Source organism: Battus philenor, unplaced genomic scaffold (genome assembly GCF_028537555.1).
Source record: "Battus philenor isolate CCGP_79_NKW_IND1 unplaced genomic scaffold, ilBatPhil1.0.hap1 SCAF_12, whole genome shotgun sequence".
Lineage (NCBI taxonomy): Eukaryota > Metazoa > Arthropoda > Insecta > Lepidoptera > Papilionidae > Battus > Battus philenor.
This window is the reverse complement of record NW_027181674.1, coordinates 5,445,931-5,734,288: the sequence shown is the minus strand read 5'-3', so window position 1 is coordinate 5,734,288 and position 288,358 is coordinate 5,445,931. Positions and strand designations below refer to the sequence as shown.

Genomic DNA, 288,358 nt, shown 5'->3' with positions numbered 1-288,358 from the left:
TTCAATCTTCTGTTACTATGGGTTTTATACGAATTTTCTGCAGCAACTCTAGTCCAGGGCTGTTGTCCTTGGACATTGGAGAAAGATTGTGCTTATAATTTATCATACAAGAAACATAAATAAATGCAAATTCAATAGGCAAGAGCAAGAGCGAAGTCTAATGTAATCTTTACCTACCAAATTTTATTATTTGTAAAGGTCTGTCGAAATAGGTTATTATGGTTCAGACTTTATATTTTTCACTGAAATAAAATAATCGACGATTCCCATGATGCGGTACAGTTAAACTAGTAAAACTAGAATAAAAAGGACAAACAAATGGTAAAAGTCTTTTTATTTACAAAATTGTCGCTGTTTCGTAAATGAGTGGGATAAATCGTATATGACCATGGTAATTGATCAAATACGGTTTGTTTGGTCGTCGATGCGATTAAGTGGTTGAATTTTTTATAGACCGAATAGTCGTCGTAACAGCGGGTGAATGTTTTTCGTATCGTTTTTGCGAAATTCACGTGATTGTGAACTGAATAATGGATCCGATCCATGCGTCAGTCGTTGCTGGAGTCACTGATTTTTCGATTACGCGACAATGAAACGCGACCTATTGTGCGACGCCCTTTATTAAAAAAGTTTCAATTCACGTTATTCTATAGCTTTTACTAGTTTGTTATGAGTCAAATAATATATGATTATTCAATGTTTTCAAATTTCTGGAAATATAAGACTAAGAGACATTAAATTTGGGAGAAAAATTGCCATTATCTCTTTTGTTGGGTAAAGGTCAGCTAGGGACGGATTTCATGAAATTGTTTCCACAAAGGTGGTAGAAAGAGATTCATAAAAACGCATTTTTTCAACTATAGCTCTGATGTATATAAAACTTATTTTTTTCATGTTAAAAATGTCGAAGACTTAATTTTATAAAAGTTATCTCACGAAAAAAGATGGGCCGACTGAAGCGGACAAATAGTAATGTCCATAATAAGAAACATAGGATATTCTGATTTTTAATCAACTAAATAATGCAGTAATTTTAGAAGAAGTAGTTATTTTATAAAAGGAAGCTGATAGCCAACCTCCACTAGTTGGAGAGACACTTCAAGAAGAAGAAGAAGTTATTTTATAGCCCTCAGGGAGGCTGTTGGGTGTCGCCGCGAAGTGTCGACTGCCCGATAAATGAGGGCTCGTTTTTTGTCCTCCAAGCAACGCTTTACCTCCGATAATATCGGCAGCCGTCGCGACACTAGCCGTAATGTGCGCGTGGATTATTGCTATATAAATTGTTCACAGTTGCCCATTCGATTGGCTAGGGTTGCCACTTCTCAATAGTTTGAATTAAACTACTATTTAAATTTGATTTCAAGCAAATTACGTTAAACCACCATCGAGCAAGCAATACCAATCAAAATGAGTCAGTGACTATTTAATTAATGCAACATTTCTTTACCTAAATTTACGTGACGACAGTTCGATATGAGGAACTGACGCGTCGCTGCGTTAAAAAATTCTTATTGAAAAAGTTCTAATTCTGACGATGAAGAATTTCTTGTTTTCTCATTATAACAGCTTCTTGCTAAGCAACAGTGACATCCTAGAGTTGTGAGAATTTGTCAGCCTTCGCCATGCGCATTGGAATATAACAAACAAATATTAAACATCTAAACAAATAACTTTATTTAAATGTCCTGAAAGCTTATTTTAACTTAACTAAAGAAATATTAAATACCAGATTTATCAATATTTTTTTTAAATCGATGCATTTCAGTTAAAGAAGCCTACGCAAATTATAATTATAGAAATGATTCTCGATTCCCTTCACTTCAACTTGAAATATTTTTCGCTTTTTTCGGTTATGGTTTTTAATACGTCTTAATATCTAAACGAATACATAAATTTTAAACAATCATAATAAATTTAAAATTATAAAAAATGCAACAAACCCATCATGAGTCATCATAAATCGTTATTATTGTGTGTCAACCCTAGAAACGTTCCGAATTTTCCGGATCTGACCAGTCCCCGAAGGAACATTTAACGATATTAGGGCTTTATTTTTTATAGTTTGGGACAAAATTCCATTGGTCTGTAAAAAAGTGGCTTCCTAATCTCTTTTCACTTTACATTTGGATATTTTTAGTATTTTGTCATATCATTGCCATTTAATTTTTGAATCTGAAAATAAACCTAAAAAATTACATACATGAATATCAGGTTTATATAAATATCGTCATTGTCGTCGTCGTCAGCGGATTGGTGATTGCATTTTGGTATTACGCTACAGGTCATCTTCTGGAAACTTGATTGCGAGCAGAGGCAGTTCTATGTAATTTATTTGAAATTGTATCCCGGGAATCTAACCCGTGTCGTACAATATTGTAAATATTAAAAGATATTTCAGAATACGTTGTTATTAATTTACAAAAAACTTTAAGTTATAAGTATTTTAAAAATTACAAAGAGTTTTATATATTATTATCACACGAGGCTATTTTTAAGGACAACTGTAGTAAACAATCAGAAATGGCGTGATACTTTGAAATTATATTATTATCCTTTGTACTAGATAGTTTGAAATATGATAAACATAAAACGTACTCTGAAAACTAAATACATTCATTGCTTATATACATATCCTTACATACTTATATTTATATATTAGGGGGACCGGAAAGTAATGTAGCTTTCTTAAGTTAAATTCACACGACTACAATTTTAACAAGTTTTTATTTCTAATCAACAATATATTCACCTTCATTATCAAAAACCTTTTGCCATCTAGCATTAAAATTTTCAATGTCTGAGCGGTAAAAATCAATCTGTTTTTCTGTAAAATATGTCAACACAGATGACATTACTTTCCGGTCCCCCTAATATTAACAGTAAATACATTAGGTGAATAATAATAAAATTTTAAAATAATGATTTTTATACGTAACTGCATAGTGTGGAATTTCAGAAAAAAAATCCAAAATATGGTAATGTTCACGCTATATATTTCATTTCTAAGTACGTTCAGGTGATATCAAAAGTTGCAACAAAGGGCCACGGAAAAAATCCCATTGTTATCGAGGGTGTAATTTATTAGGGGCTCTGGCTCACGGGGACCTTTTTTTATATATCATCGCATTATCCCCACTTGGAGAGTTACAACTTCTTAAAGAAAATCAGGGGAAATTAATTTAGGCATTTAAAAGTGTCCAAACCACCGACTTCACTTTGTGCCTGTTTTGATAAATAATACTTCTTGAGACTTTATTCATGTATTTTTAATATCTTATTGAAATCTTAAATGTTGTAGAATTCTATTAATACATTTTGTAGTAAACAAATGCAAGTAATAAGGTAATATTTTTATATATATGCGTAAATATTATTTTACTTTTTTATTATTTTTTTTTGTTTTTAATAATTTTATTTATTTGGTAAAATTTTAATATGATTACAGTCGTTCAATGAGCCTTAAAGAGTGCTGTACTCGCGATATATCTACGTGATCGAAGGAGTGAACCCGTAGACGAACTAAAGTAACCGGAGCGAAGATGACAGCTGTGTCCAGAAGGTTCTGGAGAGGAGACCACGTTTCTTCAATCGCGGAATAGGATGTCCATTCATTACGTGTACAGACGGACAGTTCTTGTTAAAATTGTCAGAAGACGCTAGATGTAGGCCACTTCCAACCATTCCTATCGGAAATCTCCAATATGGGAAGCTACGTACGGCTGTGGACATCTTACAGCTGATGATAATGATGATATATTAAAGCATATTATTACTTGTTACTTATTTTATGTATTTTTGTATGTTTGTATATTATGTAGTTAGTTTTTTGGGTATATTACATAATTTATATTAACCATATCGTAATCTATCTACTTCTAATTCGTCTATAGTAGTCTGATAAAAATAAGGGATAAAAACAATAATTGTACTTTATTGATGTCATTACAATACTATGGTCTTCCTTCTCATATACATGTACAATAAGGAGTTTCAACGTTTTATAACTTTTCGAAATATTAGTACTGTCATAAAAAGAATTAAAACATCGATAATATTGTTTGTACTTTTATGACCGTTACCAAAAAAATGGTTTTAGATTCTTCTTCTCCTTTTCAGCCAATAGAGGTCTACGGCAAGGCATAGGCTTTTTCCAAAGATCGTTATGATGACCGTCCTTAAGCTGCCCGCATTCAGTGACTTTCTGCGTTTTTTTATTTTATCATCGATCAACTTAGGGCGGGCCACCTCACGGAGCGCCTACCAGCTCGTGGTCGCCGAGTGGATCGATGTTCTCCGCTAAGAATTATTCGTCTCAATTGTCAATTCAGAGCAATAATTCTTTGAACTACGTTGGTGACTTTGATTCTTCTATAGATCTTCTCATTTGGGATACGTTCTTGCGGACCTCCAAATATAGCCCTCCATTGTTCTCTGGGTGACCGAAAAGCTTTTTATTAATAAAGTTGTTATACTTAATGAAAAACTGGTTTAAGTACCACTAATACTAGTCTTGAGAACTCAAGTTCAAATCGCAAATGATTGAAATTTTTTTTATGTACTATTTTTTTTAATAATTACTTATTATAATGTTTATTAAAGATAATATAAAATTGAATCTCTCTGGGATGGACAGGGTAGCGTAAGGGATGTCCCTGTTCATTCGTAACCGATTAAACGTGTCCCTAATATTTTTATCTCCTCACATAAATACCCGGTAATGAGCGGTCCGAAATTCTCTGGCTACGTTTTAAATTTATTCAAGTCTGGCCACGCGCTCGAGTGTGCATAATTTTGATACAAAAATAATCTACGGCAAATATTAAAACCCCTATTAATATTCTTTCTCAAATATTAATTTCGTTTTTGGGACCGTTCGGAAATGTGCTTGGGTTCGTTGATGGCTTTATCTATTGTTGAGGTTTTGTGACGTCATTATTAATGTTTTGAACAAAAGTAATTTACGCCCTTGCTAATTTTTACGTAGTTTTTTTATTATTTATAATTATTAAATTGAAATACGTATATTATATGGAGTATTGATTAATTGATAAAAAGATTTATTGGTAAGTTGGAGAACTCTTTCTCTTTCTGTAATGTTTTTAATTGCAACAACAGCATTACCAGTGTCAATCACATAATTTTGCAGAATAAATATATTTCACATATGACACAGTTTCGGAGAACCCTCTTGCATTCGACTAACAGCGTAACAACGTTTTAAGAGCTTAAAACGTGTTCCAAGCGACCACATCTTCAAATTATTTGTCTTTTGTCAACAATACATTTTAAAAATCGTATAAAATTTTGCAGTTTACAGCACGGTCACGCTGACAGATGTAACAATGGTATATTAATTATTAATAAAACTAAACATCAATAAGGAAAAGAAAAAAGTGAACATGGTACTTTATTAAGGTGCACTGATAATATTTATCTATATCACAACCCGAGGAGGTATGTATATGCCTTGCAATGGGCGTCTATCGGCTGATATGATGATGAATATACGAAAGCAAATATAATATAATGGACAATGTTTTTTCGATGGAATTCTGTTTTTTTAATTAATAAATTTAATATCCCGTGGTTTCTGTTTTCAAAAAGTTCTGCCAAAAAAAGAGAATAAAAGCATCGTGTAGTTGTAGTGTAGTAGCATATTAGCATTACGTTAAGAAAATAAATTTTATCGAATACTTGGGATTTTTAAACCATTTGAATTAAGAATACGTATATTAAAATTGGTGTATATATTTTTCGGCTAGTTGTAACTTTAAGTATTTTCTAGCCGATGTACGTAGATATAATATTGCTTTTTGGTTTTGGTAGGCGCTAATATCTGAAGTTAATTATACTAAACGTTGTAACTAGTAATTAAGAAGGAGTTTAATATTTATAAGATTTTCTTTCTGAGGTAAGGCTGGAAAATTTAAGTTTATCAACCATCTTGTCCTCCACATTATCACATGATATTAATGTGCTTGTGCAAGTTATGTCACATCAAAAGTTCTTTAGCATAACTAATGGCTGTTATATTATAAGATAATCTTTGGCAAACTTGTCTAAAAAAAGGTTGAAATACAAAAGTAGAACGTTGGGCGAAAACTCTAATGGAGTCGCGGCCGATAGCGGTTGAGGCGCGTTGATTTATAGCCAAGCTACACGCCGTGAATAATTTCTAGAGGAATTTATGGACTTGAGAATTTTACTGGTTTCGTTTTATTGTTTTATACTTATGCGACATTTAATGTAATTCTTATTTGTTTGTTTTTTCCAAAAAGTTTTTTTAAATATTACACCATATATAACAACTGATTTCTTTTGTATTGGTGCTTCATTACTATCATGATGTCAGCCGATGGACGTCCAAGACATAAGCTTTCCCAAAAATCCTTCCGATAACTGGTATTAAACCCTCTGCATCCAACGACTTTTCGCAAACTAGGCGTTTAGCTATTCATGGTTGCCACTCTAAAACCTTTTGTTGGTGCGTATATACACATCAATTATTAGTTATGTCGAATATAACAATGAAGTCTTATTATAGTAGTTATTACGCTATTAATTTTTGAGTAACATTTACGTGTAATGTAATAATGATAGCTAAGACATGTCGTATGTTTCAAAAATAATTAAGTCATTTAATGAATGATCGTTATTCTTAATCCTGGTCTTGCTTCGGTCAGTGTTTGTCGGAGTGAGAGCATTCATTTACTAAATTTTTAGAGACAGTTTTGATGATAACTGAGTGTCTTATTAGAAATCGTTCACTAGATTCCATGCCTGTCACTTTGCCATGCACCACAAATCGTTCTATTGAGTCCATGGGTGACATGCACAAAGAACTTAAGGATTTGTATTTGCATAGTCGACGACAACCTCTCTTTTATGCATAATCTTCAAGGAACTCAACAATCCTTCGAGGATTGAAACTTTGGTTTGGCGCACTGTCCACGAGATTCTAAACATACGTCTTTGATTATCATATTATTTCAATTTTTATTACAAAATATTACTATCGTTTAATGTTATTTTGCTACATTCAAGCACTGTCGCTTCGTTTGAATTTAATTTATACTACTGTTGAACAAATATTTAAAATAAGATAATTCAATAAATTTACAAATGGAACTTTGGATAGTAAAGTAAATATAAATGTTTATTAATATATTTTTCAACAAAATATCAGTTATATCCAGAGTGAAATTTTTCGTGTATTTTTCCATCGCCCATTAACTTGTACAGTTGCAGGAAAAATATTTTTCAAAACACTACACAAGAGCCGCTCGAGCGCCGAAAACAAACTTGGCAAAGCGTTGTTCACACCGGCCGTGTGTAGTGGAGAGCCATAATTGTCCTTTCTAACTTAAACATTGCGAGCGACGTATTGTTTACGCCGCTGCCAATCAACGGGCTCGCTAACAAAACCAATCAACTTCGTCTCGCCTCTATTTGCTTAAAAGACTCCCACTTTTTCCTTTTAGTTTTTCATTGTCGCTGTGACCCTTTCGTCCGTCACTCGCTCCACGAATATATTTGATTAAAAAATAACGTCGTCAGAAAGCGGCAGAAGCAGGCAGTCTAGTCGCAATCAGCGTCGCTAGTGCACATAACATAAGGCTCTTGCGAAATATTTTTAATTATTCTAATTAATTTACCAGTAAATTTAAGAGATTTCCACTTATTATTATGTTCCAGAATTCCAAATATTGTAAACATTTCTTTCGCCGTGCAGGTCACCTAAGAAAAGATGGTACGTAATCCTAGGAATTTTAGAGGGAATTCATTAAAAAAATGCATATTTCATATTATAGCAGACGATGTACGAACAGAAATTTTTTAACGTTAAAAATTTCTTAGAATGAAATTTGATGAAATTAAACTCGCAAAATATTATGGAATAGATTATACCTGATTTCAACTATTTTTTTTCTTAAATGTAATGAAATTTGCTTTCATGTTCGGAAATTAACAATAAGTATATGATATATAGTTCTTCTGCTCTTTGTATACTATGGCACGAATGCAGCGAGTGCAGGGAGATACAAAAGAAGCAAAATATTCTTTGCGCTTGCAGCGGCTTAGCTGTCAATTGTCACGTTCGCATTGGTCGCCGGCGGTCAACGTTTGCGTTTTTCATCGCCACTATCTGTTCAACCAAGGGCCGAGACGCTTCACCATTGAACAGTTATCCTATTGTTCCTTTAAGCTTATTATATATTCCATTCGATTTTAGAATATGCATTGGAAATTTAGAGTGGTAAATGAGGTCTGAGTATTAAAGACTTAGTCAAAGAATACCATAATTTTTTTAGTTTACATTTTTTGCATTTATATAGAACAACCAGTGAACCGTCACAGACAGTAAATTTTGTGCTTGTAAATTTACACAAGAATCATTAAACAGTAAGTGCACTTTTCTGTTATGAGAAATGTTTCCGTTCTTGTGAAAGTAACACAAAGAGTTGACCATTTCAACATAGATTGCTCATTTGATGCCAGAAACTACGCTAATGTTGCAAAAGAGTTAGAAATCTAGCAAAATAAAACTTACGGGCATTATACAAACGTTACAAAACAAAATATAAGGATAACGTATTATTTTTTAACTTTATTTATAAATATATTTCTGTTGATGTATGACGGCTTAAAGCGTGTTTATAGTTTTATTTTGAGTAAACATATACTAAATCTTTTAGTACAGCCTCGTTGTTGATCATCATCATTATTATTTCAGTTGTTGTCTACTGCTGGGCACAGATTTTCTAATCCCTCCAGAGAATTACAACGAGTCCAGTAGGAAGGGCATGCCATCCAGCGAGGGTGGGCATCCTTCGTTGTGCTTGCTTAGCCGTGACTTCAACTCCAGAACGATAAGGTCCCCAACAGCTATTTGGCCGCTATCTGGCATGCCCACTGCCAATCACTTGCCAATTCGTGGAGCTATGTTTTTCTGTTATATATCCATCAAGATCGTTATTCTATGTGAATATCCAAATTTCATTGTAATCATTACGATGTATCGTTGACATGTCGTGATAAAGCCGTATTACTTTTTAAAATTTATTTTTTTCTTTGCTTTGAATTTCGTCGTTAGCAGTAATATACTTGCTGCCATTGTATTTATGTTATTACTAGCTTCCGTCTCTTCGCATACAAAGAAATAAATTCGCGTGTTGTTTCTCACTGCCACCAGAAAAACGGATACATACGTTTCAAAAGTAACAGTGTAGTATATTTCATGGAGCATATACATCTCTAGGCCCTCCTTTAAAATATTAAAGGTTCACTTTTAGTGTCCGCCGTGGACGTTGTGTGACAAAAGCGCGCCAAATAGTGAACCTCAAGAACAATGGAAAGCGATTAGCGCGCCCGGACAGAGCAAATAACCTATTCTATTCTTTTAATTGGTTTTTGATAAAACTGGCTACGGTTAAGATAAATTTACTATTTGCTGCGACGAGTAAAGATGATTTTTTTTTTACTTATTTATTTACTCTTTTTCATATATCAACAGGACAAAATGTACGGAATAATAGAGCGGCCGGTTATCAATCAGTAGAACGTGTAGGATTCTTTATTTTTTTTTTTGTTTGAATTTCACTGTTGCCCAAACGGCATTTGCAAATACCGTAAGTGACAGGGCAGGGCGCTGAGGGCGCTCAGTCTAAAACCTAGGTAGGGAAATTCAAGGGCTCTGTGGGAAACCTTGATTCAGACCGCTACATACTATAATTTCATCCAATTGGAAAGCCGCAGAACACTTGATCGCTTCGTCGGACGCTCAGCACAAGAGAGCCCTGGCTTGGGCTATCACTGGTCGATAATTAGGTCTTTGAAATGGAAGTACATACATATTAAAGATTACCTGTAATACAAAATACTCATAATATATACGTTATAACTCCATACAACTATAATACTTTCATATTGTTTTAATTTATTACCTTATATTAACAATTATAATATATATTTACTAATATTTATAAAAGCCGACATTACTGTTAAAAATGGTAAAAAAATCAGTCGTATATAATTTAATATACAGAAGATTTATTATGTTTGGTTCAATATATAACTCATGGATCAAGGCTTTCTAATTTATAAAGGTTGAAAAACAATATTGATACTCTTGCAATATCAAGTTGGGTGAATACTTGAATACATAGATAGTGTCTTAAAGTAAGTCAGTCTAGTCAAGTTAATTTAAGTTGGCCTTCATATTCTAAATATTTTCTCGAGTGGCACCAATCTGATTCTAGGTTAAGTTTAAGTTAAGATTATATTTAATCTCTTTCATGTTATTGATGTTTTAGAGTGGACACCACAAACCGGAACTTAGCGTAGGATGACCGCCAAAGAGGCAAACAGACAGAATTGTTAGGGTCGTTGGGAGGCGCTGGATAAGGGCAGATACCAACCGGTGTTATTGGAAATTTCTGGAAGGTGCCTGTATCCACGAAGGGACGTCTTATGCCTTGAATAATAATGACGAAGTCATCGAGAAATACATATTTAAAAACACTAGTAATCTGTGTAATATTTTTATAAAAGGTAGTTTAACTTTTTATTAAATGGCAACACTCGATCCCGTCACTCTTTGTGACAACTTCCAGTGAAAGGATTGAGAGTGGTGGGGTTGAAATAGCGTTTTGATTATTGAGTCGGGAGCTGCCACTCGTTCGATAACCATCGAAGTGCTAATGCTAGTTGGCCTATAAGAGTATTAAAAGTGGAATAAAAGTATTTGCTATGCTGTGAATTGTAGTTTTTCTGATATCTGTGTGTGTGATTAAAAATCACAGAAAATAGATACACCGAATAAATACCACTTAAAAATGCATTACAAAAACTGATTTTAACGTTTTACTTAAGAAAACAAACTACAAAAATAAAACTATTAATTCTTAGTAAAGACCCGCGCACCAGTAAAGCAATTAGGAGATCCTTCCAAATTTATGTGTTTACCTTCAATAAACGGGTGCTAACGACGTCTTCTAATTTATTTGTGAATCTAACCTAAGAGGCATTCACTTCTCTTAATATATTTATGTAGATTTATATATTCATTTCTTGTTCTACTAATATTTTGAATTTAAACTAAGAAAACCTAAATAATTTCCTAAACTACACTGTTACCCTGATCCGGTTTTTAGAAAAATATTGGGCTGCGCTTCATGTATAATGTTTTATAATTTTTGTCAGTTGATTATTTCTATTAATTTATGTACTAACTTGGCATCAAAAGGCGCAAATCTTAATTAGCTACGTGTTTTAGGTATATTTTTTTAAACAGACGTGTTTGGTTTATTTTTTTCTGTGTCTGATTTTCGCGACAAAACTACACAAACCGGCATGAGCACGACTTATACAGCTCCAAAATATGGCGCGTATCATCATAAACATTTCAGACGTGAAAGGTCTACTCCTGGACATAGGTCTCCTTAAAATGAAGCGGCCTGCAAACAGCGTTTTCGGACGAATAATTAATGTTTATTCAGAACTAATTGCGAGTCATCCATGTATTATATGTATCATAAAGTTTAACTGTTTTTATTTCTTTTTATTGACTTTTCTTTGAAATCGTCAATTAAAAAAAAAAAAATTGTCCATTTAAATACAATTTTTGTAATTAAAATAATAAAAGTTATCTTATCAGAATATCCCTTTAATTTTGTAAATGAAATCTCGGCGACGGGTTGTAAAGACTGCGTGGATAGATACAACTTTTAAACAGCTCCCTGCGTGGGGGTCTTTTACGATAACGATCATAATAAAATATGGAAGTTTGTTGTTACACGTTTACACTAAACGTTTTATTATAAATACGACGCCGGTTATTGTTTACGGTTTGGAAAGTGAAAAGGGGTAATTCGTGCATTTTTCTAAGACTAGGACGGACCATTTAAAGGAAAAAATTATGATATATTCATACTTCAGCACAAACTTATAATGGACACCATTATATGATTTACGGCGATATTTTCACTACCATGATTCTTATTTTTTTTTTCACCGAAATTTCATCCACCGGCCGTATTTTTTCATCCAGGCAACTTTTAGGAATGTCAATAGACAGTTTGACATATGAGAAACAATTTTATTTTTCCACTGTCCACTACTTATGACCGTTAAAGGGGTATACGCCACTATAATGTGATGAATACATGTTTAAAATAAAAAATGCTATGAGTAAATAATCTGTGTTAAAATTGTTAACAGATCCCAGTTCAACGAGTCATTGAACGGGATATGTAACGATCGAATCAGGAATGAGAAGTTCCGTAGACGAATGAAAGTATCCGACATTACCCAGAATCCAAGAGTTCAAAAGTTGATGTGTGAGGGGCAGCAAGATTGTGGAATGGAGACTACGGAGCGGCAAGTATGTGCGTTGTGTATGACATCCACTCACAAGATCACTCCGTTGACCTGTGTTGTGGTCTATGTCCAGCTGTGGATATCCTGCGGCTGATATAATGATGATCATGACGATGCTTATCTTGTAACAATATCTTAAAAACTAGAAAACGTTTACTCCTATTTCCACAAACATAATTTACGTTGTGGTTAAAATCTATAAATGCAAACATTATACATCGTTATTTGGTTGCTTTATTTTAAAGACAACACAAATTCGCGAGCTGCTCCCGCCATTACACGTCACATTACACCCGGAGAGCGCAATGAAAATTTTGTTATCGGCCAAACAAAACGCCCGGGCGGTTTTCTTAAACTGTAATAGAGAAAGTTTAGATATCCGAGTTTTATCTGCGGGAATCGCCCTAGAGGATCAATTAAAAGTCGGATGGGAATGCGGCGCGACAATTATTATTGCAGTAACATTGCCAAAGAAACTTTTCTTAATGTTAAATTGTTACGAAAATCGTTTAAACCAAGACTGCCTGCTTTGCATAGCGTTTTTACATTATATTTTCTAATTAAAAACCATTTATTTATGAATATTACCAGTAGTAAACACAATAAAAAAATTAAAAACACCTGTAATTCATACATTATAGCAAGAGAGAAAATTTAAAATAATCAACGAATCCAGAAGCCATTAATAATAATACAATTTATCACAAACATAAATTACGAAAAAGTGAAAAACTCGCACCCAAAGAAAAAATGTGATGACACTAGGCAACTAAATTTCTGTGTAACTCTTTATTCACTTGATTACACACAAGTAAACTTCACATATACACATAAACGAATTATCGTATAAATAAATATGTTATATACAACTGTGGCCAAAACCTAATTTCTAAGACTAATTTTTTTATTGTTTATGTAAATGTTATTTAAAAAATAATTGAATAATTATTTCGCTACTTGAGGTATAAAACGCTGATGGCTTTAATACAGCTTATTACTGGTATGGCTACCAATGTCGTACTACAATTAAATATCCAGGAATTTTACATGAATAATAAAAATAAAAAATAAAAAAAGGATTTAATTATTGTGCCAAAATCGAAAGATATAAACGAGGTAACTTTAAATACTTTCGACATTTCAAATAAATAATGAATGAAATATTTTTTTAACAGCATCTTAAATATTTTTTAAATATCTTTTTGAAAGTGAAAATAGCCCGTAAAAACGGTAACGTTCCCCTTGAGGCCAAATTGATAGCTTTTATAATGACACTTTTAATTATTTTAATCACAGTTTGACAACAAACGTCGTTAATCCTTTATGAAAGACATAATTGTAGTAAAATTTAATAAAATGACAGTAAAATTACATTTTTAGTTCTAAATTAATGAAAAAAAAACTGTTTCATGTTATGTTCACAACTTTTGAATATTTGTTAAAATTATATGTTTTTACGAACATCATATCTTTTATATTTATAGATTTAAAAATTCATTAACATTAGTAACTCGAGAACATCTTTAAAGATGTCGTTTATATTTATTTTAGTTACCACGTAACATCGTGAAACATTCTTATAAGAATAAAAATTGCTAAAAAACTCGCGTTTAACCATTCAATTATATTTTTGTGAGAATGCGACACGCCCATAACTTCTAGAGACATAATCTGTCAAGCTCGCTAGTATAAAATATATAATTCATCGTTATTATTATTTTAACCGTAAGAAGTCCACTAGTGATTATAAGCTATACCTTATTTATAATGAGACCTTTTGCGTCGTGCCGCCTCGAACCCACAAAATCTGCAAATACTTTTTGGGGAGCGGTGATAGTCTAAAGGTTGGAGCCTGTCTGAATCCAGCGTCTTTCAACGACCTCAAAAAGGTCGTCTGTGCTTTTTAGGCGGAGGGAAGACGCTGCGTTTGTGCTACAATTATTTGGTACACAATCTGACAATTTCTCGTAATTAAAATACACGACACAAAAAAATACTAATGTATCAGAGCGGTTTGTTTATTATATGTCTAAGCTTGATTCATGATGTTTGTATAAACAGGATTGACCAGAATTTATTGCTGATGAGTTTATTTTTATGTAGATCGTTTGTGCCTCAGCAACCAATTTAAAGTTCTACCGTGATTGACCAAAATCACTTTGTCAGCTGCTGAAATATTTAGAGAAAAATAAAGAAAAAAAAATACAACAAGCGATAGATTCTCCTTTAGCTAAAGTTTTGTTACACAGTAAAATTATTCAGCATTTACCTTTTATTTCTGGACAATGACGGGAGAGGTTCATCTTTTCTCAAGTAGGCACGAGTATTATGTCTTGATCTTTCTTAATATGGACGCTTAAAGACTGGAAGGTCACCCAGAGAGCAGTGGACAGAGCTATGCTTGAAGTTTTTCTACGAAATCGAATCCGGATCAGACCATGAGGATCTTCGGTGGAGACAGCATCTATCGACTGAAAAGAAGAAGGAGAAAGGTTACAATGTAAATAATTTAAATTGTGGATATTACATATGTTAATATAGCAAGGTTATTTTTGAATAAACCAAAGTAAAAATAATAAATATTTGTATAGAATTTTTTTTTAACAAATAATGTCATATGACAAGGCATATGCCTTAAATATCTCCTTACTTAGAGAAACAATATGTTCAATAAAACCGACGGAAGCAAACCGATTAAAGTGTAGGCAGAGAAAAGCATTCACCGGATCGTTAAGTTCTGCAAACGTGTCACGACAATTCCTTGCTACGTGCTAAATGGATGAAGCTTTTTCCCAACGCGAGTTTCCCAGCCACTTTGTTATCCTGGTACTTTTACATGTTTAATCGTTCCTTTGGGACGCGGGAAGTTCACGTTTTTGTCAGGGAACAGGAGCTAAAATACGTAGCGGCTTTTCTACTTGCAATTTCTGTGTCTGAAGATTGTTAATGAATTTCTTATCTTAACAGGTTTGCTAACTTTATGAAGATTTTAATTTTGTTACCCATTCGCTACTCTTTTTAAATAAATTTTAGCTATAGTTCATTTTCATACATGTGTTACATAATCGTAGCAACAGCAACTTTATTATCTCGTATCAAAATTTTCTATTCTATTTTTGTTAAGTAATTTTTATACATTATTTACATAATAATGTGTTTCGGTATAAACGTCATCACTTTGTTGTATTAATGGACAGAATTAATACAAGGAAATGCACAACTAATTCCAAAGGTTAGTTAAAACGAGATGGGAATATGTACTTTGTCATTTGTACTACTACAAAACAAATTCTTGTACACTTGAGTTTATTATTCATTTTTGCCCTACAAGCCGGCGTGTTTTTGGACTGGCTTCTATTTAGCCTGTGATTGAGTGTACTTGAATCATGTTTAATTTGAGATCAGAGGTATTTTTCGGTCAACGATGACAAGGAGGATGAGATAATATAATAAAAAAAATAATTTTATAGGCGATGTGCCTTTTAAAATATCGCCAAAAATAAATCCATCTTTTGATTCCTTTTCAATTCATGACATCCACAAATCTCATCTGTACATTTTATTTTCTTACAAAAATAAAATTGAAAATGTTCTATATTACTTATGTCCGTCTAATAAAGTATTGTGATTTAACGATGTCAATAAAATGCACTATCACCCACTTCAAAATGGCGGTAGCCTATGCTTTGATAAGCCAGATGATGCATTTATATTAAATAATAATCAGGTTTCCACTAACGTCTGTAGTACTACTTAATACTTTCGGTATACTGTCAATTAAATCAAATTTTAAAAATTACTTTTGAACAGAAAGTATCTATTTTCTCACTATTTATGGAACTTGTATAATGACGGACTTAGTTCCTTATAGGCATTTTCTACCAGTCAATTCAAGGTGGCGCAGAGAGAATTGGTCTACTGATTTGTGCGTATTAAAGAAAAACTAATTAATAATATATTATTTTATTTATTACACGCTATACATACACGATAAATATTATCTAGTTATTAATGAACTCGTACTAAAATAGAAGGATATAATCTGTATGTATTAACTAGGTCACTAGGTCTTGAACCTTCTTTTTAAATATACAACTATTTGCTGACTCGCTTTATTCGAGAAGAAATCATTTTAAATCAGAAAGATTTGGACAAGAGAAGAAAAATTAACGAGGATTGGAGGGAAAGACAAAATACTTTAAAATTATTTGGCAACCATAGAAGTATATGTACATAACAACAATTAAGCATTTAAAAGAAAGAAATAATTTTGATTAGCAGGTTTTTAAGTATAGAAACAGTCATTGTGCATTCATAAAGCAGGCGGGAAGGTTTTTTTCTGCAGGCGTTAGCATGAAAAGGCAATGAAACGTTTTATGACACCTCGACTGAGCTAATTCTCCACCGTCTGATGAACTGCACAAAAGCCTGCTTGCGAGAGCGAAAATTAAAATGTATTTATTCGCGGGCCGTATAAAAAGTCAATATGAATGGCAATAAAAAGAGGATACTGTGAGAAATAATAACGACTAGATTCCGGGTATAAGTTCGGAGCGGAAGCGTTTTTAATATTAATAATTTGTTCTTATTTTAACACAATTTAATATTAGTAAACATATAGATGAATTAATTTTGTTTTTAAATCTTAGTAATGGTACGTTTCTGAAATTGTAACTTTTAATTGTTTTACAGACTACGAAAGTAATGCAATTACAGTAAATGAATAAGTTTTTGATTTAGTTATAGATATACTGGTCTGAACTGTTCCTACTCTCTCTTTCAAGATATTATAAATGTCTCTCTCGAATGTGTTTATTTATATTTCATTTTTTATACGTAGATTCAAATATAATTACTACCTGTCATCAGTGGCTCCACATGACTCATAATGCTTTATGTGAGTTTAATTTTATGAAGTCAATTCTTGACAATTTCTAACATACCTTAAAAATAATCTGGCCAAGCTGAATAACTTTAAGATATGTATTTTTAATGAACGCCTCCTCAAATATCCTTATGTGTCGAATTTCGTAATCACCGTTCTTGGTGGCCTTTGACATATTATTAGCAAATTTTAAATCTCTAAACCTTATAGTTCCAGAGATATCTAAATGAGCTAGTACATAGATGGAAATATGTTATGTATATAAGAATACTAATAGGTATTGTCGAAGACAAAATATATATAAACAATATCAATTATACGACAAAATTGCGGAATTTTTAAAGTATTGTAGATTCGATTTCAGTTATAATTATGTTATCTACAAATGCATCTTAAAATTAATGTGTATATATTTCTTATTACCTAAAATTTGAAATTTCATGCTGTTAATAAACTAAGAAAAATAGATTGCCCGCTTCAGCTTATGAATCAAACAATAGAAACGTCAAAGATAACCTATGTAGAGTGACTGCAAGGAGAAAAGCTCTTGTAAAGAATGTTTGCGTAGTGGATAAGACGCGAACCCGGGGACACCTCCCCTCTCCGATCCGCGCAAATCCATGTGCCAGAGAAAAATTAAAAACGTTTCGTCAGTATTACGCTCACGGATTGACATAGTGGTTAGAAGATTTTTCATCGTACAAAAAAACGTAAAGCTTTGTGTGGATAATAACTATACATGTTATAGATATATATGTTAATACACATATTTTATAACCTACACATTATTTTTAATATCATTTTGTCGAACTTAGTCGCCATTTATAAAATATTATTCCCACAAATCTCTAGAATGTAGTAATAATATATATCGACCATATCGCATAGTAATATTGGGTAAACGTTGAAAATTTGTTATTGTAGTGAAACATATATGTATGCCATCAGTGTTAGCCCAGTGGTAAAGGACTTGCGATCGTAGGTCGCGGGATCGATTTCCAGGATAGAATCTTATTAAATTCACATTTTGTGCATTAATTATATAAGGTCGCCATTGCTAATAAACAAGAATCCAGAGAATCGACAGCAGCGTCTTTTGCGTACCAATACCACACTGAAATCGCCAACCCGCCAGGCAAAGGTGGCGATTATGGTACATCTCTCTATTGATATCTTCGGTCATATGCCTTACAGGGGATGTCTATGCCCTAAGACGACGACGATGAGATACGTATTTTGTAAAAACCGATAGCAAAAAACTAATTATTAGGGGAGAGTACGGAAGAAAAGCGTTTTGAAAATGAAAATTATTACATTTTAAAATAAATTATTATTTATTATCGGATTAGATTTTGCAATTCCAGAAATTATTAGCTTGTCACTTTTCAGTAAAAAAAAACAGTTAATTACATATATCAGGGAGATCACATAATACAAAATGATTGGAAATATGTGAAAAATCTTTAATGATTTTTGCTGAAAAATGAGCCTGTACTATATGTATCCCTCTAAACCTTTTTCACTTATAATACATCATTCCGTATTCATATAAATATATTAAAAGATGCTTAATAAGCAATATTTGGGTCAAACGTACGATTTACCATGGTTTCATAAAATTTGTAGATAAATTGTAACACTACGTAAAACATTATAATAATAACGTGATTCAGATAAATAAGTCTTATGGTGAGAATCACTCAAAACAAGAAATTCACCGTTACCGAATTTCACTTCGTGAATGAACGGGCTGCCATTACGTTTTAGTCCTTAGGGATAATGTATTGTGTTCCCGGTTCGATTTCCGGACAGGATATATATGTAGGCGCCGTATTCCGTACGGATATAGCGTGGTGCAGTTTTTAGACATACGATCCGATTTCATTACGGTAGAGAAATAGCTGTCTTAAATTACATTACTTTAACATAGCAAATTTTTATCATAAATTCAGCCGCACGACGTACACCGTTGGACATAGGTATCCTCATATATTTCTCAATTCTCAATAGATGTAAAAACATAATCGTATATCCACCTTTTGGGTGGAAGTCTTGCGCTGCGTTTGCCGGTTCGTGATCTTAACTCTACCTAAAGATGCAGGTGCATGTAGGTAACTTTTGTTCGTCTACCAATCTCCTCATTCCTGATTCAATCTCGTATATTAGTTTAATTTTTTTCATCACTGACCGACTGTCTGCTTGCCAATGAAGCCTACAACTAAATAATATTCTATTTATCACACTAAATAAAAATGAGAGAATATATAAACAAAATATAACTTAAAGTTTTTTTAAAAAAAAGTTACAGATATTGTGACGACAATAGCTTAAATATAAATTGGCATTAATAAAATTTAAAAGGATTATAAAGTAAGTCAAAATATAATCTCTATTCATTCCGCAATCGCTTGTAATTGTCAGCAATAAAATAATTAATTCCAAACCGAATAACACATTAAAAGTAACAGCTTGCGTTCAACGCCGCACTGCGCTTGTTTTGGCGGGAATAGCGAAATTATACTGCATCGGGAGATGGAAGGGAATACGCGGACATAATATTGGAGTGCTAAGATAGCACAATTTGTTTCTTAATTTTAGTACACCTTAATATTTTAGTAGTCCGATTTGATATAATTATGTCAAGAAAGAAGAAGTTGACTCATCTATTCTATAATCTCTGGTAAAATTATATATATACATATTTTAAATAATATTTTATTTATGTTTAATTTGCTCTAAAATATCAATTTTGGCGTTACTATCAATGTTAATAGAAATCTTCAGAACCGTACATATTTCCAAGGAAAACAGTTTTTTTTGCGTCGTAACATGTGGCATGGATTATTTGTGATATATATAGTGATTGGTTCGATAACCAACAATAAAATCTGACACAACACCGATATATAAAAGCTTTAAAAGGGTAAAAATATAGGTCATTCATCATCGCAAGGCTTTTGCACCTATTTCCAATCATCCTGTATAAAGTGACCACTTTGAAGTATGATACATTAATATAATTTTCTACTGGAATTCGGTGGGCTAATAACTTCTGCCAATACAGATATTACAGGGATGGAAACTAAATTATAATTAATTTTAATGTATGAAATTACGAATTTTGTAAAGGTTTCTCCATTCTAAATCATCATTAAATAGGAAAAATTGTTATTTAAAAAAGCATTTTGGATTGAGTGTACCATAATTGGAAAATGAACTGTAATGAACTTTTGAATCTTTTACACCCATAATCAATCACAGTGTTTTTAACGGCAATTTATCTATATATAGAACCATGGTGGTGTTATAGCTACAAAGTACCGTATTACGACAAACAACAAGCGAAGTTCATTTCTAATTCAGACGTTCTCGCTCGATATGACGTTAAGTCGTTACGGTGTTTGTACCGGCCTTCTGTATTACACCCCATTGTAACTTAATTTCTCTAAGTCTCGTTTCATGAGTAGATTACACGTAATTAATTTATAAGAATATGGCGGCGTCGAGCGCCTAACGAGTAAGCGCCCGTCGTACAGGGGTCAGAATTAGTAATATTGTTGAATTAAGAACTAAGCTTCTGATATGTTTGTTTCAAAAATATTTGTTGTAGAAGTATCTCAAAATATATTTATTGATATTATAACATTTAGAGATATAAAGGGTGATTAATGATAGATGTAAAAGCCTTAAAAGGGTAAACGAATAACTCATTTGCTGTAATTTAATGTACTGTACACCTTTATCAAAAATCAATGGTTTTAAAAATAATAATTTAAAGAATAATAATATAAAAAGAAAAAAATCTTTTCAAAATTCTAAATACTACATATTAAAGTTAATATTGTTAATCTAATTCTGAAGACTTTGTACAGCCAGAAGTCGTTAACCTGTAGCATTTAAACAGAAAAAAATTGTAACATCAAAGTGATCATTACATATAAAGCAATTGGAGACAGGTGTAACGGCTTTAAAGGTTTTTCATCTGTAACCGATCATCCTGTATGTTAATCTCGTGTAAATACATAATTGTATTTACATATCGCATATAAATTAATATTTTGTCATTATGTGCTTTCTTTGTGAAATATTTATGAATTTTGATCGTTTTCTTTGATTAACAATTTTACTTTTGTAATATATTTATGTCTACCTCATTATCGAAACTTAGGTAACTTAATATTAAACTTAATTATAGTCTTCTATCTGTCTATGCAGATTTCATAAGGCAAGAAGTTACAGGCCTGTCGCAATCGAATAAAAAAAATAGTTAGTATAACATATTTCAAAGTGATTACTTTATAAAGATATGACTTATACAGATGTGCTCTGCTTTTTGCTAACATATGAGCTATACGGTGAACAAATCTATAGCTTTTACATCTAGAACCAATGAACTTGTATATCAAAAAGAGAGTCTTTGTAAAACGATTCAGTGGGGTACTACCATTGCTACTAATTCTGATAACAAAAATTTTACAATTCACGTAGATATAAAAGAAATGTGTTATGAAGGCGGTGAGTAAAGGGAGTGTATGATTTTGTATTTTAAAGTAATAACCAAACTATGTTAACGAAATTATACTCGTATATGACTCAAACGCACGCGACTTGATTACTTCGTCATAAATCTAATATTTAATATAAATTTGTAGTTAAATGTAAATCTATAAATTTAAATTGAAAACTTTACTTTTAAGGATATAAAGTTTATCTAGGACAATAAATAAAACATATGACGGAGACGTTGTGGCAACTAAGTTTGAGTGTATCCTCTGAGGACAATGCATAAATTTATAAGCGACTTAGAATATTTAAGATAATTGTTGCCTACAGGAAAATAGAATACGAATTCGTACATGTATCAAAGTAAAATAGTTATGATCAGTTATATTAGAGTATTAATTTAATAAATAAAAACTACAATTTATTTTATTTTCATTTTGATTTGACTTTTACAAATAATAACATATTTTACAAATAATGAAAACCGTACTTTATGAAAGCCATTTTTCTTTTTTACAGACAAATCAAAGTATAATTGGAAGTTTCTCAGTGAAAACATATTTCATATGTAATGTATATTTTTATTCTCCTAATGTTCAGTTATCAATAACGTTTCCAAACACCGTCAATACCGTGTATTTATAGCGATGCCTTTTGTTTTTCTTCCGTCGCAAACTTCTCGTAACAATATCTCTCTGTTTGCATAACTGCTTTGTTCTGTCGCAAGTGTGAAGTAAACATGGTCATATAGTATCTACCTGAATATCGACTGTACATATTTTGGGATAATATTCTTTAATTTTAGGTCGAGAAAAAGTATTTTAGCAAATGTTATAAACTTTTATCAAAATTATTTCGATGACATTAAAATGGTTATTTTTTTTAAAAAAGTAAAATTCACTAGTTTTTCTGTTTGATAGAGTAAATTTTAACGAAAATACTCGAATTTTTTTTAACTTTTACTTAAAACGAACGAAAAATCTTAGTATATTATAGAAAATAAAACAACAAGTTTGTGATGTTCATAACGCAGAATCGATATTATTAGATGTGCGAAGATGGACGATAATATTCGCAAGACGGACGCTTCCCGGCATAAAACGCACTTGCGCGCATAATATACGTTTTATTAATAAAAAATCTTCGGTGAATCACCCATAAATACCCTTAACGGCCACTAGTGAGCCGGCTATTTTTTCCGATACATGGCGAGGCATTTGTTTGACAAATCCCCGGGGGATAGCGACACTATCCCCTGTATTATCTGGAACGGAGGTTGAGGGATACGGGGTCATTCGCGAGGTGATGACGGTATCGTGAAACGTCTCAACGATTCCTTTAAATCATGTCCCACCAGGTACCTTCTATTTGACTGCAAATATATTGGTTTCACTGTGACACATTTTAAGGGCTTACGTGATATTTATAGAGGTTAGGTTTTCTATTCAATATTGAGATTTTGTTTAGTGTATGAAATGTTGACAAGGATAAATATATAAAGGCGAAAACCAATCACAGTGCAGCGAACAAAAGTACTAAGCCGATTAGGAGAAGGAAACGCTAAAGAAAATTTATTGCATTGAAGTCTTGCGTAATTAATAAGACATTTGAAGTTGCGTGAAAATGTAATTTAGATTGTTTTCCGTCGGCGAGGGCCCCGTCGCTTCCTGTCTGTTCTGAATCGAATCTTTACAAAGGCGGATTATTTATATATGGCCGCTTTATATTAGCGTCTTTAAGAAACGAAGGGAGCATAATAAAAAAAGAATCAGCATCAATGTCTTGAAGCGTCTTCCGGCGATAGCGAAGAGCACCGCAAAATGGCGGTCTACACTCGAATAAATTATCCCACCCCCGAATCGAACGATTGTTCGATTCTTTTGAGACGATTCTCGTTTTAAAATAGGAGAGCCTTTATTAGTGTAAGCCAGCAACGATTATCCTAAGCCGCTATTACATATTCAAATTGAAGTCATTCCCTTTTGAAGAAATTGACGCGAAATAAAATGAAGCCTTTTAAGTAAAACGTTTTCGGTGCCGAAATGGTGAAAACGAGATTTTAAAAGTCGTTAAAATTCATGATTAAAAAATTAATTAGTGTTTGTTACTTTACCAAAAAATAATAGATTTTAAAGTAAGAAAATGAAATTTTAATATAAAATCTGACAGGTTAATGAAAAGAAAAACGTGGCAAAATATTGCTAAAATAACATAGGCTTATAATCGGTAAGTATAATAACAATTAAAATTTATTACGTTAAAATTAAATGAAGCTTGCATATTTCCACATCAAAGACTTTTTGCTTCGCCGAAAAACATAATTTTTGCGCGGCTGACCAAAGATTAATATTTAGATAAAAGTTACTGTGACAAGCGAAAATTTGTTCTTTGTATTTGTCAATTACTTTATATTTATCCCTATCCAAAAATAGATAGTTGCCGGTATTGTATTGATATATCAATTATTGTTAACTATCTATCTCTCCAGACTACCAGAAGTTATTGGCCTGGCGTGTTTCGATAAAAAAATAAGTATTTCAATGAACAGAATGATTGAAAATAGTTTCACAACTAATTCCTAAAGCTTTTAACTGACGAAAGATCTATGCTTTGACATTCTTTAAAGCTTTTATACCATTTACCCTCTATATAATAGATTTCAACTTATGTACTTATGTACTCATGACGATATCTCAAAAACCATAAGACTTAGAAATTGATTTAATAAGAATACTACTCTCACCTAGTAGAGATTACCTTAAAGCGATTTTCAAGAAAATTTAATTAAAAAAATGCATGTATTATAGTCTGAAAGACCATATTCCTTATAAGTATGTAACTTGGCTAAAATATTTTTTGGTATGACAAAAATTATCAGAAATTAATTTCATAAAATTACACCTACAAAAAGCAGCGCGTGCCGTGCAAAGCTGCTTAGAACAGCTAATAATTACAAATAAACAAACATATAATAAATGAAACGTTAATAAAGACACCAATAAAATTATTTGTTGTATCTTGTCAGATAGCCTCGTTTATTCATATTTGTGTAAAGAATAGTCGTAGTAATTTGTATAATAAATCTTGTCAATACTTGTATCGGTAATGTCTTTCAATTACGTATGTATAAAATTGTTAAAAAATACATTAGAAATATTTTAACTTGCAATATTAAGTCAACATAATAAAATTAATGCAGAGCTTCTCCTTGGAAAAGAAAGCAAATCGAGCAAATTGATATTTTGAATAATAAAAGGCGCCCAGCAAATTATTATGAGTAACACAAACATAAGTCAATAGCCTGCCGGGGTGGTCAATATTGGATTAGCTGCCAAAAGGAGCCAAAAAGCAACGTATACAAAAACCTTTTACAGCGGTTAGACCTCCGGAAAAATATTTATAAAACGATGGCTTTATACGGAGTACGCTTCGAATGCTTCATTGCGAAGTATTTTTCGTTCAAATATGATGTTGAGCGCGTAAAATTTTTTATATATTCTTGCTAGAATTGAATTACAAGTTATTTATAGAATTTACAAATAAATGTTCAAGTTTACTTTCTTCATTTTTATTAAAGTTCGTAAATATACACAAATTCAAATCACAATATATAAAAAAGACAAAAAGATTCCAGTATATAATTCGAAAGAAGTCGCTGGATGCTAGCATTTCCAGACCAAGAGGCCTACGCCTTGCAGTGACCGTCTATCGATCGATGTGATGATGACATTAAAATATAATAAAAATTGTTAAGAAGCCTATTCCATAGTATTGAGCCGACACCAACTGGAAATAGTGTAAAGGGTTAGGCAGCGAGCTATTGTTTATACAAAGTATGGATTAATATAATCAAAAGTGAAGAAATAGGAATCCCGGGAAAAACCAACAGAGCCGGGTGAAAATTTGCTTAGGCCAGCGGAATAAGTGGCGGCGCTGGGTATCAGACTGGGGCCGGTGTCCCTCCATTGTCTATGCCGGACCATAGAGTTATCTGTGTTGATTATATAATACAGAGAATTATTTTATTGAAACTAGGAGAAGAATGATAATAAAACAATTTTTGTTATTATTTACATAATAAATACAGTATTTATCATAATTATAGTTAAATAGGTTCTAATTTCGCTATTGTGCAAGTTGTAAAAAGGGTAAACACACAAATAAATAAAAGTCGGTATAAAGAACAATTACCGTCAAATAAAAAGGTTTGTTTACCGTTTTGACGTAATTGGATTATTATTACTTTTTTTTAATGTATTGTTTTTAAGATATATTTATGAGGCTAATACAACATTGATATGAGTACAATGCATATTAATTAATGAAACATTTCTAAACTGTAAACACGAAATTATTTTATCAAATTTGTTTTTACTTTCGTAGAAAGCATCAAATTAAAAACTAAGGCATTGGAGCCATAAAAGGTAATAAAAATATATTTGTACCTCTACTAATTTATTCATCATTTAGTTCGGGGTGGAAATTTCACTATCAAAAAGGTCCGTGAAGTATGCACTCATGTTATATTAAAAAAAAGATTTTTATTGATTAAGATTGAATTTCAAAAAAGCGTAATAACTTCTGTTAATGGTTACAATTCATAAAGCCCGCAATTTACCTTTTCTCATTTCTTCAACAAGCAGCTGTCGCCAGTCTTATTAAGACACACCTGTCAATCTTCACGGCTTCGAATTTTTATTTTCCTATCCCTCCTGATTGTGATTGCTTCGAGTGTTTAGTATTGGGCGTCCGTTTTGTTAAAAGTCTACAAAATACGACTTTTTATTTTAGCATATTTATTTAGGACGGGCTGATCGAAACAAATGGATCAAAGTTTTTATCCATTTCGAATTCTTATTGGATAATTATATACCTATATATACTATACTGTGTTAATATATTATGCATGTAATTTTTTTTCACAGTTTTCATTATCGTCATCAGTTCAGCCGTAGGAAGACAACTGCTAGATATAGGCCTCCCCAGAGATTTTTAATAGATCAGTTGACACCGGCCTGCATTCTGCATCATCCAATGACCTTAACGTGATCGTCTAAGCACCTTGTCGTCGGACGTCTTACGTTATGTCGGTTTGTTGTCTCCATTCCAGAACCTTATGGCCTCAGCGGCCATCTGCTCTACCAGCTGTGACTTGCCTACTGCCAATTCATTTTGTACACTGTAGTACACTGAGTATTTATAAACATTAATCAATTGAAGTGTTAAGAAAGGAACATTACAAGCTTTTTTTTTTAAATTCATGAGTGTTATTTATTAAATGCTAGTTAGGTAACTATTGAAGAAATTTAAAGATCTTTATTATGCGTTAATTAATAATTTTAAATAAATTTATTTTAATTATTACTCGTCTATATAGTTCCCTGTCTAGTTAAAACAAGAGCGAATAGGTAATCGGAATCGAATCCTAAGTAAACAATTCTCGTTGCGAGTGCGTACAAGGGTGTCCACACTTCGATTTTCGATTTCGCCCACTACATTAATTCGGGTGTTCATTAAAAATGCCATCAAGTCGGCCGTTAACGAAGTGCTACGCAATTAAAGTCGCCGCTGACGTCAGACCCTCGGTCTTCAGAGAGCTCCTTGAGTCTCTTTGTGTAAGAAGGACATCTCGAGATGAAATTGAAAAATTGATTCGTGATCGATAATTGAAGACTACTAGTGAACGCACTACGATTAAGTCATTAAGGGGAAGCATCAGCAGACGGATAGTTCTTTAAATATTAACCAACTTAATTACCATTTGTAATATATATACAACATATATACGACGTACACGTCGCTGTCTCCGCGATATAAAAAGGTAATCCATTGTTATATATTTTTTTCATTTTACTCTATTTCCCTAAGTTATTTATTAAGTTTCCAAACAGTTACGATCATATCGCCGCTTTTCATACGGCGAGCTGGTGTTCAAACGCGGGCGAGTAACCAATATTAAAAAATCTTTTTTAAAAGTACTTAAACAAAACTTAATACTCTACTCAAAAAAAGTTTGAGTTATAAAAAATAATGAACGAGACTTAGGTGGTAAACGAAAAGACTGACTGTTAAGAATTAATAGTAGTATTAGTATAGTTAGTATTTTTTTTATTTGTATCCTCTTGAGTTGGTCTTGGAAAAAAAAACAAAGTTTTATTATATTATAATTGGCATTGGTTGTGCATATCACTACATAAATACTAAAACCAATTAAAAGATATGTGCAAACTTGTATAAATAATTCTATCGCTGACAAGTAATATCCATGCAAACAATCAAAATTATAATAATAATGTATTCTTCTAACATTGTTTAAATTGAGTCTGAATTTTTTAAAAACAACCGTTGCCAATTTACGAAACCGACATTTAGAACACAGCTGATCACTGGGGAATATCGGCAATCTACTTTTCATTAACGTGTCAAAATCCTATTATTGTCGCCCGCATAAGAACATTAAAGCTTCGAGATAAAACAGACCTCCATTAGCAGACGTGGTAAAAAAATTGTCGATGCTATCACTCCTTGAGGTGGCAATCTAATTTTTCTTAACTCCTGGTCAATCACAAGAGAAATGAGCCTAGAAGTGATTGCCAAAGGGACTAATGTTGATTGGCTTACTATAAAATTCTGTGAAATGTAACAACAAATAATACACCATACCGTTATGTATTTAAAGTCTATTTTCCTTTATATACAAGTCTTTGCTATTTGATGCAAGAAACGATAGACATTCGTAAGATACCAGTTAGATTATTGGTGACGAAGATTGATGATCGGAGGCATTAGAACTAATATGAATAGATACGAGTATTATATATATATACATACAAATATTATATACATATGTATGTACGCAATTTTTACTTAAAAAAATCTAAAATACTATTCATGTTATCATTTTTCCTTTTTGATAATACTTTATTATTTGAAACATGTGTATAAAATGTAATAAAACATGTGAATAAATCGAGTTAATGTTTTCTGGAGCCCTAGTGCGGTACGCATTCCATAATAACGTCACAGATTTTTACAATTCCCTTTAAAAATAATGTATTTTCTCAGGCGTTCACAAAGCGGGGTGCAGGGATCGCGAATCGCGAAGGTGTCTCAATCAGCATAAAACAAAAGAAATCAATATTTCCCCTCTCGCCACGCGGCTGACAAAGAGCAAAGATTTCTTTTCACAATTAACCACCCTCGGGTGTTAGGATGCTGATAAACGTAGCACCGATTTTAGCTTAGTGACAATTTACTTTTTTAAAAATTCCGAATCCTTTTTTTAATGCTGTATAGATCTTGTAAATGATCTAACTAGATTCATTAAAATAACACATGTTATACAGACCTTTAATTATTTGACGCGTACAAATTAAATGAAATAAAAAAAATCAAGGCGATGGCGAAGTCTAGCGGTGGACGATCTAAGACTGAAATGATGATAACAAAAATTAAAACCTCTGTTTTAATTTCAGAAAAAAAGATAACTAATATAGGTACTTAATCAAACTTCTATTTCATGGACAATTAACATTAATATTCAACAACGTAATTAATAAATGATATTCATTGTCATAGGACTGGATCGTGTGATGGAATATTTTATCAAAATCCGCTCGTAAATACCAATGTTGCACTGGTCAGAATTTCGTAAAAATTGAACAATTACAAAAGCGGACAGTTGAAAGGTTGTATCTCTTTTGATCCATTTCCGTTCCTAATCCCTCAATCAAGAGTGTTTACAACTGGATCATCATATAATGTAGTTAGCGTACAGAATGGACAGACCGTGCTCCTGAATACTAACAAACATTTCGCTTGAAAACGTTAAAGGTCTGCGGAAAATCCTCGATGAATACGGAATATCCTTAGAGCGTACATGTCCATTGTTCTCTTTCTTCAATATTCGCTGGATTTATTCGTTGTCTAGGCAGCAGATTTTATCTGGCGGACTCTGTTTCAATATTTAATAATCCGTCGGTAACGAGATTTCGTGCTCCGTAGTTAGAAAAGTTTAAATGGCCGAGCGCTTAGACCCCCTGCATGTACTCCTCCACACAATTATTCAATAATCCAGCTGGAGAGGTGAAAATAACTTTGTGTGAGACGGCTCGGCGACAATTATTTGCGACTGAAGAATATTATCCATTGATAATGCTTTTGTTTCTGAATATTAATTTATCAAAGCACATTATTGATCAAAAATGCTTTTTTGATCTTTTTTGATAAGTGTGGATTCCTTATTTAAACTCAGATTAGGAATCTACTTTATTTTTAAGAAACACAAATTATCATAAAACATGAATTAGCATTGACACGTAAAACGAACTGACTTAGCAAAAGTCATGTCAAAAACGAAAGAGGCCAGGCGCCCACTATCCACTGATAATTTTTTTAAAATCAAAAATCTGACGTGAAATTTAATGTAAAATGTCTAATTTCTATAAAACTAAAAAAAAAATGTAATTTACATGTTTCTTGGACAAATATTGATTCTTATTCAAATTTTACATTGAGTTTAAGTTTTACAACGATCATTTTTTTGCTTTTTATATAAGGTATAGACATTTACAAAAATAAAAGTTTCATTTCCATCCATTCCTTATTAAAACTCAGATATTAGGAATCTACTTTATTTTAAGGAAACACAAATTATCATAAAACATAAATTAGCGTTGATACGTAAAAAGAATTGACTTAGCAAAAGTCATGTCAAAAACGAAAGAGACCAGGCGGCCACAAAAGTATTACTGGTTTTAATTTTTTAATATAAAATTGCCATGTTCGTAATGTTGCAAAAATTAAAAAAATGATTCGTAAGTGTAAGCCAACATAGTAAGCTTATTATTGTATTAAAGATTATAGAACTTAAATTAACTTGAACTTAAATTTTTGCAACATTACGAACATGGCAGTATTATATTAAAAAATTAAAACCAGTAATACTTTTTAATATACATTATTATCAATGTTTCGACCTTTCGAAAGCCTATTCGAAGAAAATTGTTAATTTTATTGTATCATTGTTATATTTAAAATATATTTTTACTCTACTTGTACATACACACATATATACACGATGTAAAGTAGTCTGAAATACTTGAGGAAAATTTCGTATTTTACTAGAGGATTTAAACGCTCCCTTTCCATGGCACAGGTCAAGCAAATTTGATGAGAGATTATTATAACTGTTAGCCGTCTGTTTGCCTTTCGTCTAATGGACCGAGGCTCTTGCATCTACCACCTTAATTAATAGAGCTTAGTGAATACATTTATGTCCACTTATTACAATGTTATATATAAAACTTTTAATAAACTATAAAACGTGTGTGTAAAATTTTACTAAGTTTTTTTAACTTTCTGAATAATGATCGAATTCATTTATTTTACTTTGAAATACTAAGTAATGTATGCACCGACCGTAATAATGTTCACTGTTGAAAATATTTTAATAAAAATATATGTTGTGCTTGGATAAATTTAAACGGAGAAAATTATTGAGGTGATCATGGCAAAAATTCTTTCAAACGAAAGTTTTAAAAACATGCCTGTAATTTTAAGCAATTGGAATCGCTGCCATTTTTTCATGGATGTTTTGCTTTATTCAGCAAGTGTTTTTGGACGGTAACAGAAGACTGCTTTTGTTACCGCCTATTATATAACTTTTCGTGAAAATTTAGAACCAAGTAACGGAGTTTATATTCATTGAGCACTTGAAGCTTTGATTCATCATCGACTACCCGCAACCTTAACGGTGTCGTCGGCTACGTATTGGTACCTATGCCGCGTCTACTGACTCTTGGGCGCCACTCGAGAAATTTTCGGAACTAACGTTGGCTGCACGAGCGATATGACCCGCCAACTGCCACTTAAAACGAGCAATATGTCAATTTATGATTACAAGGAGTTATTGATTAAATAAAAACAAAAGTAGTCGTTTTGTAGTCCAACTAGTATTAAAATAAGTAAGTCATTTCTTATTTTGTTGTTACATTACTTATTTATGCATAACATTAGATAACAATAAAACTTCGTATCTATTTCAAATTACATAGAAATTTATTTATTTTAAATGCCGAAGTGTTTCGAAAATTAAAAATCGACGTTTCGATGTCGACGATTAGGAGCGCAGCGGTAGACAGAGGTCAGCAATAAAGTGACCGTCGTCAAGCGCTGTGTCACGTCCGCGGCGTGACCGCGACGGGCACCCTCGTTTCTGCACTCGCCGCGAAATCGCCTTTATTGACTCTTGCGGTCTCTGCACTCTTGGTTCCCTCACAGGTGATTAAAATGGAAAACGTATTTATTGTAAAAAGTTTTTTGCAGATTACGTTAGTTAAATTAATTATATAATGTCCAAAACATTTAAAATTAATCCACCTCATCAATAAAAAATAATAACCAAGTGTTGTTAGTACGTGAAATATAGCTCGAGGTTGGATAAACTAATATGGCACTTTTTTATTATGGTTCAAGGTAGGTGCTAATGGAGAAGAAAATATAAACATGCATTGTAATAAAAAAACGATAATTTTGAACTCATCAAACTACCCCTAGCTGTCAAATATTTAACATCAATCAAAACCAAAAAGTCAGTGTCAATTTAATAAAAAAAAATAAAGTGATTATTTTGAACTACATTTTTATTGTTTATTTTTCTGTAGTTTTTTTAACAGTAGGAAAGTCCGTCAAAGAAGCTAATATGTCAATCAATGTATTTAGGAATTTCTGAAGTTAATATAATACCGTATCATATTCATACGTTTATTCTATGTATAAGCTCCACCCTCGATTAAAAACCAGCGAAAAAGTATAGAAAAACTTTCCAATTAGGCTATGTATGTATCTGATTTATTCCTTTCTACGATCATATTCAGTATGTAATATAATGTAAATAAATAAATTTAAATAATATAAAAAGAAACTCTACACTTGCCCACTTGGCATATATGGTTTAAACAAAATCTAAAATTAAACACAGTGAAAACTCAGTATACAGTGTGCGATACGAATCTCGGCATGGCGATAATAAATATCATTCATATTTCAAAGTCGCCTGCATCTGGACATTGACCATACAGTAAGACAGGGGAATTCAACATAAATAATTAGCAAGGGATTAGCTGCTCTATAATTTATTGGATTTAGTAATCTTACAAAGGCACTGTAACAGTGATATTGTTTTAGTATTGATTACACTTTTGGATATGTTTAAATATTCGTTCTATATATTTTAAGTCTCTGAAACGATTTTTAAAAACGTTTCAAAATGTATAACGGCGCAACGGGTCGTACGGGCATATTAACTTTCGGTAACAACTTTACGATAGGGATTATTGAAAACTTATAACAAAAAGTTAATTGGCATTTTACATCTGTTTATTCTATTTTAATTATTATTTTTATTGTTATAGTTATTATTATGTTTAGTCCTTGTGTTCTATGGTTCACTAGTTTTGGTTTACAGATAGTCTATATAGTTGGAAGTTAAAATGATTTTCAGGGATTTAAACCGGTCATTATTAATCAAACAAATACAACATAAGTGTACGCTTGTCAAATATACTCAACATCCCCTCTGCGACAGCCCATAAAACGTAAATTCGGTAATAAAAAGAACACTGACAAAACTTCCTTCCTGGACACCGAACCAATACAATGGCCGCCATTCACACTGAATTATTGTATTTTTCCACCACTCGAAATATTTAAGAAAGGTATTAATGAGTCTTTACTATTTGCAAACAATATTAAACCATGAGTACTTGTATTAGAGTAGAAATGAAAAGAATTGGTTGATGACTTGAAAATACGGAAAGATTCCTTTAACAATGAGAGCACTAATTAGCTGTCAAGGCGGCTGCAGTTTTCAGCCTAACGTGCCGCCGCTTGTCTGTCCCAGAAATGCAAATTATTCAAACGATGTCGTCTCTAGTGATTTCCTTCGTTTTGTTAAGAATCGTACAAAAAGTGTATCTTCTAATAAGTACGTTTGTTTCCTTTTGTCTTACTTCCGATTGTGTCCGAACAATGCTTTTCTTTCATTTCCTATTCAACGAAGAAATGTATAATTGTATTAAATGCAAACATACTTGTTACAACCTTAAAGGGAAAAATTCTAAAAACGCTTTTAGAAAAAAAAATGCCTCAAATTCCTCATTTGAACTTAAAGTAATTTTTATATATAAACATAAAATAGAAGGCTTTCATAGGCACCATAATATGAAAATAAATCACCCGAAACACAAACTACGCATTCAAAAACAATTACGAGGGCGCGATTTTGGGTGGCTGCCTAATTGGTATGAGATTTGCAAGTGTTTCTAATTGCGTTGAAATTTGCAAAATCAAGGCGATCCGTCACCGCGCCATCAGGTTAATTAAACCATTTGTCTGCTAAACTCTGTTGCTATATGCTATATAACGCGCTAACTTTTTAACACTTATCACCCGACGATACTAATTTCATTATAAAAATGTCTGGTTTCGTTTGCGGGATTTCTTTTTCGGCTAATATTGTAAATGGAAATACAATCGAGTAAAATGGAGTCTACTAGTATTAAATAATGCGTGAAATCTAAAATACAAATGATAATCGTTAAATGCTATAAATCGTTTAAATTTATCTTATCTTTGAGAATTTGTTATAAAGTTTAGTAGTTATTTAATATACTATATATCACTAAAGTTTTTGAAAGATATTAAATTTGTTTATGAAATAAAAAAGAAAATGTTTTTTGTCCTACAGAATTATTACACTGAGAAAAAAATTATCACATGAAATTGTAAAATTGGCATTAAAGAGAGTAACTATGGAGTGTAGAGTCGGTTTCTTGGTAGAATCAACAATTCGAAATTGGCAATAGTATGTAAAAGAATTGTATTTAAATTGTTATAATATGTATTAAAAGATAAACAAGTCAAAAACAACAACAAAAAATTCATGGTGATTTATCGTTTTGGAAAACCGGAGCTTACAGGTGCTTTTAATCTAAAAACAGTCAGTAGCTTCACTCATCTAGGCTCCACAGTTACCAATAACCTGCGACCGAGAAAATCGTATCATCATCAGATCTTCCAGATGACTAAAAACGCTATGTCTCAATTGCTTGGAATATGGATGATAAGACATAGTATCATGCTAGTTTTTCTCATATGGCGCTGAAACTTAGATCTTAAGTAAAGCGGACCGATTACGCATCGACTCGTTTAAGATTTGGTGCTTGAGGCTAATGCTCCGAGTTTCGTTGAGTGTTCTTAGTACCAACGAATCGACACTGATGAATCTTATTGTCCACGCGCCTTTTCACCATATGCAGGCGGGTTTTTGAGTTTTTTTTAGTGACATATCCAGAAAAGGCGATAAGAACCGGAAAAAACTCTTGATCACTGGAAGGATAGATGGGAGCCAACCACGAAGCTGCAACCCTATGCGCTCGTCCGACCATACCAGACTAGTGGCCTAAGAACACAGTGGCCGAAGCAATGCACACTGCCGAAGATCGTCACATGCGGCATAACACAGGGCGTTACAAACTTTCCATAGAGGGTTCGAAAGTGCAAAAGCAAGCTTAGCAAAGCTTATTCCAAAGGATATATTTTTGTTTCATTATTACGTTGAAATTATTCATTTTATATTAAGTGGTTTCATTTAATTTGTTTTGATAAACACGTGTACATGATGTAAAGTAGCATTAACGATATAAATAATGATATTTCAATAAAATTCCTTTTTGTGTAAATTTTTTAGAATAAAACAAACCGTATCCATTCTAAAACAATGTTAGAACGTGTTCCATAAATTGGTTACTCCTCATATTTTTTCAAAAAGGTTCATTTTCATTAACGCCATCGGCTCACATATTTGTCATAACCCGTCCCCGGTCCGTTCCAGTGTTTTGAGCGTTTCTTTTTCGCACCATTTTTAATTTGCGTCGTTTCGGTCTTATTCCTCCTTGCGATCCTTTCACTGTAGGAATTCGTTACGAGCAATTGCCTGAAAAATAACCCCGAAGGTGTAATTGCTTTGGACTTCGGTACTTTGTTCATGTGTATTTTGACAATTGGAATGGTTTTTACGTTTGATATACAGCATCATTTTGGGAAGCACATGACAAAAACACATTTTGTTACTTACATACTTTAATTTGTTTATGCGTACAAAAACCATAAGTTGTATTTATTACCATTGTATTATAATTTACACTTACACAATTTTTTGAACTAATATAATGTAATGTATAACTTTAATCGTTTCTCTTCAAAAGTGTAACTCAAGATACTGGCCGCTCCGTTAAATAAGATTGTATCTCAGCAATCAAACCCGCGACCTACGTCCGCAAGTTTCAGTTCCCTACCGCTGGGTTATCACTGCTGGCCTGCAACATAGCATATTACGAATGTTTTTAGAAGAGCTTTTAAAAATAAATATCAACAAGACCTTGTTAATTAGAGATCAATAGCTATAACTTGCTAACTATTCTTAATCATTCAATAATGATGATTACTATAGTTAAAAAATAACAAATTAGTTAAAAGAAATTACAAACAACGTTATTAAACCAATGTTGGGTATAAAGAAGCGCACGGAAATGGTTTCACTACACTCCCTTTGCATAATCAAATATTCGGACGAACGGTTGTTTGCCGAACAGCGGAGGCCCACGCTCGCTTGCGTCTAGACGCCACGTGAAGTTTACTGCGAGACTGTAGGATGTGTTACCGCAAAAAAATAACAATTCCGATCTTTTAATTCTCCTATTGTGTTTCGTATCAAGCATAACTTATTGTACTTTGATTACTACTTTATCCAATATTATCATGAATTAATATTTCTAAAACATTCTAAAATTATTTTACATTTGCATTGGTGATTGTCTAATTGAATAATACCTTGAACAATGTTATACCAAAGATATTTTACAATAAGAAACGGCATGACAACTTTTGGATTAAAAAGGAATGTTTTGAGGACATATTTGAAGATAGTAATAAATAAATAAGGTGCAATATTATCTAAGGAATATTAAACATATCATAAGAATAGATAATAAAAGTATTTTTAATGTTATGATATTACTGTGTTTAACCACAATGTTAACAAAATACAAAAAATCATTTACTGTTTGTAGATATACGTTTACAGAACAAATTGCAAGTGTTTCGTCCATTTATTTTTTCAGCTGATAGACGCCCACCGCAAGGCTTTAAGCCTTCCTCAAAGATCGCTACGGTGACTAATCTTGCACTCTCCGCATCTAGCGACTTCTCGCAAACTTAACTATGTAGTCTGTCTACGTAGCGGTGTGCGTACCCACGCTGCGTATACCGGCTCGTGGTCGCCACACAAGAACCTTTCAGCTCCAACAGATGGAGGCTGTACAAGTGCCTCGCTCACTGCCACTTACGAGGAGCAGTTCTTCGAGAATTTTGGTTCTATTGTAGATATGACCATTTCTGATTCGATGTTGCAGCGAATCTCAGATCATAGTCCTCTCCATGGTCTCTGGGTAACCTTATACTTTCTTAGAAGGCAGGTAAGCCACTACGTCTAGAATCAGTATGTCATCACTGGCAATACACGTTGGTCTTCAGACACTTCGATGGCTTGGACAAGACTATGTTACGGAACTTCCCGAATGCTGCTTATCCGAGTTGGATTCAGAGAGATAGATTGCGAGTGAATTATACTCTGTACATCATTTAATGTTCGGGTGGTGAAAAAGCTTGCTTGTCAAATATTTTTCATAAAATTTATTCATATTAAAAGTCTAGACATTATATTGATTGATCTGAGGTCTAATAAATATACTAGATAATGAGCAGGGCGGATAATTGTGTTGGCCGCTAACAGCATCACTAGATTAAATTTGCTAAGGATGAAATTTTGAATTATAGAAGGCTTGCTTAGCTCTGGCAAGGCTTCGTAGAAATTGCATCCGACCGAGCATAAATATCTATTATGCGGCATCTCGAGATTAATATTTTTCGATGAAAGCATTTGTTTAACTGTTGAGGGTTGCATGAGAACAAATAACAACGTAGACTCGTATACAAACAGGGGTTCTTACGTGCTAGTTAGCAATAGAAAGGAAATTGTTTACATTGTTTTAACAATCGTGTTGTTGTGTTATGTATAAATACCCTAATTTATGAATTATATATGTTTAGTCGTTACATTAAGGCTTTGTTATAAATTAAATTAATGATTCTCAGGTTACTTTTACGCATATACCGGGACCATTAGGTTCTGAAGTAGATACCTCGAACATGCAAGTGCGGCAAAGGATGTCCACCTACAAGGTGGACACAGACAATCTTGTTAAAATCGTCGGAAAATGCTGGGTTCTGGTCGGTCTCTACAGATTTTATTGGAAATCTATAAGGCAGGCTTATGCCGAATAGTATCTGCGAAGTAAGACTGAAATTATGACGATGATGATGATATAATCACATTTGGCTATTTGTGACATGTTATAAATCATAGCCGCAAACATTTTTTTAAACTTTTGTTAAATTGCAAGCGATGTTTCTTTTTCATTCTTCGTTATTGGTTATTAAAATTCAGAGCGACAAAAGTTAGCCTTTTTACATTATCGTTTTTCACTCCTTTCATTTCCAAGCCACCCTTAGAAGGGACGTTGTAAGTAGGTGCGAGAAAATGATATAGCTACGAAGGTCCAATGTCAGACAATAGGTAAAATTCATACGGCGGTCGCTCGCTGAATGCAAACAACCTAATTATACCGCAGCCAAGATGGCGGAGTTTCAGTTCGAACTGCACTTTTAATTCCAGGTGTTTCATGCTCTGATGGTTCTTTGAAAAAACTTACAGGAGTACGCTTAGTTTGCCGTCCAATTTAAATTTTGAGGGAATTGTAAAAAAATATATATGAATTCCTTTTGATGTTTTATGGAAACTGAATATTAATTTGATGTCGGACTTATTGGTGGTTGGAATTCTTATTTAACATCGTGAATAATTCTTAAAATATTTTTTTCGATACAATAGTGTATTCATACATTATATCATTATAATATATTTACAGGCTGATTGGTTATAGTAATAAAACCTATATGGTAAATGTATATCTAGTTTGCCGTCAATTGAAGTATTTCACACCCCATTCAAAACTTCATTGATTCAGATACATTTAATAACGTAATTACAATAGAGTAGGAAGAAGTGTTATCCAAATTAAAATCATTTATAAACAATAACTATCTGTCGCAGCAGACTTTGTTCCGCCAGAAGTTATTGGACTGTCGCATTTCAATTGAAAAAACACATTTCAGACTAATAACAAAACAGGTTTATTTGTATATATGCACGGTATAAGAAGTGCTCAAATAAATATTTTTACAACCACTTATACTTTATTTAAAAATATTTTATATTCATGAAAAAATAAAGAACATGATAAAATATTTATTTCATGTAAAAATATTTAACTATTGGACCAATTATAATGAAACCATTTGCTTTTACCCAAAAGTTAGGAAGACAATATTTAGGGACGTATCCAAATTAAACTTTAACGTTTTATCAAGACGCGGGTCTGATCAATAAATTGAAAAGCAAACATCTTTATCTCCGAGGTAAGAAAGTAAATACGCATTTCTAAACTTAAGCTTCACTTCTTCCGAACTTAATGGCGTTTCATTATATCGTTAGATAGGCTTAGGCGGTCGGTTCCGCCGCACTGTGAGTTATGGTTATTTGAATTGTGCGAAACAAAATAAATTTAGTGAACGTGCTCTATACCGTTCTGCTCTTTGCATTTTTGAGTGCTTATTTCGAGTGGGATAAAAGTTTGCGTTATTTATGGGCCGCCTCTAAGATTTAATGTGAAGTCGAATAGCGATAATGCCTTTGTCGTTTGAATATTATTACGAGACGCATCTATTTCCATGGAATTCATGATTCATTGTAGGCTTTGGCGCGTGGTAAATTATTTTTTTATTTAAAAAAAACATGGTTATCCATATAAATTATCTCTAGATAATGATCGCCATTTTTAATTAACCTTGAACAAGACCGGTGTTAAGCGGTCAACATCCAGAACTTAAAAATGTCATCTATCCACCATGTGGGTGGACATCCTCCTTCCTAGACCGTGATCACCGCTCCAGAACCTTATTACTGCCAATATAACTTGTCATCCCTGGGCCACGTCGGTTACTTTCGTTCGTCTACAAATCTCAATTCTTATTCGATCGCATAGTGAAAACCCGATCGTAGCTTTCTCCGTGGCTCGTTATGCGGCTGTCAGTTTGACAATGAGGCCCGAAGTAAAAATAAACGTATCAGCTAAAAAGGAGTTTTTATTACATATCTTAAATCCCATAGGGTTTTATGTATCGAAAACTGGATAACAGATTACTTATATAAAGTCGATGTTACGACATTTATTAAAAAAAAGTAATGGTATAGACGCATTATAATAAATTAAATCGTTAACAAGCCTCGTTTCCCGGGCTCGGTAGTTATGTAACGCTGCTTTATTGTCCATAAGTAGCCGAATATCCTTTCGCGTGTGACTACCTCAGTTGTTACTATTTCCTACCCTCTCCCCGGATTCCATTTTACTCGAGCCATTTAGCGTAATGCGCGGTTTGGCGGGATTGACAGCCGCCCCAACCACTGGCTCACGTTAGTTTTGAAGCAATCAGTAATTCGTGATTTAATTGCGTTCATTATGAAACTAAAAACATTAGAGCTATGAATTACAATTAACAAACCTAATCGACTGTTTCCAAAATCATATCTAAAGTAGATTCTTATGTGTTAAATATTATAAATATATACCACAATTATAACCGAATAATATAATTGAAAAATGCTTTGTGCAGCAGAGGATTGATACCTGCGATCGTAAGATACAATCTTATATACTTCATACTTTGTGCATTAATTGTATAGGATTGCCACTGAATATACCTCATAAATCTTTTTGCTTCCCTCATTAATGCTTTTTCAGTTGGCGTATATGACCTGAAATATTTGGTGAGTATATCATATTTTTCTACTCGTTATCTCTGCGCCACTGTACTTGTTGTATCTAGAGAATACATATAAGGCATCTAGGCTACTATTGCACATGGTAGAAAAAGTATCTTATATATATGGGCGTTAAGATTCTTGGTAATCGACCACGGGTCGGTAAACGCGGGGTGACTATATGAATTGACGACGTAGTTAAAATCGTGGGAAATCTCAATACTGGGCATCAGGGCGAGTTTTGTGGAGACATGTTTTGCAGTGGGCATCTATCGGCTGATATGATGATATTGACCGTTTTTTATAATATGTGATATGTAATATTGATCGCCTTATATGTTCCTATTTATAGAATCAAGGCAATGTAATTATTTTTTTTACTAAATAAATTCGATTTTTAGTGCATTAATCACGATAGCTATTGTCATTGTTACGAATTGTGCATGTTTTTTATGTTTGTTTTATACGTTGCTTTTTAATGGATCTAGACAATGGAATAAAAAATATTATTTGGATATCAGTAAATAAATTCTAATTTCAGCGCATTAATCATATGTAAACATTTAGAAGACCAACTGATAAATTCCATAAAGTGTCTAATTAAACCCTTTAACTGTATTTTAAAGCAGATCTGCAAATTAATTGAACATTATATCTCAAGAGCGGTATAATCTGGCATAACCTAGATTTATTAAAGGATAATAACCTCATAACTGGTCGGAGCCGAGAACAAGGCATGTAAGGGACGGGGTATACAGCGTGTTGCGAAAAGGGCGGATTAGGCAGGAGTGAAATTTGTTAAATGCGAGCGATATATGGGTGCCTCGCGGCATTCTAACGTCCATTTATTCACGACCTCTTAGTATACCTACGGTACGTACTACCCTGTATTCTTCCAAGAGGTTTTCATAGTTCAGTTTGTGATGGTAGTTAGAAACATGTATTAATACAGAGCAACGGCTAGCCGTCCCGCAACTATCTCCCAGTTGCAGACATGAACACTATAATCCCCGATAAAACCCGCACATTTACATTCAATTCTAATTCAGATATACCCGCTACTTGCCTTTGATTGCCTTTTACTTGTCAACGTTGATTAAAACATAGGACGCATACATATTATTGTACTTATAATTACATACACGTGTAACGATGATAATGATATAATGCTTGTACACTTTTCGTAAATAATTCACTTTACTTTTCTTTTTTCCTATAATGTTACTGCAACGAAAGTATACAGTATAACATCAGCTACGAAAACTCTTTTTATCGAAAATACCGCAATGTTTGTTAACAAAGCTGTGTTTCCGTTGATACAAACGGACCTTAGACGTGGTCAGTTACTACGGACCTCATAAGAAGGCTCAAAATCATCCAGAGAGCAATGGAGAGAGCTATGCACAGGAACTAAGATCACCAACGTAACTTAATGCTCGTCTAAGTCTAAGTGGCAGTGGGCGGCGCATATCGCTCGTGCAGCCGATGGCTGTTCGGGCTGAAAGAGTCTTAAGTGGCGACCACTAGTTGGTAGACACAGCGTGGGTACGCCCCCACTTGGTGGACCAACGATATAGTTATGGCCGCACGAAGTTCCTGGATGCGGGCAGCGCAGGACCGGACATCGTAGCGATCTTGGGGGAAGAAAAATGCAAGTATCATTAAAATCTTATTAATTATTATTAAGCTATTATTAATTGTTACAATAGTTTATTCGTATCTTGTTTTATTATTTAAAGAGCAGTTTAATATTGTTCTCTGTTTTATTCAGTTATTTACATTAAGATGTGAGTTAGTATAATATTTTGATATGACCAAGGCTATGTATATCTACAATAGGCAAACATATTTAATTTTGTACTTCGTTAAATTAAGCTAATAGGGGTTGCCATTACATAAAGTCGTGCCTATAAAATAAATAGATAATATTAAATTAAAAAAAAATGTTTGTCAACCTACGGCTTCTATAAATTCATATTTTCAAAAAAGTATTGTTCTATTCTAGTTAAAACAACACAGAGTTTGAATTGAAGTATTTCAAAAGAAAGGGCCATTTAATTAAGTTTGTTCAGAGGAAAACAAAGGAGAAACTTTTTAAATTGAGTGTCCACGAAGTGTTGCCAACATGTTGATCTTTTCCAACTGCGACTATTTCGTCTGACGAGGGACGTACCTGTCTGCCCTAAGCTAACATTTTCACAGGCAACACACTTTTGTTCTTTGTAAACACTTTAAATATATTATTTGTTGTAATTATCGCAAACAATTTATAATTACCTTGTTACTTTGTATTTAATTAAACTGTAAATAAAGTTATAATGTTTTTTTTGCAATAATCGCTATTAATTGATAGTAAAATCAAGTAGTTATTACTGAGTTCAAAAATGTGCATCTTCTTTTCAACCGACAGACACCCATTGCAAAACGTAGGCTTCCCCCAAAAATCGGCACCATGTCTGGTCTTGCGCAGCAATTTAATAATATCTTTTTTTTTCTTTCCGCATCTTAGCTATGTCGCCAGTCCACCTTCAGATGGGCCTAACCACGTGGAGTTTACTGGCTCGTGATCACTAGAAAATTTTTCTACCCTAACGTCCATCCCTTGCTCAAGCGATGTACCCCGCTAACTGCCAGTTCAGACGAGCAATTCTTCGAGAAACGTCGGTGATTTTTCGTTTGTACAACTCCTGTGCTACAATTTAATTACGATAAAATAATTATTTACATAAGTGATAAGTCGTTTTCATTGCAGAGTCTTGTTTTACACAGGTGGACAAAAATGTCTCTTGAAGGTTTTCGATAGGATCGGGCGAAAGCAGCCTGCATCCAGTGTTTTCAGAGAATCTTAAAAAAAAACTTGTAATCGATACACAGATATTATTCCAACATTTCAAAATCCTACCGTATTAACATACGCACACTAAATTACATGCATAGAAAACTCAAGTGCAAATAAGCACATATGGTTAAGAATTTTTTTTCTTTTCTTAAATTTTATCTTTTGTTTGCTTATTTTAGTTTTAAATATTACCTAGGTGTAGGATTATCGTGGTAAGGTAATCGTCTAAGTGACAAATGAATGTAAGTCAGATTACTCTAGTTACATCAAGTTAAATATGTCACTTGAAATATATTTATTCAAGTCGAGCCTACTTGACCCAATCATTCATTTGAAATTGTTTTTCAATATTCTTATTCAAGGATAGATTTCCTGCAATAGTGCATAAATAACACTGGGTATGATATCGGCAAAAAACAAACAATAAACATAACGTAAAACTTCGCATATAACGGTGACAAGCAATATCAACTTTTTTACTATCGCCCGATATTCATTGCACCTATGATAAAATGTTACGACTGCAGGTTCGTTCCGCACACGGGGTACGGTGAATACAATTTCTTTCCACTTTATTTACAAACTTTGGCTATACTATCGCTAAATATATCATAATACTCAAAATCCATCCGAATTTGTAAATATTGTTTGTATAGGTATATTGATTATAGATATAAAAGCGGTAATGATAATATACTAAGATAATGCGTATAAAAAAACTGTATAACTACATATTGAAATGTATTATTATTTACTATTTGCCTCTGCAGATTTTGTACTTAAAGAAGTCATTGGCCTGCTGCATTCCAGTAGAATAATGTAATAAATTAATGTAACATATTTCACAGTGATTATCTTGTACAGGACGATTGGTTGGACCCTGTCAAACGTGTTATACGTTCAAATCTTTGAAGGCTTTACATCTATATACAATCACTCTATTTAGACGTATGTAGTAATAACAAAAATATTTTCGAAAATTACTACCGTATTTCGAGAACTAAAGCCACCGACATAGCACGAATATTTACTCGTTTGAAATGGCGGGGTACATCGCTCATGGAACCAATGGACGGTGGTGCCGAAAGATTCTTGAGTCTTAACTACGAGCTGGTGGATAGGGTATGGTTAGGTCTCCCACTAGGTGAACCGAAGGCATATCTAAGACCTCGGGAAATCCCTGAATGCAAGCAGTGTATTGTGGTCATTGTCGCGATCTTTGAGTACTTTGAGTGAGTACCTATTGGCTTATATGATAACTAAAATGTTCTATTTATTTTTATAGTAAATTTCATTGAATAATTGTATAGCAGCGAAAGGAATAGGAATAAATAATAATTAGTTTCTTTGAAGGTAAAGAGTTGTTTATTCTATTAAGGTATAATAAATATTAATTAATTATAAATCAAACAATTTAATTAATTGATTAACGAGAGAGGTTCGCCGGAAACGAGGGAAAATAGCAAAGATTTATTTGACTTTCGCTTACAATTAACGTTGAAAGTGAAAAATCTTTCAAAACTTTGTTGCGATGTTGAAGCGGTGCTTATTCTTTTCTTAAATTACCAAATTTTTCTTGTGCTAAACTTTTCGATCCACCCCTTTCTTGAGCAAGCAAACAATCTGCGAAGCTTACACTCTTGCTGTTACAGAGCATGTTGTGACAGAGGCTTCACAAAATAATACATTTAATTGTGGTATAATTTAAAGGAGAATAACTACTAATAAAAAATATTATTCAGCAGAATCATTAATTTGAAACATAAACTACTTTCGAGAAAAATCTGTGACATTAATTTCTCTTTTTTATCTCTTTTGTTGTTTCTAAATGATATTTCAACATCGTGTTATTCTCTAAATGTACTCAATTAAAACAAATGATACGCAAACATGGAAAGAAATAGGCGTTGTCGTGTCAGTCCATAGACGCCCACTGTAAGGCTGTTGAATATATCATAATCACCGGCCTTAGAAGTATTGGTGATCGTATTATGGTATTTTTGTATACAGAGAACGCTGTTGCCCATCCTCTGGAAACTTTGTTGTGAGCAGTGGCAATCTTTTATTACACGATTGCATACCGGGAATCGAAGCCGCGACCTACGATCGCAAGTCTCAGTTTTTTACTGCTCGGAAGAATATGTAATATGGTTCAAATGAAAAAAAAAATCAAGTCTGTAGATGTCGTATTTTTACGATTACTCTGTGTTAATAATCACAAAAACACAATAATAATGGAAGCCGCGGCAAATACAATTAGGTTAATTAATGAATTAAGAGCCACCGAGTTTCTTTATCTTGTTATTAATTTGTCTACGGCAAGCGCTTAGACGTCTTACAAATGAGATTGCCTTTAATATTTGCTTAAAGTGTGCGGATTTAGAGAATTTGAACACATATTTGTAATATAAAGTAAACTAGAAATCAGTTCTTGCCTGTCTGAAACAATAATCAACTGCGTTATGTGAACTGTTTTGAAATTTTCATTTACATGTTATATATGCCGAGGTATATGGTTGGATTTATTTTAGTTCTTATTACTTATCACTTATATCTAAATGAAGCTAGAAAAAATCTTTATTAGTGTTTTTTCAAAACTTTTGCTATCGGCTATTGTCGGCTATTATTTTGATTATTACAACACACTATAAATGCAACACAGAGATCCAAACGCTACAGTGGATCAAGATACAACTATGAACCGCCGTTTTTATATATTTTTAATAATCAGGCGAATTTACAACACAGTTACACCCCAGTTATATGTTGATTTATGAGTTCAGTAAAGACTACTAATCAAGTATTTAGACTTATATGTTGAAACAGTTATTTTTACTTGAATATAATGTTTGTATTTATAAGATCATTTTTTTAACTATTGCATGAATTTGTATTGTTTCACGCGATTTATTCTATTCATTACTTTCTTAAGAACTTATTGCTGTGTGAAGTATACTTGCAGTTGTTGGAAATGACGATTGTTTTTAATCATTCAATAGTTAAAATAATTTGAATTTATTACAAAAATCATTAAATATATTGTTCGTTTATTAGGTTTTACGTAAGGGTAGATATTGTTAACGTACGTCAACCGTCTTCATGATGTAAGACATTTACAAATGAGTATAAAGAAAATGGCATTTATCAGCGCCAGGAAGCTGTATGATTTGAATATAAAGTCGCGTTCATGAGGTGTGGCGGCGTGGGGCATGTGAGCCACTCATTAGTCATAAACTGAGCGGCCCGGCACGTGACCGGCAGCCTGATGCAGGAACTCTTATCGGTGTGGACGTGCCCTTAACTTCGTACGTTATGTGTAAGAAAGTGTGACGTTTTCTTATGTTTTTCAGTGCTGTTTCGTAATGGAAAGAGGGTGTAAATTGCCGTTTACCGCCTGATTTATAAGATTCTACTATAAGAAACGAAGTTGCCAACATAAAATTAACACATTATTTTACACATTTCCACTATGCATAAAAAGTATTTTAACAAAAATTAATGACGTAAATCGAATATTGAGATGTTAAATTATTCACACAAGTTATTATAATCATGATTTAAGTCGTTGATCATCCACAGCTGGGCATAGGCTTCCACGCAGATTTTCAAAGTGACCAATTGGAGGCTTAACGAAGTTGTATGTCCACTTCAATAACAATAAAATGGATAATATCAATTCTCTATTATACAAAGTTTATTTATTTTCAGAAGTCATTTTATATTTATTTTAATTAATGTACATCATCTGAATTGCTTGGTTGCTTTTATTCGTTTTGATTGATGTGATTGACAGACAGACGTCACTGTATTATTCTCTAGTATTAGTCAATTTCAGAATTGCTGTTCATACTTTCTAATTGTTAATTTTTTAGTACAGAAGAAAAAAGGTCATGTTATTTGTGAATGTAATCTGACCGTAAAACATGTATTACAAATAAAATAAATGCATAATGTTGCAAGTTTGTTTTTGTTGAAAACATGTAAATGTAAGAATGTATTTCAATAGAAACCCTTCATCCGTAACTGGATTATAGAGGTAAGAAGTGGGTGGCGATTGAAACGTCATCCTATACAGAACTGGCATGGACCGAATTTAAATTGACAATATTCCAGGTCGTTGGACCAGTGGACATTGATCGCCGGACATTATTAAGATGAGCCTTCAATTTTTCGTACTGTTATTTTATAAGGATTTCACACAAGAGTATTTTACTTATTTTTAAACTATATAGGCGTATAAAGTTAATTATTATTTTTCTGTATTTACTTAAATTTAAAGATCGTCACTTAAAACGATCTCAGTCATGTTGACAGACACGTTTTTTTTTAAATTAGGAATAAATCTATGAACTATAACGATAATAGGGAAAACATTTTTTGGTATAAATTTAGAAATAGTTATGATGAAATTTAAGGCTTTATCGCAACTTTGAAATCGAATGAACGCAGAATGAACTACAACACTTACAAACAAATATTATTGGATTATTTACCTTTTTTTTAATTTAATTCCGTATCACAAATAAAACATTTTTGTATACATAAGCTCAAGTGATTTTTTACTGAGCATAATAATGTATAAACAGTACAAGGAAGATTATAATTTTTGTAAATTAGACCTATGTCCTGTAGTAGACTTCCTATGTATGCAAATATAATAATGATGATAATCTACTTGACATACATTAACAATTTATAACTTGTACTTGTATCTCTTAAGCTGGCCGTCACGTCGCGTCAATCATAAAAAAAGTCATAAAAGCGTGAAATAGGTGTATGTTTATGTAATAACAAATAACGTAATAAAAATGTTAGATATAATATAATAGAAAGCGTTTTCACAGTTTGCTATATATAAAAATAAATAATTGTTTACCGTCTGTACCTGCAGACATTTTAAACGGTAAAAGAAATAATCTAACCTTATACAGTCTATTTAAATAAAAGTGAAAATCATGAAAAGCTTTTACACTATTAATAAAATTACACCTAACCTAATTTGAAATACACGCTGTTTCTAAGTAATATTAAGTATATTACAGAGTATAGTTTTTTTTTTGCATTATTATTTTATATATTAAGTTTACGGTTGAAAAATTCATGGAATATCCCTACTAAATCTGATCGTCATACCACGTGCGTTTTATCATTCCAACGAAGGAGTGAAATCAGAGCGGTGGTAAAAATCAAATTGAGTGGCCGATAAACATTTTCCGACCCGAGAGGGTGGCTCGCGGAAAATTTTGATTACACCGAAAAGTGTTACTTATTCTCGAATAAAAAAAACCGAGGAGAAAAATTCGCTGATGTCGATATTGTTATGGCGGGTTTATGTTGAAAATTGGGGGTACGTTTATTGCATGTCATTAGGAATTATGGGCTTCCGAGGTGTGCGAAGAAAAATTCCCTTACGGGATGCCGCGGTCGCTCCTTCGATAATGTAATTATTGGAAATTTATTCCGCGCATTTTAGCGGAAGGTTTGTGTGATGGAATGCAAAATTTTTGAAAAAACTAATAAGCTTCGTTTAAATCTTGAATTTATTTCTACCAGCATCACAGGCTAATTTTATTGTGGTATACATACACTGTGATTAGTTATAGGTGTAAAACCTTTTTAGTGATGAACCTATCGCTTATTTTTTAATAAAAAGCCTTAAAGCTTAAGCGAGTACTTCTAATCACCTGTATAAAGTGATCAATCTAAAATATATTATTATAATTTATTTTTTCTAATGTAATGCGATAGACCAATAACTTCTGGCAATGCAAAGTTTGATTAATTTTAATATGAAGTAATCCGAATTTTAAAAACATTTTTCCTGTTATGTTATTATTACATAATTAATTATTTATGAAACCATTGATTTTTGTGTAGGTTGTACCACACATATATAGACAACAAATGAGCTATACATTCACTTCTTTAAATGTTTTGAACCTATAACTAATCATATTATATGTAGTAGTAACAATTATTTAATCTTAAACGCTCAAAGTTTGAGACAAATTTCATCGTGTAATATCTTAGTACATTTTTTAAAAATATTTATTAGAAACTTATTTTAGGAAACGCCAGAAAGTTAATATTGTAAACAAAACAAATTCAAAAATTATACCGCATACGTGCTCCCATGTCCCATAAAACAGCACCGGGACTTATTTCATATAGTTACGGGCCCATAAAGCATAAAAGGCATTCAAATGTGATGTTATTTTGCCGCCAACACTGGGTAATTTATTTTCGTGCGATTCATAATTTTCTTTTATTCACTTTATGTTGATTTTCCTTCGAGAATAAGTACGCACTCGGCAACGATAATATTATTTCAACGGCCCCATGCATCATCGTGTTCGGGGCCTGCTGGGGTCTACGTGCTTGTATATGTATCGCTAAACATTATTTTTGTTACTTCATTAACTCACGTAATTGGTTAAGAGTAATTTTTAATGGGCTAAGAGACCCAGACGGACACAGCTCACTGTGAAGTTAATCATTTATTTTTAGTATCGCCATGGACAATCAGGTGACCGTTAAAATACAAAGCAATATTTCATTCATTACGCATTCCGGCACCTTCACTGACCACTCGTCATACAAAAGCTGCTATACCTCGTAGCATCGAAACCGCCATACCGCGCCTTAAGAACACGCGCGGTGAGACGGGGAGAAATACCGACCTCTCCGTTTCATCAGTTCACTATTAACACTCGTAGGCTATGCACTTTTTCCTCGGCTTAGACAATTCACGCTGTCCTATGGTACACAGCGGCTTCGATGCTAAGTGACTATTTTATGCTTAAAAAGACATTCACCTACGTAGTTTTCTACGTTTTCTAGATCATTTAATTACATTAAAATTATATAGATTTTACGAAACGCTAATAAACTATTCTAAGTCAAAATCGAGGTTATTTACTTGCAGTACTGTTTAAAAGCAGCTGATTAAAGCGATCGAATCATATTTTAATATATTACGGTATAATTATGAAATTTATCGACATAACAACTGTACAATATTGTTCATAGTCTCTTAGAAGACAATAAACAGTAAATAGTATCATAAATTTATATGATTTTTCTATAACATTGCCTCTTCACATTTCTGGTGCACCCTTCGTTGATTAGTAGCGAAAGCCTTTAAGGCATTAAGTTGGAGATGACGCAATGTGTAAAAATAGTAAATAAATGTAATATCATCCAACATATTGTTTTTTATTGGTGTTTCTATTACAAAATACCGCGGAAGCCGTTTATATCAAAACACCAATCTAAAGTAACACGGTTTAGTAAATAATTTAAATTCCAAAATACATTTTTTTTAATCTAAATGTAAACTGCCCAATAATTGATTTAGATTCATGGCAATAAATCGCAGTTTATTATTAAGTAAGGTAATTTTACGTAGATCGAACTATAATAATATAATTATTATATGAAAATCTAACACCACAAACCGAAGTGACTATGGATAAAGAAGTTAGAGTAGTAACGCTGAGAACACAAAAATAATATTAACAAAGATATAACCCTTTAAAGTTAGTTTCATTTCAAAGTAAAATTAAAATGATATAGATCATTTTTTTCTTAAAAAATGAAGCAAGTTCGCATGTGTTATTTAAAATATTGCCATCTTCGTAGCATGTATAGATCTTGAATACGTTTAATATAAAACGTTTATGCATGTGTTGGTAGGCCGAGCTAAGCCGAATATTATGAGACGATGGGCGCCGCAGGTGCGCCTAAACATCGAACTTGGTACGTTGCGATGTTTATAGTTGTCGGTCACGTCTTAAGAGCATGCTCGTATACATTTTGTCGAAATATTTACACGTATTACATTATTTTTTTATTTATTCCCAACAGAACTTATATAACCGAAGATTTTACAACGTTAAACTTTGATGTATTAACTAAATTTACCGGTTTTGTAATTAACATTTCATATAGTATTATATTAATTTATACTTATAGACTTTTGACACGTAAAAGAAAAAGATCATAAGACAGCACCACCGCCAAAAAATATTACTTTATTGGAAACTTAATATATATCACTGCAAATAGTGAAAACTTAATGTATTCATTTATCTTAAATTTTAGAAAAATTGTGATAAATTTGAGCAAATTTTGTGCAAATATTAAGTTTTTCACTATTTAAAGAGAAGGCACAGACGGCTGTAAAGCAGTTTACAACTATGACCGTTAACGATATACTACAATTAAATATTCTATAATTTTATATGTTAAAATATACAGTAATAAATAAATGAAATATAATAAAAATTGCTCTGTAAAGGAATTTAACTGTTAAGTCAAGTCTTACTGGCAACTAAGCACCACATCTCATTCTCCACATACAGCCTGGATTTCTTGTTTAAGCCCCTAGACGCTTACTGCAAGGCATAAGTCTCCACAGAGATACCTATGGCGAGATATACCGTAATCGCCACGATTGGCAGGCGTGTTGGCGATAGGAGTATTGTATTACGGTACACTGAAGAAACTGCTACCTATCCTCTGAAAACTTGTTTATGAACAGTAGCATTCCATATAATTAATGCACAAAGTGTGAATTATACAACATGATATCCGGGAATCGAACCCGCGACCTACGATCGGACGTCTTACTCCTCTAGCGCTGGGCTACCGCCGCTCAAGCATCATACGAGTATCTACGTTATTTCAAACACCAGTAATCTAGATGTCTATTGTGCTTCATTAAATCTATATAAAAACACTATTCTATTACTCTGACTTAGAGGAATATCGTACACTAAATTTACTGACTTTATATTTTATAATAAGGTCTTGTGATAGGATTCACAATTACACGCAGAACTATAATAATCATATCTATAATGAAGGATGCGACAGTTATCAGTTGATAAGACAAGAGCGAGTAAACCGAAGCATCCCGAACAATGATTTATCTATATCAAAGGACGGAATGTTTGTTGATCTGATTACGGTGCGTTAGCTCCTCCGGTGGGTGGTCAGTTGACCGGCATAATTCGCGTTTGGGACTACGAGAATGCGAGCGGTGATGCATAAAATATTCGGTCCCAACCAAACGAACAGCCGGCGCGAAAAGCACAGGCGGAAAAATTGTGCCATTTCACTTCTCTAAACGACGGCTTAGAAACAAATAAACAACCGACTTTTAGCTTCATCAACTTTTTCCATTTTTATTTCGACGCCATTTTTGAATATATATAACGAGTTTGAAACTGATAAAGAATCGAATTTGTATTTGTTAAAATAATGTTTAGTTTTAGTAAAAGAATGAAGTTAAATTAAAACAAAAACAAAATAGGTGGTTGTTTATATAAAAATAGAGTAGTTTAAAATGATACCGGTCCTATTGGAAATCCATAGGGAGGCTTATGTCCAGCGATGAATATGACAGCTTCCAGTGGTTAAAATGATAATGTTGAAAAATTATGCCTTAAAACATTAAAGAAATAAAAAACTGCTTTTAGTTTCATCATTGTTGGACACTGTTTGTACTTTTGTTTATATTTCGACGCCATCATAAAATAGGTGTAACTACTTCGAAACTGTACAACTGAACCACGTAAAATAATAAAGACACAGTAAAATAAACAAAACATATCGAATATGTTAAAACAGCTTTTTTTAATTTAAAAATATTCCACAAAATACATAGACATATTAATTAAACGTAAACATATACACCGACATACAACGATATACAACATGTATGTATTAAATTACATTTATACATTATTACAGATAGTAGTAGTCATTAGAATATTATTTATACAAAATTTTTTATGTTCGTTATTATTTTCCTTCTCTATATGATATTTTTTTCTTTTTTGATATTTACTTACCTTCAATAATTGTTTCTCTGCACCGCCTAAATAGGATTAACTGGTTAAATAGAATAGACTAAGATAATATTTTTAAGGGAATTAGAGTAGAGCCAAGAACCGGTCAAGTTAGAAAAAAAATTATAAAAAGTATAAGGTAATGATGTAAAGCAAAATCAAACCGAAAAAAATTAAAACAATATTATAAAAAAGTCTCTGTAACTTAATGGTAGAGGTAAGAAAGCGTAAGAAAAAAAGCGGTTAACTTGTATCAAATGCCTTCACTACTAAGTTCGTCATTAAACATACATCGTTGAACATGTGTTTAAATATATAAGTAAAGTAACAAGTGACTAGCAACTTCAAAAACTTATTCCATTTTCAGTTTTATGAAATTTAAGTATGATAGCTTTGGTGTTAAATTTTAATTATTTTTTTTATTTTATCAACAAAAAATTGTTCAATTTAATGTAGAACAAAAAGAACTATAGTCAACTAATTATGTTTAAATAAGCGTTTTAATTAAACTTAAAGAAAGTTACTTCATTAAAAGCTAATAACTCGGAAATATAATAATAAATCCGCAGCCGTGTTAAATTGATTGCCCCGAGATCAGTTTCCGCTTACAAACGGAAACGAAATGCGACATCATAAATTCCGAGCGAGCGTTGATAGTTTTCCTGTAAATGACCACCACGGGCGGCTGCAATAAAACCGTACTATCCGACTTTTCCAATACACTGCTTACTGCGGACGAAGCTAACAATTATCTAAATAGCCATCTACATTCTTACCCCTTACATTTTATTATTACCGGTCAATTTATCCGATGGTCTGATGTTCGCAAATCTGGGCGAGCGTGGACGGTTGTTTGCCCAGTAGATTTGCCGATAAGCCCAAGAACTGGCCGAGGAAACAAAACGGGGGATTGCCAAGTGTTACTTGGCAGTTTAGAGGATTTGTTCGATATATCAATTCTTATTTATCTTAGACAATATTTGGTCATTGGTGCAAAGTAAAGGTTGTGCAACACTGTACACTGCAAATTACTTTTAAGGCAAAGAGCCTTCATCATCATACGTAATATTGCATGATAGTGAACTTATACGGAAACTATACCTAAAGATATTAATTATTGTTAAAACATAAAACTCGGATTGTGGTTACTCACTAATCAACTCCTTAATTTGTTAAAGAATGTTTCAATTAGTAATTTAAAATTACTTGTTTTTATTCCAATGTCATATGTCAAGGTAAAAATTTTCAAACAAATTTCTACCTTGATATTTCATACGAAGTTAATTTTAATAAAAAATAATATACGAGAGAATTTCGTTTTAAAATTGAAAATCTTACCCTAACAAAATTTCTTTACAGGACTAAAATATGTCTAAGATACAATAGAAATGATTTAAAATAAACTCTCCCTCCGATTGTCAAATCACCTCCCTTCGTCTGTGGTCTGTAGTTAATGTGCCGGACGTTCTAAACTCAAATCGGTAACAAAAGGATCCTACGACATTATAAATTCAATTATAATCAAGTATTATTTCCTATAAATTAAACCCTGTATAGTTAAAAAAAATGATATTAAAATATTTTAATTAACGGTAAAACAATGAATCCGCTATGTAGCGGCCATAGTTTTATCTAGAATCTAGCTTTTTAATTAGACTCTAAAATCATTATAAAGATTTCAACCATTGAATTTTTACTATTGGACATATAAATTCACATAGATTCCAACAGAACCGGATTGGAAACGGCCTGAATACACCGTTTTCATAGGTCCTTAACAACGTTACGTATGCCGATCAGTGTTCTTTAAGACTCAGCAGGTATATTTTCTGCGCGTTGTAAGATTTTAAAAACATCACCATTATCTTCATCATCACTTCAGCCGTAAGACATACGAAGTTGGACACAGGCCACCCCTACAGATTTTCAGAAGGACAGATTAGTCTGCATTCATTGCTGACTGCATTTAATAAAATATTTCGACTTTAAATATTATTGGGTTTAAATAACAGTATTATTATTATAAAATAAAAAAATATTCATGAATTTTTGTTAGATTGCTGAATTGCGCTAAAGGGGTTTTTCGTGGAATATTTTTTTAAAATGTTGTGTATGTCTCTTCTAGCAGTTGAGATCTGCGTTCGAAATATTCGTTGTCCACTGTCGATTGCTGACGCGCTAAGTTCTTTCTTACATTGTCTCGTACGGAATGGGGTCCGATCGGGGCGAGACAAAAGAAACGCATCACTCAACTGCCCCCGCGTATTGGACGGTCGGCACAATGATCACCGAACCGCTATTTATCTTCCGGATTAACTTGCTTATCACAGTGGTCAGCTTTTAGTACCTTACATTCTAAATATTAAAAATTGTATTTTACTTGCTAGTTTTTTTTTTCACTTTGAGAGTAAAAAATTATTTTAATAAAATTTTGCCAGAAGAAAATTAGCGAATAAATACGTAGTTAAGTTACTTGTAACGGCATGTATATAAATAGTAGATATTGTCGCGTTGCTGCTTAATATTACGATACCAGTTGTGGTCATTGCAGTATGTAAATGATTAGCTGTATAACAATATTATACGTAACTGTAGAACAATATTATTTAAACAAATTCTAGGAAACGCTTAAAACATAAATATTTAACCAGATAGGTCAAACAAAAGAAAAAAAAATCTTTTTTTTGTTTTGTTACCAATCACCTTAACTTTAGAACCCTACAGAACATAATAAAGAGACACTTGTTTCACTTACAAAGTATTTGATGATGATTGATGTATATAAATTAAAATTTTCATTTATTCTATAAATGCATGGTAGTATAATACATATATGTATGTATCTTAGTTCTAGTAATAATGGTTTAATACGGCGCCTATTTTCGCCAACAAACTGTGCGCACAGTTTGGCGATTTTGTATGTACGAAAAATTAAAAAAAAACTTCTCTTCATAACATAAAGGCCCCGGCAGCCATCTGTTTTGCGTGCTATGAGGCCATAGACAACTACCACTTTAAGTTGTCATTCTGCTGGGATATATCTTTTACGTTCGTTCATCTACGGATCTTCTTGTTTTTCATATGTTTATGATATTACAGATTTATATGTATGTATATACTCGTAGTATTTTATGGATTTTTTTAACCCAGCCAGTTTTCAAAAACAAACTTACTGTCGGTACCGTAATTGTTATTTATCTTTCTAAAATGGACCGTAGAAGCTAGTGCGGACAATTAAGACGTTAATTTACACAGATGACAGGACCCACGAGGGTAGAATAATGCCCCTCTTAGCACTTTAATAGTGCACGGCAGTCCCGAGCGGGCGGTCAAGCGTCCTGGATAGCCCGGAGGCGTTCCGAGGACATTAACTGCGATCCAGCACCGCCCCTTGTTTGTTACCGCAAATTAGACCGCGACACTAAGAAAACCTCACGCCGTCGCCTTACGTTGCAAATCTTTTACCCGTGATATTCACAAGGCGAAATATTAATATTGGGCACGATCTCGGTGAGGGGGTGAATACTAAATTAACATCCGCATACCTTTAGCAAACATCGCCGAGACACCGGTTCGTAATACAATGTTTGCCTCCATGTAAGGGTCTTTCGATGAATCTTAATCTTCCTGAGTCAGGTTACCCTTAACCCGCATGTGTATAACTTAATCGACGGCCCCATCCACCCTAACTTGCCTCTAATTGTTTGCTCTCGATATCGTACACGTCTTGTTGTGTTCAATATATTTAAAATTAAAGTTCTTTTTGTTCTGGTCTTATCTTTCTTTAGCGTTATTTAATCAGGTCAGTACCAATAAGAAACAGAAAGTTAACAACTTATCAATAATATAAACTGAAAGTTGTCTTTCATATCTATCGCAGTAAAAAATAACTTCCAATTGTTTTAGTAGTTAGCAAAACAATAATTTTAACTGTGATTCCCTGAAATCTTATCATTCGATTCCATGTGTGTTTAATTTTTTTTAAATATAATACATTTTATTTAAAATAAATAAAATTGAATACCAATAGTTGATTAAATAGTCAATTCTGATAAAAATAAAAAGTCGAGTATTATATTGAATAAAGACTTTAATAATAACCAACGTGCATATATAAGTAAAAGCTGCTATAACAGCTAGAAATCAAACTCTAAGAGAAATTTGAGGTGTCTTAGTTACAACTGAAATAATCAGTTATAGTGTAATCATTTCTGTCGTTAAATTGTTTATGCTTCCTCTGAACTTTACCGCTTTCAAATAAGCTCAAGCTCTCCACTTAAGCTATCTTGCCCACACCGCTCTCAGAAAACGGGAAAAAATTTACTACCTACTGGCTGCAGATAATAAAGTTGGTAAAAGACAAAAAAGAAGAGCTTCATCGCAATCGCTGATTAGATCAGGTTAAGTATATAACGAGACTCCTTACTATTTCTGCCATGAAGAAAGAAGTGAGTTGTCGTGGACACGATCTTCAGTGGTCAAAACGATTAAGAACTAATATAAAGAAATGTACTTGTAATAATTAAAAAGAAATAACTACTGAAAATAAATTTGTTAATTAATTACATTCTCAAAAGTCAAACGTAAATGCCAGTGTCATCTCATTAACATAATTATAGTTACAAGCGTTTTAATTAACACTCATTTATTTTATAAAGTTAACATTAAGGAGAACGAATGCACTAGGTATGTTGAAAATTAAACGAATTTCACAAAGTGCTACCTTTTCATTGCATGAAGTGTTTCGCCTACGTGAAGTGATCTCATTAGGCCAGAGCCCTCCCACGTGCTCAATTGTCGTGACGAATCGCACTCATAAAGTCGCATCTTACTTGATAAAGTCTTGGAACATCCGTAGAAATCGCACACTTACAAAGTTACTTTGTAATTATACCTCCGTTACGGAAATGCGATGTGACTTTAAAGGGGTATAATTCCATTGTTATCTTATATTTGCAACATATTAAATTTTAAAATGCATACGAAAAATAATAGTGTTTTTATGAAACACAAACTTTAATTAGCACAGCAGGTTAAACAATTGTTTTTACATTTAAAACAAAATTCTTTTAAGGTCAGTACTTTGAATAATATCCTTTAAGAACTTGAAATAAACTCCGTTACAACAATAAATTCGAAGGATAATTTTTTTTGTCATAAAATAGTCGAAATAATAATTTACTATTTTTAATACATATTTTTACAAATGAATGATGTTAATTTAAGAACAATTACTCGTCACCTGTTCTTTTTTGAACGCTCTAAGGCTCTGTTGGAAATTAAAAACAACTGCTTCCTATTTCTCGTCGTGGACGCAAGATAAACATAGAACTCTCTCTGTATATTTTCCTTTAATTAGCATATCACTGTTGTCTTGTACGCTGTGTTCGTTACAACATTTCCATATGGAAAAATGATCCGAAGCTTTCTCTTTAACTCACGTACGGTCATAGTTATAGCGTATACAGTTGCAGAAATTTATTTCGTCGCTTTATTAGTTATTATTTTACAAATTTTAAAACAAATTAGCAGCATTGTATCAGCATTCGCGTATTTAGTGATAAGTGACGAGTGATTTAGATCACCAAACTTAAAAAAAGGTAACAATAATAAGCTAATTACAAACTGTCATTGATATTTTTAAAAAAATTTACACCAGGAACAGCTACATGAGTGCGTAACATGACAACAGCTAGTAATGATTTGAAGAACAAAAATTTTTTGGCTTAGTTTACATCTCAACACTGTGCAGAAAAAATAACTCCCGTAGTAAGATAGCATTGCGCTTATTATTCGCTTTAATTAATTAATGTTACACATTTACTTTATTCATTCACATTTTGTTAGTTTATTTAAATTTTAAAATTACATTCAAAAACCTAATCCCTCGTTATATGCTTGGTAGTCTTTAGAAAGAAGATGATATATTTCATTATCTACAGTATTTCGTAATACGGATCAGGAGTATACATGCTCACTATTGCTTGAAAACGTAGTCGTCAGCGGTGTAACTTCGTCTCATTGATGAAAATTTTATTTTAAAAGAATTTAATTTTAATATTCGAAACAACTCTTATTATTATAAAATTTTAACAAAATTTTAAATGTGTTTAATTTCTGTAAACTCTTTTATTTCTGAGATATTTTTTATTTTATTTTCAATTCATGCTGGTTCTATCAACGCCGCTAACATACCGTACCTACACAGAACACAATTTCCCCTACAATATGGGATGTCGCAAGAAACACCCCTGGATACGTGAAAATTATACGGTTGCGGGACGCATTAATTTGCCATATTAATTTGGCCGTAAAACTCTGCTCGCGACAAGCCGACGGGGAATTCCGAAAGTTCGACGGTTCCCAAGCGGCCGCTTGTTCACACAATCGCTTGTACGTAGGCTTTATGGGGCCGCCATTGAAGAAAGTACGTTCGAGAGGTCCTTGTTATGTTATTGCTAATAACAGTGTTGTTAAACCTTTTGGCTATATGTTTACGTGAGTGTACCCTAGCTTCAAGTCGTGTAATTAAATTTGTTTCAAGTTAATAGATCATAAATATTCGAAATATTGTCTGCCTATATGCAATTAATTTCAAGTAAAAAAAAATACGATGATCGAGAATAATCTATGCATGATTAAAAAATTAATAGCAAAGCGTGAGAAAGTCTACTTATTATGCAATATTTTTATCTCCATGTTTTTGTTGAGGTATAAAAAGCCCTCAGATAGATAAAACGAAAAATATGCACTCGACTTACACAAGCATCAAAAATTAAAATACAAGTCTCTGGTTAAATAAATATTAAAAGTATATTGCAACCAAAAAAGGCGAGTTTAGATTCAATAAGACAAGAATTTTCATGCCAGGCAACCATAGATCATTATAGTTCATATTCTCAATCTCATATGAAATCATACTTTTATTTTTCTTGTAGTGTTCTGTATTAAAAATTATTTTTTGTTCGTAATCTTTACTTTACACATGTGTGATGTTTTAATAAATTAAATTAATAACGTTATCACTACGATACACACAAATACGTTTTGCCTATTATTTTTCTATTACACAGATATAATAATAACTTTTGACAGTACGAATCTGCTGGGCCAATTAACATAAAAAATTAAAGCAGAAGATAGCGCTCAAGACTATTCTTTCTGTCTAGATTAACTTAGACAATTTTTTACATATTATACATGTATGTTGGTTACATTTACGATGCAAATGATTAGTAAAATTATAAAAAAAATTCTCTCGGTGATTAATAACTTCAAGTACCAAGCATAATTAGATCGATAAAGATTTCTGATACGAAAGATTTTTCCCTTTAGATTGATAGATCGAAATGTGCAAATAATACTCCAGAGCGGTTTCCTTTTTCAAGGTGCAGTGGAGTGATACATCTGGGCCGACAGTTGGACGAGGCATTCATTTTTAACGCCTTTGTTGAAGTGTCCGGCGATACGATACTGGCTATCAAGGAACCCCGTAAATCTCGAGGGATTTAAGTGGTTAATTTACGGCGTTTTAAATAAATGTACTCAGGGAAATAACTGTTATCCGATGAACATTTAGAAATCGATATCTTTGAAATCATTATAATAAATTTATGATTTTTTTAGTCATTTACGAAGTTGTACATTTAACGTTACAACATTTAACAGTAAGATACAAAGACGTGTACAATGTTATAATTATTAGAATAAAAATTAGATTTGTCAATATTTAGGAAATTTAAAATTAATAGATATTTATTTATAGGTTATAATATCACTAGCACTACATATTACAAAATTAATGTATTGTAATTTATATCAGTAAGGTACAAATTTGTAATGAGCGCTTATAAAAAATTCTACGAACCTAAAATACAATATAAATAGCATTAGCTATTATTATCGTATTAACGAAACACTTTAACTAACAATTTATTGAATAACGCTGTGTTACCATATATGTAATGTTATGTAACAAAAGCATTACGTAGGGCCATTATGTTAAAGAAATATCTAATAAAGCAAATGGAGTGGTATTTTTGTTTTTTGTTTTTTTAATTGTATCGTTTTAACTTGCCGGGACGGTTGGCATTCGCAGTGTGGTATTAAGGTACCCAGAGGACGCTGCTGCCTATCCCTTTAAATGCAATCCAATATTTAATGAATGCACAAAGTATAAATTAGATAAAATTATATCCCGGGAATCGAATGCGCAACTTATGATCACAAGCCTCAGTCCTATACCTCTGGGCTACCACCGCTCATTACATTTTACATTACGTTTCAAGTACTTTAAACTAAATAATATAATAATTTTATTTTCTTACGTAACCTTTTACTCCAAAAACTTAAACAAGTATATAAGGATCACAAAGCAATATGTTACACCATAATTCATCTCACGTCTATCTCTCAGCTATCTAAACCTCGTGATAAGCGTTTTCTCATGACTTGCATATTCGAAAGGGAGAGCGGCCACGCGTGACTATAGCAATCGACATGTTTATCGCTTTAATATAAAATAAAGGGAAATAGGGTTAACGTTTTTTATCGAAAGACAAAAAAGTATCGATATTTGATGGAAAGGAAATTGTATTTCCTTTGGAGAAGAATCACGGCACACAGTTGTTAAGATAATTTTTTTTGGACAAACCGTTGGTTTTATTTAAAATATTAGGAAGTCGTTGAAAATAATTGCCCGTATTTATAATAAAGTTTATTATGTGTAATATTAATTACTAATAAATTTGTGGACTATACTGATCCCATTTACTTAATCGGGGACAGATAAACTTTTTGAGTGCTTTGACTCTGGGCGTCATTAGCGAGCTCAGAGTCGCTTAACAAGCATTGGAGAGGAATGTGCTTTGGATTTCTCTTCGAGATCAAATTGGTAAGTTAAATTGGCAGTGAATAGTTCACTCAGCACACGGAACAGATGGCGAAACGAAATTTAACGTTTTAGAGAAGAACCCACGAGACCATGGGCTAGCAAGAGCAGTGTAAGGAGTCCGGCCATAAGGTAAACAGACGACCTAGTTGAGGTCGTTGGATCACTCTCCAGGCAAGCAAATTTCTTCCGGTCTATTGGAAATTTATAGGTGAGGATCAAAATTAAACTACATATATAATTGCTCTCTTCTACTGCTATTGCAGTAGAAATATAAGCATACTTTGGTCTAGTAGCATAATAAGTATGTGCTGGCAAAATTTAAAAAAATCTTCCAATATTAAACTAAAGGGTCATCTAAGCCCCAAGCAGAGGACTGATCAAGTCATTGCAGGAACACAAAAGATTGAATATTGTTTGGAAAATTAAAACTTGTATTGTTTGTTTAGGGCTAACAATACCAGAATTCCGGGATCCCGAATACCGGAATCCATGACGATTTTTGTCCGTTATTGAAACCAGTATTTATGTAAAAATAACTGTATTTTGATATTACATTAGTTGATAAAAATTAAATTTATTCACAGTAGTAATATAATATATTAATTAATAACAAGAATTTTTTTTTTAAAAATCGACGATAAAATAATGAATGAAATTATATAATGCCATACGAGCCTGTTATCTGTAAATATGTACTCATACTCTCTATGTAATAAACTAAATAATATCTACTCATTTCACAACAATATTTATTAGATTTCATAAATTGTTTGTTTATAAGTAAAAACATAACTAGTATTTTTTTTTATTAATAATGCCGGTTATAATACCGGTAGCCCGATATTTAACTTTCAAATATCAAATACCGGTATTCAGATTTAAGTTCGGTATTGTAATCCGTTTGTTAAAACAAATATAGTAGCTTTTTATTAATTAGCTCCTAATATTTTGAATTATAATCGCATATATATAGTGTAGTTTATTGACTTTGCAATATTTATTCGTTGAGTTTACATTTCAGTTAGTACAATGAGGTGTAATATATAGTACACGAGTTTAATTGTTCTAAATAATATTTAGAGTGAGAAATCTGAATCACACATGAAAAATTCCGACCATCGCTAAGGGTGATGTAGGAGTGCATTCTGAATAATTTTATTTGTTTATAATTTTAATAACTCCCCACGGAGACGTATATTGCGAAGATAGGGGTGCGTAAGCATCTCTGATGCCGCGAATACAATAAGGAATATTGTCACTTTTAAATTTGGAACACGGCGAATGTACCGAGGGTCATATTTATAGATTATCCCGGATTTTCCTCTTGAAATATTCTACAAAGGGCATAAACATATTTAGATATTTTGCAGATATTGATATTCCAACGATACGTTTTCGTTATGCTTAAAAGTAGTATTGAAGTTCCGAATTTATATTGTTATTACACCAAAAAAAATATATATATAAATAAACCTTTTAAACTCCTGTAAATGTAATCTACTTTTCGTTTTAAAGTAAGAAATTTTAATATAGGCTACATAGATTATTACAATGTAAAAATTGATCAATTTACACGGTGATTGGTTATAGGTGGACAAGTTCTAAAAGGATGAATATAATTCATTCGCTGTCAATTAAGGTATGATAAATCTTATCCAAAAAACAATGGAATAAACAAAAATAACCGATACCGAATAACAAAAATAATACATAGCTCAAGTAAGAAAAAGCAGTTCCTGAATTTGAATGGCAACATATTAAAATTATTTTTTCTAATTAATTATTGTTTTTCTCAGCAGACTTTTGACTGTCAGCATGTTTATTTTGCGCTTCCCTATAGAAAAATAGTTTTTATAACGATGTGATAATCGTTTACAAAATGATTAGAAAACTATGTAAACACTTTATAGATTTTTGCCCATAAATGGGTCATAGGCGATCATAGGTCAAGGATTAGATTCTCGGGGCACTATCTCATATAATTCACTCTTTGTGCATTAATTGCTATAATATTGCCACTCCCCACAAACAAGTTTCCAGAGGATAGGGAACAACGTTCTTTACGTAACGTGTACTATACTGCGATCGTCAATCCTCTAGCCAATGTGGCGATTATGGTTTATGCGCCCATGGATATCTTTGGCGGAGTCCTATGCATTGCAATGTGCGTCTATGGCTGAAACAACGGCTAACTAACGAATGGTGCATTCACACATTTAAAGCTTTTACATCTGAAATCTATCACCCTGTATTGACAAGATACGTAAAGTAAAACACGCGAGAACTATTTAGAATATGAATAATCACAACAACGGTTCTAATGTAATGTCGATGGTGCAAACCCATTATCCTAGAAATAACTAAAAATCCCATTATTACGATTATTGTTTGTACTTATTAAAGGTTATATAAAAAATACAGCAGCCCCTTTTCTTTTATTAAATTTATTTACTGTATTCAGTAAAGAGATTTTGAAAAGTGAGAAAAACAAGTCGTATTCTTTTTTGGTATGAGTTATATACAGTTCATCTCCAAAGAGACACAAGTCGGCGTTCGAGATTTGAATTCCAAATTCGGGTCGCGGTTATTTCGATTCACCTTTGTTATTCTTTTGATTGTTTATCTACTTTCTTTTATTCGGTTATTGACAGCTGCGAGTGAAATGTTTGCTTATGCTTATGAAGTCTGTCGTCTTTACGTTTGCATTGAATCTTAAAAATTCTTGTCTGTTTAATATTGTACAAAACTTAAACATTAATATAGCTTCCAGTAACTTTTAATCATTATAAAAGAGATCGATCGTTTAATAAATAACTAAGCGCTGAACTTAACGACGAGACCAAATCTAATTTTTTACTTTTATAATATCGTTTAGGCACCAGGGAAGTTATTGTAGCGAGAAAAAATGCTATTACAGCCAAAAAATATTTTCTTATTTCCAAACAAACCTCAGAGTAACTTAAAATAATGTTTTGATGTAGCTTCAGCGGTTTAACGTAGCCTAGCCGTCCTAGAATTTAAAATTGAAAAAAAATCATTTCACAACGAATTCATTACTTAAGATCGAATCAAGAAATCAGGGATCCGTAGACGAAAGGAAGTTACCGATATACCTAAACGGATTGGCAAGTTGTAATGATAGTGGGCAGGTCACAGCGCGCACTTCGCAGAAGCCTTAAGGATCTGGAGTGGAGACCACAGATCGGCAAGTGCAGCGTATGATGGCCACCCAGGAGATAGACAGAAGGCCTTGTTAATGTCATTGGAAGACACTTGACGTAGACCCCTTTCAACCGGTCCAGGGAATTTATGGAGGAAGCCTATGTGAATGCCCTACGTCCGAAATGGTAATAAAAAGTGATGAAGGCATCACAATAAAAAAAGTCTAGTTTTGTAGGGTGCAACGATTACCTATGATATTGAATTGTCATCAGTTATTGTTTATAATACATTAATTGAATAAAGTTATTACTCTCAAATATTATTTTTTCTATGAAACTGAGAGCTTCGATAGTACGAAGCCGTCAGACTTCGTACTAGCTTCGTATGCAGCTGGTAGCTAATAAATATATTTAATTATAAATGTTTACAAAGCAAAATAGCAATTGTTACAGTAATTCATGGAATAATGAAGATATATTCTATTTTGTATAAATACTGGATTCAAACGTTAGTTAAATCTAAAATAAACAATGTATATTGTGCCTGTGTTACAAGAACATGTACTTTGTATAGTCGTGGATAAATCTCAAGTGATATTTCCATGTTCGTAGAACACTCTAAATACAGAACGCAAGTGGCTGACGGTCACCCCTGTTTTCTTAGTAAGCACTAAGCGTAGGTCAAGTAAATACCCATAATGGATTCTACCCGGGTCGGTAAATTATCATCTTCCCGGATATTGAATATATTACGACAATATTGCTCTGTCTGAGGATGCAAAACAGGTTCGAATTTGTGTAATTGCTGGCCTGTAAATCTGTTGATATTAGATTGTGTATAGACGAGCCTGAAAATGCAAATTCCACCCAAATAGTTTTCAATATCAACGTTTATTTGAGGAAAATTATTTTGCAATTTAACAAAATAACTCTTAATAAATTTTATTTGCGGTTATATTTATTAAGAACAAAAAATATGGTATGTACTGTACACGGAAAAATAAGTAACTATTTGGTATCGTAATGATAACCTCTGAATTACTCATTTATTCGTAATAAGACTTTTAATTACGTCATCATTATTATCATTACTTCAGTTGCAGGACGAATATCAACGTTTATTTGAGGAAAATTATTTTGCGATTTAACAAAATAACTCTTAATAAAGTTTATTTGCGGTTATATTTATTAAGAACAAAAAATATGGCGTGTACTGTATACGGAAGCCAACGTAACTATTTAATCTCAAAATCATGCCCTCTGGGTCGTCCAACTTTTCATAATTTAACTTAATTAAATCATCATCATCTTCATCATTTCAGTCGCAGGAGTCCCACTGCTGCACATAGACCTCCGCCATTAATTACCAATATGACCAGCTACATTCGCGCTCCCTGTGAATCGGCCTGCATCTAGCGTCCTCCGAAGACCGACCAGGCCGTCTGTCTCCTTTGCAATGCAATGCAATACAGTCATAGCATATCCACTGTTGCTTATAGGCCTGCCCAAAGTTTTCCAATGTGATCGGCTTGATGTGGACTGGATCCAGTATTTTACGACGATATTAATAAGATTATACGGGTAGATGTTCTACGTTGCTCTTGCCAGTCCGTGGTCTTAGATCGAGAGGTCTCGAACCTAAACATAGTTAATAGTTTACTTAAAATGAACTACAACAAAAAAAGTTTTAATTTGTTCAACTTAATACAATTATATTATATAATAAAATAGATTTGTTTGGAAATTGGACTTCCAATTCACGGACGTAATTAACTACAAAAGGAAGGCAATTAGTTTCGAAATCAAAGCGTAAGTACAAGGCCGAAGATGTGGAGGAGATGGCGTCCAAGAAATAATGGAAGAGGAGATGAACCAGACCGGCCGAGTCTTGAATATTAATCGACTACGGAAATGGATTAAAAATTCCGTGTCCCGACAACTGCGGTCGCCCCATCACGATCTCTTGTGTTTTCAAACAACTTTTTTTTTAAACATTTCGATCTTATTTGCATTTTTTTACCCTTGTGAATAACTTAATGAATTACAGAAATTTTTCTTCACGAAGTTACTCAATTTATTCCATTGTCCGCAATATTATGTAGCCTTGGTAGAACATGTATTTGGATTAATTAAAATAAGGCAACTTATTTATTTAGCACACAAAAATGTCAACCTGCTTTTATTTAAGTGAATTTTTCCAGGAATCTCTTTAAAAGGTTTACTAAAGAGCATTACTTTGAACGTAACGAAATTTAACGGATATTAAAAAGTTTAACTCGTCTCAAGGAGTTAATATTGACGGGCGTGGCAGATGGCAAGAAAAGGGTTCGTATAAAAGAATTCAAACGGTGACAAAAAGGCGTAAAGAATCACGGGGAAGGGGTGAAGTAACTTATGCGGCGAAGAAAGAGCCCCGAGAATTAACAAAAATAAAAAGCGACGGCCGCAGCGATGTTTACGGGGTGGCGGAGGGCGACCCTTAATTAAAGGCTTTCGTTGGACTCTTCGCGATGCAATTTGCCTAAAAGACACGAATTATTTTTATTGAAGTCATCACTAATTTCGTAAGAAACGGGGACGGGGACACCTCTCTATTGTTGTAGACAAATGGCTCTCTAATTGCGCGGTTCTTGGCCACAGTATTTAAAGAAAAATGGACGATTATTGATGCCTGCGTATTGTTCTTTTATTATTAGAACAAAATAATATGACGAACTGTATGTTCACTAATTACGTATAATGTCTCAAAGTAGCAAAATGTTGGACTTATTATTCCTTCATATGGTTCGAATTTTTCGACATTTTAGAACGCATTGAGATTCGCCTAAAATTAATAGTCAAGGTAGTAAAAAGTAAACGTTTTTCTTTTTAAATGCCTAAATTTGATCTCGAAAGTCTCCGATGGCTAGACTTACCTCCATCTCTAACAGTTGAGACATACTGTTTGTTTTTGATGCCTTCCGTAAACAACAACGTCATTCAGTATGGATACTCATGGCTATGTATTATTCTTTTTTATTTATTCGAACGACCGTGCTATGTCAATGTTTAAAATCAATGTGTTATGAGGCGACTTTAACAGTGTGTAACATACGAACATACTATACAATAATCAACACATCAATTCACGTTAATTCAGTTTGTATCAAGTTAACTATGTATTTTTAAGGCATTACGATTTTTGTGGATGTGAATCTTTCAGACTCTTCAAAAGTACTAAGGACGTCGATGTGAGTATAATAAAAAGGCGATTTTAACATATTGAATTATATTCTAAAAGCGAGTAATGAACATTGTATTGTAATCACACTTTTCAATGAGTTAGTATGATGAATTTTAACAGTATTGGATACGGCTAAGCGAATAATTCCTAATAAAGCGTGAACTTTTAAAAATAGTGATGAACTTTCATCATCACTATCACCATATCAACTGATAGACGTTCACTGCAAGACATAAATCTTCTCGAAAGATAAGTTTATTAGAATACATTTTTAATTTCACAGTCCCAATTAATAAATATACTGAGATAATTTTTCTGTTTTCGTTGCTTTCTTAATCACGTAATTAAGTTTAGAAAATCTTAAACAAAAATTAAGTAGTATTAATTGTCTTCGTTCTTTATTAATAAAAGTCACCAACTTAAGTCGAAAAAATTCAGAGTGGTGACAGTTGTTCGCAAATTCAAGATTCAAACGAGGGTCGGTCTGTTCGTAGAGTAGAAATTAAAATCATAAGAAAATAATTAAAGTCCGTAAGGGGATTTATTGGACAGAGGCGACGTGATTAATTGGTTTTTGGAATAAATTCGACCGAAAGCAATAAGTGTCAATTTTAGTCGTTCGCGAACGTTGGAAAAATTAATAAGAAACTCGTAATTAATGTTTTCGGTCGTATACTGTACCTTAAGTGACTGAATTTTAAAAACGAACAGAAAAATTAAAATTTTTAATTAAGTTAAAACTGATGTCGAACGGGTCGCAATTTTTGCTTTCGCAGTGTTCATGATTCGGGCCTATTTAATGCTTATATATGTATATATTCATAAGATTTCCACCTATGTACTGAATCATTTCTGAAACCATAAATAAGGCTAAAAGACTTGAACTCTTTTACTTGATTTTATGAAATTCTACTCGTAAGGGTGGTTGGGGAGGATTCATTAGAAAATTACGCATATTTTCAAATTGTATCTCTTGTAGGTATAAAACATGGCCACTTTATTGTTTGGCATATTAAAAAATGTAGTATGAGCCAACGAAAGCGGGTGGAAGCAGCAGCTCTATATACAAGGTTATTGATTAAAGGTGTAAAAGCTTTAAAGGGTTAAATATAGCTTATTTATCATCAAAAAACTTTAAAGATTTATTATTTAATCGCTCTGTATAAACTGATGACTCTGAAATATGTGATATTAATTTATCTTTTTTACTGAAACGCGACAAGCCAATAAGTTTTTGTCTTACGAATTCTGCAAGGACATATACGAAACAATAACTAAGTTTAACATGCAGTCATCCGAATTTTTATTACGTTTTTTCTTACTATATTGTAATCATGTTGTTTATTATTATTAAACCAAAGATTTCTGGATAACGTGTGTTATACATTAATTGATAGTAAATGAGCCATACATCCTGGGGCAGACCTCTTTAAGGCAACACATATAACAAATCACCTTTTATATGTAAAAGAGATCTTTCAAATGTTTTCAGTTCAAAAAATAAATTACAATCGGTTTGATTTTCATTGAACCAAACAGGGTACGTCAAAAGTTGAATATTCTAGAACAAATGGCGTCAATTTAATAATTCACTTAAAGCAATCAGTTTCAATCTGGGGCGTTCTGCGGCGGGGTCCAACTTGACCATTAATAAATGGCAATGATACTTCAAAGTTAACCCCTTTGCTTCGAGCCGCTCTCGGCATAATGAGAGATATCAGGCACCGCTTGTTCATTCTACTTAAGCCCATTGCATGAAAGTCGCCTAAGCTTTTCTACTTATAAATTAACCATTCAGCTAACTCCGATATGCCAGTGATAAGTAATAATTGGCAATGTGAATAATGTTTAACTTCTTAAAATTTCATTAACCTATATCCGTATTACGTATATTTGCTAATGTTTTTAACTAATTCTCCTGTTATAAATAATCATACCCAATAAATGCGTCATTCACTCGTTATTGTTAGTAAGCTGCGTTAGAACGGCGGCTAATTAAAGATTTCAATGATTTTTTCGTAAATAAAAGTTCTTTTGTTATATCATATAATTGTTATTGTTGGATCAGGTTATATTTTGTCAAGAAACAATGAAAAATTATCAAAGGTCAAGAACGAATGAATGAAGTGTATAGTTGGCATTGAATCATCATCGAATTATAATTTAAGTTATTTAAATTAGGCTTTAAAAAAGATGTATGCTTTTTTAATTTATTATACTAATATATTACTACTCTAATGTATTTACATTAGAAAAATAGCGAGCTTTTCTTCATACGAACTTTCGTTACTTACCCGAGGGCTCTAAAATATAAGATGCCTAGTAAATGAACAGTGGAACAATTCGATCCGCTGCCAGTGAACTTCATAACTAAATGTAAACGTAATGCTTTCAAATTTAAAAATGCTTCTAACAAGTTTTTAAAATAAATAAATTTTAGAACCAATGTCTTTTAATTCTTCTTACGCTCAATAAACGTCAGCAATTTAGCTTCTTTCTAAATCAGAAAATTCTGATGTAGTATAAAAACCTTAAGCTAGAACCTTATATAATACCAAGTTAATGAACATTGTTAACGTACATTATTCATGATTGATAAAGTACTGAATAGTAATGGTTTTTCTTCTCTGAGATTGTGTTTTTGATATAAGGAAGCGTTATTTTCATTCTATTTTCACAACACCGTAAGTAAATAAAATCCAAATCGGACTAGCAAATATGATTTTAGTAATTTGTCGATCTTTACATGATCAGTAATGTATTCCATTGTAAAATGGTTGACAAAGAGCAAGGATAATAGACACTCAGATCCCAAGGTAGAAACCTTGAGGTTCGCCTGTAGTCGCTATATAGACGCTACAGTTAGTTCAAGGTTCAATGTAAGACGAAAACAATTTAAAATTTTTATTATAATTCATGTAGTTTCGTCGACAAGATTTTGTGATCAGCAAAATCACAAGCATTGGCAAGATCTATACTGACAGTCAATTCATTTATGCCTGTTCTTTCTAATTATGAAGAGATATACGAAATAAGTTGTATGTAAGTATTATTTTTAACCCTTCAGTTAAGTTAAAAAGAAAAAAATTGTCACAAATTAGGAACAAAATAGGAAAACAAACAGGAAAGTCAGTTCATTTGGATCAAGAAACAAAACAAATAGCAAATTTTTTTGAGCAAAATTCACTTCAGAAAACATTGATATATGCTAGGTTTACCAGAAGTGAAGAACGTGAAGATTATATCTTTTGTTCTAAAATAGTAAGAACAAACGATGTTCTTTAGAAAGGATAACACGGGGAGGCTAAATAAATAAACTAAGAAGAAGCCTCTTCAGAAATAATTGAGCGATCAATTAGTTACAATAGCAGTAAAGGAACGAAGAAGAAAGGTGAAGAATAGGGAAGTTCAGACTAAACTTTAGAAGCCTTTAACCAATGCGGGGTTTCAACGATTAATTAAACACACAATGAAGATAATTTTATGAATTTTTTGAAGATATTGGAAAGGTTGAATGACTCTCATCGTTGTTTTTAGATGTAGACCACAAATGTGAAACATAAAACTGATAATCAGTGATTATCTGTCATTCCGTAGCATCAGCAATTAAAAGTATGCTATACATAATATCGGTGATGATTGCTGATTAATTGGGTTTAAATGTCTGCCAGAACTAATGAAAAAATAGCTGGATTTTTTACACAATGCCCCATAAGGAGAACACATTGATTCTCTCGTAACTATATAAGATTATACATCTGGAATGTTCCCTTAGTCTTCCATATTTATCAAATCTTATAGGTTAACGATCTGGCATTCCCCTTGTATTTCTTCTATTATTTAATTGTCGTTACGATACAAATAACATTAGAGCGTTTGTATACTTAAAATCGCATAAAATATCGCCCGCCCTAACCTTTTTAATGGCTGTGCTCACCCTCCGGGAAAACAAAAAAAACTTTCCAAAAAAGTAGTGTATCCTGGTGATATTTATTATTATATTAAAAGCAGTTCTGGGGTGGAAGGAGCGGAATTTTGCCGGCGGCGAGCGGCAGGCGATTACTGCGTAGCGTGGCCACCGAATTTATGGTCAAACTTCTGCGCGAAGGCGACGGCGCGGGTTTTTATTATGATCAGCCCAGTGGACTGTGAAAGCAAGTTGCAGCGGGGAGACGTAATTTCCATACCTCATGTCTCTTCTGTCACCCTGGTATTCTCAAATTTAAACTTATTTTGTTTTCGTACTTGATTAAGTTGAATTTATTTAACTTAGTTTAATAATAAAGTTTTTTATTGAACATCTTGAGAAAAATCGTTTCGAGTTTTTCGTTTGACAAGTAAATGTCATTTTTATTCTGCAATTATTAGCTGATCTAGAATTAAGATTTATATATCTAGAAAGATTAATTTGATTATGTACATATTACTATATTTACATATTTGCATGAAAGACCAGTAGGTGTAGATTTATCAGAATAATTATAATTACAAAAATCAATAGTTTACTGTAACTAAGATCCAATTAGAAGTCTTTATTTAATATTATATTAGGTTACAAATATTTGTATAGCTAATTTATAAGTGTTGCTTAAAAAAACCGCTCTTTGCCGAAACACGGTGGTCGAAATAGGATTTATATCATGCTTCTTACAGACACTATTAAGGGTTATTGCGTGCTCCAATAGAATAACTATTTTGTTCATAGGCACTTGTGTGTGGTTTATTTTATTGCTTATATTTCTTTAACGAGCAAGTACAATAGGTAACGTTTTCTTTCTCCAATTGTAAACAGGGTACAAAAATAAACAAAGGTACTCCTTGCAAACTCCCTCGTGATTGGGTAAAACTTTAAGTAAGACGTGAAAAATGGGAAAATGAAAAGAAATAATTTTCCGCGCGAGTTATCTGTGCAAATGAGCTGAATGAAGGCGCAACTCATGCGAATGATTGAGTGGCTGTTGGCGTTGAAACAATATTCAAGTCTCCCATTTATGATTTTTGGCATTTATGATTATTTCACAATAATTACATTTGTCAAAAATAATTTTATATTTATTTTATTGTAGCGCGCATTAGCAAGCGGGTTGTGGAGATTAGCTTGAAAAGAATGTTTAAGCCCGTTCGATGTAACATCAAGTAAAAATGCCCATCATAATTTTTTTTTTGAGAAAAACATTTTTAATTTTAAATGCCGTTAATTATAAATCGTTATGACATCTACATGTCAACTATTTATTTCCATATTTTTTACTTTAGTTGTTTTAATCTGGTGTACATATGTGCATAATATGTATTAAATATACAGGGAATATTGTATAAAATGAGTTTAATTTAGTTTATTTCTTTAGTTTTATTTCAGTTATATATTTATTATGATAATAAGCACGTAGCGTCATCTATTGACGTTTTCTGTTAACTTTAAGATTTTCTAAATTTAGTAATAGAAACATGTAACTTATAATAGTACAATAACAGTTTTAATAATATAATTCATAATTTTGTATACGTATTTTTTATTATGTAAAAAACTAAAATAGACGTTTCACAAGTTATAACATGGTATCAATAACGTTTATAATTAAATTAATGAGTTCAAAGTGAATTACACACACAACATACACACACGCGCAACATATGTTTTTACAAAAACAATAAAATTATCTGTTATGTAAAGTAAATAAAGCCATCTATTGTTGAAAAGTAAAAAGCTACAGGAACTAAAAATCTCAGTGCCATCTAGGGACCAATAGCAATACAATTTAAATGCCAACAAGATACTCTATGCCATTTCTGGTATCCTAGTAATAGTCAGCCAAAAATGTCTGACGTAGTGGCGTGCATGGACTTTGTTGAATAAAAAAAAACGTTGCAAAATCAAAATCATTAAAAAATTGCGTTTGCTCTATGTGTAGCTAAGTTAGCTGATAATTATTTATAATAAATTAGTTTTAATAACACACAACCACGCTGGATAAAAATCGTGAAGATCTTTAAACAAAAATGGCACAAACTCAACCTTCTTACGTTATTTATTAACAATTTGTGTTTTTTTTTTAATAATAACTAATGTTATTTATTTACTTTGTAGTAGAAACATGTGTCCCTTTTAATTAATTTGTTAACCGTTATATATGTACAAATATATTTACTTTACTGGCAACATAAATATACGAGCATGATTTGATATTCTAATTTACTTAAATTGTTTGTATTCGGTATTTAATAGTTTTAATATAATTTTATTTATCGATAACATTTGGAACGATTGATTTTCGTTGTTTTTATATTTAGCGTATATATTGGAGAAGATAAGAAACTACAGATTTCTTTTTAGAGAAACTAGTGGTACCATACATGTTTTATATTTATTAACTCTTTTTCACTGCTGTAATAAATTTTAACGACTTATTCTGTTTGGAACTGTGCCATCTATTGCAGTCTACAAAAATTATATTTTCCTTATGAATATAAAGAACACCACAATTTACTAGTCCAAAACCGCCACCATGCGACCAAGGTCAATACTAGAAAATACAATAATTGTCATATTTTACAAACTTATTACGCTTAATAGACGTTGTAACTTTAGATGTTGTTTATTAATGCTCTAAAATCATTTACCAGTAACAGGCTAAAAATGAACAAAACAAACTATAATTATTTTGTATATATATACTCTTTTAACGCGTCTATAGTAAATCAATCATATTGAGAGCCCATTAATTAATTATCAAAGCCATCGAAAGATATTGATATTAATTTTTTTTAGTGCGAGTGTACTTACACTAATAAAGAACGCCTGAGAGTATAAAGTTATTTCGAAAATAAATTTTATGTATAGTTAATAAAACTTTTTATTTAATTTAGATTTATTAACTAAATTATGTATTAAAATATATTGTTTTTAAAGATTGGACAGGTACGCTATTTGTAATGTATGGCAACTACAAGTGTATGAAAATGTATACATATGTGATTTATGACATATTTATACTCTAAATTTATACATCCAACAAAACGATTGTACTCTTTTAAAATATTTATAGACAGGTGGATTAAATTTTAACATGTTGGTTTAAGTATTCATTTTTTCGTTGTATCAATTTTTACGTGCTCATCCTTTTTTAAATCTTTTATGGGGGAATATTTTTTTAGTTTGATAATTTGCCAGTAATCATGAATCGGTATAATATCCGATTGATAATAATGAGGAGGATTAAAAAAACAAAAAGAGAAAGTGTGATATAACTTTATATTTTATAACAAATATAGAAGTATGTACTGAAACAGCACACATATTAATATTGGACAAAAATTATTATTTACAAAATAACACTATAACTAATTTAAATAAACATGGGGGCTTATTTACATCATTTACTTATTTATTAATAATACCAGTCGAAAAATTAAGGCAGTTTAAGTATGAAAATAACACACATTTTCCTTAACACATATTTACATATTCATAAGTTAATAATTTGATATGAATGGTAATGGACGAATTGTTCATAAATGTTTACTACTATTTTGGTACAAGGCACTATTCGAAATCATATAAGGCACTGAACTCCGTTAGCCAATTACTCAAATTAGTATGACGTTGAGCTGCTATCTGGGCGTAATTGTTTTGTTTGTACATCGTCATATGCTATAGTGAAAACGCTCTTTTTTTCGGTTATCGGTAGTCTCTTGATGTTACCTGCTTGTTGAATCAATGTATTCATAGCAATGCCCGAATCATTATCATCAATTTTAGACTTATTTCTTTGATTTGGATCTGATCCATCTTCTCCACCTATATTTATCTTTGAAACATGAACTTCGGTTCCAGTCTTCTTATCATCTTCATATTTTGCAGATATTGAAATACTGTGCGTGAGTGCACTTTCTGATACTTCTTGCGTTTTATCGCTACCCTTGATTTCGTCTTGATTCACGTATATAGGTTGCTGTTCAAGAGATGGCCTACGGGGTAGGGCTGGAACGTTTGATTGTGAACCTAGGTACTTAGGAATGTGAGTCGGTTGAATGTAACAAAGAGGATTTTGATTTTCATATTGATGCTCAAATCTATGTTCGGAGTGTTGTAGTAATGGATGAACATCCGGAAGTGGTCCTTCTGGAACAGGAGTTACTCTGCCCTCCTTTAGTAGTCGAGGATGTATAAATTCATTTTCTTTCTCTTTGAAGTTTTTTTTTACTTCAGAAACTTCATTTTGGTTAGCTTTACTGTTTGCTATTTTACCATAACGATTTGATTTTTCATTATTTGGTGGTTTATCCTGGTCAGTTTTGGTTTTTGATAGTCTTTTAGGTTTATCTGGTATGAGCTTTTCAACAACTTGTGATTTTGATGCAGTTTTTTTCCCATACCATTGCATATATCTTGGCAAGCTTTTCTGTATAACTTGTTTTGAACTTTCTGCAGATTTATTATATTCGTTAAGTGGTTCCTTTTTTTTAGAGGACAAAAATTCTATCTCATTTAAATCCATTTGTGAGGTTTCTTTATCGGGAATTATGGTATCAGAATCTTTAGTGATAGATATTTGTTTCGAGAGCTTGAAATTTTTGTTAACCTTGGTCCCTGAGCTCGTCTGACTTTGGGACTCTGGACTACTCTCCTGATCATTTACGAAAGGTTGAGTAGTTTTTTGACCATGTGTTAGTGCTTGCCTTTGTGCTAGTACGATTGAATCATTTTGATCGGAATCAATTTTTTCGTCCAATGAGTCAGACACTTCTATTAACACATCCTTTCTTAATCTATTTCTTTTATCACTTTCTGTAAGTTTTACACGAGTAGAGCTAATTTTTTCATTTTTTGAGGTGGTAATAGTACTTTTAGTTTTATCTCCATAATTTTGGACGTGTTCTTCTCTTTCATTCATTTTACTTATTTTTACATGTTCACTTTCTAATGATGGTGAGATTTCACTTTCTTCGATAATCGGTGTTTTTATTTTTCTTTTTAGCTCATAAACTCGTATACTACGCCTGGGGTCTTTATATTTAATTTTCTTTTTAGGTTTCTTTCTTTTAAGCCAAACGACTTGCCTTTTTTCATCTTCTATAACTGTTTGAGAATCGTCGTCACTGTACGAATCGTTGTCACTTCTTGCTTTTCTTCTAATAGATCCAAGTAGTTGAGGTTCTGTTTGTGTCCCGATGTGACATTCTGTTTGAGTAGCAATTACTGAATGTCCGGGTAAACTTTGCGTTTCTAGTTTACTTTCCACCTGTGATGCTGTTTCTTGATTTTGTAACAACCTCTCCCTTTCTATGAGAATTTGGTGGAGTAATTCATTTTGCTTCCGAAGTGATGACTCTAACAATTCTTGATGAATGGAAGATTTGTTTTGCATTTCCATTAACGCTGACTGTAAATAATCACTTTTTAATGGTACCGTACCAGGCACATCAGGATGCATGTTTGTGTAATCATTAGTCTGGTGTTCATTTTCCAGGTGTATTTTTCTTTCACTTGGGTAATTATCTAAATCAGTTACAATTTTGTTCATATTCTCTCTCATTTGTTTGACTTCTTCGCCCTGTTCCCTTATAAATCTTTCCATTAAGAGTTCTTTACCGTTCTCTACTACAACATATTGTGTTTTAGGGATTAAAGTAACAGGTCTTTGTGCAGGAAGGTTAACGTAGCGTTCTTCTTCATTTTTTCCTCGCGTAACAAGTCTTAAAATTTCGGTGTCTCCTTCTTTTATAAAATATTGATCTCTGCCTTGGGAAGAGAGAGCATGACTTTTGCTTTTCTCAAACATGGTTTTTGTTTCCTCTTTTTCATCTAAAGTTTTGTCAACTTCAGATTTAAGAAAAATACCGACTTCGGAACCACGATCAATTTCATGCCTTCGTATTGAATCATTATCATGGTCTTTTCGCTGGTAATGAAGAGTAGCGATTCTGTCATAACCATTTTCTAAGTCTTCAATATACTCCTTATGTTTATTGGCAAAGGTTTGTTGCAACTGCATTTCTTTTGTATAAATTATATTTGGCCCATCTCTGAAACCAAAATAATACATAATGAAATCACAAAAATTTTACTTCGTTAAATATTATATCAGAAACATATTTTTTATTATTTTTTCGAATACAGCAGAATGATTATCTGTTAATTTTACGAAACTTTAATATTAACTAACTATATATTTTATAATAAAAAATAAAGAAAATATTTATCAGTAATAAGTCTTTGAAGTAATAATAACAATTTTTTAAAACCGTTAAGATATAGGTATGTACAACACAAATAAGATTAATAGCATTGACAACGAACAACTTCTTTAAATGGTGGTGAATCATCTATAAATCGAATACGAATATATATATAAAATATACAAAAATTCAAAAGTAATTAATGGTTGGTTACAGATTCTATTGGTCCAACCAAGCATTTTCCGAATGAAGTTAAATTGTTCTACGATATTCTTTACTATAAATTTTATGCAATTGAATCATTTATTATTTGACAGTTCCTTACCTTGCCCGTAAAGATTGTCTAGTATCATCATATTTATAGTCGTTATCTTCTGCAGTTTGAACGAATTCATGTTTCATGTCACCAGGTGTAGATGCAGGTTTTGAAGCTTCTTTTGATCGATAATTTCTCTTATTAAATTTCCATTGTGTTGGCTTTGTTCTCAAATCGGTCTGTTCAGCACTCCACGCTTCTCGCCTCCTCCAATCTGTAGCTTGTATTGATTTATTTTCTATATTTTGCATCGACTTGTTTTCCGTCGCAAGTCCTTTGTCGCGTACCACTAAATGCACGTCGTCCTCTGTGGAGTTGACACGTATCACTCTTTTCCTAGAATTTATTAATGGTGGGAATGTACCTAAAGGTTCGGTTATGATTTAGTTTCTAAGACATAGCATGCATGTGCAGTAATGACGTGAATATTAAACATGGCGAGATGTTGTTAACACTGCATGCATTTGATATAACTTTTATTTATTACATGGTAAAACTAACAAGGTGCAATATTCATTTTAATAGTATAATGGATGTGATTTACATAACCATATGTATTATAATACAATGATTAACTAAGTTTGTGTGGTGATGATTTATAACAAAGATTTTTGGGGTATTCATTCAAATTATTTAAAGCAAAAATATAAAGAAAACTATATTATTACCTAGGAGGCATATATAATGGACAACCTTCACATATACAACAACATATAAGTAATAGTAACACCAATGCTACCAATATGGCTAAAAGTATTAACAGCCAGAATAGCAAGCGGCTTTCTGCTTTGTAGAGTCCCTGTAAATAAGAAAAAAATTAGTTAAATGATCCAATAATAAGTTTGAGGAAATAAAATAATAAAACCACACTATACCGAGTCAGCTCCTGAAGATGGTATGGTTGTATCACCCGTGCTGTAGATTGTCATATTTTTTGCCAGCTGTTCCTGAAGTTTAGCTACGTTAATAGCTGTGTTTCCAGACATTCTTACAACAGCAATAACTTCGCTCCTTTAAAAAAATTAATAGTGTGATAGGGTTAAAGAAGTAATTATCAAAACGAAAAAGTAATAACTCATAATTTAATATAGTTATAATCAATGTACTTACTTCTCTTGACTAGAAGCTTGTATGTCTGTAGCACTATTTTCGTTACCTTTATATGGTTTTATTTCTATGATATTTATTTTGCCACCTGAAAGAGTACTGAGTATTTCTTCTAATTTTTTTCGATCCGGATTTGATCCTGGAACTATGAAAGACATTGTTCTGGTTTTACTTTCAGGTGGGTATATTTTTACTGTCGTCGAAGAGGACAAGCTTGGAACACCGAGATCGTACGCTCTTATCGTAAGTACAAAGACTTCGCTTTCTTCTTCATCATCTACTTTGCGTTTTCGTCTTTCTACGTTTTGTTTTTTTGTCCTTTTTAATGGTTCTAGAAGGCGTAACTCTCCGGTTACTTCGTCTATAGAAAACTTTCCTTCGCTGTTACCATCCATTATTTCATATCTTACAACATTATTTGGTGGTTCAGCATCTTTATCAACTGCCTTCACAAAAGCAGCAGAAGTAAAATTATTTAAACTAGGTGATAATACAAATTCATACAACGTTCTTTCGAATTCTGGTGGGTTATCATTAACGTCTAATAACTTAATAATTAATGGCACTGTTACTCTTAAACCTATTCCATCGTTATCTCTAGCCTCTACTAAAAAATGCAAGTCTGGCATCGCTTCACGGTCAAAGCCGTGGTTATCAGTTGCTACTGTTATTAATCCCGTATTAGGATCTAAATGAAGAGATGTATTTAAATATCCTAATATGGCAGTAAACTGAATCTTTCCATATTGTCCAGTATCAACATCGTCAGCTGCGACCTGCACGACTTTCGTCCCAGCAGATACATTTTCCGGAAGTTCCACCTCATAAGACAGCTCAAGAAAAATTGGTGGATTGTCATTAACATCGTTTAGATAGACTGTGACGTTTGTTGTAGCTGATAAATTAGTCGCCGGTCCGAGTTCTTGGGCTAAAATCTGACAACATAAAGTAATTTTTTTGTATTAATAATACTTAAGATAGTTATAAATGTTCCAAAAAGAAAATTATTATAATTTTGACTTAATTACCTGAAAGCTTACTGATTTTCGAGCTTCGAAATCGAGCATTGTGTTATCACGCACTTTTATGATGAATTGTGCATGTCTCTCGGCAACTGTTGGTGTGATTTCGAAAGTTCCGTTGTTGCCCACTAATGACAATGAGAAGACTCCATTCTTTCCTGCGTCGTTATCGTTAACTTGAGGAATATAGGGGTCGTTGAATGTTAATGCTGTTCCTTGCGGTGCATTCTCATCCAAATAAGTAACGTAACTGAAATATGAAATACAAATGTAAACTTTTTGTCTTATTAGCTATTAAAGTAATCTTTTAATTTCAAGGTTGCATCACTACAAACTTTTTAATGACGTTTGCCTTAATCGAATTTATTTTTTTAAATTTACATTTTATTTCATTAACATTTTACCACTAAATAGTTTTAAATATTTTTTATATTTTTATAAATTTCCCAACTACGACGTTCTCAAATCTGTTTAAGATTCTCTTTATGGCTGCAGATTAATTTAAGGTAGTATCTCACCTATCTTGACTGTTTTAGGGAACAAAGACCTATCACCAATAGATAATAATAAATGTTCACAAAGCCTTACAATTCATTTTCAAAATAGGGCGGTGAGTTGTCGCGTTCAGGTAAGATAAACGCAAGTTGAACAGTAGATGACATTGCCTCTGGTTCTTCCCGGGACAAGCGCACCTCTTCAGCTACGACAGTAAGAAGTATTGGAGTTCCGGCATGAGATATTGCTGCAATTTCTTCAATTGGTCTCTCCAATGTTACTTCTCCTGCAAAATAATTGATATTCACTAATTAAATGAAAATTTCTTTTAAACTTTGACATAGACACCAACTACTATTTCGTTATATAAAATTTTTCGAAAATAATATAGTTGTAATTCACAAAACAGTATATATGTCTGTTTGTATTTGAACGAGCGAAAATATTTGTTTGTTCAGCTTAATACTGATTTCAAAGTATAACTAGCATAGATACAAAAGTAAAAAATGTTTCATGTCCTATTACTATCAAGTTTGACGATCTAATTTGTTTAACCCTTTAATAGCAAAAATACTTCTTTGACCAAAGAAATGTTTATCGATAGAGGAGACCAGTTTCCACAGGCTGCAGTGTTCCCAGGGATAGAGACGTAAGGAAGACATGGGGTGAAGGTCAGCGATCAGAGAGAGTGCAACAAATAAATTCGAAGACGAACTAAAATGGCAAAAAATAAAATGAGTAAGTTGACCAGAATGTGGCAGAATAAAAATTTCTTCAATACCACAAAAATGAGAATAGTAAAAACTGTGATATTCTCAATTATCTTGCACGCACCTGAATATGCCCCATGGTAGACCGAAGGAAAATCGAAACTATCGAAATATGGTGTTAGCAAAGGATACTACGAATACCATGAACTGCCAGGAAAAATAACAGATCTGTTCTTGTTCCACTTTTTATATAAACTGGGCTCTCTACTATCAGCTACAATGTTATACTGGGCTTTTTTGACCACAAAGCTCGGAGTCAATCAGGAGTCTCGATAAACTAACTGTCGAAGGAAAAGTAGAGAAAGAGACCAAGAGGACGATAACCAACACGGTGGGCAGCCTCTTAGCGGGTTGTGATTGCCCTCATAATAACAGAAGCTTACAGTAAAACAGGTCCTAGAAACCTACCGAGGCAATTCGTCGAATCAGTGAAGAACCTCCGCCTACAAGGTTCAAGAACGACTTTGTTAACTATGTCGAAACAAGCTGGGTGCAGATCAATTCCAATTGGTTTTATTAGAATTTTATATGGGAGGCCTGATGTCAAGCAAAATTTGTCCTATGGCTGAAATGATGATTATGATCCTTGTTTAATATATGACAGATGTGGTACAGATAGGTTACAGTATGGTTAAGACAAGGAATTAAAAATTAAAAAGAAATTTCTTCAAGTGGAAGAATACTTGTGTAAATTTATATGGCAATTCATATCAAAAATTTTTTATTCAATATACTGGCTTTTAGATTGTAAGCTCCGCTTTTATTGTTACTCTGCACAATTATTAAAAGTGTTTTTTTTGCAATTGTAAAAATCGTATTGTTAAGAAAGTAGATACGTGTCAAAACATCTAGTTTTAACCCTTTTTAAAATTGGCTTCCGTCAGGTTAAGAAAAAATAAGAATACATGAAAAACCAATTTGTTACGCATGTCTGCTTACATTATTGAAAATACAAAGTACTCTGGCATCATGTCAATCATGTCCAACAATGTGACTTGACATAAACCTAATTCTTGTTCAAGAAAAGGCTAAAGAATTCTGTACGATTTCAATATATTCTATTTACACATAACCTAAAAATAATATACAAAATATTCAATTTCCTTTTTATAAAATTAATTTTTGAAGCGTTTTTAATTTTGATTTAAGAACATCTGAGGGGGTTGAACTCAACTTGGTAGGTTGTTGAATTTTTCCGAAGTAATAGTAATATTATTAGGCTAACATAACTACAAAACCGGAAAACGTAAATGAAAAGATAAAAAAGTGACCGAAGAAACTCCATCAACGGCTATTTCTAAGATAATCGGGACGTTCTTTAACATCCCCGCAGGCTTATATTTAATTTGCTGCGAATTGTTTTGTACGTTCATTGTGGGCGCGTAGTCTAGATAGTCCAAACTCAACATCACCTCGGTCTCAGAAAGGCGTAACGTTCTTATGTTTTGTAAAATATTGGTTTGTATGTGACGATAGCTACAGTTAAACTATTTGGCAGACAAATGAAACTGTTTACTATTACAATATTTATTATTTGGTTGCATTTGCTATCAAAAGCATTATAGTATTTTTTGTTTAATTGCTGTCAGTGTAAAGTAAAATGTAATTTATTCTTAAAAATTAATTATTGGCTAGAAAGTAATAATTTATATCGATTATTAAACCAAAGTAATTGACTTGTTAACAGTATATTGCTCGAAAGTTTCTTTACGTAACTTACGCTTCTGTACGTACTTTTAAGTAGTGTTATTAAAAGCAAGATATTCCCGTAGTTTTATTTTCAAGCCTTATTGTTCCGAGTACGTGACAGAGGGAAAAATGTGAGGGTAATTAGCATACAAAAGTGATCCTCTTTTTAAGATTAATAGTGAAGGGCCCATTCGTTCTCGCTGACAAGCCCGACGGAGGGCCAGTCTGTGTTTCGTTAATGTTTAATTACTTGGGAGTTTATTAAATGTTCTTGGTGTAATTTATTTCTTTAAAGAAATGTTATATTGTCAAAAGTAATTTTATTGAACAAAATTTTCTAATTACGCAGTACTATATTAATTACTTTCATTACTGATCTACTTAAATACTAGTAAGTAGTAAAAAGTAGTAAGTAAAAACATACTATTATCTGTTTAGCGTATCAATTACCATCAAACATCGTCAATCAACGTCTTGATCTACTCATATATCAAGAAGTTAAATAAGTTGATGATATAGTTTAGGACTCAGTTTATAGGATACGAATCCTAACTAGTTTGTATCGTGCCTATATATTATTACATATATTTATTGTAATATTCTTCGTGAATTAAATAAACTTTGAGTTCATTATTCACGAGTCTTAAATCTTAGTTAATTACAAACATATATTCACATCACCATTTCAGCCATTCGATGTCTACTACTAGACAAAGGGCTTTTCAGAGATTCCCAAAAGACCCAGTTGGAAGCGGCAACCATACTGTGTATTCCGACGACATTATCAAGGACGTTTATTCACCTTGTCTAATCACAATTAAACAATTGCATTTCGTGATTGGTTAGTTTTACTAAGTTAGAGGAGCAAATAGCCAAATACGATAGCAGAATCATCGTGAGTAATAGCTCACGTAATTCGTTTTTAATAAAAAAAAAATATTATAAATCCGATTTGCAAATAATAACCCAAGGCTAGTTATAACTATGTTGTATGTGTATGTTTTTAATCAGAGTAAAACCCGTTTATTAAATGCCTATTGTCTTCACATCTTGTTTAAATAATCTAATACATAGCCGAATTGTAGATACAAGTTTTAACGAACAAAAGTTCTTGGAAATGGCTCATTTTAATTATAAGTTGTTAAACGAAATAGGTCACGCAAGCCGACGTTTAAAGAGTTGGGTCAACAAAAAGAACGACCTACTGAAGCGCAACGTAATTAATTTTGTGGCCAATCGACTATTTGCGTTTATCGTCAATTAAATATATCTTTAAAATTGCAGTTTGTAATTACATAATTTGTAATTCCTCATAATAATTATTTAGAAAACAGGATAAATAGTCGCTTTAAGGAAATTAAAGTATGCAGTGCTAATCAGTATGCCTCGATGTTAGATAATCTTGGGTAATATATACCTTACCATCTTGAGTTTTATACAGCCAAGTAAAGGCAATGCGAGGTACTAAAACTTACTACAATTCCGGCTTGAGAGATAAATTAGAATAGCAAATAGCAAATGGCAAACGAGTAATAATTTAAACTGTTTGAGTTGAAATTATTCTTGTTCAAAATAAAAAAAATAATTTCCAAATTCTGAACGTTGTAAAATTAATTGAAAAATTCTGTATGTATCAACATAAGGTAAATTATACTTCGTATTGACATCATGATGAATCCACCAGCCGTTCAGGTCGTAAATGCCTTAGAGCCAAGATGAACAGACGACAGAAACTCAGCATGGCTACGTATTTTTAATAATATTGCATATTTAATTCATACTTAAATATCCTGGAGGCAAACACATCTTTCTTGCGGTGAGACGGTGATACTTCCTATGAAGTTATTTAAAATATAGTAAACCGTGGTAAACATTCTTTGACAGCTTTTTAAATGCAGCAATAAGCGCATTCTAAACATTGTTTGGGATTTTGTTGTAAAAGCGTACAGATTTCATGTAGAAAGATCTAGCTGAGTCCCATTTCTTTCATGTTTTCGTTAAGTTACGAGGAAGATTCTTATAGATAGAAAAGAATAAAATATTATACAATGTAATAATATATATTATAAACATACATTTCTTTTTTTCAAACAAGTAAGTTATAGAATCTGTACCCAATGAACACACATTCGAACTCAATCAAAATAAAAGAAAGCGTGTTACTGTGTAGTCAAACATAAAGTTACTGCTATTTGCGTTTAAATTAAAATATCATCACATTAATTTTAAAGTCTTGCGGTGTGTGAAATTAAAAACTTACATTTCTAAGTATTCGTTGCTTAATATTTAGACGATAATTAATGGAATATCATGATAATTCCGTTAAAAGTTATATTTATTTAACATTTGGTTTGCGACTGCCCTGTAATTTTATATTACGAACTTTATCGAGGCAACTAATTGCCAATATTAAAAGTTTTTATATTTTATAATAATTAGCTCCATTTTTAAACTGAATGCCGTAATTGAAAAAAAATGTTTTATTTTAATAAGAACTGCTAATAAAAATAAATTCACTATTGGACTCGATTGAATATTTCTAGGCAACACCTTGTTTGAACTATGGAAATAGGTCTCATAATATCCTGCGGAAAATATAAAAATGCCTTCGTTTGCATTTAGAATGCGGTAGAGTATGAGTAATTGCTTTGAAAAATGAATGCGCTTTTTAAGTTTAACTTCTTGTATGTACTGAAATGAACTATGTTTTTAAGTAAATAATAAATTAGTAAGTTAAAAAGTAGTCGCAGTAAATTTCTGGAGGTGTTTGTGGAAATCAATTTCAAGAGGTTTTTCATTTATTTCTATAAATGGTAATATATTATATAAAATATATTATATTTATTTTGTTATCGCTAATTAAAAAATTAATAACTATGTAGAAATAAGTTTCATAATCTATATGCAATGTTACTATAACTGTGGTTGCAATTGTAGGCGACTACTGTACGCATAAGATTAAGAATAGAAGAGTGTAGAATAGTAGAAACAGAGGTGGCAATATCTGCCTAAGATATCTGTCACAAAACTTGTGTAGAAAACTGTAATGCCGGAACAATCATTTAATGAGGCGGTTCTGGGTGTGGATATATTCGGAATGTTATTGTTGTAAAGTTTACTAATTGTATCAGAATAAAATTATAATATATAATATATATATAATCTTCGAGGTGTTATTTACTTAACCATTTTGTTAATTTTTATAAATTAATTTGTTATTTTAGTAACACTTTTGAAAAAAAAATGTCACGCACCTGTAGTTTCATTGATATTAAAGAATGGCGTAAATGGATTCCCTTCGGAGACCAGCCCGTATCGAATTTGTCTAGGCGAACCTTTATCACCATCTTCGGCTCTTACTTTTACGATCACGTCTCCGGGAGTGACTTGCCGGGGCAGATGCGTTATAGGAGGCGCCGATGTAAATACTGGGGGCATATCTTGCACATCTTGTACTACGACAACCACTTCCAAACCGGCAATGTTTCTTGTATCTTTGTCTACCTCTACGTAGGGATCCTGAAATAACACAAAAATAATTATTAATTTGAGCAGTGGTAGCCCAGTGGTAGAGGACTGAGACGTTCGATCGTAGATCACAGTTTCTATTCCCGGGATACAGTTTTTAAATTATTCACACATTGTACATTAGCTATATAGGATTGCCAATACTCTCAAACAAGATTCCAGAGGTTCAGCAGCGTTCTATGAGTACCATAATAACACACTGCGATCGCCAACCCATATATATCTTAAGAGTAGGTGTATGCCTTGCAGTATTACAAAAGATGTTATGATGTTTGACGGGTCATAAGGTTCTCTAGTGGCGATCAGGAGACTGTAAACGCGGTTAGGGGAACTTCGTACTAGGTGGGCCCACAACATAGTCATAGTCGCAGGAAGTCGAGCAGAGTAAGGCCGGTCATCGCTGCAGTCATTTGGGGAGACCTAGGCCTTGCAGTACGAATCTGTCGTCCGAAATAATGATGATGAAGTTGATAGAAATATTAGTTATACGTTACAATCATTTCTTAGTAAAGAAAACTGCATATGCGAGTTTACACTCGATAAACTAACGCTGTTTCACTTACTTTTTACTTTCACACGCAATGCAGTAGCGCTAACTTCAATTTTGATTAATTTAAAATGACCTAATAAACTTGTTTTAATGTAGATATTTTTTTTTAAAGTATCATACCGTTGTGTGGTAGATGATCTGATAATGTGTCTAATCTAATAAATTTATATACAAATTAAAATTTGTTAATGCACGTAGCAAGCTGTACCTAAAACTTATTTTTGTTTCATTTTTTACAGAAAAAATCGAAGGCGAATAATAGATTGTTACAACGAATTTCACATGTTCCATTGAAGAATTATAAGTCCATTTTATTTACCACGTGTCACGTGTCTGCCTAAAATTATGTTCTTTCATAGTTTAATTTCAGTAAAAATTGCGATAAAATATGTAATAGTTATTAATGTTTCTTAGATATATTAATCTTAAAAACATTAATATAATTAGTGGTAGAAAGCAAGCCCAATAGCGCGCAGAAGAGTTCACCGCTGGGACATTAGGGGTTCTGGACTAGAGACCGTGCCTGGCAAACTCTGCGGTCGTTCTACGGCTGGAATAATGATGATGTTATGTTACTTCTAAATCATTTACATCATTTAAATGCGTTATACATTTCGACTGCAGTAATGTAAATTTAGTGTTTAAATTAGTAAGTGTAAGTTTCTAAGAGCTTAATATACAGCTAGATTTGTATAATCGCTAATCCGCATTGTTATCAAGCCGTTCAACTTGTTGGGATAATAGAAATACCCTTTCCATGAGGCCAGTGTACTCAGCTGTGGGTTCGAGTAAGGCAATGAATAACTACCGCCCGGGCCGTGCTTTACGATTGCCAGTATTTCGTTCAAAATGCGCAAAGAGGTCGTGCTAATTGAATTAATTGTTTTACTTACCACCGCTAATAGTGTTAAGTGGTACATAGACTGAGCTTCGAAGTCCAGTGGACCGACGAGAAAGATCGTGCCTTCAGTATTTTCTGTAGAAACTCGATGCTGTCGAATTGCAAATAGAGGCGATCCCTGTGCATAAAAATATAATTTATTTATTAAAACTAACAAATGAATCATTTTATAAATATCACTCCTGCTTTTACAAGCTTTTTTGAGTGATTTTACATTACATAGCAGCTGTTAAATCGATCTCAAGTCACGGGTGCCAAGGCGTTCTTCACGCAGTATGAGAAATTTAATACGCCTCTAGTCCTCGGTAATTGTGCAACATCATCGGGACTTGCGAACCAGTCGCTTGTGCCCAACCCATCGCCGGTTTGCTACAGTGGCCTTTTCAAAGTTATCAAGTAACTAGAATGGAAAATGTAAATTGTAATAATTATCATGTTCATAACCATTCAGCCAACAAATTTACTTACGTCGATATATAATAAATACAAGAAATAACTTACAAAGTTATGGCTTAGTATGATATAAAAAGTATGCTTTAAAAAAATAGATAGCTTTAGAAGAATGGAGCAAAAATAGATAAATAACAGATGCCAAAAAAAACTTGCAGAAGCTTATGAAAAGTTAGATTTTTTTGGTATAACTTATTATAGGTGCTATTATCAATGTTACCTTGAAAGGTATAAACAATAAATTATACACATAAAATCTTGTTATATGTTTCGTAAGTATAGTTTAAAAATAAAACTTAAAGCACGCGTAAGTAAAGAAAACACGACGCATAGTTGCCTGTCGGTAATGGATTCACTTTAGTGTTTCAGAAACATGAAATTATAAATTGAATATCACGAGAGGCGGGGGAACGTGTCAACGTGATATCGTGATGAAAATGAGCCCTATTAGCGCACGAGCGAAACTTCATTATGCGGTTACGGCGTAATGCGTGTCGTACACGGAGACGGTAAACCCCACAGCATCATTAGCCGGCTCTAATCATCAACCGCCATCTTGGTTTTCGTTTAAAATTCAAATGAATAATGCATCTTACCCATAGCTCCAATTCTAAAGGCTTCGGTGACACTGGATTTTTCCTTGCTATAACGATCTCCAAATCAGTTCCTCGTTTTGCGTCCTAAAATAAAAATATTCAAAATTGATACTTATTTTGTACACCAGTTTAGAATAATGAAACCATGATCCAATATAACATTTAATTAATCAAGAAAACTAAGTTTAAAAAAATTAAGCATGTTTACGGACTTGTCGGTTATAAAAAATTATTAAAATAACTATAATACATATAACTTAACATTCATCAGTACACAATTCAATTCAATCAGTACGGCAATTATTTTCCTAAAAAAAACTCGCAAGTGAAGTAAAAATTATAGCATTTCACAACGAATGAATATTTAAAAATCATGTCTATGCGCATAACAATGTCAATAGATAGGAGAATACCAATGTATTGTACGTAAAGTTATAGTAGTACACAAGAAATAAAGACAAGTTAGGTTTTCCTTTTCTCAATGCTTAATAAAATTAGTAGCTGCGTTGTAGGTAGCTTTACACGCTTTTACGATAAACTTTATAATTATGACCCAGAATTATAATGAAATAGATTGAAAAACTAAAGGAAGTATTATATTTTAAGGTAAAGGATTTTTCTAGTGATAATACAGCTAGGGAGTCAAATACAATAAATATTGCATTAAGGACATTTGTGTTATAAAAATATAACTGACTTCGCTTGAAGGCTCTTCTCATATTTAAAAATCTATGAAATTCTTGTTGCTTCATTTAAACTTGAACGATGTCGCTGTACTAGGCCATAATTTTATTCTAGATTCTATTAAGTTGGGCTTCCCTAGCATTATTCTCGTGATGTATAGTACACAAATTATTACTACAAATTATCTGAGGGATTGCCACCAACAAACTTACTAATGGCGATATCTTTGAAATACTTGAAATTTAGTAAGAATTTTTCTTTTACCGCGTTAGTGAAGAACGAAATTACAGGTGGATTGAGACGTTTTTATTTAAAAGTTCTTATTTCTAAACTATAGCTATTATAGGTAAAAAACTTATCTTAAATTATATTTATGGAATGATAAAAATGATCATTATAGGATTCTATGAAATATTTCTCACAAAAGGCAGTACAGGCCACGCAAAACGGGCGTGGAATATCCAGTAAATTAATATAATAAGAAAATAATACTTACCTCAGGCACCAGTATAATGCTGGGTTGATGAGGAAAAATAGTATCTCTAGGTGTAGTAGCGTTGGTTCCAGTAATGGAACACGCGATGCGGGAACTACGCCCTCTGGTGTTGCGGACGGAAAGCCGGAAGTCCACGTAACGACCGGGCTCGAGCCTTCTAAGTAGTATCACGTTGGCTTGACATACGGAGTTATATCGCGTGCAGGGCAAGGTCTCTATTCCTATATCCAGACGGCCCATTTGCCCTGTGCAAAAACAATATGTACATATAAAACAAACAAACCAAAAAAATATATCTCTAATACATATATAGTTGCTAGCTTGAGCCATGTAGTTACATAATACATAAAAAACTTCTTTTTAAGAGATTACTTAAAGGAATATTTTGTAAATTAAACGTATATCTTAAGTCTATTCTTCAGAGTTCTATCGCTAAGGTGAGAAATGTGATTAAATACATTTCTTAAGAAGTATATGTTGTAATATCACTGAAGTTATACATTTTGGAATGGCTCTTCTCAGATAAAAGCTCGAACCATAATAGCTTTTTATTAGCTGATTATTATAGTGTTAAATTTGGCTCTTTTGGCATGTACACAGGTCACTATTAATATTCTTATGTGGTTTATAAATGAATAAAGCGTACCAATAAGCTCGAAGTGCATCGGGTAATCAAATTCCGGGTCGGATGCGCGTACGCGGTAGATGACGGAGCCAACGGCCGCGTCAGCCGGGACCAGCACCAGCCGCATCAGGGTGCTCGGGTCGAACACTGGCTCGCCACCCCGCGCTCGCCACGCGAACAACACGAGTAGAACCAGCGCCGACTTGACCGTCATCCTGGTAACAATAAAAGTGGTTAAAATTGCCTTCAATGTCATTACTCATGTTTCTTTTAAGTTAGTTATCTGATGTTAGGCAAAGTAATGTCATTATTGGGTGTTTGAGAGGATTTTTGGCGCAGGACGTCGTACAAAAATGTAACGCTTACTTGATTCTGTTTGACCAAAATTTTCTGTATATGAGATTTCCACTTATATATTTTTTTTTTTTTTTTTTTTTTTTTAATACCCCCGCTATTGGGGGCCTCTCGTACCCCTATTTATGTTGGGATAGGGACTTTGCAAGCATTGAATTTTTTCACTTAGTTATTTTATTTTCATTCTCTTTTCTTTCATTCTTCACATAATCTTTCTTTCTGTTCTAATCTTTCATGCCACAATTCGTCTGTCTTTCTCTTTTCCTCTGATCATCTATCATTCTTCCCTTGCTTTTTACATTTTCAATAGCTTTTTTTATTTTTATTTTACATTTTTGTTTCTTATACAATTATTTTTATCACAGATTTTTTATATTTTAATAGTTAATAATTATATTTTCTACTTTTAATTTTTTAATATATATTTATTTATTTATTTCTTATATTTACGTGTTGTTTCTTTTCATTGCACTTTCCGCTATTTCTCTGCAAAGGGATAGAAATGATTGTTTATATTCTCCGCCTATCAGGGAGGCTATTGATTCCTCCTTGATTTGCACACCAGACCGGCATTCAAAGCCGAACCGGAGTCCCCCGAATGCGGGACACCGGGCCACAAGGTGGATCACGGTCTGGTCCACGCCCGGTTCACAGAAGCACGAGGGGTCCTCCTTGAGCTTAAACCTATGAAGGTACTCAGAGAACCCCCCGTGCCCCGTGAAGAGCTGGGCCGAGACCGCGTCCACCTCGATGCTGCGGAGCACGCGGTAGGCTGAGACGGCGTCCGGGACCACTTATATATTAACTTACCTTGATATTTCTGGACCCATGGAGAGCAGACATGAATGTTTGGTAGAAATATTTTTTCCTTATTAAAGATCTGCTTATCTGGATTTAACGATATTTGATTGTTTGAGAGGACATTCATTAAGGTCGCGAGGCGGCCGTAGGACAGCTAGTAGTGTAATATCATAGAATTTAGTAACTCGAGCCGATCCTCCTGAGAGGGGTTTGTGCATAGTTATTTCAGAAGAAGGTTTTAACAGGACAACAATGTTGATGTTGTCCAAAAAAATGATGTGTGACCAACTCGGATACTATCAAAGAGAATATTCAACGAAGATGCGTCATACATGCAGTAACACTACCTCTAAAATAATGTTTGTCTGCACAAAACAAAATCTAGTAATTCAAGTTTTTTGAAAACTTCACCATAAACTTCATATAACATTAAATATTTATCACATCTATTTCGAAATGCATATAAATAATTAAACGTTAGAGACGAAATAATTTACATACAACAGCTCTCTTAATGGTATTGAACTGAAAACAAAACTTCGCCTTAGCTTAGTCATATCCAATTTTAAATTGTTTGTATCGCAGAAGGATACGCCAGAACGACTAACTCGAGTTGCGAAAGGGAAAATAGTGTTATGAAATCATATCGCTTCTGTGCTCCGAGCAGGAAGTATTAGTCTCTATAACTTTGCTGGTACCAACAACTCGTTTAAAGTTTCAATTTCGCGTCCACACACCGGTTATTCGGGTTATCTTTAATGAACTTATGCGGTGATCATGATGATCTACTTTGTAATGCAATTCGTAACGTTATGTCATTTAGATGTAAAATTTAAATCATTATAAATCGTAAATTTTGTTTTTGTAATTCAGATTTTCTTTTTTATTACAATTCAAAAAGAGAAGACTGGCATATCGATTTATTTTTGAAGACCCCGATTTATAAAATGTTTTTCACGTCTATCATTAAAATCAACTCTAATTTTATTATTTACTGCACTGACGACGTGTCTTAATTTTTAAATAAAATAAAAAAAAACTCTGAACCTCTCCACTTTTATTTATCTTGATAATAAACAGGGTATTTTCTTTTATTACTAACTGTATAATTATTTTTTCTATTTGTTAGTTCACACTGGTTCTAAATATAAAATGACATATTAATAATAATAATAGTCAAAATCTTTAAACGTAAAATCAACAATTGAGTTTATATGTAATGATATTAAAAATAAAAGTCAAATTTTAAATAGAATATGTTAAAAAGTCAGTTAAAGTCCCTTTCTGTGTTTCCGATTTGATAGAGGACAAACATTGTATTAGTCAGCTACAACTCGAAGCTTCAGGAGACGATGTATATGTAATAGAGAGTAGGCATATTCGCTGTTGCGATTAGACCAAACCATGAAAGCAGCATGGCTTATAGCTAGTGAAATATCTATATACATAAATCTGTTTACTGTGTTGTTTTACGTTTGAGTCTTATCTATTTCTCCGCAGTTGTGTAAGTAACACCGACAACGAACAAGTTCACTGTCTCGGGAACACGAAGCATGTTTCAACCAGGGCTACAAGATAAACTGTCGAAGGAGGAACTAATCAATTTTACACTAACGTGCGCTGAATTTAATTTAAAAAGAATAAAATGAAAAACTTTAAGAGAGATTTTAAGTTTTAAGCTATCAACTTTAATCATTATTAATGTTAGCTGACATAGTAATGTAAAAAAAATGATAATTTCGGAATCTCATGGACCTAATGTCCTTGAACCTTTGAATCTTTTTGTAATGTCCACTTTATTTGTTGATTTAATGTGTTAATAATTTTAAAAAATAATTATTAACTTACGTAACTTTTCTACAATTTCACACGCCACAACACTTTAGTAATGATGAGACGATGTTCAATAGTTTGCGGTTTATGTGTGAAAAGAAAAGCGTTCATTTCAATATTTTAAATTGCAGTTTGTCTTTTTTTTTCTTTATTGGAACTACTTTTACTGCAACTACAATATGAAAAAAAGGAAGCATATTAGTTAATTCAACCTCGAGTTTTGCGTTTAGTAATTTTGTTAGCCCGGGAGTACAGGACTGAGACTAGCGATCTTAGGTCGCGAGTTCGATTTCCGGAATACAATCTTATGTAATTCACACTTTGTGCATTAGTAATAAAGGATTTGTACTGCGTACAAACAAATTTCGAGAAAATGGACAGCAGCACCATCTTGGTACCATAATAGCACACTGCGATCGCCGTGAAATCATCGGACGTGCAAGATCGGTCATCGTAGCGATTTTTGGGGAAGGCCTGTTCCTTAGCAGTAGGTGAACATCGATATAAAATAATGTTCTCTATATTTAGAAATCTGATATGTCTGTTACTATGATCAAAAGTGTCTTTAATATTTTTTTTATAAAATCTAATTTTATCATAGTTTCAAGAAAGAATTTAAGAATTAATTCAATAGACTACTAATCTATCAAATTTGATATCCGTCTAAAAGGGCGACTTATCCACGCCTTTCGTAACCAATTAATCAGGATCAACATCTAACCATTTATTGGCTGTCAGTTTGAAAATCTTTAGTTTATGCGAGATAGTTCTCTTGTAGCGTAGATGACGAATATAGGCTGCAGAACGGGTCGGGGGCCTGATTTATTGCAGGCAACGGAGCGTCACAGCGGCCATGAGTTTCCGCTCTGCGTCGGACCAAGGTGAAATATTCGAACTACGTAGTATAGACCCCTTGAAACTTTACATCTTGTTGCGTGACTAAAGTTAACTATGTACCTACGTATAAACAGTACATGGACGCGTTATTGGGTGTAAAACATTTGCAATCAATGTGTATAGGAGGGATTTTTATTTATCCATTTATACTATCTACCATTCTAGATATAATGATACAAATAAGTTCATATTCGTGATTCTAAACACAATACCTGTATATATAAATGTTTAATTGCGTTCTAATCTGTAAAAAATTAAAAAGTAATTATAATCACATTATTACTAGTCTTGCAGTGTACGGAATAAAAACATTTATATGAGTAAGTTTTTTTTTAAAGACATTAAATCAATTAATAAAACGTTAGCTCTGAAATAGAATTTTAATATTAATTTTTCGTCTAAAATTGCAAGAGGCAAATAAATTTTAATAATACGAAATCTGCCCGAAAAGTCAATGTAAAAAAATTCTCCTGCCGTCTATAAATATTATACTAAAGTGTTTATGTAGAAATGTATGTTATAAGTGAATATTAAACGTTTTTACTTCACTCGGCGTCTGTAAATTAAATCAAAACTAGAAATGTACTAATTTTCTTTACGCGTGCGCTTTACGTATGTGCCATTAAATCCTCTCTGGACAGGCAGACCTGCAATTATGGTCAGTCGGATAGCTTCGCCGAAGCAATTAAGGGATTATTATCCCAACACTTTGCGAACAGATATTTTGCGTTGCTTACGTTGTTTAAACAATAACTTTAACTTGGTAATTACTTAAAACATCAACATGCATTAAAGTTATTTAGAGTTAATAGGATCTTCCATAAAACGAACATGCTGTGGATGTATTCTTGTAATTTATCCTTTCATTAATATTTTAAATATATTTTGTTTACAATTACGTACGGTCAAAGGTTGTTGACCTGTTTAATAGAGAAAAATATTTGGTAAAATATATTTCAGAGCGACGACCCTATTTATTGATTTAATATTTATAATAAATAACGATTATTAACATTAAGTATTCTTTTTCGTACACTACAAGACTTTATTAATAACATAATATGGTTATACTTTGATGGCTATACAATATTTTTTGCGTCTATTTGTAGTTTTGATTGACTTTATATGTTTGACAGCGAGTACCAAATGTATTTTTACTGTGCTTTGTAAGGGTAAAGTAGATTTTACTATTTCCTTCCAAAATTTTTCTTTAGATAAGAGTCTTCTTGGAACCTTGAAAAACCTTTGGAGCGTAAATATGAAAATTTTAGACGAATTGATGGAGTGAGTTTTGAATTTTGGTAGTTATAAACACAAAAGACAATATTTTTTTTTATAAAAACTGATTACAATTAGATTTCTGTATACCTGTAACCTTTATCCATATTTATAGATTATAAACATACATTTCTACCCATATGAAATCATCATGATATCTATGTATCCATTAGACTTAGAGATTTGAAATTCGGTAGAAATATTCCTTTTGCTTACCAATGGGCGGCTGAGAATTGATTTTATTAAAACCTACTCTCATTGAGATTGTTCTTATAAAAGTAGAATACATTAACAAACTATAACCCTTATAAGCATAAAGTATGTCAAAAATATTTAAAAGGAATGTAGAAATTACCAAGAATAGATGTTATGAAATTACATAAACAAAAGGCCGTATGCCACTCAAAACTGGGGACCAGCTAGTATTCTAGTTGTCTTTTTATGTAGTGTTATCTATATAAAAATATGCTATTAACTTTTTATTATTATGTTTTCTGTATATAAAACAAAAATTCAATATTAAGTAATTGCCAGTTAAAAGTAAGATTTATTTTATGGAGCTTGATATTGTAACAAACTCGCATATAGCAAGCAGAGCTGGGACACAGCGGGAGATACGCGGCAAAAATGGCAGGCGCACGATGTCATTGCGGCTGACCCTTGGATAATAAAGCGTTGTTCCCTTTTGGTCACGGCACCCCATTACCATAACACTAAGTGTGTGAGCAACAAACGTGAATGGCCGGCATCGATGATAGCCATTCACCTCGAGCTCGTTATAAATCGTAATATGACAACCATCTCATATTAACGTCTAACACAGGCTTACCCAACGGTCGATCGATTCAACGATATGTAAGGGACTTGGTTAAACATGCCGCAACTGTTATTTTATAATGAAACCAAAATGGAAAATTTTGCTATACATACAAACGTACTGTTTGATTGGTTACAGGTATAAAAGCTTCAAATCTGTTAATGTATAGCGCAATGTCAATTAATATTTTGTATACTCTATCCAAAAATAAATAATTTCAGAAATTCTTAACAACGTTTTATAATATAATACAAAAAAGTTTTATAAATTCAGATTAATACATGTTAATATCAATTATTGTTTACTACCTGTCTTTGCAAGCTTTCTACTGCCAGAAGTAATTATTCTGTCGCATTCTAATAGAAAAAAAATAATAAAGTGATGTTTCAGATTAATCATATGGACTAAATATTATATAGTTTTATATGATGGTTAATCATTATAATACTAGGTGTAAATAAAGCTTTTTGCTGACAACTGAGCTTTACAATTAACTCTTTTAAGCTTTAACGCCTATAATCAATCATCCTGTATAAGTGGTTATGAATTTGCACTTTTTATATAGTATATTTATTGTTGAAGTATCGAAACAACTTGCTCAATTATTATATTATTAACACTTTTACAGTATTTCAGCTTTTTTTAGTGTTCTTGTACTAGAAGTGAACGCTGTCAATAGTATTGATTTTTCCAGTATTTGCTGCGAGATTGGCTTCTAACGTTATGTAGCGACATTTCAATATAGAGGTTCATACAGTGGTACATGTTTTAGAATTAAATTTATTATAAATAATTAAATTGATTATATATAATTAAACTTCAATTCAAGTTCGTAGAACGATTATGTCTTTTGAGACAGTGATGTGGTGCTTATATATTATTGTATATTTTTTAAAATGTTTAGATGGATTAATAATAATCAATTGGTGGAATGATAATGCTAATGAAAGGCAGCAGACTATTTGAAATTGCTCGTATTTTTTTGACGATAAAAGAGTAACCATCGAGTTTCTTGCCAGATTTTTCTGTAAATATTTGTTTCAGTGATATTATTACAGGGTTACTAAATGTTGTTGATTTGTAACTTTTCAATAAAACTAAAATACTTAATAAACTTAACTTAGTGACATGAATTTGATAACATCATTGCAAGTCTGGTTATAACAATATTAAAATTAAACGAAAGACAATTCGTAATTACGTAACTTAAAAGCAATAATAAATATCTCAATCCGCAAGGAAATAGATGACTATTCGATTGTAATTACTACAAATTATTCTCGGCGCTCGCTGTAGGTTGTTAATAAAGATAATTAGGTAGATACGGCGAGTTTAAATAGAGTAACAGTAACGGTTAATCGGATTGATCTAAGTGTAAGAACTTATTAAGGTTTATTAACACGGTCGACATCGTGACCCTTATACAGGACGGTCCACGTACAATAAATCTATATGAAAACGTAATTTTATAGCGGGAGTCACGCGAACTGACCTCTCTGACCCTATTTGTAAATTTGACGTGTATTATGTTACCATAGCTACCTAAATTTTTCGTTTAATTTTCTTCGATTGTATAAAAACCTGAAATATTAGTGTGTATTCATTTAAAATTATAAAACTTGCTAGTAATATTTATTTATTCAGCTGTTTCTTTTTATTTATAAATTAGTACAAATGATTATCATTTTACATACGTATTGTTTTATACGTTCTTTTCTTTTAGATATACAGATAAAGAGCTCGGTGTTATTAAATACCTTAATATAATTACATTAACAATAATAAAAAAAGATAGGAGTAAATGAATTTGGCTATAAAATGTTAATGGCTTATTATAAAAGAAAATTACATCTTAGATATTTTCCAACAGACTTTGTATTAAAATGTTACGCATATATAATAAGCATATGTAATTACCAAGAGACGCAATGAATTAAATTTAATAGAAAACTATCTTTATCACGGTTTTTAACATACAAATATACATATTTATATATACTTAAATATCATAACTATTATTTAATTTGGCATGTATCGTAATCGCCAAGAAAAATAATAATTTTTGTCAGTTAATAAAACAGATTATAATCTGAGCAGGCAGTTTCATAGCTAAAAAACCATAAGACATCTAGCAGCGATATGAGAACGTTGTTCTAACTTCCCACACTCATGATCAATATATCCCTGATGTCTAAACATCCTGTATTAAATTTTAATTAAAGCTGCATCAACTGTCAATACACACAACAGTTTTTTGGTTTGAACCTAACTATCCATTTACAGATATAAACTCTATACTTGATGAAATGCAAAATTAAAGATAATTGTTAAAGTACAAAATAAACACAGAAAATATTATACAATATTTTTGATAGAGTTTAACTAAATTAAACAAAGATTATAAACGTTTTGCCATTTACTTTATTTTGATAAAATAAATTACAGCAACAGCAGATAAACTGAGATTGCGTCAATTAAATTACAATTATATGTTATTGTTCGGGTGCATGAAAGACGCTGGTCGCGGTTCTATAAGAAATTTACGGAGAAGGCCTATGTGTAACAGCAGACGTCTTTTGGCTGAAAAAATGATATTTATGAAATGATATTGTAAATTATACAAATCGTCACTAAAAGCCTTCGTAAACATCGGAATTTGTATTATACATCTCTCACATTTCATTTCTAAATTCCATTATCTTTAACTGCATGTAAGTACAATTTTACATTTTTATAGCCATTCATTGTTGTCCTTTACGTTTTGTGTGAACGTATTACGATTATTACGATAATTTCACATAAAACATTTTATGTTTATAAGAGCTTAAGGCGTTAAAGATTTTATTGTCTCGGCGTTTGATTGCACCTTCTATGGTTCTGTGAAGCAATTATAAGGCAACAAGTTGAAGTACATGTTCTATCATTGCCATATTTCATATATATCGTCCGGTCAAAACAAGTTATTGTAGTCTATAAAAAACAAAGCAATAATTCTTCGAACAAATAGGATTCGGTCCGATAATCGAAATCGTTATATTCCACATGAGAATTTGTCACGAATTTCAAATTATCAATACGATCAAGTACTCTGCTACGGTCGAAGTGTCGACTTGTCGTTATAAATTGCAACAATACATTCTTCCTATATGCTTTTGATTAATGTGTATGCTTCGATCCACTTTCTCTAGTCACGTTTTTGTTTTAATTTACTACATACATATGTAACGATATAACTTGTACGTTTGTAGACGTAACTACCCAGAGGTTACACTGATCGGGTGCCGGTTTAATACTCGGGGCAAACCACGGAGGTTTTAGGATGTCTTCTTGCAATACTTTGGCGTTTATTGTCATTAGTGATTTTTCCTTTCCTTACTTAATCAAATTTTAATTGAAGCCACTAATGCGGCTTTGGAAGATCGTTCCAAAAATGAGCTGGTATTCGCTCTTGACAGGTCAAAATTCCTCAGCAGATTATAGAGAAATTTTGCTGTTATGCCTTTCGTTTCTACCAGCCCCGCATACAAATTTTCTGTGAATTTATTCTTATTTATTTCGTTGCCCAGGTTGCAGTATTTGTTTATCAAACTTTTGTACTCTTCAGCGATATTTGTTTCCTAAAGAACATTTAGTTTTATTAGTGCTATACGTTTCAATGTTGTTGGAAATAGAAATATATAATATATAAATAAGTTCGGTTTGAATGACCACACTGTCTTGTCCTCTGGGATTCTATATTGTTTCTCCTACGTGTCTATCATTGGCGTCCAGGATCTGTTTTTATAATGGAATTAGACTTATAGGTATTTAAATTCTTCCTTTCACTAAAGTACTGGATCTTTTGTTCGTTCTGATTTGGGTTTTTTTAAGCTGTGTACTCCTAGTAGTTCTTTAATATTATATAAGTATCACTTGTATTGTCTTGTCTCAACGAGTTTGTTTCTACAACCGACCCTCACTGTGTTCATTTTCAGTTTAACCAACTAAACTCCTTAAGGAACTCAGCAGACCCTTGATGGCCCCATTTATACTACTTCAATAAAATTAAACTTCCATATTTTACGTACTAAAAAATGGTAAACGTTATGTAACATTTTCCATGTACGTCTGATATATAGTCGTTGGAATAATCTCTCCGTATCGTAAAGTCCATATTTGTCCACTGGTTGCCCTGAATACCTGACTGGCCAGCTGTGAGCTACGACGTGAAGGTGTTTGTTTATATCTGTGAAGCTCTGTATGGGTCTCCGTAAACCAGTTTCGTTAGTACAACGTATTGCTCAATCAACACGTCAGACCATCTCACTCATTATATAACGTAAGCTTTTTTGCTGAACACTGCCCACTCAGTGCTTTGTGTTCTTTGTTCGACGCATGGAAACAATGAAACTTTGTCTGTTGTGTTTACGTTTACTCTTATCTATTCAATAATCAAATTCACAATAGTCCATGTCGAAATATTAAAAAGAAACATTTGTTATGCACAACTCACTGCGATATTCTATACTAAAACAAGAGGTATTTTTATGTGCCATTAATTCACACAATAATTTACAACCTATTTTGAGTTAAAATATTTAGAATTGTAGCACAAACATTCCAGGACTATCCGCAAAGTTATCACTGGACTCTTCTTTGGAATTTAAAATTTATTGTCTCAAATAATGACGATTTATAGGATCATCTTATAGAACAGTTTGTGTTATCCGTCTTAAATACTGACACTATAGAGTTCAAATTAGTTCGATTGGACTATTTTAATTGGTAGATTGATATAAAAATAAAGGGCACAAAAACGACGCCGTGACATAAATCGATACACGATTACAATCCGACTCTCATTGACGTACAGAAGTGGCATCTCTACCCTCAATACCGCTTTGATGTGTTCAATTACTACATGCTAGCAAGATGCTTTGTACACTTGAATATTTAATTGGGTTGTTTTTAAACATTTACGTTTATCAGGTTATGGTTTTTATTCCTATTAGCTTATGGTTTATTTTTGAAACTTGCGTTTTCTCGACAAGGTTTAACAGTCTCTGAGAGTACTCCAGTTTATTTTTTTATGGCGTCAATTGAGCAACCGTTCTCCAGTGGCATTCGGTCACGTATACTAGGTAAAAACTAAAATATGTCAATGCTTTAACATTAACAGACTTTTTAATTTACTCCAATTAATTTTATACGTGATGATTAAGTCTTTTATTTTATTTCTTCATATCTCTATAAATACTCTTAAAGAACTTGAATTTTGTCTGAATACTCACTATGTTATGTTATTTTTTAACTTATTGTTATTATTATAATAAAATCTTATATTATTTGTGTTTTAAAAATATTATTACTATTCCTGGCGTATTATATTTTTATATAAGAATATTGTAAGGTTATCCGCATTAACCTCATTAGCTATTACTGAAGTGTAATCGGTTATAATATTTAATATAAAAAATAGTAATTATTTTAGAGTTAAAATATTTAAAAGAAAAGACATTTTATACAATAGATTTCAGAAGTTTTTTAAAAAAAAAACTTCTTAAATCTATTGTATAATAATTACTCCTTAAGCGAGGATAAAAAATACTGATAGTTATTCAAATTATAAATATTACAATGCTCATAAAGAAGTCTTACTTTGAAATGCCATAACATTTTTTTGACTTATGGATTCTGATTCCACGAGTTTGAGTGACGAGGACAAGGTTTTGATGACGCTTAGCTGGCTAAATCGCATTTTTTGGTAACGAAAATCGATAGATAGCTCACTTTTAGCTTTACTGTGTTATCAGATTGGGATTGATTTTAGATATCTCTACCATAGATTAATAACAGAGCATATGTTAAAACGGTAACATGTTCACTATCAAACATTTAAAGACATTATTTATTAAATATCTATTTACATTTTTATTTACATTCTTTTTAAAGCAAAGGATTTTCTTCTCTGTGAAATTACCTCTGTGCGAATAGAATACAAATATCTAATAAATTCAGGCGTCACTTTGCGGAAGTCCATCTTAAGTAAGAAAAGGACTAATATGTAGCTACTTTCGCTATGTAGCAGCAGTTAGTAGTTTATTGCAGAACTACTGCTACATCACGGAAGTAGCTATATATAAAATATAATACAAAAGCAGAAATTAAAGACATCGCAATTTTTTTTTAATTTTTTGCATAAGTATTCTTCTTATTAAATATATATTATCATTTATTAAATATATACAATATAACGAAAAATAACACTTATTCAAATTATAACGAAAACCAAAAATAAATACGAACGTGTTTCGTTTAATGAAAAATGTCAATCTACATCAAGTGGCAGCTGCCGGTACGTAATCAGATTTTATTATAAAAGAAATTGTTTTTGAAGAAATTCATTAAGGAATGTGCCGTCGAACAGACAAAATCAAAACGTTAAAATCCATTCCACTTTAGTTAGATGTAAGTCCCGTGATTTGAATAAAGCTCGTTCTTGGACGCGACCATAATAAATTCATAAATAAATGTTAATAATGCACATAATCCGAACTAAAGGGCACCGTTGTCAAAGCTTCCGGACCAGTTTCTTGTGAAGGTATTTTAATGGAACGAGAACGATGCTCGTCCGGTATGACTAAAATTTATTCGTATAAAAAATTGATCCGATTTATTAAAAAAAAAAAACCTTTTGTCGGAAGAATAATATTTTTTTCAATTTATTAATGTTCTATTATTTACTAGATGTATTAGTGGTAATATATTATTTAAGAATTCATAGAATGACTTAGCATAAATTTACAAAAAATAAATCTAATAATTAAAATTATGTTCACGAATAATCGGCGTTTGACGTGTTTGAAAATAGGTCTGTACAGTGATGTTTCGATGTAGTTTCAAATTTTTTAAAAAGATGAATGCACTGATTATTCAGCAAAAAGATTTTACATATTTTATGATCACCTGTATAAAGTGATCACTCAATACATATTACATGTATTAATTTTTTACCTTGGAATACGACAGGTCAATAGTTTCTGGTAATAAAATGTCTGCGGGGACAGATTATAAACAATAACTGATTTTAATATATAGTATTATGACAACGTCTTTTACTACATTATCATAAGGTTAATTATTATTTCTGGAACCATTGATTTTTGGATCTGATGTACTATATTAATCGACAGCTAATGACAGCCAATATATTTGCCCCTTTAAAGCTTTTACATCTATCACTCTGTATAGTTACGCGAATATCTTTCTAATAAATTGATAGATTTATTTATATCCAATGTTTATAGCGAAGACAGTAATTTAAATTACATGTGTAAATTATTTTATTGATATGAGCAAACGGATAGACATGCAGAAAAGAATATTTTTAATATATTTATTTACAACAACTGTAAATTAAAATAACTATGTTATCTTTATCTACTTATTTCCAAATGCTGACTTTGGAGAGTCGCAGTAAGACAAACAATTGCATGGAAGTCTAACGCAGCAGGTAACAAACCTAGAACGAGGAAATAGGCCTATTGTAGCGCTCAATTTGATCTCAGAAGGATATTTAATGAGGGCGTGCGGCACAGATCGTTACAGGGGGCCTCATGTGTATTATTAAGCCCAAGAAGGAATGCGCCCGGTTGGGGAGAGGTCACCGACAGAGATACAACAGAAGCTACATGCTAGCCACACAATAAGTTAAATACGGTCGGTGCAACAGGATATGATAAATTAGTTGTATTTTAACAACAATTTTTTCTATTTTTATATCATATTCAATAAAAATTAACATTATTATTCATTTCTTCGATTAGGCTTTGGTAAGCACCTTCTAGACGGCAAAACATTAATATAATGCATATTCAAATATATTTTCAAACGTAATATTATAAGTACCAATTTTCTCCATACAGCAGTTCATAATTTTGATTCTATAGCGAAGAACTTGGGAAAAAAATTGCATCGTTATTTTTTTAACGCCAATATTAAAATTTTTCGTGTAATAAATCTTCTATTTGCATCTAAATGATACTAATCCCATATATCTTTTGCTTCTATGTAATTTTTAATGAAATAATAGGCTTTTTAGATTAGTCAAGAATTACTTATACCTTGTCACAAAAAATATGGATCAATTTTAAATACGATTTATTTTTGAATATTAAACATGTTCATAAATTTTTCAAAAATCAAAACAAAACATTATTGTATACCTAAGTAAATACATGAACAATAAATTATTATATGTGTCTAATTTCGAAACAGAGAAGTAAATGTTAAATCATAAATTATAGTTCAAACGTTGACAAAATTATGAGACTTTCTGTCAGTACGAAGTAAATTATGTTGTAAAGGTTATGACACTTTAACGACATTAGTATTTAATAGTAATACAGCCCTTGTCTAGCTGGACTATGATCTGACCTCGGGCCACAGTTTCGACTTGTTTGACTTCATCCGATTCCGGTAATGACGCTAGAAAGGTGGTGATCCCGCAATTCTACCGCGCTCTGTGCCCTAACTGGTTTTAGGTAACTGTTTAAAATAAGAGATTGTAATGGTTGCTTTTTATAGTTACTTGTAACATATATCTATCATTTAGCTACTGACCCGTAATGTTATTAAACATAAAATAAATTTTTACAAAGAAAAAATTAATCCTTTTTTCAAGTATGTATGTAGTAATTTGGTATGACGGAAACACATGTCTGCAGAGTTGCATTTGCTGCAATTATTAAATTACCTCATGTCGTTAGGGAGACGTTTCAACCAATGCTATTTTTAAATAACCTTGTAATGTTTAGTTAAAAGTAGCACTAACAATATTCTAAATATAGAATGGGTGTATTTTTGTTGATGTACTTATTAATTATCTTTTTACATAAGTAAGCTATAGATAATGTCTGGCCACTTTTCGGGATGATTATATAAAATATACAAGACTAAAAGTTATTTTTTTTATTTATGATTTAAATTTACCGAAAAACGTAGTAACAATTCATCAACTGATATACTCCCACTGTAACTTATAGGTCTTCCCTAAAAATAAACAACAACGAACATATATTTTTATTACAATATCTTTAACCTACAAAATATTTATTAGATATGTATTTTTAGGATATGAAACTTTTTGACAAATAAAAATAATATATTCTACTGTTATCTTAATCGTAGATAGCATAGTTATAATAATAACACCATTCGTTATTTTAATAACTGCTTGAAACGATGCTAGTTATCGATAAGTATCTTTCACCTATGCCCCTCTAATAATCGTGTCGAACACCCGTCGCATCTAGTTGGTTGGAGGTTATTGTTCCTTTAGGTCATCGGTGCTATCTATTTTTTTTAAACTGAAGGTAGCTGAGGTACAAAATATTGACAATTTTTTCCAACAACGTTCACACAAACACAATCGAAGAATATTACTTAAATTCTTAAAAGTACATTAAATACATGTATGTACAATATTTTAATTTAAATTGGGAGTAACAATTACCTTAATTGAATCTAAATATTAAACGCAGATCATACAAAATACATAAAATAAATGACGGTAACTAAAATATATAGTAGCCAGAATTCACAGGTCATGAAATATATACAGACTGTTTGTCTGTGTTATTATAGATATGGTAGTAAGCCTTGCTCTTTCATCAATGAACTGCCAAACACATAAAGAATATTTATACCGTGAATGATATTTCTAATACGCGAACATTAAAAAAATTCTTTCAAAAAATAAAACTAACTCTTTATAGCTAGATAAGTATTCATAGCCAGTCAGTGTATATACGTTTAAGAAAAGTAAAATTAAATAGATAAATAAATTCTGTAAGACGTCTTGACAATATTTTAGATTATCTTTTTCTGTAAGGACTAGACATGAACATAAAATGTCGAAATCAACAACAATACCATAACCATTTATTATAAACAGCAACGAAACCATGAATTTAGCGTTTGTTACGGTTAGAGTTATTACATGTAGTGTTAAATCTTGAAGCAACCTTCACCAGACAATAATAGCGTGCTCGTGTCCCAAACGCTGTAGGTGTGCTTCGTGGGACATGTTGACCATGTTGTGGTAATAAATACCTATTTGTTGCAATGTGAGCCTGTCGTCGTAACGTACAATCAACGATTTAGAAGAGAACCGAGCGGTCACTGCCACTAGCCTAGGGCATTGCTTCCAAACGAACTTCGTGTTTACCCTTCTCTTTACAATTGTGATCAATTATTTATCGTAAATTATTTCTTTATAAAATAAACATTTACAATCAAAAATGTATTTGATAAACAATAATTAGTAACTAAGCATTTGGTCTACTATGAAACTAAGTTTATTTTTATGCAGCTTAAAATGATTTGTTTAAAATTAGTTTATACAAGCTGACCCGTCTATGTTGTTCCGTTTAAAAGTCAAGGAATTAGCAGATTTCAGATTCAATCAAATTACATAGTTCAATTTTTACATAAAACTAATGTTTTAATGTTATTTTTTTTATTTAATGTAAATCATATTTTAATACTAATTATTTTACTCCGGAAGCAGACATGTCCATAAATATAAACACCTTAAAAATGGTTCAGCCGTTTTTGAGTTATAAATAGTGTAACTAGTACGACTAAGTTTTGTATAATTTATATACCAACTTATATTTTTTGGATATATCCTATTTTTATTTTTATTTTTTAATTTATAACTTGGAGTAATTACATACTTAACTAAATCGACTAAATTACATTAAAGTAAAAAAAAAAACTGTGCAATGCCTAAAAATAGTGAACACAACATGCATAGCGTTTAATACGAGATAGTAAAATTAATGATTAATTTATAGTTTTACGAATATTATTTTTAATTAATAGTTATCTATGTTGCATAATATTTACACAATAAGAGTAAAAAATTTACAATATGATTTTTTTCAACTTAAAATAACTTACACAATAGAATTTGAAAATGCTATTGACTTTCCAAAATTCGAATGAAACAAGCGAATGTAATAATAGACAATGTAAAAATATTTAATATGTCGACTTTAAGATGTACAAATATAATTGAATGAAAAACAATCTTGATGCCATAAAGACAATGATCAGATCTTATTGTCATTAAAACTTTATTAAAACGGAAATGTGCCCATCCGATCACAATTGTTCAAAAATATTACTTAGTCGTTTTAACAATATATCAGACTGATGAATCTACTCTCGCAGTTCATTAAAAGTTAGGTCTCTGTATTTGTTGCTGCATGATGAGTTTTTAAATTATAATTTATGGCTTCTCCGAGTGTTGAAAGAGGTAGATTGCGCGGGCGGGACTCGTTATGAAAGTCTTTAAGGGGCTCGCATCTCATGGTTGTTCGTTGTCAAGGAATGCATTGTTTAACTTTGTCCGACACAAGTTTATGATATACGGTAGTTTGACGGGCTTCTTTGAAATAACCTTGAGTTTTTGTTGCTTTTCACTGTCTGCGGTGTAGAGTTTTTGCAAGGCGTCCATTAAAGTGGGTCGATTGTGTAAACCAATTGTGTAGAGGCAATTATTATATCATTATGCAACAAAAATTACGTTTTGTTGATAAACATTGTACTGTTTAGATAATACATGTATAACAACTGTTTCAACTCGAGAAAATCAACTGATTTATATAATAAAAAATCTGCTTTCTTGAAAGAAAACAGTTTTTAATTTATCGGTCAACGGTGAGAGAGTTATTAACAAGATGCACTACATTTTTTAAAACAGATGATGACTACTTTGAATATCACTTGCATGCACGTTCCTTCCTCGTCTTTTCAGATGATAGACGCCCACTGCAAGGCACAGGTCTCCCCAAATATCATCACGATGACTTGTCCAATGTTATCCGCATAACAGCGACTTACCGCGTTCTTAACTATTGTCGGTCCGCCGACTAGGAACCCTTCTCACGTCTACCGACACGTGATCGCCACTCGAGAAACTGTCCGATCCAACGGCACACACGTTACTTATATGATTCTCTCAGGTTATGATTATACCAATCATAAGATTTTTCACCTATTTAATTCATTTTATTTTTATTATGCTATCAAAAAATTGGTCTCCAAAATGCACAAGAGTTTTTTTATGACTGCTTGTAAGTCCTTAATTTTAGTTATATTTTGTCCATAGACCTGTACTGATACATCATAGTATCTTTGGAACCATAAATTTTAAGGATTAGAATTTATTTAATATATATATTACAAATTAAAGCTCTTTTAGTTATAAAACTGGGCCAGAATATTTTTTGTATGTTATAAAATCAAATCCAAACAAGGCAGTGAAACCAAGGGAATCGTCCATGGGACAGCTAGTTATGCAATATAAATTTGAACTCTGATACCCATGTTGAGAGGCAACAAACTTGTGTTATGACTAACTCTATCGATCGATAATTAAATTATTATTTTTGTAGTAGTATCAAATTAAAAACGAACAGTTACAATTGATTAAATCTTCAATCTATAGGAATTTTCAGTCATTAGGCCCTACAATCACTGTGATGCCAAATCAAGCGTTTGATCCTACATGCGGACAGGCTGACCCATCCGTTCCATGTACGGCTCGCCTGTCTGTGCTCTTGTATCGTATACCTCTGATCAATGTTAAACTTATAAGGCGCACGTGGGGTGACGTGCCGCGATGTTCCTGCGCCTCTATTCATGAATTTAAAATGAGTAACACGGTTTAATCATAATAAATTTCTAATACGTCCGTGCATTCGAATAAATGCCGGCTGAAGTTTTTAAATTTAGAAATCTAAATGACATTTTTATGATACATTGACATGCGTTGATTATAAAACTTAATTGACTTTTTGTACTTAGCAATTGTAATGTTTTTTATAGGTAGAATTAAGCTACATTTTTTTCAGTTTTTGTAATAAAGACCATTTTAAGAAGAAAAAGGAAATGAAATTGGAAATTTAAGTACGTATGGTAAATTTAATAAAAAACTTGTGTAAGTAAAAAACTTTTCTGAATAAAATGACATAAAATATAAAGTAAGATAATGAAATAAAATATCTAATTTATAACCCAAATAAAATGTGCAGTATTGTGGTTTTTGTTAAATTTGATACACGGTATGCCGAAAAAAATATTAAATTAGTGTAATTTCATTGGCTCAATATAATTTCAACCGCATAAAGATTATCAGTTTCCTCTTGCCGTTGCGTACACAATGTATATCTATTGAAAACGTATTTCTCATTCTTCCGTGATTACAAAGCACACCTGTTAACTAGATAGTAACGGTTCGTAATGTAACAATACAAAAAAATAACAGTTCACGTTATTGTGATTATATTATTTTCGGCAAGTAGACCGGCGTAGTCACGTCGGTCCGTGGTTTCGCGATGGCTCTGATAAGGACGAGAAAAATATCGAGTAAAATATCGATTGGATGGGGAGATTTCCAGTCGTGATCGATAGAGAATCGAAGTGTCACGCGCGAGGTCGATGTCCTCGGGTCAGGGTCGGGGCTTGCCTTTACTTGCATGCAACGCAAATATCATTTACCCGACGGATATGTCGTTACGTGGAATATTGCATGTAAGCTCTTCATTGTTATTCTCACGGCATTGGTTATTTTTAGTTGCGGTTTAGACGGACGGACGTTCATTGCACCTCTATTTGTAATTCATCCTTTCGTCTGTGTATACACACAGACGTAGGGTAGTAGGTAGAAGAAGGCATATAGATCCGGCAGTTTATTATTACAAGCCAACTCCATATAGTTATGTATTCATATTAGTTATGTTCTTTAAAAAACAATAAAGTATTCCGCAGCGTATTATTTTACAAAATATTATGAAGCTCTGCACTATTACGTGTACAGAAAAAATACGGTCTGTGCTGCAAAAAACGTTGGACAAAAAATTTATAATGTTTTATTAAGTCTATATGAATTTGTACCAAATAACAAAAAAAATTCTGAGCGAGTCAAAACTTAGACCAGATTTACCTAACTAATACTTAAGTAAACAAATTATATATTGATATATGAAATAGTTATAATTCACATGTTCTGGAAAATAAAAACAATCTGAAGATATTGTGAAAATTCTAAAAGAATATTTTTAACATGAAAACGAAGATCACATACAAAAAGGTAATACAGCTTGGACAAAAATAGCTCCATCCGTATATTTTAAGGAAGTTTGTGGAAGTGATCACCAAATGAAAAACTACAAAGTGCATTATACGATCTTCTCATCAAGACCCGTTTAGAAACAAGGGCTTATAGCCACGTATTATACCAATGCAGGGAAGCTCAGTTTAATAACAGTTTTTCTAACAAAGAAGGCTCTTCTGGAAATTTTCTTATCATGTAAATAATGTATGAATATTAATGACCCAAAGTGGATAAAAACATGAAGAAATAAATTATCGAAGTATCCATAAAAATTAAAGAACATTTATGTAAAAACACCTTGCGTTAAAAAAATATACGCGTAATAAAACAAAATGGAATATGTAATGTGTCGTTAGGTATATGTCCAATTTCCTTTAATAAATCACAAATATAAATTAAATTTAGAACTGAACCGTTAAAAACATACTACCCATATATATAATTCGTCGCACGTTCGGGTACGGAACCTAAAGAGCTGAACTTGATAAATCTTAACGCCAATTTCCAAGTGAATGGTATCGAATCACCATAAACCTATCTAGGCTGTGACTTAATATGGAATACGCGGGCTCGCAGACAACTGTGACCATCTGCAGAATGATGTACTGTACAAAACCAAGCATTGATCTTCAATTGAAGTTTATTTTAAGATTATATATAAAATATAAATAATAAAATATTTCATTCAATAAAATAATTTAAATAAATAAACATCTTTGTCCATTTATCAAGAAAATTTTATCTATGAAAAAATATGTCGTCTCAGAGAGATTTAATATAAATAAACATTTGACTGCAATACAGGTTAATTATAGGTAGATTGGTTATAGGTGAAAAAGCTTTAATGAGTATTTATACCACATAACACACTGGTTACAATTTTTTTTACAGCTTTTACATCTAATTCCATTAATCTGTAAAGGGCTTACTCTCGTATCTGGTACATTACATCTGGCATTACACTTTGACATATTAAAGTTTGCAGAGACAGATAGTAAACAATAATTGATTTTAATTTATAGTTATCAGAATACATTATTTATTATTTTAAGCCATCGAGTTTTGATATAGTGTACCATACATTAACTGACAGCGAATATATACGTTCACCCGTTAAAAACTTTTACGCCTGTAATCAATCAACCTGTATAAAGTATTTCAAACTAAAGTATTATTTCATATGAATCGCCGCATTATATTGAAAGGAGTAAGAATTAAGGTAACTTTAATATATTAAATTTCATATTTAATTAATGTAATCGTAATTGAGAGAGATCAGATAGTATTGGTGCGTCACGTTAGAGCAAAGGTTAATCGAGTATAGAGTTCCCGGGATGAGGAAGTGAAATTAACTATTTTTTATAATTCGATTTACAAAATTGTTATACGAGAAATTCATTAGGCAGAGATATGGTACAGTTTTTTTCACAATCATTTTCTAGTTGATGTGAATACAAGGAGTTTGTAATTTCTGTTTAAACTTGTTTATAGTATATATATATATATATTAAAATATAGAAATAAATGTATTAAATATATATGGTTTTTAAGTGTAATAATACATTTAGCTTCAATGTAATGAAAAAAAGTTTCATATATATGATAACATTTATAAATAAAGTAGCTGATATTGATTATTAATATATAAAATATACCTGCAATTTAAATATACATTAAAAGATTTCAATTACATTAGTTATAAATAAGAAGTGTAAGTGTTACGTAGCTTTTAGCTTATTGAAACCAATAAATCTTTAATCTTTAATTATAATCATTTTTAATACTAATGAATATTGTTAGTATTAAAATTATTTTTACTCGGAAGCCACGTTGGAGAAAAAAAGGGGTTTCTAATTATTTCTACTTCTTATGGATTCAAAAAGATTTCCAATCAAATGACTCCACTAGCGACTCTTTGTCTGCGTGAACAAAAATAAATTAGTGTCGATAGAAACGCACTTCCAAAAAAAACGAAGGTATGATTATCGAAATTTTAATGAGGCCATAAATAACATCGTGGCGTTGATTATTCCAATACAGGACAAATTGGAGATGCACCCTTAGTCCTCCCGACTGTCTGTAACAATACTCAAGAAGTGAAGGGTCACTTTTTTGTTCGACCAAATGAACCGCCATGAATAGGAGCTTGATTTTATGATTTATAGAGCCCTTTATCCGGTCCCTACTTCTACGTATTTTGTTTTGATTGAGACTGCTTTCAAAGTTGGAAAGATTGATTGTTCTATGAGGTGTGGGAGTTTTTGTTGATTGCGTTCGAGTGTAAAATTCTTTCGATCATTTTACAAAGATTAAAAAAAAATATTTCAATGTGTGGGTGTTATTTTGACGCAACAATGAATGATAAGATAAGTAATTTTTGATAAATTACATTTCACCTATCATAAACATGGTTAAACTAAATAAATAATGAGGAGATTCTTAAAAGTAAAATATGTTTGTTATAGAATTATTTTACAAATTTTGTGTACAGATGTGTAGCATCTTGTGAATCAAATCAGTTTCTAGCTCGCATTTAAAATACACATTGTTTTTGAGGGCAACTGCATTTTTAGAATCAATTAATATTTGTTAATAATCTAACTAAATATTACCCTTTGTTTGAAATTAATTCAGAAAATAGAGCGCATGGCTTCAAACAAACAGTTCTCAAGGCATGATATGAAATTTAGACGACTAACACAATGTGGTGATTTTGGCTTGCGCCTGGGTAACTGGGTGTTTTAGGTTCAAATGACATAAATTTGGTGACGTAGCCTGCGAATAATACCGTACACCAATTAGACCGCCTTTTACCTCATACTGCGACTGGTAAACAAGTAAACAAACCTACAAGTTAGTAAGATACTTTATTCAATGTCACAAACATTAGCACAAACAAACTCGGGTTGTTTCTTGTGCTACGTGCTATAAATAATTGTAATGAAGATAAATAAAAATAAAAAATAAAATAGCTATTTAAACTTTCCTTAAAAAAAGTAATTATTTAAATGAGAGATATGTGAGTCATAATTCAAAATTCAAAAGTGGACTAAACATGAAAGAACAATGGCGTAATGTTATTACCACGTCGCTTTTGAGATATGTTCGGTCGGAGCGATACAGATTGCGAACAATTTTCACATCTCGTGCAGCCTACAAGACAATTGCACGTTCAACTCTCAACCTATAATAATATTCCTTTGTCCGATTAACTAAGAGGTAACTTACCAGCTTATTTGTTAATTAACATTTAACATACATATAAACACTATACAATAATTAGTTTGGCTTTATTAGGTATGTTATAATTTAAAAAGTTTATCGAAAAAATAATTGCAAGTACTTACAACAGAAACAAGAGAGTGTGAAGGATTTTTTAGTCATGATTAAGCTCGTAAATAAATTGCTCAACTACTGTATTAAATTCTGAAAGTAATAAAGATATATTTAAGTTTGTAGTGGGCTCTTCTCAGATCAGGATGCATTTCGAACCCTCGTAGCTTTAAGTTGGAGGATTCCTTTATAGTGGACCTCAACTTGATCCCAGTTCCTTAAAATTTGGACTTTTTTGGATTTCTTCTCATGACGTACTCAAATTGTCATCGCAAATGATTTTATGTAGATAATGATATAAATTAGTTAATGAATACGTTTGTAATCCGGTATTTACTTATTTCTAGAGGCTCTAAAGTAAATTATTATACTTAATTGTATAACAGTTAAATAATATCAAATAAACTAGGTTTTGTTAAAAATATTTCCTCAAACGGGGTTCAAGCGCTTTCGATAACTCATGATTATAAACCCATATGTTAATAAAATAGAACGTAGAAATTTGTGCTTCTCGTTATATTACTAAACATAGTATCCTTAAATAATATAACTTTGTTATTCAACATTGTCTCTTAAGAATTTACAGTTTTATCGACAGCTGTTCAGAAATTTAAAACATTCCATTTAAAGTTCGTGATATGGTGCTGTAAAATTGTAAGTACGTTGTTAAGCTAGTGAAACATAATTGCTTTGACTCTCTCGGAGTCATATTTATTGCTCGAGTACCTCAAGCTACGTAAGATGGGACACCTGTTAGACACGCACCAGTAACTTGACGGCGTTTCTCATTAGGTAACTCGTAAAGAAGGACACTTCGACGCTTACTAATGTAACGGAGTTACGGTTTTATGATTATAGACCATTATTTTCGAAGCAGCGGGACTCATAAATCTGTGATAAATTCGATGCGGCTCTTATTATTCGTAGTTTCTATTACAACAAATGCCTTGTCTTTTAAACATCACGTTATAAGAGGATTAAATTTTAATTAAATTATATATATATAATATTAATACTACTGTTAATTTAATTATAGTATAATATGTTTTGTATTCTTTTTCTATGACATTTACAACACCTGCCCATTTGTTATCTCTGCACAAAACTAGGCAGACTGTTATAGAATGCCTATAAGCTATTAAGTTCGGCACTGCGGGAACAGAAAAAGATGAAATAAATAAATGAATAATTAATATCAACGATTTCTTTATTTTAAAGTCCTCGTGTAGATTTTACAATTAAAAGAGTACAATATTCGTGCAAATGATGCGCACACAATTAATAAAAGTTATACTTATTGTATAATTATGATAAACTATATAAGTTTTTCTAAGACATCTATGTACATAATGATTGGTATAAAAGCTTTAAAGGGGTGAATTTATTCCTCATTTATTAATTATTTATTTAAATTTAAACCTGGTTCCAATTAATTTGTATAAAGTGATCATTCGGAAATATGTTTCATGATTTATTTTTTCTATTAGTATGCGTTAGGTCAATAACTTCTGGCTGTACAAAGTTTACATACATAGATACTTTACAATTCGAATTTTGAAAATGATTATGCATCACGTTATTTATAAAACCTTTGATTTTTTAAACCATATATTAATTGGTACCAAATGAACTTTACATTCATGTCTTCAAAGCTTTACACCTATTTCGAGACGAAATTGTATTTGTACACGTTTGGCAGTTCATCGCAATAGAAACGTCTCAATAACGGAACGGTTTCGCAGTGTCCATTTCCGCAATTTCGAGACGTACAAGAGGTGATCGTGTACTGACAATGGGCGCTATCGTGCGCTGTCTAATCACACGGGCCGGTGTACTGTTAGGTCGGACGGCCCGCGGGTACGTCGAGCTTGCCCCGGTAATATGCGTGCGAACGCGATCCCATCGTTATGTCCGCGGTGCATCACCGTGGTAAGGCCATCAGTTTGTTATCTATCTATAATCATAGCATCGATGTTAACGATCCAAGGTTGTGTATCTCATCTACATATCTGCTTTATATTCTTTCATAATGAAAGTTACGTACATACAACTCTTTTTACACGGTAGATATGTTCCTTGGAAAAGGAGCAAAAAGGTATAAAAAATACATATGAAATTTATAATTAATTTGGGGACATACGGACACAAAAAACTCTCATTTTTGAAAAACCGTCCAAAGTAGAATTAATGAAATTTATATTACGTAAGTATTCATATACGAAAACAATGCATTTTTTTCTTTTACTTTACTAAAAAAAAAGTTATGTAAATTTAAATTAAGAACAACAATTTACTGTGTAATTATTTATTGCTACATCATAACAAGCATGCACATACTATAGGGGCTGGACCAAAAACGCTACCATCAATAAATACGACAGGTATGCGGAAGTCTAGCATAACTATTGACTTATGGAAACGTATTCCTCCAATTGTATTTTGTTGTAGTACAGATAACTTTCTGCAAGCAATGTCAGAATTAAAAAACTTTTTTTAAGAATTCGAGCAAGAACAAAAAAATCTAATAATCAATTTATCAATATTAACAGCGTATTTTAAAAACGAGAAATAAAAGAACCAGTAAAAAAAAGATTTTGTTTATTTCATGTAGCCTACCAAACGAAACCAAAATGAATAATCACAACAATAATATTTATTTTTCTGCGTCGACTACTATAGTACCAAAACATGTGCTTAGTTGTTCAATTCCTTTGATGTTAGCAAAAGACGGTTTGAGTTTGGAGGAAAGTTGCAGTTAACACATGACCGTGCCTCGAGGCAGTCTCCAAGCTCTTGTTTAGTTTAGTATTGGACCAAGGAAGAAGACAAGACAATAATTGGATACAGACATTTAAATAAGAAATCCTACTCAAATATTAAAAAAAATATAAGTTTAGGTCAAGATTATTTATTTACTTTAATTTTTATTACAAATAATACGTAATATCGGTTAATACAAGTCAGATTTCGCATTAAAATTTTATATCTCGTATTCTTTACAAATCTGTAATAACAATAACGGCAGGTTCTAGTTCAAAATTGAAAATTAAATAAGAATGTAAATAACAACAAACAACAAGTCCCCTGTCGTTGCCTTTTCAGCCCATAGATGCCCACTACAAAGCTTAGGTCTCTACCAGAGACATATAAGGGGACACTTTTCGAGTATACATATTTCATCACATTACATGCACGTGTTATATAAGGTCGCCGAGATGGCTTTGTGATAATGAGATTTTTGTCGACTAGTATCACCTTTGTTTGGTTTTAACGAGTAGTTAGAAGTTTACTTCTAGGTAAACTAGTAGTTTTTTATTAGTCTCTGATCTGCACAAGGTACAAGACTTTATTCACCGCATAAAAAAAATGGTGTAGTTTTGCAGAAACCTTTCTAAATGAAGCTTCTGGGATTTTTAAAAAGAGTTTTGTTTTATGCGGTCGTTATCAACAGCATACAAAAATCTGTGTAAATGTATTCGTAATTATCTGGGAATTTTATGTCGTAAACGTATGGAAAGTGGGAGATTATTTTTAAAATCAATCAGGTGTTCATAAAGGTAGGCTAACGTTAGATTGTATCGAATTACCTGACAGTTAATTAGGGGCTGCCATTCGGTGCGCAGCGTTGTTCTAAGCTTTGGCAAAGTTGTCGTTTCGTAATCTGTCGCATGTCTCGCCGCACAACTGTGCCTATGATTTATAGTAGAACAGCCGCCGCCGGTTCAAACTCTTTGTGCCGACAAATTATTCGTGCACTATTTACTTTTCCTTGACGGTAGAATGTCTTACCATATTCAGATAAATTTACTTTGAAATCTATATACGAGTGGCGTGTTAGGTTATATATTTAAAAACAATCTACACTCATAAATTTTATTAGTTTTAAAATATATTGCGAACATATTAATAATAAGCTATAATTTTAACAAACGATGATAGTTAAATCAAAATGAATTTGAAATTAAATAAATAAATAAACACTAACATATATAAATGCTACTTTATTAATAAGCGTCAGTCATTATGTTCTATCAAAATGTAATAAAGTGAAATATCTAACAAAAAATAAAAACTAGTTGCCTTTACAGATATCATATTCTCTCTCTCTCTTTCTGTTGAAATCGCCGCTGATATCTTTAAGGGCTGTTATAGCTTCGTCGAAATGAGTTCGCGGAAACAGAGTGGTCCACGAACGAAAAGGACATCGTATTGTTAAAAGATGCTAATCTACCGCAAACCAATAGAATAATAATAAAAAATTATAACAATGTGACTACTTCATTTATTGACGTCACAATAATAAAAATCACGGAATACATGAATAAATGACATACTCAAGTATAAACTTTATTTATGTTATTATATTTTCATTGTTATATTTTACACGTCATTTTTGTCCTCTTATACCTTTTTTTAGTTCTGATTCAAATGCTTATTAAATATCTTAATATATTTCATAGCATTTTCTCTATTCTAATTTTTATGTTTTATCTCGTTGTTAAAATCTTCCGCTTGTCGAACATAAATAAAATTTCCGGATCCATTGTTAAGTTTTGAGTTTTAAAACACATTTGGCAGTTCGTTCCTATTTATATATGTTTTACGTTTAATATTACTAGCTTCTATTTTGAAAGCGCCGTGTTCCGGACGGCCGCTACGAAAACACCATATTCGTTTCATACAAACAAACAATCAACGTTTTATTAGTTTTATTAGATAAAGCGAACAATGTAACCGTGGAGCTGCAAACAGTGCCGTGCCAGGAATAAACACTTATAAATCTCAAGCGGGTTATATTTAATCACCGGTGCCCTCACAGAGTGCACGTTTGCAGTTGAAGTCTGAATTATTTTAATCCTGGGCACCGAGATATCTTTTATTGTGAGCGGAGGGGTCTTTGTTGGACCCCAGTAAATCAGCTTAGTCGACAGATGGCACGGCTGCTATCTGACCGGCATTATATTAACAAATCTCTCTCTTTCTCTGTGTTCCTCTCTTATTTTCATATAGTACACTTACACCGGGTACAGTGACCACGGATTTCTTGATAGAACTTCGTGGTAAAATCGCTTATTATTGTAAACTTACGTTTAAATGTGATATTGTTGGAAGGTCTTCCTTTTTTATAAATGGCTAGGATCGTAGGTTTATAAGAGTGTACCGTTAATTTATAAAATATTATCATCTAAAACGATGCCTATCCGCAATATTTAACAGTTCAAATTGAAGTCTGAAACAGAGTTCCGTATCTGTAGTGAATAGGAAAATATTTTAAAGACAAATAAAACAAATGACGACTTAAAACTGCTGCCAATTTTCAGTTCTATACTAAGAAAAATATTGCGAGCTCATTAGCAAATGAAGTAAACCAAAACCACTTAATATCATAATAATAAAATACATTTTTTTTCAATCAGATAGAGCATCTGTTATTTGTTGTATGTATCTATATAATTAATTATCAATTAAAACACAATGTTGTGAAAGTAATCGACAATCGAAGACTACATGAAATGTTTAATTAAGATTTTTTCAACTAAACATTTTTCTATAGTTGGTTGTTTATAACATTATTTAACAAAATGCAACAGAAAAAGCCATTTACTTAGCTTGTAACCACGAAACCGGCACATTTGAATCCACTTATAAAGATAGACTTAATGCCTTATCGGCAAGAAGCATTAAGTCTGCCATAACATATTGTTTACATTGTAAAATACTTAAATAAACGTTTTCATTATAATTAAATAACATATTATTAAAGATGATATATCTCTATTAAAACCAATAATAAAACTATAACGCTTATGCTTTCATTTTATTGTAAATATACCTAAAAACTAACGTACGTATAACATAACAGAGCTACGATCTATTGTTTCTTCCTTATTTATTGAGTTTGAATAATCATATTTGTAATTTGTGACTCGGAGATGTAAATTCATCCTCAAACAGCTTGAATAAAAAAGAAAAAAACGACTAGCTAAATTACTCACAAAATTTTAAGTTACTTAAGAAAAATAGTTTATATACCTGCCGATAACATAGGGATACTTACCTTGAGAATCAAAAAATAATAATAAAACCACGTGGAAGCAAACTTATGCAGTGGACAGAATAAATTGTTGCATCTCTAGGCACTTTCTCTTTTTGTGTAGCCACCAGAAGACCAATAAACAAAAGACGAAGGGATTTAACACTCGGAATCACAATCCTTACTGACAAGGATCAACTGAAAGGATGACCTAAAAAGAAATATTTTTACGAGTTCTAAATCTCATTAGTACAACGACCGCAAATTATTTTCGTAAAGCAAACAAGGTGACAGCGAAATTATGAACGATTCCGGCTTTCAAAGTGACAAACGCGTTATTAAATTCTTCCGCTTGTGTAAAGCATAACAAAAATATTTTAGTTATGGCATAACGATGTCTCTACCAACTTAAATTCCTTATTATTAAAAATTGAAATTAGTACATATTTTCACTAAAAACATTTTTTATGAGTTGCTTCCACAATTTTCGTACTGTCAAATCTATTGCCCTTTCCAAGTCCAATACATAAAATAAATAAGTAAAACGTATTTCAGAGCAATAAATATATTTCTTAATGGGACTTTAAAAAATGCAAGGCTTCAGTCATAATGTGATTATTCAAAGATGATTGACGTCAAATCTTTGACGACTAGAGACTGATTTTATTTACTTTGTTGTTCGTATATAAAAATAAAAGTGTTGTTTTGCACGTATTTTTTATATTTAGTCTCCATAAGAACCTATTATATATTCTTTAACAAGGGAGCTAACGGATATATAATATACATATAGGTAGAGTCAACTTTAAGTTTGCCGCAATATATTTAGCGTTACATTTTTATTCACATAAGTATACTAAACTAACTACGAGTAACGCTTTGAAATTTGTTTAAATAATCCGTAATAATCCTATGATATATTAAAACTTCCGTAATAATCCTATGATAAATTAATAAATAATAGAGTGGACACGTAGCAGCTTTTGATAAAGGCCATTTAAACCTTTTTTAGACAATTTAGGAGCATTTGTTAAAGGTTTTTCTTTATTGTTTAATATAATTTCCGTGTAGCGTATAAAGGGGTCGTTGTAGTTCCAGGCTATAGGTGCCCACTGCAAGGTGAGATCCGGATATCTATGGGGATATACCATAATCACTACGCCTGGCAAGTTGGTTGGCGATTGCAGTGTAGTATTATGGTACGCAGCGTACATCTGCTAACCCGCGATCTACAATCACAAGTCTTGGTCGTCTACTGTTTCGCCACCACTGCTCAGGGTTAAAAAGGATTAAGAGAGTAGAAATCATACAGATCTTTTTAAGTCACTTTAGTGTGGTATAAAAAGAGGATAATCAGTTTTAAATTCATGTATCTAGTGCATAAAAGTTACTGCATTTGAAATTTATACACATAAACGAGAGCAAAGACACAAATGGCTTTTTTATTTAGAACAAGAATAAGATTAAACCGTAAGACAATCGTTATTGAAAAAATTGTGACAGTGTTATATAATGTTTAATATTTTAGAGTAACAAAAACCAATAAAAATAAATTGTTTTCACAAAAAAGATTAGAGAAAGCAACCCTTAAACCGCCGCTTTAACAAATTAACGAATAACGAATTCTATACCTTTTTTTAAGTATCTATTAAGCTAAGTAGATTTCGTTTAACTGCTTTGAAGGTGAAACCTTTTGTGGCTGGATCCTCTCTAATGCTATTAGTTGATGGATTGGGTGTGGTAAGACGTTACGGTGTACCATTACAACAAATCTTTACAGATCCTTTACAGGATCCGCGCTTTTGCGATTTTATTTGCTAATATCATCTTTAATTTAATTTTGCAATATTAATTTTCTTCATTACTATTTATTTTAAGATAGTATGAATACTTTTTACTTGTCATAAAAAGGGTTGGGAAAATAGATTGAAACGATTTATTGAAGGAAATTTTACATCTTTTTTTCAGTCGTCCGCAGGCAGTATATGTCATTTATTTTGTTTGACGTCATATCTATAGTACAGTTTTAGATATGAATTTTTTTTAATAAAATTATTTTAAATATTTTATATAAATTAAAAGAATCAAAATGTACAGATGTTAACATATATTGTAATATATGTTAACATTAAAGGGCATCATATTTATCAGAAAGAAGCTTTAAAGCTTTTACACCTATTTCAATACACACAGTATTAAAAATTGAATGAAAATTTAGAGTGAAAGATAGAAAAAAAAAAACTCATTTTATCGGCGTGGGCAGGGCCTCCCATTATGTGGGCAGATGATATAGTTAAGTTCGTGGGAAGTCGTTGGATGCGGACTGCGCAAGACTGGTCTTCTTGGCAATCTATGGGGGAGACCGATACCTTGAAATAAGCGTCATCTACTGAAGAAGAAAAAGAATTTATTTTTCTTTCTATATTATCATTATATATTTCTGATACCAGTGATCTTAAATAGAATGTACCGCCTGTTAATTGAAAGCAATGAGTTATACATTCACGTCTTCAAAGCTTTTACTTCTATTTATAATCATCCTGTACATTTCAGTTCATTTATTTTTAATATCCTGTCATAATTATCTAAATTCAAAAATGGAGAAATATCGGCAGTTAAATTTATAGGTGAAAATTACATCAAAGTTGTATAACCCTATGTGATAAACGATTAAAATTAACTCCAGTAGGGCTATAAATATTCGACCCCGTGTGTAACCAACACGCGGTACGAAGTCGACTCGGTCGCGGTCAAATGGGTAAGAAGCTTAACTATTAACCTCATCGAAGCTGCTAAACGGCTGGAATCGGATTATTGTATCATTTTTCATCCTTTTTTTCAAGCAAGATTAATGATATTTATTTAGATTAATAAAAAAAGTACTACAAGTTTAATAATCGATAAATAGATTACGTATAAGACAGTTTAGTGTCTTAAGTTAAGACCAAAAGTAGATGGTTCGATTTCTGACAGGTGTGCAGCGTTTAGTGTTTCGGAGTACATGTGAGATTCAATAAGTCATATTCTGTTCTCTATTCGTCTTCTATTTAAGAGGACATAATGAAAAAGTTAATTTTTCAATGTTCAATCACACTTCTTCAATTCCTTGAAGAATTGACTCTATTTTACTTTTTTTGTTTAATTCAATATGCTAGTAGCTTCGTCGAAATGAGTTCAAGGAAACAGAATGGTCTGTGAAATAAAAAAAAATTACTATTACCACGTAAAACAAAATTAATACATTGATAAGTGTTATATTGTGAAAGTCACTTAAGAACTCTATATTTGTGGTTCACCATTTTCATATTATTGTTAAGGAAACAAAAAGTATAATATACACCATAATTTTTTGACAACCAAATTTCAAACTATTCTCGAATATTTAAAATTTATCTAATAATGATCATTACGAAATGCGATTAAAATATCAGTCAAGTTAACAGAGTTTCGTATTAATATTTATGTACAAAAGATATTATATTTATGATCTGAATTATCATTGGAATCAACGCGGAAGTATTTTTGTCAAATATTTTAAATATAATAAATATTTTAAAAATCATTCCATTTAACAAATGCTTATGACCTACACTTTATGCGCTAACTAGTCGTCCGTGTCTCGATTTGACCGATTTACGTCACAAAGTAATCACCAAGGCATAGTAATGGTAACCAAAGATCGGTACCATTGTTCCATCGTGAACTGCGTAGTTACGCAACTCCATTGCATCGTCTGTCCGAACTTCTCATTTATCAATTATGGTTTATTAGTTTTTCGGCGTTCCCTGTTAGACCCCCCGCTTTGTTTGCGCTTGTCTTGAGAAATCTTTAACGGGGTCACGAGCTAATGAGTCGTGTACAAATTACCATGTTAGTACAAAATTCCGCTCGAGAAAAGGCCCTTGTCTCATTAAAACTGAAACAAGGGCCTTTTCTCAAGCCCATTGATAAATACTAAACAACTAAAGCTAAATAAATATTTCAGAAATTTATCGCATTAGGTGATTTCATTTAAATAACACAATTGGTGCACGTTTAAGACAAACTAATAGGTTACAATAATAGCAATACAGTAATGAGCTTTGTACAAATTGTTATTATTAACTTCTTTCACAAACTACGTGTTGTTTAAAGTGTTTGGTCTGAAGCAGTTACTTCACTCGCTGTATTTATTAATATATAAGTTTTCCATTTCGTACACTGCAAGACTAGTAATAAAGTGATTATGGGTTCATAGTAATTGCTTTATCGATGTTTTTGTCCGCAATAATTTGTTTCTTTATAACTTTATTCGTTATTTTGATTGGCGTCAAATGTTTACAGCTAAGCACATGTTATAATCTATTCTAAGGTTTATGTGGGGAAAAGGTTTTTATCACGAGTTTTTCTTTTCATAACGGATCTTTCGTAATAAAACCTTCCTAATAACTTAATGAAGATTTATAAATAAATTCGCAAGTTTTGTACACCATAGCCCAGGAGATTTTTTAAAATTACGTTTGATTTAATAATGAAATAGTTTCGTGAAAATGTTTCGGCTAAATGTTTAAATAAGTAATCTTTAAGATTATAAGTTATGTCTATTTTATTAATTTGTTTTACATGATACAAATTACGTTTTTTTCCGGCACGAAGTGATACGCTCTCTTATTCTTAGACAAAACTGTTTTTTAATATTTTTCTCGTCGCATCGACCAAATATAAGAAAACAAATACCATCATTTGTATTCAGTTTTCTTACGTGCGTTATCTTGTTCTTTAGGCACGACCTTACATGGTCATGTGTGGGCACAATAAAGAAACTTACCAACATTTATCATAACAACATATGAATATATTTATTTTGTACGTTCTTTTACAATTTGGATTAGAGGCCGTTCTTGTAAGGACTGTGACAAATAAGTAATCTATGTTTAGGGCGCTTTTGGTTATTACTAAATCAACGACAAAAACAATCTTACGTCACCTGGTGATGAATGTAGATAAGGTATTTTAATATACCGATGATGTATACTTTATCGGGCTAGAGATGATTGTTATAGATGTAAAGACTGAATTTAAATAGACTTTGATTTTAATTAAACTTTACGCTAATAAAGTACGAAATCCGTCGGTATTTTTACCTCTATTACTTTACTTATAAATAACTAGTACCAATTGATACATGAAACTAGAAAGATATTTACCCGGTGAAATGCTAACACGATTTTTATGTTCGTCCACAGAGATAACTATGTATTATCATCAATATCATTTTAGCCATAGGACCTCCACAGCTGAACATAAGCCTCTCCCATAGATAGAATAGGACTTGTTAAAAGCCGCCTGTATCCATGCTCTCCCGACGACTGTAACAAGGTCGTCTGTATACTAACTCTATACACATAATATAAATTATAGGAAAAAATTGAAAAAAACTGATTGCAAAAGAAAGTGAGTCAAAATATAATATAACAGCACAAGAGTCTGTGAGAGCACGTCTTCGTTATTTTATACCGGATGCAAGTTTTTGTAGCACATTCTCCTAAAACTGTTAAAGGCGACTGCAGACTGTAATGTTACACTCATGGCAGTTTTAAAAATGAAAGACGTATAAAATGCCTGGCTTGGGATTGGATCTCTTAAAAGTCCAGCTGTGAGGCTTCGTGGTCGCATGAGAATTTCTTTTACAAAGTAATGAAGCAAGCCTTCGTTATTTTATACGAACTCATGGACTCTTAGGAAAGAATGAACTCATATGTAAGTTTCTTATTTATAATAGCTAATGTCATTTTAAATTATTAGAAATTGGAACGATTTGATTCTAATTATTTTTATATGACGCTACACCTTCTTCGAAGCTTCTTGGCTAGAGTGTTTTAAAAGGTCGCTACACGTCGTTAACCTGATTGTGTAACGTAAATACGTATTTAAAAAGTGAAGTTTTCCAGAAAGTCATTAATTAAGTTGAAATGAGAATTATGCTCTACAGAAATAGAAGTAAGACATGATATTGGTGGACTGGTCATTGAAATGCGAATGAATTAACATAAAGCAGTCGATGTCGTTTCGAAGGGAGCTCTTACGGCACGAATCGTAGCGCTAAATATGCAAGGAATGACAATATAGCAAGTTTAGCGAAGTGACGATGGACGAAGTCGACGAACGCTGGACGCTCCTTGGTAATTGATGCACGATTCAATCATCGCAAGTCGCTTTGCCTTTTTTGTATTTTATCGTGTACATGGCAAATATTTTTTCCGCGTACCATTAACGTTGTTTGCTTAAACTTCAGTCGAAACTGACGTTACATTGGTCAATTTTACTTTAATCTTGATTAATTAATAATTATTGCTGAAAAAATTAGTTTAAAAAGATGTTTCTATTTAGTTACTTCCATTATGTCGAGATTTCTTAACTTCAATAATCCGTTAGTAGTAGCAACTTGAGTTAATAAGGATATACTAAATTTGTAACGCGGGAAATTTTATAAACAACATTAAGCAATTAAATTAATCAAAATCAAATTTACGGGAGCGTGCTCGACTAATAAATTATCGTATTAAAAATAAAGCATCACGCGCTTAAAAACGCTTTCTTTGTCTTTCAAAACAGTTATTTTGTATGAAAGATACGACATAAAATCATACAAACAGTAATTTAATATAATTACCTTAGTTTAAAAAATATACTTATTTTGGTTTAAAATTGAGACCGGAACTTGTTGCTATAATTTAGATTGTAATAATGATTGAAAGCACTTGATTTATAAGAAATAAGATTGTAATTGAACAATTTGTACTAAATAATGCATGCTAATATAACTCTTATTCGCTGCTCTAAAACGCTAGAATAGCGTGTAATCGGTCTCCAATATCTATAACGTATTCGCCCAGATTCGAATCTAATACACGTGTGGTCGTGACCGCTGATTTGTTGGAAATTGATAAGTGAACTTTAAACACGGCCGCCGAATATAGTCGTGTAGGAGCGAGTTGAGTATGTAATGTATTCGTCTCGTTTGGGAAAATATGCGGTGCCTCCATAGAAGTTCGCTGTTAGCATTCGGCTAGTGTAGCCAACCTGAGTGCGCTGTTTCGAGTTGTTATCTCCTGCGCCTTCGCATTGTTAGCGGCGTGCTCTGAATAGTAAATGTACAGGATCTATTAGCGAATATGAAAGCAGCAATTAATCCTTATTTGTCTTTGACGTGAACTTACATCCTTTCCTGAGTGTGATATTTTAACAGTTTAAATTTATATACATTTATATTTTTTTTGGATATTATTGTTTGATTCTGGATAGAAATAATTTACGTATCGAATAACATATAAAATGTTTTACTAACTTAATGGATGTTTTTGCTATCGATCCATCTAAATAGAAAGAGAACATGTTGTATGTTTATTTATACTTTGATTATGATGCTAGTAAACGATGCAGCAATCGACAACCTAGCTACAAATTATTTTACTTTTAAGTTGCTTATTAATTATGCAATTACAAATAATCGATGTCATTCGATGTAGATGTTAGGAGAAATTTAATTTAGTTTAAGATACATGTCTTGTAATACAACTTTCCAAATTGCATTTTGTTAATTTCAATAAAAAAAATATTGTATAACTTGCACGTTAAATAAATAACAAACCTAGAACTGTTTTATTTTTATGCCTGCTATGTTTTTATAATGACAAAGAAAAAATTAAGAGATATTAAGTAAAATAAAATGTGTAAATGTAAATGTTATTCATATATTTTAACAGCATTGACACCACGACAGTCAGATTATCGTTTTGTCCCGCAAGGATCGAGACCCGACCATATTATTTATCTTCACTGCCGGGAGTGTCATACATGAGCGGCGAGCTCGCGTGAGAAACATCGCCATTGCACTCGTTAAGGCTCGCGTGCCATAATCTACAAACGAGAATTTAAAATATCTTGTCCCATGAGTTACGGTGTTGAGCTTATAACCTTTGTTCCTTTGTGGCGAAACGGTCAAAGTGCAAATGTTCAGATGCAAATGAACACGAAACAAAGCAAAGGGAAGGCAAATTTCTCACATATTTCACATGCTTGTTTAAAATCGATTCTTAAATTTAAGTAAGCCTACAAGTGCTTTGTAAATTTAAGTCTCAATTTCACAATTTTACCACCGCGTCGACAAGGCAAATTTACACAGAGAAGAAGAATAATTAAATAAGATATAGATAATCCCCGATATTAATATTAATATTCTGTAGTTTATTCATTGTTTATATATTATTGGGATGGTCATGTTAAAAAGTATGTCTTCAACTGCTCACTATGCCTTCAACTTTCTAAATATAAACATATGACTTACTTGGTATGGCTAAGCCAGCGGACAATAATTGTTCACTGCAATTTTAACTTGAACGAACTGTTTCTGCTAACCATGAAGTTCTTAGCAACATCATTTATTATTATACCACTGCTTCATCGCCTTAATTTAAAATAATAACTTAAATTAAAATAACAATAGCATAACCAGTATATAAATTTAAGATAAAATTAATGTAAAACGTTGAAAAAAAAATTATTTCGAAAAAAGAAAGATTTTAAGATTTACTATAAATTTGTATGCGTAATTTATACATGAAAACATGTCGCACAGTTGACCCAACACGTTTAATTAATCCTCCTGTTGTGCTTTGATGTGGTGTTCCTGTGCTTGTCTTAAATTGGGACAGAATTAGTCATGCATGAGCTTTTGATAACGCAAACCATTCTAACACGCAAATTAATTGCGTAACCTAAAGTTTAGGTGTAATTATAAATGTTAAATTGTTCGTACAACAATAAATTATACATAAAACAATTGCTTTGAGCTCTCCTATCAACGATTAGAAGTTAATTCGAAAAACTATTTTTAATATAATACTGTGTTGTTACTATTATATACTAGTGTACAAATAGCACTTGTAGCTATTTTACGATGGTAATCGGAATAGACAATAGTAATTTACAGTTAATGCTGTCAAACTTACGTATGAATATTAAACGTTAATATGGTTTCAGACATGCATTCAGGATTTCAGAATTTATTAATTTGACTCTTATTCTTTTAACATCTGCGATAGATCAATAGCTGAAATAAACCTTACAATGTGAATAGTATTCAAGGTAATTTGAAGTACAAGAATAGTTTGTTTAGCGAACATTGTACATATATTTAAAATAGATACATATATATTTATTTACCTTGCTAAAACTGCTTTGACATAAAATATGATATAAGGCTCCCCTATGCAAAAAAAAATTCAAAAGATATATGATAACTTTATACGAAAGTTTAAAAAAAATTTTTGAAAAATATATTAAAATAGAAATTATTATACAGTTACACAGTAGTAGTGGTATGACTTTTTAAATGGAAAATCTCAAAACATTTAATAAAATTTCATTTATGTAAATTATTCATATATATAATTTAACGTTTCAGTACTGTTATTATTTAAAAGTATAAACCATTTATAGTTTTAATATATTATTTAAATACGCTGTATTTTGTGACATTTGCCTTAGATTACTTTTAATTTAAATTTTTACGTCTATCATGGTGAAACATGATTCACAATTTGTTTTTCTTACTTTATAAAACGTTTTTAAAAAACTACGCAAAGTTCACCAAACTTTAAATTAACATATTCCAAAGTTAGTAAGCAACTAAAACTATTATTTTATTAAGGACACAGAAGCAGAAGTATGTATGAATATTTCAATACATATCAATACACATTTCTGCATCGGCACATTTGAAAACGCTCCGTTTCGCATTGCAAAACTATACCGGATTAATGTTCATAAATTTTGAAAATAAGCTACGCATATGCCCGAAGGGGTCACCAGTAACGAGAATTCAATGCGTCCAGTGCATACAGATTAGGGTTACGCAAGTTAAATTTGCAAACGCAATGCGGCTCAATGCTATATGCAATGCAGCGTCTAATAGCGTATTGTTTGTAAAGCGTGAATGAGCATTGGATAATATTGACATTCGGTGAACATTTATCCCCGCAACAATGATTTTTGTTCTCTTAAACTTAATAAAGCATTAAGTCTGAAAGAGTAAATAAATAACATAACAATAATGAATACTGCTAAATTATGGTGTCATACAGAGTGGTGTTATCTTTCAGAATATGCAGCATTATAATCCCTACATAGTAAGAGATGCTGTGACATCAATACTTAAGTGCAATGGTGTTTTATTATACCTCCTAATATATACGCGAAATAAAATATATGTACTTAATTCATAGCATGCTGAAATTACATTGAATCTTTATTTCCTAATAAATTATAGAAATTAATTTTATCACTTAAATATTATTTTAATTAATTTACTCATAGTTTTAATGTATCGCTCTGTTCGGACTTTTTGATTCATAGTATAACCAGTAGGCAATGTAAACCTCAAGATTAATGTTATGTAATTCCGTATAGACAGATACTTTGATAAAATAATATTGTATATATATAAATTAAATTTAAATTAGTGTATTCTATAAGTAGCTTTATAGTAATCGTCCCAATATCTTCGCTAACAGTTTCTGAATCTACTTTTTATTTGCTGATAGTAATTCCGAGGATGAGTTTATTCTAAAGTGGGACGTTTTGAACAGGAAATCAGCCTGCTTTCGGTCGTCTTACGACCTCCTCATCTGTCCACTGTGTGGGTGGACGTCCGATGCTGCGCTCGCCAATCTGTAGTATCCACTCCATACGGCCTATAGCCTCAACTGCTATGAGTTCTACGCTTAGCTTACCTACTGTTACTTTAACTTGTCATTCCGCTGGGCTATGTCGGTTACTTTCGTTAGTCTGATTCCTGGTTTAATGTAGTAAAGAAACCTCGAGCATACTTATGCTTCATAAATCTTATTGCAAGTATACGGAAGGCAAAGTGTTAGAAACACTCTATCTGCTAATAAAGAGAACATTATTGCGAGTACGACAAATAAAACCAATTATAAAATAAGTGCAATGCAATTACTGAACTTAAGATTGATCTGTTTGATACTAATTCATTTCCTCACATTTTCAACTCGAAGTGAATAATACAACGCCAACTTTAGTCTCTAATTGAACTAACTTGTTTGATAAATGATAGCCGTGATTCCAGTGCATTTGATAACCGATGATTGCGAGTCTATAACAATTGGTTTTGAAAATACAATCCAATTGTTCCCGATCAAATCTTATAATGCCGTAATCTATTGTTGATTCAACCAACACTCATTATTTGTATCAATATTTTGCAAATACATTCGCAACCGATCTCCGACTGCACGGGCGGCTACTTATTTGAATAATAAATAATGCCTTCACCGCAGGAATCTTGTAATAACTTGGGAAATCTTACATATTGCACGGCATATCAGGTCTATACAGGGTGATTGACATAACTCATATGTCATCAAAAAGCTTTAAAGTTCTTACAGCTATTTCCAAATAACCTGTATAATGTGATCACTTTGAAATATGTTATGTACATGTTTACTTCGTTTAGCATCAAAGTTGGTCACAGACAATTTGCAAGCCTGCTAAAAATAAAATATATTTTATTTACAATTTAAAATTGAAGATTTCTTATCTGCATCTTAATAAGAATGCATATTTACGGTACATAAAATTATAAATTTTACCATTTTGTGAACTGTATTAGTGAGAGCAGTCATTGCTTAAAGGCTTAGAGAGAGAGGACTGACTCACGATCGCGGGTTCAATTCTCGAGACACAATCTAAAATAATCCACGCTCTGTGCTTTAATTATAAAGGTTTGCCAAATTATACAGGTTATTTGAAAATATGTGATTTCCAATTAACCTGTATAATGTAATGACTCTGAAATATGTTACATTATTTTTTTTCTATTGCAATGCAACTGGCCAATAACTTTTTGCAGTAGAAAATCTGCAGAGACAGTAAAGAATAGCTTATTTTAAAATGTGTTCTTTCGAATATTGAGAACGTGCCTTTTACTATATTATCATTAAGTTATTTATTATTTCCGAAACAATAAAATTTGAATAGAAATTACAATGCTGTGAAGAAATTGCAATGATGTTACAATTTGTTGACATCAAATCAACTACACATTCAACCCTTTTACACTTATAGCCGACGACCATGTATGCTAAGTTTTACTGATTTCTAAATATTTATTATTATTTTGTGCTTCGATGAATAATAAAATCAAAAATATATGAAAGTTTATTTGTTTATTTTAAAATTATGATATTTCTTGTGATAATATAAGTCGCGTAGAGAAGACTTGAAAATATTTATGTGATAATCAGTTAAGTGCCGTGTCAACTTTACACGTATCACTTCGTGAGTTATTTTTCTAAGTTATGATTTACACTTACGGTGAACAAGGCGGGATTTATTTTGAAATCACAACTTAAGCTGTCCAACGTCAATCATTGTACCTTATCCGATATTGTTTTCTTTGGGGTTTGATAATATTATGCCAACGGTGCCGTATAGGATTAGATTTATTGGACAGTGCCGATGGTTGTTTAGAGTATAGATAACGTGATTGCTTTTGAATTTTTATAGTGAGGATATTGACCCATTACACAATGTGCCTATTCATTTGGTAGAATATTATAATAGATTTTTTCTGAAATATGGTTGATCGTACATATTTATACGTAATAACTGTCCTTTTAATACCAAAATAAGTAAATTTTACAGGCCATATATAATGAAGTCATTGTAATACAAAATTAAACGTTTTATACATAATTTTGTTATATGTAATTTATGTTTACTTCTATTAGTATCAAAGTTGTAATGTAAAAAAATAATATCTAATCTCGTAATAGTACAAAATTCGGATACCTACTTTACAAATTAAAATTGATTTATTTACATCTTAATGTTTTATTTCATAAAATTTAACATTATTATATTTTAATATTAATAATAGTGCATATTTGCGGTGAATAAAATGTTATCAGGGAAAGCAGTCATAGCCCAACGGTAGAGGAATAAGACTAGTCATTGTAGGTCACGGGATCGATTAACGTGAGACAGTAATATATAATTCACAGTTTGTCCATTAATTATTAGGATTTCCACTGTTTACATACAAGTTTCGGTTCAGTTTTGGTTACCGATTGAAATTTTTCTGAGCACTTGATAGCTGTACCACTAGGCACTCTATTTTTATATGTAGACATGCATATGTAACAAGAGAAATGTTAATATCTAGATTAAAATAAACGAAAAATACCACAATGTATAATATAAGATAATTTAGAATGGTCGCGCTATTTGTCATGACCGGACACGTAATGGCGAGATATCTCAGTAAAAATCATTATCTTTTTAGCTCTAGGACGTTCACAGCTGGGCATAGGTCTCCTGCATTGATTTCCAATAGAACCGATTGGAAGCGACCTGCATACAGCGTCTTTAGAAGACATTACAAAGGTTGGCTCTTTATTTTGTGGGCCGTCGCTGCTCTTGCAGGTCCGTGGTCCTGATATGTACGTACATATATAAAAATAATAAACAAAAAAAATGATTATAGGCTCTGCAAACAATCTGGCCCGATCGTGAGCGATGCACCGGACTGAATGTTTATCGTGCCGCCCGTTTGCGAGGTTACACTTGTATTTCAATCCCGAATGGCGATAATAAATCGTGAGTTGCTCCTATTATTATTTATTAGCAATGGTACTAGAGGCGGCTAGAACATTTTATTGAATCCACTTCCCGCACCGTAGCCACGATGTTGATACGTTCACCGGATATCTATGTCGTAACTCATATATTACTATAAAGTACATTGAATTATCAATTTGTTAAGTAACAGTGTAATCTTACCCACATCCACCGACTACATATTCTGAATGTTCATAAATATATGATGATACATGTTCCCTTACAACAGTCGATCTTGAATGATTTTATTGACTTACTTATAAACATTTCTGATCTATGAACTTCAGTCTCAAACAATCTCACTTGCACAATAAATATTGAAGCACTTGACAGTTATTACTTGCTCCGTATACCTTATGCGTCTGACGTCTAAGTACACGGAAAGACATTATACATGTAGAACTATGCGTTTCAGTTAATTATCGTAAATTTATATGAGAAATAAATTATTGTTTGTTAATAATCTCTCTCTAGGCTACATGAAATTAGAAACCTTTTGTGGGCAAACATTTACGGTATTACAATATACTACCATGTAATCTTTCTAAATCGTCTTTTAATCAATGTATAAAATTTTATAAACAAAAAAACACTTTAAGTGGGAAATATTCTAAGTGATATTAAAGTTTTAGAATTAATTGCTTCACTTTATTACACTGCGGCCGCGACTTGTCCTCGAGGAATTTAAAAAAAATATATTTAATTTAATTCTTCGTTTAAAAATTTTTCTAAGTCATAGCCATATAGACTAGACAAAAGACTAAGTCATAACATATAGACTATGTTACTACTTATATCAGCTACATGCCAGTATAAGTTTAGTCATAATCGGTCTATTATTTTGAAGATTAACCAAAACAAACAGAAAGGCAGACCAAAATTTAAAAAAATATATATTTCTATATGTACCGTACATATACATACATAAATATGCAGTAAAAAGCGAAAATTTTAGTAATAAACAGACACTCAAGTTTTATTTATTTGTGTGTATTTATAGATATTCTATAAGTGGTTACAAAAAAGTCCATCTGGGTTTGTTGTGAGCTCTTCTCAGATAAGGGCGCGTTTCGAAGCCGATTAGCATCAAGTTAAAGGGTACCGTTACAAGAGAGTACAATCTAGTTCTAATTTCAATTTCAGACTCTACTGGGATTTACCTCATGACGTACACGACACTGTATATGATCCAATATTCATAATATTATTAATACTAAACTAAAAAAATTAACTGTACTTTACTTTTGAATTTTACTTACTTTTAATATGTCTTATGTTAAATAATACCAAGATAGAACAGTTCAGAAACGAATATAAATAAATTTTAGGTTACTAGGGTAGCTTATTAATAGGCTTGTAGTATCTTCTAGTATCAGATATTCGATATGTTAAGCTTATAATTTGTATTATATATACTCAGCTTCTATTTGCAAATAGTTAATTTAGATAAATGTACCACACATATGATTTATACGTATTTTTAACATATTTTAGTTTAGATTCAATAATATTTTAATAATTGAATTGAAAGCAATGACAGATGAGGTCGCTGGTTAGGTTCTCGGAATACAATCTTATATAATTCACAAGTTTTTCAATTCAATAGAATTCGTACCTCTGCGTACCGTAATACCACGTTACGATCGTAAACCCGCCTGTCAAACGTAGTGATTACAATATATCCCCTGATAGACTTCCGTGGCGTAGGCTTGTGACTTACATCGGAAGTCTAAGGGCAAAAAAAATGACTTCGTTCTGTTATTGCAAACCAAGCACCCAGTATACAAAAATAGATTGTTGATATTTATTATACTAATTGTATTGAATAATTGCTTTTTGTAATATCATTTATAATCTTTAAACTGACGAAAAATGGCCTTAAATTAACTGTTGTTCGTTGAGAAAAGTAAGAAATGCCAAGGCAATAAACTTCATACGTAAAAGTATGTAAACAAAATGTATTCTTAACGATATGTTCGTAGACGAACGAAAATCATACGTTGCGTAAAATATAACAAAATGGAAAGGAAACGCTTGTGATGGCAGCAGCGGAAGTGTCGAAAACTGTTCTTGAAGATTTGTCGGTTGCAAATGTTGTTAGAATACATTTTTTTGTTTCGAAATGGATTAAAATACTCTTTATATAGCGCCATTGAATGATGTTTTTCTTTTTATTTTCTGGGTTCAGTTGGCATGTACAGATTAATCGGGCTCGCGGCGGCAGAGCGCGGAAGGCACTTAACCTCGCTTAAGTAATTTAGTTCCGATGGATCCTCAAGTATAACTCGGCGACCGGATTAGGAAGACCTCGAGCACTTAGGCACTCCAAAGTGTAACCTGGCGAAAGAGCCGCCAAGAGGAAACCCTGCGCTATCACTTAATACGCGTTCAGCTTTCCAGCTCAAAAAAGCCCGATACGGTTGAACTTCGACTTGATTGTTGTTGCTTGACTAACATCACTACCACTTCAGAAACTGGCCTTATGCCCTTTTAATAGATAAGCCAATAATTCCGCCAAAATAACTATTTTAAAAAGAGTTAGTAAATAAATAAAAAGTAACAAATGTGTGTAATATATTTTTTGGAGATAATAGTATAGTAAATGGCCCACATTTAATGCTAAAGGATCTTTGATGTTTCAGAAGTACAAAGCGCTAGTGGATTCTGTGCGATCCTTATAAAATGTCCACTTTTAACGGACGTGGGCTACAACCAATTTACCTTTGATCGACAGATGCTGCTATAGGGTTGCATTTTGAATTAGCCCCAGAAATCTTATTATCGTTAATATGTGAATACTGTTGTATATATTTAATATATTATGATGGACGAGATAAAAGGGTTAAGATGTTTCCAGGAAAATATCAAAGTTGCGTTTCGTCTTGGAGTACACGGTAATCGCCTCATCCAACAACTTTTGCGTTTCGCTAAGGATACGGATAAATTTTGAAAAGTAGCTGCCAATCTAACATTAGTCTGATGAGATATCCAAAGAAGAATTTGTTGACCTAACGATTAAAAGTAAAGGATATCCTTGTTGTTTTTATTTGATCTATTTTGGTTGTTTAAACTGATGATACAAGGTATATCTAAATGTGCCATCGTCTATTATATACACGCTACGGACATTGGTCATACTGTTAAACATCGATTTTACAGTGCATAATTACAAACTAACTAGGTTTTAAATATATCGAGAAACTTAGCTATAAAATAAACACTATGTAAAATACTAGAAGTTGTGTGTCTGAATGTTGTCCTTTTGATGTCTTTATTTCCCAGTAATTAACATAGGGAACTAACTATATTAGATAGCAAAGATCTTTGAAAACACATTATGAATATGTAATAGCTATCATAAATATTTATTTGATTTCTTTCAGAAATTATACAAAATGTACAGTATTTATTTTTTATCCATAAAGTTACATAATTTGCAAAGACTCAAATTACTGCTAGCAAATACTTCAAGGATCGAAGGAAAGTATAATAGTTGCTTAAAGCCCGTTTTTTAGTATTCTTGTTTTGACACCTCGGACAAAAAAGTAAAATAATTCAAATTCATAATCAAATTTGCTATTTTTTTAATAGTACAAAGCAATTTTTTAAATTAAACAAATTTTTTCAAACCTTTGTCCCAAAAACTTGGTTATATAAAAATTATACATAAAAGAACAAAGGGAAATCGTTTATAGCGTTAACATTCAATGACGGCTTTTCTTTTTCTTTTGTCTAAAATATCTTAAGTGGTTCTTAAAAAGTATAAAAATGTACTCCAATAGGCTTAAAGGGCTCGGGAAGGATGTAAACGATTATCAGCGGGTCGTTACGGCGGTGAATTGATGCCACCGAGACGACATTCTAGTCTATATATAAATGAAATTCCGGATAAAATGTTCACTTAATATAATGTTGTTGTAAAAGTGGGCAGTCATATTTTTATGTCAATGAGGCTAAACGAGAAAGATTAAATCGAATGTGACAAGAACTAAGTGTTTTTAAAATTATATTTTGATTTTATTATTTGTGAACCTTTACTTAGACATAGAGGAACGGTATTAACTAAATTATTTAATGAAGTGGCTGAACAAGTAAATATCTCATATTTTACAATATTTTAAGACTTTCTGTCCTCTTTTCAAAATTTTGAAACACTTTCTATTCTTCTATCATAATTAATTATATTTATCCCATAAACATTTACAGTAATTTACATGTACTTTCGCTTGTTATAAAAAAGGCTCTCCAGAAAGAGAGATGCTAACAATGTAACAATCATATTTCCAAGTCTTCGTAGTGTGGTGTCAACAATGTGCTAAGACAAGTGGCCAAATTATTACAATTTTATTCAAAATATGGTTAAAGGAGCATTAGTAATTTTGAATAGAATTACCAATAAAACGTGACGAAACATATAATCTAACCATAGATCACATAGGTCCAGTTGAAAGCATCCTGCCTTCAAGCCTGCGTCCAACTTGTTTCAAGAAATTAACAACGTAGTCCATCCACCAAGCGGGTGAACCAGGGGGTTCTCCAGAACCTTAGGCCTCCAACGGTCATCTGTTCTATACGTTATGCCTGCCCATTGTCACTTCAACTTACCAACCCGCTGAGCTGCATCAATTGCTATCGTTTGTCTATGGACCTCCATTTTCTTAATGCGATCTAGTAAAGAAATCCCAATAACAGTCGTCGCCACGACTTGTAAACTTGACAAGAAGGCCTGAAGTGAGAAACCACGTTTCATCACCGTAAGCAATGACTATAATTATTATATGTGTTTTATTGATTATAAATAATAATAAATACACATATATGTATATATATATTTTTTATGTAAGAAAAGGACCAATATTTAGCCACTTTTGTACATGCAATAGTAGTCGTGCAACAAAGTGCACCGCTCGCCAGCCCGCTGATAAAAGTGCCAAACACAGAGTAATAATCTAACTAAGACTAATCGGTGTAACAAAACTTCTCAAGATGACCCGTGGAGGGGTGAAACACGTGTTGAGTGAATTAACTGTGGCAGTTGTGTAATTCGCATTGTTTGCCGCATATGCATTTATCAGCGGACTGGCGGGCGGTGCACTTTGTTGTACAACTACCACTGCATGTGCGGAAGTAGCTAAATATTGGTCTTTTTCTTACTTAGGATTGACTTCCGCAAGGTAACGCCTGATTCCATTAAATATATTTTTTTATGTATGAATCGAAATAACAAATATACGGTTGGTAGAATTTGACGACGTGACATTAATTAAGTTGATATTTAAAAGTAATGGGTTAGTACCATAGCCGACGGATTGAAAAAGCGTGAGCGAACGTATGTAGATTCATACGTGCGAAAAACACGTGTAATCTTCATCACTCACTCCGGTAGAAAAGTGAACAAAAATTCGCAATAACACGCAGCCGGTAACTGCAGGCATTAGTCACCGAGCATTCTGTGAGTCACGTGCGCTTTTATTTCATAGAAAAATGGCCTCCATTGTTTTTATTTTACGTGGAAATGGCGACAATCACTTAGCTCGAAAATACAAAGCGATATTTTTGTACAAAACGTGTGCATGTGATATGTCTAAATAACATACAAACAAACAAAGAATAATGGAATTGTTTGGATTTAGACATTGTCACACAAATATTGATTCTTACAACCTTGAACTTGTGAGTCATTTAAATGACACACGGATAGCCCACATCGAGTTCATAGACTTTCACAATAATCGATTAGGAAACACTATTTTAACTATTTAACCTGGAAAATTGAATAGTAGTATATATACGGATTTTTGCCTGTCTTATTACCGACAATCTCCAAATAATTCGTACTCTTTTTCGTCTGTAAAATGTTAAGATTGTCATAATTGATAATTTATTTAACTTTCCATGTCATGATACAAATAAATGGTGCAGTAAACCAAGCCAATTACAAATTTTCATGAAAAAGATTTTAGGAAAGGAATTATATTTTAGACAATAGCTTTATTATAAATAAAATGTTTGAAACTCGTCAGAGATTGTCGCAGGCGTTGTAGCTAATGGAGCTACTTGTCTTTAGATTAGCGGCATAAGTTTAAATTTCTTAATCTTGTTAATAACGTAATTAAGAAGTCTACGAGCACTTGTTTGTAAACTGTTGAAAATTTAATTACATACACTTTGAAGAATCTGAATTTAATTTCGCGAACGCCAATGTTTCGGAGCGATAAATAAGGCTGTCGCAGAATTAAGCTAAACGACGCACGTTCTCTAAGAGCCATTTCCCAACAGAACGGCACACATTTCATTGAAATTCATAAAAGCCTACAGTTGAACGACGTTCACGACTGTAATGCCGGCTAAAGTTACTGAATTTAATTATACTGCCTACTGTTTTAAAGGTTACACTAGAAATAAACAACAAGGAACGGAAAAAATAAAGAGTCTAATTAGTTTTCAGCACTTTTTATAGAGTTTTTGGTACATTAATTTAAATATTTTAATCGAAAAGAGCTTAAAAATATCATTCATCACGTAAAACAACGAGTGACTGGCGACCTTGTTAAGGTTGTCGATAGACGTTGGATGCAGGCCATTTCCAACTGGTCCTATTGGTAATATGAGATAGGATATATATCTAAAACTCACGCTCTTCGACTGAAATTATGATGAGGATAATGTTGAATTTAAATTAAAAATATTTACCATATTCAAGTATTTACAAGCACATTTGAATTGTCAATTATTTTTAACATTATAATGAGGACAGTCAATCAGTGACTAAGCTACCATCAGCACAAAATGCTAATCTGCTGAAAAAAGCCAGCCAGAAACATAATAATTGCTCTTTTTAAATAATATTTAACCATATTTAAAGTAAATGGTGAAAGATTATATTTGCAAATGAGTCAACACGTTGATCATTGGCTGCGGATTCAGTCCCAGACGACAAACACGAAGGACAATATTGTGCCATAAAAGCATTTTTGCTTACAAAAGATGTAGAAAAATATCCTGGGTAATAATCTTACCCGTTAATAAAAGGGTTTTAATTTTTTGGGAATCTCATGTCTTAACAATGAATACAATACGAGATTTATCACATTGTCATTGATATCTTGTAGCTACTTTTGCTGTATCTAATAATAACTATTAAACGTTGTCTAAAATGCTGGTAAAATTGCACTGCAAAAATAATTTATTTAACCAAAAGTTTCTTTAGCTTTACTCTTAAACCTGTATGGTATACAATAATGTAACAAATACAAAACAGGGAAATAAACACACTACAATAACGCCGTAAATGTACATTACTCTGTATTATTAGAAGGGAAATGAAATGAAATTCAAATAAGGGCTTGTAAAGTAATGTAACAATATCATAAAACACGCTTAAGTTAATGACTACATCTACATTGCTTGAACATTTCTCAAGTAAGAGATACTTTCTCGGTACAACTGCGATAATAAAACAAAGCCATACCGCGCATGAATAAAGTTCTGTTAATTACGTATAACAGAAGTAATACAAAAGATTTACAATATTATTGAATAGCTAACAGAAAAATTATTATGTCACGATAATCATAATTTCAACCCTAAGACGTCTGTTGGACATGAAAACTCTGTGGAAGCAGCCTGCATCTAGTGTCTTCTGGCAATCTTGTTAAGGTAAAGTCAATAACTATCCACCTTGTGGTTGGACGTCCTGCATTATTCTTGCCATTCCGTGGTCTCTACTCCAAAAATGCAAAGTCACTGCGGCTATTTGTTCTGCGTGCTATGCGCTATTACATGTTACATAGGATAATACGATGTGCTGGTGTCTTTCGGAAAAGCATAGACAAAAAACTTATCAAAAAAGAAAAAGAAACCGAGAACACTCCTAATTAGTTGTGGACAGGGCTTTACATTTAATATGCTGTTTATTTCCTTATTTCACAAACGTTATCACATTTTTTCACAGCATGTTTTTATTCTATTACATTATCTCTGGTTTTTGAAAATGTATATTTTATTACTTATCTTTATATTTTGTTATTTTTCGATACTGTTTCTTTTGAACATGTCCTGAACTAAGGCCCTGCAATATTCGAAATGCTCAAGCATATCTTTATCGTCATTCTGTTTGGCAAGTTGTCTACTACCGTCAGCGACACACGTGAAAACTACATATATTGTACCGTGACATCAAATACCGAGGAAAACTTATATATTAGGAATTATAATTCATAACTGCTATAAAATCTAAAACCTATATAAATACTTCAACTGTTTAGCTTTAATAAGTGATACATACCATGTACATATTTCAATAGAAACAAGAGGTAGTCAAAGTTTACCGATAAAACCATATTTAAATCTACAAGTAAGAAATCAATGTAAAAGGAATTCATTTTACTCAAATAAAATTTATGAAGACGGAAGGATTTGACCCAAATCATTGATAACATCCGATAATATGTATAAATTTAATAAGAAAACGCTCTCTAGATTCCACCTATTAGATTGATATATATAACAAATCTTGGTATTTCGAGACTGTGTGACCAAAGAGCTTTTATTTATTCTTGTCAGGATTCTTTGAGGGATAAGCCGTAAAAATTTAGAAATAATGACCTTATTTCATCACTTTAATCTATCTGAATCTGTATGAATGTAAAAATACCAAATATTTTTAATTAATTATTCATTTTATCCTGTCCTATATCCATAGATGTGAAATTATTGTGTTGTGTACGCACAGACGTGCATGAAATTAAATTATATATTCATAATGAAACCTATTGTAAATTAAAAATGAATTTAAGATGTGCAAATTGTTAACAAAATTGAATGAACGAGATATTCGCTGAAGTGTGAGTTCAAAATAATCATAAAAATTACATTTAGATGTGTGTTTAATGATATTTAGTGTTCACTGATCTAATGATATATCTTTTCTTTGTGGCAGAGGAGTACTTAAAGTATCTCAGGCAGGCAAATGTCGTCGTGGCGCGGGCTAAGGACATTTAACGTGAACGGTGTAATTTGTCGTTTATTTATCGTCTCACTCGGCTCGATGTGTTTCGAAAGGCGGTGCCTATGTACATTTAAATCGTGAAATTATGCGCCAACTGTCGTGGGTGGGATATGACAATGTGCAAACGCTCAACAGATATATGTTGCGTTACTTAGCCAGTATCTGAATCATGGTAAAGAGCGAACTTAATTCGAGGGCGACGGCATGTATAAATTATTAATGCGTTCTTATCTGTTGTTATGATTAATGAGCCTTGTAATCGGAGCTTATTTATTGGTATTTTTGATTAAAGCTGATCAATATTTGCTCGTAGAAAATTTTTTCTTTATACAAAAAATATTAGTTACGTTTTTTGACATTACTAACAAATTTAAAATAATTTTTGTTAAAGCTTGAGTTCTAATAATATTAAATTTTATGTAGAACTAAAATTCCATATCAGATTACGTAAAATTATGTCAAATAAATATAACGTAATAGACTCCACACTCTTTAACATGACCAGATAGGCATTGTTCTGTCTTAGCTATGTACCTATATGTACCTACAATTCACATTCTGATTTTAACATTCCGATCCAAGAAAAAACTGTTATTTAAAAATATTACATTAATAAATAATGTAATAATAATTGTAACATAGTCATTCATTTGTACCAGATATTTACATTATTAATACCGCACGAAAATTATTTTAGGTGGACATTATATTCCACTAGGAAACATTAAATTCGGTATACATTTAATAAATACATTAAATTTCTATTATTAATTCAAATACTCTGCAATAAATAAGTCTTCAATATTCCGTAGCCGTATTCAAACATATTGTATAACCAGCAATAAATGTAATGAAAATTGAAGTTTATATAAATTCTTAGCTTTATTTGTACGTAATGAACACTGTTTGAGTAAAGTTTAATTAAAGATTCCTTGTGTACATTTCACATTAACCTTCGTGTTTTATTCCCTTTAGTTAAGGCATGATACGAACCGAAGGCGAACTCTAGAAACGTAAAGGCAAGACAAACGACGACGTCTCGATTCAGGAATGTAATGCGATCAGGTTTAAACTCAATAATTTTATTTACTTTAATTTTCTACACTGTTTTGAGGCTGAATAATTCAAATATATATTACACACTTACCGTAACATTCCTCCTAAATTAACGTAAGCAAATAATAAAGAAAAATGTTTGTAGAACGGCGTTAGTGATAATGTCGTTGAACTCTATTGAGAACTAATATTTATGGTGCCCAAGATTTATTCGAACATTCTTGCAATAATATTAATATGTACGTATATTGTGACTTACGAACGAGTTTGCGAATGAATATGTTAAAGTTTATCCCTAAATTTATGTTGGCATTATTCATTATTACTATTACGAAAACTTGCTTGTAATTTCACATTAATTTTTAACTTACAAGAAAAATTAATAATTGTCGGAACATGTTTAATCATTAAAACAGTTATATTAAACCTAATCCTTAATACACCGTGGATTTGGTAATATGTGAAATAATGGAATGACTAATTACAATGTTTGTTTAGGAAAGCTTTTGTTCATGTATCCCTCTGTAAAATATAGAAACTGGTGAGCATAAAATGAGTATTACACCTTTTATTTCACTACTTCAAATGTGTAATAAATACATATTAAAAATAATAAAGATTTATTGTTTAAGTCGCAGATAAATGCAGTAGTACTCCATTAATAATGTTATGAATATATTAGAATTAACTTTTAAATGGTTGAACATTTATCATGATAATTATAATTTATAAGGACTTTTATTGCTTGACGTAGACCTCCGCAATAGATTTTAAACAGGACCATTTCGGAGCGGCTTGAATCTATCGTCATTAGCGAGGTCATCTATCCTCCTTGTCAGTCTTACGATGAGCATGTCGATTTGTGGTCTCTACTCCAGTACCTTCAGGTCTGCCACTTCAACTTGATAGGCCACTGGGCTATGCCGGTCTCCTTAATTGGTCTACGGTTTCGACGTAGATGAATTTGAATGAATGAATATTATAGTTCCTTATTAAATTTCTTTTGTTAACATAATCCGAATTAAAACTTTGTATACTTTCTATTCTGAACTCATTCACAGTTCGTCTACTGCTTGACATGGACCTTCCCTATATATTACTAATAAGACCGGTAGGAAGCGACCTGCATCTTCGCTAAGGTCGTTGAAAGATTCTAGATGCTGGCTTGAAGGCTTAAAGCAGGGTACAAGCTTGTTATGATATTTGGTTAGACATTATATTTTTAAAACTTACTAATACTCTTTGACTCTAGTTATTAATCTTGTTCAAGGCAGTGAGCTGAAAATTATTGAGTAAAAATCCTTAAGAGCTCCTAAAAATCTGCGTATTGGAGGACCATCAAGCTCGCATAAGCGAACGCTCCATGGAACAAATGGGCCCAAAGCCTGGTTTGGGCTGTTACTTGGTACATGTTTAGTTTTTTTTTTAGGAACCCTCTCGGTTGAACCTCTGCTCATTAAATTGCTAATTTAGGATAATGGGAAGACATTGTAAACAATATATCATGTGCAGTATTCCTTCGACGATAAATCAATGCCGATGTATATTATCGTACGTTATATTAAAATTTTTGGATCACACGCACTACTTTCAGTGCGTTTTTGAAAGTATGTTGAAGGCTTACTGGTCATTATGACATTAATTTTCTAATTAGGAAGGATTTGATTGATTACGGAGCATGGCTAGGCCAAAATTCCGTGGACTCTACCTGTGAGACTGTCATGGTCCAAAAAACGGCAGCCGAACGCAATCGACGTAGGTCAGATCCCGCTGGAGAAGACGTTATCAGTGCAAAGGCAAGCCGCGTGACGGTCTTCCGGAGAATGATATTTACTTTTCAGAAACATGGTTTTTGGAGTCACCAGCGTTTTGAGAAGGGAGTTTTAAACTCTCATTTACTTCAGCGACTCAGAACGAACGACGTTGCATCGAAGGTCTGACTGACTAATATCAAACCAGCACAGCACATAGCACAGTGCGAGGAGCCGCGGAAAGAAGGTTACAAAAAGGTGCTTAGAGGAAACCTTTAACGGACTGGAATGTATGTGAAAATAATTGACGTATATTTGGCTAACTTACCTGTTGATTGTAGCTGATCCAGACTAAAAATGTTTCCTCGATCACGTTGCTTACTCTTCATCCTTTGAAAAGCGCTGTCTTACTACGTTATTCGATGTTTGTCGTCTGTGAACCAAAATACGTGATTTATTGGAATACAACGCAAATTATTATTAAAAGAAGAGCTATAAAATTATTTAAATAAAATGAGTTTATGTTAAGATCTTTTAAATAAACCAGCAATAATTATTGAGAGCAAAATTAAACACGAAATCATTCAAACGCTAAGATTACATTTATGTATTATTTATTTTTTCGTAAAAGTATTATAAGTTATTTTTATTTTTTTAACGTTGTCTTTGTATTAAATAAAATTCATAATGTTCCTGTCAGAAACAAGCAATGATTTTAAGAGAATTTTTTTAATTAAATTATTCGTTACTCATAATTTAATTTATAACACGAAAAGATTGTATAGCACTTTAAAAATAGCAGCACATATGCTAATAAGCTATTTCAATATAACCCGTGCAGGCTAATCAAAATTCCGCCGAGCTTCCGTGTTTGAGTCCGTCTTCAATTAGCACATAGCAGGAGAATTAGAACGCTCCTCATTAGGAGAGCAGAGAGCAGTAAGAGCTAGATCTGCGATAACGCATTACGCATGCGCGACCCATTGTCTTCGCGCCTAGATGACTAGATAATGTGCCCAGCACACCGCCAGTTATATACAAAGCTTTCTGATTTTATGTCGCCTTATGACTCATTATGGTAGTATCGGTAAAGACAACAGATAAAATTTATTTTTATAATATGTTTTACTAATATTATGAAGTTTTTTTTCATTAGGTCGTTGAATGCATATATCTATGTGTGTTTTTTATATTTGTTTATTTGTTTTTACATATATTTTTTTCATATATTTTTGTCTACTATACAATATATTGTTATATACAGGTATCTATGTCGGCGCAAACGTTTTTAAGATCACCATTGTTAAAAATTGATATTTTGTTAAGACCTTCATTATTATTATCATGTTAGCCGATAGACATTCTTTACAAAGCATAGACCTGTTCCAATAACGGCTACTATGACAGGTCCTAATATACCCGTTTCCAGCGATTTCCCTCGACTCACTATGTGGGGGAACATTATACACTGTGCAAATATATGATTGATAAAAAGAGATTAAATTTTAATATAAATTGTATAATATGTGCTGGCATCAAAATCTTTAAGTAAATACTGCTTCGGTAATTTTTTTACAATTACAAATAAGAAGTAAGTGTTGTGAACAAGTACGGGAGGTCGCTGGACGCAGCGTAAGACGGATAATCGTGGCGATCCTTATGAGAGGCGAGAGGTAGAGAGTAAATGTCTATCGACTATATGATGATGATGTATATAAGGCGTCTCATTATCATCTTGATCATCCTTTACTCATCCACTTCTGGATCTGAAAAACTCAAGACTCATCGTAAATATAAAAAAAGCGAGACGTTGAAAGTATTCAATAGCAAAGTTAAGTTGTTTGTCAGCGATCAAGTTATCACGAGTGCTTTGTATCCGGGTTCACAGCTGAGATTACATCTTAAAGCTCTTTTCATGCTTAAATTCCAGGCGTGCCTTGCTGCAGCAACGCCCTTTATTGTGCAAGCGATCGTTGTGGTTTCGCTTGGTCTGCGCAACTGAGTGCCAAAGTAAGCAAGGGGCTGGGCACGTGCCGGCTACGCAAGTTTGCGACAACTTCACTTGAACGCCGCACAATAACTTATTTACGCTTCAAGACATGCAGATTGCGCGTGGCATGAGCACGCTGTATTTGAGATCGTGTTTAAAGATTAAAAGTAATGCGAGTAGTCACTTATATCTTTATCAACTTACAGTATACTAATTGTAAATTAAAAATGAAGATTTCTTTCTAACTCCTTTTTTGTTTATGTATTGCTGAATAACATATATATTTTAATACATGTATATATGCTTTAATTTTTTTACTCTGTTTACTATTATTGTTAAAATTAGTATTAAGACATACGAATGTCTTTTTAAACAAGAACTTGTTTTCCAACACACATGAATATCACTAATGTGTGATTTTAATAAGAAGATGCCTTATATTTAGCCACAAATACTATTTTCAATATAATAAATGATAAAATAATTTACTTAATTGTGAATTTGGAAAAAAAAAACTTTTATTGAAAAACTCGTCATTTTTCGCATTCTTTTGGAAAGTTTGTGATTTGACTTTGAAGAAGTCTGTTTTCATTTAATGCTTTCAGACAAAAGCTGAAGCTAAGTTTGATGCTCCATATCTATAGTACAGAGCAGCGCAGAACACCTGGGAAGGCTTATAGTTTTCGGAAATATAGGAAGTAAACGGACTAGAGACGGTAATCTATTGGACGAATACAGTTACAAAAGCATACAACACTACCGTATACAGCTTTATAAAACTTTTAGAAAACAAAAGCCTTAAAAAAATGATAGCTGAGACTGTAATGATAGGCCACGACCCCCAGTCTTGAGAAAATTACCAAGAATCTATAGTTCAAATAATATTCTAACGCTTATTTCGAAAGCAAATGGAAATTATAATTAAAACACCAATGTTCAGCCCTGCAGGAACAAAGTGCGACACACATAAGCGTAGTTCACTTTATTGTATAATTCTCTAACGCCACTCGAAGGCGCCTGCTGTCAAATTAATTGATTCGCCGACAATGGGCCCTCGACACAACAGCCTAGTGGTCTGTTTGCTTTTATACTCTATACCTTGCGAGCCGCATACATTACTTTAATCTACAGTTATGTGTTAATTACATTTTCTTATACAATAGTTAAAGTGTTTTGTACTTTCAAATAATAGAAATGTTTATAAAAAGGATAACCAAGCGTATATTTCAATAGATCCACTCAATTGCCAGTCGGTGGTAGCTTGGTGACCAAGACGAGTGACCTAATTACAAAGGTGTATTGTGTGTCACTTACAGGAAATGGCACAATAGCGTTTTTTCAAATATTATTATATGGCTGCAAAATGATCTCTTTAGTGTTTATGCTACTGTTTTACGTTGAAGAAACGGGGCCGGTAAAAGAGGTAGAACGGTAGCATGGCATAAAGTCTTCTTTCCAGGAGCTCATATTCAAATTTCTATTCACAATCATAAAGTCTTAAGTTATAAAATATTTAAGCCATGTCATGCGAATGAAAGATGACGCTTTATTGAAAATTATTGTCAATGGTAGAATGAAGCATAAAATCCAGAGATCGCCTAGGTCAACTATGGTAGCATCAGATAAGGATTTTGCGAAGTTTCCTTAGATAAATGCGTATGCGTATGTATAAAAGCACACGACATAGGAAGAGAGAACAAAGTGCCAACCACCAGTGTTTACAATATAATTACTATAACCCGCCTATAATATAACAAAATCGTGAATAATACAAAGTTATAATTGTATTCTTGTTTTCTTTTAACATAGCCAACCTATTTGAGTATTGCCAAGTGGTCGATCATTTGATGACTTTGAACCACTTGTTTATCTTACGGTTCCTCCGCGTGACTACCTTCCTTTCTATATCAATTCGAGCCTTTATAGTCGAGTCTTTGTAGTGTCTATATATTTCGAGTAAGTTATAAAAGTTGCAAACCACAAAATAATAAAGCTTTACAAAAAAAAACATAATATTTAAAATGTATAGATTATGGTAAAGATTTAGCAAAGCATAACGGTTCAACAGTACTCCAACAAAGCGTTCTTATCACGTCGTTTCAACTAAATAGTTACTTGGCGAAACGTGACCGAGATCTTGTAGTTTTTTAGTCGAATACGCTTAGATTATGGTGAGGTGTGTCAATGTTGGCGTAAAGGTATCTCTAACGTTTGCGTTGGTTGAGCTTGTTTACACTGCTCGTGCCCTTAAGCTGCGGTATGTGTGTAATTTATGTCGATAATGAACCACAAATTCTACTTCAATAGTGTGTTAATGATTTACCTTTTACTTTGGAGCTTTACCTGTATTTTATTAAATAAAATATAAGTAATAGTACATTTTTTGTGGATTACATAACTACTCGCTAAGAGCGAAAAGAAATGTCATAAGAAATAGGTTTAGATAGACAATAAAAGAGAACTATTTTAGTATAGAGAAAAGTTTTGGAAGTAGAAATTATGTCTATTTTTAGTCAATAATGATGATGATAATCAGTATATGTATAAAAATCTTGTCTATGTGCATAACATATAAACAGTGACGTACAAGATTAGTACTAGAAACATAAGCTTGTTATACTTTCTCTAGGCTCAATAAAATTAGCAACTACTTTGTAGACAACTGTGTACGCTGTTATATAAAGAAACAAACACAATGTACCTGACTAATCAAGAAAAGAATTTAACTTTTTAAATATATACAATAAATTATTTTATTAAACAACAACTTTTAGAAAACTATTCTAATGTTTACCGTCGAACACTTTAGACTTCATCACGGATGACAGTTGCTAAATTTGGTAAAAAATTTCAATTGGAGGTTAAACTGAGAAGACAGGTAAGACTAATTTATGTTAATAAAAATTTAAAAAATCTTAAAAGCTTCAAATGTTGTTTCTTTTGTTTTTCAGGTAAGAACCTATTTTCTTTAACGAGTCAATATTAATGATAAAGTGTTGTAACACATTATGACATAGTAAATAAACTTTTGCTTTTCAGAAACGCAATTTCTATATTTCTTTAAAGTAAACAAGTATTATAATATTACACTAATATATAAGCGATTTTTATTGATGAGACAGTTTAGAAATGAAATGCCTCTACCATCTGTATTGGGGATACTTGTAAAAATAATCATAAAAACAGACTTTTTGTGGGATTTTCTAAGATTAGGGCGGGCTAAGAAACCTCGCAGACCTATTTTATCGGATTTGATCGGATTTTCTGTTATTTTGTGCTCATCGGATATAATTGCCATGAGGTATACAAGTGTTCACTGTAAGTAAAATGCACAATAAAATGTGTAAAAATTAGAAACATCTTCGGCATTTACGAATCGGCAATAGGTTTTTAATATCTAGAAAGCAGAAAGAACAAAATTAAATTCTTCTTCTTTACGATTATATTATATTATTCTACTATACTAATAGAGACTGAGATATGCGATCATAGGTCGCGGATTCGATTCCCGAGATACAATATTATACAATTCTCACTTTGTGCATTAATTATATGGGTTTGCCATTACTCACAACCAATTTTCAAGAGGATGGGGAGCAGCGGTCGTGAACCGCCTGCCGAGTGTGGTGGTTATGGTATGTCAATGGGCGTCTATGACTAAAACGACGACGACTATACTAAAACGCTATACTTCTCTGAAAAAAAGTGTGACAGAAATAAATTGCGCATATTCATTATCGAGGCCTATTTAGATTTTCTATGTGCATAACCGCACCGCAAATGAAATCTGATGTTAAATGAAAATGTTATTAATAAAATTATACAAAATTACAACAATTTATGTGGCTTTATAAAGCGAAACAACGATCAGATTTCTAAATTTAAATGATTTACACAATTTGTTTATTGCGGTTGGAGCTAAATGCGAGTTATTATAATTGTAGCATGAATGTTACGACCGCGCCTTTCTTCTGCAAGTCTAACACTAATGCTCGACTAGTTCCATTAGTAACAATAGCACAATTGTTGCCGTCCGGTAGCAAATTTACGTGCTAACGGTTGTGCAATCAGCAACCAGTTTTTGTGGTGCCGCGATGAAGATATGAAAAGGGGCACTTTCGAAATATAATACGTAATTAAATTCGCTATCGGGTAGAGGGACCTTACTGTAATCATGATCATCTAGTTTAACAGGGTTCTTTTATCGAAGATAATCAGTTGCAAAATTAACAATCCAGACTTATTCAGTGTAAGTTTTAACTATATTTTTCTTGTCATGAATATAGGCTGTACGCTCATTGAAATTAACAGTATCTACAGTATTGTTATATATAGAAAGAGGCCTCTTATCTTGGTAATAATTTTTAATAGTTTACTTTTAATTGAAATATTAATACTTACTAACTTATTGATAATGTTAGGTGAAGTTGTAGCATAATTACCAAACATACGTACGTAGACATACCGTCTTAATGTAAACATAAAAATAATATGATTCTTATTTTTATATTTGTTTATTCTAGACCTACATAAACTTACGTATTGTTATATTTAAATTGTATCATGCCTCTAATGTGAACCTGTAATAAATTAATTTTACTTATTTTTAAATAACAATTTTTATACAATGTCAACGACTATATTGTCAAATGAATTGGCAAATTGAAGCGGAAGAACACATAGCGCGCAAAAAGATTGCAGCTGGAGTCTTAAGGTTCCAAAGTGGAGACCACGTAACAGCGAGCACAGTGAAGGACGTGCACCCATAACGTTAACAGAAGAATTTGTAAAGATCTTAAAAGAGCTCCCAGGATTAGTTAATGTCCACTACATTAACTAATCCTGGATGGGACATCTTTCGTTTAAGCATTTACCGGGCTCAAACATAAAATGAAATGCTTCTTTATCGTGTTGTAGAAAAAAAATGGATTGAGAGGACAAACCATGTGCACTTAAAAATATATGTATATGCACATGCGTTGCCTATAAAAAGGTTTGACTATGCATAAATGCATACCATTAACAAGTTATAAGACTTGTGGTTAGTGATATATATCTTTATAGATAGATGATCCTTATGTTGAGTGAAATAGCTTGTTTATAATACTTGTGAATGATAGTGAAAAGATATCCTTTTTAACAGGCTTATTGTTAAAAACTGCAAAAGCTTTTAGTGAAAGAAAAACTCAAAGGACTGACCAATAGAAAATTGTCTTGCTCAAAGCGGGATTGCTTGAGTCTACAAAAACTACTGAGTCGATTCTTATCCGGTTTCCCCTGTTCGAATCTTGTGGTTGAAATAACGTTAGTTTTTTTTTCCGAAGAATCGGCGAAGGGAATAAAAAGATTTTATGTAAGAGAGAAGATTTAAGTAAATATACAATATCATTTCTGTTCTTAAGAAAAGCTTTCGTTTAAATTCGTTACTTTGTTTCTGAAGTTCGTATTTAACTTAAAACGCCTTGACTTGACTTTTCACACCATCTTGTACTCTGCTTTCCTTATGACAGGAGTTATTGGGAGTCTTGTTATTGATTTGGCTTGATCTGACCTGCCGATCCTTTATCGTTTCCGTAACTATTCTTTGACATTAACAAATATTAAAAATAAAAAGGGTAGGTAAAGTACTCTTATTTTATAATTGTCAATATAACTATACTCTTTGGTTGTGGTAGTTAATTTATTTAAGCAAAGGAAAAAGAAACAAATATGAAGGCTTAAGTTTGAACGCAATGCGCTAGTATTTAAAAACCGGTTAATTAAGAACTGTTTTACGATTTATTATTCCCTATACATTGACAATAAATGTTATCAATGAACAGCTTTCGTTAAAATAAAACGCGTTGTTACAAATAATAATAAAATGTTGGCGTAAAGTGTATATAGACGACGGAGTGTCTCCTCGTGTTTTACAACAAGTCTCTTTACGACTGCAGAAATATTTATGTACATTCGAAACGAACACCGCGAGTTATTAAAATTGCGATCTCATTCAGTGAACCCGAAGACGAGTCCTTGAGCGGACAGACGGAGAAAAAATTACATCTCTGACTTTTTTCTCTCGCTTCGGTTCGGTATTTATTCGGATGGTTTGATTTTATTTTATAGTTATTTGTGGTTAGTATACTATACTATACTATATATACATTGCGATTTCTTTTTACAATTTTAAATTAAATATAACGTAAAGCATAAAAATATCTATATAATAGATATATACAGATTATAATGAGATTTAAGAGAAATTAACTTGGGAAAAAAGTGACAGACAAGAGAAAAAAAATAAAAGGCATTACGCGCTTGCTTTTAGTGTCATCGAGTGTTTTTTTATGTCTATATACATACGTGTGTGAATAGAGAATGACATTAGTAAAACCCTTACTACGTGTCATGGAGACCACTTGCTCCGTGTCATAGAGTTAATGTGTGGTTAAAGCCATTTTTTTCCTCGCTAGAGAAAGTCAATGTTATTATCTGCTATTTTATGATAAGTATACGTAAAGGCGAGTCACTTCTCTGGACAAGTCCTGCTTGATATGACCTGATGATATGACGTCCCGCGATCTTGATTATATCGTCTCGTTCACCTGGTGAGGGACATACCTACGCCACGTAATAAAAATTTTCATACCTAATTTTGATATATATTTAGTTTACATATTTATTAAGTCGAGTTATTGTTTATTAATACATCGGTATGTTTATTAACATTTTTCATTTCAACGAATCCGACCGGATTCTTTAGCTTTTACGTCGTAAGATGTTTACACGCATAGAATGGGTTTGTACTCGAGATTGCTTTTGATATTTACGTTCGGAAATGGAAGGTAGCGGTCGGCGGCGAAGGCAAGCAGCTTTCTGTGCCAATAAGCCGGTGTAACGAGTGCGTCACACAATCTTACGGCTTTTATAATACGTACCGCAATCATTACGCGGGAATATCGAGTTTAGAGTTCCGGTGATTAATACACCTATAATATTGTTTTGCTTATTTAACTAAAAATCACTCTGTCTCTATCAGGAAATCTATAGACACTTAGAGAAATATTGGAAATTTAAAAAAAATTGCGAGCGCTATTTTTAATATTTTACTGAATTAAGCTTTATCTAATAATTTTTTATAAGGTTGCTTTCTTCTAGATAACTTGTTCAACGATCTAGATATAAACCTTATCTTTTGTAAATGTTTACGTGGGATTTAAGTCCTGTGCTGTATTGAATTAGATCGGTTGAGATGTTACATACTCTAACGAACATTCGAATCAAACACGTGCGTTAATTCTACGGGGAAGAAATAACAAAAAATTGTGTTTTTATTCCTGCGCAACTATGCAAGTTTATATATATCGTAATTTCTTTTTTTTCTGTACATTCCCACAGTTAACACACAAACTTTCTCTAGAAGGAAGTGTAAATATTACAAAACGTAATATTGCGTTTAAACTAGTTCAGTAACCAACATTAATTTTTAAAAGTTGTAAGTTCCGTAGCATCTTGCAACCGTCGAACCAATGAACAAAATCCGTCAAAGTTCGATCAGTTCATCCTTACTCTAACGCTATTTTCGTGCTACACGTTTAGATTTATAGAACTTAGTACTAAAGATTCTTGTATGCTCTGACTGAAGTCGGAAGAATTTACTAGGTATATATCGCTCGTGCAGCCAACGGGCGTTGGGGACAAAGTTGGCGCAGTGTGCATCTATCAGCTGAAAAGATACATAATGGGTGAATATGGTAACAGTTATTGATGTCTTTCTTCTATTTAATTAAAAATTAAACCACTGATGGAATTAGACATTAATGAAAATTACGTATATGTCTTTTAATGGACTTAATAAATTAGAATAATAGCTCCGTCTATTGTATATTTCGAACAGTAAAAAACGTTTTTATAATATTTCTTTTAAAAGGAATTGAAACCGGTCAAAAAAGCGTAAAAGCGTGGAAGTATAATGAGGATTACGTAACAGCCTGTACGAGGGATTACTTGCCTGTGGTGTAAGATTATTCGCACAAAGCAAGTAATATCTAAGTATAGTTGAGTGTACTCGTATGAAATTCACCGCGCATTGTAACAAAAACTCTGCTATTTATGGCGTTCAATGCAATACCGGGCTATCGTCGGGGTCCAGTCCTTTAAAGTCGCTAATCCGCTTATGAAATGTGTGTACGGACGACGCTCGGACTTTTCTCATCGACAATAACAGCATCCGTGAGGCAATGCATGCCGCTAAATTGCGTTCCCACCGTCCCCAAGGCCCAGCGATCAATTTTTCCCTTACTTCTCTCGGTACATTGAAACCTCGAACTTCCGGGTATTGTGCCTTATTACTGTGCTAAGCCTGTAACTTGGCGAAATTGCTTGCTAAGACTAGACTCTGTTGCGAGTTACCGAGAAAATTGCACAACACGACACGCGTCATTTCAATTCCTCAGCATCACAGTCAATAGAGAATAATTCATCAATTAAGAAATTACTTGTCATGGAGATAAGCGTTTCTCTCTTCAAATTTGAATCCATAGTCAGATTTTACTGAAGTATTTCGATGAAAGCACGTCATTTGCGTCCGTATTCGGTTTAGACGTGGTTGCTACCATTTTGGAGATGTCCAAGGGAATAATACCCGGTAAGCTAGCCATTTCCGAACATAATGCGAGCCATTTTTATTCGAACATATTCTTAAAATTTCTCAAAAAAATAGTTACTTTTGTTGTTTTCACTGAACAGAGTCATAAGAATAATTTTTACGGCCGGCAGTGAAAATATTTGAGAATTTCAATTTCACGCTCTAGTAAAGCAACCGTTAAATTTATATGAAGCGGAATTACTTATTTCTTAATGTACGTAATACTTTAAGAGAAGTGAAAATTTTGTAGTGCCGGCATTCTCAACGCGACTCGGCATGGTTGAACTAGTTTATAATCAGTATTGTAGAAAGCGCCCCCGCGGGCAACAGGAAGTGACCTTTCCTAAGCGACCTTTAGCCCATATTGCTCTAATTTGACCCCGGCAGTGCACATGGACATGGCTACCATTTACATATAATATTGATTTCTTCTCAAACATTAGCGAATATATGTGGGCGTGAAAATTGGTCACGTATTGGTCTTAGTTATAACCTGAGAACAAAATGAATCAAGTTATATAACATCATGTTTGTTTTATCTGTAAAATGGACCTCCCACGCTACGGTATATATACTCGCACACCCTCGGGGACCATTACACGGCTTCAACGATTTTTTACAGCGGCAATGTTAAATTAAAGCGAACGATGCTCTACGGTTTATTTGATTCAACATCGATTCACTTATGTTTTTTCCCGCGTGTCAGTCTGTGAGTCGTAAGTTAGACTAAATTGAATTTCATTTAAAGGGAATACAAACACTGTAGGTAATGGAATCCAGTTGATATTGACCCTTGGGTATATTCCCACCGGATTCGTTTCACGGCTATCATAATTCGACACGCGATGAGAATGTTAGCGGTCACATTGTCAAAACCAACAGATTTGTTACCTATCCATGCGTGTTTCAATACGATGAATTAAAAAAAAACATGTAAAAATTTTAATAGAGCAATGTTTATGACCGACAAACAGCTTAGCTTTGCGTGTTGGACTTTATAGAGTGGAGGTCTCTTCGTAGGAGCATTTTACATATAAAACTTTTTTTTTAAAATAGAGGTGATTACTATAATGAACTTTACAAACTAAATTAATCGTAGTTAAACATATATTACGTTGAAGTGAGTTAAGTGTGTAATAGTTATATGAATAATACAGCAAAACTTGATAAAAATTAATGAAAAGTTCGTCAAAATTCTATTATCTTGTATTCATGGAAATATATTATTTAGATATCCAGTCCTAGCTATGAATATTTTATTTAAATCAAAGCTCAAAACTGTCCTATGCACAAAGTTTTAATGGTTATATTTTTTAAGTTTCTGTGCAATTTTTTAAATAGTATATTTCTGCAAAGTATTGGCTGGTTACGGCATGGTCAAGATAAAAAAGGAATCATGTTTGTACAATAAACCATAAAAACAAATTATTAATTTGAAAATGCTATTACAAATTAATATAGTTAATCGAAATAAGCCTCTTTGTTCCTAATATATTTTTCAATTTTATTTTGTAATCATTAAAAATAACCCAAATTAATGGCAAATTAAGGTATATTACCACAAATATCTTTGGTGGAAGCCTATTTCTTGCAGTGAGCATCAATGGGGTAAAATGATAATCAAAATAAAATATTTTTTAGATATTTGATGTTACGAAAATAGATTTATATTTATACTATCAGGTTTGTAGTATGTGTTAGTAATAACAAAGAAAATAATAGAACAAAGTTCTTAAACGTTTTACACAAGAAAATATAGTGTCGTTTATATTCAATAAGTAATGCGTCATAAAACCGCGAGACGAGACCGCCCAGCAGACGGATTTTATAACATAATTTAACATCCATACATATACGATTACCTGACGTTTAATACTGTAGTATGCGAGTAGGTTTTATATTTACATTTATTATTATGTCTATAGAACATTTCATATTTTTTATAATTTATTCAAACTTAATTTGTGCTTGGGATTCAATTTGTGCGGCCCGGGTCCCGCACACAATATATGAAACATATGTACATAGCCTATTCTACATTTATTTAAATATAAAAATAAAACGTTATAGATTATAAGAAGTATAAACTTTTACACATTACAAAACTCAATGATGATTGAAAAGAACAAAACAAAATGATTTCACTTTTTGTAAAAAAAGTTAGATATGACCTTTGAAACTTTTTAATATATAATAATATCGCCCGTTAGGCTGATGTGGTTCAAAGGTAATCAAGAAAATAGCCTATAAAGTTGAAAGTTTGTAGCAAATCGTAATATTTCCATGTTTAAAATAATTAATAACAAAATCGAAACTTTGAAAAAAATGTGATAATTATTATTTCTGACACAGTACGTTTTTTAAAAAATACCATTCCTGGAAAGTTTCGTAAAAGTCATGATATCTTCGTCAGACTTTACTAAAACAATATTTTTTTACATAAGAATGATAGACATTACAAAAAATATTTAATTATTACAAAAAATTATTATACTTATAGGCTAGCAATTATCTATTCATTAGAACAAGTAACCCAGCGGTAGAGGAATGAAACTTGCGATCGCAGGTCGCAGTTTCGATTCTCGGAATGCAATCTTATAATTAACAGTTCGTTACCACTTTTTTTTCCATTGCTCACAAACAAGTTTCCAAAGGATGGGCAGCAGCGTCCTCTGCGTACCATAACACCGCACTGCGATCGCTAAACCGCCTGCAAGCCGTGGCGATTATAGTATATCTCCCATAAATATCTTTGGGGGAGGTCCATGCCTTGTAGTAGACGTTTATGGGCTGAATCGACTATTTACTTGAACCCGTGTTTTTTACTGCAGAAAGGAAAAGATGTCGCCAGTTTTTGATCTATTGTTAAAAGTTAAACATCATGGAATTATCATGTTTTGTTCCGTTACTTATTGCAAAAAATATTAAAATTTATTGAAAATGCTTTGCATATTTAAGTTTTTATTCTGTAAATTCTTTTGAAATGGTTAAAAAAACAAATGTGCTGCTATTTTCAATTCTAGACGATGCAATACCCGCCAGGAAAATTTCTAAAATCTTTATCTACGAATTTGTAAATATACGGAGATCAATAAACAATTTTGAAAATTCCGAACATAATAATAATGTAGTAAGAAAAAATCTGGAGTACTACCTATAAAAATTAATGATTATTTATCATCTGTCTTTGCAAACTTTGTACTACCAAGATTTATTAGCCTCTCACCATCCAATGAAAATTATGTAACATATTTCATAGTGATGGCCTTATATAGAGTGATTCAGTGACAAATGATCTATAAATTGAAACCATAAAAGCTTTTACACTTATAACCAATCATCCTGTATGTTGCCTCGGTATGCTTTGAAACCATATTGTACAAGTCGTTTTACTTCTAATGTCATGTGAACTGTATTTACACTTATAAATAAATAACGATGACATAACGTTATAAATGCAATGATCCTTAATGTAATCTTTGATCAGCTTCACTTTTTACACATCGACCAGGAGAACGTCATTTTTAGTTTTTATTTCACATGTTCCTAGAAGGTTTCTAATAGCATACAAATATGCGGTCATCAATGTCTAGGTTCCGATTTAAAAAAATATTAAAAAGTTTACTTTGATTTTATAAAGACTTTATATAATTTAAAATATTTATATTTAAATTGTGTTTCTTTTTAGGTAAACAGAAAGAAAATGTTGGTTAAATAAACCATATTTTTAAAGAAATTCTATCGCGATTTGTCAAGTTTTAAATAAATATAGATCGTAGTAGTAAATGAATCAACAACAAAATTTGAATAGCCTAACGAACATAGCACATTCGCTTCTCGTCGAATTCGCAAACTTGAGGGGAGTCTGTTTGCAACGCAGTACATCGGATATATCGCGGGCGTTCACTACCACTTGCTGTATAATCGAGATACTGGAAATCCGAGAAAGAATGTAGCGAGTAATTGTTAAGCTATGCAAATTACTCGCAAGGCTCCGAAGATTAAAAGCTTCACGTTCTACGCTTCCACTGGGGATATCGCAAGTTAATTAACGGCTAGTATTCCTTGAACAACGCAAGAAGCTATTCCTTTTGTCTTAACAACGTCTGCGGCTTAATAAAAAAACTTGTTTTGTTTCTTTATTAATTATACATATTAAAAGACGAAAAATTTTATACTCATTTTTAAAATTTACTTTATCTTTTATACAATAAATATATTACTTATTTAACTCTCACAACATTATCATTATCGTCATACTTTATTAATAATAATTATAAAATCATACTTTCAACGACAGAGAAAATTATTACAGTTTATGTATAATAATGTATAAGATTTACATTTTTTAACAGAAGATAGCACAATAAATTACCTGATTTTATATATTTGGCGAACAATCACACATCGAATATGATGATATAAATAATTTAAAATTTAGTTAAACTATGTAAATGAGTAAAAAGGAAAAGTATCTGATTGCAGCGGTACTCTCGCAATGTGATAATAAAGTACTTCGAGGATGCTGCTCATCCCCAGGAAACTTGTGTTTGAGCAGTGGCTATCCTATATAATTAATGTACATGGTGGAATTTTATTTAAGACTGAATCCCGGAAATCAAACACACGACCTACCATCGCAAGTCTCTGTCCTATACAGTTGGGACGCTGCTTAGAAATTCATGACATGCTGTAAAGAGGTACTGCTACAAGAACATATTTATTCCGATATATCATTTAGCTTTGTATTGAATTATTCCAAGTTTAAATTGAAGATGTAAAAACTATTTTTTTTGCACAGTTACTAAAGAAAATTATTTAACATAAATCTAAAAAAGGAGCATTAAACATTTTCCAAACTATGTATAAATTGTTAAGCTCAATATTTTGAAATTAATCATATTGTAGAAACACTTACTGTAATAGAAAATCGAACAGTGTTAGATGAATTGATAGTACACGAGAAACAGTTACATCAAACTAAATTAACATAATAATTAATACTGTACTATCTAATGCAATAATGTTAATCCATATTGCAATTCCCATGTGAAAATTAAGATAACAGACGCAATGAATCTATAAATGTATTTATCTTATCTTACAGTGTATTTATTTACGAAGGACTCTCATAATTATGTTATCTATTTGAATCTCCTTACAATTATAAGAACCTATATATAGGGTGATTGGTTATAGGTGGAAAAACTTTAAACAGGTGAAAGTATAATTGGCGATTTAAATGGCGATCGCAATGTGGTGTTAAGGTAAACAGAGGACGCTCCTGCACCTCCTCTGGAAACTTGTTTGTGTGCAGAAACAATCCTAAATAATTCATAGAATAAAAATTCCGGGAATGGAACCTACAACCTACGATTGCAAGTTTCAGTCCTTGTCAACATTGGCAGAGATAATAAATAACATTATAATAATATAGTAAGATAATATAATAGGATAAAGCACTTTCAAAAATCGGATTAATACAAATTAAATCTCATTATAATTTAGAATAGAATCTGTCAGACAGAGTTTGTAGTCGTCTTGTCTTGTAGATAGAAGCAGAAGTTATTGGCCTGTTGCATATCTATACATCGTCGATTGAAAAAATAAATTAATGTAACTATTTCACAGTGATAACTTTATGCAGAGTGAATTTTTCCGTCAAATGATACTATCTGTACATTCATCCCTTTGAACATCTTACTAATGTGTATTATTTATTTATTCAGAAATGACTTTATTAGTAAAATGAAATTTAAACGACAATTTTATCATATTAATGATCCTGAAAAAAGTTTAGCTTAGCTATTCTATTTTTAATATTTTTCTTGGAAAGATTACGTATGCGACCCCGATATTCTAACCAATCTCGACACAGATACGCTTTAAAATATTGTAAAGAAAAGACTGACCGTCCGCTGACCGGCCAAATTGGATTCTAAATTACCTATGGGAATCAAAATAAAAAAAGACACAACTCACATTGTTGGCAGGTAAATTTTAAATAGTTATCGAATGGGTGGATATCCCTTCGTAAGCGTTATTAAATATATGTTATACTTAAATATTGTAGCAAAGCGAAACTTGTGATAAATATCGTAGAATATTGAGATAAACTTTAATAATTCAATCATCATTAACTTCAATATCAGATTTTTAATATTGCCAAAGAGGAGCGGCCTGCTTCCAGTATCTTTTGAGGACGTTAAGAAGATTGTCTGTCTGCCTTGTGAATGGATACGCTACTCTGCGCTTGCCTATTCGTGGTGTCAACTCCAGATGCCGATTGCTCTGTGCACATTGTGAAATTCGACTAGCCATTGCGCTAGGCTATGCTGGTCTCTTTCATTCATGTACAGATCGAATTCTTTAATCATTTCTGGAATTCCCAGCATAGTCGACTATAGATTACGGGGCAACTGCGAATTTTTCATTTGTTTACATTTTAAAAACTCACCCACTTACGTTAATTAAATGTTCATTATTTTTTGGCGACGAATGCTAATACTTTGTAACGATTATCGATGCCTGTCAAATAACAGTGTATTCATATACGTCCATGGTGGTCGACTATTTTTAAATACCTTTTTGTAAATCGATATTGCGCCATTTTAGATATTGTCCAATCAATTGTAGTAACCTTGACATTATATATATGTCTACATGAATCATATTAACTTCGATGGAATACTAATTATTTACTCACTACAAAAAATTAACTTGTTACAATTTTGATAATATATAACAAGTTAATTTTTTGTACTGAATAAATTCCAACGTTATCGATTTAGTTGCGTTTGATTTTTAGTGTTTTTATTTTCATTATTTTATATAGATTATTTCCTTATTATATACTACACTACTACTAAATCTTTTTGATTATCCTTTAGTTTTTGTAAGTTATATTTATTGAAAAGGCTATAATATTGCAGCTATATATTCGCGTGATTTATTTTTGTTAATGTGTTTAAGCTTCACTCTGAGATAAAACCATGTAATAGGGTTATGCTTGGGATTTCTCCAAGAGATATAATCGAAAATAAGGAGTTCCACAGGTGCATTAAAATAATTGACATAGACCAGCGGATTGAAGTGATGCAAGTTGAAGTGATAGTGGGTAGGCCACATAGCTCGCATAACTGATGGCCGCTAAGGCCTTAAGGTTCTATAGTAGAGACCATGGACCAGCAAGCGCAGGAAAGGATCTTTACTCGCGAAAGGAAGACGATTTGTTAAACTCGTCGAAAGATGATAGATGCTCGCTACATATCCAGTAGTGAACGTTCCAAGACAAGGCAATGATGATCAATGTATTTGACCCAATTTCATTTTACTGATAGAGCACATAAAAATAATACAAATATACACGAATAAAGTTAGGTAAAAGTAGCTTGTATCGTGTCAGTTTAACAGCCACATATTTTTACTACAAACCGACTAACGGATACACGAACGACGGATATATTTTTAACACGAAGGCTATTTTGCGTGAATACGGTTCATTCTAATTACTCGATGTGACCCACTAACGTTCGAGTTACGAAATATTTAGTTGTAATATAATCTTATGTTACGTTCTCTGTACGCTTAAGCGTACTCGTATCGCGTGACACATGCCATTCTGGTTTTATCCATAAAGATTTTTTTGTTAACACTTACACCTCGTGGTTGTAGTTTAATTTTTTTTTTTAAATAATAGAAACAAAACTTTATTTATGTCAGCCTTAAGATTCGAAATTTTTTTAGCTTCAATTCAGGTAAACAGACAGTATAAAGATGCGTTGTGTGATGTTTTGTATAATTTGCCGAAGCGTTTATTTTTACGTGTGTGTTACATGTATGGTTAACGCTAATGCCCAAATTTTTAGCGGGAAAAAAGTTATCAGAATATAATCTACCTAGATAGACCTACGAGATCTGGCAACAGGTAAATTTATGGACATGTTAAATTTTTAATGAACATAATACCAAATTAAGCCATAATTTTTTTTAATACAATGTTTTTGCTATATACAGAAACTAACTAATAGGATACATATAGTTACAGTTCCTCTTCTAAATTAATAGAAATATAATAGCGGCTTTATTAAATTACTAAATTAACAAAAAGAATTATTTTGGGATTTTGTACCTGAGCGCAAGGGGTATTAGTATATCGTCTCACTCACTCAAACAAGTGTATGTATCGATCTCTCTCGCCCACGTGCAAAATCTTTGATATCTTTAGAAGAAGCCTTTATTTTTGTGTTTTTAACAACCAAAAAAACTACTTTAGGGTCACAAGTCAAAAGCAGGTAGATTTTCTGATCTTACTTAAACACTAGAATAATGATAACAAAACCACAAAATTATCAACGAAATTTAAGGCACTAAGTTGCTTCTATATAGTAGAAAAAATAAATAAAATTAATTCAATCTTTCGAAACGTCACCGGCCAATATCTGAATATTAAATATAATAATCAGAACCTAAGAATTAATGGTCACAAATTATTTAAGTTTTTTTAAATAACTAATTGTTTAATTATATTCAACACCTAAAAACTATAAATATACATTTATTGCTGTAATAAGAACGTTAAACTTATCAATTTCGATCTCACGGAATTTATTCGGAACCAAAAGTGCTTACCGTAACATACCATCACATTAATTAATATTTAAAATATGTACTTGAATATTTAATTCTTAATTTCAGCGTTAAAATAATATTCCGAGTTAAAAAAGAGGTCTGAGTGTGATTATAAATATGTCGGTATCAATACAAATAAAAAGCTATGGAACCAGTTAAAAACTAACGCTAAATGACATTTGATTACTTGGTTGTTTCAATAGATTCTTTGCATAATATCGATGCTGAAAAACAAACATCGTAATCCAAGTATCGTAACAATTATTCATCACCGATTTTACCGTAGTAGATACTTTAAAATATTACTATAGGTCAATGAACTTAACATATGTGTGACGGCACACGGAAAAATGCTTCATGTTGATACAGTCTTATGTAATTGACACTTTGTGCATTAATTATACAGAATTGTCACAGCCCACAAACAAGTTTCTAGAAGATAGCAGCAGCGTCCTCTGTGTACCACAATACCACAATGCGATCGCTAAGCAGTCTGCCAAGCATGCTGATTATGCTATGTCTCTCTATAGATACCTTTGAAGGACCTTGAAGGGCTTGCAGTTGGCATTTATGGGCTGAAGCAACGATTTTTTAAGTAAAGCTACCTTTTTATTTGAGACCATTGATTTGTTAGAACAGGTGAATTTATATTTAATTTAACCAAAATGCTAAAAATAAAAACTAATTATCAAAAAAATTGTTAAATTCTTTCTCGCATAACAAGATTAATTTCGTAAATGATTGACCATTCATTTTTTTTTATTAAAACATAATTGAACTGATTTCCTATCTTTTATATTAATTACCGACCAATAAGATTAACGGTTCTATGACATTTAGAACTGTGCAGTCATCGGCTTACCCCGGGCACAATTAGCCTCGTCCATCAGTTAAGGCTATCCGTCTGTGGACTACTGCTTCGTTCCCGTGGCAACGAAGGACCACACACGACCGTTCGAGTTCCCAATACATAATTAAGTTAGCATTCAAGTTACTAGAAGAAAAGGTTAAGTGGAGTTAGTGTATTAAATCAAGTACTTAATTATTTTAACATGTAAATAGGTCCTTGACTATATATTGCTATAGTGTTTGTTAAGTTTAAAAAAAGAATGATAAAATGCCTGTGGGGTGAACTAACTTTTTAAATAAGGTTCAAGAATGGAAACCACGAATCGACAAGCACATCCTAGGACGTCCACCCACAAGATATTCACCATTGAGCATTCTACGATTGAAATAATAACGATATAATAATGTTTTAAATCTTATTATTTTTAGTAATGTATTCTTGTGTGTTTGTTGTGGTAATAGAGATCTCTTTCACCATAGCGTTTTGCACTTACTGATTTAATGGTAAATCGATGAGGGAAGCCCTCAATCCGTCCATTTGAGCCTCTACCCTGGACAACAGGTCTATGCATAGTGTCATCTACCTTTCAGCTAACTAACTTCTATAATTTATTTTGTTTCGTATAAATATGCAACATAATTAAGAATTATTTAAACTAAAGTACACAAAGGTAAAATGGAAACTATCGTAGAAACCAAAGAAGAATCGACAGCGACAAAATAGTGAAAATCACTATTTTGTCGCCGTTGCATTTTTTAATTAAGAAAATTTATTAGTAGTGGCAATCCTATATAATTGATACGCAAAGTGTGAAATATATAAGATTCTATCTCTGAAATTATATTTTTATTTGAACTACAACTGATTAATAATTTTTTTTTCATATATTATAATTTCTCACTTTACGAATTCTAACAAAGCAGTTTATATTATAGAGTATAAAGTAAAGTAACTATAATAAAGTAAAAATAATATGGTATAAAGTTCAAGGACATTTAATATTATATGAGCTATAACAACGTCGTATTAAACGGTCACATAACAGGCTTCAAAAATAATTCTTGCGGTTGATACAAAATTGTGCACTGTGATATAACACAACCCGTAACATTCGTTGCATTAGCTGTGGCGACGTAACGACTTAAGTCATGTTAGAAGCTATATAATGTATGTCAGTACTGTTACAATGAACCGGTATATCACAACGAACGCCGCGCGCATTTAAATATTGTTAAATAAAAAGGCTAAATTAAAATTGTTTATTTATATCAAGAATAGTTAGCCCAGATATACAGCATTGTTATTTATTATTGCAGGTCGTGGGTTTTATTTCAGACATTTGAATATAATGTATGAAATAAATTAAAAAACCATCATGGGATTAAAATTAGATATTTTACATTCACCGATCACAACAGGGTCCAGTAGTCGAGTTTAAATTTTCTAACTAAGAAATAATAACAAAGCAAATAAAATTAATAATAGTAAAACAAATTTTAAAGACAATTCTGTAAGTTAATGTGTGAGATATTTTAAAAAAGTTTATAAAATAGTCCTCAAAGTCAAAATTATTCTTTCGCATATTTTTCTACTTAGCAATAAGTCCGCTGTGACCTTAAGGTTTTTAAGTGGAGATCACGGATAGGAAAGCTCTGCGTAGGTCGTTTGCCAACACATTTGACATTCGCATTCCAATAAAAAATTACAATTAAAGTATATACATTTCAGAGTGATCACTTTAAACATGGTAATTGGAAATATTAGGGGGACCGGAAAGTAATGTCGTTTCTGTCGACGTATTTTACAGAAAAATCTATTAATTTGTACCGCTCCGGCATAGTAAATTTGTATATTAAAGGTTGTTGATAAAGAAATTTTAGTTAAAAAGATTAAAATCCTTTTTACTGACAAATGAGCACTAACACCTTTTTAATATTTTGCATCTGTTTTGGGTAACCTTGTAAATAGAGAATATTTGAGGAAAACCACAACTTTTAAGGTACGTAGGTTGAACACTATCTCTCGCTGTGGTTTATATTGCAATACAAAAGCGTAGACGAGCTCTCCATTCTTGGCGCCCACGAATACAACAGACGATATCGACGAAACAATTATTATCCGCGGAGCGCGATAAATCGCTTGTCTCGACGCTGACCGTTATTGCCATCGCAACATACCCTATCTGATCCTGTACTCCTGTGACATATTACTTCGAATATACCCTATTAGGTATATTTCGCTATAAACGCGACTGCGAGTCACGAGTGCCGAGTGAACCGCTAGCTTTGTTACAGTATATTGTTTCAATGTTCTCTCATTTCAGATTCAACACTTTACAAACACCATTTAAATAAAATATTCCAATATACTCGCTTTGTAACGTATGCTTAGAACGAAATTGAAAATTTTGTGCACAAGTAGCTACCCCGACGCTTTTTGTGTTTTTCAAAATTATTGGCCTGTACTGTACCACAGCAAAGGAAATAAATTAATTAAATCAATAATGTCGCTGTTTAGTAAACAATTAGAAAAACATGTTCATTACATTGTACATTAAAATACTTAGTAATTATTTAATTAAATCTTTTATTTTTTTACATTTGTACACAATTTTTTTCTTTTTCGAATGTAGTCAAATGTTTGACGGCTAGGAATTGCTTAATATTTTTCTATAGTTTTTTATGGGAAAATAAGAAGAAAACATAAACATTTTATTGTCCCAACAACCTGTCCCAGAAACCAAAATTGTAACCCCGTAGATATAAATAAGACCAGTTTAAATGTGCTTGTTAATATTTTATGTTTAATAAGAGGTCGAGAGAAAATTCTTTTCGCAAATAGTAGGCATGAACTTGTTATAAAATACATCTAGAATTTACATATAAAATGCAAAAGAACGTTTTCTTCAACCTAATATTTATGATAAGAATAACAATTACCATCATTACATGTAGTGGAGACTATAAAAGGTTAAGGTACCTATTTGCACAGGAATTATATTCGCTCAAACAAATGTAACTGGATCGTTGTTTTATTCTCACTTCGATATCAAGATCGGATTTAGATCGAGAGCGCTTTGAACTTTGAATATATTTGAATTTCAGAGGTGGACCGACGGTTCCGAGCTGTAAATTTCCAGATACATGTGTTATCTAATCTGAACACAGATTTGCGTACAATTCCTGTGTCGATGTTTAAATTATGTTGCGAGTTCATTAAGTCTTGTTTTACAAACTCAAAAGCTCGTATTTATCGTATAATTTACTTACCCATAATTGTATCTTTTATTTGACTAAGTCCGTTCCTATGGACACAAATAATACATGGTTTAACGGTCGAGGAACAATTTTGCCTAAAACTAATATTACACTTTGAAAAATATTTGAAATTTTACTAATAACATTTCTTTCATATATAATCAACACTTTTGAAACGTCCTCGGTTGAAGAGCAATCCTCTACTAGTCCTCCGGTTCCTTCAATACCTCTTGTCATCGGTCACAACAGAGATCTAAATGGTGGACAGAGTGTCTCGAAGTCAGTCTAGTCAAACTGATCTAAGTTGAATACCGGTTACAAAAATGAGAGTCCAGCGATAGAGGCCTGAGACGATGGTGCGTTGTGGGTTTGATTTCTGAAACAGGATTGCCACTGCTCAAAAACAAGTTGCCAGAGGATGGGTAGTACCATCCTCTGCGTGATGATTATGGTAATGTACTGACCAGTAATGTACTGACTCATCACGATATATCGGGAAGTATAAGGCTCAGAAATATGAAATTTGACAGAAATTTTTCTTTTGCCGAGTAGAGATTAGCTAAGATTGGATCTTAAAGGGAGTAGAGGGAGAATTCATCAAAATATAATATTCGTATTATCAAATTGCAGATTTCTTTAATGTATAAAACTTGGTGAGAATATTTTTTTAGCATGTTGAAAATTACTAAGCACAGATTTTATGAAGAAAGAAGCTGTCGAGGGATAGCTAGTTATTTATAAAAGTTTGAATTAGGAAGTATAACCCGTTACCCTAAAAGGTTAGCTTACCTAACGATTAATAGCGAAGCAATAGCTTAAGGGTCGGTGACATATTTGTGTTCTTTCAATGAATTAAAATGTATATTATTATTTTTTTTTTCAAATACACGCACCACGTTTATCCGCATTACGCGAGTGGTTGCGATAGCACCGGCAATATTTCTAGTTTTCCATATACGGGCATCTGAATGAGTTATCCAGAGACGTGTTTCGTATACAGCAGTCTCGTACGAGGTGCACGATGTCAGTACAGAAAACGTTCATGTGCCCGTCTGGCTAACAGACTGCAGCTAATTGAGCTAAGCATCGTGGACTATCGCGTAAATTCTGCTAATAAATTAAACGCAATCAATACGGAAATGTACGTAATTGCAGCGCCGGCGCCGCGTTTGAACTATTTGCTCGGGAATGTCATCAATACAACAACGTTTGGAATTGCACGAACGCTTATATCGTTGTTACTTGGTTCTTGTTTATAAGATCTTATAAGATGGTTCAATTTATTACTTGTTTACAATTTAATTAATTTTTATCTTTACAGAGGATACTTATTTTTTGTTATTTGCTACTAACACAAAGTAAATAAATGAATTTAAACAAAATTAATTATTAGTGGACTTTCGATTCATTTATTATTTATGTGACGTTTCGAATGGTGTTGGATGTCCATATATCGTAGTTGTTCCGATGTAACAAGCTTGTTATTTATTATTGTTGATCCAATCTACGTGACGAGCTCGTGATTTCTTAAGTCATTTAGTTATGTGCAGTTTTCGATTCAATTGAATTAATCTTGAGCTCCCGATTTGACGAAAACACCCAACATTAAATGAATGAATTCGAAATTTGAAAATGTTTTTTTTTTATTTCAATTACTTCATTCATTGCTAATTTTCCCTAGTGAATAGTGGTTCTTTCACGAAAATGTAGTTTATCGAATGTTATGCGGTGGTGGGTCACACAATCAAGTTCGTTTACTCCTTTGTCTTTTAAATGCATATGGCACTTTAATATTAGATAGAAATATCGCCTAAAAGTAAATTTTTTAGTTCATTAAATATTAAATAATTGAGTCCATGTGATATATTTTCGATGCCATTTCAGCTGTAAAACTGCTGAACATAATCCTCCCGTAGATTTCTAATTAGGCCGGTTGGAAGCATCCATAGTCTTCTGACGACCGTAACAAAGTTATTTGTCCACCTCGTGGGCCAATAGCCAATCCACGGTCCCAATCCTGGCACCTTAAGGCCTCAGTCCGACTTCAACTTGCCTATTCGCTGGGCTGTGTCGGTCACTTTTATTCGTGTACAAATCTTTTCATTCTGATTTGATCTTGTTCAGAAATCCAGAGCATATCTCTCTCCATAGTTTGTTCAGTGATTGTGAACAGGCCACCAAATAGTTCCAAGTATTATAATATTCTGTATAATAAAACATAAATCAACTGAAAATAATAAAATACTAAAAAACATACTATAGATTTCATTATTTTATTAAAACACAAGCTTCTTCTAGAAGAAGGTATAGGACGAAAGTGGCCAGTGTGTCGAAAGCAGCTTTATACAATTTACACAAAGCTGGGAAACGAACCCTAGATCTTGGATAATAGATCGCAGTCTATAACTACTAAGCTTGAGAGCTTCTTAAGTAAAAGTCACATAAAAAGGTAATAAAATATAAGCCGCGACATTCGTGTAAGAAAATCATTTTAAAAATAAAAGGGATTTGTCTCTTATACGCCTTCCTCAACGAAGTAAGATAATGAACTTAGTTCGCAAAGGAAGACTTAGACATTTCTTGCAACAACAATATATGGAGGTAGCAAAGAATTATTGGGCTTTCTCTTTTCTAAAAATAATATTTAATCTGTATGTACATAAAATATTTAATACTATTGTTCTATGGCATAAAATTAACGCACTGAAGTGACATTAATGTGATAACATTGAAAAAAAAATTAAAAGGTAACTGAAAATATTTTATACATGTTGTGACCTTTTACGTAAAGCTTTCTTGTACTTCTAGAAATTTATTTGACAGTTCCATTGCGTAATATAAGAAAAGGAAATTTGAAGGACGTCTGAATGTCAATCGCACTATTCACGGGCGTGAAAATTGTTAACTTTTAAATTGAACGGTCTGAGAAATTCGAAAAATAAATCATTGTTGCCAGCCACAACCCATGCGACATTTTATTACTCACGTAATATTGCTATGACATTGACTAAAATTACCATCATAAATCAGATAAATACAATTGTATTGCTAAGTATTCGGAGAAAAAATATAATTTAAATTCAAATTTATTTCAAGGCCCAAATACGATATAAATAAGAAAAAAGAAAACGTATTCGTACTGAGTTAATTTTATTAGGTCTCTATTAGGAAAAATCTTTGAGAGTGATGTCGTATAGTTAATTTTGTGTCATCCATAGTATGATAGTACAATACTGTGACTAGGGGGCGACAAATCACCATTATTATAGATAGAAACCTCGCCGGTGTTTCTTCCTCCACTTATCACAAAGCTAATGCCTTTGAAAGTGGTATAATGTTCGCCAGACTATAGCAGCAGATCAAGTCGAGAGCCTTTGAGTCGGACCGCTATACATGTTATAAGTTGCAGTTCAAGGCAAGGTTTTCTTACGGGGACCACTGCGCCAGATCTCTATCGAGCATCTGAGTGATCTAAGAACTCAACGGTTTCCCAATCTGATAATAAAGTAGTAAGTAGTGCCCCGAGCTGAAGCTACTGAGAGGACGATCATACTTTGTTACCAAAGTTTAGGCTAGACGCCTTCTGTATCTTTCAAAACTCATGGAATATGTTTATCAAAAGGAAAATAGTGACCGTCCAAATAAATATTGGATATAATGTATTAAGCGTTACGTTTGAAAAAGTGAGACCATGTAAGCATATAGTACATTTTACAATTTTACTAACAGCCGATAAACAACAGTTACTGCCTACAATTAAAAAAAGGAATATTTAAAAGCATAATAATTTTTTTCTACTGTTTTTCATAATCGTTGAACTCTTAGATTTGGAACTGTAACAGTTAAACCAAAGTGAGCTTACCAGTAAAGATATTTTATTATCAAACGGTACGCCGAAAATGTATTATAGATATTAATATTAACTTCTGTCTTCAGTATCACTTCATTTTCATCGTAAATCTGTACCATATTTAAACGTAAAAATATAGTTTAGAAATTAAAAAGAATCGTGGAGTTAAGAGCATAGCTCACAAGAAACAGCAACCGTTACATAAGAAGTCTAAAATAGCGGAGACTTGAGAAATGTTACGGGTTAAGAAAGTTCTTGTGGAACAGGAAGAATGTCTATCAACGGCTCGTGATAAGGTTAGGTCGTGAGGCAGGGCCGCAGTTGGCGTCGCGTGTTACCGACCACTCACCTGCCGGCCGAAGGTTACGAAATCATTTCGATGCTATCGCCCGCAACGGGTAATAAGACTCCAAATCGAAATTGTTACACTGCGAAGCGTCGATTTGACGCACGCTCTACTAAATCAATACGCTGTCTGTCGTAATCAACAGATGATGATCTTTCACAATGCGAGTTTTCGGTAATATATAATCGTAATATGGGGTGAATTTATAGCTAATTTGCTATTAATTAATGTAAGGTTAACTTTATACATTAATAAATGGTTTCAAATTAAAAATAACAATGCTATTTCAATACAAAAATATGATTTCAAAATTTATTTAAATTAAATATATATAAAATTTAAATTTATATATATTTATAAATAATTAGTTTAACTATCTGTTACTGCAAACTTTGCGCCGAAGTTATTTATCTGTCGCATTTCAAAATAAATAATAAAATAGCGTAACATATTTCAGAGTAATTACTTTATAAATGTATTCATCACTTTAAGATTTTTGCTGACCAATGAATGATACATTCACCCCTTTTAAAGCTTTTGCACCTATCCCTAAGTGTTATTTATATTTATTCTATTATATATTTTGGAAGTTTAATAGTATAATACCTAAATACAAGATTACTACAAACGTGAAAAAACTTTTGTCTATACCGTACCACCCTGTATGGGATGTTCTATCTATATATATGAGAATAGAAATAATTATATTAAAAAATTGAGATGTACTGGCTAGTAACAGAAATTAATTTGAGATTTTTATGACTTTTACTACTATTTACTAATCATCCTGTATTATTTTGTTGTTGGTTATAAATATTAAAAACTATTTAAACTAAATATAATTTTATCAACCGTCAGTTTGTCTTTAATTTTTAAAACTATCAATTAAAGTTTAATTTAAAAGACATAAAATAACTCCGTGATAGTATTTGTACGATTTAAATTTATAATTTAAGTTATAGAATGACGTCCGTTATCGATTGAGATTTTATTACCGGAGGGCAGCGGCGGCCAATACGTTTTATTGTCGCATCTAACTTTTAGTACATCGGTGTTGCGTCTCCGTTTTTTATTTGAACAAGCCGAGGTTATTCACATTTAGCTTATTGAATATACAGGTTTTAGGAGCGCGTTTAAGATATTTCCCTATCATTTAAATTTATTTATTTATAGCTCTCGTGATAAACGCTGTTCTTACTTATCATTTTGTATCTAACGTCAATACAGATCAAACATACTGGAATATATCGGTGTAATAATCACTTTAAAAATGAAAATTGGATAGAAAGTTCGACGGGATATGCTATAAAGGTGCTGCATAGGTTATTATCTATTACTATATTATATTTCTATGTTTTTTATTCGTTCTGAGGCATATGCGATCCAAGATAAATCGATGTTTTAATTTGTAATTGCATTTATAATTTTGTGTATTAAACTATGTTTATTATAAGTATATATGAATAAATAGAATCTACATACACATGTTTGTAGATGAATGATATATATAAGTATGTTTTGTGTATATGTACGCGTTTACTACCCGTTATTTATCCCCCTACTGTTTCCATACTATGGTTGTATGTAAAAAATGTCGCGTATGATGAGACTGTCCTATGTACGTTTTTATCACTATTTTGTAACTATGTATATATTCTCTATTGTGCACAATAAAAAATATTAAATAAAATAAAAATGAATGAAAAAATAGTATATTGCCGGCATTGATTAACGAATGAAATGAGTATTTATAAAAAAATATACGTTCACATGAATAATAATATACAAAGATATATCAATTTTAATATTAATGGTAATTGTCTACATGCTTGGCATCAACATCGTCATTTCAGCTGCAGGATATTTACTGCTGGACATAAGCCTCTCCCTAGATTTCCAACAAGACAGGTTGGAAGCAGCCTGCATTCAGTGACCTTCGACGATCTTAATAAATATTGCGGTTGCATATCTTATGCCGTGCCGGGATTTGTTCTTTACTATAGAAACTAAAAACCCCAGTGGGTGTCAATTTTGCGCACTATATAGCCTATTCAATGCTTGAACTTGACAATCCACTAGGCTATGTTAGTATTCTTCGTCTCTGGATCTCCTCATTTCTGGTTCTATCCCGTTGAAGTACTAGACGTAACCCTGAATATCTCATTTATTATTCTTCAAAATATGCCGGGAAGACAACTTAAATATACAATCTATAGAGATCTGTAAATTCTAATTTTACCTATTTCGTTAAAGTGATATATTATCAAAATGTGATGGTAATAACAATATTAAATCCGATCATAGATATTTTTAAATGCATATATAGCAATACAGAATAATAACTTGTAATTGATAGCGTAGGGTATGCCTACACTATCAATTACATGTTAAGGGGCAATTGGATGCATAACAGTATCAAGCAATTTATCCGAAAATATCAAGTTTACATCGGTTTGACGATGCATAGAGTTTTACGTAGATTTGATTTCTCCATACCAATATCTTCACACCCACTGACATAACCTTTTGAGTCATATGCGTCGCTGGCTTTTTCGATGTTTGGATACTCGTATATTTTTAGCCTATCAAATACATTTATCACAATTATGCGGACCACACAAAGCGGGTAAGGGACAGTTAGTTATTATCTAAAATTGTAGTTGTTATATATATATATACATAAATATTTCCTCATATTATCTCACTTGAAAACTACTTAATTTTGCATTAGTGTAAGTTTTTCAACAATGGTGTACTAAAACTACTTTTATAAAATGTAATCTATTTATTGTTAATAAATGTCTCAGTAAAAATTTTAAGGCGAGTTTTTTTTTGTTTACATACGAAGTAACATTGTCGCACTACAACATTCCATTGGAAATTTCTAAAGGTCGTTGCTTCCCAAGCGCATATTAGCTTTCTTATGAGATAATCAAACACAAATATTTGTTTTTTTATTCACGTGTTCATCCGGTAAGTCAAAACGAAAGCATTTTATAAAGATGCATAACCGTTTTTTGCAAAATTGAAAATATACTAAATGTTCTCTTAATTTTATAAAACTATTGAAATTTAAAGATTATAATATAATTGTTTTTTAAATAAATCATCACAATTTAAAAATTCTCGGTTATTAAAATTCAAATACTAAATGATTTAGACCTGAACACGATACAGAAATTCAGAGGAATATATTTTAAAAAGAATATAAAATTGTTTATTTAATTAATATATAATAGTTTAAAGACGAGCATTTTATTCCTAAGGTTTTATGATTAATGAATTCATTTAAAGAGTAACCCGTTACACACAAACCTTCTTTGACAACCTTTTTTTAAATTTTGTCATAATGCATACGTTGCCCATAGAACGAAAAAGATTTACGAACTCGATGAAGTTGAAAGTATACAAAATTTGTTATAGCTTCTGTTATATACGTTATGCATATTCAAAGCATATATACCAAATCATCTGAAAAAATTTCTCATGTTTTCTTATCTACATCGAATACATTTCTTACATGTATTTTCTTAACCACTACTAATGAGTTAATGTTGACGTACATTTTAATTACTTTCCAAGCAATGTGATTGATAAACGAACAGATATTTCGCGACTTATGTTATTAATCAAACCCACACTGTAACAAGTGTATTTTATTTATAAAAAAATATGTGACTAAAGACTTAGGTCACCGCGGAATTTCTTTAATGACTCACCACTAATGATTTTCAGTTAAATAGTTGTTCAAGAGTAATGTAGCCCACATTTCGACCTAGATCTGAAGGCGATATAATTAGCTAGCTACTGCTTGACCGCAGCCGGTGGTCGCAGTAATTGCCAAAAACCGGGGCGTCTTGGCTCAAGCCGCAGTCACTACTTCTTTATTACACCAAATCACGGACGCCTCGATATAAGCGCTATAAAATGTGTAGATAAAGTTGAAATGTTGTACGAATAAAGCTTTATAAGTGTTGCGTAATGATTTATGGCTAACCAACATGATTTAATATAACATTGTTAAATTACCTTTTACTATGAATAGAAAATAAAAATAACATTTCTTTGTTTACTCTTAGGTGTAAAAATATATTTTGTTTTTGACTGTACACAAAAAACTAAAAATGCTATAAATTCGAAATTTATATTTACGAAACTGTATACCTAAACCTAATTTTTTTCTTAAAGCTTGTAAGAACAACTGGAAGGACTAATGTCGATGGAAGTGACGTATGTATAACATCCAGATTCATTTCTTTGGGAGATAAATTTACATGAATGATGTTTTTGTCTAATAACCAGCTATTTACATTTAAATTAGAACCTTGAAAAACTAAAGTTTTTATCTAGATTAGCAATAATAGCTAAACACATCTAGACAAAAAAAATTTATTCTATAAGTTTTTAAAGGTATTAATAGTTCTTGCGAGGCTTTGGGCAATTTCCTTAATAAACCTAAAGATTGATTCTTCACTCTTGGCCATGTTGTGGTTTATGAGCGACGGTGCTGCTATATATACATTAATAGATACACAGAGTCATTGTTTATAGATTTAGAGGCTTTAAAAGGTGAAATTTGTGATTATTAACTTCTTCAATTAATGTATTGTTTTAAAAAAAACTTAATGTACACCCTATACAAAAATTAAATGTTTTAAAATAATATATAGCGCAATTATTATATAATAAGATAATGCGATTGCAAATATTGTGAGTATAACATATTAAAATTAATTATTGATTACTATGTTTCTATGTAGACTGTATTGCCAAAAGTAATTGACCTGTCGTATTTACAAAATATAAATTGACATAACATTTTTCATAAATATCACATTATACAGGTTGATTGAAAATATGTGTGAAAGCTTAAAAGATTTCTTCCGACAAATGATTTTGACACCTATTTTCAAACATTTGTATGTATTATTTTGACACCTATTATTTGTTAATATTACACTGTCCGTTAGACATTTTCAAAGTCTATTCTCTTCTTGTGTAGTTCTCCATTATTCTGAGATTCGTGATTTTCTCTCATTAGTTTCCTCTGTATGATGTCAACCGATCACAATTGTTGGTTACCTATACCGCATTGTAGACAGCGGTATAAGGGGGATTCGGGTGTAACCTCTGTATTGGACTGCAACCGCATGTTTATTTTTTAAACCATAAAATTAATCGAATATCCAGATATTTCCACTCATAAATCATAGTCTAAAGAACTCAATAAGCCACGGAATTATTGTAACTTGCTACTGTCATATAAATAATTAATTTAAGCAAATAGATAATAGTTGTTATTTATAATAGCAAATTAATTGTTTTATTGTAATATTGTGTGTTGACATGCCGATAGAATGACATCGAAGCATAAGGACGACATTCACATCAAACTTCAAACATGCGTATGCGCATCAATCGATAGTAGAAAAGATTTCAACGCAAACCTTTCTGTGCTTGTGTAAAGGCATCTAAAAAACCTATCATTAAAAAATTTTAATAAAATACCTGAGAACTATTAAAATTTTAATTGTCACTTATGACTTATCGACAAAATTAATAACCTTTTCCTTTTATCTTATAAACTGTTATTGACTCCACAAAATTATTTTCTTTGAATCGTTTTGTATTGTGTATCAATGTTTTAATTTGTTGGCTGATTGATATATATAGATGTAAAAGATTCAAGAGGGTAAATGAGAAGCTTATTTGCTGTTAATTATTGGATGGATGTACCATTTTTCCAAAATTCATTAGTTTCAGATATAATAAATATCGTAATTATAAAATAGTAAGTAATAAAAAGCGTTTGGGAAGTTCGAATTATTACAGATAAAATTATTTTTTATTTACTATCTGGCCCTGCAGATTTTGTACTTAATTATATGCCTGCCGCATTCCAGAAGAAAAAATATATTAATGTAACATATATCACTTAATACAGGGCGATTGGAAATAAGTGAAAAGCTTCGAAACTTTTTGCACACAAATGACCATTTTTTAAAGATTTTACACCTAAAATATTACACAGTATAGAGATTCGATTCGAAAGCTTGTAATAAATCAAAACGGAAATTGTAAAGATATATATATATATATATATATATATATATATATATATATATATATATATATATATAAAAGGAGCTGTGTGCTTTTGTAAAAGTAAAAGGCATGTAAATATATGCTTTATAATTAAAGTCGACGAATCGAATATTTTTATCGTTCATTTTAAATTTATTTAAACTCCTAGACGATTAATCTAATTACACGTAAATAATTATTTGTATAACCAGAGAATCATCATTGATTCATAAATTTGTTTCTATTCGTCGTCTTTTAGATAATGAAAGTTATCTTATTATTTTACATTCAAATCATTTGTTAAGAATAATGATAATAAAAAAGTCTATGTAACTTAAGTAAAGAAGATAAGAGATGCCAACGAATAAATTTTCGAGATATGGTAAACGTCATTAGAACTTTTCAAGTAAGATTAAACACTTAGAGCTTTATCTGGTTTTTAAATACGGCATCCACAAAGTCAATTCTTATCTCTTCAAGATAAATATCTTTCAATATATCTTTGAGGATCTCCGATTCCTTTTCTTATTGAATGATATTTTTAACTTTAACCGTATATTGTTAAGGTGAATATTTTACTTCGTTCATTTATTTAAATTGTTGTCTAAGTGTCATTTAAAGTGACCACATGCGTACTTAAATAAAAGAATGTCAGAAGATCCAATTTGACAGAAACAAGAATCGGATCGACATCCAGAGATCAAGGAATCTAAGCACGCGAATTAGAGATGAGCCCATAACAAGATCAGAGTGATTTTTGTGGCCACTATTACATCATTAGTACAGTAGAAAAGCAATCATTGTTAGCATTCTTAAACTATAATATCGTTTGGAAAAAATTCTCACTATAATAAAATTTTAACAAAATTTTTTGTCCTATGAAATTATTAAAATTAACAAGATAATGTAGAGACATAACAGAGGAGTATATTGTAATACCGTACACTGGTGCTCATAAAAGAACTACTAAGTCTATGAAGCCTAGAGAAGGTTATAACAAGCTCAAGTTTATTTCATGTGCTAAACTTACGTATATTGCTATTATTCTTAAATTTATTAATATTCTTATGCACATAAATCTTGACTTAGTTGAGATATGGTGCTGTAGGTGGTATAAATTGATACAACACGACGATGTTGAGGCAATGATAAATTTACGTTGTAGTCGCAAGCGTCTAACGAGAGACCAAAAGCCATTGTGGTGATAAGCGAACAAAGATATGTCGTTAAGATTAAGCTCTGTCCGCCACCATCTCCCAAGCGGCTCCGCGTGGTCTTTGACGTTGTTTTCCTACGTGACAACATTGTGAACCTATTAACGATAAAAGAATTGCCTTTTAAGATGTTGGTATTCGCACCACGGTGTGCCATTACTAAGAAACGACCCGAGCGGCATTTAACAACAGCGAGCCTTTGTGATGACGCGATATGACATTTGATGGGATCCGTATAAAAAAGTTGTTCATTGTTACTGTTTACTACTAGCGTATGTTTTATATTAAAAATATAATAACTCTACTCAAGACTAATTAGCATAATTCTTATCTATCGTGGCCATCAACGTTTATCTCAAATAAGACTAACAATGTATTTAAGATACAAATCTTTACTTAAAAACAAAACTGTTATTAATTACTATTTTTTGTTGACATATAGATAAAGACTTAATTAGTTTGGTTAAGTATAACCTTATATATGTTTATATATTTTTTAACGTTTATGCACGTAATATTTTACATAATAAGCATATTGTTAGGTATTCATACTATAATAAATAAATTTTAACTTCATCAGAACTTCCACCGAAGACTTTGTACTAGCTCTATCCGAGTAACTTATCACTATCAATATTTAAACGTCAACTTGTTTCATGATTTCAGCCGCTAATACTTCTATATATAGCCTATAGATTATAGAATTTTACCTTCATGTAAATACGTACTACTTAATACTAACTTTTGAATGGTAGAGCAATCATTTGACATATCTTTACATACATTTAAGATATAAACAAAAAATACCAATCATTGTCGGGTATATAATAATTTTTGTGATACAAAAAAACGCCCCGCAAACTTACCCATTGTACAGAAACCAGTTGTTGTTATTGTTGTTTTTAAAATAAATTAAACATGCTTTCGATCTATTTTGAATGTATCAGATATTTTCAATCCGTTTTATGCTATATTTTCTTTTTGCAATCCACACTTGATTATTTAAAACATATTTAATCTTAAATATCAACTTTACCCTTTGTAAATATTTACTGTTTTTAAATAAATGTTTTAATATTATCATAAACAGAGTATATACATTTGCAGTTGAGCACTTAATAAATATATTTGGAATATTATAATTTTAAAATATTATTACTATACTTTTCAACGTGATTGGTTGTTCAATGCAAGCATATACACTAGATCAATTAGAATTGTAGCAGTAGTGGAGAGGAATAGGGATAACAATTAATTAAGTCAGCAAATCAAACAGTACTCACTGTTATCACACAATTACGAAAGCTCGTAGTATCAGTTATGTAAAACAGGGCGCGCTCGCGCCATGCACTTTCGCTCCAGACAAAATCCCGCCAAAACCTCCCCCGCTTGACTTCACCCCCACACCGAAATGTTTCTCACAGTCCGCGCACTCTGACACGATGCTCTATTTATATTGTTTATGTTATGCGCGCATCTTTTGACGCAGACATGAAAGGAGTGCGACAGGCGTCCGCCTCGTCAGTCCGCCCGTGCCGTACTAGCAAACCTCGGCCGGTCGTGGCTACCGGCTTGCAGACCCGCCCGCCGGACGCCAAGGGTACCTACAAGTCCGGCGACCTATACACGCATGAAAACTTATAGATCCACTGTCGTTTCTTATTGCGCCTTTTATCGTAAGACTTGGCAGGCTATTTTTCATTTGGTAGATTGTGCGAAGCCTTAAAAATGCGAACATTTCTTTTGTTATAAAGTTCAAGTAGTTGTTAAAAATAGAAAACAAATTTATTAGTGTAATCATATTTATTAAAAGATGACCTCCGCCCGCTTTGCGTGGCCTTTACCGCCTTTTATAGTTATATTTTATAATCTCATTCTTGGTATTTTTTAACATAACAAAAAAAAGTCGGCGAAACATTTACTTAAATGGTATGGTTTTAAAAGTAATTCAGATCAAAATGTTAGCTGACCTTTATTGTCGAGTAAGGTAAAAGGAGTATTCCTACTAAATGTCAAGTCTCTAAGCCTTAAGATTTCAGAGATTAAGTGATTAGTCATTACATCGGTTGAAATCTCTTATATACAAATTAAAAACTAAAGTCTTTGTATGTGTATCCATCTTGTTTATAATATATTATAGATATCTAAACTTATATAGAATTATCCTCAACTATGGGAAATTCCAACTATAAGTTAATTATATACCTCTTATGATAATTTATAGGGAAAAGAGTTGAAAAATTGTTACACTAAAAGTTTATTTCTAAAAGTTTAAAGACGAAAATGTAAACATCAATTTTGTGTGAAAGTTAAAAACGAACTGCATCCTCCACTTATGCGAAAACTTATTTCAAGTTTCCACGGATTCGTTTTTAACTTCTACGAGAGGATCGCACAAGTCATACAGTTACGCTACTTTACAACTACTTAGCTAAAAATCTTCATATCGCGTGTTGTACTAAGGGCGCGTGTTGCCCACCTCCTGTGTAATTAGTTACCTTCGAAGTTTACTGCTTTCCAGAATACTCGCTTATAGTCAGCAGTAAAAGAACGCAAAAGGACAATAAAAGGGTGCACAGCCCTAAATCATTATTAAAAAACGAATAGGCTGTCTTAAGCACTCCAACCCACAAATCACTGCCAGCCAATTAAATCTAAATAAAAAGGTACAAAAGTTATCGGTTATTATTAGCGACCATAATCGCCAGGAACAATATTGATTAATGTCTCATATTACAGCCGCGTAATTAAGCAATACGTTATCAGAAACGTGCGATTTAACTTTTTGTTCTAAACCACATAAATGCTAATCCAAAAGGAATTACAATATTTTTTTTAATCAACGCATTCCTCTCATAGTATGCGGAGAGTGAATAATGCATTTTTGTACCTGAATTGATGTTTTAACTATTTCTTATTGGTGGTTCACTTTTTGTAAGGTAGATATCAAAAGGGTCCGACGTGACTGGGGACAGAGTTGCCCGTCGCCCGACAATGGCTAATCAAACAGCCGTATCTCATTCTGCGGGACCTTGCCGGGGCAGAACTATGTTATTTCGATTACATTTGCGTGCTCGTGAGCAAACTTTTTTTTATTCTTCGTTGTTCTGTTCTCGGCACGCCGCACAGAGGTCATTCCTTGATCCCGCGAGCCTTTGTTACGCCCGCGGAATATGAAGGGAAGTCAGCAGGTACTATTCTTGAATAAATGACTTTCTTTTATGGAATATTGAAATATCTGCAGGCTATTCGTAGCAGTGTACATCAATTTCAAAGACGGATGGAAGGCATAAATCTCGTTTGCATTTTGTGCTAGTGAATTATCGTTTATGTTTTATAAAATAACCACTTTACTATAACAGGCTGTTCGTTACGAACTGTTATAAGATTTTGGATAATGATTTTAACCGCTTGAACATTATTATTATAATACAGTAACAGCTCACAAAATAATATATGAAATTACATTCTACTTTTGTACACTTACTGTACATTTGTATACAGGTTGATTGGTAAAAAGTGTAAAAGCTTTAAAGAAATGCATGTATAGCACATTCGTAGTAAATGAATGTATAAAACACCCAATCTAAAAATGAACGGTTTAAAAAAAGCGTTTCATAAATCGAATTACTTCATAATTTTTTTAACTTAGTGTCCATACAAACTTTGCGCGGTCTAAAATTATTAGCCTGACACATACCAATAGAAAAATAAATCGATGTAACATATTGCAGAGTGATCAATTTATACAGGTTGATTAAAAATGGGTGTAACAGCTTTAAAGCTTTTTTGCTGACACATTCACCCCCTTTAAAATTTTTACGTCATCCTTTGTATCATCTATTCTATTCGACTATATGTATATATAACAGTGGGAATAGAGGAAATTTCCACTAAGATTGCTCTAATGTAACCCCTAATAAGATCAAAAAGATAAATGCCTATACCTGAAACCGAAACAACTAATGTATTAACACGCCGGTAACAAATTTTTCTCTCGCATGTCAAAGCACATATCATCAGCCATTGTTATCAGGATTTGTTACTTTCAAAGGTTTTTTTAAACGTTCTTCGGACGTGGATGGGGTTTTGTTTGGTCTTTTTGTTATAAAAAGTAATTACGAGTCACGAAGGCCGGCCAGTCTGGCGGGTGCACGCTGAGATTAATTGAATTCTTAGGTGTGAAAAGTTGGAGACGGGACATTGAACGCAAACATTTTTTTAAAAAAAAGATTTGTGTTAGTAATCGAGGTTATGCGAGAATTTCTTTTTTATAGTCTGAAATAAAACTTTGATTATCATACTTGCATTAAGAATATATTAAATAAATTATACATTCGTACGAACTCTTACTCTCTTATAATACAAAATATTATATACAATATGTCTTTTAGTGATCCCAGGCTTTATACGCCCTTTCAATCTTAATAGAACATAAATTTCTCAACGTACTTTTGTAGAATTTAATGTACAAGCCTCTCGGAAGTTACTCTGTTACGCTGCTCAACTGTTAGCGGATTTAGTATGCTTTTCAACACTATATTATATACATTACATTATACTATATACATTACTTTACTCACGATCCATTTCATATGTTAGTTACATTACAAAATGTATATGACCAGCAGTGTTAGCCCAAAGCTAGAGAACTACGACTTGCGATTGTAGGTCGCGTATTTGATTCCCGGGATACAGCAGGCAAACATCGTTTTCTGCGTACCACACTGCGTTCGCCAACCTGGCTGCCAAACGTGACGATTATGTTTGGGGGTGGTCTATGTATTGTAATGGGCGTCTATGGGCTAAAATGAAACGACGATATGTGTCATTCAAATGACGAAGTTTTATAATTAATGAGCATGATACATAAGTTTTTCATTTATTTGGTTCTCAACTCTGAATATACTTCAATATTACTAAATAGTTAAATTACGCGTTTCAAAAAAATAGTGCGTTTCTTAAAACATGGAACTCTACATACATAAATAACTTGCATAATTTTATTTGTTTTTCAAAACATTTAAAAAGTGTTTTGTTCTTTTATTTCAGTTACTTTTTCATGACATGTTTCTTTCATGAATTTGATATATTTTCATAATGTAGATGTTAAAAAGGATCTTAAATTTAATATTTAATTTCTAAACTTAACCATGAGCAATTCATACATAAAGAATTTTAAGTCTTTAGACACACTGTACACGTAGTAGAAAGAAAGGGCTTATATTAACATGAAAAACATAATGGGTGTTCTTATCGCACAAAGCAATCTTACAGACAACCATAGTACGGAAACAGAGAAAGAACGAGCGAGCGGGTTGTCGACGTGTACTTTATACGAGATATTTTAAAATGTCATAAATATACTCAAAATTATAAATACATACATTTATTTATTTAAAAATATACCTACATTTATTATTGTCATTAATAATAATAGAATAAAGTTATTATAAATAAATACATTAAGATAAAATATCTTTAAAGTAGTGAAAGGTTAATGTGCCATCTTTTAAAGGAATTTTAATGTATGTACTGAAATCATATTATACGAATAGAAAATGATGAAACTTTTAAAGTATACGGTAGATTATTCATACAATAAGTTAAATTGGCGCTAGCATTGCCAACAATCGTATATCGTGTACTATTGTTTGTTCAAACCAGTTTGTGTAACTAAAGCCAAAGTTGTTCCAAGCATGGATAGCGAACAGGACCATAGGATAAATCCTGTCCGAGAGTTACAATGTTTTGTTACATTGCCTATTAACAGTGATAGATGCAATGCTTTCAAAGCCTATGTCTGCGCGCAGATCAGTGATACCATGAGAGTTTGTCCGATCATTGAGACGGTCAGATCGAATACTGTTCTAATTTGCGCTAATAGTGATTGTAATAACCATTGCAAAATCTTGTATAGATAACGAAATAATGATTATTTTATTAAAAGATTTATAATTTAAAAATATATTCCGAATAATTTATACATGTACGATCATTTGTACATATTAATAAATAAATAAAAAGTCGACACTGCTCTTAGCATATTTCTAAAGAACTTTTTATCTTTATTTTAAACGGCGAGAAATATATTTATATAATTTTAGGTCATTTCACATAATTAAGACTTTACTTAAAATTCCAACAAATATAATGAACACATTTGTTAAAAAAATCACTAAACTAAAATGTTATTCAATGAGATTTTTTTATTTAATTAGAATTTGCATTAGATATGAAGTTTTAAAATCTTAATTAACTTTTCATTTTTTTTTAATTATAATTTGATCTATGTTATTATTATAGCACTAACGTATTTACTACGTAATATTTTGTTCGTTACAATATTCTTGTAACTTTCATTGGTGAATCTAAATAAATAAATATTTATTTAAAAATCAATGAACTTCTGTTTAGTTTTCTTTACTTTGTTCGCTTTGCTGTGCCAGCGGCTCAATCCATCAGGACATTTGTTCTAGTGGGTGTCATAACAGTAGAATACAGAGATCAGTAAGATTACGTGGGCGTATTTCAGTTATCATCTTTCCTTAAATCTTTGATTTATGTATACAACGAAATTTATACCTCATTTTCGAGATTATCTCAAATTTAACTGAGCATTGCAAACTACATTAGATACGAAAATTATTACAAAGCATATGAAACTACATCACTATAATATTTTAAACAAACTATGTACATTAAAAACTATTTTCATAATACAATTTTCATGTCACAAGCTTATGCGTAGTTTTATAGACTTTCTTACTTAAACTAAACATTGTAAACTACATTAAATATGTGTATAATTGTAAACCTGTTGAAACTTACTACAACATATAACTCAGAATTTTCAGTTTTATTTTTAGATATATATTCTATATATTATTACATAAATATTATTTTAAAAATATAAATTCGCAAATATGTGTATTATTTTTTAAATGTATTATTTATTAATTCCTTTTTAACGCATTGCGTAATAGCGGACGTAATGCTGTATAGCAATTTACTACCATTCAACCGAAGGTGGTGCATAGAGAAAAAATATATAGTGAGTAAAAATCGTAGAAAAAATGTTTTATGACATAATCATGTACGTTATATATACTATTTAATTGCCAACAGCGATGGTGGCCCAGCGATAAGGACAGCCTTGTAATCGAAAGTCGCGGGTTCGGTTCCGAAAGACGGACTACCAACAAATATCGTATTTTAAAGACCATAGACGCCTACTGCAAGCAAAAAGTAAAATCGCCACGCTTGACAGGCGATTTGGCAATCGTATCGGTATTGTGGAACGCAGAGGACACCGCTGCCTATTGTCTGGAAACTTGCTTGTGGGCAGTGACAATCTTATATGAGTAATGCACAAAATATATTTATGTATTACGCTGTATCCCGGGAATCGAACCAGCGATCAATTCTCAGTCTCAGTAACCGCTGTGCTATTGACGGTATATATTCATAAATTACATATACGTATACATATACTACATAATTTGTAATAAGAGATCTCTAACAATTTTACACCATTATTCTCGAACCTTTTTTTAAAGACATAATGGTTGCACGTAATAAATGTGTAATAAAAATTGATATTCAACTTACCGGATTTATTTTTGCCAATTTTACAAATGACTATGCAAAACATGTGGTATTTTGAATAAAGAAAATATTGTTTAGTTTTTAATTTGTATAATATCGTTTTATTGAAAACGCTATAAACAAATTAAGCACTTAGTTTGTTATAGAAACTCTAAATAAAAGTTCTCGACATTTAAAGTAAACATCAGTAAACAAAGCTCGTGTGAAAAGTTTTAGTATGCAGTTAAAACTTTAAGCCGATTTAATTTAATGTTTGCAGTAGTTATTTAAAGATATCTTGGTAACGAATGGATTGGTGGCTTAATATCCCATAGTTTCTATTCTCAATCTAATCAAAATTTATTCTAGTTTTCGTAAGTAGTGAATAAAATTAATTATAAGCTTTATTTGACAAATCACTATTATTACGTGTTCTTTCTTAAAATCGAAATGTTAATTTACTGTAATTAATTTTTTTTTTGTTTTGCAAAATAAAAATCATGTGAACCAGACGGAATCGGCACTTTCCGCCTTTTACTCAAGTATATAAATGTGAAAAAAATTATAACATTATACAACAGTATTTAATATGTAAAGAAAATGTATAAACTGAAATCCAAATTTGTAATACTCATTTTATATAGTTTTAATAAATGAGTTGAAAGAAAAATAATATGATTGTACTTAATACATAAACAAAATATATAAACAGAGATAATAAATTCGAATACTAATTTTTATATAGTTTTAGTAAATGAGTTGAAAGATAAATAATATGTATGTACTTATAAATAAACAAAATATATAAACTGAGATATCAAATTTGAGTACTCATTAAAATACTCTCTTAAATAGTTTTAAGAAAAATAGTTTGAATGTATTTAAAAAAGTATTTCTGTTAGAATTTGTAGCTCGATTTACTGCAAAAGAAACCTTTGAATAAATTACACGATAAGAAATTTTTGATCGCGAGCTACTTAAACCGCTGTCTGTTCATCGCATTGCTTTTTCTAACAATTTTTATGCCTAAAGCAACGTAGAATCCATTAAGATACCGTCAAACGATACGCTTTTAGATCGATACTCAGTCTCTCTCAACCCCAAATTTTTTTTTTATGTTACTCGATTTATTTTCTCGCTGTAAATCAAATATCGCAGTAATTCATGAAATAATATATTTCTATAATGCTTCTAAAATATTTATTAAATAGAATTTACTAAATATAATTTTCATTGATATTTGTATTAAACTTTTGGTGATATATTTCTTGATGTATGTGAAATAATTAACCATTCTGATTACTTCAAAATCATTAAGAAACTTTCCCACTGTATAATTATATCACTGCTGGACATTGGCATTCTCCATAGATATCCAATAAGCTCGGTTTTTTTGCTGTACTTCTCTTGTCTTGGGTACACAGGGGCTATTTTTAAAATATTTTTTCACATATTTTATTATTAGGCTTTTCATTTTTTTTCCTCCTCAATGTCACTTATTATTCGTCGCCTTTTATTTTTCCCAAATTCTTTAATTCCTTTCATTCTTTCTTAATCCTTTCATTAATCATTAATCAACATTCACTTCTATCGCCTTCGCACAAGCATAATACAGATTTAAATTTCGTTCCATTTTACTTTATTTTTATTATTATAATATACAATCCTTTATTAAATTTAATTTTTACTCGCCTATTTTTATGTATTATGATTTAAGTACTCATATTGACTCGTATTATACACTTGTTTTTGTCTACTCATTCCTTGCACACTAGAAAGGTTCCGCGACTCTCCGCGTTATGTATAAATAATGCGATGTTTCTTTCTTCGACTCCTTACTGCAACAGAAACTAGTAATCTTTTCTTAGTGTAAGTCAATAAGACCGGTTAGAAGCGGCCTGCATCGAGCGACTTCCAGCGGCCTTAACAAGGTCGCCTAGTCATAGGAAGTTCTCCGCTGCGCTTCCCGGTCTATGATATCAACTCTAGAACCTTAAGGCTCTATCGTCCATCTGTTCTGCACGCTATGTAGCCTATCTACTGCCACTTTCTTAACTTAACTTACTAACCCGCCTGGCTGTATCGGTTATTTTTGCTCGTTTACGGATCATCTAATTTGTTTGCGTTAAGAAATAACAGACATTGCCCTCTTAACTATATGAAAATGCTTTTATAATTCCGGAATTACTGAATTAAAATTGTAGTTACTCAAAAAGGCAAGTAATAACGGTGTGAATTGAAAAAATTAACTGCACGCAAATATTCGTTTACAACCATTAAAACACCGGTATTCATCTCAACCGAATAAAAACAAAACTTATCTTACGTTTAACTTTAATGTTACATTAGTAGAGACCTCTTAGGAGCAGTTTAGTGAGAAACGACCCATTACCGGCGTCTCTTTTTATAACTGTACACGTCCACTTGGGTAAATCACCACTTTAGAGTTATATTTATTGTGATATATATTACTGAGCTTCAAAATATGTAGTGTTTTAATGTCATAACCACAAGGGTTTATTTATTTAGGTAGACCAGCAGTACACATAAATTAAAAATACATTAAAAATTGTCGTATTAATAAAGGTTTTGTTGTGTTCCTTTATAGGTGATACAACATTTTAAAGAATAATAAATAACATTTTAGAAATAAAGACCACATCAAATCAAAAACGAAAATTGTAGAGAAAAGTGATCGCGATTACGGGGTAACATCTGAAGTATGATTGAACTTAATTTGAAAATGTGTCCTCCAGCGCGCAAACTTCTTCAAGACTGTGTGCTTAAAAATACTCAATTAAAAATCTGTTATAGATACAGTGAATGAATATGGTTTCTAAAGACTCTATAAGAGCCGCGAAAAGCATAATGACATAGATAGATATTTTAATAGTATAATATATTTATGCAAATAAGAATTAAGAGATCCAAAAGTGCCGAAACCGTTAAAATATTGACTCTATTTTGAACATAATCTTCAAATTTGTAATTTTTAATTTATCAAAAATTATTTCTACTATTTTTCTAGAATAACTGTAAAATTCAAATGTACAAATTATTAAAATTATTTTATATGACTTATTGAAAATAAAATATATTAAATTGATAATAAGCTGTACGAGTATAAGTAAGAAAAGGACCAATATATAGCTACTTCCGCCAATCAATTTTATTTTCAGTTAATATTATTTTATATGTTAATTTGATTTCCATTGTGTATCATGTTTTGAAAATATAATTTGCTTCAAATTTTTTTTTGATAACCTGATTAATATTATTATTAGTTTTAAAACGAAATTGTTGAATTAGCTCCTTTTAGCTATCACATTTAGGTTTGTTCATAATATTTTTGTAACAGTCAATGGTGGATTCAACTTAATAAATTAAAATTGGTTTGTATTCGCCGCACTCAGCCCATAGACGCCCACTGCAAGACATAGGCCTTCTCCAAACATACTACCACTCCAAACATATACCATAATCAAGACAGACATAATCAGAGGACGCTGCCGCTCATTCTCCGAAAACTTTTTTAAAAGCAGTGGCAATTCTATGTAATTAATGCACAATGTGAATTATATAAAATTGCATCCCCGGAATCAAACCCGCAACTTTCGTTAGCATATCTCAGTCGTCTACCGCTAGAATACCACTGGTCGGTTGATGCTTGGTTTATTTCATTTAGTTTAAATTTTACTTAGCGTCTTAATATATCAGGACATTTGTTCTAGTGGGTGTCGTAACAGTGGAATACAGAGATCAGTAGAATTGCGTAGGCGCAAGACTCGCAGTTAACATCGTCCTTCCTTTAATCTTTGATTTGTGTAATAATACAGTGAAATTTATACTTCGCTTTAAAGAATATCTCATATTTAACTAAACATTTATTTTGTACATTGAATATATCAATTATTTTAAAGCATTTGAAACCATCTTAGTGTAATATTTTAAATGAACCCGTTTGTATATTTAAAAATATTTTCATAACATAAATAAAAATGTTGCTGTTTTATATTGGTACCTGGAGAATAAGTAAGCACTTTTTACGTGGAATATAGACTTTTATCGCTGAAACCTTAAACTGCCTTTATAATCTAAAATTATTTAGACATATTTATTTGTGTGATTATCTATTTTAACTTATTTAGAGTGATCACTTGTGTATGCTAAGAAACCTCAAATAGGTACAAATTAAATTTAAATTGATTTACAAAATAACCACATCGTTTAACCTACAACGAAATTAGCCTAACACGCTCTAATCATAAGATAAAGTAAATAGTTCACAACAAACATATTCGAGTATTTTTGAGATCACTTTGACATATTTTAACTTTAAATATAATATTACTGGTATAATTATCAGTTGCTCTTTGTAGAGGTAAATATTATGGATTCTAAAAAAATCCGACTAAGCTTCGCTGCAAGTTGTTCGGAGCTTCGTCAGAAATGAGAAGATCCGAAGAAAATCAAGTCGACGTGACTCAAAGAATTGCTAGTCTGTAGTGGCAGTGAAAATCCCTCGTGCAACCGCTGCCCGTTGAGACTAAAAAGTTTTCGAGAGGCTATCACGTACCGGTAGAGGCCGCCTGGGTACATCTCCCATTAGGTGGATCGACGATATAGTTAAAGATGGATGGGGGCACCCTGAGTCCGATGAAGCTGTAAAAGCCAAAACGGCTAACAGCACGCATCAACATTAGAATATAGCCAAACTGGCATCATGGCGTTCTTTGTAGGAGGCCTATGCATTGTAGTTGGTGTCTATCAATTGAAAAGCAGAAGAAAAAAAAACAGACATCTAGTTTTTCTATACTTCTAGTACTAATCCTATTTACTTTGCTATTGTTCTTATATTTATTGATGTTACTATGCAGGTATATAGGGTCTTCATATATATATTCAAAGAATTCTGCTAAATCAACCGACATGTTAGCCCGGGGATCGTACTCGCGTGTAACTGTAAACAAGTTCCCAGATCGCACGTCAGGGCCCATTGCAATATAAAGTTAAATTGTTTTAGACTTGTAAACAGCAGTTATCAAACCCTTTACATCAGTCACCGAATTTCTGCGAAACGAGATATCTTATCTGAGTTACTATCAATTTCTTGTTCAGCTGTTTCTATGAATCGTGACCGTTCAACATATTTGAACCACTAATTTAATCTAAATAGAGTTTGACAATGTTTTAATTAAGCATAACGAATGTAGATAGATAGATAACTATTTATTTCACACCATAATAATCAATAACATACACACAATAACATATACGAAACAACAATTTAAAAATAAAACTAAAAATAAAACGAAACATGAATAAAGACAAAAAATAATTTAAATATGTCTGTAGGTACAGCCATATGTCACAGTAGTTTGTAATGAGTCATGATTCGGTGACCAAAAATACCCAGTGGGCAAAACACTAATTTTCAATCATGACCCTACAGACATCTTTACTTACTAATGGACCTAGGTTGTTTCGTCGGTTTATGTTATTCCTGGGTGGGTAGTTGAAGTTTACAAATGCGAGGAGTCACGCAACAAGGACGGGAGCCTGTTAATGGACCGCGGCTCGGGTCCCGGACACAACTTAAACGTTAATAATTCAGAGTCCTACCTTCAGGCTCTTGTCCGCACTACATTATAACAATTTAGACACGTACATCTAATGTCCTAACGTTTAAGCTGATCCCTTCATTATTTATTACATAAAACATTTTTTATTTTTTACAAGGAAATAATTAAAAATTTCAGAATTATTTAATTTAATATTTTTTTTGTCTCAAAACGGTAGTTATGTAGTTATACAGAGTAATAGGTTTTAGGTATATAAGCTTTAAAAAAGTAAATGTATAGTTCGTTTCTCGCCAAAATACTTTAAAACTTGTACAGCTATATCCTATCGCCATCTATAAATAGAGTGATCAATCTGAAATATTACTGGTTTATTTTTTATTATGAAACCCAATAGGTCTATTCTGTAATAAATTCTGACTGTACAAACAATCAGTACATACAATCTGCAGAGATAGATTGTCACGGATTTTTTTTATTTATAGTTTTAATTGAATTATCGAGTTTGAAATTTTCCTATTTCAAATTCAATGATTCACTATAATTCGCAGTAATTCTAATTTTAAAATAGCTTTTGGATAGGTGTACGATACACTAATTGACAGCAAATGTACATCCATTAACCTTATAAAGATATTGCTTTCTGAAATAATTAATTTTTATTAATGTTTATAAAATTTATTAAATAAAATAATATTTTCGAAACTACAGTTATATTATAATAATTTTCATTATAATATAACTGTATTTTAAATAATATTTTCAATCAAAAATTCATAGGATGTCACTAATTTTTAAAAAGTATCCATGTCTGTTTTTGAGGTATTACATTTGACTAATTTTACGCCGTCCTATCTCGTTTAAGGATAAGCTCTATAAAAGAGAAGTGACGTCATTTTTAATGTATTCATCCTAAAAGCGTAACCATGTTCTCATTTTTTAGAGTTCTCATCATATTGTTATAAAGGATAAGGAAGGAATTTTAATCTTAGTGATTTTTTTGTGTAACTTCACATCCTTCGATACAATTTGGTAAAAGGAATACAAAAAAATTATTGCGATATTTGCTTAGCCGAAATTGTAACATTTATTTACGAATGGGCTATTGTATTATTTATTTTATTGTATTACTTAGCTTTAATATCAGTTTAATATTAGGTAACAAGGTGTTGTATGTAAATATTAATATGTAAATATTAATTCCAAGCAATAGTAAACAGCAAAGACTTGATCGCAGGTCGCGGGTTCAATTCCCGGGATACAATCTTATTTAATTAACACTTCCTGAAATAATTACATAGAACTACTACGACTCACAAACGAGTTTCCAGAGGATGGGCAGGAGCGTCATCTACGTACCACAAGTAGTCTGCACAGCAATCTGGAACCCGCCTGCCAAGTGTGGCGATTATGATATATCCCCCTAAAGATTTCATTGCAAGAGGCTGTATTTTGCATTAGGTGCAGCCCATAGGGGTTGAATCGACGAAGTATTAATTATTTTGAAATGAGATTGCTTTCCAAACAGATATATTATTTAGTTAGTAAATAAGAACCTTATCAAAAAATATTTACCTATTTTATGAGCACTGTTTAAATTAACGAAGAATGCACTAGTGACCTTGATTTGTTTATTTATTCACTTTGTGTATAACATTGTTTTATGGCGGACTTAATACCGTATAGGAATTCTCAACCAAGGTGATGATGATGATTATAATTTGGTTTTGAATAATTAGATTTTTAAATAATTAAAAAATAGATTTTAAATTAAACAATTGAATTAACATACCTAAAATAATTGCCACTTAAAATAAATGAAATCGCAAACATTAAAATTCAACATAAGTACAAATTTTCAGATTACTGATGTAGCTTTGTGCTTGTACAAACATTATAGTCCTATTGTCTAGTTACTTAGAGGTCAGCGTCTGACTCTTAAGGAGAGTCGAGGTCCGCCTGTCTTGATACTTATGCAATTGTTTTATATTTTTGTGCCATAGGGTCTTGGACTGTCTATTAAAAATAAAAGAAAACAACTCAATATCATATAATAGCGAAGATGATCGCTATGGTTATGAAAATAAGAATAGATATACCGTGCAAACGGTTTTGTTTCGTGGCTCTTTTGTTCATACCAGAGAAGCATTTGAACCATCGCGTAGCTAGCTCGCCGTGGGCGGTGCAGTACTGGACATGCAATATGAATTGTACTTACGTTAGTGTTGCTCTCACTTCAAGTGGTATTGTCGATGTAAATAGCGGAATCTTCTACGTGATGATAATGCACACACTTGCATACCGAATTTATTGTGGGAATGTAATGCGGTGTACTTTCTCATTTACTTGTCATGATCTTAAACTTTAACGATGTTTACATTTTCGACTGTTGTATATAAGGGTTAAAAAATAAAAAAATATATATAAGATTTTGATATCAATGAACAGATTAAATGATAATTGTCAGTTATAGTTACATCACTAGCGCAGTAGCTGAGAGTGCAGAGCGATATTCAAATTGGAACGTTAATGGTTCGCTCTCGACACTGGCGCCAAACTCAGTTTGTAATGTTTATTGGCTAGAGCGATTGTTAGTAGTGAGTTAGATATTCTCAAGGACTTACACATTATTTAGTCCAACTACAGTTTAATTTACTTCTCGCTTTATGAATTATTAATAAACCCTTTCTTGATAGTGTTATTGTACTTTTAAATGCGGGTCATTGGGTAAAACATGTAAACATTCGAAGGGTTAAATATAAGTCGTTACCAATAAATACTCGGGTATTGTATTATCGTTACATTCATAAAACCCAAAAAAAATTGTTAAATCCTGAGTTATGTTAAGCTATATGTCATGTTATTATGTAAGTATAACTTATTCAGAAAGAATGATAATTTTAGAAAAAAAATTAAGTTTAAAAATGGAGTCTTTCGTCGATAAGACCACATTCACCTTATATAATATGTTTATGTTGATACATGTCTTACTTATGAACACTTTTATTAATCACATTACTAGTTTTACTAAAAATGTTACTTGTCTATACATGTAAATATTTACATATGACTATCATTACACATATAATTTTATTATTATTATTTAACATAATACATTAAGAATTATCTTCAAATTTTCAATATTAGCGCAGTGTGCAGCTTCCATGTAAACAATACAGTATTCCGGTCCAAATGGTGAACTTAATGGACTGAAAAGATGTTATCCCTATATTTTTTTGTAACCTTCACCATCGATAATTAAAGCTTTATAATAGTGACCTGATTAATTTTGCTACAGGAAATATAAAAAGCTCACCTAGAGTATTAACGGAGAAAGGGCACGCCTACACAAAATGCCACCTACGTAAGACATCGATTCTTTATTGTTCAACCTTAATGAAAGATATTAAAAAAAAACTGTTAGCAATGCATTCCTTTGAAATTTTCTGTGCTATATATGTATTGAATAAAATTGTTTATTGTATTAAAAAGTTTTTATGTTAAAGATCTCTTATGATATCTAATAAATAAAATTCTCGTGTCACGGTGTTCGAACTTGAACTCCTCTGAAACGGCTTGACCGATTTTTACCAAATTTTTTATGCGTATTTAGTAGGTCTGAGAATCGGCTACTATCATACCCCTAAGTGATAAGGGTTGTTCACCCTTAAATTTTTTTTTATTTTTTTGACGAAATTGTTTGTTTTTATTTTTTTAATGATACAACATACAAAAATACATACAACATTAATTTTTCACCCCTCTACGATCAACCATTATTTTTAAACTGAAAATTAAAAATATTTTTTTTTGCAAAACAACGTTTGCGGGATCAGCTAGTAATTTATAGAAGAGTGCATAAGCATTTTGTTCAGTTCTCGGTTATAAGGTTGCGTAAATAAGCATATAACAAGACTGTTCTGTGTTGTGAACAACCCGCTAATAGTAACTTACACGAGAATATGCTTTCTACGACGTCCTGAAATCAGAATTCTAAAAGCGGCTGGGTATTGAATATTGGCCCAAGCTGAGATCCAAGAGGCCTATGCGTCCAGCCACGTCGTGCAACGACCGCCTGAATGCTTTTAAAACTTCATAATTGAATTATAAAGAGAAAATCTTAATTAAAAATCTGAGTCACGTAAATAATACAATACAACTTACGTTAAAATCACGACACACTTTGATGATCATAAATAAATACTGATGTCAAGTAATAATAATAAAAACGGCCCCAGCTGTGGTTCCTGTGAAAGTCTTTCACCTTGATTCTGTAAAAGGTTTAGTCAAAGCACCTTTTATTTCCGAAGACCTTAAACCTGTTAAAGGTATTAGGGACCGCAAAGTGATGTCGCTTTTTTATGTTAAATTCACACGTCTACATTTTTAATAAGTTTTTATTTCTAATCAACAATATATTCACCGTTATCGATAACCTTTAGCCATCTAGTAAACTAATTATCCAATCCGGAGCGGTAAAAATCAATCAGTTTTTTGTAAAATATATCGACAGAAACGACATTACTTTCTGGTACCCCTAATCCAAATGCCAAAGCAAGCAAAGTAAAAATTGTCATGTAAAAATTTTGAAAAATTACCATTTTTATTACGATGATTTATTTTCATTACGACCAATTTTAAAATGACAAACATTATCCGGTAGATACAGCGTGGGTAAGCCACACACTGGTGGAAGGATGGTACAATTAACATCGCCCAAAATGTGGGTATCGCAAGACACGATACGTAGCGATCTTTGAGAAAAGTCTTTACATTACAGTAAGCATCTATAAGACTGAAAATAGTAATCAATTTAAAAAATTATCTACATATTGAATTTATTTAAAAAATCGTGCCTAATACGTTTGGTGAACTTTTATAAATGATTTATTAATTTATTCCAGAGCTTATAACATGAATGCGAAATTTTATTTTATGTTGCTATATCCGGAGCTACCTCTACATTAGCCCCCCTCACCCCTAAAATGCCGAAATGCCGTCGATTCGATTTAAGTCGATGTCTAAATAATTCATCAGGCATGACAGACAATGATGTAGGTGTTAATAGTTAATGCAACAGACTGCAAATTGACTAATGTAATGTTTCGCGGCTCCGGCTGTCTTTGTGATGAAATAAATGTCACTCATTGGGCTATACGTTCATTGTACATTAGCGGTCATGTACTTGTATTAGTCATAACTATTTACTAACGAACTGTACATAGTTCATTGATTATAGGAAAATATAATTACGAACTCGAAGGCGAATTTAGCCGATTACTATTTAAGATAGTAATAAATATTAAACTTTTTCGGCCAGTACGTAAAGTTCGAAATCCTTTTTTTATATATACTTAAACAGGACGATTGGTTATAGACATATAAGCTTTAAAGAGGAGAAAGTATATCTCCGTTGCTGTCAAGTGATGTATGGTACAACCTATCCAAAATCAATTGTGTCAGTTAGAGGTAATAAATTACGTTATGGTAATATAATAAGAAAAATCGTATTAATTGTTCTGATTACTACACAATAAAATTATTATTATTTATCTGCCCTTGCAGATTTAATCGCTCTGAAATATGTTACATTATTTTTTTCTTTTAATAAAATGCGTCAGGCCAGTGCTTTTTGGCAATACAAAATCGCAGCAACAGATGGTTGATATATTGTTTATATTTAATTTTAATAAGTAGTATTCTGAATTTTCGAAAACCATTTTTCTTACTATATTATTATTACGTTATTTATTATTTCTAAAACTATTGTTTTTTGAATAGGTTGCACCATACATCAATTGACAGCAAATTATCTATAAATTCACCTCTTCCAAACTTCTATTCAAAACAGAATTGTATATTCCTTAGATATAAGTGTACATATATCGGTGACCCAAAATCTGTGAATGTGGGAACGTTAAATGAGTTTGCGAAACGTGAATCTCTACATAATGCGGTCTAAATACATACTTGAAAATTCATGTCGCATCGTACAATATATCTATCTATACACAATTACAAAATATATTGTTTTCAAATAAAATCTGTAATAATAGTATTAAAGACACTTACATAACATATACTTTCATAAAGAAAGATCGTCATAGCGTTCTGTTCTTAATTAAATCTTAGAATTTTATTACATTGCAAATTATATGTTACTTTTCATGTACTTTAATAAGTATTTGTCAAGGCTAGGTTTCATTCGCAAAAAGTCTTCAAATACATATATATATATATATATATATATATATATATATATATATATATATATATATATATTCTACTAAGCTCTTAAGTACCGTTCATATAAAAGCCCCAAACAATTGAAAAAAAAAAACAGAAGCAATCAACAGCTTTTACAGAGTTGATGTCTATTAACAAAGTGTATCAATTGCCAACGGTTGTATACTTTACATATTTAAAATATCTAAGAAATTCAAATACTTAAACAATTTATAATTATTTTTAAGAATAATACACCTTGATAACATAGATATGCTATTTTTAATGTAGAAAAGGTTTTATTTTAATCTTTTTAGTTCAGTACATATGATCGAGTATTTTTTGTTCTTGAAATATAATCCTAACCAAATAACTCGTCACGGAAAGAAAAGTTTCTCTTATTCTACAGAATTTTTTTTTACATTATCTCCAAAGTGTTACATGATATAGATAAAAATTAAGCTATATTTTTAACGTGTAATAAATGCGTACATGCAATTAAACTGGTCTATATAATACATTCATTCATCAATGAACTAAAACATTTCATCATTATCATCATTTTAGCGGTTAGACGTTCTCTGCTGGACATCTACCTTCCCAATAGATTTCCAATAGGACCGGTAGGAACTGGCCTGCATGTAGCGTGAAGACGCTAAAAGAAAGACGACCTTGTTAAGGTCGTCGCTTCCGACGACATTGTCTGTGTAACTTCTGTGTGTGTGTGTCAATAAATCAATAATATTTTAAAAATTATTCGAGTACTAATTTAATTTTTTCAAGACTCAATATTTACAACATATTTACTAAGTATAAATAAAAATGATTAGTTGTTTAGAATTCTATGGCACCTTTTAATATAACGTTATTCTATTATGTATTTCTAATTTTATGATAAGACTATAAATTGAATGCTGGCAGTCTGTCCGCTACATCACTCTCGGCGCCGCTGTCTGCGGAGATAACTTAGACTAATGCCATTGAGACGACAGTGCCTAACACCAAACTTGGATTTGAAATTTTGAATACAGTAGGGAATTATCAACGAGGATTTCTAGTTAAAGAGAAGATGGCACTTTGAATTGGAATTTGAATACACATTCTTAATAACTTTTGACTTCTATTGTTCTGGGAAGCAATGTGAAGAAAAATAATTGATATATTCGATGACGAAAAATTTCGGTTTAATAACCTAGAAATAAGTTATTAAGCAAAAATACTGACAGTTAACTTTAAATAATAGAAGTGCATATGTTACGCTCTAATTATCAATAAATATTTTTAAAAGGTAATATTTATAAAATACCGAGAGATTACACGATAATGACAACAAAAAGATGTAACGTTAATATTTTATATTATTGAAAGTTTTAGTAATAATAACTTTAATTAATTATAAATGAATATTAAAAAAGACTGAATAATAGTAAAGTACTTGCATATCGTTTATTAATAAAAGTCTACCGTAGTTAAATAATCTTCTACTACTTTGACCTTCCTCCAACTCTGACATCGTTCATTCTTCTCTTCTTGAAAAGGAAGCGCCTTACTTTAAAACGAAATCCCATATGTAATAAAAGAGTTATCAAATCGTTACTTCTTAGAGAAGCAGTTTCGATACTTCTCTAAGAAGTATAATTAAGAGTAATAACTGAGAAGAATAATTTATATACATGTGTATTTATTATGAGTATATTATATTTCTATATTTTAATTGTGTGTTTATAAGTAATTAGGTAATAGAAATAGTTTTTATAAGGTATATATATATAGTATATAGTATACTATATATATATAGTATAGTTTATAGTAATCTATATATATATAGTATAGTATATAGTAATCTATATCTTTTGCATTATTTTTCTATCGCGACATCTAAACCATTCTATGTTAACTGGCAAGGAATGCAAATAAGGCATAAAGTGCAAAAAAGCAAGAAAAACTCGTAAAATAAACTCGCGTAGAAAAAACGAAGTGTATTTCACTATAAACTGTGTTTTATTAAGTATCATAAAGCTTCGCTATTTTTTATTCAACAGTCATGATTAGCATACCATATATGTAAATGTACAAGAGGTCGATAATTGCATATGTAAATCAATGAGAAAATCAATCAGACGGAATAAATTACTACAATGTACAAGAATATTATTATACGATTCAGTATAATTTACTACAATTTATGAAGCGTTTTAATAAGTAATATTTTCACATGAGAAGTTTAAGTTAATGCAGCCTTTAAGTAAAATAATCTACTAAAATAAGAATAAGATTCATAAAAACATCTGGAAAAATTCCTACCTGGCGATTTTAAACTCTCAATATTTTTGAGCATGTCTGCAATACTGGATTGAGATTGAGGTTCGACTATCGGATTAATTGAATTTATCTTGCAGCGAGTATAGTCAAGCAAATTTATTTACATAACAGGCAGATTAAAATTGATGTACTGTGCTTGTTACAGTTTAAAAGGCGTTTTGTAAAAGGCAACTATTTTTTGTGCTATATTTTAAGTTATAATAAGTAATTTATTTATTTTTTTATCATCACTCTTTTTACCCATTTTGAAATGTCGGAATTAAGGCCGTAATGATATTCTATACCAGCCAACCCGAGTTGGTGTAGAGATAACAAATAGCTAGATGTGTAAAAGTTATGGAAGAATTATTAAATTATATAATACTAGTACTCCCCAAAAGACATCATTGGGGGGAAATATCAAAATCGCCACGCTTGGCCAGCTGGTTAACTATCGCAGCTTGGTATTATGTTATGCTAAGGACGATGCAGCTCATCTTTTGGAAACTTGTTTGTGAGTAATGGCAATCCTATATAGTTTATGCATAATGTGTGAATTATCAAAGATATCCTGAAAACTTAACACTCGACCTACGATCGGAAGTCTCAGTCCTTTACCTTAATTATTGCAATAATCAAGTAATTAAATATAAAAATGTAAGCTTATTGATTAAAAGATATTAGATGGAAATACTCCTTAAGACTGAAGAGGCTACTTCATTGTTTTTGATATCATATGTGTTGGTAAGCATATAAGGATAGTTACGAAGCACATTACCATAGAGTTAAGGCGACGAATCACAGTATGGATCTACACAGAATGGGTGCTTATTTGTCAGCATTCCTTCCTACTTGCACATCGATTGTTGTTTCAAACGTCTTTGAAAATTATTGTTCGCAACACAAATCATATCCTATTTTATAAAATGATTTTAATATGCTTTATTTCTTAAGTATCATTATCAGAAAATAGTACCTAAATCATAGATGAACGCCATCTGTGATATACATTAAAGTGTGTAATGGCGGTCAAAAAAGATAATATAAATAGCTTTTTTAATTATGACATTAAAAATTAAGCGAATTTTAGTTTTCTTTTCTTGGCAACGTTATTTATAATAAAAGGCAGCAGCTATTTTTAGATTTATTTTCATTATTAACGTTATTCTATTAACAAAAAAACACATAATTTATTCCAAGCTATTGATTTCAAATTTTGAGCGTAAATTAATACAAAATAAAAGAAAACTTTATTGAATAATAATTTCCAAAGTTATAAAATAGTCTCTCTATAACTGGGGAGGATAATCAAAAATATTTTTTAATATTTTGCTCTTATTACCAATAATCAGTAAAATAAATACATAGCGCAATAATTGTTTTGTAAGATGAAAGTTATATGATTTACATGATTTATGCAATTAATCTTAATTAAAAGCGTTTCACATGGCCGAGTCCTTACTCAACTAGCGATCATGAATACACGGCTTTTTGCCATACTCGTAATAATTAGAAGCAAAGTATAAACAAACGTTTTACTGACTTGGTTTTAGACCAAAAATAATAGACTTTATAATTAATATGTAAAAATATAATTATTGCATAAACATAGATAGGTTGAGGTAAAAGATAAAAATTATAGTTTGATTATTGACATGCCAGTTGCAGAACACAAAATTCTTTAACGATTACGAAAACACGCTCCAAAAAAAAGTCGAAACTAAAAAATGGACAATTATTTTTATCTGTACAAAAATCTTAAATACACAATAGACAACATAAAGAACAGTAGCTTAATATTTATATTAAGTTTCTTATTAATATTTACCTCGAAGAATACAGAACATTAATGTAAATGAGAAACAACATTTTAAATAATGTTCTCTTAACACTGGCGATCTTACCATTTAGACCGTTAAGAAAACAATTTAATCGCGACCAGAAGGAAGCTAAAACGCACTGCAGTAAAAACGTGTTGCCAATTGCTCAATAACAGCGGCGTGCGGTCATTAGAGAACGAGGGTTTGTGTAGAGACAGCTCACGCGGTCGTCCTCGCGCTACGGGATTGGCCCGAAACTATTTCCTTATTACACCTGAACAGTGCTTCTCAACCTTTTTCCAAATTCAAATATACTTTATCCAACATACGATTAATTATATCTCTTATTGATATCAAGTTTATTCTTCCATCTGTTCGGATGATAGATGCCTCAAACTTGGGACGAACAATAAAAATAAACTCTACACTAAAAAAAAAATTAAAAATTCCTAATCTGATCTTTCTTCTTTAAAGTAATTTGTAGTATAATAACCCTTGTAAACGTTCTTTGTCAATTTATTTAAATATAGCAATACCTTTATAAACTTTATCAGGAATCTATGAAAAAATGTACATTGACAATTAAAAGAATAGAGAGCATTATGTATTTAAAATATGTTTATATATGTAAATTGATATACTCTAATACACGTATTGAGAAGCTAAAAGCAATGTTTTTTATTTTTTATTTAAAGATAATTTACGACTTTAATATTTAAGTAGCATGAATAGCTTTTTATACCCCACAGTAAGTCTTAAAACGTTACACTTTGAAAGTAGTTAAAATAAACTCAGCGAACTGTTAAATGTCATCGTTGTCGTAACAGCCCATAGACTCCCACTCTAAGGCATAGTTCTCCCCCAAAGATATCTATGGGGGATACACTATAATCGCCACCCTCGACAGGCGGTTTGACGATAGCAGTATGGTATTATAATACGCAGATAATACCACAGCCTATTCTCTTAAAACTTATTTGGGAGCAGTAGTAATCTACTGGGCAGCAGCACTATCTGCGAATTGCATTGGCTATATAATTAACGCACGAAATGTAAAATACTGTGTAATTAATAAAAATATGTATGTAATATTTAAAAATATATAAATATATTAAAAAATATGTGAAATACTGTGTAATAATATAATTTTAAGTTATAATAATAGTAGTTAATAATAATAAAATTATAATAATAGTTTTTAGTTAAAAATATATTACACGGTATCTCGGGAATCGAATCCGCGACAAACGATTGCAAGTCTTTGACTTCTTCCGTTCGGCTCCCACTGTTAAGAGAGAGAGAGAAGTAACAGAATTACTCAGAAAGAAAATGAAACAACATTGAAATTAAGTTTCTTCTTCCATTCTTTTTCTTCCTTTCATTTTTTTTCAAATATTTGTCTTTAGAGACTTGTTGTCTATTGAGTACCTTATGTCGATTTATATAATTTTGTAAGGTTTTTTACCTTTTTTTTTAAAAAAAAATGTTGGTACTTCATTATTAATTTTAAACTTCATGATGTAGATACACAAATTTATAACGTTAATATAAGGCCACTAATTTAACTCAGTATTTTCGTAGTATAATGTTCAGACACCCTCAAGGGAACCCCGCATGCCCACACTTTGACTTTCACTGCATTAGAATATGTTCCCGGAGCTCGTTTCACCAGAAATCGTCTTTGTTATGTTAATGCAATGCCACAGGCTTATTTAACCACAGCAGTAATACGAACAACATCATACGATTTACTTAATTGTCGGATTACTCATATATATATACTCTCTTCTATTGAGTGAATTCATTTCTCAATTACCACTAGCTCAGGCTACAAGTATTTTCACATGTTTGAAAATCGACAAGAACTCTCTTTGCGAGCAACCTTTCTTGCTATTGGCATATTATTCCAATCAAAAACAATTAAAGCACTTCCTACGGTAGTGGCGCCATATTTACTCTACGCAAATTTAATCAACTCCTATAATTTTATAAATATATTGGCATTTTTGAATAGTGTTGTAATTATGACTCTTGCCCTTTTATACGATTTTTAAATGAAGTTGAATATATAATATATAACAAAAATTTACATAAGTATATACAAATAAATAATCTCAAGCCAATGGTCAATAAAAGAAGACATTTTTAATGTATATTTAAGTACGTAGAGACCGTCGATATATTTAACCAAATTTTATTTATTATTATTCCTTAAAACATTTATTTGAAAAACATAACAAATGTAAGCGGGCCATCGCGATGACAACATTTATACAAAATTAGCATTGGATCTTTAAAAATATAAGCTACTATTCACATTAGTCAATAGCAGTATTATTTTAAAATTAAATCAAGTATTGCTAAATGACATTTTAAAAAGCGAACTTAATAAAATCAGTAGTAAAATTACCACATACTATTCGAATGTTCCTTTACTACGCGTATTATTTTGACCTACTTATGTGTTACGAATTTGTAACCACTGTTACATATTACTAGTAATCCTTCTTTATACATGAAGCTATTAAATGTTCAAAATTTAATGTAATAGAGTCAATATACAGAGTTTTTGGTTATAGCTCATTAGTCAGTTTTCAAACATTTACACCTATTTTCAATCAACCTGTATAAAGCAATCACTATGAAATATGTAACATTAATTTATTTTTTCTAGTGGTTTACGAAAGACTAATTGCAATTGGCAGTGCATAGACTGCAGGAAGAGATAACAATGGTTAAAAAAGTATAATATGAATTTTGTAAACGCTTTTTCTTGCTATAATATGTTTATGCTATTTATAAACTTTAATATCACAAATTTTTTGATAATGTGTACTATACATTAATCCACAAGATTTTAGACCTATAACCAATCAGCTTGTATATTTACTCTGTTACATTAAATTTTAAACGTTTAATTGCATACACCCTTTGTGTTATTAAGTTCTAAGAGAAGCTTTGAACATGCGGCAGCTGTTGTGTATGGTTAATAATATAATATTTTGAATGTTTCAAATCCAGACGTCTAAATTATCGAACTAATCTATTGATAGATTATTTAGCCGCAGGCAAATCCTTTTGGATATTTACGAGACTCGAATGATTTCGTATTAACCCAAGAGAACAATTGGCCGGTGGCGACGTGCGGTTATTTGTTAATTGCCTACTTTTGTAAGCAACTCTTAATTACCGAGTTAATTGCATACCGAACGCAGATCCGTTGCACTCTCGCTTTTGCTACGGCTTTGAAACGTCAACAGTTTCCACTAATTATCACGTTAAAGTTGATTTCGAGCATATTTAAACACAAAGTTCTAATAATTAAAACTATAATATTAAAATTCCTCAAATGTAAACTATTTATATAAGATATGTCCACCTATGTATCCATACGGCTTAGAGACTAGAAATTTGTAGGAAATTTCTTTTACAGAATACAGGTCAGCAATTAAGCAGACGTTATTTAAACTAAACCGTATGTTCAGAATATTTTTTAGTCTTTAAAAAATTACCAAGGATGTACTTTATGAAATTACAACAACAGGAGGCAATACGGGCCAAGCGGGAGAGAATTAGTATCCAAAGTAACAAGGGATGCGACAATAAATACGTTTATTTTGTTTAAAAATATATTTTTGTTTTGAACTTCTATCTTAAAGCAGTTCAAGTGTACCAAATAAAAAAACGTAGAGAGTTGTCATTGCGACGTCTATTTTTATCTCCGAGCGAGAAGCCATATGGATAATAAGTCTCATAGTCTAATTTATAGTCTTATATTAAAGCGACACGTAATGCTATGTTTTTAAGCTTCAGTTCCAATAAAAGAGACGCCGAACTGACGGAAATACCGAACGTTACTCTCTCCGCCTCACCGCTTACTTACCTAAGCCGCGGTACAACGGTTTCGGTATTCTACTGAATAGTAGAACGATCGCTAACGAAACCGCTGTAAAACCGCTGAATGACGTGAATACGTCATCGTATAAAAATATAAATACGTCGTAGTCGTATTATATTGACAGTATGAAAAAAAGTATACATTTACATAAAATAAACTAAATAACACACAATAAATTAATATTTATTTAATAACAGATTTTGTGTTCAGTTTTTTTCATCAGTTTAGAGTTGGTAGAGTTCCGAAGGTGATTAGTCTTTATCTCTAATATCGCTGCTTACCATTAGTACGTAAATGTAAACAAATACAGTTTATAAGCTCGTAAGGTACCACGGAAGTCTCGACTTTATATTGGATGTTCTATTGCATTTGGAAATCGACAAGTTGTTAAGTTGCAAAGGCGGTCGCTACATGGAGAGTCCTTGTCCAGCCCCGAGACGGGTTCTGGGCTTAGACTGTTATACGAAATACCTTTAATATTTCGATTTGAAAACAAGTGGTGTCTTCAAATCGATATATTCTTATTTGATCGTTTTTCTTAGATTATTAAAGGACATTTTACACATGATTCACATTATTTATTTTATTATCCAATTAATATATAATGATCACTTACGAATAACAGAACAGATTTGGTTCCCCTGCAATGACATCATTCAATAAAACCGAATCTACTTTTTTTCTTAATAAGTTTTCTATCACTTTTACAAATATGAATATTTCAGAAGCAATTCGTGGCGGAATTTCATCGCTAAAAATTGTTGAATGTTATATATTGTGTCGATATACGATGGAAAAGCGCGAACATTCATGACGTAGAGAAAATAGGCTCGCGTCACTCGTGCGTAATTGACGTAAATCCATTAACACACAACATTACTGTATCATATAAATTCTAGGCGGAACGGATATTACACGCTCGAGGTAAATGAATCGCAATCTGGTATCGATTTATATGTACTAGGTTAATAGCTTCGATTGCTGCTAATAATTACTCATCATAACAGTTATTATATCATCTATATACAGGATGATTGTTAATAGGCAAAAGCTTTAAACGTTTGAATGCTCGGTTGCTGTCAATTCATGTATGGTAAATTCTAAATTCAAAATTTAAAAAATTATGGTTTCAGAAATAGTAAATAACGCAATGATAATATTGTAAGATAAAGCGTTATCAAAATTCTGATTAGTATATATTAAATTAAATTATTGTTTAAAATCTCTATAAAATCTATAAAAACTTAGTCTGCCGCATTTCAATGAAAAAAATACATTTTTAATTATAACCTTATACAGCGTGATTTGAAATATTTAGAAAGGCGTCAAAGATTTTTGTTGACAAATGAGCTATATATTCATTAAGTTTTTACTACAACGAATCATCTTATATGTTAGAATAGGAAAGAATAAATATCAGAGTTTCCCGGGCGTAATATTGTATTGTTTTCGTAACCGGTTTTATAGTTTTTTTATACTTTGTAACTGTTATTTTACAAATAAAATTGTGTAGTGTATATTTAGGCATTGTATATACAGTGCTTCTGTAAAATTGTAGAAGAGAAAATATTCGCAAAGTTTTTCAGAAAACCTTTAAAAACCTTGTATGTTCATATTACTGTGGGCGCCTGGCCTCTTTGGTTTTTGACATGACTTTTGCTAAGTCAGTTCGTTTTACGTGTCAATGCTAATTTATGTTTTATGTATAATTTGTGTTTCCTAAAAAATAAAGTTGATTCCTAATATCTGAGTTTTTATAAGGAATCTACATTACTATCTATCTAGGGCTATGTCGAGTGACTACTTGTGTATGTAATAAGAATACCAGAAAAATCCAACTTGACAAAAACTAGATTCATATTGAACTCCACTATATTAGCATCGTTTAGGTTAAAGCTACAAGGGTTCTAAAAGCGCTGTGAGCTGAAAGGAGGCCAAAACATACTTAGTCGGTTTTTTGCCAGTTTCACAAAATCCTTTTATAATAGTAAAGCAATTCATTCCTAATCGTTATTTCCGTTTAAAAATATAAAAATTGAAAACATTTTTTTAAAATTTTCGTTTAATAAACGTCTTAAATTTATAAGTGATTATTCAAAGCTTAGAATAATAATGTAGCATAATAATATAAATAATACCTTTAAGATCCTCCTCCTCCAGTTACCATTTTGAGGTTATGGGAAGACGCTGAATGTAGACCACTTCTAATAGGTCTTATAGAACATTTATGTTCGAAATCTATACCCAGCAATGGGCGCTCATTGGCTGCAATAATAATGCCATATTTGAATACACGAATCCTAGGAAATAGATGTGTAAAAATAACAAACAGAAAAATAATGGCATATGTGTGAGTTATTCTGGTGTGTTATGTTATATATAAATTGAATACAAAAAAGCATACGTATTCAGTAATTTAAAAGCGGTAGTAATAACTCATCTAATTGGGCTATATGTTGGTAATGCAGGAAGGATGCCTGTTCGATACGATCAACGATAATATTTAACCATTATCGTATTTTCGTTTTAAATTTGCCGACCGTGTGAAACGCAAATTCGGCACCAAAATTGTTAGACGCGCATAATTTTATAAATTCTGAACACCAATGGCAATTTAGTCTTTTATGAGCTTGTCGTTTTTTTGCTTGTCTTTTCACATTTACACACTGCATTTTATACAATAGGTATAGAGATAACAAGTAGGCAGATGTGTAAATTTAATATAAAAATTATATCACAGCCATTAGATAGTGTGCACTACATAAACATACAATTATTCATCACCCTTATTTCAGCTGGCGTCCACGGCTGGACGTAGTCCTCCTCTATAGGTTTTCAATAGGACTGATTACATCCATCGTATTCCGACAACCTTTACAAGATAATTTGTCCACCATATGGGTGAACATCATACGCTGCGCTTGTCAGTCAATCTTTACTCCAAAACCTGACTCGTCCTACGAGTACCGGCGAGGTATGTATCCTGCAGTGGATGTCCTATGTTACAAAAGTGTTACTATTGTTATCACTCTTCGTTGTATTTCATAATTGTACAATAAATGATTTGTTATAATAACAAAGAATAAAATGAACTTTTAATTTCAGTCTATCAATGTTGGCAAATCCTACCGTTTCGCTTTAATATAATAAAACATATTCTCGGAAAATTACTGCGCAAATGTGTTATAAAGGGTATGGGTAACGTTGATCAATAGCGACGGTTCGCTGTTTCTGGCGCGACAGATTAGAGCAGCCTAATAAAACACTCGCTCGAGGGCAGAGTTTCACCAAGTCAACAGACACGAAGTAGATCGAGCCGTGAACATGTGTGAAAGTTTATACGTATTTAGGTTTACTTTATTTGAGGCTCATATCCTTTGGAGATTAAGATTACAAGAGTTACTTATGGTAAAAATTTGTTAGTAACTTATTAGAGATATAAATAATAATTCTACAGTTATTTCTTATGACTTGTATGTTTTTTACGAGTTTATTTTTAATAATTCCATAAAACGACGTTTTTAATATATTGCCTACACTCTTTTTTGAGTACAATGCTACACATATATTAATACTTTGCGTTAAATTTTGTTAGTATTTTTAACGAAAGCAACCTCCGAATACCATTGCTTTGCTTGTACTTGTATTAGGTTTTAAGAACAAGCTTTAAAGTAATGTTCTCTAGAGGTTCGCTTCAAAATAAACCTGGAACGAACGGTAGAAATTAAAAAATTTCTTCTTCAAGACTTTTGAAAAAAATTTTGCACATTCAAAATTTTGTGTTTATATCTCAAATGATCACTATATTTACAAAAGACATTGACGGCAAACACTAAAGAAAAAAAATCAAATACAGTGAACAGAGACATAAATTCTTTACACGTATATTTGCATGTAACTTAACAGCAATCCGGTTGATTTAATATTTATGATCATATTTGATGTCGATAGGGAGGACGTTAATTTAAATAGTCATGAATATAGTTTCTTAACAAAATTTTTTTCAATGTGGGAGTATAAGTTGCTACTATCAAAATTCAAGATAAATTAGTGTCTTATTGACAGCTATAAATTATAATTTACACAGATAACGTATCCCGTGTTGAACGTCATTGTTATCCACAGAGTTCAATCGACCATGACCACTACCAATTGTAATTCGAATTCAACTCGACACGGGTAAAATCGAACCTCAATGTCAAAAAAATAATTGACAAAAACACCGAGTCACTCAGGCTTTACAGTCCGGGTCAATTTTTCATTGGAATTGGCAATGTTTCTAAAGATTTTTCAATTTATCGGTAGGACCGTAAAAACAGTCAAGATATTGTGGTTATTTCGCAGCTATTTATCGAGAAGGTTAAAATACAATTACACTATTATTAAGCATTAACTTCATCGTACATTGTGCAGTGCACCTCTTCATTTATTTATTTTTTATTTACACGTCCGTATAAATCAGTTAAATTCCCAGTGTACTTTTTCATGATTCTACTCTTTTTTATTAATGCTTTAGTTACAATTTTATAATAAAGAATCGGACAAAAACTATGACAAAAGTTAATTGTGTAATAAATACTTTTAAATGTAATAAATACTATGTATGTTACACATAATAAATTACTTGTTATATACATTGCATTACATATACAATAAAAATTCAGTTTTTCTTTTCGAATCGTTTAAAAAAATTGTTAAGTACAATATAAATATAATTTATGGATACTCTAACTCACCTAGGTTAATACGCTTTAAAGTCCAACGCATAAATTTCTTTTAAAATAAAATTGTTAAAACTATTTCTTTTTTCATGTTTAAATGAAAAACTGACAATGTTTTTTTTTTAAATGAACTGACGACACATTTTAAAAAAAATCTAAGCTCATCAAATAAATATTTACATTCATTTATCGTCAAATATTACGACATTATAAGCCTACCACCGGCTGCGAATTCAGATTTACTAAGAAGAGCCGACCAGAAATCGGCAGTTGCTCTTTTTGAGTGAAATTTAACAATATTTGATATATACTTTACAATGTTAACCATGTAAATGAGTCAACATTTCAAAATCCACATATTTCTCTCTAATATCTAAATCTAAAAACTCCTGGTTACTAAATAATTACTACAAAAATTACACACCAACAAGTTAAAAAGGTTAATTTAACTTTCATTGATCTTGAAGTTACAACTTACACTACAATTTTAATAAAGCGTAAAAGAAACAGAGAGTTTGAATACATAACAATTATGCCTTAATATTGAATGATCGTGATCATAGAGGCTTTCACTCGTGCTCCGCAAACGCATTTACCACGCCCGCTGTACAAATCTATGCGTACTTGCGTAACAATATGACAAACGAATTCGAAAGCCATACTACACTCGAACTATTTAGATTTTTGACATTTCTAGATCATTAAGAGTTGATTACGATCATTAATCATCATTTATTAAAGAACATTCTCTCTGTCTGTTGTAAACACGGTACTGGTAATGACATACAGTATAGAAATTAATAAGTTATTCCAACAAAAGCTAAATTATTATTTTTATCATTATAGACAACAGTTGGTGCTAAAACATTGTCTTGTGGCGACCACCTGCCTGTAGACGCGGTGTGAATAGGCAACCTACTAAGTGGGCCGACAGAATAGTCAGGATCGTGGGAAGTCGTTGATCTTTGAGAAGTTAGCGATCTTTAAAAGAGGCCTATTCCTTGCTGCGTTTATCTATCGACTGATATGAATGATGATGAAGCGCTAAGGGTACATTCTGAAGCAGAGTTCCCCAAACTTTTTTTTGTCGTAAACCCCTTGCCATGTTTTTCCGTGTTGGGTAGACCCCCTAAAATATACGTAACATTAAATAAACATAAAATTAATCTTAAATCTCCTCGGCTAATGATGTCCAGTCTGTAGACCGCCATTTTTATTTCATGGACCCCCAAATTTTTTTTCGCTGACGTAGACCCCTTGCAGGTTGTCATAGACCCCTAGGGGTCGATATAGACCACTTTGGGAATCACTGCTCTAAAGGATCTTTTTGTAGTAAACTAGGCATCCAAATTTACTTAACTTATTTCACCAGGTTACTGTGGTAGATCATGGCCAGAACCTTTCTAAAAATAGTCTTATTTCCCAAAAGCAGCAACGTAACAAACATCTAAACAAAAAAAAACGTTCTAGCAGAAAGTCGATTTTAAGTAATATAATAAAAAGAATCATTAATTTCAAGGTAGCATACTTTTTGTGGACAGTAGCATTGTCAGTTAAAATAATTGTAAACATTTAAGACGAAAACACGTGTTATTTTAAACGGAAATAGTTGGAATCTATTTTAACACGGTCTGTAAAAACGAAGCCATCGTTAAAACAGAAACAAGCCTGTTAATCAACCGGCATCGCGACATTTATTAGGGACTGTCGACCGGTGATCTCTGTTTGAGATTATTTGGAGAACGCTTGAATTCTCTATTAAATTGAAGCGGAATAAACATATAATTTAACCACTGGTCACAGGACCGTGTGACTTCGATAAACGAAATATAAAATAAATTCTTTAAAATTATTTTCTCTTAGGAAATATTTGCACATTTTTAGACAGAATAAAAAATATTTTAACTGACTTTGCTAAGTTTAGATCAATTTTTGCCTTATGGGTACATTCATTTTGTTTACATAATTTTTAAATTTGTAAAAACTCTGTAAATTATATATTCCTAATTATTGTCAATTTATATGTTTTTTTGATGTTTCCTAAATAAAAAGGAAATTAAAAAAAAACAATTTTCGTGTGAAAGTTACAAGGAAATATATGTAAAAAAAAATTACGGAGTGCTATAAAATAAGCAAAATATTAGGCGATGATAAGCCCTAGGAAGCAACTTTTAATGAATTCTTTGAAGAGTAGAACTATCTTATTGATATTGTAATATTTTTTAAAAGTAAGTTGCCTAAAAATGTTATGCAACTTTCAAATTAGGTGGTAATCGGTAGGTGCAGTCTGGAGGATATAGTGAACAACTAAGACTAGACGACTTAGCAACCGTTTGTCGTGCAATGTGTATAGCAGTGAGTTAAAAGAATAGATAATTTTGTTGGTAGCTTGCGGTAGCGTAAATAAAAGAATCAATGACGTTATTGATTTTGTATAGCGCTGGTTCCATGAAAAACCAAAATGAACAATCAATCAGCAAATCATAGGCCACCTTCAAAGATAGCCATGATGACCGATCTTGCACTGCTCGCATTCAGAATCCAAATTAAATAATGACAAGACTATTTACTGTCTATACTCTAACGCAAAAAAGTGATAACTAGGGATAGCTGGTTTTAAACCAAAATTAGGCTACTTTTTTGACCAAATGTCAAATAAAAAATGTAAAATTTAAATGATAATTTGCTAACATTAGTAATAGGCAATTTCACATATAAGGATTAAATCTTAATTATACCAAAAAATTCTGTCATAAGCCCTACAATAATCAGGATTACGTGATGATAGATTGCATAGCGCAATTAACAAACAGCAAAATAAAAAAAACAAAACATCGATACTTTCGTTACGTTAAAACTGTTTATTTGCATTGACTAATCTAGAAGTTATTGCATCCCTGATAGCCCTAAACCGTGAAATGAACAGCTCCCTTGTTTGCTTAAGAATTGTAAAAAGCAAGTTGCCTCATCTAACAATTGGAGTGAAGCGAATCAGCGAATTATCGTTCCAGCAACGTGTCATTACTCCCGACATGTAAACGTGACTTTATTTCAGTATCTCGTTTCTTTGTTTTCAAAATCGAAATATCTCGTTTATTCGTCGACCGTCCATAACTAAATCACGTAATGCAGTTTTGTTAAATAAATATTTCGGAGAAAGTATGATTTTTTATTAAGTAAGTGCGTTACGTTCGGTTTTTTTTTATTTCTTTATTAAACATAAATTTATTTATGACCACAAAATAAATAATTTCATTTATCAGTAATATAATTTACACGTGCACACCAAACACAAACGTGCGTGTGTTTATGTGTTTTGTGTGTACGGGCACTATTTCCATCCGGACAACTACGGAATGTTCACATTAATTCTTTTTTTTTAAATTGTATTTATTATTAGTGTACTTTATTCTCTACGTTGTTTTGTTAAATAAATATAACTCTAATATTATTGCACTATTTGTTAAAAGTAATCACCACCTGATCTACCATTTGTAATACTCATTATCACGGTCTTGTTAAAAATTATTGCTGGAAAATTAAAAAATAACTAAACACGTAATAACAACACATACATTATAATTAAATGTTTAAGTTTTTTTTTCTATTTTCTGCGTATTCACTCATGTATTAGTTTAACTCATGTTAATGAGTATCACAAATGGTAGATTAGATTATTTTTACCTTTAACAAATTGTACAATAATACTTGTTCATTACGGTTACAATCACAATCGGCCGTTAACTTTCTTAATTATCTGCTGTAATTTTAACTTTTTACGTATAAGTTTTAATTTTTACTAAGTTGTATTATAGTTTGAAACATTTTTTTTTCTTTCTGATGAGTTTATTTAATTAGGGACAAATTGGCTGGTTTACTTTATTTTCGATATTAATGCAACTTAAATAAAGATGTCCTTTTAATAAAATATGTTAAGTGCGATCAACGTAATAGTTTACATAGATGTATGATAGAAATAGAACTTTGATTTAATTAAACAAAGCTCTTTGGATGAATCGCCGCAGTTTATTAAAACGATCCTATTCATACTGTTTACTCGCCCGGTTAATGAGAATCTCAAACATTTGCAGAGCAGGCAGTAAAATAGTTTTCTATGTCATTTTAACATAAAAAAACTATCGTCATAGTTTCTTCACTGCGACTTAAACAAATGAGATATAAAATAGTAATAGAAAACTACTTAAATAATTATTTATGTTAAATTATTTAACTGTATACTAAATATTAAAAAAATATTTTATGTTTAGAAATTTCTCTATTGAATTGAATTTTTATCATCTCAGCTGCAGGACGTCTTTTGGTGGACATATGCTACCCCTGTAAATGTCTAATAGGACCGGTTGGAAGCCACTTGCATACAGCTCATATTGACGATAATAAGGCTCTTTGTTAAACTTGTGTGTATTATCACTTGCCGGTTCGTAATCTCCACTCTAGAACCTTAGGTAACCAGCAGTTATCTGTTCTGCGAGTCTCGTAGCGGGCCCACTTCCACTATTAACTTCTAAATCCTCTGTGCTATGTTGCTTAATTTCGTAAGTCTACTAATCTTCTCATTCCTGATTCGACATAAAGCTGAAAGCCAAAGCCATTTCCATGACTTGTTGAGCGGCTGATAGCTCACCCTAAAACATGGGGAAAATTTAAATGGAGTCCAAAAGTAATATAAACTTAAATAAATAGGTCAAAAACTGGTCGTTTAACAAAAGTATCAAAATCCATTGGCCAAGGCTTACTTCAATATCAATTTGGGTACTTGTATTACTACAGCATCGTTTTTGGTATACTTCATATATGTTGTTACCACAAGACACCAATATTTAACCATAATCTATCCAAGTTTAAAGTCATCTCATTCTACATCTTCTTTTCAGCTGATAGATGTCCACAACAATGCAAAGACCTCGCCCAAACATCGCCGCGATGATCAGTCTTGCACCTTCTACAACCCGCGACTTCCTGCAAGTTATCTTGTCGTTCCACCTAGTGGGGAACCAAGTCATGCCACGTCTACCGACTCATCATCACCTCATTAATAATAGATATTTATTTATATTACGTCATTTTATTTTGTCAACTCTCCTTTGAAAACAGGCGTAAAGTTTCAGACAATAATTACGCCCGCCTTGATTACGCCTATTCATTTTTCCGCAAAGCTATGCTTCCTTCTAAAATGAACTATTCAACTGCTAGTCAATAACAAGAATATTAAATAAAAATTAAATTCATTAAGAAAATAATAATGAGTTTTTAATAACACTTAACTTTTTAACTGCGCAAATATTTTAGGAAAGATTTTTTTTCTTTCGTTTATTTCCGAGAAAACGATGAAAACTAACTGATGAAAAAATCTTTCGCATGTCTTTTTTTAGGCACGAGTAATTAAACTCTAAATTTAAAAGTTGAGGCATTTATAACAAATATAAATTTATAGTAATTCATAAACTGAAAACCAATTTATTATAGATTATTTTTTAAAACATGTCATTAAAGTAAAATTTAGACTAGTGTTCTTAAGTTGCTATGTCCAGACATTTCCAATAGGACTTCATTTCGGCAATGTAAATTCCATCATTTACGGCTCTTTTCATTCCTAATTCAAATTTCCGATGATAATCTTTGACCTGTCCTATGAGTTCCAAAGAAGTAAACAATGTTTAATACAATCCCAATGCTCAGCATAAAGTAATCATTATTGTTAATAACAGTCAAATACCTTTTACAGGACGTAAGGAAATCAAATTCAAAAATCTAAAAATAAATAGCTTGTTTAGAGTCAATGAGAAACCTTTTAATTTTAGGTTACTTTTAAGTAGACATTATACTTTCTAATGTTTTAATTGAAGAAGTTACTCTCTAAAAAATATTAACAAAGAAAAATATTACTTTCGTCAAGTACAAACCATTCGGAAAATTATTATTATATCATAATAAATGCGTCAAGATTAAGGTTAGTACGTTTACGGTGCTTTAATACGATCTGTTCCCACATTATTGATTCTTTGGACACAAGTTACATATAATCCCTGAGAACACTCCAAATTTGTGAAACTGCGTCGTTAAATAATTCATTAAAATCTTAGTTATGCGTTAACTAGCTCAACTTCTCAAATTGTTTGTTATGTTGTTGGTCTTGCGGGTCGATTGCGGGTCCTTATTAGGAAAAAAACTATTAATTATATGTCAGTTACATCATACAAAGTCGACTTCAAACTGTAAATATCTTGAGTAGTACTTATCAAACAAATCAATAATCTAAAACTGTTTGTTTGTATATAGTCGGACAAATGACCTTAATTATAATTAAATTGTCATACATATAAAACGATATAATTTATACGTGTTATAACATGCAGTGAGTGAGGGAACACCAAAGTTGTGCTACTGCAGTAATTTAATTTCAGTATTTTTATTGGTTGTCGTTTCAACCTATAGACGCCCACTGCAAGGCAACATATACCACCTCCCAAAGATATCTTGGGGGATATATCATAATCGCCACACTTGGCAGGGGTGTTTTCACTCGCAATGTGGTATTATGGCATGCAGATGCACTCGTACAGTAATAACATTATCAACAAGTTAATGTTGTCAGTTATATGAGAAAAATTAAGTTTTTTGTTTTCTATTGGATTGTAACTAGCCCAGTCTGCAGGGCTAGTTCTCTGTCTGTCTGTCTGTCTGCAGGGTCTGATAGTAAATAATAATTAAATTTATTATATATTATAATCTATATTTTGAGATGGATTTTCTGTACCCTATTTCATTACATTTTACAATTTAAATCTAAAATCATTGACTTTTGGATTGGGTGTATGTACTATAAAGAAATTGATAAAAAATGAGCCATACATTTGCCAATGCCTTTACATACACCTATAACCAACCATTCTGTATTTAGTATTTAATAGTGTAATTTATAAATTATTATAGTATTTATTTTCATAATTTGTGTATTATAAGTACTTTGTATCTTCTATCACTTAATGGTCGCCCGCTATATTTTTCCTGAATAACCAAGTCTATTAAAAGGTTGTCTAGGAGAAATCACCGTTTACGATAACATCGCTTTTTGCACGGTACCCTTAGCGTAATTGATTTCTTTTTATCACTTGTGTCATGTAAAATCAAGATTGAATGTATAATATTTATAATTTTAATATTTATTAAAAAAAATTCTATGTACAAAAGGCTAATTTATTTAAAACTTAATTTTGTTTTAATCGACACTTACTCAAAAAGTTGCAGTTTGATTGAAATATTTAATACGAATAGTAATTAAAAGTGAAGTAGTTAAAAATAAAGTATTCAATACTAGCAATAGTAGCGCACAGGTAGGGGACATTAATTATAAAGGATTGCTACTGCTAACTAAAAAGTATCCAGACGATTAGCAACAGCATCTTCTGCGTACCATAATATCACACAGTGATCGCCAACCCGCTTGCCAAGCTAGGCGAATATGGTATATCTCCCCTAAAACGACGACTATTTGATTCGAATATCACATAATAAAAAGATATTAACAATTTAAATATTTAATCATTTGTGAAATGCGGCGTTGACCTTAAATACTTTACGTATACATAAGTCTATTCCATTATAGAATGTCATATAAACTTTATGTACAAAAGGTATGAATTATAAATTTTATTTTTATTGTTTTGCACGACAATGTCAAAAGAGAAGACTGCTGCTAAATGGAACGCCCGACAGAACAATGACTCTTGAATTAATCATGCTTATCTTTAAAGAAAAAAGCCGATTGCTCAACAGTGCGAGCAAGAAATTATTCATTATACATACCTTCCAACGTACAATGTAAAAAACAGTGAATGAAATTTAATTAACATCTCATTATGGTAACAAAATAATGTACGTATAATTTATTTAAATCGTGTACATTATGTTATTATTATTCTATTATTTACTATACATGTTTAATAATTACTCATAAAAATCCGGAGTATTATTTAATTAAAAATATTACAAACCGTTTTCTTTTGTTTTGTTTTCTGAAGAGTTAAAGCCAAAGATAAGAACAAGTTTCATTTTATTGACGTCATCGTCCAGTACTGCACATCTGGTAATCAAAAATCCAAAGCTCAATTTAGCGAATTTATTAGGAGGAGTATTCCTAGTATCCTGCAACAAAAATTATAATGTTTTGCTTCACTTTTTTGTGATCATTAGCCGTGATATATTTTGTATAATAACATAATTGTGACTTTATTATTATTTTTTTAAGAATATTTTTTTTAATAAATGTGTATTTAATTCTCAGATTCACAAAATTGTATAATTAGTATTATAAATTATATTCACATTGTAAATATTAATTTACTTCAATATTTTCCTCTTGTCTGTAAATAGATTTATGTTATAATATTTTTTATGATGTAATTTTTGTATAGCTGTTTCCATTTATAAATAATGATCCACTGAGTCGTTAGTTTTGTTATGTTTCGTGTTTAATTACAATATTTTTGTAACCGTTCTAAATCAGAAAAACTGAAATTAATGCTAACCACCTTTTCCAAATTTAGTAGTATGATTTTCAATGAATTAAGGCCTCTAATACCTATTTTGAATAAACTAGATGTATTTTTTTATTAACAGGTAAATATTTAGTGGCTGTAAATGAAAATATTTCACATACATTGTTGTAGATTTCGACCACGTAAAAAGTATTTTTTTTTCTTCATGTATTCTTGGTAAGATTTATAACGACTGTATTTAAAATCAATACAATATTTAACTCGAATTGACGTGTGCGTTTTTTTAAACTTCTTATTTCAATATTCATTATTTTGCAAGAAACAGGTAACAAAATTGGAAATACGTATTTCCAAAGAAGTATCAATTACACACTCGAGTTACCGATGGATAATAATCCAATCCATCCTTCACAGCGCGCGTGGGCGTACAAATATGTAGGACCAATATAGCCTGCTAAAGGAGATTAGAGCGGCGTGTATCTCCGTTGTCATCCCAATAATGTAGTTTTGACAGCGCTCATAACTTAACATATATAAGATGCTTTTTCCCTTGCAAATATATTCAAAAATAGTGTGTTTTTCTACCTCCTACATATGATAAATGTATACTTTTATATTTATATAGTGTATACTTATAGATATTTAAAATGATATTGTATCATAACCATCTTTTAAGGAGCAAGATGTCAACTCCACGCAGCATCTTCCAATGACCTTAACAAGACTAGAGCAGACGTCTGTAGTACGCGATATGTGGCCTACTATTGCCACTTCAACCTGCCAGTCGGCTGGATAATGTCATATACTTTTCTCGTCTACGGATCTAGTTATTTGTAATTCGATCTCATAGTAAAATCCTAAGCATAGCCCTTATCATAGCTGAGTGAAAACCAGAGTGAGAGAGCCTACGTTTAAATGTGTTTCGCCCATTATCATTTACAGCACCATGATTTTAAGGAGACAGAACGTTAAAAGCTTGCTTAACCTAAACTTTTTCATAGTAACTATATCCAGGCTATGAGACTAAATGTTCCACTAAACGGAGACGGCGTTAAGCTTTATTGGATGCTCGATGTAGTAACAAAAGCACCCGAGAGGCATTCGATGACGCTGATAAGGCTCGAACTATAGCTTAGTTACTGTCAGCACTTCTGCAACTTCTTAATACGTCACCTCATGAAGAAGAAACTACAGACTGAACTTTATCAACTTTTAAATAAGGAACACTGTGAGATCACGAACATACACGCTGCGATTATTTATAGGCGTAAAAGCTTTAAAGGACTGAAGTTGTGCTTATTTTTTAATCAAAAAGCTATAAAGCTCTTGTACCTATTTCCAATCACTACCTAAAAAGTGATTACTACTGTGAAAGATATTATTTAAATTGATTGTTTATATTTATTATTAAATATAAATTTGATATTATTCACCTATTTCTTACCTGAAAAAGGTTCGATGCACAAAAAGTGTTATAATCTATTGCATAAAGGTCATATTACCAAAACAAAATTTGGCTTGTTATTCTCATAACGTAACACGGGGATAATTTAATATATAACAGTATGTAGCAATAATAGATCATATATATATGTAACATTGTAAGTTTCTACATCGACAATTTGAGTTCCTCATTAACAGCCAGAGATCTGGACTCCAACTCATATAATAAGGCTTTGGTAGATTCGGGACGATCCACCGCACTTATATCTGCATCTACTCGTGTAGACCCTAAGATTTTGAGGTACTAGGCCACCGCTATGAAACTATGTCAATTAGTTGTTCCTAATAAGGAAGGGTATCTCTTTGTAAAAATTCCCTGCAAGACAAAAATGAATAATCCGATAAAACTTTAGTATGTAGCTCCTTAATAGAAGTTTTAGGCTAAGCACCCTATCCTATCAAACTTGTAGAACCTTTAAATTCGAGTTGGGAAGCGGTGTAAGCAAGCTAAAAAAACGGTAGTGTATTGATGTCAAAAAATAAGATAGAAATCAGAACGAAATATTAAACTTTATTGAAGAATTAAAAAATCTTTTAATCTTAATTTAAAATATTTTTTTCTCGTCTTAATATCGGAACTATTGAAAAGGTTTGAGACGGTACAGGTTTCTGTATACAGCAGCGTCTGCGTCTGCTTTGACCAAAAGTAATGGAATTCGTTTGAATATGTTTCATTCGTATCGTTAGTTTTAGGAATATTTATGAGGTCGTGTTAATCTAACATTAAAGACTTCGCGCCGGTACGGTAGCGAATTGCACGGTGTCGTGTTAAAATAACAGCGACCATTTGTTTTCGACACGTTCAATATTGATCGACCACTTAACCGGCAGATAGCTTCGAGAATAGTTTCGTACAGATAAATCAACTTCACCGCCTTTGCATAATAATTTGTTGTAATTGCTTCTGTTGTAAACGGGCGGATTTTGTTTAGTTCTTCATTAATTATATCATCTTGTATAATTAATGTTATTCAAATATACCATTAAGGTCGGTAGAAGACGCTGGATATAAGCCACATCCAACCGGTCCTAATGGAAATCTATGGGTGAAGCTTTTATTCAGTGAATGCTCTATGGTTCAAATAATAATACATACCTAACCTGATCAAAAGTTTCTATGGCTAAAGGACACCAAGAAAATTAAAATATTTTAATTCAAGTAGGCATTTTTCTCCATTTTTGAGAGAGTGCAGCGGAATTTCACCAAATAATTCCCCCATCTCCTTTCTTTCATCAGACAACAAGAGGCTCGGATTCAGGACATCCGTACACGGTAGTAATTCCTTTCATCCGCACTAAGCCTTTTGCTAATTGTACGAACAGCTAAGGAGTGGAACAACACACATGTACCATCGTGGACCTCGTCATTGCTTAAAATCAGGCGAGACAGAAACGAAACTCTACGCCTATAAAGGATAAAAATGCATATACATGAGCTTTTGAATCAGCTATTAATTTGACGATATAAGTAATAAACTACTACCGATTCGGAACGCTTATCTGTTGAAAAAAGCCAGCTGAAAACTCAATTTATTTGATTTGTTAACTTTTTAAACAAATTTAAACGTCACGGGTTAATTTTCATTTCCTATATTTATTACGTTTGTGTCAATAATTTTCATATAACATTTTGAGTTCTCATTCATAAATAATATGTTATTACCCGTTAGAATAGCAATACCTTTAACTACATATCTGTGTAAAAAATTTAGAAGTAATTGTTACGTCGCCACAGTGTGTATAAATGCCGAAGCATATATACATATAGGCTTGCTAAGTAGTACTATGCAAATATAGTAATTTTCCTTAAAAAAAAGGAGTAGAGGAAGTAATTCGAATAAAAATTAACAGAGCCAAAGAGACATACTAGGCGAAGGAAGTGAGGCGATGAATGAACTGTAGAAAGTAAGTAAAAGAAATATAGATCATGTGAAGTATGGATACAGAAGAGTATGGAAATAAAAAAGAAAAGAAAGTGAAACATTAAAATAAAAAAAACTTCCCTTTCCCATAAATAAGATAGGAGAACGAAAGGCAACAATTTGAAATAAAAAAAAGAGACATACTAGGCGGTCAATAGTTGAGGATAGACGAATATTTTTAATTGTTTGTGGACATTAATAATGACTCACCGGCGGCAAAGATTTTAGACGTTAGATTGTCGAAGCGTTCGAATTCTGGACTTTACTACGCAGTTGGCTGAGTATAAGAAAATTCTCCGAAACTGTGTTATAATGACCAACATTATTGTAGGTGCTATTTCTATATATTATACATATTCCACTAATTCTATTTCTCTTTTTATTATTTACAATCGTTCGGCTCACATTTAATAATTAGTATATTTGAGAAATACCTGATTCTTCTAGAAAACATAATATAATATAACTGTTAGGCTTGCGCTCGTGATTTTTTGCCACAATCTAGATAAATGCCTGATATTTATTCTAGAATACAGAAAGGTAGACGATAAACGATACGACAATAACTTAAGAACTACGCAATACGAATTTAAATAAATATCTGAATGAATACCAGTTAAGTCTAATCGACGACCCATTTGTAATTAACCAATCCAATATCATAGAACAACATGACATATATTTTTTTTTGTTTGTTACCTCTCTTTTAATTTCGCAAACACTCTAGTTATTAGCTGAACAAGACATGCGTAATAACGCTAATTGCTTATTTAAAAAACGTTCAAATTTTATTTTAAAATGTTGATACTCTGATGCTCCTTTACTAAATTACATTTATAACATACTGTTGTTTTACAAGCAAAATAAATTATCTTGAATTATTTAACACGAACCCTGGTAGTTTTGTGATATTTTTTCTCTACATGTTCTTAAAATTATAGTTAATATTCATCTCAATTTTAGTTCAAAATTTATACAATACTGATTAACTGTGGCTACATGATACGGAAGGTCTATTATTAAGTTAGTGTTAGGCAGAAAATGTAGGGCTAACAGTGCCGTTGTATCGTTTTTAAAAGTTCTTAAATATCAGCCACGCCACTAAAACTTGTTAAACATACATGTGGTAATAATGGATAGGTATTGAGTTCCCTAAATTCTGGACCACAATCGATAGATCTATATACAGGATGTAAATGTAACTTATAAGTTTATTTGATTCTTTTTTTCTACGAATCATCTCACAGATCAACTATTATGATTTAAACATTAAAAACTTCAATGATTTATACATTGGTTAAGTCTACTTCTTCTTTTCCTGTGGTAACTATTTCCTTTGTTGTACTAAAATATTTTTGTACAGAGCGACAAAGCTATGAGAAGTATCCCATAAGCCAACGGGACACAGTGTCGTTATCCTTATAGGGCCCACGCGCCCCAGGCACCCGTGTGCGAGCGATCAACTAGCCAAACGCATTACTATTCAAATGAAGTTGCATTGATTCCGTGTTTAGATCGGACATTGGACTTTGATAAAGAGAGATGGCATTCCTCTTTTAACGAGTTTATTATGATAACAATACTTCAAACAACTTCATTAACTAGTAAAAATTGTAATAGGATTATTCATTATTAAATACAAAAATATCTTCTAAAGTCTAAATTATGAATACAAGTCTCGAAAATACAAGGAGCATAGTAAAAAAACTTTTTGATTCTATTTGTTTTAATTGTACTCCTAATCACTAATAATATCGCCGCCCCTACCAATTAAAAAAATAGAGTCCGAAAATGCAACTTTTTAGGAGAGACGATAAAATAAATATTGGTTACATCTCAACAATTTTTGCTACATAAAGCAGTGAAAATATTTATAAAAACAAAATTGTATCTGTTCTTAACATGCCGATGTTTTTATTATTTGTGCTTTGCCTAATTTATTCAAAAAGATGACTTTGCCTATCTCCTCAATTTTTAATCAGAAAATTAAGGAATAAATTGACAAGGTGCATTGAAACTCGTAGATTGCAAATAGAAAAACCTGATTTAAAGGATACTAGCGATCGTCATTTTTTTGGTGGGGTGGCGATATATTAATAATTTTGTGGCAGGACCCTTTTATTGTCTCTCCCTAAGTTTAGTTATTTAATTTGTTTCGTAATTGAAATAGGATCTTTGCCTAAAAGGCATTGCTTTAATTTAAAAGACAAACTAGTATGAAAATCTAATATCAACACACTGCTTACTAAGCAAACAAATATAGTTTTCTTATTATCGGTATAATATTGCCATTATTTGGACTGTAATTTCTCTAAAAAGTTGCTTGCCTTTTGAACATCTGTAAATAGGCAAAAACCTTTATTTTTGATATTACGGCCTTGAGAACATATACACAAGTAGTCATCATTACTAAACATCTGACACGTTTAGGCGGATAAGCAAAGCTGATATTAAGCTTTTATCTCTGGGCGTCTTTACAGGATCAAACCGTGACTTACAGACGTAATCCCTTCACAACTAAACTATAACTTTTCTCTTTTAACACCACTCTTTAATAAATTATAATATTCCTGCAAGTGAAAAAATTATCAAAAATCTAAAATAATTTAATGAATGTTTCCTATGACAACAAATCTGTACCTTTTGCGTTTTTTTTTTCATTTTCAGGTTACTATGAGTATTTAAATAAAGTAGTGTTTTTAATGAACTTTTTAGAGAAAATTTAATAACATTTTTGAATGGTAAGAATTTTAAAAATATTTGACAGATAATTTACTTAATTTTCTAAGCATAGCCAATACCTTCCTTATCAGCCAGTACGTCTCGTAGTAGCTGCAAAAGATTTAAAGGGGTGAATGTTTAACTCATTTATCAACAAGATTCATTAAAGATTTAGACCTATTCACAATTATTATTTGTATGCTATCTCTAACCTTTATAATTTTATTTTAAAGTTAAAAAGTAACTTACTTCTAACATTACAAAGTCTTCTTTGGCAGGTAATAAAATAAATAATTACCTAATGTTTCACCCCATAGGCGCTCACTGCGACTAATCACTAACTATGGGCCTCCCTAAAGATACATATGGAGGGATATACCATATTTGTTATGTGATATTATGGTACGCAGAGGACGCTGTTGTCCTTCCTCTGGAAACTTGTTTGTGAGCGGCGGCAATACTATGTAGTTAATGCACAAAGTGTGTATTATAAAACATTGTATCTCGAGAATCAAACCCGTGACCTACAATTGTACCTCAGTGCTTACTAGTGGACTGCCACTGAACACGACTACTAATGTTTACTATGTCTTAATCCGAATTTTGAAAAAGCTTTTTCCTACTGTATTATTATTGCTTTGTTTATTGTTTCTTAAACAATTTATTTTTGGGTGGGGAGTAGCGTACAGTAATTGACAGGTAATGAGGTACATTTTACCTATTTAAGGCTTTTACACTTATTACCGATCATACTATGTATTGAAGAAGCCGCTTTTATTTAATAGGTACATTTTAGAAATTGTATCTAAAAACTGTAAGCAGATTAATGACGTTAAGAGATAAAGTGCACATAGATTAACACTACCGTAAATAGTATAATCAGAGCAATGTTACTAACTAGTTCCGGTTAAAATTCTTAAAACATCTGGTTTACTTTAAACGTTTAATGGCGGAGATAAACAGAATGCTACTCGTTACAAGATGAGAAGATAAGTGTCAAGTACGGGTCAAACACAGTTAACAGTTTGTTAACTGACGTTATCACGATTTAAATCGCAAACAGTACCGTATAATTACATCTTTTTATGTAATTAATTTCCATAACGTGGTAACATTTGTGTTTTGTTAGGGTAAGAGTTGAGCGCTAAAGTTGAGATTATAATGGTGCGGACTATACAATTACGTTAGAAGTCAGAAGTAATTAACTTTTTCCGAGAATTATGACGTTTATATAATTTTATCTTAGTCAACATATTGGTTACATAAAAATCTTTCTTGTTTCAAATGATCACATGATTGAAAAGATGAAAAAAAAATATATACATTTCTTTATTCATCTTTTTTACAACTTGTGTGATACAGGTGAGTAAATGTTACATAAAAAATATTTCAACACATATATGCTATATATGCGTGATAAATACTATACTTAATATCAATTTACTATTAAACATATACTTAAATAGGAGGATATAAAATATACATAAATTACTCATGCGTACATATCTTTTGTACTTCGTCATTTTTCCTTATTGCTGAAAGTTTCTCCCTTCCTTGAAAGCTTTAGCCAAGGATTCGTCGCTTTGCTTCCACCGATCTCTTTAACCTTCTTTTTTGAGTGTTTTCTTTATTAGGATGCCCGTCGCCACTGAGTATGACCATCGGGTTGGTGATCGTCTTTTTTTCCTCTATTTCCTTACGACAACCAGCTTATCTAGACTCTCTAGTTGCCTCCGAGCTATTTAACTTAAAAAGACAAGAATCCACCTGTAGCAGATAGTAAAGAGCCTGATCTTTACATAGAGTTAGTTGAACGAGAACAAATGTTACTCATACATACATGTACTATATAATTCGCAATTAAAGTTACAAACGATTCTTCCGTCAATAGGTCTCTAAACTCTAAAAATAATTACTCCAATGCATAACGCTCCGGACAGGAAAAGAAGTGAACGAAGTCAGATTTGTGAGAAGGATAAATTAATAATAGATTTTTTGACTTTTACTATTCCACTACTTAATGAAGACATTAAAGCTTGATATCTAATGCTATTTTTGTAATATCTTAGTTGAGCCCTTATTGAAAATTTTCACTTGATATTGCCTCAGTAAAAACATTTTAACGGCACTTTTACAACGCTATTACTGTCTAAAGGTTATTCAGGAAACGTTGAAGCGCTCTAAAGGCTATTAAATATTTTGTTGGGTTGTGAAGCTATTACCCATCATCAAGGATTCAAATACAACAAGGACTATTATTGGTTATTTAAATAAATATATGTAGCTGATGAAATGAAAATAAAATTCAAACTTTATATACAAAAGGGCGAGTATAAGGTGCTAAGGCTTTAAATGGTAATACATAACTAATTTGTCAGGAAAAATATTTAAGATTTTATAATACATTTCCGATCACCTCTATAAAGCAATCACTCTATAATATGTTACATTAATATATTTTTTACAGGAATGTAAGAGGCCAATAACTTCTGGCAGTTCAGTCTACAGAAACTGTTCATCATTAACATTATGTCAGCTGATAGAAGCCCACTGCACAGCATAGGCCTCCCCTAAGGGTCACCACGATGACCGGCCCCGCGCTGACATCCACTTCTTCAAGGACAGATAGTTAACAAGATATAATGTCAATATTTTGTTACAAGTCATAACAATGTTTATTATTTCTGAAAACATTGATTTTTTAATGGAGTATACACACATTAATTCACAATGTATTCACACCTTTAAAGTTTTTACACCTATAGCCAATATATGTTATTATCGGGATGTATAAACCAAAATTAAATGACTCTTAATTACACGATCATTCTTTGAAGACAGCGTTTAAATGTGTCTTGTATACAAATAAAAAAATAAGATTTGCCTAATCCTTTCTTTAAGAGTGAAAATAATCATAAGTGTTGATTTAAAGCATACAAAAAACAATTTAGATTGAAAAAAATTAAACTATTATTTATTTAATTGCAATATTTACGTTAATATGTACATAAAAGCTTGCAGTACAAAATACTACATCCATTAAATATCATAAAAGACGAAATAAAGAAAAGAAAAAGTTCCACACTTTAGAATCCTTATAATGAATTCGTAAGAAATGAAACTCAAAACTTGGGATTGCCCTTATAAAATTAAGGTTAGCTTAAAAGAAAAGAAACAGCAAAATTCGCTTAAAACTTTTGTTAAAAAATCTAGAATATGTTAAAAATAAGAGTTTAATATACATTGTACAAAATTGGATGAATGATATTTCTAATATTCTCATTTTGCGAATATTAGGAAGATAATTCTACCTTTTCCAATAATTTAATATATCAAAATAATTATTAACGTAGTAACAAAGTGATATGTTATAAAGGTAAAGATTTGTCATATAGCCTTTTTTAAATAAAAGCACTAATATACGAAGCAAACAGGGATCAGTAATACTAAATGCTAAATTACTAAATTGAAAAACTAAATTAAAAAATAAATAACAAATGTATTTAAGTGTACTTTAATAAATACCTGCTATATTGTTTTAATGACAAATCTTTATTTTCTAATTATCCGTAGTCTTTTTATTCCTATTTTTCACACTTTTAAATATTTATTTGACCCGTAGTTATCCATTTTGTATATTACTTGAACAGAACATTTTTTTATTTAGATTAAAAGGAAGGGCAAAGGAACCCGCAAATTGATTTATACATCACGAGTTCAGGCCGTGGCAGAACATAAATTCTGTGAAAATAAAATATAGCTTCTCCTGCATAGATTACTTAAAAAAAATACTTTTAAAGAGAAGAGGTCATAGAAATTAGTCGGTTCAATAAAACCACTGTAACATGTGCCAACGTTTTATAACTAACGGGTCAAAATTATTTAATAGCGGCTACAACGTTGCCATTACACCGGACACGATATGCGATGGATTGCCCTCGAACTATTTTGATAGGAGCGTAACCTGGGTCGGCCCTCTCCATTATTTTCCCGTCAAAGTGATTAAATAAATAGTCCCGCTTCTACTACAGGTATGCAGCTATTTTGTAATTATAGAGCTTTATTGCTCGGACAGGGTAAAGGAATGTTTTGGGCTGGTGAACATAGGCCCAGTACTGGCAACAACTACGACTGACCTCGGGTTAACGTTTTATATGAACATTCGCGGAGTCGTGGGATTTAGAAGCCTTTACTTTAATGAATATGCACATACGCTCTATTAACTCAAGCAATTGCTTCTTATTTTATAACTTTCTCATGATTATTTTAATGTTATATAAATACTTATTAACTTCAAATAATACAAATCCTTTTATTTTATAAAAGTAGCCAAAATAATTTTAATACGTATTTGATATTATTACAATTATTCCTTTTAAAATGTTCTACTTTAATTAATTATATTATACAGAATGATTCATCACTGTAAAATACGTTACAAAATAATTTATTTTGTTCTATTAGAATGCGAAAGCTAAGTTAAGTAAAGTTTTATGGCATTAAGTTATTTATTACTTTTGAAACTTCAATGATATATTTTCACCCTTTTAAAATTATTGCATGAATTACCAATCACCTTATACAAGATTGGTAAATATTATTTCTTTTTTACGTTCATTTTATTTATTTGAAATGTAAATTGTATTACTGATAACGGTTATACGATGTACTAACTAATTGTTAGTAAAGAACATAATTATCGTAAGTATTTTTTCCTATTGAGTTATTAATATAATTTTTCCAAACATTAAGAAGCAGCGGTAGCCCATTGAGATTTGCGATAGTAGGTCGTGGCTTCGTTCCTGGGAAACAACCTTGTAAATAACAATTTTTGTCGTAATAAGGATTGTCACTGCTCAGTAACAAATTTCCTGAGGATAGGAAGCAGCGTCCTCTGCGTACCATAACACTACACTACGATCAACAAACCGCCTGCCAAGCGTGTCGATTATGGAATAACCCCATAGATATCTTTGAGGGAGGCTTATGTCTTGCATTGAGCTATGGGCTAAAACGACGAAAAATTAAGGAAATCTCATGGCTATAACTTGTGTTTGATATTATGACCTTAAAGACTGTAAACCAATATTTGTTGCAGGCAAAGGTAGTGGTTATATATATTTGTAATTGATAAAAAGCAATATTTACTATACTATATAATAAATTACATTTTTTTCTAGTCAAAACAGAACTGCAATCTGACAACTTTGCAGCTTAATTTTTCAATCTTTTTAATCATCTAAAATGAGGTTGATTGTAATTATTGTTAAAGTTAACAAATTAACGAAACCTTACTAAAGCAGTGTCATTAAAACTGACAGCCTAATTAACGTTTGTAAAATATAGAGGTAAAAATAGTATTGAGACATTGCGTCGATATCGGTTACAAGTTATGAGCCGCACTAGAAGTTCTTGTCTTCGGTACATAGTCGTAGCCGAGGTCGCCAGCGGTCGGCGGTTACCCGACCTGGCCGCCATGTTAGATCGCTATCTTTGGCGCCATAACTCCGCGCCATGCGCCGATTTGCACAGATTTTGCATTTGAAATGCCCTCACCATTTCCTTAATTAATATTCTTTTTTATTCTTTGCTTAATAATAAAAATTATTCATGAAACAATTCGCACGAAGCAGTTTGGTATTAATAACAAACCAATAATATAAGTTTGACAACTTCCTCTTTGTTACAGATTACATGAATTTGTTTGAAGTATGAATGTCATTCATAATTAATAATATCAAGTAATTCTTGCTTAAAGTATACAAAAGTGAAAAATACTTATTTCAATAATATTTTATAAGGGTTTAACACTATTTAACCACATTGTAGGGTTTTTTTAAGATTCCTATTTATCATAATCCTTTCCCTAAGAGTAAAATAAAAAAGTTCAAACAATTGAGTAATAATGGATTATCATCATATTTTCAGCCGTTGAACGTCCACAGTTGGACATTATGTCTTTCCTATAATATTTCAAATAGGACTAGCAAAAAGCGATCTGCGACTAGCGTCTTCCGGCGACCTTACGTTTGTCAACTTTGTAGGTTAACTTATTTATCTGCGCTTGCTGCAACAATAGGTATTCAACGATAATTTTTTTAAGGTTTGTTTTAACTATATTTCAAATTATCTTTATCACATATTAATTTGAGTAATAATTAATACACATTTAAAAGCAACAAATGTAAAAGGATAAGAATATTTTACGGATTAAAAGCGAAACGGGTTCTTAAGTTTAACAAACAAGCGCCTGCGTTAATATGAAGGCAAAGGCACCCGAGCACGTTTAGCGGGCTTTTATAATAAGGCGTTACAAGTTCATCGTGATTATTTTAAAGCATGAACATTGGAAGTTGTTGTACTTAATTTAAATTTGATTATTAGTTTACGTAATCCTAAAATTACATAATTTAGAATAGGATGCTATAAAAATATGAGATAAAAACATGTATTGTATTTATTATAAAAACAATGCCAATATCTGAACGTAAATTACTTCAAATCTTTGTTATTTTGTCTTATGTGAATTCTATTACGTAGTTCGATAGACTATTTTGTTTTAAAATATCGTCGTTACATTCGTATTATGAGCCTAATATTAAGTTGATGCATAGCGGCACAAACGGTTTTTTTTTACGCAAGAAACACTGAACAACAAATATTATTTAACAATATACGTCTTATGTTATCTATACCCACTCAATATTAACTATTTGAATTTATTATAGAAAGATTATATTATATATATGGTCGGCAATAATAAAATACACTTTTGGAGATAATATTAGGGGGATTGGAAAGTAATGTGGCTTTCTTAAGTTTAATTCACATGACTAAATTTTTAGCAAGTTTGAAGTGTAAAAATCAATCGGTTTTTCTGTAAAACATGTCGTTTCTGTAATATATTGTCATTTAACAAAAACATATTCTTCGGGTATTTAATGTTTAAAAACAGACCAGCTAGCTGTCGGAACTGCCGCTATTTCTTTATATTATTTCAAATGATTTGCTTTAATTTAGAAAATGTTTTCAAAGAGTAAAAATGTGGACTTCTAGGTGGCCGTTTCACCCTCCATCGATTTAAGTTTTCTTGTGAATATTTCTCAAACGATTTCCACGCTGGCTACCTGTGTGACAAGTGGTCCCGTACTGCTGAAAACAAGTCAAGGAGTTGTATTCATTGAAGCTGTAAAACTAAAGTTGTAAGAAGGTTTTTTAAATATTACTTCTTAAAATATTTTGTAACTGGGACATAGTGCGAAAAGCCGAAAAAAAGCAATACCAAAAATACATGTAAATGTAAAGAAAACAGCGGAAAAATCTGAGGCGAAACCGAAAGCACAGATTAAACAATGGGCGTAGTGATTGCCTACGTACCGCATACCCTCGAACACTATGGTTACGGCATCATTACACTGCAATTTCTCCTGAGCTCTGTACTGACTTCTAATAACGCTTTCACAAAGCAGAAAGTAAAATTTCAACGACATAATTACACTAAAAGCATTCTATTTTTACCCCCCGAATGTTACGACAAAGAACAATTTAGCAAATGGCGGCAAAACAGACATAATGGTAACGAATTATAAATATTCAGAAAAAATTTTAACAGCCTCCCTACTTATAACTGACAGACAAACTGATTTAACAAATAATCAACTTATTTAACAGGTGATATGTGTATCATATATTTCGGCTTCTTAACATAAAATATAAATATAAATAAAAATATAATAAGTAATTATCTAATTATTTAAGAAAGAAAAACATCATAAAGGATGAACCCTGATCATTAATAACTTATTCACTCGTTAAAAGCCCTTAAACTTATATTTAGAATTAAACTGTACTTAATGAATGATTGAAAATAAATATTTTTTATACAAATCGGAACGGCAAGTGCAGCATACGACACGCACAAAGTGAACAGACCTTCGAATTAAGATCTTCGGAAAACACTTGATGCCAACTGCTTCTAACCGGCCATTTCGAAAATCTCTGGAAAAGGCCTATGCCAAGCAGTGTGCGAGCTAGGTTTGAAAGTATGATGATATTGATGGTTTTTATGTCAATTGGTTCAAGGGACGATTTATGGGTCTAGGACATCTCGATTTTATCGATTTTACGAACTTAATATACAACCGCCAGACTTCCACTTTTTAAATATAAGTTACACAATTACATTCTTAAACACCATTCTCATATCTAACTCGGTTATGTTTTACAATATATTCATAGAAAGAGTTCGGTTTAAACAAAATAGGCAATAAAAAAGCTTAAAATGTTTACAGATATGTTACCCTTTACCATAGAATAGATACCGGAGCAACTCTCGTTCTCTAAAGGAATGCCTTTCATTAACATTGCATTCTTTGAACGTTTACCGCCAGGTAATGTGATGCTCTCAAAGTTAAAATGAAAATATTTGTCAGAATTTATGGGAACGTTCATTAGTACGGCCACACTTCGCTTTAACGTATTGAAAAAAAATCAAAAGGCATTTTTTAAAGCGGGGAAAAACATTTTTCGAACTCTACCGGTGTACCAGTTTGAATGCCACGTTTAATACTTGAAGTTTATATTTTTTACAATATCTAGTGACAACAGATTTGTAGTCGGGCTGTTTGAAAACAGCAGCGTACTTCTTGTTTTTTTAACGAGTTTAGTTTGTTTATTATTACAGATTTCTGCAAAACGGTTTAGTTGAAATATAAATTTTCACTTGATCGTTAAAAATAATATGTCGTTTTCCTATGTATATATATAAGGGATGTATCCTAAATTCGTTACTTTTCTATTGTTAATAACTATTTGAAATTGTGCTTCGGTGTATTGTATTGTGTTATGTGAATCCTGACCGTCTAAATACTATATCGCCTAAATTGACAAAGTAAAGTTGTCGTTACTAGGGAATAAAAATGTTCACAAAATGATGACAATGTGTATCAGTTATCTTATAAATCGTTTATAGATTAGAAATGATTACTACACAAAAATGGCTGTTTCATATGAATACACCGTAATAAAGGACATACGGAAAAACAAGAATTCCTTTTATGTAATTCCGAATACATAATCAAATACAAGATAATATACTAAAATTGATACCAAATAAAGTTAAGTTTAACTTGATGTACAGTAATTATACCGGAACAATGGGTGTTAATTTAAACAGATAACTGTTTGGGTTGCTAAAAATACAATACTGGAATTGGAAACGTTGATGTAATTTTGATAAAGGATTAGTAATAAATACACTTATTTACGACGGGCTTTATAAGAATACTCAATGTCACCCAAATAGACATAAAGAAGGATTAGCTTGGAGCCTTTCTGATTGAGTCATAAATGAGAGGATGTGCAGATGAACTAAGTTTGCTGTCGTAGTTCCAAGTGATGGTCCTAAGTGACAAATCTCTCGTGCAACCTACAGCCTCGAGAGGAGTCGTTGGATGCGGACATCGTGGCAATCGTGGGAAGAACTACACCTTGTAATGTGCGTCTATCGGCTGATATGAATATGATTTTAATAGTTATTTTAAACTAATAACCTAAACCCAACCATTCAGTTTAAAAAAAGTAATCTCTATTTATTTTAATAATAAAAAAAATCGGCTGTTAAAAAAAGGTTATAATTTTCGATATCATAATTTTAATGGCACATAATATCTGTAAAGTGGAGACAAGGGCTGACCCAGTTTATCAAATCAGTCTTTGGCACGTCTTGAAGAGACTAATTTAAATTTTTAACATATTTACAAGATTGTAAGAATATTACATTCATAATGCATATCGTATAATCACATGTTGTAATTAAATTTAATATAATTAATTTTTGTATCAATCAAAGCGTGGAATCTAATGATCGTTTAATTCTAGTATTTTTTTTTAAATTAAGCTCTTTTTATAATAAAATTATATAACAAATAAATTTAATTCTATGTTACTCACGTCTTGATATACTTAAAACAATAACAGTTGAGTCAAACATTCGCACAAACGCACGTAAAACTCAACTGACATGATAGCATCACGTACTTGAATAGGAACGAAACCCTATTCTAACATGGACGTGTTTAAGTAAATGGGTACAGTGAATATAAATGTTGAAAAGGCTATAGGTGTCGCTCTCGACACTTAATTAAATTTCAAACAGCGGCGGTTGACACGTGACACGTAGCGCCGAGTAAGTGTAATTAATTGTAAAAAGTTAAACATTCACTTCAACAAAACTAATTGTTAGCGTACATATTAATTTGTATTTCTTCAAATATTATGTGATCACAAAAAGGTAGTAAAAGTTTAAAGCACTTAGGAGGTCGTCCATCGCAAATGTATGAAGAGATAAAATATAGATAGGAGTTTGAATTGGAATGAATAGAAGAATATACAAAACAGTAGTTGAATTTAGAAGAATTTTTTGTTCTGTTTTCTATTTTTATTACATATCGACTTAAAGGCGACGTGATATATTGGCTAAATTTAGCAAAGCCTCCTTAAAAATTATGCTCAGTTATTTAGTATCGTCCGAATCAACTCTGTTCAATGTTCCTTTTATCTTTATTATAATTAAATTTATATTATTCGACATCAGTTATTGTCAACATTTACCGATCTTTGGAAGTAGCCTATGTCTTGCAATGGACGTCTATCGGATTGAATTTCAATAATAATATAGATACTTGAATGTAATATGTGTTTTTAAAGCAGTCAATTTAATCTCACTGTGGTGTAACAGTGACAGCAAAATACATAAGATGATCATACGTATAACTAAACGTTGCTTAAAGCTTTTAAAATTTAAAAATCTAAAACAAGTTCACTTTTAAGTTTTTTACAGCCTTAAGGAAATAAATGTTGCCGTTCAAAATATATAAAACAATGTATAATGATTTTGTCTATCTATTTTTCTTTCTCTTTTTATTTGTCTCTTTTTTTCATTGTCATTATCATTTCACCCGAAGACCATACTGCTGGACATAGGCCTCATCCATATATTTCCAATATCAATATCTTTCGATTTCCTTCACAAGGTTGTCTATCCACCTTGTGGGTCAGCGGTCCGCGTTACTCTTGCTGTTCCATGTTTTCTACACCATAATCTAAAGGTTGCAATGGTAATCTACTCAGGGCATTACGTGGTGTGCTTCAATTGCCTATCCGTTGGACTATGTTGGTTACTTAATTCCATCGACAGAAGTCATACCTAATTCGATTTACAGTAAAGAAATTCCGAGCATAGACTTCTCTATAGCCCTCTATTTAGACGAAGGTAGTAAACAAAGCACAAAAGCGAACAGATTCTACGAATAAAACGTGAAGACATGCCTCAAGGATTGTCGTTATTGGTAAAACGGCAAAGCAATTTCGCCAGAACTCAAAGGCGCTCACCGATCCGATCAACACCGATCTTCCTTATTCGAAACTTATCGCCCTCAAAATGTTTGTATGATAGCTGAATTCCAAGATCTTATACGAAACTGACTCATGAATTTAACATGTTAAAGGCAGCAGAATTTCTAGTGGGATAAAAAGACTTAGCAACAAGTGCCCGTTCCTTAAATGAAATTATACCGAAGCAGTAGTGATTTCCTGAACATGGCACACTCCCGAACTGTTTAACATTTCTTATCTGTTATAAACATAGGGTGGATGACACTTCTTTCCCAAGGAATCTTATTTTGCTCTAATAATCTATACAGAGTGATCCGTAAAAGCTTTAATGGGGTAGATGTTCATTTGTCAGCAAAAAGCTTTAAACCTTTCACATTTATTCTCAACCAATATCACTCTGAAATAATTTGATTATCTGTTTTTTCTATTAGATTGCAATATATCAATAACTTCCGGCAATACAGAGTCTGCACGGATGAATAGTAAACAATAATTAATTGTAGCATGTAGTAATCTGAATTTTAATTACGCGTTCACACTAAGTTATTCATTATTTTTAAGACCATTAATTTTCAATAGGACTTACAATAAATTAACTGTCAAAAAATTAACTGTACATTCATAGCTTTTAGACGTATAACCAATAAAGTATATCTTTCACAATAAGCCACTGGAAATATTATATTACATTAAAATAATTAGGGTTGTGATGTAATAAAAATTATTCTTCAATTACAAACTCCGTTAGAAACGAAAATAGTCTGACGTGCACATTTGCTAGGCAGTAGGTAATTGGCCTGGGGGAAGCAAACGCAGAACGGATATTGTTTTCGTCTATCTGAAAACGCTTGCGATACAGCCAGCAACTCCGCTTGAATATCTTTTAAGTAGAACTGGTGTATTGTTTTTACAACCTTTATTAAGTGTTTAACCTTTTGTAGTCTGGGGACTCTCTTCTAAAAGAAATTATTTTTTGGGGATCCTATTGATAATGCCTGTAATTCTTAGTATTAATTTCTGGCTGACGGTCACACAAGATTTATAACATAATAGTAATATGTGAAAATCCATCGCTGTTTCTATATTCGATAAATAATTGTTAATATTTTTAAAAACAGTATTCCCAATTATTTCCAATAAGTTGATATGAGCGGTGACGTCCGAAAGAACTTATATTTCCTCGGAAAACAAATATGTCGAAAGACTACATAACAGCGGTAAACAAGTACTACGACCAGGTCAACGAAATATCTAGGAATAAGTTCATAGTGAATTTGTATGCGGTCGGTGTAACAAATGTAATAGTAAAATCTATTTATAACTAGCTGAAAAATTTAGGTCTATCAAGAACGTACATTAGCTCGTTTTTAGAACAGGCTTTCAAAGCAGTATCTAATATTGTAGAACCTTAGATTTGATTACCTAGGGAGAAGTAGAAGTCTGTTCGGTAATGGTGAATAACAATGAAAGGGAAATAAACCTCTCTAAACCAGTTACAAGGGCTATCAGCCCCGAGTACCGTATCAGGCTGACAATATTTATTATTACTTTATATTCGTACTTCAAAAAAAATGGTATAGGCCGCTACGTTAAAAATAAATAAACGTAAAGTCAGTATCAGTTAAAAAAATTGCTTCACTCTTCACCTTTTCAAAATTTCTAATTGTGTAATAAAACCATTTATTCAACGAATACAATTTGAAACAAAAGTTCTCTGGATCTGAGTTTTATACGTATTTCCCTATAATTTAATAATTAGTATTATTATCAATAACGATACATAAATAAATGTTATATCTAGATTATCTACACAATTAAGATATTTATCTCATATTTTTTAAACAAGGACACAAGATCTTTACGAAGAAAATCGAAAAACAGATAGCAATACACTCTACTAAATGATATTAAAATGATGTCAAGCTACTAAGAAAAAGCCATTCTTTACATTGTTCAACGTCGTTTATTGAAATGAGTCTTTTTGGAATTGTTTCGTTTGACCAATAATAGGACCGGTATAGTTATGAACACGAAATGTGAGAGCTACATTTATGCAAAATTTCTGGTTTTTATTGCGATACCAATTTACCAGTACTAAAAATGTGTATGTTATTTATTTAATGTTTCTATTAGACTGCTACAGGTCTATTACTTTAACATTACGACGGTCGACTACATTCCAACACCATCATTACGACGGATTATCGGCAGTTACTATATGAATAAAATAATGTTACGAACATGGAGTTTATCTGTTAGTATGGGATGCTTTATACACATAACAAATTTAAGCTTACAAATAAAGCCTAAAAATAAAAATCACCCATCGCCATCATGGTATCAGACAGGTATCTTTTTTCATTAATTCCGTTTTTAAACAAGAACAAAATAATCACTTCACGCTTCTGTTTAGCGTAAAAAAATTACACCGCGGTGCAATGCACTAAGAAGGCCTTACGCAAAAGAAAGTTTAAAGGTTATTTTCACTTTTCAAGTACAATTTTAATTTACATTGATTATTAATACATTAAAATACTATATTATTAACATTTATTCATTCACTTCAACGGTGATGTACTTTGTTGCAATAGGTGACGCAATGTCGTATAAAGTTTAGACTATTAAATTAAAATAATAAAAAAAACCTCAAATTAAATAAGAAGAAGATATTTCGGTGTCACCTTTTTAATATTTGACACATCGGAACTTAAGTTCATTTTGTAAATAAAGGGTATATCATACCTGAAGTGGTCCGAGAAATACGGTAATTGAATCGACACTCTCCGACATGACATTTGCAACCTTTTTACTCGTAAAAAATGACATTTGTTTCAGAGACTGACACGGTAGCATTGGTGTTTGTATGAAAATAGCGAGGGCGGTTTCTGGGGCGCGGGGTATGCCAGTATGCCGCCCGACGCCGGCCGGCGCGAACGCCGTGACCCAAACCTACCAGCTCGCGGGGGCAAAGTTCGCAACTGTGTTCGTTCTCACTTACACGATGAACCTGTGAATTTTTTTACAAGCCCTAGCTTACACTTGGACCAATCACGAGAGGTATTTCGCATTTTTTCAATTTTTAATTATTAAATGTTTTTTTCTGAATTTTGATAAAAGAACTCATCAACTTTTTTCATGTTTTATTTAAAATATATGTTTTTTTTAAATACAGTTGAATATTTTAAATATGTATATAATTTCAACATATACAAAATAAATTTAATTTTAAATTTTTTTCAAGAGAGTGCAATTTTAATTTACTAATTCTCAAATTACATATTTACCAGGCACTGTTAGGCACATATATTTTTTCATGTGTTTATTAAAATATTAATTAATATATTTCACATTTATGGGAGAAGAAAGCGAAAAACATTATTATGGTAACAGCGAAAGAAAATAATAAAAAATGTAAAAAAAATGATAAAATTATCTCCATCCATTATTTTAGGATTATTTTACTTAAAAATTAATAACCGTCTAATTAATAACGTTAGAAAAACACATTTACAGAATTTTTGGAAAATAATGGATATTTTTAAATTAGCTAATAATCCTACTTTTAATTGTTTTTATTGGATATATAAGAATAACATTTTTTATTTGGTCAGATTTTAAAAAACTTTTTATAGCCTGTCGTACCTAATTACACCGATTATTACATTACATTGATATATCTGTCGGATTTGATGTTTTTGTCATTCTTTTTTCTAAAATAAACAAAAAAATCAATTCAAAATCAAACATTGAATAAAGGAAAGCAATCCACAAACAAGGAATATATAATTTAAATTAAATAACAACAGAAATTAGAGAGATACATTTGGAATTAACTAATTTCATAATAAGTTTAGGACAAGCAGGAAATATACTGAAAGATTATAAATAAAAAAAAATTGGGAGAATTTTAAACTTTTTCGATTATATAACACTAATTCTAGCATTATTATATAATACTCATTAATTTAACTTTTTTACACTGGTTAAAACTGAAACCTTTCCATTTTTTATTTAAATTTTTATGTGAGGGCTCTGAAACTTATCGATCTGTCATCTTTCAGTGCCTTTAAAAAATAATGACTTTAAATTAGTTTTCACAAAAAACTGTTATTACTTAATAAGTTTTCCAATATGTTAGATAGAATGATATTTGTGGAAAAATACCGAAATAAATAGAATTGATTTATGCTTGCAAAAACCACTCCGTAACTGGATTAATGAATAAGTAAATTTGGCGAATATGTGATTTGTCAATGTCAAAATATAATAGCACTAACGAGAACTAACCCTTTCTAAATCGACTAACTTATTAAGAACAGGGGATCGAATATCGATTTCTCTCATTGTAGTTGGTTCAAGCATCCGTAAACTTTTCCTTAGATTCTTAATATTGGAATTCAATGTGGGCGGGGGCCATTGGGGCGACGTCTCCGGGTAGCACAATTCGCATTGCCCGAAGCCGATAATACCAATGCGGAATATTTTCCCGTAAACATTCTTACATAAATAGGACAAAAGCTCTTTCTGCTTTTATAGACACTCCATAAAATACAAGCAATGTACATCGTTTGCTCTAGTGTAAGTAATCCGTATCATTTTTATTGAGGCCGTTTTCTTTTTTATGTTACAAGCGTTTAGGATTCTATTAAACATCAGTGTTATACCTTTCTACCTATCGATCCAAATTATTCTTTTGAAACCTTGTAACTCAGTAACTGATGGGATTCTTAAATCTCAATAAATAGTGAAGGACTATGTCTCTTTGTGTTGTATCCACTCACTACTGAGAAACGTGACTCTTTTTTGAAAATCATTTTATTGTATATTATAGGCAGTAAATAAATTAGAAAAGGGTATTTAGGAGTTATATCTTTCACTTTTTTCTCAACTTCTGGTGCTGTCTGTAATTATAGATATGTATTATAATTTTCGAGATCGTAGTTCGCTGGTCCGATTCCCGGCACAGAGTTTTATATATAATACACACTTGGTGCATTTATTACAAAGAAATGCCATTGCTCACAAACAAGTTTTCCAGAGGATAGGCAGCAGCGTCCTCTGCGTATAATAATACCACATGGCTATTGTGGTATAGCCATCATTTTTAGGGAGGCCTATACCTTTCAGTAGGTGGGTTGAAACGACGAAGATTTTGGATATCCTTACTAACCTGTAATTTTTTTGCGATCTAACAGTTAATTATGTTTTCTAGTATTCTGTTCCCAACTCACCCTGTATAAAACGATTAGTCTGAAATATGTTAAATATTTAAATCTGACAAACTTATAACTTTTGGCAGTACAAAGTCTGCAGAGATTGATTTTGAACAATAATTGAAATTAATATATAATAATGTAAATTTTTAAAACTATTTTTGTCACTAAATTATAATTATGTTAATTATAATTTATAAAACTTTAAATTTTTCGAAAGGGTGTACCATACATGACAGCTAATGAGCAAATGATACATTTCCTCCTAAAAAGCTTTTACACCTATATCCGTATAAGCAAGTTACAATTTAGGACCAAATACAATGTTTCTTAAAAATAATGTCAATCCGGCCGCCAATCTGGCACCGTTAAAGAGACTAACATACACGTTTATAGCCTTGTGGGCTTTCTCATAATCTACAAACGATAAGTAAGGAATTCTCTTGATACAGGATTTTTGTTTCATGCTTTATCAAATAAGCTGTTTAAAAATTATATTTTTAGTTTAATTTCTAAAACTATTTCTTGTTTTATAATTTTATCTCAAATATTCGAACATATTTCTAAACTCACATCAAACAGGTGTTTCGCTATTATAATTATCAAAGTTAGGTTACGGTCAAGACGAATTAGAAAGGTATTTAGCAGAGCAAACTACGTGTAAACTATGCGTGAAGTAGGATTAGTTTCAGGCCCATTATTTAATAAACATCTACCGCCCTACCCGAAAGTTTTATTGAATTAAAGCCCAGCTCTATGCAGCCGTGGTAACCCCTGTCTGTTGGCAAGTTCATACGAATTCTAGTTAATGGACGAACCTATCACATTTTAGTTGACGGGCAATTTATCACGATATAGGAACCGGCCGTGACGTGGCAAATTTGTTATGGACATTTGCACCGGTTGGAAATGGATTTTTAATATTTATTACTTAGTTTCGTCATAGATCAGATACAGTCGCGAACTAATAAAGCTATAGAAACCAGCAAAAACTACCCACTGTTCCCATGGAGTCATTTTTATTATGAAAATATTAATATTGAAGAAATGAAAACATAACAAAAAAAAGATATACCGAAGAGCACTCTTTAACGCTGATTGATATTATTTTCATTTGTGACCAATCTCTTTATATCTCGATATCATATATTGTCATCTATATTCCTCTTAAAATAAATGAAATGTTAAAAGTCGACTATTATATGATTTATTATTACGTGGTTTATCAAAATACTCAAGGAAACTGATAAAAAGCATTTTCAAAGACCGTTTGTAAAAGATAAATTTAAATGAATATTCAGTTGTTACTTTCTTAAGTTTATGTTTATATTATGTTATATACTTAGTTGAACTTTTTACAAGATTATTGAAAATTTCCTGCTAATTATTTTAATTTATGTTATAACATCGAGTTACACGATGTTAATTTTTTTATTTTGTTTGAAAAAAACTATCATTTTTTTAATTTTTGGGAATTTATTTGAAATATTCTACATGAAAGTAAAATTTATAGGCATAATTAAAAAACAAGACTTAAATTGATAATGGATAAGCAAAATATTTTAATAATAATGAAATTGGGCAATAAAAAAGTATTGCAAAAATTTAATAAATTCTTTGATTTAGTTTATTATACGATGGAAGTAGTTACCGAATAATAAGTATAGACGGGTTCGAAGGCAAATAAGAATAAACAAAAGAGAAAAAGTAATTTAGCACACCTTGATTCCATCGGGTCAAATGTAACGTGGCCGTCATGATTACGGGGCTCTCTGGGGAAGCTGTTTGCGTTAAACAGGAAAAAAACTACTCAGTTCATGAGAGACATTTTTGAGATTTGTTTTCTTTCAAATGCTACTTTAGTTTTGTATTTTATTTGTATTTGGAAATTTATATTTGTCAAACATTTCATTCTCTTAATGATAAATGGCGGAAAAAATAATATTCACTAGATTAATAATAGTGTTATAAAGAATCTTGCTTTAGCTTATTGTCTTCCGAAGATACTGGATGATTTTTTACCAATCAGTAGTAAAATCTCTTATCTGTTCCATGTACCATATAAACGGTGGTTTCCGTTTAACGAAACTATTTTTGAGGAATTGGCCAACATTGATACAATTTTTATGTTTTCTTAAGTGAATTCTTGAATTTCGTTGATCATATGATAAAAAAGCTATGAGAGGAATTTGGATAAATAATAAAAAAAACACATTTGTGAACAAAAAATTGTTACTCATGAATATTAGAACATTTATTAACCCGCATCTCAATCAATTCCTCTATGTAATAATGTTTCTTTAATTTAATAAAGCCGGTAGCTCTACTTGATATAGTATAGTTCTAAAGAACGAGAGTTTATGATTCCATTTGCAAACTTGATAAGCGAGAGTCAGTCGTTTGAGTTTTAAGTCCGCTGTTTTAGTCAAACGATCCTGCGACGGATATTAGTAGGGCGATTTTCAGCGCCGAGTTTTGCTCGAATTATTTCTGTCGACAAATTCGCAAGATGACGTTTACATAGGCTTAAAAATAACGACTTACTTTCCTTAGTTTATTGCCCTCGTCACTAAAAAATTCTAGAAAGGAATTTGAATTTATTCTTAACAAAACTATATTAATAATTCAAACAATAGATTTTGGCAGTTGCGTTTGATTGTCTTTAGGTAACTTTTTAATCGATTTTAGAGCCAACATAAAGAAATTTGTCACGTTATGTTAAATATTTAATATTAGTATTATCTTTTAAAACCAATGTTTGAAAAATTTTCAGATTCTGGGTTTCAGTCCAATTTGATCTCCTCTTTAGTCTTTCTTGGAGTCTTAATAAATGTATTATTAGTGTTCATATAATAAAGTAATTATGATGTCAGTGACATTTTGAGTCATTGATACTTACCAACTCTCTTTTTAAATGATGAACGTTGAATTACAGCTTTGTAATCGGCTTATAATTGCTTATCAGCGAAGGCTTTGACGATGTAGATATAAAAATAGCTCCAATCACTCAAAAAATATTTTTATTTCCTATGATTTATCTTAAACAAAAGAGGAAAGTATCATGGAAGTAATCCATTTAACCAAATAATCGAATGGAATGAAATCGAAATAATCCAATTGAACGAATTGTGAAATATCTCATTAGATGTTTTTTTTTTACTTTTATTCAAATTTTATTAATACTCACATCTTCCCGGATTTTTCCTTATTAGCGGGAACGCTATCTTGTTTCGGAATATTATCAACGAAATTAAATATTTGTCTATGTACTTAATCATTAATGTCTTTTTTCAGATTAACTCGATTAGTTGCTACACCAACTGAACTTAAAATGATAGCGAGAAAATGAATTAAAATGATCGCAGGCTTAATGCAAAGTATTAACAAAAATGACTTCAAGTTAAATAAAGGCACAGAATGTGACCAGATTTAGTGAAGACGTGATGCAACTAGTAATGCTGAATTTCCTCATAATGTTCGACGTGGTGTTCATATTCTTTTTGTTTTTAATCGCCGTCACGTGTGTAATGAACTACATGCCAGGACGCAGCAGGAAGCAGGATGCTATTGAAGACGAAGTGGAAGATGACGTTATTCCACCGCCTCCACTATTTGCAGGGGAGGATGTGCAGAATCAAGCTTCCACTAGTAGAGATACTTACGTCGTTATATCACCTCCGATCCATAATCATAAAACTAAAGACGGATGCCCCATTCATGTCGTGTAGTTAAGCACAGACGAGTAAGATATTTATTAAATTTAATTTTATCACTACTTCAACCATTGGATGTCCACAGCTGGAGACAGATCTCCCCTATAGATTTCCTATACAACTAGTTGGAAGCGCCGTGAAACTAGCATCTTCCGACAAGATTGCCTGTCCTACCTTTCTCTATTTTAGAACCCTAACACCCTAGCGGCTATGTATTTTACGTGCTATATCTCCTGCCACTGTGACTTGCTAATCCGCCGGACTGAACGTAAAGAAATCTTAAACAAAACCCTCACCAGGGCTCGCTGAGCGGTCGTGATATTATCACTGAGGCCCGAAGTAGATGAAAACTACAGTAATCAGTTTATTTTAAATTAAAAATTCCAATGGATATGCAACCTGATGTTTCCCTGATAGTATTCGCTGATACGACTCAATTTGAATATTAATCCAGTCAACTTACTATCAAGTGATTTTCCTTAATAATTTAAAATATTACTGTAACCTTTTTATGTTTCAGATCAACGTAGGAGTTTATAATAAAGAAGCCTTATAAGATTGTAGTGGTCAAAAAAGAAAATAGTAGTCATTTTATACCAAATAGTCGAATTAACAAATAGAAAAGGGAAAATTGGGACGCAAGTGAACATAACATAGAGAGTCGGTTAGTATTTTCTGAGAATTGTGGGTTGAATCAATTATAAGTTTTTGTGAAAGTATAAGTTTCAAATCAATAATTTATAGATATTTATGGAGAAAATTTTACATTATTTAAATAGAAACGATTAGAATAATGGATATATTTTATTCAGTGTAGTAATTTATTTTTCGTTATATTTTCATAGCTTCTCAATGTCATCGGTGTTCAATGAAAAGATATAATGTATTTGAATGATAGATTTGCGGTGGTTACAATAATAGTTATAATTTCTCATGAGAATAATTCATTTTAGCAATTGCTTATGAGCTAATATACACGATACATAATTACATAAATGCTTATTTAAAATGGATGTGACTGAATAATAGGTAGTACATTATATAAATTAATATAAGATAATAATTAATAATTCTTTGCTTGCTATTTTGTGCCTAAATTAGAACTTCTAAAATTAAATGGTTTTTTTATTATTTATAAAGATTCGTCTTTTTGAGTGCTTTTCTTCAATTCTATTTCACGTTAAATTTATATTATAGTTTTGTGAATTGCAGAGTTTATTTTTATAATTTTTACATGTTTTAATATAAATAAACGTACTCGTTAAGTAAATAATTTATTTCTTCATAATTAATTGCATATTAAATTTAAATATTAATTTTATTATATAATTGTAACTCATACATAACGGATATTGGAATTTAGAAGTAGATTAATTGTATAGAATTAAGGTTCGTATAATAAAAAAAGACAATACATGTATTATGAAACTTATCTCTTGTTGTAAATTATAATTTTCAATAAGTAACGAAAAATTAAATAAAATTAAATAATTACCTTGAAATCGAAATAAAACTAATATGTAAAATAAACAATTGTTAATAATAACAGCAACGTTGACCTTTAAAGAATATTAAAACCTGATCAAATGCGCGAAAATCAACGGACATTTCAAGTAATCAATTTAAATAGAAAATACCATGATACAGTTTAAAGCTGTTTGTCTAACAATAAATATCTTTAACAAAATTGAAAAGTTATCAAATAAATTTTTAAGGTCAACAGTTTACCCGTATAATTATAAATATATACAAATGAATAACAGAAATAACATTCACATGTGATATATACACAATTTATAAATGTAGTTATAGTATTTTAAATAATATTTCGACTAAAATAATTGTTATACAGGTGTTAATTAAATCAATGGATTCATATTTAACACCGAGGATTTAAAAATCTACAAATAAATGACACTGTATTTTAAAGTTAATGAGTCGTTACAAAATTAACAAAATTTTAGATTTCATAATCAGTCGGTGTTAAATTTGAATCGATGTTTTGACATAATTAATAAATTGCACTAAATGCGGTGTTACCATATCATATACGATGTTTTATTTTAAAAACCTTTTTTTTTAAACATGTTATGGGGTAACGTGTTTAAAGACATACGATCATCGATTTTTCAAAGGGGAGACAGGTGTCATATTACATACAAATAAAACTATGTACCAAATTTAATTATCATCGTGGCTTTAATTTATTATAAAAATATTATAATAATGAAATAAATTAAAAATGACGTATTATCTAACTTCTTACATGAAAGTACGATACATTAATTAACAGCAAATGATTATAAATTCACTCCTTTATAGCTTTTGCACCTATTGCCAATCAACCAGTAGATATAATCAGTAATATATAAAAATATACATCATAATAAATCAATAAAAATTTTACACGCCAAAATCAATTTGCAAATATTTATAACAAATTCAATCACATTTTACATAGATTCTCTGTTGTAAAACATGAACAATAACCTAACGAGAAAGGACAAAGAACTGTTCAGTTGTAATTAAATTTACACAATCGAGCCGCCAATAAAGCGTCAAGATAATTTCAGGTGTTCTTTAAGAACACCTGGGGCGAAACTTTGACAAGTAAATCGATTTGCTGTAAACAGAGGCCTATATTTCAAGTAAACATTATCAAAGCATTTGCAAAGGAGTTAAATACATTATAGAATAGAAATAAGGGCACGCGTGTTGCATTCTTTATGCTGTAGTTACCCAGTCAAGTGGTTCGTTCACCTGAAGGTACCTTTCTAATAACGATGCGATACCACTGGGGAAGAAAATTCACAATCAATTCGTGATGAGGGTTCGAGCTGAAGATCTTAAGTTTATTTGTATAGACAAAGTTGGTGTACGCGGCTTCAGCAAACCAAGTGAAACTTTAAATGCCAACAATTGAAAAACAATCGGATTAAATAAATATTATAATAAAAAAATAATTGATATAGAAGTTTGTTTAAATATCTCAAAGACGGCTCTATTTAATTCTAGATTTTCTCTCATTCATAAAACAAAAGATAATAACACAAAAGGTTTCGACATTCGTGCTTGCGTATCTAGTAAGCATGTCATCCGTTGTTGTAGCGTTAGTCAAAGGAAGTTGTCCGTTGTGCACCGGCAATCTTTAAGTTGAGCCGTATGTCAAACACGCGCTCAGACAGTTTTCAAATGGAATCGACTTCAGTTATAGTGTGCTGTCGGTCGGGGCCCACGGGATGCCGTACAATAATAAAGCTTCTAGTGTAGTAGTTATAAATGTTTCGCTGGTAGTTTTGGCTGACTCACCGATACTAATATAATCTTAGCAATCAGTAATCCAAATTAGTGACAGTAAAGTGAAAGAGATCCATCTTACACGGGCGACAGTCCTTGCTCACGCAATTTGTCGTAAATAATCATGTATTGTCTTGATACATCAGCATTATCAATTGGTATACCTCAATTGTTTAATGATAAGTATAATGTTACATAAAAAAAAATTTCATGGAAATACCGGTGCTATCATGCAATCCTTAAAGTATTAAGTTATTTTGTTTTATATACTGTAGTATTCAAATTTAACAATAAGAATTCATTTATTGCAAAATGGTGCTACGATTTAAACTACAGGAGACGTTTTTCTTACATGTTTTTATTAATTTTAATTTAAAATATTACATTTCGGTACACCACAATTAAATTAATGAATTTTAATGCAATTTTTGCAACTCATTCATTTCAAATCTTTCATTCATTCTTTGATTAAAATTTACTAAGCAGACAAAACCTATCATTAGAATATCGTTTCGATATGTTTTCAGAATTCATCGTCTTCGTTATCATGTCATCCGATAGACGTCCATTGTAAAACATGGGTCTATGCCATAAGACGCTACAAGATCGCCTTCATCACCGGTTTAACGATGCGCGCTTCCAGCGGTTTCCCGAAAACTTGACTATGCCGTTGGTCTTCCTAGCATGATCCACCTAATCGAGAACCTTTCTGTTCCAATGACCGTCGGTTAAACTAACGATGATCCCCAACCACTGCCATTAAAAACGAGAAATTCTTCCAGCTACGACAGCAAACTGGGTACTTCTGTGGAGCTCCTCTTTTCTATTTCTCACCGGATGACCTTGAATATTTTTAAAAAGCTCGTGGTAAACGGCCACGTTTCAAAATTAATAAAATATAAGCTCAGTGTTCTTCTAACTACCGATTATTAATCTAAACTATATTTAATTATTTTACTAACCAAAGTAACAATGACTGATCGATCAACCCTACCTGACTGTTTGTTCATTTGTCCGTTTAATGCTATACCGACATTAATACTAGTAAACCCCTTGTGACTTTGTAGTTTCGGACGTTAAATATTTTTGTATATATATCAACTAAATAATTGCTATTATTTGATATCCAGAAAAGTGATTACTACAATCAAAATGAATTTTAAAAACGGTTTCTTCTCGTCTGTTTTAAAGTTTTTTATTAAGATAAATATACAGGCGGAAGAGCCGTCGTTTTAATCATAACTTTTATTCTACAAGCCTGTCCCTGAGAACTCACTTACCATTCAATCCTCATCCGGAATGCCAGGTAAGCTGACTCCCATGTTATCTAGATGTGGTACTGGATTTGGTGGCACTCTCACTTTCCGATTCTCTAAATCTTTTATCTAGCCTATAATACATTCGGCTGCGGTGGGTATTATCTAGCATATACCTCTTACTGAGCAAGCAAGTGTCCGAACTGCGGTAACTCACCAGTTGCCAGACTGCAAGATACTGAACGCCCGGACATACATCAAACCAGACATGCAAACATGTTCGACGTCTGGAGTTACCACATAGTTACTATGAATCTAATATCGTGCATGCGAACAACTGATCCCCCTATTACTCTAGTCGAAACAACCGGACCCGTTGTTCCGGTTGCGAACCGACTGAAGTCGAGTGCCTTCCAGACAATATATTATAATTTTCTAATAAGGTCAGTTGAAAGTCGATTGAATCCAACTTCTTGCGACGGCTTTATTAATATGCCACGCCGTGGTCTCCATTCCTTAAGGCCACAACATCTCTCTGTTTTGCGCGCTGTATGGCCTGTTCATTTTTACTTTCCCCAGATGTTTAATAAAAGATTTTTTTTTAAATAAATTTAAGCGCAGCAAGATCGTGAATATACTTTTTAAAATATAGTTTTTATAAATACACCATGATATTATAAGTGTGATCACTTATTCTAGAGAGGTTTTTGTTAGTTTTCATACAACAAAGGCTTGACCCATTTTGTATGTCAAGGTTATAATAGAATAGATTTCACAGTTTACAACCTTACTAAGCCACACAAACAGCATTGTATTTGATAAAAGCGAAGAAAACTGGAATGAAAATAGCGCAGAGTGGAATCTACATGATGGTTATAGGAGTAAAATCTTTAAAAGGTTAAGTATACTTCATTCATTGTCAATTGATACAACATATACAAAAATAATTGAAAAAAAAATAATGCAAATTTAATACAGTAAGAAAAAGCGTTTTCAAAACTCGGATTACTACATACTAACAATAACGTCACATTCCTTTTACAAAAAATAAATTAATGTACTATATTTCAAAGTGATCTTTAAAGACCTTGATTGAAAATTAGTATAAAAGCTATATAGTTTTTTGCTGACAAATTCTATTCTATACATTTATATTTTTAAAGCATTGATACGAGATTATACAATAATATCTTATATTTATGAATAATCCAATAGTTAATTTGGGTTTATTTTTAATGTTAAGTACCATGTTGAAGATAAGAAAGCAAGTAAAAAAACAAATAATGGTTTCAGTCGTCATTAAAACTTTTACATCGACGTTCATTTTCGTCTCTTATCGTAACAAAAAGAACTCCAAATGCTTTGTTTGTTGTTTTTGTCCACTAATAATTGTATTAGAAAAAGAAAATCTTGAGAAAATGTAGAAAAAGAAAAAAATAAATGAATGGTGATGTTCCAAAAACACACGAACTCCATTAATTCGTAGTGTATCGGCTTGGCAAATTATCTCTCTGTACCCTCTTTAACGTGAAAGACTGTTGAGTATATGTATACATTACATTTCCTATAGTTTTTGTATCGTTAAATGCTAAATAAAATCAACGTTATACCTTATTTACAGTAATAAAAAGCACTACAGTTGCAGTATTTTATTTAAAGAAAGTAGGCCACGGAAATAACAAAGTTGCATCTAAACCTTTTAGTAGCGCGCTCAGTGTCGCTAATACCGGAAGACTTACGTCATCACGCGATAGACTAACACATACTTTAAAGGTGGTTTAATCAGGTAGAAAACAGATATTTGTGTTCATTTCTATAAAAATGACACTAACAAACAACCTTATGCATTGAATATACTTAATGGAATCAGGCGTTACCTTGCGGAAGTCCATCCCAAGCAAGAAAAGGACCAATATTTAGCCACTTCCGCACATGCAGTGGTAGTCATGCAACAAAGTGCACCGCCCGCCAGTCCGCTGGTAAATGCATATGCGGCAAACCATGCGAATCACACAACCGCCACTGCCAAATCACTCAAGACGTGTTTCACCCCGTCCACGGGGCATCTTCAGGAGCTTCACTGCATGTGCGGAAGTGGCTAAATATTGGTCCTTTTCTTGCCTTGAATATACCACATTGGCATATTCGTGGAGAAAAATTAATAGTAACCCCCTGTGTTTATAGTAAAAATTAACTTGAATAATGAATACTAAAGGTTTTTCAAGAAAAACTATATTTTACAGTTACAGTCGTAATCGATTTTGATCAGGATTTCTGTTTTTGTCGTAAGGCGCAACCTACATAAATACAAAAAAAACGTACCGTGACCGTACCGTACGACGGATAATAGATAGGAGATAACTATACTAGACAAAACGTCAAATAATAATATTTTGTTTACATGTAAACACTTACTTATTTATTTATATAAACAAGAACTGCCAAACAATTTATGCATTGTACAGACCACATTGACATTGCCGCCCGAACATATGTAATAATAACCCGTGCCCGTGTTAAAAATTAACTTAGGTTATAAGCACTACATTTAGCAATATTTTATAAAAAAAGTTAAGGAAAATGGTGCATGCAAATGGTGTTTTGTGTAGGTGAGACTTTAAGAGAATGTATATGATCGATATGATTAGAGTTACGTAACTAATATCGATCATTAAAAAAATATATTAGTATTAAACAGAGAATTATATAATAATTGCCACCGATAAAATATTTAAAAATGTTACGTATTTTTATATATGACATTTACTGTTCAAATAAAACAATTATTTTTTAATTTAATTAAATAATTTAATCAAATAGCAATTATTTTTTAATTTAATTAATTTTTGCACAGAAAAAAACCACCTAATTTTAAAAACTAGTCAGAATTTTAATGTCAATTGAAAACATGTAATAAAATGTTATTAAAATAAAAAAAACAACTACAATATTAATGATCATTGTGGTTGACTGGTTAAATGTTCACGTATGTTTAATTAAAAAATATATGTTCAGAATCATTATTGTATTAAAAAAAAAACGTTGAACGTTTTCATTTCATTTGAGAGACTATCACAATTACTTCTTTTTTTCGATTCTACATAAAAACAATCTTTTGTTTTAGCACTTTTGTATGATTGTGTAGTACGATTGTTAGTAAATAATGAAAAGGCATCCGCAAAGAACAAAGGCTTGTGAATGCTACAAGGAAAAATTTATACATCAGTTCCAATTTCGTCTTTTGTTTATTATTATTTTATTTCTGAACTAAAATATAACTTCGTCTATTTTACCTTTTAACATATTAATTGATAACATTTTTTAAAAAATCTCTGTAAAATAGTATATACGAGTACGTCAAAGTGGCACAGCTCATTTTAAATTACCCATAAATTTCTATTACAAAGTTATCCGTACAAGAATACATATACTTAATATTCATCGACATAACTAATTGTAACAATAAGGTATACAATTAGTAATAAGTAGATTTTTCTTTAAATAATTATTATTATACTTATGTTATTACCGTCCACTCATACTCCGTTGAGTATCCGCATAATACACTATCTTCTGTTTCGTTCTTCTTTCTTGTTGATAACGATGTATATTTTTAATTTGTATGATTGTCTATTAATGTTTATATTCTGTTAACAAAAAGGATTTTTTCAAATTTGTACGACCTCGGAATTAACAAAATAAAATAAAAAATAAGTATTAGCCGCAACGTTCTTTAAGTAGAGATGTAAATTTTCATTCACTACTAAATAAATTACAAACAAGAACCACCCTAGTTCCAATAAACGTAAACTTACTTTACGCAATAGAAATCTTTATCAAATTTTATGATATTATTTTTAATTTATTTTTTAGACCGTTTAAAATAAGAACTGTAATTTTTTTCAACGAAAATATTAAAGTATTAATGCGCTTATATGTAGTGTGTGTGAAAGTGCTATTCTGCTTGATATATGAACAGTGAGACGATGACGATTGCCATGACTCACACGAGATTTTTGAGAACAGACGGTTTGACGTTTGTCTACTTCTTCCTTCCATAACCTTTTTCCGTTGCGCACATAACTTACTAGCTCATGCGCGACACACGAAATCAGTGGTCACTTGAGTCAATCATTGATGAAATCATTTTTATAATTTTTTATATTGATTACCAGGATTAACGTGTATTTTTTCAATATATAAGAAGTAATAAGGCGACATAAAGAACAGAGTTATTTTTTTATTTAATTATTTTCGATATCTCCAACAGCATAGAACATCCCTAAACCAACCCTAAACCGTATATAGAGAAGTCATTAATATATTTTTGAACACTTACAATGTATTGTCATATATGTGAAGATTATCTACAAAAAAGTTATAATCCTTTACTGCAGGTTTTCACGTAATTATCAAATCTTGCGTAATGCTTCTCCATACTGGCCAATATAAAACTTGAGATGGTACATGTACTGGGCTAATGCCAGTAATTATACTAACTACAACGCCTTTTAACTAGAGCACAGTAATGTTAACGCCCTACTATTTGCTTTCCAATGTAGACATTTATTATAAATAAAAAAAAAACAGCTTCTGGCCACAGAAATCCACCGCTAGTAAATAAACACAACAGTCAGTATATTTTAATTAATGTAGGTATATATTTTTTTTTAAAGCAGAATGATGATGATCGGATTTATATAACTTATGAGAATTCCGTACTAAAAGAAATCGTACTAAAATCTTTACTTAAAATATAAAAAAAAAATTGTCATGTTCTTCCGTATTTATGCCTCATGCATCTTCGTGAATAATCTTAAAACACGTCTCTTGCATAGAAATTGAAAAGATGGCGAAAAAGACGATGTTTCAAAATGAGAGCGAAGGAATTTTAATTATTACTTGTAGCTACAGATACAAGCTTCTAAGAATACGTAAAGAGTATGAAAGTCTCAACTGAATACGACTTTTTTTAACGAAAAATATCAAAGGAATCTTTTTAATACATGGCAGAAATCTGATGCAAATCCTTATTATTAATGACACTATAAGATAGTATGGTGAACACTGGTATTCTATCAATACTGTGACTTGAGATTATAAGCCACTCGTTACATCGGCACCATATTGCACAATTTGTTTGAACTATAACAAGCGCTATAGAGAAATATCATTATGACAATCTAATAATTGAATCCGACTCAGTTGGGAAGCGTTCGAGAACTTACACAAACATTCACTCATAACAACAGTCTAAAATCCCTAACCTCTTTTAGTTCACATCACTCGTGCAACCTGTGGCCGTTGGGGACAAAAGGTTTTCGAGTGACGACCACAAGCTAGTAGACGCTGCGAGGGTAGGCCGCCCACTAGGTGAACCAATACCATAGTTAAGGCTGCAGGAAGTCGCTAGATATCGGTAGCACGAGGCCGGTTGTCATGGCTATCTACAGTGGAGCCCTTTGGCGTCCATCGGCTGGAAAGAAGAAGGTTTACGACCAATGAGTCTCACAGTAAAGATCAGGGCCAATAAGGCCCAATGATCACCGGGCAATTCCTCGCTGAGGGAGACAGCTGGACATTTCGAAGGCCGTGCAACAATGCCCATTATAACGTTTTCTCTGCTGAGAGCATACAATGAAGTAGAAGTAAATGATTACTGGATACAGTACTTGTTGATACACGAGTGATGAGCCACAAAGTTAAAATGTTGTCTTTTACTCTGGTTCATATTGGAAAGCACTTGTGCAGTCATTAAACGAGGCACGAAAATGTCTTATCCCAGAATTTCTAGACGGGATCGAATTAAGAATGTAAAGATCCTTAGGCCAATGAAAATAACCGACATAGCCCAGCAAATTAGCAGGTTAAAGTGATAGTAGACCATATGGAGACTACGGTCCACTAAGCAAAGCACAGAACGGTTGTCCGCCAATAAAATAAATAAATGACCCAATTAAGTTCGTCGAAAGGCACTTGATGCAGCTAGCTTCAAACCGGCCCTGTGAGAAATTTACAAGGAAAGCCTATGTCCAGCACTCCTACGACTAAAATAATCATGGATCTGTTAATCTGCTTCGAATCCGGGCTACTTCGGTGTTTCTCTGACAGGTTGTTTTTCAACAGTTATAATTATTAAAATTAACTACAACTAAATTTGTGTAGTAATCTAGTAGTGTATTAATTTAAATTTTTAAATGAAAAATAGAACGTAATAAATCCAACAATATACAAAACGCATCACAAAGATGTCGTATGAAATTTATGTAAAATAGAGTACATAGGTTTTAAGGAAATTTGCCCTCCGATGAACTGCTCGAATAGCCTTCCGTTGTGTATTGAAAACTGTCAGCAGCACAAAATGTAAAATGTAACGACATTTTATGGGACTGAAAAAAAGTATGTAACAAGTTTGAACAGAACTTCCTGTTCGGCGGAAGCTATAAGAAACTCATTTTATTTCAGATTTTGTTTTATTAAAACTTGTCAAATTGTTATTATTCTGTAAGCTTTCTTTCGAAATTTTATATTTTTGAGTTTTTATAACATTGATTCGTATATACATTCATTTTTATTCACCAATTTCTTTCTCTATGATAATTTTGCATTTTTTTATAAATATGCTGGCTGAAGATACAAATCTCGCCTTAGTTTAGTACCTTTGGAAATTAGTAAGCGTATTTTTGTAATTTTCCGTAATTTGAAATGCCTAGATACCGTGCATTTGCCTTTATGTAAGTCTTATACTTTTTAAATTTAATTAATGTCATATAAATAACGGATAAACTTTTTGTTAAAAATTGAAAAAATCATATTAATTCACTATAATTTCATTTCAGGTAAAAAACAAGAAAAGTTTGCATTTCCCTCCGCGAAAACTTTAGATGTTGTTCACATACCTTGTCAATGACATTGATTTATGGGAATGACACAAAAAGTACAATATTTATTAACACAACTCTGAGCAAACTTGCCGCCAATATTTATTTAAACCATTTGTAATACAAAACTTCCACAAAGATTTCTATAAACATCTTAACGTTTTATGGCATACGATTGTATACGGAAAGGAATCTATAACTCTGTGTTTGTAACAGAATTTTCATAAATACTTTGATTTAGTTTGCCTTATATTATAAAATAGCTTTACATTGAAATATTTCTGTATCAATAAAATAGCAGAAGTTCAACATTGAACTATCAATTTTATTTATTTTGTTTTTTGTTAAAGACCTCTGTTCTTTATTGCATTATTACGGAAAACAATATCGGGTTATGCATTTCCATCATAATTTTTAAAATTTATTTTCTTTGAACACTAACTAGCTCACTAAAAAGATAATAATATTAATGAAAAAGAATAAAAGACTAAAGAATAAACCGTTTTCTTTTTCATTTATTTCAAATATGAACACAACAAATCTTATATCTCGGCTTTACGTTGAGTCTTCTATAACATTGTTAATTATTCAACAGCACCATTTCAATTGTCTTGTATGCAGCAGTAACTTGACCCATTTAGTTGCCCAAGGCCAAGTTAGAAGAAGATAAATGTCCGCGGCTATCTCATCACATAGAATACTAAGTATAGATTTTTCGTAGACAACAAACACGTATAAATAAAATTAAACTAGAAAACAACTTGGCATTTGCTTGTACTGGTATTCTATGTTAAGAAGAAAAGTTTAAAAAACATTTTAATTAGAATATGTAGTATAAATATTGTTAGTCGTCATTAATATTTGTAATTATAATAAGCAACTAAAAATAAACCAGAATTAAAAACGAAATCGAAAGCAGGTACCATCAGCTCTACGAAAAATTAATTTAAAAGTAACCATATTGCAATCTGGCTTTTGTTTTTATTTTTTAAAGTACACCACAAAGCTCCATAGATAATAATGTACAGCGGCATATTAATTTTTAACCTTAATCTAAACATAGATATTTTCATACAATTTTGTTCCTAAACACATGTATATTTAATTTAAAAAAAAAAAAAAAACTTTTTAATTATCACCATCACGTCATCTGTTAGACAACCAATGTAAGGCCTTTCTCAAAGATCGCTACGATGACCGGTCTTAGGCTGCCGCCATCCAGCAACTCCTCACAACCTTTACTATGTTGTCGGTTCACCTTGTGATGAGCCTGGCCTTCCCACGCCTTGTCTACGGGCTGTTGTCTCAAGAACTTTTCGACACCAACGGCTGCCGTTTGCACGAGCGATATTCCCCGCCCACTATCAATTCAAAAAACAAATTCCTCGAGCTACGTAACTTTTTAATACTTCAAATAATTTGTTAGTATAATAAACAATAAGAATACTAAAGCCTTTTAACTTAAAAGAACTTAAATTACGCAATAAGAGCAATCTTAATAATTATAACACTAGTTCATTTCACAGAATAATTTAGATCCAGCATTATTTAATATTAGAACCGAAATTTTGTATTGTGAAATAGAATTTATATATTTGTCATCGTGACCGCGTTGTAAAATAGTTTAATTGTTATAAATTGTTTGTTGTAACGCAGAGGCGTATTAGTAACGACCTTTTTATTAGACAAATATAATAAAACATTCGTCCAGTTGCAGTATGTGGCGACGTACCAGGAGCAGCGAAACTGTTTCATCGTAGAAGTTAATTGAAATCGACAAAATACATTAGCTTTATCACATCATCATTTAAAAATCGTTGCTGGGGATACTTCTCCGACATAACTAGTTTTTCTACATAAAGATTATTTGCTTCATCGTACCTTATAAGTATAGTGAATTCTTACTGTCATTAATTATTTTAACTATTTTGCAGTAATACTAAAAAATGCATTGTACTAATATTACTGTACTAATATTATATTTTTACGTTTAAACTATACATAAACAGTTGTCATTTGATCATATAAATAAATAGATGAGTAAGTATTGCTAGAAATAGTCATTGTAGCAAGATGGAAATTGTATGAATCATTATCGTCATTTTACTCGCAGGCCTCCTGTATATAGTTCCACCTGACCAGTTTGAAAATGGCCTGCATTTAGTGTCTTCAGACTACATTAATAAGGTCACAGGGGACCGCTGGGGCCTTAAGATTCTGGAGTGAAAATCGCCAACCAGAAAGCCCAGCGTAACCCGTCGCTAATACCATAAATTTCCAGTATACATCTATATGCATGTTATATAATAATGCTTAAAAAGAATCTCTCTAGAAACTTCTGTAACCTACAGGAATTAAATAATAACTTTTCTAAAAATAATTTCTTTCTCCGGCCCCAATAATAATTAAATAAGTCAGTGTCACAAACAGAGTCACAAAACAGTTATTTAATATCTGCGAATAACATTTCCAATTTCCGAGCGAATTCTCAACTTTCAAAGCACTCATAACTTTATCTTACCGACTTGCAACTTAATTCGAACAAGTTGCGAACAGCAGTTCAGCACATATAGTACTTAAAAATTAACTAATTATCCCAAACAAGTGTTTTTCCCAGTATGAAAATTATAATTATTTTTATGTAAACAACTTAGAACGATTTTTTTACATGCCAACGTTCTCTGTTCATTATATGTAAAAATTTTCAATGTTCGTTTGTAATTTAAGACTTTCATTTTATTTACAATTCTAAAATGTTTGCATGAAACTGTAATGTTTATGCTATGACAAAAAACTGTTGACACGAAAGTCGCATTGTCTTTAGTTCACTATGCCAAGCAATCTCGCGAGAGATGAAATGAAAACGTAAATGTTGATAGATTTTTGTTGGTGTCTAGTTCTTTTGCGAGAAAATATAAACTTTTAATTTTTTTAAATTTATTGAAGTGATGACATATGAAGCCTTTGATGACGTAAGATGAAAATCTTAGCCATTAATTCGCCATCAATTTATCAAATTAAACAAAATGTAAAATCGTTCATAATAGATGGCTCGCATGGATAATAAAGACAATAATATTAATATTAGTATTATGCAATATAGCTACCAGGAAATAAAGAAAGAAAAAACTATTACTAATCTAGTATAAGATCTCTGCCGCTTTGGAGTAAAGTTGTACGACGAACAATATTATAAAAACACCATTTGTTATTAAAGAAAAGATCCAGTAATGTATGTCGAAAGAGAAAATTAAAGGCCATAATGACTATAGGGACATATATATTAAAAGTAAAATGGTGAACATATACAAATGATATTAAAAATCCGAACAAATTGACGTTTTAATTAGTAGCTCATTTGGTATTTAAAGCTCAGCGCTCAGACCTTGTCAACGCACCTTGTCGCGGTTGGGGCGCGCTTTATACCGTACCGTATTTGTCGTTAATTGCATGATTAAAAACAATTTTATTGCTTTCACATCTACTAGCTATCTAGAATCTTTTCATTTTTACATATCTTACAAAAATATATACTTAATGAAAGCTGTGAAAAACGTGTAAAAGTTTTAAAAGAGTGAATGTATACACCTATTATATAATAAGAAAAGCGTCTACAAATATCTGATTATTATATACAAAATTATTATTTTTTATTATCTGATCCCATGAACTGTACTGTCTGTTATTGGATTGTCGCATTTCAATTGAAAAAATTAATAAAGATAACATATTTTGTAGTGATCATTATATACAGGTATTATATTTATGTTACATATTTTACATTATTTATTATAAGTACATACATTATAGATACATGTATGGCAGTTCATGTATTTGTATAAATGTATATTTTGTACATGTTAATTACCCATTATTTATACTTTACCTTTTCCATACTATGGTTATCTGTAAGAGATTGCCTTATATGATATGACCGTCCATTGTACTCTTTTTTATTACTATAAAACTATTTAAATGTATCCTAGCGTGTACAATAAAGAATAGTAATTAAAATAAATTTAAGGGTAACGATAGACGGCGATAATATGTTGTTTTTGATAGTTCGAATAGTATGTTAATCATAGTAAAGTATCTTTTCCCACGTAGATAGAAGTTTTCGTCCATGGAATTCGAAAAATAAATTTTTCATACAAAACGTTTTCCTATGAAAATGGTTATTCTAATGCAAGTGTAATGCGACGTAGATAAAGTGCTACATTTGGTATTGTGCCAAAATACATAAAGGATAACCAAATAATTTAACAGGTGTACAATTTTTCGCTGCATATATCTGTGTTTAGAAACAATAATAAAGTCCTAAGATATTTTTGACTATTGTATAACTATGAATAATTTACAAAAATAAAGATTTTACAAATCAAAAATCAAAATTAATCAAATTTGTCGACAAAACTTATTTTTTATCTTAGACACATTACCCTAGCCTTGGAAAACAACTTGAAAACCATCAGACCATTGAAATGTTATTTATGACTTATTAATTATTTGTTGAAACATATATCCCACTGTATATATATACACATTTCATTTTAAGTGTGTTTTGTGAGTAATAAAAAAATGGGTCTAATGTTTATGTATATATGATATTATATTATAGTATTTCATGTTTTATATATTTTTCTATCACATTTATACACCTGCGTAATTATATTTTCCCCACTCTAAGGTTGATTGGTACAGAATACCTGTAAGGCAATACGTTGGCCAATGTAAAGTGAAAAAGGAATAAAATATGATAATCTAGAGGAAACTTAATTGAAAACAAACCTGAATGTATACATTAATAAGCCAATGTGAAAAAGAATATAAAATACAGATGTGGATATTAATCCAAAAAAAATTGACGTGATTACACCCTCGTATAAAAGAGGGTTATATGGATCATCGTCAAATTTAAGGTTTTTGTTCGCATCGTTGTGTCACACGCGTTAAGCACATGTTCGTGCTTATTTTATGGTTTTATTACATCACTGAGAAACGAACAAAATTATAATAGATTGTTTTTCATGTAATCTCTTATAATATAAAGAAAATAACTAATTTTATAGATATGCATTATTTAATAATAATATCATAATAAATAATATAATACAATATCGACGTAATCATGGATGCCAGAAGTCGCTGCTTGCGAGTAGACAAAGACCGGTCATTGTGCGAGCTATGGGGAAGTCTTATATCTTTCAATGGACATCTAATTATAAGGTAATCTTGAATCAATCACATAAAGTAGATAAGCTATGAAACATGTGATCTTTTCAGTATTAGTACCCTTGAAAAGCCTCGTACCATTGCCCTTATTATTTTCTTAAATAAAATCATTAGAGTATCTATTGATTGCTGATGCGTTTTTAAAAAAAAAAAGAATTAGACTGCCCTTCACTCAATGATTCTTTAGCGATATTAGAATGTTTGTTATTAATATTCCGTAAGTTAAAGGTCGTATCAAACGGTTCTCTCTTCACTATCTTTTCTGCCAATACACGCCCACTGCAAGGAATATGCCTCCCCTAGAGATATATATATATATATATACCATAATCGCCACGCTTGGCAAGCTGATTGTATATCTTAGTGTGATATTATGGTACGCAGAAGACGCTGCTGCCCATCATCTCAAAACTTGTGCGCTGTGATAAATCTATAACTAAACATATTATCTAAACATTTTTTTAAATCTTCTTCGTTATAAAAGAATGATAGATATAATGTAGTATTTTATAACTTTAACGCAAGTTGTATTCACATCGAGCAGAGAAGTTTTCACATGCGATAAACTTAATATCGTTTTTTTAAGTGATGCTGTTTATGATTTATTAATTTTTGACCATAAAATCATACAAGTATACACATTTTTTTAATTTGTAAATAGTGAGACATTTGTATACAATGTATAAATAAATTTGTTATCCTCACATCGTGTGGCAAAGTCTTGATATCTTTGGTAATAACATTTTCTTTTTCGATAAGATTATCAGGATGCGTAACTAGACGTAATTTCTCATCACGACATACTTTGATATTTTACATACGTGTCAGGTTCAGGAAGGCCTCCTTGCTACTCTCTCACTCTCTCTCTCTCTCTCCCTTTCTATCTCTCTCTCTCTCTCTCTCTATCTAAGCTAATATGATAATAGTTACCTGGGAAAACGTTATACAATTTAATGAAACAAACTAAACTATAGTAGCAACGACATCATAAATTACAAGGTTCATCACAGCCAGCATTAATAACTGCGAACGGATCATTAAGTCGAATATCAAGTATCTTTACTGCGAAGATTGTAAATTGACTGCTATAAAACAGCGTCAAGATGTTATCCAGAATAATGACGTAATAAAACGAATAATATTTTCTTAAATGTCATTCCATTGTTTTATTACAGAAATAACTTAAATCTAAAACGAGAATTATTAAATAGGCAAAGATGATCAACGACTGGCACTAGTTAAATATTAGAACGCATATTAAAGGGAAAGGCAGTGACCATGGATTGACAAGCATGGAAAGTGCTCCCACAATGTGGACAGACAAAGATGCTGCACTCTCCGCTTCCAACCAGACCAGGAAATTTCTAGAAGAGTCTTATTTACGTCAGACGTCCTACGTCTGAAATGATGCGATAAGTAAATAGAAAAAAAAAGGAATTTACAATATCTTGAAATAGCCTAAAGCTCGTAGCAATAAATGAGCAAGAATAAAAACCATCTGTCGGGGTTCCCAGTGAATTATCACTATATTACGCATATGATATTTCGTATGCGCTTACGTAAATGATCTCAGCTCTTGGTGGCCTCCGGTAGAACATCGATCAGAGAAGAGGTTTCTAAGCACGCCAATTATGAATATAGGCAAAATACTCTCAACAATTCATCCACCTTAAACCCAGTGACGCTAAGTACCAATGGTCTAACCCCACAAAAAATTAACATCTTTAATATACATTAAAGGTTTTTTAAAACATTTTACATTAGGTAATAGATAATAATAAATTAATAATATTTGAGGAGTAGGAGTCTGTCGGCTTTAATACAGCTTATAACCAGTACAGCTACCAACGATACATACTAGATATAACATGTTTTAATTTTTAATAAATAACTTACAATTTATAATATACATAGCTATTTTAAAAATTATCTGCATTAGTATTTATTAATATATTATTTTATAAATTAGGTTGACAACTTAGTTCTCGCTATTTGTTACTAAATGACTCCAGCAGTCACAACTAAAACATGCATAGAAGATTACTGAAAAATTGAAGAGCAAAATTGCAATTATAAATATCAACAGCGATAAGCTTTCTTAATTAGAATATCAATTGTATTATAATTTCACACGAATCGATTACGGGACTATAATTAATCATACAGAGAAAAACAAACGACAGTCATGAAAACTAATTAATGCTTATCGATGTCATTAAACTTATTAATTATTTTGTTAATTCATTTACATGGTTGATGTAATGTACATATCAAACATTGTTAAATTTAATTTAAAAGAATAGCTGTTTAGTTTTTGGACAGTCCTTCAGCAGATGAGCATTCCATGCCGGTTGTAGCTTACTATTTACCATGTTAAAATAATTCGAATGTGCGTGTACTTACCTACCTGAATAAAGGTACTTTGAACTTGAATTCGAATTTCAATTACGAGTTTTATTGAATTTATTTGAGTTTATTTTAATTTATGCTTTCATTATCGGTGTCAGTATTTTGAAGGTAATATACCAGGCGTTTATGAACCTGTGCCTTCTACGCAACATTTATTGATGAATAACAAAATCTGATAAAGAGCCACCTTGATAAATTTAGTTTGTTGTCACCATATTGTAGCCAGAAATAGTACATTTAATATAAAAAACATCACCGTCGTTTCAGCAGTAGGACGTCCGGATATAAGAAATGCCTCCCCATAAATTTACTATAGTACGGGCTGAAAGACCTTAAGGTCATCAGTCCACTTCGTATTTGGATATCCTACACTGCGATTTCCGGCCCGTGATCTCCAATCAAGATCTTTAAGGCCCATGCGATCATAATTTTGCTAGCTGTTCCCTATCCGCTGCCACTTCAATTTGCCAATCCACTGGGCTTTGTCTGTTGATTTCATGAAAGACGTTCTCCTCAGTAATAAAGATAAATTTAGACCTGTATGTTTTTATACTCAGTGAGTACGATCATGAGAGAAAGCGTATTCTAAATGTGGAGAAATAACAGATATTTTTAATAATAACATAAACCTACATTGATGTTTTGATTTTTGTCCTCATAATTTTGTTAAAAACATATAGATTTATCTCTCTTTATCTGTGACCTTATGACAACAAAATTGAATGGAGGTAATTGAATGCAGAGTAAGCTTAGGCGACATACATCTTACACATTAAAATTACTGAAAACCAAAACCTTTTTCATTTAATGGACATTAAGTTTTTAATTTCACAATATTGCGGCGCGCAGACTTTTAATTACTACGCAACGCCGATGCTTTCAAAAATGAATTGAATTAAATTTATTTGATTTAAAAAAAATAGTTATGCCATTACCTCGTGGTTTTAGTGAAATTAAGACTGTGGAAAAAGGGAAAATCTAAGATAGTATATCCAAAGATGAACTTTTTCTTTCTGTTCTTTCACTACTACTTTTGAGAAAGCCAGGCTCTAAGGTTCCCGGATGAGCCACGACTAGATCCGATATATATTACTATTCCACAGAATTCAAATTACCATTTTAATAAGTTATATTCCAAAATGGCAGACATCATAGACGATCCTGTACGACAATTTGCATTCCAAAATGAAAAAAAAAATTATGCGTCTTACTTAAAAAAATGACTGTATATCACCAGCTTTTATTTATGATCTATGTTACACAAAGTAATTGCCATTAATTAAAAACAAATCAGTCTCCTAGTGATTTACTCGAAAAACAGGTTTTTGAAAAAATGCTGCCTATTGACAAATTAAGAGTTTTCCAGGTTTCTTATCTAATTTATCACATTATAGATAATTTTTCTTATAAAATTAAGATAAATATGTGATAGCTTAGCTAAACAATTAAAAATAAAATTTCCAACACTAAATAGATTTTAATATACCATCATAAAATAGAAAATTTGTACTGGTACACAGAAAAGTGTATATAAAGTATAACTGTACATGACAGTCATGTAATTTACTTCGTAATTAGCTTCTGTTCGAATAACTTAATCATTATTTTACTTTACTTTGATAAAATACTTGACATAATTATTTTATTTTTTTAATTATTAATGTTATAATTTGATCATCATCATTATCACCATCATTTCGGCCGTGGAACGTCTACTGCACTGGACACAGGCTTCGTTGATAAATTTCCTATAAAACCAGTTGAAAGTAGCCTGCATTTAGCATCTTCTGATGACCTTAACAAGGTTGTTTGTTTAGTTCTGCTCACATCTGCAATCTGCGACTTCAACTTGTAAATCTACTAGGCAATTTTGATTAGTTTCATGTTTGTTTTCATATATTAAGTAAATAAGACTGAACCAAAGCAAAATAAGACGAATTTTAAAAAGTTTATCGCATAACTATATAATAAATATTAATTGTAAAACTTCCATACTTCGCTATTAACATAAAAATAGATAAATAAATACATAAGAAAGGATTGAAACATACTTGAGACCTCAAAAGCATTGCTATCAAAGAACGTCTATCATACGCACTCAATGTTAAGGCTGACAAAGCTCAACCGTAAGATCGTTTGAATATTTTTCAAATATTTGCTGATGAATATTAAAGCCGCTCTTTATAACCGACGTTTTTGGGAAAATTTAATACAGAAAGAGAGGAAAGCTTATAATCATAAAGGACGTGATTTTACACTAAAGAATTTGTTAAACGTTTCATATATTGAACTAGCTATCTCCTGCCCGCATTGCGAGGCCCGCACTGCTTTTGATAAATGTAATTTCATAAAATCCGTTGAAGGTACTTACAAACACGCTAAAAATATTCTGTTTTTTTTCTAACCTTAAATACATATGTTTATGCATTTTTCTAATAAAGCATTAAGAATAATCTACTTTCGGGAGTGTTCATGAACGTCGAAAGTCCAATGCTATGAAGTAAATTGATAGTGACGAAGGGCCGCTTTAAGCTTCCGCCGTCTGAACATATAGCCTTCAAGTATGGGTCGAAAACTTAAACTTTCTTCTGAATGTAATTTCATGGCTTCCTTAGCTGATTTTCACTCGGTTAAAAAATTATTCCTACCAAGGTTCTAATCTCTACAGCTTATAATTCTAAAGGTATTCAAACAGTTTCATTATAAATCTTTAGCCTGTGTCCAGTAGTGAGAAAAGCTAAAATAATAATAAATAATGAATTTATTATCAATTATCTACACAAACCATCATATATATGTATGTATAATTAGGAACTGTTTTGTAACAAAATTGTTAATGGTTTTTCATTGTAGCGTTTCGTATACAATTTCGTATGTAACAAATATTAATGCCTGATGTAGCGATGCACTGTTTGTATATTTTTCGGTGAACAAAAGCTTGAGAAAAAAAATATCTGAGCGCAACAAAAGAATGGCAGCCTCCTCTTTTCAAATTGGGATTGCGAACCAGCTCATTTATTCTTCGATGAGACTGTTTTAGTGAAAGCGGTCACGTTCTAATTAGAAAGCAGAATGACTTAACTTTTTATAAAGACACAAATTGGTAGTGTTTTTAAAAATAAATTTTCTATACCATGGATGTAAATGTCATATAGGTGGTTTTAAGTAACATCGCTAATCAATAAATTTATCTATTTTTTTTTATTTCCGAAAAATCAGCGGAGTTGTTAGTGAATCGAAGTCGTCAAACGAATTAACACCGATTGATTATTATTAATTTCGTCCTATTAACGTTGTTGATATAGAAAAATTTTGGTTGAATCAAGATTTGTTGAATATATCTTAATTATCTATTGTTCGATGAGTACCTGTATAGGTTTAAACTCAAAGCTCTCCTTGTGCACCTGTAACCCTGCGGTGGAAAAAACCGTAGCACACCTGATCACTGACTGTCCCGTATTTGGCGTGGAGCATAAAAATTGCCAGTTTTGCAGGAAAGAATAAAGAAAGGGAACATTGCCAGACTGTTAGAAGAGGAAAAGGCGCTAAATTTTCTTGGAGTGTTGTAAAAATATTATAAGTAAGCAAATTAAAAACAACAAACCCTAGTCGGGTAAAACTAGAATGAAAAAACAGGTTGTGGTAGTATGTGCTGTAGAAATTGAATGTAAAATATTTTAATAGAAAAAAGTAAATTAATTAAAATAGAAATGTAAAAATTTTACTCTGGAGTTAAAGGCAAAGTAAGGCAGGTGATGGAAATAAATGGAAAAGAATATGACGAATAAAAGAATGATTCGTGCAAAATAATGTGAAGGATAAAAGATAACGATGAAAATAAAAAAAATCAGTTAAAAATTAATGGAGAACATATTGTGCCTACGTACTTAAGACAGAGGAGTGTACGGTCTCCAATAAGGAGTCATATAAAAAATTATCTACTATAATATTGAATATAATGAAGTAAATAATAATAAATAACGAAATTTTATCTGCATTACATGTAAAATGAACAAGTTATTCTATTCAGTTTTTTTTTTATTTACACGATCAAAGTTATTTTCAAATCCATACATAAATAATCATTAAGTTAAAATAAAGCAAATTATGTGAAAATAAATCAATGTCGATTACAAGAAAAAAAAACAACACCCGCCTTACGCACATTATTTATCATTAATATATAGGCATTTAACCTCAATCCCGTCTGAAATTAAGCGATAACAAAGTCTACGTGGTATATGCTTGCTTAGAAGAAACCAAATTTATATAAGGATATGCGCTACATATCTTGGGTTAATAATAACGGTATGAGGAAGCGTTTTCATGTGGACAAATTGGCAGACTTACGTTGTTGAGTTTTTTTTGGACTTAATTTATTAAATGTTAAAATAATGAAAAAGGTTTATAAACGGGCAAACTCAAAATACTTCTTAAAAACCAGAAAATAATAATGAGCTATTTATTAATTTAAAAATTTATAATAAACATTTTTTATGTAATAATTATCTTAAGAAGTGACGTTCATGTAATTTAAATATTTTCACTATGAAAAACTATAGCTTGAATAAAAATAAGTTCTTTTAATTACCAATACGTTAGGACATAATTTCCGCCCGGGCACCACCTTTGTGCAAGTACTGGCTGTATGCCAAAAATTCTCTCAGTTTATCGAACAGAAAAAATACAAATAACTGAATAACTAGAGTGTTTCGCCTATATCTCGATAGGTTAGAGTGTAGCATAAGATGACTTATATAGATAAAAGATTATTCTATAAATTTCACATATGTATATGTTTAAAAGTTACAATAGTATAGTGAACTGATTGAATATGCATTCTAATAAAGTATATTTTTATATGACATATATGACATTGATCATACACGCTTAAATGACACTACCTATAGCAAATACTTTCCAAGAATCTTTCCATATTCAACAACATATTCAACGTAACTGCGTAACCAAGTCTTCGGAGACCAAAAACTTTTTCCTAAGTCGACGGAGCGGATTTTCCTACTTATAACAACAAGTTTTACATTCTTATTCGCCCTAAACAATCACTTTATAACCATAAAGTGTTTACAAATCACGTGCCTACCATATAGGGTGAACTAGTGGTTTGTAACTTTTCTTTATTACACAGTAGAATAGGAATGTATAAAAAATCTTGCTATTTTTAGACGATCATGTCATTAATTGATAATAATGCGCTTTTGATTAACGTATTTATCAAGAAACTAATTTCACTCTTCGCCTACGAATATAATGAATTGAATCCATAAAAAGGTTTCACTAAATTAATCTGTTATGATGGATGTGCTCAATGTAATATTCGAGAATTTATTAACTGAAATACATCTTTCGGGAATGATTTTTTTTCTTATCCATCGATTATATTCAGAAGAAATTATCAAGGATAAATTAAGCGGAACGTCGCTAATATTTCCTTGGCAACACAAAATATAATATTTGTTAATTGTGATATTTAAGGAATATTTTTATTAATTCATTCATGTAAGGCGATAGACGCTCACTGCAGGGCCGTCACCAAAAGTCGACACAATGAATCGTCAGCTACCTGTATCAAGCAACATCCCGCGACCTCGATTATGTCGCAGTCCATCTAATAGAGCCTTATGTAAATGCATATTTTAGCTAAATTTAAGATCGACAGCATCGCTTATATATGTGTATGTATGTGACAGTGGGAAAACCGCATAGCGGTTAGAACAGATGGTCGAAATTTTGGAAAGTATTTCAGTTGACTAATATGAATTTCAATCGAATAAACGCAGGGATGAACTTTTAACATGAAAGTAAAAACTTTACACGTTTTAATTCATAGTTAATTGAATATTATTAAAGGCGTGATTTGAAAACATATTGGTAATATGAAGTGGTAATGGGCGGCGTAAATAAATAGTAAGGTAAGTAACGATGGGGTTCTGCACGCTTTAAATTCTGGACTGGAAACAATAGAGTGGAAAATGCAGAGTAGAACTTCCACTCACAAGGTGGACAGACGAACTTATCGAGATCATCGGAAAATGCTTGATGCCGGCCATTGGTTCTATTGGTAATCTATAGAGGAGACCTATGACAAGTAAACGTACCATGGCTAAAATCACGATAACGATGATATACACAAATCGATTTTTAGTTAATAGATTTTTTTTTTGTTAGTTTCTTGTTGTTAGTAGTTTACATAAGCTTAGAATAATATTTCTTTACAAATTCTGTTACTATTAACATGTAGTACATAAAAAATAGTTCATATTATTAGGTCTCCAAAATATTCGAAAGAAGTGAATGAAAACTTTGATCTAACTCAAAGCTAGCGATGCTAACGAAACTAAACAAAACGAATACTTTGCACGAATATTGGCGACCTAGATAGCTGTTGCGTTTAATGACTATCGATATTGGATAATTGCTCACCAATGTGACAATTTGATTTACGTTAAAATATTAAACCGGTTTATTTCTTGTTACCAAACTATTACGACCTTTTTTTAATAAAAAAAATTACACAAATCGTTAAATTGTTTCATATTATTATCTGCTTAAGATCATTGACAGTAACTTGACTTTTGTACGATACGAAAAGAATGCCAAAGAAATCTTATTAGTTAGAAATTAGATTCAGATGGAGCTCCTCTATAATAGCATTCTACATTTTAAAGTTACGAGGGTTCCGAACGAACCCTGATCTAAGAACCCACAATAAACACTAGACGGGTTTTTTGTGCCTCTTTCATAATATCGTTAATATAACAAAAGTAAAATTCATTCCCATGCTTTATTGCCATTTCAAAAATCCTTTACACTGTTGTAGGATTTTGTACCAAGTTTTTGTTTAACAAAGTTCATGAATTCATTATATGATAATTTAAAGATTACATGTTACGGTGGAGAAGTAAATAACAAGTTTATAATGTATTTTGTTAAAGTATTGTGTTTGTTTGCCTGTATTGTAATTTTTTGTTCTTGAATATTTTCATTAACTACATTAATGTGTCCCCATCAATGACTCTGTGGTGAAAGTTTACAAGTTAGGTAGGCAATGTTAAGAGACGTCACCTAAAGAGCTGAAGCACAAAAATTAAAACGCTTGTATGAAAGACAGACACAGCTTATTTTAAAGGTCATCCGCCTACAACTTAGATACACCCACGCCGTAATAAATTGTTTGTCATACGAATGAAATAATTTTATATAAAACTCACCACTCGTTTGTAAATATTAAACATTGATTCGAAATTGATATAAGATCTTTAATTCTATATTCCATCACAGCACTAAAGATTTAATACAAATTCACAAACAATAACACATATGTCCCTTGATGCAATTCGCAATTTTTTTATTTCATAATATTTTTCGGCGTGAGACGCGGTTTCGACAACCGCCTACAAATCATACGCCACGCAACCTTACATTTTGCGCATGCGTAGACCGATAAATTGAGAGGTAAGCGAAAGCATTTTGACCAGTGATTATCTCGCTACAGCTCTCTGAGAACAAATTCTTAAAAATAACTTTTCTTTACGGGAGATTATAAAATCTTTTTTAAAATAAAACCCTTGTTGATTCTGTAAATAGAAGTGCAAAAAGAAACGAAAAGAAGTTGTCTTGTCTCAACGGACTGATTTCTGCAACAAATCAACGTTGCGCTCATTTTGCATCAAGGTTCATAGAAGCTACAAATATATAACTCTAAAATTCATCTTTATATAATATTTATCAAACTTTGTTTTTATTTTTTTAATCTTCAATGTTTGCTTGTCGATCAAAAGAAAAAAAAATTTAACTGAAGTATTAAAATATTGACTACAATTTGGCGACGAAATAATATCTCAAAAACGCGAAATGGAGATATATTTTTGTATTTTTAATTGGTCGTGTGTGACATGAAAAATAAGCATAAAAATGTACTCCCCTTAATCTATTTGAATATTTACGTTTCAGGCCACGGCTCACCTATTAAATGCAGGTGGCGTTGGCGTGAAAGTAATTTATTCGCGAACCACTGAAATTAAGGGCACTGTCTGCCGTGTATGATAAATTTATTTGCTTATTAATCGTACAATTTTTTTTAAGTAAAAAGGTCATACGCATTTTTTTCCATGTTACGCTACAAACGCAAATAAACGTTACACGTTATTCGATAGCAAAGCCATAATATTACATAATAATCGTTGAATAGATTTCACCTTTGATGTAATGGTTATAATACACTTTTTTATTTATACAGGTTTTATCCATTATTTCATCTATAATCCTGTAACTTTTCAATACACTAGGAGAAAGTTAGTCATTGTGATGAAAGATTGGAATGAAGCGAAAATTAAACAATAGCTATTACAAAATATTTGTTGTATAACATACGTCCACTATCATCTATCTAACAGTGATTCATTAAAATGTACATGGCTCGCAAAATGAAATTCCTCAACCGCACGCTCCTCTGTGTGCCGCAATTAAAATATTAAATCATTTTGTGAAACCTCTATAGCAAATTAATCCTATTTCTGAAAACATGAGCGGTATTTTACCACAGGTCGCCGAAAACATGTTTATTAGATATTGACACAGTTTTATACTTAGACTGCTTCGTGGTTCCATCTTGATTTACCATCTAGACTATTCCCTAAACAGAGGTAAAAACAGAAAATTCTAAAACTATTCTGTTTACTGTATAGAAAGAATTTATTAAGAAATGGAATTAAATATAGATTTAAATGAAACAAATATACACAAACTAATTAGAAATAAATTATAGATTTATAACATACTATAATGTACGTAAAAACTTTTAATTTAATTAGCTTCTTTTTATTTGAGAAGCGGTAGCTAAGTTGCGATTGTAGGTCACAGGTTCGATTCCTTACATGCAATTTTATATAATTCACACTTTCTGCTTTAATTATATAGAATTGCCACCGAACATGTTTCCAGAGGATGGACTGCAGCGTCCTCTGCGTACCATAATACTACACAGCGATCAGAGCATAGATATTCTGGGGGGAGATCTAAACCTTGCAATTGGCTTCTATGGGCTGAAATGATGAGTTTATTTTATTGTATATCAACTCTCTTAGCTAAGATACAGTCCCAGCTGGCTTCTACTGCTATTTCTATCAAAAATTATAACTCATCTTTATAGTGATCGTTAATAAAAACAAAAGTAATTAAGTTTAATAGGCAAGTAATTTAATTTAAGCTGTTACATAAATTTTATAGTTATTGTCTAATGTCTGATTATAACGACAGTTTTAATTTTTAAGCTTTACATATAATAGATGAATTATGAAACTAAATACAGATAAATAACGGTTGGTGTATAAAATAAAAATTATACGATTGCGCTCATTGGCTAGTGGTATTGAGCTATGGCAGTCTTTATGTGCATCTTTCGCTTGTTCTCTGGCCATTGTTTATATATATTTTTGTTTAACCTACGATTTTGCACCTTTTTTGGTTGATTTCTATATTGCCTATAATTTAGCGAATTCTGGAATTGATTCCTCTTTAATCTATAATAGAGTGTGTTTCTCTGAGAATGTACATTGGGAGATCTAGTAACAAAATGTTTAAGTCCGCATTCTTCGTCAAATCAGAAGATAATGATAAAAATAATAAATATATAAAAACTAATACTTCAATTGTTACTTGCACACCTTATATAAAACTAGCTGCAATTATTTCAATTAATAAATATTAAAATTTCTTTACAATTTTCGATACTCATAGTAATAATCTGTACGTTTAATATACATACAAAAATGAGGTTAAAGAGTACTGTATGAAGTACAAGTAAAGTAGAAAGTTACGGTGTTACGTACTTTACGCAGAAGTTTTTCGAGACCCAAAGGAGACCTAACTATTAACAAAAATCGTTTCTAAATAAGTTTCTGTTTGTAATAAAAATATTTGAACGGCCATTGATGACTCTCTACTAAATTAGTATATCTGTAAATTCGTTAATATTATGTCTTAACAACTCTTCAATATTTATTTTAATAATGATTCTTAGAATAGAAACAAAATCAAGATGCATTATTTTTATTATAACTAAAACATACTTGAATATGAAAATTACATGTGTTTTTATGATGACCAAAGGAAAAATAAAGCGCTGTATTAAACCGCAGTGGATAATCATGCTATGTCAGATCATTAAATGTAAGGGTTTTCCGTGAATTCTGCTAATTTTCCGTCTTTTTTTAAGATAATTAACATAACGAATTTATGATTTTACACAAGTAAATAAGTAAACATGTTGTTGGATTTTTCAGGAAACTTTAATTAGTTTGGCGTAATAAATAATAAGTTAATCATTTAAAATATGACAAAATTTATTTTACAAACGAAGTAACTTTAATGAATGCATAAATGGTTAAGAAAATAATAAAAGCTGATTTTTGTATTACATTGCCATCTTAAGAACTGTAATAAAAGCAATAATACAAGTAAAAGTAAGTATATGTCTAACGCCATATTGAGTAAACCAATTAGTAAACTGTAGCAGCATTCATTCTCTAAGTCATTAATGGCCGTCGCAAAGGCAGGAAAAATTGACTTGAAGCAAAACCAATAAATTATCGTCAATGTGACAAAGACAAATATCTGCTCACTAAAACTTTGTTAATTTATACCTAATTTTATAGTAATGTTCTCCTTTGAACATTGCTATATAACATATATGCTAAGTGTAGTAATTAATGCAAACCAGCGAATAACAATAAGTGAGATCCGTGAAAGGTAAAATTTCTCGAATTCAATTGTTTATGACCACCTGAAAAGCCAGGGTTTAACCTCGAAGCTCGATATATGAGTTTCCCATATCATCACGGAGAGAAATTTATGTCGTTGCGTTGACGTTCGTGCTTTAAAACTCAAACATCACGAAATGATCCATTTTTGAAGCGCATCATTACTGGGGTTGAAAAATGGGTTGTATATAACAATGTCAGCAAGAGATCATGGAGCAGAAAAGATGAACCTGCTCAAAGCATTTCAAAAGCTGATATCCATCAAAAAAGATGAAGCTGTCTGCCGGATAACATAACAATTAATTCGGAAGTCTACTGTCATAAGCTGGACAAACTAAATGATGCACTTCAACAGAAAAGGTGTAGTGTTTCAACAAGGTAATGCGAGAACTCACACAAGTTTGGTCACTCGTCAAAAGCTTTTACAGCTTGGATCCCGTGGTACATCCCATACTGCCACATCCATCATGTTCTCCAAACCTGGCTCCTTCGGATTATTATTTGTTCCGGTAACTGCAAAATTTTTTGACGGTAAACCCTTTACCTCAAATCAACACGTCAAAAACCACCTGGATCAGTTTTGTGCCAGCGAAGACCAAAAATTTTATGAGCGTGGAACCATGCTACTACCGGAAAGATAGCAAAAAGTGTTTGATTGGAATGTCCAATATAAATTTAATTAAATATTTATTCATTATACGAAAATTGTCTTTCATGTCCACCCCAAAAAAAAACGAAGTTACTTTCCGAACAGCCCAATAATTAGATTTAATTCGAATTTTATTGTATATAATTTGTGTTCAAATTTGTAAACTATGGCAACTTTGGTATAAAATAAAGAAGTATTATTACTATTATAGCAATGTTACCATATTTAGGACATAATAATATTTGTTTCCACTAGTTACCATGTTTCTCAGAGCACGCTATAATTATTGCAACGGTTGTTATTGGTTTATAGTCGTTGAGCTTATAAAGAGGTTTTAGTTGATTGAATTGAAATACAGTTTCAATAGTTTCAACTGGATTGTTGTAACAAAAGAATATAGTGTAAAAGTATCAACACTGTATTAAATGAATATAAAAGTAAAAAACATGTATTAACTTACTTTTATAAAATCATAAGAAAAACAAAATTTCAAGCTCTCATAAGATAATTGGTAATAATTGGTTAAAAAATTGGCCCTATTCAAAAACTTTCCCAATCTAATTCTCAAGGTACAAGCCGGGTCGAAGTAGTTGTAGTGTCGATAATAAATCTTTATTCAAGTCAGTCTAACGATTTTAAAACGCTTGGAATCCTATCACAGGTCCTTAAAACTTTTTACGCAATATTTGAGTTATAAAAAACCTTTTTAAATAATTTTTTGTCATACCTTATTTAGAATAGAAAGCTTAAAAATAATTTAAGATTTTGATATTTTGTAACTATTTTAATATATAAATTAATGGGAATATCCCTTAATTATTGTTTTGGTGCGTTTTTTCGTTTTAGTACGAAATTGTTAAGTTGACAGGCAATGTACGGTCGTATATAAGTCTGCTACACAATACACGAAGCGTTAACCATGTGCTATATCTTTCTTCTCCTATTCTGCGTCTCTTATTCTGGGAGTTATGACATTATCATTAGATACTTGTTTTGTTGTTGAACTCCATATTTCTCGCTCCCGTGCTTTTGTGTCCAGTACGGCATATTCTGTTACTACTTCTTTAAATTTCCTGAATTTATGGAAGTTTTATGTGTCGTCAAAAACTCAGCACAGGCAATCATTACATAAACTTAGTATTTCCTCTATCATGTTGTTTATAATCACATTTTGGTTCTTCATCGTCACCATTATTTCAGCCATACCCCTCCCCTCCTCCTATTTTTCCTCTTCCTCCTTCTCCCTCCCCTTTAGATTTCCAGTAAGATAGGGTGGAAGCGGTTAACATTCAAGGTACTCTGAAATCCTTAACATGATCGTCTATCCACCTTTATCTCTACTTCAAAAGTTTAAGACACCACCATTGCCACATTTAAAATGCATATCTATAGTTTCTGGTCTTAAAAATAATATTCGAAACAATGGCCGTTGGGGTCGAAGTTTCTCAATTGACGACCACGACACATTAGGCGCAGCGAGGCTAGGCCACTTTTTAGGTGAACCAACGAAATAAGTAAGATCGAAGGAAGTCTCTGCATGCAGACAATTCAAGACCCATCATCGTGATGATGTTAAGATGCTAAATATATATAAGATTGACGGTGTAAATTTAGCAATGGAATAATCCGCCGAAAATTAAAATTTCAACAAAAATACGAGTACCTCATTACAAGGAAATAGAAAACTCTCCCTTAATAATTCGGTATCTTAAATTTCACCTTACTTATTAAATGCAGTTCTTTTAATTAAAAGTAACTTTTTACTGCAGCTGTGTCTCTATGGAAACATCTGGATCTTGGCTGGACAATTTGCGTTTTCTCTTCAATTACTTTTTTGAAATCGACATGAAAACACATATTTATTGATAGATTATCTTTCAAGTGCTTTTTACTTTACGTTGAAAATTTGATCTCTAAATATTACTATAAAATTAAATTGTACTGTATACATACATTCTATCTTTTTTTGAGTAAAATCTTTCTAGAATGGTAATAAAGATAAAATATAATACTGTGTGCACGTGAAAGTTCTTTAAAATTCCACTTTATGAAAGTTACTGTAAGGCAGCAGCACAATTTAGAATTCTGAAGAGTTGAAAATTCCTTCAAGAAAGTTATTTTCTGTATATTGTTCAAACTTTGATTTTGCACATATATTATCTTCATAAGTATTGTAGAATGTAAAAAAGGTTTCACATTAGATGATTTTTTTATCAATTAAAAAAATAATAAAGCATAGACTGATCAGTTGAGACTGGATAAACTGAGATTCTATTAGATAATTTCAACGCAAAAGGTTTTTAGCCAAAATTAAAATAAAAATCGTAAAATAATTTATGAACGAAACATAAATACATTAAAACAATCATACATAGTGTTCAAAGACTATTCACCTACGACCAACGTGCGTAGATGAAGAGTGCAATGGCCAGTGATGACTTGCATGTTATTACTTACAACTCTTCCGTGGAGCGGGCTATGTTCGGCATTTCTCTAAGAAAACGAATCAGGAATGAGGAAATTCGTACACGAATGTAGTACGAAAGTAGCCGATATACCCCACCGGATTTGCTGCTAAAGTGTAAGGTTCTGGACTGGGGTCCAAGGATCGACCCCCATAAAAAGGACAAGTAACTTTGATACAGTTGGTATAGTCGATTGCCAACAAATACATAAGGGATTTCACAAAAATTTTAACAAACATAATATTTATTTCCTTATATTACGAATTTAATTACATTACAGTTCTTGAAATGCATATTATTATAAAAAAAATCATAGAGAAAATAGTAGTATTGAAATGTCGTTTATTGTTTGCGCCGAAGACAAAAGCTCGCTCGGAGCCCGGCCAGAAGCGTGGTGTTGTGATAATAAAAGGATATTTCCGTCATCTTCATACTAATATAATGTATTCCATACATAAAGAGACATCTATTTGCAATCCATTTCTATATGAACCGACTTATAATGTTTACGAACAAGATAGAATGAATAATGTAACTGCTTCATTTGATTTTAATTTACATGACAAATAGTAATATGTAGGATACGCAAAATATTACAAGACTTATTCATAATAGCAATTTATTTATAACGTCATGCATGACGCTGGATGGTGGATTGGTTCCAACCGCATCTATTGGGGCAGTAAATCTATAGGGGGCAGCAGGACCTCCAGCAGTGGACATTCTCCTGCTGAAATAATGTAGATGACGATGTCTCATGTATGGATGTAATGTCTAACTAACCGATTTATTTGAGTCTGGAACGGAAACTTCTAGATAAACCTTGTATCCAAGATTTCAGAAGAGATGCTTTTATTTAGGCTATTAGATGTCCGGTACCGGTTGTTTAGCGGTCGTTAAGAAAGTCAACACCCTACCTGGCTGCATTTAAATACCAGTGCTACGCAGTCCCGTGTGATTGGCAAGCGGGGTATTATGGTACGCAGAGGACGCTGCTGCCCGTCCTCTGAAAACTTATTTGTTAGCTGTGGCAATTCTATATAATTAATGCACAAAGTGGTTATTTATTTTATTTATTAAGATTGTTGTGTACTGGGTATCGAACCCGCGACCTGTAATCACAAGTTGCAGTTCTCGATACCCGGGCTAACATTTCGCGTATGCCGCGAATATTACTTAATTTTAATTGCTACGTATCACAGTGCAGGAAATACATATACCTTTCGTTGTCCTAGTATTTTATTTCATCAAATAATATGTGAAAGACTAAGATTTTTCTTGTCACCCTTATAAAATATTATAAACTAGTTTTATTATAATACACACTTGTAAATGACTCAGAAAGAATACTCTCATCACCAACTAAAATGTCTTTAATCCATAGCTTTACTTTATATTCCAAAGGTAAACGATTATTTTATTTAGAATTTTACATCATAATATTTAAATTGAGACATACCTTTCGGAAAAGGCGGCAGCATAGAGCGAGGTCCGAATAAACTACGCTCCATGCATTTTTCTTTGAGAATATTAATAAAAACCCGAGGAAAGGTACGCCTGTAGTATTCTTGAGAGAAAAATATACGCTTTACTGAGGCATGTAAAACTAAATGCGTACTGAATAATTAATGTTCCACTGGTCCCGCTTCGAGGGCTTTACTAACCATAATAATAATGGAAATATTTTATAAACTATACAGAAATACTATTAATTGCAATTTAATATTACATGTTAAGCTGATTTAACAATTTTTTCCAAATTTTTATACAAGTTTCAAATTTCCAATATTTTATGGTGTCCATTTAACATATTACAACTTTTACAACATGTAATGGGAGTTATAATCTTAATAATCAACTTATGATTATAGCTTAGTAACATTGAAATGACATGCGTGAACAGTTGGCCAAATGAAACAAGACCTTAGTGAAATTTTGACATTATACATATAATGATTTACGTTTTCTAAAATTCATTCATTCATTCATGTCATCAGTTCAATGACCAGTCTTCCGGCACTGCCCGCATCCAGCGACTTTGATTTAGTCGGTCCAACAAATTGAATCCATTAGGGGAAATTATTAAAGTAAAACCTAACCTAAATAATCTTAAAAAAACGGTTTCGGGAAAAGTGCTATCCATCGATTTCCACTTCGGTGTCATTCGACCAACTTTTCTGTCGAAATACGCTACGGCGCAAATGTTTTTCGGATATATTTGAGATTTTCAGACAAGTAGTTTTATTAAAACCCCTGAAACTATATCTCTGTTAATTATAATATGACAAGCCGTTATTACTGTTTAACAAGTTCACCATAGAATAATATCTACTACAATATTTTAAATATTGTTTACACTATTCAATACTTGCACTAAGTTATACACGTTATTTATTTACGATTAGACAATCAGATTCCTCCAACAATTTGCTCCTCCGACGTCTACCATTCCCCTCTGTTTCACTCTGCTATTTTCCATTCTGGACAACAGCTTATGTTCAATTGCTTCTTTTCTCCCTGGGATGTCGCTATGTAAATTAGAGTACCTTAAATTAAAAGATATACAACCTTAACAGCAGTTCATTGTTGTAGGTAAGTTCTACCACGTCCAGTCGAGTGAAATATGACAACTGAAGCTGCGCTCCCAAGGTAGAACTCAAGCGTAGTTACTGTACAGATCTTGTTTTGGATCACCTTAAACCAACCATCAATTCGTAACAAAACAGATCTACCGCGTACGATCGATATTCGGAATAGTGTATTTATGTGGAAAAAATTTTTTTTTTTTAAATCATAAAATCAAAACACCGTTTAGTATTAACTAATCAAAACCTCATAGAAATTTCTGAAAAGTACTTCACTAATTATTCATTAAATTTTACACAATTATGAAGAAAAGTACAATAAGTGTTTAGTTTGCAATATTTGAATTTAGTGCAATTATTTTGTACTCATTTTTATGTATTGACCAAAATATTTTAATAAATATGATTTATGTATTTTAAAAGGCGACTCCTTAAAATTTTAAAAATCGAATCAAATCAGAACCTTGTCCACTCCCATCTGGATTATGACTTAACTGAATTCCGTTCTAATTTCTAGTATCCCACTGGAAAAGATTACCGTGATATTCTTTTGCCGTACATTTCTAAAATCTATTTATTGCCTTATTGAATCTATGTTGGTTCTTTTTGCTTTTTATATTAACTTCTTCTAAATTAGAGTGTAATCTTTATATGTCAGTAAAATGTGACAACAGTAAGCGGACCTAATATAATAAAATGAAAAAAATAAGTAATAAGTCTTTGTCACTTTTCGTAAACAATCAAAATAAACTTTTACAGCTATTATTAACACAAACGAAATTTGTGTTTGATAGGTTAACATGAAAATCCCAAAAATGGTTTATGAATCAATTCTGAAGGGAATGCGGCGGTAATGGTCCATGAAATCTAAAATATTTCGAACTGGTAGCACTGCGACTGCGGTTTACTGGCGCACGTTCAAACAGCGAGCCTCGCTTTTGTCGCATTTGCAGCACTTAACAGCACACCTAGTTATTTACATGTACAAATCACGTTAGACGTTACACAACGTCCCTTAATCATAACTGTTTCTAAGCAAGTGTAGCATACATAACAAAATTATTTTGTAATAAAAAAGGTTCTAATTAATATGCATTATTCTCGATACGAGTCGAACGTGTTTACAATACAAATGTTTAACAGCAAGTGATTTTATTACACAGCAAAAAATCAAGATGGTAGTATAAAGCCATAGATATTAAATAAATATTAAATGTCACAACTCATCTGGCTTAATATAGTCTGGTCTATAGTCGCATTGTTAAAAAATAATAATTGATATTTAAATATTAATTCATAATAATTTATCCCTTGTAAACGTAACATCAGAAAGAAAAACCTAAGTTAATAAACACAGTGTTATATTTGATAAGACCGTATCACTCGAGGCTATTTATTACAGATATACATGGACGGGGGACAGAACAAGGGCAAATAGGGGGTAAATAGTCGAGGCGTATATCATAGTTTTAATTATATATATTTAATTAATAAATACAAAAACATGTATTAATATATATATTTTTTTTATATTATGTGTAAACAACGTCAAAAGACGCTGGGTGCAGGCTGTTTCGAGGTTATATTAGCAATGTATAGTAAACCATTATGTTTGGAATATGTGAATACAAACACACACACACACACACATACACATACATATATATTTATTTATATATATGTATAAATATATATGTATACATGGAATATGTAAGGACATAACACAATTTTATAAACATACTTTTTAATATTTCATCGTACTACATAAAATAAAAGAGAAAAAGATTTAATAATTTATTTTTTATAGTATATGGGTAGACCCATGTTTAACAGTGTACGCTGTACCGCTGAAATCATAATTATGAGATTATTACAAATAATTACATAATTATAAATACCTTAAAAACAATTAAAAGTATTGCGTAAACGCGTTGAATTTTTGATATATTATCAAAATTTTACTCATAAAACATAATGTCTTACACCAAAAATAATGACTTTGTATATATGTTTTTAATTGAATTTAAACTCAGATAACTACATATGATATGTATTTGGATCTGATACTGACATTAACTTAAAAAATCGTGATATATCCTATATTTATATTTCTTGCAATAAGTAGTAATTAAAGAAAATGTTATTTTTAATGAGTAAACTCTTAACAGATAAATTAAGAACAAAACCAATATTACTTATACTTCTTTGGAAAATAATTCAAAATACATTTTATAATGCTATTTCACCGTAAACGTTACTCTGTACTCTGCAATATAACGTAACTCACATGCAAGAAACCTTAAAGAAGGTTTGAAGCCTTCCTAAGAAATATTGACGGCAACGTTTTCGTTTGTAGGAAATCAAAGCTGCAACATTTTTATTAAAGAATTTTAAACTTTTAAATTTTGAAACAAATAAAGAAAAATTTAATTTTCGTTACGCAGTGATTACAAAAATGGTTTTGCCACTACAAAAACGTAGCTGTTGCTTTTTGTAAATTGTATCTAATTACAGATCTATGTATAATAATATATGTATAATAATAAAAATATGTATATGTATACGTATATATGTATATGTGTATACTATTTTGTACTACATATATACTACTTTGTCTTTAGACTTATAATTCGTTAAAATTTTAACAAGAATAAAAATGGAAGACCTTTTCGTTTAGACTTTCGTTATAGTCCGAATGAAAAATTACTCCAAATAATTTATATAATTAAGTTTTAAAATTTTTATTACGTGAGTGAGTACCGAATAATGATTACCGGGAAAAGGACTTTTATTGGATCCATTAAAATTAATATTACCGAAGTAAATATCGATATTAACGAATTAATATTTTGGAAACCTTTTATTACTAAAATTCCATCCAGCTTTAAATTTTTAATGTTTAAATTTTTCATCATCTGATGCAATCGCCGCGTTGACTAATAAGATTAAAAGTCAGTAATGAATATTGCATTTTGTATAATATTTTATAATACGTAATTTTGTCGAATATCTTTTTCCCTCTCGAAGCCTGTAATTTTCTGCATACATTCAGGCAGAGTAAACTCTCGGGGTTTTAAATTTGAACAAATAGTTCTCGAACTACGAAAACTACATTGAAATTTGAGATTAACGTTGTGGATTTTCCGAGTAACATAGACTGGTTTACTATAACAAATACTAGATATTCATTGGGATGTTTAGAGCTAATTAAAATTAGACTAAACTTAAATTCGTTGGTGAATATCTAATTTAAATATATTCTCCAAATTAGTTATATTAAGAGTAATTGGTTGTTCAAAGTGCGTGTATAGCTCAGAAATAATAAATAACGCAAAGCGTAATAATGATTTAAAAATTAAAATTCCTAAATATTTAAATTAATTATTGTTTATTCTGTCCCTGGAGATTTATTTTGCCAGCAATTATGGACACATTGCATATCAATGTCAAGAAATAATTAATGTAACATATTACAAAGTGATCATATTGTACAAGGTGATCATTTACGCTTTTAAAGCTTTTAAAACTATTAGCAATCTCCCTAAATTAATCTCTGTGCATTATATTCAACGGATCTAGTCAACAGTCGCAACATATATTCACTAAAACTCCCAAACATTGGGCTAATTTCACTCAAATAGTAAATAATAACTTTTATCAAAATTTTATCTTATCTGTACTGTT

General features: G+C 31.6%; 1 protein-coding gene across 1 annotated transcript; it reads right to left on the bottom strand.

The window, feature by feature from the left end:
* Positions 1-76,086: 76,086 nt before the first annotated feature.
* Positions 76,087-183,522, bottom strand: Cad86C (Cadherin 86C). The gene is made up of 14 exons (XM_068776206.1): positions 183,287-183,522; positions 147,481-147,585; positions 92,166-92,359; positions 91,520-91,764; positions 90,340-90,423; positions 89,286-89,411; positions 87,569-87,833; positions 81,949-82,141; positions 81,367-81,610; positions 80,342-81,273; positions 80,107-80,242; positions 79,900-80,030; positions 79,241-79,567; positions 76,087-78,762 (listed from the first exon to the last, which is right to left on the bottom strand). The coding sequence occupies exons 3-14, from the start codon at positions 92,356-92,358 to the stop codon at positions 76,329-76,331; spliced, it is 5,310 nt and encodes a 1,769-aa protein (XP_068632307.1). The 5' UTR covers position 92,359; positions 147,481-147,585; positions 183,287-183,522; the 3' UTR covers positions 76,087-76,328.
* Positions 183,523-288,358: the final 104,836 nt, after the last annotated feature.

Excerpts from the sequence above, each read along its gene's own strand:
- Cad86C (XM_068776206.1), bottom strand. The coding sequence starts at position 92,358 with ATGACGGTCAAGTCGGCGCTGGTTCTACTCGTGTTGTTCGCGTGGCGA. Across the intron at positions 91,765-92,165 it reads GATGCACTTCGAGCTTATTG|GGCAAATGGGCCGTCTGGAT; the intron begins GTACGCTTTATT and ends GTTTTTGCACAG. Across the intron at positions 81,274-81,366 it reads GAAAATCAGTAAGCTTTCAG|ATTTTAGCCCAAGAACTCGG; the intron begins GTAATTAAGTCA and ends TTATGTTGTCAG.